This window comes from Zonotrichia leucophrys, chromosome 3, assembly GCF_028769735.1.
Source record: "Zonotrichia leucophrys gambelii isolate GWCS_2022_RI chromosome 3, RI_Zleu_2.0, whole genome shotgun sequence".
Classification (NCBI taxonomy): Eukaryota; Metazoa; Chordata; class Aves; order Passeriformes; family Passerellidae; genus Zonotrichia; species Zonotrichia leucophrys.
This window is the reverse complement of record NC_088172.1, coordinates 19,472,890-19,757,969: the sequence shown is the minus strand read 5'-3', so window position 1 is coordinate 19,757,969 and position 285,080 is coordinate 19,472,890. Positions and strand designations below refer to the sequence as shown.

At 41.4% G+C, this 285,080-nt stretch overlaps 12 protein-coding genes across 31 annotated transcripts; 3 read left to right on the top strand and 9 right to left on the bottom strand.

Annotated features, from left to right (window-relative positions):
• The first annotated feature begins 8,149 nt into the window (after positions 1 to 8,149).
• AGPAT5 (1-acylglycerol-3-phosphate O-acyltransferase 5) lies at positions 8,150 to 61,788 on the top strand. Its single transcript, XM_064707605.1, has 8 exons — positions 8,150 to 8,514; positions 23,192 to 23,261; positions 23,470 to 23,585; positions 28,729 to 28,818; positions 36,207 to 36,297; positions 44,808 to 44,969; positions 59,635 to 59,758; positions 61,427 to 61,788. The coding sequence occupies exons 1-8, from the start codon at positions 8,296 to 8,298 to the stop codon at positions 61,650 to 61,652; spliced, it is 1,098 nt and encodes a 365-aa protein (XP_064563675.1). The 5' UTR covers positions 8,150 to 8,295; the 3' UTR covers positions 61,653 to 61,788.
• A 38,553-nt stretch (positions 61,789 to 100,341) lies between these two features.
• On the top strand, positions 100,342 to 108,271 carry TMEM14A (transmembrane protein 14A). Of its 2 annotated transcripts, none has more exons than XM_064707602.1 (5): positions 100,342 to 100,471; positions 101,741 to 101,826; positions 103,350 to 103,451; positions 106,736 to 106,820; positions 107,816 to 108,271. In XM_064707602.1, the coding sequence occupies exons 2-5, from the start codon at positions 101,751 to 101,753 to the stop codon at positions 107,850 to 107,852; spliced, it is 300 nt and encodes a 99-aa protein (XP_064563672.1). In that variant the 5' UTR covers positions 100,342 to 100,471; positions 101,741 to 101,750; the 3' UTR covers positions 107,853 to 108,271. The 2 variants fall into 2 exon arrangements, with proteins under 2 accessions (XP_064563672.1, XP_064563674.1); XM_064707604.1 differs by lacking the exon at positions 100,342 to 100,471 and adding an exon at positions 100,813 to 100,947 and having other exon boundaries at positions 107,816 to 107,993.
• A 1,557-nt stretch (positions 108,272 to 109,828) lies between these two features.
• LOC135445317 (glutathione S-transferase) lies at positions 109,829 to 120,572 on the bottom strand. Of its 3 annotated transcripts, none has more exons than XM_064707599.1 (7): positions 120,438 to 120,572; positions 116,356 to 116,462; positions 114,914 to 114,965; positions 114,548 to 114,680; positions 113,821 to 113,962; positions 110,884 to 111,015; positions 109,829 to 110,170 (listed from the first exon to the last, which is right to left on the bottom strand). In XM_064707599.1, the coding sequence occupies exons 2-7, from the start codon at positions 116,440 to 116,442 to the stop codon at positions 110,048 to 110,050; spliced, it is 669 nt and encodes a 222-aa protein (XP_064563669.1). In that variant the 5' UTR covers positions 116,443 to 116,462; positions 120,438 to 120,572; the 3' UTR covers positions 109,829 to 110,047. The 3 variants fall into 3 exon arrangements, with proteins under 3 accessions (XP_064563669.1, XP_064563670.1, XP_064563671.1); XM_064707600.1 differs by lacking the exon at positions 120,438 to 120,572 and adding an exon at positions 119,770 to 119,904; XM_064707601.1 differs by lacking the exon at positions 120,438 to 120,572 and adding an exon at positions 119,045 to 119,226.
• A 2,072-nt stretch (positions 120,573 to 122,644) lies between these two features.
• Positions 122,645 to 129,463, bottom strand: LOC135445315 (glutathione S-transferase-like). 2 transcript variants are annotated; one of them, XM_064707595.1, is made up of 7 exons: positions 129,333 to 129,463; positions 128,138 to 128,251; positions 127,480 to 127,531; positions 125,103 to 125,235; positions 124,097 to 124,238; positions 123,270 to 123,401; positions 122,645 to 122,954 (listed from the first exon to the last, which is right to left on the bottom strand). In XM_064707595.1, exons 2-7 carry the CDS (start codon positions 128,222 to 128,224, stop codon positions 122,835 to 122,837), a joined length of 666 nt encoding a protein of 221 aa, XP_064563665.1. In that variant the 5' UTR covers positions 128,225 to 128,251; positions 129,333 to 129,463; the 3' UTR covers positions 122,645 to 122,834. The 2 variants fall into 2 exon arrangements, with proteins under 2 accessions (XP_064563665.1, XP_064563666.1); XM_064707596.1 differs by lacking the exon at positions 129,333 to 129,463 and adding an exon at positions 128,480 to 128,485.
• A 10,747-nt stretch (positions 129,464 to 140,210) lies between these two features.
• LOC135445316 (glutathione S-transferase-like) lies at positions 140,211 to 157,390 on the bottom strand. 2 transcript variants are annotated; one of them, XM_064707597.1, is made up of 7 exons: positions 147,646 to 147,791; positions 146,451 to 146,564; positions 145,741 to 145,792; positions 142,668 to 142,800; positions 141,662 to 141,803; positions 140,838 to 140,969; positions 140,211 to 140,516 (listed from the first exon to the last, which is right to left on the bottom strand). In XM_064707597.1, the coding sequence occupies exons 2-7, from the start codon at positions 146,535 to 146,537 to the stop codon at positions 140,397 to 140,399; spliced, it is 666 nt and encodes a 221-aa protein (XP_064563667.1). In that variant the 5' UTR covers positions 146,538 to 146,564; positions 147,646 to 147,791; the 3' UTR covers positions 140,211 to 140,396. The 2 variants fall into 2 exon arrangements, with proteins under 2 accessions (XP_064563667.1, XP_064563668.1); XM_064707598.1 differs by lacking the exon at positions 147,646 to 147,791 and adding an exon at positions 157,376 to 157,390 and having other exon boundaries at positions 140,306 to 140,516.
• On the bottom strand, positions 149,909 to 157,453 carry LOC135445314 (glutathione S-transferase-like). 2 transcript variants are annotated; one of them, XM_064707593.1, is made up of 8 exons: positions 157,376 to 157,453; positions 156,180 to 156,293; positions 155,465 to 155,516; positions 152,393 to 152,525; positions 151,413 to 151,554; positions 150,632 to 150,763; positions 150,164 to 150,311; positions 149,909 to 150,058 (listed from the first exon to the last, which is right to left on the bottom strand). In XM_064707593.1, the coding sequence occupies exons 2-7, from the start codon at positions 156,264 to 156,266 to the stop codon at positions 150,189 to 150,191; spliced, it is 669 nt and encodes a 222-aa protein (XP_064563663.1). In that variant the 5' UTR covers positions 156,267 to 156,293; positions 157,376 to 157,453; the 3' UTR covers positions 149,909 to 150,058; positions 150,164 to 150,188. The 2 variants fall into 2 exon arrangements, with proteins under 2 accessions (XP_064563663.1, XP_064563662.1); XM_064707592.1 differs by having other exon boundaries at positions 149,909 to 150,311; positions 157,376 to 157,452.
• Positions 157,454 to 158,800: 1,347 nt separating this feature from the next.
• LOC135445312 (glutathione S-transferase-like) lies at positions 158,801 to 165,736 on the bottom strand. Of its 2 annotated transcripts, none has more exons than XM_064707588.1 (7): positions 165,491 to 165,736; positions 164,384 to 164,497; positions 163,678 to 163,729; positions 161,815 to 161,947; positions 160,813 to 160,954; positions 160,022 to 160,153; positions 158,801 to 159,704 (listed from the first exon to the last, which is right to left on the bottom strand). In XM_064707588.1, the coding sequence occupies exons 2-7, from the start codon at positions 164,468 to 164,470 to the stop codon at positions 159,582 to 159,584; spliced, it is 669 nt and encodes a 222-aa protein (XP_064563658.1). In that variant the 5' UTR covers positions 164,471 to 164,497; positions 165,491 to 165,736; the 3' UTR covers positions 158,801 to 159,581. The 2 variants fall into 2 exon arrangements, with proteins under 2 accessions (XP_064563658.1, XP_064563659.1); XM_064707589.1 differs by having other exon boundaries at positions 159,289 to 159,704; positions 165,487 to 165,507.
• A 1,844-nt stretch (positions 165,737 to 167,580) lies between these two features.
• On the bottom strand, positions 167,581 to 184,694 carry LOC135445313 (glutathione S-transferase-like). Of its 2 annotated transcripts, none has more exons than XM_064707590.1 (7): positions 178,469 to 178,574; positions 174,086 to 174,202; positions 173,363 to 173,414; positions 170,094 to 170,226; positions 169,609 to 169,750; positions 168,470 to 168,601; positions 167,581 to 168,327 (listed from the first exon to the last, which is right to left on the bottom strand). In XM_064707590.1, exons 2-7 carry the CDS (start codon positions 174,170 to 174,172, stop codon positions 168,205 to 168,207), a joined length of 669 nt encoding a protein of 222 aa, XP_064563660.1. In that variant the 5' UTR covers positions 174,173 to 174,202; positions 178,469 to 178,574; the 3' UTR covers positions 167,581 to 168,204. The 2 variants fall into 2 exon arrangements, with proteins under 2 accessions (XP_064563660.1, XP_064563661.1); XM_064707591.1 differs by lacking the exon at positions 178,469 to 178,574 and adding an exon at positions 184,249 to 184,694 and having other exon boundaries at positions 168,023 to 168,327.
• A 3,472-nt stretch (positions 184,695 to 188,166) lies between these two features.
• LOC135445311 (glutathione S-transferase 3) lies at positions 188,167 to 197,175 on the bottom strand. The gene is made up of 7 exons (XM_064707587.1): positions 197,063 to 197,175; positions 194,665 to 194,771; positions 192,788 to 192,839; positions 191,915 to 192,047; positions 190,627 to 190,768; positions 189,491 to 189,622; positions 188,167 to 188,954 (listed from the first exon to the last, which is right to left on the bottom strand). The coding sequence occupies exons 2-7, from the start codon at positions 194,749 to 194,751 to the stop codon at positions 188,811 to 188,813; spliced, it is 690 nt and encodes a 229-aa protein (XP_064563657.1). The 5' UTR covers positions 194,752 to 194,771; positions 197,063 to 197,175; the 3' UTR covers positions 188,167 to 188,810.
• Positions 197,176 to 198,475: 1,300 nt separating this feature from the next.
• Positions 198,476 to 224,588, bottom strand: CILK1 (ciliogenesis associated kinase 1). Of its 12 annotated transcripts, XM_064707586.1 has the most exons (16): positions 224,507 to 224,588; positions 224,207 to 224,309; positions 218,586 to 218,675; positions 218,309 to 218,437; positions 216,563 to 216,617; positions 215,010 to 215,131; positions 213,685 to 213,764; positions 211,135 to 211,267; positions 210,530 to 210,701; positions 209,821 to 209,988; positions 207,262 to 207,558; positions 205,998 to 206,188; positions 205,326 to 205,480; positions 203,940 to 204,071; positions 202,102 to 202,215; positions 198,476 to 201,639 (listed from the first exon to the last, which is right to left on the bottom strand). In XM_064707586.1, exons 5-16 carry the CDS (start codon positions 216,614 to 216,616, stop codon positions 201,485 to 201,487), a joined length of 1,773 nt encoding a protein of 590 aa, XP_064563656.1. In that variant the 5' UTR covers position 216,617; positions 218,309 to 218,437; positions 218,586 to 218,675; positions 224,207 to 224,309; positions 224,507 to 224,588; the 3' UTR covers positions 198,476 to 201,484. The 12 variants fall into 12 exon arrangements, with proteins under 12 accessions (XP_064563656.1, XP_064563645.1, XP_064563643.1 ...); XM_064707575.1 differs by lacking the exon at positions 218,309 to 218,437 and having other exon boundaries at positions 218,493 to 218,754; XM_064707573.1 differs by lacking the exon at positions 218,309 to 218,437 and having other exon boundaries at positions 218,493 to 218,675.
• A 146-nt stretch (positions 224,589 to 224,734) lies between these two features.
• On the top strand, positions 224,735 to 243,693 carry FBXO9 (F-box protein 9). The gene is made up of 13 exons (XM_064707572.1): positions 224,735 to 225,018; positions 228,803 to 228,880; positions 229,862 to 230,020; positions 230,435 to 230,492; positions 232,854 to 232,953; positions 236,013 to 236,143; positions 237,366 to 237,480; positions 238,008 to 238,126; positions 238,400 to 238,490; positions 239,510 to 239,605; positions 240,324 to 240,417; positions 241,104 to 241,258; positions 242,295 to 243,693. Exons 1-13 carry the CDS (start codon positions 225,016 to 225,018, stop codon positions 242,401 to 242,403), a joined length of 1,308 nt encoding a protein of 435 aa, XP_064563642.1. The 5' UTR covers positions 224,735 to 225,015; the 3' UTR covers positions 242,404 to 243,693.
• A 13,038-nt stretch (positions 243,694 to 256,731) lies between these two features.
• On the bottom strand, positions 256,732 to 263,811 carry GCM1 (glial cells missing transcription factor 1). The gene is made up of 5 exons (XM_064707165.1): positions 263,710 to 263,811; positions 261,931 to 262,183; positions 260,872 to 260,984; positions 259,796 to 259,924; positions 256,732 to 257,328 (listed from the first exon to the last, which is right to left on the bottom strand). The coding sequence occupies exons 1-5, from the start codon at positions 263,809 to 263,811 to the stop codon at positions 256,732 to 256,734; spliced, it is 1,194 nt and encodes a 397-aa protein (XP_064563235.1).
• Positions 263,812 to 285,080: the final 21,269 nt, after the last annotated feature.

Genomic DNA, 285,080 nt, shown 5'->3' with positions numbered 1-285,080 from the left:
GTCAATAAATTCCTCCATTCAGGCATTTCAAGTAGGTTAATGTGAAATGAATACATTTTATATTGCCCAAGGTAGAACTGGATCATTTGCATTTACTCTGGATTATATTAACAATCCCTCTTGTACCAGTGTGACATCTCCCTGCAGGCCCCTTTGGAGTAAGAGCATAATTTCTGCAGCCTGTGATGTTTCTGACTTCTCCTCTCCAGAACTCTGAACAGAATGATTACATCTGAGGGGAGGAGCTAGATGTATCTCACAAAGAATAAATCTACAGCATATTATGTCCTCACTTTTACAGCCCTCAAGGTATATGGGAGATTGAGCTTCCTTAGGATGCAGCCCCCTTTGAAACAATATTGCTCTTTCTTTTATTATTTTTTACCTACTATTCATTTTGAAAAGTCTACTCAGGTAAAATACTAGTGGTGCTGGGTTTATTGCTTTGATCCAGTGGTTTTTGTGTGTTCACACCTGGTTTATAATTTTCATTCTCCCTTTGTGGCTACTTCTTATTTATCTAAGCAAAAAACATTTGTAAAACATGAAATAACTATTCTGTTCTGCTCTGCTTAGGGAAGGTTTTCAAACTTGAGCTTTAACATGAAGCTTACACAACAGGGAGAGTCAAGGAAAAAGTAATATGAGAAGAGATTTAGAAATTGTGGCATAGAAATAAGAGATTTATGAAATTTTAAATTTACTTGCTCCTGGAAAAAGAAGACTGAAGAGACTTCAGGGTAGTAGTCTCATAATAAACTTCATGCAGGTTGTGAAAGACTAGCTAGGTATGAGTCATAGAATGTCTTGAGTTCTAAAGGCTCTACAAGTCCAACTCTGGGCCCTGCACAGCACCATCCCCAAGAGTCACACCATGCGCCTGAGGGCACTTTCTGAATTCTGTCAGGCTGTGCTGTGACCACTGCCCTGGGGAGCTGTTCCAGTGCCCAACCACCCTCTGGGTGAAGAAGATTTTTCTGATATCCAATTTAAATCTCCCCTGGCACAGCTTCAGGCCATTCCCTCAGTTCCTGTCACTGTCACCACAGAGCAGAGATCAGTGCCTGCCCCTCCTCCTCCCCTCACAAGGAGCTGTAACTGAGAGAGGTCTCCCCTCAGTCTCCTCCAGGCTGAACAGACCCAGTGACCTCAGCTGCTCCTCATACAGCTTCCCCTCAAGGCCCTTCACCCTCTTTGCAGCTCTCCTTTGGATGCTCTCAAATAGCTTAATACCCTCTCATATTGTGATCCTCAAAAGTGCACACAGGACTCAGATGCAAGGCCACACCAATGCAGAGTGGGACAATCATGTCCCTCAACCTGATTCCTGATGCACACCAGATATTTGAGCTTTTCTTAATGCAAGGGGCTTGAAGTTGATAATCTTCTGAAAGGTATCATTTTGCATTTCTATGCTTTTGTCTCAAGACAGAAAGTTATTGCCAAAGTCGCCAACAGGCATTTTAGGCCTAGTAATTTCACCATCAGTGTCTTTGGGCATCCAGATTGTAGTTTTATGAAAATATCTCCATATTTTATTCTTATTTCCCATAGTAGTTCTTTGCAAGATATAGGGAAAAAATCGGCCTATAGCCAAGGGGTGGGAAACCCTCTATCCTGCTACATCTACTCATCCACAAATTAAAGGTGAACATAACATAGAATTGTGACTTTGATGTGTGTATCTTTTATGATACTGAGTAAGGGTATCACCTACTCCTTACAGGAAAAAGGAGTAGGTAGAGTGAAGACCAGCCAACTACTTCTACCCATGATCTTACACATCTTGTCTCATCTGTAGGCAAATGGCTTGAGCACTGTCTCCAGGGTTCTGAGACCGGAAACTGTGAAAAAATTATTGTGGGAGGCAGCAAAAGGACTAACTGCTGTGTCTCTCTTCATAGTTCTCTCTTTCTACACAACAACAAAGACAACTTCTCTTTGTCTTGTGCAATGCACCAGCATTACAACAAAACAGTCTTGCTCTGAAAAGCTCAATAGAGAAGAATAACTTTGTTTTGTTAAGAGACAAAGACAGAAAGACTTCTGTTACTTCATAATACAATCTCCTTCTGTTGGGAACAATACCCTATTTAAAAAAAAGGTGTGAAAGTGCAGCTCCAGGAACGGGAGGTGGTGTGCCCCAGAGCTGTGAGCAATGGGAGTCCCCGCGCGGCAGGCTGTCCCACAGCTGCGGATACTGAGAGCTCCAGCTACCAGGGAAGAATGAGCTGGAAGCCCTGAGAGCCACAACTCCCAGCACTTCCCAGATCTCTGCCAAGGATCCAGGTCAGCAAGCTGTCAGGAAGCTGAGGACAGTTCTCATTGAAACACTAGATTTTGATGATTCAGCAAATGCTCAATTAGAAACATGTCAGAATTTTTCCAACCAGCTCTACTGACAATCTAAACAAATAAAGGGTGTGGGGAGGAAATATTATCCTTGTTTTACACCAAGGGGACTGGGGCACAGACATATAATGTCAGGTCTGCAGTCCAGAGGCAAACTTAGATTTCATGTCATCCCTTGATCATAAGAGTTTCTTTGCTCTAAACTCAATTTGCCATTACAATGACCTTGTGAGATAAGCATTACTTTAATTTTATAAATGGGAAACCAAAATAACCTGTACAACAGCAGATGGGAAGCCTGTATCTTGAACCCAGTGTTCCTAAAGCTGCAGAACTTCAGTAGCAAGCCTGACTGTTTCTTTTGTGGACAAGGTACACAGATAAGACACAGTGAGACTCAGACAACCTTGCAGCAATGGTATAAATTCCTACAGCAAAGTACTCCCATGCCACAGTCTTCTTATTCTGATGCCATACTGTTCATGCAAAAATGTTGGTTTACTATGACTAAAACCCTTGTAGGTGGTTGTGGGTAGTATAGAACTAAAACTTTAGATAGAAGGAGGTAACTAATTCTTCCCTAAACACTCATAAATACAGTTCAACTGGTATTCCTAGTTCTGCTAAACACAAACAGCTATATCTGTGTCTAGGCACACCACATTAATTCTCTTCCCAGGTCTTTCATGATCCCAGGTGTCTCATGCTTCTCTATGTAAATATTAACTCATCCTTCAGCTGGGTTTACACTGTGAACACAGCCCTAATTGCAGGTAAGAACTGTAGCATTATCTGGTATCAAAGTCGGTTTTTATTAATAGATTTTTAATTTCAAATTTCGAAGAGCTTGTCTTTGTTGTATTGTCCCTGCTTATTTTAAAATTGAGGGTTGAAATTTCCTAAACTGCATTATTTTAGGGAATATAGCTATAGAAAATCTGCAATTCTGCTATGCCACTTGAAATCCTTTTAATTTTTACTACCTTTGGCCTTATAGCAGAGATTTGTTTGATATGGTCATGAGTAGCATTTGAGCTATGGGCAGAACTCCTCCTCCTACTGTGAAAATTGGCTCAAATTTGGCAAGCCACAAAGCTCTGATAAATCTGTTTGTAACTGCTTAATGCAGAACCCAAGTTTACCAGCTAAAATGCACAAATCCTGGCTCACTGAACAGGCTCTATGGATGCTGTCCTTCCTGAGAGACAGCATGCTTTGGCCCTTTCAGGCCATCCAAGGACCAGAGGAGGGGCCGCAGTACCTTATTTTGGCATTGTCTCAGTGCTGTCCCTGCCTGCACCCAAGTGCCACAGGGGCAGAGGCCACCCAAGTTACACAGAAAGGGACTGAGAGCTTGACCAAATGAGGCGGGAAAGGCCAAGCCAGAACTGCTAGTCTAGGATGAAGTTGTGGCTGAGAATTGTTGAGGAACGACTGGACTGTGACCAAGTAGGCAGGAAGTAAAAATTATAATTGCTCTGGCAAAGAGAATTTGACATAAAGAAGAGTGGATAACAGGATTAGGAGCTCTCAGGGGAAATTAAGAGCAAACCAGGATTCACTAGGAAAAAAAAGAGATGGACATTGTGTGAGAAATGTGAATGGGATGCACAGAGTCATGGGAGTAGAATTAGCTAGGCTTGCCTGGGAAGGAGATTGGAAAAAAATATGGAGAGAAGAACTGAGAACCAGAGGATGTATTTTGGAAGGGAGACTGAGAGTTTGATGGGTGACTGGAAGACTGAAAACAGAGGAAGACTGGAAACAGAGGCTTGGAGGCAGATGAAAGATGATAGAGATGCAGCTTGATGCAAAAGAGTGTGCGCTAATTAAAACTCTGTTTCCTCCACAATCTGCAGATTCTTGAAAATCACCATATCTCTGGCGTCAGCTGATGTGTTTTATAACCATTGGAAAAAATGTGCTTCTCCTCATTTACTAGTTTGGTTTATTAAATGGTGACATATTATACTAGACACATATCAGAGATTCTGCAAGTTATTTTTATGGATAAATCTTATGAGTGAACATAATATCTCTCATGAAGAAAACAGATCACCTAAAGTGGGTGTTACAGAGGTCTTTAAAAATCGTGAGTGGAATCATCTCTTTGAAAAGAGAGCAGAAAGCGGGTTTCTGTGTCTTTCAATACAAACTCTAAGGTACATAAAATGAAATTATGATGAGGCAGGTTCAAAACAAAAGGAGATTTTACTGCTTGTCACACAGACTGCAGTGTGGCTAAAAGCCAATACAGGTAAAGGGAAAAATGGGTAGACATACGTAGAATAAATCTGTTGGTGAATTAGGCCTGGCTCCAGACCCTGAACCACAAAAGGGGATTTGGAGAAGGCTGGGAGAGCTTGGAAGAAGATTGCCACATCCTTACTTTGTATCTCCATTCTTACTATTCGTAGAGGCAAAAAGTATAACCAAATCCACAAGAAAGAATCTCCTGGGAGACAGGAAGAGCTGAAACCTGCCTCAATCAGTGTAAAGCTGAATTTGTTTCCCTATCACTGCAAGCGTAAGACTGTGTAAATCCCACCATAAACACATCCATGCCCAGCACCACCCAGAAAACATCCTCAAAAACTAGATCAAAATGCAAGCTGGTCCAGCGTGATTCCTCCTTTTCTGGTGGTAAGAGACATCCTTTTTGGGCAGGACCTGAAGGTAAGGGATGGACCAAGTGGAACACAGGCATGTAGACACGTTGTTGAGGTGGACCAGTCAGATGTTGTGTCAGATTATGTTCTGTGTGAGGTGAGCCAGGGTGTCCAGTGGGGCAGAGGAACCAGAAGGAGCCCTGCAAGGACAGAGTCAGGGATGGAGAGGAACTACTGCATTTCTCACCTGAGGTTGGAGAGGATTGCAGGATTCAAGGAAGCTTTCATTTCCATGACCAAATGCAGACAGATGCAGAAGGTCGTGGCCATTGTTAGAAAAAGGCAGGCATCTAGAGGACCTGTAATCTAAACAAGTCTACTTGTCTAAACCAGCCTAATTGTAATCTAGGCTAATTATTTTTTATGTTACATTAAGCAATTACTACAAAAATGCACCTTCAGCATGAGAGATGTTCATTACCCTGCAGGGCACCCACCTCACTGATGTGAGCTATGAGTTTGATACCCTCAACAAACTGAACCCACTTCTAATCCAGTCCCCTGAAGTCTATTTGTATCTTCTTCTCTAGCCACATTTTAAAAAGTGTGTTACCAAACTTTGTAACACATTGTGTGTCTCAAGTGGACACATGTGCTTCTGAAATACAGAATGAGAACTTGTAAGACCACACTCAGGCCACTGTGCTCAGTGTTTGGGTTTACCTGACCCTACACAAACACAATCAACTTTCTGCACAGACTGATGATGGCCATGGATCCTATTATGCACTGCTTAGCTCCCCACATGACATGCACTTCATAGCAAGCCCAAGCTTCCAGCCAAAGTCCTTGACTCTAGGAATTCAGGAATTATTTGGATCTAGATCTTTGGCCTTAATGTCTGTGTCTCTTTTATCAACATTATCTCATTTAACAACAGAACTGATACCAGTACATCATCTTCCAGGATATTGAAGATAAGACCATCTGTAAAGGTTTAAATTTTAAAGCTCAAGGGAGAATGATTTGTATCTGATGTTATCTGGCTTTGCTTAGTCTGTTGACAATTGCAGTGAGTGGGTGATGGAATTGTGAAACATTGTTTTGTGAGTAGCAAAATGGGAAACTCCCTTAACGTTCAGAGCTGGCACTTACCGACACAGTTTATGGTTCCTTCTAGAGGCAGTTACAGATATTTTTCACTATCAGATTAACGTCTGGTTTTTTTCCCAGAGCTTGGTGAGCTTGGCCACTTTAGGTGTGGCAACCACCAGCAGAACAACCTGACACTAGAATAATCAGGTTCATACCAAATAATTGTGTTCATACAAAATAGACTGAGCCCCTTACAGATGGCTCACTAATGCTTTTCCCCCAATATTTCAGAGGGGAAACATTGTTTATTCTTTTAAATATCAAGTTTGTTATATTGAAGAAAATAAAAACAGGTTTGAAGTCTTAATATCTGAACTGGGGAGTACTAATTGCCCTAAATTGGGCGATTTTTCTTGTTCCACCTGAAAGTAAAATGCCCAGAGAGCATTTTGGTCAAAGGAGGTGTAATTGGGGCCTATGCTTTCATAGGACTAGAAATGACAAATTATAGCAAATATACATTCTTCTTATTTTCCTCTGACATCTATAAGGTGAAAGACGGGTATTGAAATTCCCATGGCACAATTCAGAGAAATCTGCAATAAAAAGCAACTATGAATCAAGAAAAGCAAGGAGTTGGTGGCAGCATCCCAGATCTCATCACTGTGGTATATTTATTTTTTGAATGGAAAAGTTTGAGTTTCTTCCAGTTGCAGACATTACAACCTTATATTACGACATCATACTGATATAATTACACTAGTAAATCAAGCCCTAAGCGCAAGTACATGGACTCTGTACCTTTTATATAACTAAAATGGTATCTATATGTCAGATAATATATTAAGAGAGAAAATACATTAAAAGATCCTGTAGAAAATATCCAGTTAAGAAAAGCACAAACAAAGTGTGTGAACATGGACATGCGTGTGTGGTATAGGATGGTAAAAGATTAAGAGCGCTGAAAAAGCATAAAGTGGAAGGAAAAAATAAAATTCAAACAGTAACAAAAAAGGAAAACTTGCAATGTAAAATACACCAAGAAAAATACAGGCCATCTTTGTAATACAGTGGAAAACATACAAAGGAATAAAAATGAAACATTTTAAAACTGGTAAAGGCATGTCTTTTTATACCTAAGACTAATGAACTGAAGGATGCCATTTTCAATGCTCACTAAAAACCAGCTAGGAGGAGGTCAACAACAGCAAAGGACAAAGCTTGTCCCAGTTAAAACCTGGCAAAGGAAGCAGATCTCAGCAGAACGTATTGCGCACCCACTCCTTTCAAAACAGTGAGAGCTCCACAAGCTTCAGGATAGAACTTATTTTTTAGAGACAAGGAATAAACACTTCACCACAGCCTAGAGCTCAATAAGCAATTTCTTCTGGGAAGGTTATTAGACTGTTTTCAGTAAGACCTCTTGCATTTTCTTCAAAAGCAGATGGTGCCTCTGGCTTCTGCTGCCAACGGGGTACTGGGGGGCAGAGGCCGAGGCTGTGAGAAGAGAGGCGAGGCCGGCAGCTGCCTGCTAGTGCGGGGCACGTGAAATGCCTCCTAAAGCCGAGCATCGCTGCCTGGAGCTGGCAAAGGCAGAGCTGCGCTGTACTGCTCCACTTTGGGCTCACAGGCCGAAAGTGCGAGGGTGGGGAGGGGGCGGGGGACGGCCAGGGAAAAGGACTAAATTTTCTTCTAACCTATACTAAGATATAATTGATACAAACTAAGCTCATCAGTTATAAACACGCGTGTCTCGTTTTGCACGGAGCCGAGCGGCCCGCCCCCACTGCTGCCGGTTCTCCATGGGGAGCGATGGGGATGCGGCCGGGACGGGGCGGGGGACGCGGACAGAGCCGGTGCCTCAGAGCCGGTGCCCCAGAGCCGGTGCCCCAGACCGGGGGCTGCTCGTGGGGCCCGGCCCGGGCCCGGCCCGGCGCCAGCGCGGCCCCTCCCGCCCGCCCGGAAGCGCCGGGCCCGGGGCCGCCTTCCTGCGGCGCGGCTCCGCCTCCGCCGGGCAAGATGGTGGCGGCAGCGGTGCTGCGGGAGCCGTGAGCCGGTGCCCCTCGCGCCGCGCTCTCTCCCCGTCCCTCCCGGCCGCGGTCGCCGCCGCCGCTGCTGCTTCGCGGGCGCCTGGCGGGTGTGCCCGGCGCGGCGGGCGATGCGGGCGGCGGGGCTGCGGGGCTGTGTGTGAGCGCGCCGCCCATGTGGGTGTCCCGGTGAGGCCGGGGGCAGCGGGAAGATGCTGCTGTCGCTGGTGCTGCACACCTACTCCATGCGCTACGTGCTGCCCGCCGCCGTCATGATGGGCACGGCGCCCACCTACATGCTGGCCTGGGGCGCCTGGCGCTTGCTCTCCGCCGTGCTGCCCGCCCGCTTCTACCGCGAGGTGGATGACCGGCTGTACACCATCTACCAGAGCATGGTTCTCTTCTTCTTCGAGAACTACACGGGCGTGCAGGTGAGCCGGGCCGGGCAGGGCAGGGGGGCTCCGGCCGTGGTGCCGGCTCTGGGCTCGTCCCTCGGGCCGGCCGCCGTGGGGCCCGCGGGCAGGTGCGGCCGTGGCCTGGGCCCGGCACCGGCACCGCAGAGCGTCCGCCTCGTTCCGCAGCCGCCGCTGCTCCTCTGGTGATGCTTTTCACGGAGTGTTGGTGTTGTGTTCGTTTTGCAGGTCGGGAAACGGAAGAGATGCGACACCGGTCGTGCTCTATCAGCACTTGAATGGCAGCCGCCTTTGCACACTTTGAACCCCTGTGGCCTGTGCTGCACATCTGTAGCGTTAAATTGGCAGGAGATGAGAAAGCTGTCATCAGCTATAATTGTACATTATACACGTACGAGGTTTTAATAAATAGATTACTTTATCTCTCCGTTAGTACAGATTTTTAGTTTTCGTGCAGTCTGCCTCATGTCACTCTTTGGCCCTTAAATTTTGGATCAGTCGTGGATTGTGATTATTCAGAATCTAAGTTTCAGGTTAATAAGTTGAAATTGGAGGCCTCTCTTGTATGATCAGAGGGATATTTGCATTCAGATGATAATACCTCACAAAGTGTTCAGTGTTTGAGAGGTTTGTGTTTGTCTGTAATTTAGAAAGTAGGCAAGGAGACTTTTAATTCTACATGTAAAAAATAATAAATGACAGGTGCTTCCTGTGTCTAAACATGACCTTCAAAATTTTTTTAATATACAGAAGGCTGTTTGAGGATAGTGTCAGCTTTAGGTGCTTGAGAGCAAGGAAAAGCAATATATGTTGACAGGTGACAGAGCTCGTACAAATAAGGACTTCTCATATTCATGGCTAAGGCCTTTTTCCACTCTGTAATGGAGCATTTCTTTCAGAATCAGGCTGGATCTCCCCTAGTTTCCTCTCTTGAGTGCAGTTGTAGGCCTTGCTTTCATACTGACTCTTGGGAAACCCTCTAAGCCAGCTAAAGATACAAGAGTTGCAGTTTGACATCAGAATAAATAGAGCGGATACAAAATTTAGCAAGATCTTCTTTTGGTGGTAGTTTTTGTTTCAGATTGTAATTTATGTATCTTCGCCTTACCTCTTGTCCAAATAAGCTAACTTGTGTTGTGTTTGATATGCTAAAAAAAAAAAAAAAGCCAAAACAAAAAGGAAGGAGCAGTAGTTAACAGGTATTTACAGTTTTAGCTGCCTTCTCTTTTACATAGTGTCTAGTGCAGATACTTTAATGTGTAGTAACACACTTTGGTCATTAAGTGCTGAAAGTAGTAGTATAGAAGTTTAACTTGACCTATTCTAAGAATGAGAGCCAAAAATCAGTGTATAAACTGTAATGGAAAATCTACTCAAGCTGCTTACAACTGTAGTGCAGACAGTACCAAATGCTTAGAATTTTTAAAAGGAACTATTATCCAAAAAATGCCTGTGATATTAAAGAAAGGAAAATGCTAACCTAAAGAAACAGCAAGGCGGCCGTCATCTGTTGGCCTCTGTTTTATTGGACTGATAAACTTCATACAAACAGAAAAATGGTGATGATCAATTACAGGCCACTAACAGGACATCAATTTGGAGAATATTGAAATAGAGATGCTTTGTCACAGTAAGCAACAAATAATGATAAGAAACTGTGGAGGAGGAGGCATGTGTCATAGGATAAATAAAATAGTAACCACGACTGGAAGGTAAATAAAAGCTTGGAAAATACAATACATGTGTAGAGAGGTAAGAGCTATAACCTTTAAAATCCATGTGTCATTTAACTGGAAGATAGTCCCCACTTGTTTAAGGGAGAGAAACAGGGTGTCCTTTTAGACCGACTTTAGTGAACGCTGCACGTGTTTTAACTTGAAACTCACAGTGGAAAGTTAACCATGTGCCTGAGTGTGTGAGATTGGGATGGTAACCTGAGACCTACTGTGGATGGGCTGTCTTCAGGCATGTAATTAGATGCAGAAGTATGGCATCATTAAACTTAATTCCAGTAAACTAGCAAAAATAGTAGCTTCATAAAGGCAGCTGTAGGGCTCTACCAGCACTAAGGCACCATAAGATCCATGGGAGGGAGAAATTCTGCATCTCTTTCAAATCTATTAATTTATTCAATCGATTGAAGAGTGTTGGGATGTTTATTTTTGTACCTGAATAAATAGGAGACAAGCTCATCCATCAGAATACTGGAACTTGTAGTCTCACTCAAGTTGTTAGGATTCTACAGATGCTTAAGTGACTTTTTGTTAACACTGTTGCTGTCTTACTGTATTTAAAATGCCTTTAATCTTATGTACTGTTTAGCATTCTTTGGTTTTACACTTAAGGTATTTGTGGTTTTTCAATACAAGGACATGCTAAACCAGTTGTGGATATTTGAAGTGTCTGATCTTAAAATAATTTTCCAAAATTCCCAATAATGTGAGTTGGTATTAATTAGGGTAGAGTTGGTTACGATCATAAACATGGATGACTGTATTTTTGATTCAAATACTAGTCTATTGTGATATTTTTTCTATTTATTTATTTGTCAAAAGGTGATGTTTCTCTCTATCATTTGCTGTTAATCAATTAAGTTTCTAAATCTGTCTCACAGCTGCATGCACAAGTGTATTTTTCTTCTTTTCTTTGTTCTTGACTTGGATGTTCTTAGCCAATTCTTTAAAAACAAAAACTGTAGTTCATGCTAGGAAGGCTTTTTATCTTTATAGCAAGCTCTTCTGTTTTGAAATGTAACTAAGTAAGGTGATAACCTGATCTGCATAATAGAAAATCTTGAAATACTAGTCTTTCTCTTTCTCTTAAGTATTTGGCTTGAGATATAAAATAATTCCAGAGCTATAATTGCTGTGAGCTCTAGGTCCTAGAGAGTGGCTTATGAAGGGACTGTAAAAGTTTTTTACTTGGTAAGTAAAAAAGTATTTAGTTGTAAATACTTTCTCTTTTTAAATTTTGGTCAGACTCTTTTCTTCCATTGAAACAATTTTGTTTTACAAAGCCTGAGAGAACTCAAGCTTCCTTGGCATCAGTTTAGGTTTTCCAATAATATTAGAATTCATTAACGAATTGCCAAAAATAGTCCTTTTTGCTGACTGTCATGCAAGAGTTGGCAGTAGAAGACTGAAGAACCAGTACTGAGAGTACAGAAAGCAACAGCAACATCCCAGTGCTGTGAGGTAAACTTGACAAAGCCAGTGTGAATATAAAGTGAAACCCTATAACGCTGTGTAAATTTGTCAGTGCAATTGCAGTTTAGCGAGCATCCATGAATTCTATTAAGCAGCTGTAAATATTTTTAATTAATTAATCTGTGGCATTGTGACAGTGCTCCTCACCAATCTCTGGGATTATATACTCAGAGTAATGAAATGTGTAGAAGTGGTATTGGAAAGGGGCACAGAGAGCACGTCCCTGCTTTGGCCCTGTGTTACTTCTCACCTGTCCTGCCGTAAGATGCAGGTGCCCTACAGTACTGTTTTCTAGGAGTAATATTGTATAAAGTGAAAAGGATTCTGTGTTAAGAGAGTCTCAGAGAGCAAAGGATGTTAATTTTATCAGTGATAGGTTAGAGCAGTTCCTGGTACAAGCAGGTACAATTCATGCACTTTGAAGGACTTCCATCTGTGGGTGCTAATAGTTGGTTTGGCCCCAGGTTTCTGAATCATCAGGTAGCTGATGAACTGTGGTTGTGTTACTACTTTTCTCTTTACTGTGTCAGGGAAGTCTGGTCTCTTCCATTTCAAACAGGCTATAAACAGTTGAGTCTTGCCATAGAATGTGAAAACCAGGATGGCTGCAAATATGTGTGTGATTAGAATGGTTGAAAGGCTGAAAGGACTGGTAATTCAATATGATGAATGCTCTCATCTCTCTCTGACCCTGAGCATCTTATCCCAGTTGCTGTCAGGGTAATGAAATTAATGCCTATTAATGCCTATTGTGTTTGTGAACATGTTTCAGATCAGATGAGGACTAAATGTTCTTCAACTTTTTTTGTTGTAATTGTGTTTGATATTTTGTACTGAATGCTGGTGAAGAAATAATAAAGAAATCATCACTCAGACTGCTTCCTGAAGGATCATTTTCATCTGAAAGGTTTTGACAATTGAATGAAATCCATAATTGAATTAATGCTCAAGGATTTTGTTCAGTACTTGTGTCAGCTGTGTTCCCTGCCCCCACTTCCTGATTAATAGAAGTTTTTGGAAGCGGTGTTTTTAAAGAGATAATGAAATTCTGGTTTTCGTTGTTTTTACAGGGCTCTGGGAAGGCTGTAAGAATCAGATAATACCTTAGTGTTGTTCAGTAGAGCTAAACAATTATTTTATAAAATACAAGAGATGCTTGTTTAACAGTGTGAAGTGCTTCCTGGATTGATATTGAAGCTTGGATTTGCTGTGTTTCAATAGGGTTGAAAACTACTTAGGTTTAGAGCAAACTAAAACTTTGTGGAGCAAATGTACTGCAGAACTCTTGACAATGCTTTCCAGTGGAGTAGAGCCTGGGATATTTTTCATGTCTTGGCTTCCTAGGAAATGTGTGAAGAGAGCTTGGTGTGTGAGATTGGGATGCATGTTTAGTCTTGAAGCTGTTGACCAGTTTGCAGTGCAAGTGAGTGTCTGTGCCCATCTCTGTTCCCAGGACAGCAACCTTCCCAGGCAAGATAATCTTTACTTCTTGCTTTTCCTTTTGAAGCTGTTCAGCTGTCCAACAGGTAATTCTTGAGGGCCCAAGGTGGAAGTGGGAAGGCAAGAGGAAGTGCAAGTTTGACAGCCGAGTTGCAGCATACAAGGAGGTGCTTTGGTTGCTGTTGGTGGGGTAGTTTGCCTTTTCTTAGGAACCTGATTCTTCCCTTTCTGCACTGGGGGAGGCATCACAACCAGGCTTCATCATAGCAGGGTGAAGGTTTGGTTTCTGACTGCTTCCTGTCGGTAGATGTGAGTGACAGGGTTTGGCTTCTCTTTAGATGAGGACCCATTTCCCAGGTAAATGACATAACCAGAAAGTCCAAAGGAAACAGAACTTTTCACCCTTCTTCAGTTGTGTTTGGAAGGAAAGTGCTGGCGGTTGCATTTTGGCATGAGCCTGGGTATATGAGCCTGCTCTTGAGTTTCCTGAGCTCTCCTGCCTGTGTGGCAGCTCAGGAGTGGGAGGACTCTGGAACGGTGTGGGAGCTGAGCAGGAATGTGCAGAGCTGCCATCAAGGCAAACCTCTAAGCTCAGGTTGGAGCTGAACAGCCTCTGAGGGCTCGAGCTTGTGACAGTAACCCCAGTTAGTACCTGGTTACATTGCTGCTTTGTGAAACAGTGTTAGCTCTTGTGAGGTGTGCTGACAGGTTAAAATAATCACGCTTGTAACTTAATTGCAATGGTGGAAATAATGCAGTAAAGGTCTTGGGGAAGTGATAGAAATGTGGGGACTTGTGCAATGCAAAGACTGGGAAGAAACTAGGAGAAGGTAGGGAAGCATATCATGTTTGTGTGATAAACTTTTGAAAGAAGCCCAGTGAAATTTTTCTGCTGTGATGAAATTTTTCTGGCTCTGTTGAGAAGGTTTACCCTGCTTCATTTCATTAGAGATTTAAGTGTACAGCAGTCTCCAGGCATATATGTCTTTTGTAGTACACAGCTAAGTTCTCTGTGTTATTAGAACAAAAAATTAAGTGATACCTGCTAAGCCTGAGGGATGCAGCTTTCAAATTGAGATGCATGCCTAATTTTAGACTCTTACGTTCAACTGTGGTATGAGGTAGCAAAAATAGATTAGGTGTGTTAACTTTGTGCTCTTTCTGTTTTAGATATTGCAAAGCAAATATTTGCATATATCTTCATTTTTATCCCGTGCCTTTGACTATAGATCTGAAGGTGAAAGTGGTGTCCTTCAGGACTCTTGTTCAACAAGATACCATCGAGAGTTCCAGTCTGTTGCAGATCTGGCTTTGGGGCAATCTGGAAAGAATTTAGTATGGAGAGGTTCTGCATTCAGTGCTGGTCCTGATCATCCTCCACTTACTGCCTGATATATGAAAAATAAAACAAATAAAAACTGAGGTCTAGTTAGCATTTTTAGAGATCAAGTATCAGCTACCTGAACTGAAACTGCTGTTTGGGTTCATAAACTAGTAGCTTTGTGTGGAGATTTGCCTAGCATATGTTTCATAAATGGCAAGTCACAACTGAATCTGAATTTTATATCAGCCTTATCTGTCTCAGTCCACAACTTAAAAAATAGGTGTTTACATTTTAAGTTAGCTGCATGTACTTATGAAAATATTGGAAAGTATGTGTGAGGTAGGAAAAGCTAAGGAGTCCAGGGGCAAGTTTGAATGCTCTTACAAATTCAGATTCCAAGTATTTGACCAGTAAGTTTTGCAATCTTATGGTTTGGTTTCAAAATTTTCTATTTAAATATACTTTTTAAAAATATCTTAAGATTTTTGGTATGTGGATTTTTCATTACAATTTGTCCTGACTTAACATAATTTGTTACATTTAAAAATAAGGGTGATATTTATTTCTACTTTTTTAGCCAGCATTGGTTTTGTACACTATACTCTTTTTGTGTTTAACTCTGTTCTGGTAGATGCTGGGCTGTGGAGTTTTACAGTGCTCTTCCATGCCCTTTTCTACTGCTTACATAATATGTCCAGGTACTTTATGTAAGGATGATTGTTAATTTAGATGGTTTTTCTCCTGGTACTCTACCATCAGACACTGTTCTTGCTAACAGAAGATTCTGTTCATTGTTAAACATTTGTGTGCACTTCTTTCAAACTTTTTGCCGTAGGCTTGCAGGTGGGGTATTCTTTTTTCAGTTTTAGTTGTGTTAGGTAAAGTTGGCTCAGATGTCAGGGATTTTGACATTACAGCTATGAGGAAGCAGATCTTCTCAGGGGAAAAATACTCTTTAATCTCTTTTCTGTCAGTTTGAATCCTATGAAGGGATTTAGTATAAAAAGCCAGGGAAATTATTTTCTTTTGTTCATTTCTTTTCTGTCACATACTACTTGTCATCTTCTCTGTTACAACTAGATCTTCTGTGAGAGTAGGAAATAGCATTTATGCTAGTTTGATTTTTTTAAATGTGAAATAAACTATACATGATTTGGTAAAATTTTGTATTTTAGTTCGTGACTAGATATAAAAAAATACTAGTTTGGATTGCTTTGAACTGATTGTGGTAGTTGAAATAATTTTACCTGGCGAACTAGCAGATTGACTAGAAGAGTTACTTTGTTCCATTTCATAGGGCTGCATGGGAATCTGGGGGCTTGCATGTTTTTTTTGAGTAAGCAAAGAGTGCATAGTTCTGAGCAAGCTGCAGGTGAACCGGCTCATTCACACACTGTGCTGGTGAGCAGATAGATGAGAGTGATTTTAATGTGGCGATTTTTGAGGCTGATCAGTTCATTGTGTCCAGTTCTGGAGGCAAAATTGTTGCAGATACCTCCCTACATCTTCTTATGCTCTGTAGTGATTCCTTTGCCTTCCTGTGAAAGTCCAGGGTGCTTAAATTCTAAATATCTACTGATGATGTGTGGAGAAGCTTTCAGAAATCCTATTTCACAATCACAAGCAGAGGCTAGAGAGGTTTCATCATCATCCTCATTCATGTCGACTCGCTGAGAGCTTCCCAGCAGCTTTCAGTCTCTACTTGCTACAAACACTTGTAACAATATTACAAATAGAGATGCAAACAACTCCTCCGTGGAATCCAAGGCATTTAAAAGCCAAGTTCCTGTTACAAAGAGCTGTGGCTGGAGGAAACACTGCAAACTGCTACAAGGTTTCCTGCTCTTGTGTGGTGGGCAAAGGGTATTTCCAGAGTGAGCTTAAATGGATGTTACATATTTTCCACTACAGAGGGTAATAAAGTAAACAATGGCTACATGTATGTGGGTTGCTTTTGCCCTTCTTTTAAGGAAATTACCGAAATGTGCATGAAGAAGTCTCCAGAGATGCAAAAAGCTTATAAAGGAGACTTTCTCTTATTGAAACAGGTGCAATACTTACTTCCACTCTTGTACTAGAAGACATGTTCAGGTTTTATATAATGCCAAAATGCCAAATGTTCAGAAAAACACTCCTGTTGAAATCTCATCATGCAAATAATTACCTTTCAGATATGTCTGAAGTATATGCAGTTATTATTTTTAAAATTTCAGTACTGGTGATTTATGATGAAATTTAGGTACTCTAATTTTGATTTTTCCCTGATGGTCACTGATTGTAACGGTGGATTTGTGCCATTGAACTGCACTGTAATCAAAAGCAAGCAATTTGGAGAAAGAACTGTAAATTATTTGGGCACTGAAAATAGGATTTTTTTAGACTTTAGATGTCAGAATCTTAAAATCATAACAAATCTTGGGGCGTTATCAAGACTGGAACTGTTATCAAGACTGGAACATTTAAGATATACAGATGCTTTTTGAAAATTTTGTAAAGGATTCATCTGAGAGCTAAGGAGTACAGAGGACAATTATCTTTAATTGAGCTCATATCTATAAAGACTTTACAGTCAGCATCAGAACAAAGTGACTTTTATTCATGTATCTAGTACATGGAATGAAGTATAACCAAACACTCATAGAAGTTTGTCAATTTATACCATAAGGCTAAAAACTAGTATGAAAATAAGAATGTACAGGCTTCATATATAATATAGTTCTATTTCATCTAAATAGGTTGTTATTATAGTTTTCCTACAAAAAGGAAATTAAAGGACAATAAGTGTATTTTCTAAAGTTCTGTGCTCTCTGACTGAATCAAGTCACAAATGTATTTTTTAAAAATTGAATTACATTACATATAGGAATCTTTTCAATATTGTCCAGAGATTAATCTCTTAGTAAGGTTTTTTCCCACTGAACCCCAGCAAAATACATAGCTGCAGAATGTTTGAATGAACTCTGCTTCAATAAAATGGATTGCTTTGTGATTTTATGGCTTGCTGCTGAGCTTGCTAGAGCTGTCTGAGCAGCAGACTTCAGACTTGTGCAATTCTGTGTTGAGCAGATAGTCCTTAAAGAGGTTATGATATGTAGCAATAGTATGATCGTTACCTTAGAGCTATGTATCCTAAAGGTTTTTTTAGAAAATTTATAAACTTTTTTTTTCAGATCTAGAAAAAATGCAACTAATAACATCTAAGTCCTTCCTCTTCTGTTCTATTCATATTTCTTATGCTGTAGGCAAGTGAAACCTGTATCTGTTAAATGTGAATAAAAGTGCTCCTTTGTCTTCCATGCAGAAATGTAAGCATTTAAAATTCTTATAGTAAGACATCTGAAAACTTAAGAAATGTGTCAGCCCCAAGTAGAGATTCCCTATCTGTGTCCTGTCTTGAGCCTGCTTCTAGTCAAACAGGGTAAATAGATTCTATGGTGTGAGGCGCTTTCTCTGGGAGCTCAAAGGACTTGAGACACGAGGCAGGTTTTTGATGCCTGCAGCAGGGCTGTAGAGGTCAGCTTGCACTGGGTATGTGCTAGTTGGTTTGGTGGTTTGTCATGCAAGCTCCACCCTTTCACCAGAAAATTGTATCCAGAGTTTGTAAGAAACAGATGAGAAATACGTTTTAGGATACTATTTATTTTAGTAGAGGTGTTGTATAGTGCCCAGCTAACAGAGATGCTCTTGGCCCGAAGAGCATACAGTCCCCATTATTAATCATGAAGAAATAGTGAAGTGGAGAGAGGTGCATTTTGTGAGGATAGTACAGCTGAGTAGGAAGTCTGTGTGGTCCTTTTTAAGTGTTGATGTCTTGACTCGTTCTCCAGAAGAGGGGTGGAATATTCTTCCCCTGTTATCCTGCTTTTATCCCTCTTCCCAGTTTCTCTTGCCTGTGCTTGAAGCTGATGTTTTTCCTTAACACAGTGCTCTGCTTTCACGAAGTACTCCAGTGAACGTAAGTTTTGTTGAAGTAGCAGCAAAGATAGGGACATCATTCTTTAATTCACATCTGGTATCTTTGAATAGGGAAGGGAGGAGGATTACGAAGTCTGAGGAACCAAGACTGAGTGTGCTGGTGGACTGATAGACACCAGATGAGTTGGCCCAAGTTTTTACCAGCAATAACCAGTTCTATTGCCTTAATGTTGCTGAAGCAGAAGTCACACTATCAGAAGATCTGCTTGCAGATCAGCCTCTAACTGCTCCCATTATGAGCCACATCCAATTACAATATTAAGTTAATCTCTTTGCTAGGACTTTGATGTGATCACCAGTTGACCAGCAGATCTTCTGATAGTATGATTACTTTTACCTACAGTTATTTTTGCCATGGCAGTGTTTACTGAGCTGATACTGCTAACATGTGATTAAATTATCTATTTAATTTTCTTTAGTATGTCAAGATTTCATAAGCAAGAAATAAAATTCTTAACTCTGAATTAGGAGTGTCCACTTTGTTTCAGTGAAAACGTGTGCATGAGTTATTCAAGTGTGGCTGCCACGCAGAACTGTTCCATGTTGCTACATGAGCTACCACAATTAGCACAGTCATAGTTAAGTATGTTGCACTGGAAAAAGCAGTCTGGTAGGGAAGCTGAAACTGGTGTCACCAGATCACCCAGGAGCTCCCATTTGCATGCCTAGATCAGCCTATCACTGAATCAGTACATTCTCCCAGCAGAACTACTTGTCATTTCCTGCTAATTCATCAAAGCTTCACCTGGACAGGACACCCTGAGGTGTGTCTTGTGGCTGCTGAGCCTGTGAACAGCTTGGTGTGTGGCATCCATGGAAGCTGGGTACCAGCCTTCCCACAGAAGGGATCCAATAGCATCCAGTTTCCCGTATTTGAGACCTCACTGTATTGAGTTTGACAGTGCTGCTGTGTAAACAGATGTGAAAGGCCCACATTAACATTAAAGGTATTACTCATTACTGCAAACTGGACTGTTAAGCAACCAAAACCTGGCTAAAAGCACACATTTCAGTGTTGTGTACACAAGTAATGTTTGCGGTGTTAGACTGTACATCTGCATTTTAAACATTTTCCCTCAAGTCTCTACTTACTTTGGCTTGCTGTGTTGCTCTCCCTATTGACTTGTTTTCTTTGCTTGACTTCATTGTGCCTTTTTTTTTTTAACAGCAGATTCTATTCTAAATGAACATGTTCCTCGCTTGCTTCATTGTGGCTGACAGGGCACTTTTCAGTTCATTAAGCTGATAGATAGGTAAACTATATGTATACTGTAGTGTCTGGACAGCCATGCATGAAATATGTGTAACACTATACTGAAATTCAAATTGCCTCCCAAGCATGTCCTGCCTGTCCTGTGCTGTTTCCCTGGCACTGGCTGCAGGGGCAAGACCAGCCCTGCCGATGCTGTGTGCATCCTGGGAGCAGCACTGCTCTTCTGAGGAGGGCTGGGAGTCTTTAAGCCACGCTGATGTCTTCAGGTTACATCCAAAGGGGCTTGAATAAAGGTGGGCACTGTGGACTCCTTTTTCTGCCCTGCTGTCCCAGGTGAATCGCTCAAGTGCTGCCTTAGAGCACAGTGCTAGAGGCACCAAGGTATGGGTTTGATCCCCATATGGACATTCACTAAAGAGGTGGACTCGAGGATCCCTGTGGGTCCCTTCCAACTCAGAATATCCTGTAATTTTGTAATTCACTGTGGCCCCCAAACATCTGCACCAGCAAAATGAGAAAGAGTTAGGAGGCTGCACAGCCTTTACAGCAAGGAATTCTGCAAAGTTAGCTAAGAAAAACAGCAGGAAGTCCAAGGTTGTCTGAAGGCCATGAAGAAGAGTACTGTATTGTTTCCTTCTGCATCTATAATATACATTAGGTACTCTGGTTTACCTAAACACATCAGAGGGCCAGAAATTGGAGTCTTGTCCTGAGTAGATTATTCTGCTTATACACAGGCAGGTTAATTCCTCAGACACCATCTCAAAGGGTAAAGGACATTCTGCAGGATTCAAAGCTCTTAACTGTTACCATTCTGTTGTGTATGGTGAATATTTTCATAAAGCAAAAATGCTATGGTCTCAGAAGGAGAGTTGTGTGGGTGCTCACAGAGTAGGTGTCTCCTGGGACTGCAGGCTGGAAGCTGCCATTCTTAGCTACTGGTAGTAACAGTTGTAAGTTTGTTTCTCAGTTCTTTAACTGAGAGTGTCTAAGGTGAATGGCTGTTTGCTGGCCTTTGATGAACTGTGTAAGCCTTCCCTGGAGATCTGTGAGATGGGCGGTGCCGAAGTGGATGATGCTGCAGATAAAGCTGGTGCATCCTCTTAGGCTGAGCCATCTGAGCAAGCAACATAGAGCTTTCAGATTTTCTCATTCTTAGCTTTGCTTTGAAATGAAACATCCAGTTTTCGTGTGTTTAATGAGAACTAATATAAATAGGACTTTTTTTTTCCTTTTTTAGTTCTGTACAACAGTTTGGCTGTGTGTTTTATCATGAGTAAAAGATTTTAGTCCATTATGTGTAAACACATCTAACCTTTAGGGTAAGCCATAATGTTGTGCATAGAAGTTGTTTACAGGAACAGTGAGTGGGTGTTCCTCTGAGGTTAAAAAGTGAACTAGATCCAATCTTACTGAAATAAAAAATTACGCAGATTAACTGTTATATTTGGCAGGCACCAGCAAATATATATTTTTTATGGGAATGATCCTTTATATTTGTTTTTACCCATGCAATAGTCCAAAGCTAGTGCTTTAAATTGTGGGTCTGATTGCACTGAGATTTTGACTTGGTACATTAAAATGGAAATATTTACAAGTTGAAGTTATAAAAAAGTGTTATAAAAAAAGTTATAAAAAAAGTGTATTTCAAACCCTTTTTCTTGTGTGGGGCAGCTCTTGGGGTTAAGGGCAAGTTTTGTTTTACTCTTGTTCTTATTTTTTCTCTGCATTTTAGAAAAGCTCACATAACATTCAAGACCTTCTGGTTTAATGATTTGTTGTATTGGGCCTTCTCTCTTACTCTAAAATTCTCTTTGCCAGAAACTGCATAGTGGAGTCTTAACTTGAAATTAAAGAAAACAGAATTTATGGATATTGTGCATAACAGTCCTAGGAAAGCGTACACTTGTAAAATGAAGATTTAACTCTATAAGTGAGAGTAGGAAGATTTATTTCAGGGGAATTTGTGCACCTGAACTGCACAAATTAGACTGCTACCTTGCTCTAAACTGTGAGTGATACCTAGTGTCAGCAGTAAGGTTATGAATTCTGGTACTTCAATGAGAAGGCTACTCCTATAGCAGAATCTTGTTCAAATTTCTCAGATACTGTTCAGAATATACTTGTCAACTGACTTGTTACAGCTATTGTTCAGTTAGAATTTATTGTGCATGCCTTTTTCATTTTTGGAAAAAAATATCTCAAGTTACATCCTCTTTTACTCTATGTTGAATGATCTCTTGTTCACATATTAACTGAGTATCGCAGTTTGCCAATATCTGATTTTGGCCTTCAAAACATAACTTGATCAACAGTGTGGTTGTATTTTCAAAGAAGAAACAGCAGGAATGTGAAACATATAGTGGTTTTGTGGGGCTTTTGCCTAGAGTTAACAATATGAGACATTAGCCGTGCAGTATCACAGGTTACCCGAGAGATGCACAGTTTCCAGAGATACTGGTAGAGACCTCCTGTAAGGATCAATATGAGACTTGGCATACTAAACTATACCATTTAAGAGATCAATGTTAGTGCCCAGACTAGGGAAGTGATAAAAATAAGTGGGTAAACCTTCCATATAGCACTTCGCTTTTTTGGTAAATGGAATAATTTCAAAGTAGCATGTATGTCTGACACAACCAACTTCTAGAGACAAGGAGTATGTCCACTGGCAGAACAAGGGTGAAAGCCTACCTAGAATCTACTGGTGAGAAAAACTATGCTTCATTAAGTAATGAAAATGTTTATTAAAGGTAATTGAATTTGTGAATTGGTTCTTCATTTCAGAATTTAAATTATTTTCAAATATAAAATGAGAAATTAATTAATTGAATGAACCCATTTTAAAAGGGTGACCAAGATTCTAGCATCAGAATCTTGTTTTGTAGTCATGCTCTCAGAAGATTATTTCTCTAGTAGACCAGTACCTTTCAGGGGTGAGACACTACAAGGTTGAAGTGTGTCTTTAATGTAGCAGAGGAAAAACATTAAAAAACCTGCTACTTGGAAGTCGTAGACTAATTTAAAGGCACTCCTTAACCTCATGCTTTTTTTTTTCACTCTTGATGGTTAAAATAATGGCAAATGGTTGAGATTTTGTTCTTGATGTAATCCAGGAAAATTTACCATTTTAGGTTGAATGATAGCAGGTGTCTGGATAAAGCATGTCTTTTTCATTAGATGTGTAAATTAAATGGTTATTTTGTACATGTCTGTGATTCCTCATTAACTTCAATTATATTCACGTAGGGAGCTTGTGGCTGAAGGTCGCATTCCATGGATCCAGTTCTGGGGCTATGGCACAAGAACAGAATAAGTTTCTTAAGCCATCCTTAATTGATATTTATAGCTTTGTTGATAAGACAGTTATCTGTGTGGTGGGTAATGATGTAGTGATAGGGTGTTTGTCTGTTACTGATGCTAACTTGCTGACAGTTTTTGTAGTAAAAAGCCTATTACTGCATTGGATCTCATCACTGCCTAATGCAATGCAAATAAATTATAAAGTAATACTGCATATTTTTTAATTTTTTTTAGGTAATTATCTACGGGGATTTGCCAAAAAATAAAGAAAATGTAATATATTTATCAAATCATCAGTGTACAGGTTTGTATTTCTTTTGCTTAACACTTTTATAGATTTTTAAAATCTGCTTGTCTGTTTACTGTGTCTCTTTCCAGGCTTGTCCTAACAAGCAAGAACTTCTAGTTCAGAAACCTTTAATGACATTTATACATACAACATGTACTTTTTGTTTCATCAGTGGCAATTAGGAGGTAATTTAGCTGATTGCTTTGGGATTTTGTCGTTGCAGTTGACTGGATTATTGCGGACATGCTGGCGATCAGGCAGAACGCGCTCGGGCACGTCCGCTATGTCCTGAAGGATGGCTTAAAATGGCTTCCACTCTACGGCTGGTACTTTTCACAGGTGAGCCACTTCGCTCTTTCCTTGCTGTTTGTGAGTCAAACATGCAAGATGAACTTTGTCCCTATTTTCCATGCATGCTCAGTTGACATTGAATTATTTGAACATGAAAGCAACTGGCTTCACTCAGTGTAGTTAGATGTGTATCTAAGTTGAGAAACAGTTACTAAAAATTCAGCTTATTTTCTAAATGAATACTTATAATAGAATTGAAACTGTGGAGTCTATTAGGAGTATTTCAGAATATTCTAAATATTTCAGAATATTCTAAAACTTTGTTCTTTTTACAGTCTAAAACTCCAGTTTGTAGTCATGCTCTCAGAAGGTTAGCAGGTGTAAACAGACTCATTTTGCTGTATATCATGCTACAAATTGGGAGGAAATTGGCATTACTGTTTAATGTACTTCTTTGTTTTTAGTTGTTAAGGTTTTAGCATGATATAAAGGAGAAAAATTGGATTTTAGTGTAGTGTGGAGGAAAGGCAGATCCCACGTCCATGAAAATGTTGATGGTTATTTCGGACTTCAATTAAGCAAAAACCTGAGTCTAACAGTATTCCTACCTTTTTCTTTCTTCTCTTTCTGCATAATATTCCTTTTGTTCCTTCTAGTCTGAGAGCTCAACCTGATGTGACTCAATTTTATACAATTACTGGGAAACAGTGAGCCATGGTCACTAAGCAGCCAACGTACTGAGTGGATATGATATTCAGTCTAAAATGGTGAAGAGCAGTGTAGATTACTTACTTCCCTAAAATCCTCTGTGAATTTGTCATGTCTGTTTTTTGGTTTTTCTGAAAGCAGAACTATTTCTATGTGAAACAAAATAAAATGTAGAGATGGATGGGTTTGGAAGTACTGTGCTTTTTCTAGGTGAGCAGAAATGGCTTCATGGTACTTATCTCAGGGTTTAGATGGGTGCTTGGTTATTAGAATAGAAATGGATAGAGTTTTGGGTAGTGGTTCCAAGTGCTTATTCAGTAAGACTTCTCTCTTTTGTCTTTTGCATTTTCTCTTCATGTGTTCTCTGAATATTAATCTGCTTTCTGTCCCTCACCCCATTGCCCAGGCAAAAAAATTAAGAAAAAAACCAAACCAACCAAAACAAAACAACAAAACAAGAAAACAAGCAAACAAAAATGCAAAATCTCAACCAAAACAAAACCCCCCACATGCTTAGAAAAATATTTCTAATAGAATGTGACAGTTTGATTGAATTGACTGTCAGCCCTGTCCAACAGGGCAAGAAGGTAGACAACGTTGAGAAAAATATTATGTTAGGTATGTTTGGAACTATATATTAATTTGTAATGGAGTGTATGAAGAGTAGGCAACTACAGGTGTATGTCCAAATAGGAGGATTTACTCTTTCCCTCATCTTTGCAGCACATCGAATGTCTTCATCTTGATGGTTTAAAATCTTTGTTGTCTTTTGAATGAGCACTTTAGTGAGTAGGCTATAGATCTAGGCTGGAGCATGGGTGATTGCCATAGTTTCTGGTAAAATTGGTATGTTTAGAGAAGTGTGTGCTGCAGAGAAAATGAGAAAACTGTTCACAATTTCTTTTATTGGTAAGTCTGCTGTCCCTGTCCCCTGAATAACTACAAACTGTCAGACCCTGTCATACCTCACTAAGGGTATGCATAAGGAGAAAATGGAATTCTCAATTGTCTAATGCTTGCCCTTAATGCTTTGTTACAATTTTTGTCCACCAAAGTGACTGATGTGCTGCATGGAAATATTTTGCTCTTTGTCCTTGCCTTTAGTCATCAGACTGGTGGTGATTTAAGTCTGCTGTAATTAAAATACAAACAGGATGTATATTCCATCCACTATCACTAGATTTCCGGAAATTTTTTTTTTCAAGATTTTGGAAAATTACTTTTGCTATGTGGAATATCCGGTGCTCAGTTTCCTGAGCTGTATATTGACTGTTAAAAGGAGGTTCCTGTGGAAATTAATCTGAATGTCACCTACATTTTTAATCAAAACATGTATATATTAAATATATATTTGAACTCCTCAAAAAAGAAAACTTCTGCAAGATTTAGTGGGGGGTGACTATGTATGCATTTATATATATATTTAAATCAGTGACACAATTGACAGGCAGTGGTGATGCATATATGGCTAAATGACCGAGACGGGATGCAGAAGGCCTGCAGTGCAAGCTAATAGGTATTTTTATTGTTTTTATCACACCAAACAGTGCAAAAACATAAAACACTTCCTGCCCTTCCTGTTGATGTTCTGTCAGTGATGTCACTTACACTCCACTAAAAGTTTCCAGAGCCACATAATTACGCTATGCTTACGGAATTCATATTCCCTTCCTCAGGTAAACATCCTGTTTGGAAATAAACGTGGTCTGGATGTTCAGGAGAGCAAAATTCAGGCACAAAGGAAGTATATTTGTAAACACAGTCCATTGTTGACTGAGAGAGGGGCTTTTAAAGTACAGCGGAAAAAAATTATAACCTTAAAAACAGTACTTCCAGAAATCTGTTTTGAAGAGCGTTCATATATTTGATCTCTTACTGAAAAGGAAATACAATACAAGTTGGGGAATTTGAGCTATATACAATCACATAACTAGCATTCTTTTTTGAGGCAGCTATCTAATAGCAAGGAAAGAAAAGAAACACTTAAATTAACCTATTATGTTCCAAGTCTGATTTATTAAGTAGAACTGTTTTCTTTTCCTAAAGCTGTCTTTATTATTTTTGGGTGGATCTGAAATATTTTTTTGCTCCTATCATTTGCTACCAATGCATCCCATCACTCCTATTTGCTTATACTATCCAATTCATTCCCATTTATCTTATGCCCTTGATGAGGCTGGGATGTAATTTTGAAAAGTATTTTTGATACCCCAAAGTTTGCTTGCCTTTCTAACATAGAGAGTATGTCTTTATCTTTTCTGTTGTCCAGCATCAGCTTGTGCACCCTTTGGGCTGTTCCTGAGTTTTAGCCACATGTCCTGCCTCTCTTTAGCTTTGTACCCCTGAGACATGGGGACCTGCCATAGCGGTGGAGTTGGGGTGAATGCAGGGAACGCTGATCTTGTGATACTTTGTCTGTTCTTATGTTACATGACTCTGTGCTCATTTACTTGAGAAGTGCAAATCTATTTCTGAGCATTAAAATGTCTGACATGCAACACCAGATCTATCTTTGGTGCCATGGTGTGTGTCCGTGACCAAAAAGTCCTATAGTAACTTCATTTGTCCAAGTTGACAAATCAAACAAGGAAAAGTTGGTTCAGTATTTTTCCAGTTTACTGCAGCTGATTAGTAATTTGATGGTAGGGGAATGCCTCAATTCCAGGTTTCACTTATTTATCAAGGCTTGACCTAGCTGAGCTCGCAGAGAATGATGACCTACCCATTACATGGAAGTCTTATATAGTAGATGAATTTTTTCTCATTCTGAACTGAGTTTGCCCCTTTGGAAGGGATGGTTGTGTTTGGTGTCAGAATACAGCTGTACTTAAGTCTGCTTCAGCTTCTGTTTCCCTTTAATGGTGTCAGATCTTGAAAACGGTCTTACATGTGGAGTGTGGAGATAACATGAGGCTCTGTTTACTACACAGCTGAAGAAACGTTTTTCTGTTCATGCTGCTTTCTGTCTGAAACTGTTAAACTGCTTGTGGGATGGTCCCAACACCATGCCACAGCCAAGCTGGGGAATTCTGTTCATGGTTTTCGTCCCCTGCCAGTCACAGCAGCAGAGCTGAGTGTTAGAGCTGGCTACTTCACCTTGGGAGGGAACCACAGATGACAAAGTTAAGACAGAATATTTAGTATGGAGTTAATGCGTCATTGGCTTTCTGTTCCCTGTCACTGCAGTCTTTGAAGAACAACTCAAAAGTCACATCAAACACCACTAGCTAAGCAGCTATCTCTTCACACCATGAAAAGCAAATGCTGAAAGCACTTTGCATGACCATCTCTTCTGCCTGCCTCCTCCTAACCCCTCCAATTTTATTCCTGTCCATGCCAGGGACACAGCTCTGCATACAGCCACCAGCCCTGTTTCTACCATGTACTGTATCTTTTCATGAGATCAGGTATTTGATTGAGGCTCAGCTGTTAGTAGTTTTAACCTTGCTGTCATCTTTCTGTTAAGAGCATGCAAAACCATAAATGAACAGAAGTTGTCTGACAAATCCCAATACCAATTGTTATGGTGAACAGAAAAGAGTATTACCAAGTTATGGAGTCACCATGAAAACAATGTACCTTAAACCTGAAATTCTGTTATTTGGAAGCTAATCATGTTTTTTCCAGACTTCATTGTATCAGTAGTTCATAGTTGGTGCATGTTTGTTTACATACTCTTTCTGTGTAGATAAAACAATGTGGTGGAAGAGGGAAATGATAGGGCAAATTTCTTTTTGTGTGTACTTTTACTGAAATTTTGTGATAAATTGTGTGCAACAAGTTACAAAATTAATCTCTTCCAGGACCTAGTTTTACTTTTTATAATAATTTTCAGTAAAAATACTTCTACAGAATTCTTTGCTTTGTGAAGACTTTGGCTTACTTATTTAATTATTCTCTTGGTATATAACTTCTTTATTAAAAGTCTGGTTCTCTAGTAAAGTACATGGAGGTTTTCAAAAACTATGCTGGTTACTTTTATGCTATTGATAAATTTTGTATGTAGAAGTATGATACTTGCATTCCCAGTATTTGCATTAGTTACTATTTAAGAGAGGGTACATAGAATTGAAAGCATTGACCTGTAAGTACTTGCATGTGAGTAACTTCAGTTCTTTGATTTTCCCTTGATATACAAATGAAGCTTCATGTCAGCGTTGCCAGGAATAAATACCCTGGGGTCACTTCTAATGCCATCTTCTAATTCATTACTTAGCACCTTTAAACAGGACACTTCAAGTGTCTAATGCCTTGGGGGGGTTTATATCTGATTTTTATTTAAACGGATTTTGTGAGCTGAAGTATATGCAAATGTGAAATTAGTTTCACATGTTTTTGCGGTAAGAGAAACTCTTGTAGGCAATTTGCAGTGTGAGTCATAAAGATGACTTGTCATTGTCTCTTGTTTGTTCTTCTGTCAGCTATTCTACATTAAACTACTTAAATATTTAATGCTTTTCCCTTTTTTTTTTCTCTCTGATAGCATGGAGGAGTCTATGTAAAAAGAAGTGCCAAATTCAATGAGAAGGAAATGAGAGAGAAGTTGCAGGCCCAGATGAAAGCTGAGACTCCAGTAAGCTTATACCTTCCTTCTCATTTCTTTGACTTTTTTAATGGCAAAGGCTTGTTGGAGAAAAGAGCCATGCCCGATATCCACAAACTACTAAGATGGTAATCATGGATTTGTTTTCTTTCTGTGTTTTTACAGTTACTTTCTGTGATTAGAGTGATACCTCTAATTAAACTGAGGAAAGTTTGACTGGTTCCTTATGATTGACAGCAGCTTTGTGGTCCTCTCTGTAGAGGGCAAGGGGGGTCTGGACTTAGAACATGAACTATAGTACCTTTCTTGAGAAACCTCTATTTCAAAGGAGAAACCCTCTGTTTCAAAAGACAACATTTTGACTACTGTGTGCTTGTCAGAGACTGATACACTCGACTTCTAAAAGTCAAGAACCTTTCCTACCAAATGTTAATTAGTCATCACAATGATCAATCATTTTTAATGGCAATGACATCTTAGAATTCAATAACTTTGTCTGCTATGCCTGGAGGAGGGAAAAAAACCCAAAACAAACTCTTGATAATTTTCTATTTGAAGAATGACTGTTACTGCCAAGTGACTTTTCTCATGACTCCCTGTATGGTTTGTGGCTCAGTGGTTAGAATCGCTGTGCTTTGCTTCCATTACTTGCTGTGCATTAGATTTTTTTCTTCCTTTTTGGCCAAGCTAAAAGAAAACAACTTAAGCAAGCCTTGATATAGAACAGTTAAACTTCCATTTTATTTAAAACTGTGTTATTAGGACTTAGACTCCCCATATTGTCAAAACTTTTATATCCTGAGACTTGGGTAAAAAGAATTCATGGGCTGTTTTGACATTCATAATAGTATTTTTTTTCTTATTTGGAGATGGTGAGTTTATGTTTGTGCATGTGTCTCTGTTGAAAAAGTAAATTGACCTTGTGTTTACTGAGGGGCTTAAATGAGTAAAGTGTCGCTATTTCAGACAGTGCTCAAAATCATTTTGTCTTCAGTTAAGATTTAACATTATCTTTTTGTGTTATAATTAAGAAAAGAAAGTTCCAATTGTTAGCATATAAGTTAGGCCAGAAATACATTACAACAACTAAACAGTATCTAATCAATGATGTCCATGGAGAAGATGGTCATGTTAAGTGGTGGCAATCTGCACCCTCATTAACAGGGAGGGTTCTGGGATGTAAAGAGCTTGTGTTGCCTCATTATTTGCCATATGTCAGTGGTAAAGATTCTACTTGCTGTAAAACTTGGAGTGTAATGGAATAAGCAGAGGCTGCTTGCAGGATGTATGAAACATGCTTGTAGTCATCCCCCTAAGCAATTTTTCCCCCTGAAGAGTGCTGGTTAAGTTCATTTTAGTTAGTCTGGATGAAATAAGCCAGCAAGGTGTTTTCCTGCATAGGCCCATGGCTTTCTTGCTAGCTAAAAAGGTTCTGCTTGAGTCTGGCTTTCTGCCTTCCCTCTGCCCCCCCTAAAAAGCAGGAGTTTGTTGTTATTATAAGGTTTACATTGAGGTAAGAGTCTTAATTCGAAGTCTGTGTTGAATTAATCTCCTTTTGAAAAATGTGTATTTCTCTTTTAATATATTCTTGGGAAGATGTGCCTAGAAATTCTTCTGATTATGTCCTTGGAAACCTGTAAATGGTGTTCACCCTTGCTGCAGTGTGTCATTTTAGCACAGTTGGAATGTAAAGAGAGATTTAAGCATAATGCTTTTCTTTAAAGATAAGAACTGATGTGGGTTCTGCTTTCCATGTGGTTAGTAAGTGAAATAAATCCAGAAGTCTTTGTGGAATCATCTTTCTTCTCCCTCCTGAGTTGTGTGTAGATTGAAAGCCTATACCTAACCCATCAAAGTTAATGCCTAATAAATATGAGACCACTTGGGTATGCTTATTTTTTGCTGCTGTTTAGCTCTCTGGGAGTTTGGTGCTGTTGGAAATGAGCACAGAACCTGGACCTGGATAGCAGGCAGTTGTTGCCATTTGCCTCATATTATCAGGCATTGCAGTATAGAAGAGAAATAAGTATTGCAGAAATCAATTGTTTAAAATCTTTCAAAATCAGTCAAATTTATAGGGAGTGACACTTAAATTTACAAAACCAAAGTTGTTAAAAGCCTGTTTACTGAGGCAAATGTTTGCATCTGCAGGGGTAAAAGACACAGACCATTGAGCTGTCATTTGAGGGAAGACTAAACTTCTTTTAGCTGACTTTATCTGAGAATTTAAATGTAGATGCTCTTAAATGGCCTTTAACTTACAGTTACTACTGTGAGAAGAACATGATAACCTGTGTCCCTATTGCATTATTCATGCAGATCTGAAACTTAGCATGACATTTACAAGCAACCATATTGCTTTTAAAATGAAGACAATTTGATCAAGTATGCCCTGAACTCATCAGCTTCATGCAAAAATAACTAATCTGTGACTCTGGAATTTTCATGCACTGTATGGTACAGCTCAGGGTGGACTTTCCTCACTGCAGTGGGCAGCTGGTGTAGCTTAGTCATTCTGAGTGTACGTGGTGGAGTTCTTTCTTTAATGTGGTGCTAGAGATGAGCTGGCCTTTCAGCTGCTCAGGAAAGATTTATATACCAATAAAGAAGAGATGGACGGGAATCTGTGTTAAGGGTCACGTTGTTATTTACAGTTTCTCTCCACATACAATTTAAACAAAAGAATCCAGATGATTAATGTTCAGTCTGTCTGGAGCCATCCCTTTTCCCATTAAGAAATTGAAGATGTGTAGGAAAAACAGAACCAGTCTTCTGTTCTCCTTAGCATAGCAAGTTCTTTACTGCTTCTCTGTATATCTTTTTTCTTTTTTTTAAAGGTATGACAAGTACATTTGAGTTAAAACTGACAGGCAAACTAAAGCTGCCTTTTGGCCTCTTGCATGCACAGTATAACTTGCTTGGTGCTCTGATATGCCTCCTTTTGTGTAGACAGCAGTGGACTGCATGATTCTCCTTGCTCACCTTGTCTTGTGACTTGCACCCACCTGTCTGCTATGAGCAGCCCCTTCTCCTGCCCTCAGCTCTGCAGCTGGTCCTTGCCTCTTCCCAGATGCAGCCCAGCAGTGTCAGATAGGCACAAAGCTGATAGCAGACTGAAACATTGCTGCACCTGTGTTTTCTTAGTGGGCGTCTTGAACTAATATATTTTCTTAGTTGTTTCTGGAAGTCACTTTGCTTTTCAAACTCTCATTGAATTATATGCTTAAATGGTGCATTGTTAGGACTTTTGTTGATAAAATTCACTCAAGATGTGATTTGGTTTAAAATTCCATAAAATTTGACTGATTGCTAACAAATTGCAATCATACATCTTGTGAGAGCAGAGACTGTCACAGTGTTTAAAGAACACTTTTGTGTTAATGTTGTTTTAATGTAAGCCATAGATGAATGTAAGCCAAATGAATGGGTATTCAGCTGTTACTTGATATGCTTAATCTACTTGATTTATAAAAAAAGTTAACTCTTCTGAACAGCAAACTATTCAATTTGATTACTGAAAATGTCACTTCTATTTTTTTATCATGCATTCAGAGTAGGAAATCTGTATTCTGAGATGTGGGATTTAACCCTGTACAACCAATATTTAGCTGATTACTATGTGTTTTGGTTTTGTCATTCATTCAGTCCTAGAGTAATCATTGTCATATGAAGAAATGCTAATCAAACAATAAAAACATAGAGGTTTAATTAATACAACTCTTATGAGGCTTAATGTAATAATTTTGTGATATGGTTACTAATTTGCAAATCCCTGACAACTATATAAATCACGGATGTCCTTGCCTGCTTCTTCCACATCACCTTTTGTATTTTGTTCCAATTATACCAGATAGGCTTTCTCATACCATCTGCTTTTCAGTTACTGGTCTGAGTGATAGTGTTTTTCATCCAATTCACTAGAAGCATACTTTCTAGGTAGTGGTCTAAATGGATGCAGATATGAATCTGTTTAGCTGTCAGGATACAATAGCAGTAATAATAATATTGAAATTAAGCAAATGCATTGTGTAAGACAATTTTGAATTTTATAAATTAAAATATTTGTTTTTCCTTTTTCACATGAGAGCAGCACAGTGAATGCAAGATACCTTTAGTCAGTAGTTACCACTTCTTCATGCCCTATTTTCTTCTACAGAGTAGCATATACGCACTCCAGGACATTCTCCAAAGCCCTTGGCCACCATTTCTTGCTGTGTGTTTGTGGTTGTTCTGTATTCCAGGGACTTGTGTGTCACTTTGCTGCTTTCCCATGCTCCACCCACACCAGCTCAATTTGTGGCACTCCCATCTATCTCAGGGACTCCCTCAGCTGCCTTGTCCCCTCTCTGGGAGCACGACCCCCCCTTAATGCCATTGCCATTCCTGTTTGCCTGTGAGACCCTGACAGTGCTGGGGAAATGAAGCATTGCTGTTTGGGAGAATGCAATTACCATCTTCCATTCATTGCATTTGTGGCTTGTGGCACTGGGGACTATTCTGGTAGCCCCTGATTGGCAAAGTGCAAAAGACTTACATCTTTTTTGATTTTCTGGCTCCAACAAGAATCAGTAGGGTTCTACTAAATGAATCCTGATCCACTCCTTGAAACTTTCAAATTGATGAGATATACCAAGTTTATTGACACCCACCTGTTCCACAGATGGAATGAAATGCATACCTGAGCATAGGGACCTATTGCTTGGGTTAAAATTGGTGTCTCAGTGAATCAGGGACTGTGGTAATCCAAAACTGTCACTGCTGTTTTGAACATGAGCACTGTATTTTGCAGCAATAAAGTGTGTAACTTTTACGTAGCTAATTGCCCTAACTGAAAAATCTGTATTAAAAATGGCCTAAACTGCAGCTAGTGTTTCTAGACAATTAAAATGTTCCTACAAGTTCTTATTTCAAGTTCAGGGGAGCTTATTTAGTTATTAAAATCTTAGAGATTTGTAGTTCTTACAGTGTTTGGAAATAGTGCTTAAGGATTTAACTTCTGCTGCCCACGGTGGGAGAAAAGCCAGTTGTACAAGTGGTTCTGGCACTGGCAGGATATCTTTGTCTTGTGCAGGACTGTATGTGAGTATAAGTAGGTCATCTATTTGCATTCATGAATTCTACTGTTAAAACAGTCCTAATGAGCTATATAGTAGGTTATTATATGCTGAATTTAATGCAAAGGCCAGTTCTCTGTCTTGTTAGTGTGCTTTTAACTCAGAGATATTCAGATTCTGGTCAACAAACCTGTTTGGCTGCTTGTGTTGTAGAGGTTTACTAGTAAGTAAAATACAATTTCAGTCCCTGGTTTGTGTTACACATAGGTCTGCAGTAAGTAGATACTGTTCCCTGTTGTGCAACCAGCTTTTGGGGTGATTATCTGCTTTGAAGACCAGTAACAATGTTGCCTGCTTGTAAGTGCTGAGCTATGTACCAAGACTGGTATTCCTGTCCTGGGTGCTTAATTTCCTTTGCTCTATAACCTGTTACAGTCTCTGTATTACCCTTTAGAGCTGAGCAATGCAGTCTTTAATGGGGGTGGAACTGGAACAGCTCATCTTGAAGTACCATTTTCAGCATCCAAATTACAAGTTTTGCACATAAGCACATATATGAAAAGAAAGAAAAATGCATCTGGATTTGAATGTTATGTCCTTTCCAGCTACCTCTGAAAAGTTTTACTTAGTCACTTAAATATTTCAACATTATACTTCTTGTATGAAATGTATAGATGACTGGGGATGTGTGGACTACATCTGGGTCTAAGGATTCCTGTGCTTGTCCCTATACTTATGCTACAGTTATATATGAAAAAGTAAGCACCTTGACTCTTAAACCCATTTTCTTTTGTTCCCTCACCACCAGATCTATACACATCTTGGATTTCTGTGGGTCCTTGAACATTCTTGGACTTCACCTGCCTCTGCAGTCTGCCAGTTTCCCCCAAACATACTGTACAGTCTTTCTCCTAACTCTCTTTACTCTACTGACACTGATTTTGCTATTTTTGATGTTTGTTTCCTTTTTGTTTTTTCCTGTCAGGTTCTAGGCTATGTACTCAGCTTTCCTTTTTCTTGATCTCCAGCTGGCTTCTCTGGTTGGCACATTTCCTAGATTTCTTCCCACCTCTGCATTTTAGTGCATCTTTCAACCTTCCTCACTGTGGGGTGATTCTGGAGAGGTCATTTGCTGGGGCCTGTCTTTTGGCATTCAGCCCTTTCTGTAGCTGTTCCACAATCATTAAGTGCAAATACCAGCACGCTCTGATGTTTTGTGGGCCAGAAGCACAAAGTTCCATTCCTTTGTGTCTCTTTTTGAGTTTTTATTTAACTTTGCATCTTAATGTGATGTGCACTCCAATTATCAAAGTCTCTGTCTAATCACTGATAATATTCCTTGGACTGTTTTGTAAATCCATTATCTTATTTTCTTTCAAATGTTTCTTGAGACTGCTTTCTTCAAAGTTAATTTATTAAGTATTTACAGTAGGCATTTTATATGAATGTGCCGTGTTTAACTCTATAACAGTTATCATTTGTGACCATAGTTGCTTCTGCAGATGAGCCCCCAATATGGAATTTTCACTGTTTAAGTGATGTTTTGCATCAGCTTTGTTTGTAGGAGATTATGCATGATGCACACACACACAAAAATCCCGAAACCCCTCTGTTCTGTTTCAAAAGAAAATGGAAAATTGTCAAATTTGACTCCTCCTATTTGGATACATAATCTTACAGTCAGATATGCAGATACTTAGGCAACCTTTACCTGTGTAGTCATTTGAGAACCCATAGATTTGATGCTGAACAGGCAAGGAAATTAATTTACTGGGGAAATCTAACCTTGCACACACTCATGCTTAAAGGAATGTGACTTTAAAGTTCAAATTACGCTAAACTATGAGTTTGAGTTCCTAACATATTTAATATCCAATTCAATGAGAGACATAAAAGGCCCAAAAGATCTATAATTTCAATTTATAGTATTTCTAATAATGAATGAATTATTGTATATTTCAGTATAAGGAAAGACTAGAGGTAAGATCACTACTAAAATAAATTGGTCACTTTGTGATTTATTTGTCTGTCTTTTCAAAATCTCTTAAAACTGATATTCTTGTTGATATCAGCTGCTCCTGACTTGCTGACTTCTGTTGACACATGCTGTCTCCCTTCCTAAATCACATGGATTATATTCTATGGTGTATTTTCAAAGGAAATTATTATGAACCTTGAGCAGTAAGTTTCTTAGAGCTAAGAAATTTTAGCTCAAGTATTCTGATTTTCTTTTGATCCTTACAATAGTCAATGGTATGAGCTAAATACAATATGGACCTATAAAGTTTTGATATTTCTGTAAAAGCAGTCAGTTTACACTGATTATAAGAACTTGTCTTTTTTATTTCTTTTTTAATTCTACAGATGTATTTAGTGATTTTTCCAGAAGGGACTCGTTACAATCCAGAAATACCAAAAGTCATTGCGGATAGTCAATCATTTGCTGAAAAGGAAGGTAAGCAAAAAAAAATTTAAAATAATTCTTTTATTACTGTGCTAATATATATTATATAAAATTGTTACATAATATGAAGATCATCTCACCTAAATGGGACTTTTAAACCTGCTTGGTATTTAAAGCTTTAGAATAGTATAAACTACTGTTTTGCTTACAGAGTAAGATTAAGGTAGTTCATATACAGACATTTCACACATTTTACAATGTACAATAGTAGCAGTACTCCAGTAGGCTCACTGCAGCTTCTACTCATAGCTGTGTATTTACTTATCTTCTTGCTCCTTAAGGCTGTAGGAATTGCCTACACTGAATCAGGGCACTGGTCCATCTAAGTTGATATTGTAGCTCCAATTACAGTTGTTAGTCAATATAAAGAATATTTTGCATAAAGCTTGTTGTGCCTTAAAACAAAGAGTCTTCCATCATTTCACTTTTAATTAGTGTTAGTACTCCCATGGCATTTTGGTTTTCTTCCTCTCTCACCTTCCAGTCTCACTGTTCCATGGTCGAACTTTATTCTGGAGTTGCTTTGATTGTTGGCATTGTCTCTATAACACAGATGGAATTACTTCATCTTCAGAAAGGCTTGCAGAAAATCCAAGAGTCCCAAGATTTTTCATACTTTCTCACATCATATGCACGTAAACTTTAAATCCAACACTTCAGTGAGCATGTTTCCTGATTTTGTTTTTTCCTGTTGACCAAAAGTGAAATAATTCACTCTAAAAGTAAACAAAGAATAACAAATAGGTCTGGTAAATTCATCTCTGTGACACACTGAAATGAATTCACAAGTCTGTGAATCAGCCTGGTGATATAATCAAGCTATTAAGTATTGTTAGCTCTTGTCCAAAAGGATATATGCTTTTCTTCTCCTTGGGAAGAATGGAATTTGTTTGCGTGTATGAGCAGGAGAGCTGAAGTCATAAAGTATTTGTTCATAGCTTCAGTTTCCTGTCGGAAATGAAAGTCAAATGTTTCATTTAGGTTGGTGGTTCTTTGAGAGTTCAGAGGGAGGGGGCTGTTTGATAGGTTTTTTTTCCTCACCTTCTTCTTCAGGGAAAAGGCTCTTACTGTTTTACTATTATTTTATTTCACCTTTTAATTATATCTCTGCAGTCTGCAAAACAGTAAAACACTGCTTTTGTGCTTTCAGAGCACCTGTTTTTTTCTTGTAATGGTTTTCTCTCCAGTACTGGTCTATTTTTATTTTGCAACAATTACTCCTTTTAAAAACTCTCACGACAAATAATTATTAAACAAGAAGTATCTCCAATTCTGTTGCAGAATCCTCTTGATCTCCTTCTCCCCACTGCTAAATTATTTTCTTGTTGGCCTCTGTTCCCACTTTTTATGTGGGGAGGATGGGAGGCAGTCTGTGCTCCCCTGGGGCTCTGCTCACCTGCATGTCCACACAGATACAGATGCTCAGGGGAACTGGATCATCCCTCGTGCAGGTGTGTTGAGAAGCAGGGGCCAACACTGAGAGCAGAACCAGGCTGTTCTGAGGGCTGAGCCTCGAGCACGTGCCAGTCCAGGGCACATCCCAGTACACCGAGAGCTGTGGGTGGGGAGCTCCACGTGGCAGGATGTGATCCCTGTTCCCCAGGGTCCCACCCTGCTGCTGGGCAGTGCTGCTGGCCCTGCCGTGGGGCTTGCCCTGAGCAGCCCCGGTGTCCCCGTGGTGCTGGGGCTGCAGCGTGGGAGTGCCGTGGCCACGGGCAGGCTGAGCCACGGCCGCATCCCCGGGAGCGCTGTTACTGAACTGCTCAGCTCCAGCAAACGCACCTTGCCATGCTTGCCCGAGAGATCCCAGAGACTTCTCACTTCCTTGTAGGAAGGGTAAAAACACACAGCAGTTCTGCCAGCCAGAGGAATGAGGAGGACATCTTGTAACTTACAGTTTAAATAAAATTGCACGTCATTCTTTGTGGGGATATAATGAAGGCTAATAATTTAGTCTTGTCATCTTAGTGTATTTGTTACAGAGCATGGTGCTTCAGTGTGGGCCTTACTGACAATAGGGGAATTTGTTTCCTTTTTTTTACTTTGAAATGATTTTTTTCCCTACATTTTTGCTCAATTTTATGTTGACAAAATACTGCAAGTCTAATATTGGGAAAAGTGATTTAATTAAGAAGAATTAAACTAGAAACCAATGTTAGAACCAGAGCTATTACCCCGAAAGATAACAAAGCTATTCCTAGAGCACAAGCATAACTCAATTTTTATGATGCTGTCTGAAATACTGGTTTTGACATTAGTGTGTTTATGTGTTTTAGTAGTTTTGCAGAGAGGAAGTATAAAAAGGCTTTTGTGGGATTTTACTTTTACTCTCTGTGAGCTGCATCCTCTTCTTGAGAAGGCACATAAGATTCATTGGTTTAGGCAGAATCCTTGGGCTGAACTTAATTACCTGCTCTTAGTGGGACCAGTTGATGAGCTGCATCTCATATGTTGATGTTCTTTTTAAGTTTTGCATACAGTTACTGGCTCTTTACAGTTGATCCTAGAACCAGTTCAACAAAATGAAATTTAAAATTAATTTTTGAAAAGCTGATATTGACATACAATGAAGTATTGTGACATACCTGATTTCAACTATGGTGTGTTCACTCATTGATATGAATATTTAAATAAATCTTAACTGTCTGTGAATAGGATGGAAGGATATCAAGCAGCAAAAAAATTAAAACTCTAAACCCTTGAAAGAGAGGCAGCATTTAAAAATACCAATAGTAATTCATGTTACAGTTTGTTTTACCATAGGGCTTGAGTTCTACGCAAAATCTCAATTTCTAGCAAGAAAAGATGGTTTTCTTCTTTATGAAACAAGCAAATCAAACATACAGGGTGGATCCATTGTAAGCTCTCTACAGTGAATTGAATTCAGTCAGAATTAGCAACAGAAAGTTGGTTACTTCCAGGAATATTGATTTTGTGGTGATGAACTGAGAATGTTGTCATCTAATGGCAATGCTAGTACCTCCAAAAACTGAAAGATTACTCACACCTTTTACAAGTGGCCAGAAGATTCCCTCAGATCAGCTTCTTACCTGGGATAGAAGGTAAACTCAAAATATGTTTGTTTGGTTGTATTGGGTAAGAAACTTGTTGACATTTAAAAATGAAAGCAAAAGTCTCTAAAACTAAGTTACTTCATTATTTGTAGTAGGATTAATGCAGGAGTTAATCGTAGAACAAGTTGAATTTTGTAAAGTTAATTAATCCAGTATTTATATTTTTTGCCCAAAATAATAGTATTTGCTGGAATTTTACAGCTACAACAAGCTACATAAGCCACGTGTTGCCACAATATCAGATGTAGATGTGTGTTAGGTTTTCTCATTTCTGGTGGAGGCTTCCAAGCTAAGGGGCATGTGTGCCATGTAGCTGGATTTGAGCCTGATACACCTCGTTGTCCTCTCCTGGCACAAAGTAGGTGCCTGGGTGAGATGACTCCAGGAATTGCTACCAGGATGGGCACTCCCTCCATGTTTCAGTATGGTTAGTGACTCCCATGTTTGTAATGGTACATATTGCAACATTCCCATAATCAAATATTTCTTTCTCTGCTCTCTCAGAGAACTAAGAATATGATGGCATGGGTTTTGCCCCTTGTCTTCTGAGCTTTTGCATTGCAATTTCCAGTATTTAAGTATATAGTCAGTAGTCAAGTTTGCTTTTGTTTTCCACTGTGTGGGAGTGGTCAGCCAACGTGGTTCCTGTCTTCAAAGTCTGATGCAGTCACTCAGCTTACGTACTGGTGATGCCTTACAGGCTCTGTTGCATGGGTTTAGAAATCTTAAAAGTGCAGGACTTCTTCTCCACTAGTCAGTGAGCTTGAGTTGCTGAGTCCAGTCTTAATATATAGGTGGGACTCATTTTCATAGGGATTTAACTAAGTTTATCATAATAATAGAAGTGGTAATTTTTATTGGATCTATTTAATTCAAACTGTAAATCTTTTAAGCCTGGGTCTTTTTAATGATATTGGACTATAGAGAAAAATGTTTCTAAACCCTGTGATTCACATGATTTTTTTTTTTTTTTGTGAACTTCTGGTATAAAGTTTATTTCATTTGTATGTAGCCAAAATATCTATGTGTGGATTTCTTATCATTTTGTAGTAGTCAGTCATAGAATCACAGAATATGCTGTGTTGGAAGTTACCTATCAGGATCATTGGGTCTGAATTGTTGCCCTGCACAGAATATCCCAAACACCACAAATTTCTTTGGTTTAGTAGAATATTAATTCTATCAAGATGTTAACATTTGGCATTTTAAAAATTTGAAAATAAATAGAAATAATCCAAAGCCCTCCTACTCCTAATGTTACTAACTCTGAAAAGTCAGAGGGATCCAAAGGGATGAGGAGCTTAAATTTAACTTGGCTTGTTTTTGCTGAATGAAGACAAAACAATCTTCCCTGGTGAAAGGCGTTTTTGGAATTTTGTATTAATGTTCAATTTCTTACAAAGGTCATTTCATCAAGCAAATATTTAAGGTATGCATTTATTATCTTCTTTGGTTTTATGCAGAAAAGTCGCTAATGTAAATATTTTTTAATGCTAAGCTTAGCTTGACAAATATGCTTTCTGCTAAGATGTTTGTGTATGCAGGATATGCTTATCTCAAAATTGTTTTACAGGTCATGTAAAAAAGAGGTGTTTCAATGGAGCAAATTGAAAATGTTTTCCCTTCTAGATCTTGGCATTAGTTTTCAATTGTACTCTAAGGCAATTCAAAGTATTCAGTATCCTTAAAAGTTATTTGGAATTGTCTCTAAAGAAAATAGCTTTTGGTGGTATTTATTCTACACTTTCATGAAAGCAGGCTTGGTCTAAAAGTGCTTAGTGAGATGTAGACAAAAAAATATAGTTTTATAAAAGAGTAGGTTATGGACCTTGAGTAGCATTTGAGACCAAGCATTAGAATGAAGTAAGGGTCTGTGTTATTAAAAGCCATCCATAGGAAATTAAGATAGGAAAACAAGAAGCTACATTGTATTTCTGTAAGTAACCATCTTGGAAGAAAGTGTACCAATATGTGCTGTCTCCCATGTCTTGCTGTGGGCTGGTCATGCTCTTCCCGTGGAGATTAGTTGCATTTCCTGTATACTTTTGTAACAAAAAACCAATTTTACTAGTGCATGCAGTGCATGCTATCACCTGAGTCCTGTTTCTGTAAGTTGATGGAATACTAGCATACAAATGGATGAGCTCTCCCACCATTTGTTACTTTTTAAGTCTAATTATGGATTCACGTTTCAATATGTAAAGCTTTGAATCACTGGAGGCATTCCAGAAAGCTGGTGGGAGCTCAAGAGTTGGGTGAGTACTTGGGACACTGCACGTAACTGCAGAGCTGCAGTTTTTCTGTCTAATTAGTATTTCTGTCTAATCACTTCACTGCACACACATTCACATGGAAAAGGAAAGATCTAATTGTTCTTGAAATCAATTCATTGGTTTTCACCCTGGTTTTAGTTTTTGTGTACGTGAAAGTTGAGTTTCAATACATGGTTTCATGGGGAGAGGAGAGAGGTGTGGAGACCTCAAACTGATTCTGACATCCACTTTCAGTGAGTAATTAACCTTTGTTGATGAAATGTGGTAATGCTGATGTAATACACATAGAGTATTCTTAAATTAGAGTTGAGAATTTTTACTGTTTACTTTTTCAAATGTGGTGTGTACACATCAAGGGTAGAAATATAACTAACAAAGTCCAACTCTGAAAATGTGAATGGCCTGCCTGTACTGAACAGCTCTTTGAGTTTCTGACCTGGATCAAGAGGATGGCAATCTTCTACACAGAGTTTTACTTAGCTCCTATTTTATATTACTTCACCCTGATGAAGTTAGATAAATGATGTTTTGGTTAGTGTCTCTTTGTTATTTTGTGTTTAGGTGAAAAAATCAGTTCTATAGATGCTAATGATTTGGGCCTTTGTACTTGCCAAAGTAATTATTTTATTTCATTCAGTTTTCTTGCAGACTTTCTGATGTAATTCTGCATCACAATAATGTAGTAAATGGATGATTTTTGAAGTATCACTGCTCATCATATTTCTTCAGATTTCCTTTTTTTACTGTCTATCATTCAAAAGTTAGAAGAGCAAAGCTATAGCTTTTTAAGGTAGAACATTACAATATTACTAGTATCTAGTTCATTTTCTTTGGCATTTAAAATAAAATCTCATGACCTTAAATACTTTGACAGAGGGTCCTAACTGTATTGCACAACATTAAAAACAGTTTAAGCACAGTGTGTTTTGTGAATTGGATGCAGGCAGCTTGCCAAGGTAACTATACTGTAACTACTTGGATTTAAATTCTGTTATGTTGATTTTAGCAAAGATCATAAGTAAGTGCAAGAATATGTGATAATGTTTTTATAGAACAGATTCTTTAAAAGGATGTGCTGAACTGGTGTTTTTGCATGTTTATCATGCACTAGTGTTTCTGAATAAGGGATTATGGACTTTATTGATTTAGATACATACTCATATTGTACTCAAACTCTCAAGAGTACACTGAGAGCATGTGGAATAGCAGTGGCTCATTTGCACTTCACAGATTGTCACTGACCATCTTCATCATCGGAACTGGACATAGATTAAAAAAAATTAGCAGTTAATAGCCATAGATACCTAACTTAATAATTTGTCTAGATGTTTCAGTTCTCACAATTATCCCTTTTTCTTATTCACAGAAATAGTTTGGTGAAGGGGAAGATGAGTTGGGCAGGAAAGGAATGACAGTGTTTTTAGAATATGTTTGGGAATTTGGCTCAGCAAGAGTTGTGTTGATTGTCATGTCCACACTAATATCATTGCTGACACAGCACAAGAATATTCAGTGCTTCATTTACAGAGTAAACATTTTGAAACATAACATAATTAGCTGTTTGATGTAACAGTTCACAAGCTAAGAAAACACTACCACTATGTTATGCTTCAAAATATTTACATGATCCATATAACATTTTTTATAGACAGTTATCACTATTGACGGTAAGGCAAGGAACAATGGCTTCAGAAGGAGTGCTGATAAAAAGTCTTTTATCTTTGTATTTAGACAAGGAGATTATTAGCAAATATTAAAAAATCAAGATAGTGATTTATATTGAAATGATCAACTCTTAAGAATGTTAAGAGTGGTGTAGAGATGAGCATTATCTTACAATGTTCACTAGATATTTTCATAAAGTTAGATCAAAGTATGTTTTATCCAGCAAGGGAGTTCAGTACAAAATCAGGACATAATATAGAATGTTTTGAATTGATTTAGCAAGAAGAAAGGTATCAAAAGCAATAGCACGATGCTTTGGTTCAGAAAAATTTCCTGTTCACCCACCAGGAACCAGTAGATTCACCGATGGATGGTTCTTTAAAAATGGACTGAAGAGTACGCCAATGAAAAATAGACTAGAAATGAAAAGCCGCAATTTTATTCTGATACTTCTGTTTGAGAAAGATACACATAGAAAAATACTGAAAAATTTTACATAGCATGTTTTTTTCCCCTAGAATCCCTTTCAAGTAAATGTGGAAGAGCTGTGTTCAGGTGAAGAAAAGGTTTTGGGTTTGGGCTTATTTGCTTGCTGGTTTTAATTTTGCAAAGTCATTGTATATTAAAATTCTGGTAAAAGAACCAGGTTTTTACTCTTGAGGTCAATGTGTATTAATGTTCGTAAGTATGCTCTAAGTGGAAGTGGTCAACTGAAGTAAACATGGATAGGAAATACTGTTGTTAAGATGTATGGTGTGATGTTAAACCTGATATTCATGTGTCCTTGACATACCAATCTCTGTGCTTGGCCTGGAAAAGTTAAAAGTTGATTTCTGTCACTAAGAGTTTGTCAGTAGCCAAGTCAGTTGTAACAGATTGTTGGCAGAGAAGCACAGAAGATTTCCTCCTTGGTTTTGGTTCTCAGTGCTGTATTTTGCCCCACTGCTGCTAAGATTCTGCTGGGATAGTGAGTAGGTTAGGATTCAGTATGTTCACTAAATTGCTTTGTCCTTGGGAAGTAAAATGCTGGATGAGCATTAGGTGTGCTTAAAATTCTCTGTGATTATCTTTTTCTGATACAGAATTTCAGGAGGTGGTGCTATGTATGTTTAGTATTTCTCAGATAATTTGCTCTTTTTTTTCCACCTCAGCTGGACACACATAAACAGTAAAGAGAAATGCTGTGTCATCACTCATGAGCCACATTGAAACCATCACTGCTTCTAGTGAGGAGTTGTAAAAAGGGGCCCTCTTACTGAGCAGCCTCCCTATTGTTAATGTCCTTTAGGATTTCTATCTCATCTTCTACATATGTTCAGTAGAGCATAAGCAGTGAGTACACACTCTCTCAACTGAGAATTGAGATTGAAAATAAACCTCTTGTGATTTTGAATGGAGATGCTGACATTCCTTGGTGTGATGTTCCTTTTGTGGATATAGTCCAGTTTAATTTCAAACACTGTAGTTATTTTTCATTTTTTCCCTCTAGGACTTGCTATATTAAAGCATGTGCTGACTCCACGGGTGAAGGCGACTCATGTAGCCATTGACTCCATGAAAGAATATCTGGATGCAGTGTATGATGTGACTGTGGCTTATGAAGGTACTGTGGACCACAAAGGGCAAAGAAAACTGGCTCCATCTATGACAGGTGAGTTGAGGCTTATGAGACATGCTGTAGCTGTTGTATGCTTATTTATATACAGAACCAACTATAGGTGCTTTGAAATGCCCTGAAGATAATCTCCACAGCACTTCAGCCGTCCTGTAGCCCCCTGGTAGGGCATTGTTTTAATCACTGGGCTTTTACAGGAGTTACCTTTGATACTTCTGCCCTCTGCTTCCCTGTTCCAGTTCTACATACAAGTGCCCTTTGCAGTCAAAAGGAACTTGGAGACATAGGCAGCAGAGTCCATTTACCTTCATGTTTCTTCTAGCACTGGGATTTGGCATCATCTTAAATTCTCTCTTGCTTCCTCTGCTGTGCTACATATGTATGCATGTACACATGTACATCTAATTGCTGAATTGCTATTTTAAAGGTAAAATGCATAGCAGTAGTATTCTACTGACAAATTTTCAAATTGCTGCACACAGCCAGTAATCTTACAAACACTCAACAGCATTTTATGTAAGTGGGCTTCACTTGCTTTAGTACTTTAAACTACCTACCTTTAAGGACCTTAAGAAAATCAGATTGATTTTACATTCCTTGAGTATTCTAACCAGAAAACCTGTTCTGGAGTTTCTGCTGGGGTGTCATGGTTTGAGCCTGGCACAGAGCCAGTGCCCCCATGAAAATGCCTCACCCTGGTGTCTGCTGTGAGATGTGACCAGGAATAAGCAAAACAGGCTCCAACTTAAACATAAATAACACTTTATTACCTAAAACTACAGGAAAAAATGGGAAAGACTATAAGGAAAAGAAAAAAATTGAAAACCTTACAAAAACCACTTTTCCTCCTCCCCACTCCCTAACTTTCCCAATCCAATACATTCTCTCAAAACAACTGCTCAGCCTTGGCCCCACACGTTAGTATACTCAAACTGCAGTTCATGGAGAGGAAAAAGGAGTCCTTCTTGTTCCATAGGCTTTTCCTGGAAACAGTGAAATCCCGGATGCTTCTTTGTCACTTTGGCACCGCCCGGAAAGTCCATTTGCCGCTTGTGACATGTTCCTTCCATGCTCAGTGCTCTCACCACCGAGACATGGCCAGAACTGCTTTTAGGGTGGTCTTTCAAGGATGCCTTGTCTCACTCCAAAAAGGCACAGTCTCTGCTTTTGGGACAACTGTCCCCCCCATATATTTCCAACCCCCTGGGGCCGGGGGTCCTCACAAATGAACCCTCCTGGTTTTGAGGCACTGCCTCCCCCTAAATGCAGTCTGTGTCACAGGAACAACTGAGTCCATGGCTACAAGAAAACGTCCAGCCCAAAGGCCACTCCAAATCATCTCTCCCCATCCAATCATCTCCACAAACTCCGGGCCAAGGTCCTTATCTCATATCATCTCTCATCTCCCTTCTTATTCAGCTTCGAGGAGGATTAGCATTTTCGCAAGGCCCCAATCATGCAGGAAAGGGTTAAAAGTTTTCAGTCTCTGTCTGTCCTGGGAGGAGATGATACTCCCACACATGCTGCTGCTGCGGCCGGCCGGGCTCTCTCTCTCTCCCTCCCCCCTTCTCCTCCTGGCTGGCTGCCATCACATTCGGTGCCGCCGGCTCTCTCTCTCCGGGGGGGGGGGGGGGGAAGGGGGGGGGGGGGCTGGCTGCCCGGGGGCTCGATGTCTCTTGGGGCTCCGCCCCCCTTCCATCCTCGAAGCCCCCCGAAGCCCCCTCAAGCCCATCTCTGTCCCGGCCCCAGGCCTCACCGCATGGCTGGCCCCTCCCCCGCCCAGCAGCAGCGGGCCGGGCGAGGGAGAGAGGTCTGAACTCCTCGGCCGCGATGTCCAAAAAGAGGAAATGCCAGGGCAGTGCCCTGCTTTTAACCCCTGTGTATTCTCGGAGGTGTGTCCAAACCCCACTGGCTACACCAGGTGTCAGTATGAAACCCAAAACCTTCATTGGTTTGACCACAGCTTCCCAGAATTCCCACTCCTTCCGGGTCAACCCATGACATGGGGAAAACTCAGGCACAGAGAGCTTCAGGGTTTGCTGTTTATTATGCTTGGTGGTGAACTGCTAATTTATTCCTAAGTAAATAATTTGCCTGCGCTGTTACTGGAGTGCCAGGTATCATCTTTCTTTCCCTTTGTAGTTGCTGTGTTACTCAGCTGTATCTGTGGCTTGTGTCTGTTGCTGGTTGGCTCAAAGTGGCACTTTTGAGTCTTTGGCACTACGAATACCAAGTTGGAAAAAACAGCTACAGTAGTTCCACAGAACTCTCCAGAGTTTTTGGCTGAGGGATCGGTGTAGACTGAGGGACCTGCAGGGAACTTATCTAACTCTGCGCTCCTCAGCTCACCCAGTGTCACTGGGACTTGTTCCTTCTGCTGCTAAAAATAGTTTGTAGTGCAGCTGTTCCCATGTCACTTCATTAGCAGGTGTAACTCCTTGTGTCACATGCACTGCTTCCCAGGTGCTAGTTGATTAGAAGTTCTGCAGTTGTCTATTTTTACATCTTCACCCTGTTTAAAATTCTTCAGGATAGGTGAGAAACAAAACTGTCAACACTGTATATTAGCTCAACACTTGTATTTTACTGTCATGTCTTAGGATGGTTTTATTTTATGTACGTCTTGTTCCTAATGGGCATTTTTAATATCAAAAGTTCTTTTTATTATTTACAGTTTTTTGGTTTTTTTAAATGCCTTCTGACCCTTTTATTGTACCTTTGTAGACTGAGCAGCCTCCCTCTTGTCCCATCACCCAACCCTAAGACCCCCTTCAAAACAAATAGGATTGTTTCTCCTTCCCTGCAGCATATCTTGTTTCATGACTTAATTACTGGGCAGTTTCAGCGATTCTCATGCTGAACTTCTCACTGCCTAATGGTTAATTAAACTATTAAAATGTCATTACCTAATGATAAGATGGCAAATGTTCAAATTCCTTGCAAGACCTCTTCACCTATTGAACCTTATGGTTTGCATGAAGCATGATATAATTATGGAAGGGGAACCAACAAGCTGAATTTCCCTGGTGTCAGGCAGGAATCAGATGCTTTGGGGTGGCCACTCCACATCCAGCCTTTTGGAGCCTCCATGGCAGCAGTCCAGGCATATCTTTCAGCCAGGCTTACTGTTAGGGCTGGGGTAATTAGTGGCTCAGCCTTGGGGTAAAAATAAGGCAGTAACACAGAATGAAGTGCAGCCAACCAGCTGTTACCCCTTACAGAGCAGATAAATGATAGATCCGTGATAGATCACCATCACATTCCATGCTATTGTGGCAGGCACATGTATTTCATATAATATAAATTATGTAGATTAAGAACACTTTATGAATTACAGGGTGGAACATAGTTGTCATTCTTCTGGGCTCTCCAGACCCAAAGTGACAGAAAAACAATTTCTGTTGTATGAGATCAAGATCATTTCACCATTCGTTATGCAGAAGTCCAGCAACTGGTCTGTCAGGAACATAACGAGAAATGAATTAGGCATACTTATGCATGTGACATTTTTTAGCATTATTTCTCTTTCACACTGCTAAATTGAGTTATGCACACATGAAAAGTACATCTTATTTCATATGAACATTTAATATTTGTGTCAGGGCTGGTTGAGAATTTTGTTTTTCATTCTCATCGGAATAAAATGGCAGTGCAATCGTGGTAATTTTTAAAAGATAAGGTTGACATGTCTTTTTCAATCCAGCAACACTGATGGAAATTTATTGCATGGAAAACAAACTTCTGATAAACACAACTTTACTTGAGGACTTTATTTCCCATACTATGACATTTCCCATGTGAATGAAATCCAAATTCCACACTGATACAGTGTTTCTTCAAATGCATTTTGCTTTCAGTTCTATAAATCTCAATTCTTCAGAAGAGCCTGTGCCATTTTAGGAAAAACCCATACTTACCTGGGACATCATCAGCTCTTGGCTGCTGTGTTCAGTAGTAAACAAAACAGATTAAAAAGAACTTTTTAGTGACTTAATTGTGAGGAGTGCTAGCACACTTTGTCTGAGAAATTGTTAGCAAAATGTGAATGGGAAAAAATCTGAAGAAATGGTGAATTGCTTTTTAAATTTTGTAATATGCAACTTTTAGTCAAGTAGTCTTTCTTAGCAAAATTCAGTTTTTGAATTTTTTTTTTTTAGGTCCAGCAATTTTAAATATACTGTTGACTTGCTCAATAGGATTAAAACACAGCATAGTATAATTTTAGAGCAGGCAAATTGTTGTAGTATATACTTCCAAATGTGTTGAGCTTTTTGTCACTACTTATGGATGTTAATATTTTTTTGGCACTTTTCAGTGGCAAATCTGTTTTAGAAGACATCAGATTTGATTAGTCCTCGACAGTGACTAAGAGCAGATTAGCTTTACACAGGGATGTTTCTTTCTGCTGTTGCTTCACATCCAGTTGTAACCAATGGATGGATTTTTTTTTCCTACCATTTGTTCATTCCCTTTATTACAAGTTTGGATGTTGGCACATTACATGGCAGCCGTTCCAAAGAATAGCAATTTCCCACAGATTTCTCCCCCCTCTCTACTCCTGAAGATGGCTTGTCCAGATCATTAGTGCCAGAGCACCATGGTCCTGCCTGGGGAGGACCAGGCTGCTAGGCACTATTTATTTGTGGTTATTAAAATAAGATGCTAATAATCATATGGGCACTGCAGCACAGCTGAAGGACATCCCAGGTACTGAAGTCTGGAAGAACTATTTAGAAGGGAAAAGGACGACAAGAAACTTTTGAATTTGTTGATAGTGTTTTACTACACTGTCATCAAGTGAAAAGCAGAAATAAGTTTGGGAAGAAAGGATGAGAATGTGGTTTTCCCCCCTTCTGAATAAATGTGCTAAACGTTCACATCCAGCTTTGTCTGGTGTTAAAAGGCAGGTCTCGTGGGACGTGGGAACTGTTATCATTCTTGCACCTGAAAGAGCATTATGTACACATCTACATCTTTATTATTCTGCCTGAAGGCTTTAGTGTAACCAGATGGTATTTATCTGGCAATTGTAGATGAAAGAGTGTGTGAAATAGCAGCATGTGACAATGATAAACACTGAATAAAAATAGCAAGTATATATAGACTGTGTCTTAAAGAAGTCAGAGGAATTCTTGAGAGTTATTGACTCTGCTGTATATCAGTTCCAGAACAAACACTTTGAAAGCCTGTCTATGTGAGCATTTCTGAAAATCTGTACATCACTTTGATCAGTATAATTTGAGGAGGTCAGACTGGCCTAACTTCCCTCAGGGAAAGTACACTTTTCCAAAAGCTTGTACTTTTGTTAGGACCCAGTTAGACAGGGACTATAGAAAAGACAAGACTATAGAAAATAAACTGGATTGATAGAAAACAGTCTTTGTCTGGACTGTGGCCCAAATTTGTTAACATCCATTGTCTCTCCAGGTCCAAAGAAGGATAATAAGCACATGGTTACAGATGTAACCATCAAGGAAAGAATTAAAAAGCTAAATTATTAAGCTGATAAATATTAACAGAAGTATGAAACACTCCAAAGGAAGTTTTATAGTTATGAGATTACTAACAATCTTTTCAGATCTGTGCTAGCTGTCATCTTCTATTGCATGGAAGAATATTGAAGAGTAAATGTCATTTGTTTTAGAGTAACCAAAGAAAAGATGTAGATTAGACCTTTCATACTGTAAGAATTGAACATTGTACTTCTGGTCAAAAACAACATGTCACCGAAGAGCAGCATCAGTTTATGGGAGTGTATGAAAGCCTTGATGTAGTTCATCAGAGAAAATGAAGGTCAGTCTGAGCATGAGTAGCACCTCTGCTTCTTTATCCATCTGAAAACAAGGACACAAAGATGTCAGCTGCGTTTGGAATTCCTGTAACTCAGTTTCTTGTCTCCACCATCAGCCAATCTTGGATGCCTAAGGAAGAATGTAAGATTCAGGTGATCCTAAATGTGTCTAACTTTTCCTAAATCACAGACACCTGTGGGCACTGTGTCTGTGCTCACACCCCCTTGGTGGGGGTAATGACCCTCTGCAACTCCTTCTGAGCCCCAGGCATGCATTTTCTGATTGTAAACCAGATTATTGTGTATCTCAGTTATTCCCAAGCAGCTCTTACTGAAGGTAAGCCTCTGTAGCTTCCCTTTGGGAATTTGGTATTTGAAAACAAATGGTCATCAGGAAACCTCTGCTACACAAGAGGCTCTTGAAAGTATTTACACTGGAGATTCATAAAATTACCCTGCACCCTGGACCTCGTGCACATGTGAGAGGAAGCATTCCACTCCCCAAGCAGCCATTTATTTACAAAGGCTCAAGGAACTCCTGATCTTTATTCAAAAGTGTATCTAAACCCTGAGGATAACAAAAACAACTTTTAACTTCTTCACACTGTCAGATTTGGCCAAAAATATGTTGCTGCTTTGAGAGTCTTTGTTTATTTTGGGGGGTTTTATGCATCACAATCCTTTCCTTCTACTCTGTGGTGCTGTTCCCTGTTATCAAAACAGGGTGAAAAGAAGGCAAAAACCTCAATGCTAGCAGCACTGGCATAGTTCCTAACAGATCCTGGTTTTTTGCTATAGAGAACATAGTTTTGAACTGCTCCACTCCTTGTATTTTTTGTTGCCTTTTTTCACTTCTGAACTTTAAAAATATTCCAGGAAAGATACAGATATCTCCTGAATTTGCTCACTTTTAGTTACCAGTGATGGGATACCCTTTCGATGTAATCCAGAGACCTAACCTGATTCAGGTTCTGTTCCTGGCAGCCTGTTGATCAAAACTGTTACACTTTTGTAGGAAACCTCCGGCTAACTCAGCCAACGTACAATATTCACATATTGTTACAGAGCAGTACAAAGGCCAGACTGCATCTGTTAGAATAACACATTAAAGCCACTCAAAGATTGTTTCAGTGAACTATAATGTGCAAGTTCTGTGGGTCTTCGTCAGAGACCATCTTGGAAGAGCGAGACAACTTACAATGACACTGTGCTGCTCTCCATTGTTAATATCAGTGTAGCAAACTATAGATACCATTTTCTAAGATTTTTTAGATCTCAGCATCTTCAGGAAGATACAGGCAAATGATTATTTACCCTTGAATTTTCAGGATTTGTGGATCTATAGTTCTTATCTGCCATCTTCAGGATTTATTTTACATATAGATATACATAATTTTTTAAAGCTGTCATATCCTTTGTTCTGCTTCCCTTCTCCAAACTGAAAATTTGCCTTTTTCATGTCTCCTTTTTTGTAATGGAGGTACTTTTCCTCCTAAAATGTTTTAGTTGGTCTTTTCTGTGGCCTTCTCTGAATCCACTCATCCTCCTTCAGATGCAGAGACCAGAACTACACACCATATTTAAAATGTGGATTCATAATCTTTATCTGTAGAGTGGCTCTCTTTGCCTTGTTCTTAATGTCTTTCCTCAAGCTGCCCAGTATTTGGGGGATTTGGGGTTGCTGCTGAGAGGATGATTTTAGGGAAGGGTCAGCAACTCCCAGATTGTAACCACCGATTCCAAGTTAAGCGTCACGTAATCAGGGTTTCGGTTATTTTTTCTCCATGTTTGTTTACACTGAAGCTTGGCTGCCACATTTTACCCTGTTTGTTCAGCTTTGAGGGCTTTTTGAAGTTCAGCCAACATTTGACTACCCAAAAGAACTCAGGGTCTCCTGAAAGAGATGTGAAAAACTGGAGCATTCACAGTTTGCTCCCTTCTTCAACTCATCAGTCATGAGGCAGAGTAAAACCAGTCCTGGCATGGATCCTGGAGGACCCCAGTGGCCAAGTCCTTTGCATCTCTAAGGCCTTCCATTTGCTTCCTCTCCTTTAAGCAGCTTTCAGTCTTTAAAACATCATTTCCTCTAATCCTGTGGCAGCTTAATTTTTTTAATAGCTTTCAATGTGGAACCCTGTCAGAAGCTTTATGAAAATTCAAAAATATCATGTCCAGTGAATCCCCTTTATCCACCTGGTCCTTGACACTGTTGTAGAAATCCAGCAAGCTGATGGGACAGGATTTCCGTTTACAGAATCCCCACCAAATCTTTTTCAACAGACTGTGATTATCTGTGTGATTTTGTTACAGACCTATTATCTTACACAGTGATGTAAGACTCTGGTCTGTATTTTTGTACTTCCCAGCATCATCTCTAAAGTCCTCATTTGTAGAAGGGAAACTCTCAATTTTTCTGGCACAATGGCTGTTTGTGATGATAGGTTACACATCTTTGTTTTTAAATTCCACATTTGAAAGCTTCTGGATGAATGCTGTCTGGTCTTGGTGACTTCCTGACATCTGACTTGTTTATTTATATTTAGTCTAATATTTTCTGTCTGTTTACTTATTGATCTAGTTCCTTTGAATGATCTGGTACAAAGAATGCAGTGGGTGTAGGAATCAAACATTTTCAACAAGAAAGAATTATGCAAGCAGATATATGAGCTTCTCTTGCATGGATTTATACTTGACCACGAGCACTGCTCTTCACACTTTTGTCATCCAGCAGTCCTACCAGTGGCTTATCAAATTTATTGCTTTTAATATACTGAAAAAAGTTAAAATTTCCATTTTTCAAGTTCATTTACAGTCCTCTTAAGTTTATATTTACATTTGGCATGAGCAGTTTTGTGGTTTTTCCTTATTTGGACAAGCTTTCCATTCCTCAAAGGGGAGAAGAAGGTATGAGTATCATGGTAGCCTCCTTGATTTTCCCATTAAAGTCACACAGCTGGTTTTCAGACCCACACAGACTTTTCCTTTTGCAGTGTTATACATGTTTTATGCAAGCTTCAATTACAAGTTTTTCTGGGGTTTGGTATTTGGTGAGTTTTTTAATAGCTTCTAGGTTGCCTTCTTTTGGACTGTATATTTTAGGGTGTTTTGACACTTTGCCTTCTCTCCCATTGTGTACTTCCTTTAATTCATAGAATCATTAAAGTTGGAAAAAACTTCTAAGATCATGAAACCAAACACCACCTACACCCTCCAAACCTTATCACAAAGTGCCATATCTGCTTATTTTTTGAACACTTCCAGGGATTACAAGCTCACCACTTCCCTGGGCAAACCTGTTCCAATGCGTGACCACTCTTTCAGTGAAGAAGGTTTTCCTAATATCCATCCAGCCTGAATTTCCTGTGTTGTGCCTTGGGGCCATTTCCCTTGCCCTGGCACTAGTTGCCTGGGAGAAGAGGCCAACCCTAAAGAATTTTGCATTTCTGTGCTGGATTCTTTCTCTACAGCTCTGAAATTAATTGTATTGTGGTTGCAGATTAAGACCACACCATGAACAGCATCTTTTCTTGTGGGTTTTCTAACTTACTAGTTCTTCCAGGAAATATTGTTTTTTCTTCGCTGATGTTTTTGTCCAATTGTTTGGGTCATCTTGGTTTGGGTTTATTAGGGATTTTTCTCCCTGCTTATCCTGCTGAAGTATCAATGCAGTTCAATAAAGGTAGCTGGAATCTCAGCCTCCTGCTATCATTCCTGAACTTGCAGGTCTCAGTCTGGTTTCACAGTTTCTGCTCACTATTATTAAGCTTACTTGGAAGTAATTTTATTATTTATCTTATATATATTCTAGTAGAATCTGGATTTTCTGTCCACAAGGACTTTATTGTGCTTTTGTCCCCTTATTATATAAAGCTATTATACTTCATATAATCTTTCATGCACAACACCCTACCCTCACTTGTACATCCTCTTCTGTCATTCCTGGTAGTCTGCTAACATTGCCCACTCCTGCAAGCCCACCAGGATGCCTGTGTTACAGGAAGGAGTGATTTCTAGGTGCCAGTAATTCTTGTAATGACCTTATATTTAGGCTCCTCATGTTGGTACAGAGGCACTTCTGAATTTGTCTCCCACAGCAAATTTAGCTACATCCACCTCGTGTTACATCCACCTGAACAAGTTCCTTTTTCTGACTTTCAGTCTTGCCCAACTGCCAGTAGAAACTGTCTCTGATTTTTCAGTTTTCATGGTCAGCACCATGGCCTAATAATGATGCAAGTGCATCCCATTTCTCACTTCAAAACATCCCCCATCTGCTGAGCTGTACCCTCCTTACACTGCGCCCCTTGTGCACGGAGGGGCGCACTGATCTCTGTGTGCTTCTAAGTCCTTGCACAAGGTACTGGCAGCATTCCTGAGAGCTCTGTTCCTCAAGTGCAGGCTTGTTTCCTGGCTGTGAGCTTCAGTCTGGGCTGCACAGCATCCCCTCCACACTTGCTGCATCCTCACTACTCAGAGGTACTCGCAGGTGCTGCTCCTCCGCTCCTGCGACCAAGCTCCGCTGGCCCGGGATGTTTGCTTTCCTGTCTAGTGCTGCTTTGCTCTACTGCTGCTTTATTTTGTTAGAGCAAGTCGTGAAATAGTTTCCTGTCAGCTCAGCTTGGGATGATGGAAAGCATGAAGCTGAGAAACAACGCAGCACTTAAATTTATGTTTGTTTTGCTGTTTGATTGTTAATTTGGTGTACAAAGCAAATGGAAGTGGAGAGATGGGATTTCTTTCTTTGAAGAGGACGTAGTTTACAAACTGCTTTGGTAGCTGAATGCTGAAGTCCAGACTAATGGAAGTTTACGAAGTGGGGAAAGAATCTACAGTTTAGAGGAATGTCTCTGCTGGCTTTGCCTGTAAAACTATATAAACCGCAATATACAATGTTCTCTTACTGAAGAGATGTATTTTTACACATTTGAAATGCTAGTTATTTAGAATAAATATACATTATTCAGATGTCTTTTTTCTGTGATATCACTATCAGTTTATCACAAATATTACTGAAATTATTAAAACAGAGAGACTTGAGGGCTCTCAAAGTAGACAGAAGGCCTCAGTTTGTCCGTTCTTAATTTTGAAGGACTTTGGCAACAATTACATTGCAGTGGAAGAGTCGGTGTAGGAGGTTGAAACCTGAGCTACTTTATTGCTGTCATATTTAAAGTGCGTATAAAAATAGACTTCATTAGTAATTGAAAACTGAAATATCTGTTTAAGTGTAACACTGCTGTCACAACTTTCTTAAGGGACAAGGCCAATAATTTGGAGTGGTGGAATGAATTTATGTGGTTCAGAAGGGGAAGGTAGTCTGTGGCCAGTTGTTTGTCCCTTCTCATTTACAGAAAAATCTGTATTTCGGAGCTTCTCTCCTCCCCCAGTTTCCCTGGTAATGCTAGTAATTCCAAAGAGAATTAATTGGCTTTTGAAGGTGAGCAGTTGAGAACTGGTAGAATTTTGTAGGAGCCCCAGATATTGGCTTGCAATTAAAAATGCCTTGGATTCAATTTCTTTCCTGGAGTCTGTTGCACTTCATTTGTTAATTCCAGTGCTGCATTGGTCCCCCCTCTGAAGCCTTGTGTTAGTGTGAATCCTGTCTCACTGAAGAAGGGATACAGTTCAGTGTCACAGTTCAATAACAAAAAATGTTTAATCCACTTTATTACAATTTTCAATTCCTTCTTTCTGCTGTGCTTGGTCGCTAGAAGCATTATAAACATTCTGTGCTTGTATCTGTTATTTAGCCGGATAGAAGGTTTTATTAGGAAATTATGTCCCACACGAAAGCCAGTCCATTTGGCTCCCACAAAAAAGTTGTTAGTGTTCATTTAACCCAAATTGTACAGGGTTCTTGACTAATGCTATCTCCAACATAATGTTTGCTTGTAATGTATGATGTGCATTTCTGTTTTGTCTCTTGAAGGAAAGTTCAGGCTTGCTTGTTCCTGCTGTTAATTATAACAAATTCTGGCAAGTTTAGGAATCTGAAAAGCTTGTCAGATGTTGGCCTTAAGGGCTAGTGTCCCTGAAGTTGGATGTAATTTGTGCATAATAAATTGCTTCAATAAGATTTTGTTTCTTAGCTTAATTACATAAGTCTTTTGGGAGTTAAGCTAATGTGAAATTAAGGGTCATGGGACCACCACAAACTTTTGGAGGTTATGGTGATAAAATCCAGCTGTTTCTTCTCACAATCAACCTCCAATATGTTGTCCTTATCCAATGGTGTTCTTATGTGATTTCTGTAACATGTAGATTGGTTAGTTGCATTAAACACTGACATGAATTGGATAATTAAATACTAGTCAGATTACCTGACTTGGCTGACTGCATGCATTACAGTGTCATCTGCAGATGTCCTGAATACCCAGACTTTGGATAAAAGGACTTTGAATCAATGTGTGGGAATCATGACCTTCCTCAGGGTAGTACCTGAAGTAGCAGATCACACAGCCCTGAGTGAGACTGAACTAAGTCAAACTCAAAAGGGAGGGTGAGGTTTTTGGAAAAAGCAGTGGGATTCATAAAAGGTGGGAAATAATGACAAAATTTAGGACCTTCACATATGGGGATTCAATTTAGAGTAGTTGAAGAAGACCAGGGTGGGAACTGGTAAGAATCAGCTTGCATTGGAACTTGGGCGGGAGGTGGAAAGCCAGCAGCAGCACTCAGGTATTTGAGGAGGGGATTTTGTTATCTAAGTAGAATTATAGAATTGCTACACTTCAGCTTTGGTGGGGGAAAGCGTTTCTTTTTAAATACTTATGTCTTGAGTTTTGATTGGTTAATAATTTATAACAGAGTTATAAGTAACATCAGTAAGGACTTATTTGTTCCTATGCAGAACAGCCCATGTGCTATGAAGCAAAAGAAATATGCACTATACAATGCACAGAATTTTTTAAGTATCTCTTGAAGCTCAATCTTCAGCTCTAACTGAATATGCATACCATAGATGTTTTATATAGGAGCTTATTACTTTTTCTGAAAAGACCAGATCATCTGGCTTCCAAGCATTTGTTTTCTAGATAGTTTTGCATATGGTTAGAATGTTCCACTTAATAGGTAATGCCAGTCAAAAGAGGATTTGTACATCATGAACATTATAAGCATTTAAGACATGGATAATACGTCTGTCACTTTAAGATATTAATAGAATGCTTTTAGGTGCCCATATAGTCACTGACCTTCATGTAGTGGCCTGGATAGTATCTTTAGAGAAACAGCCCTGCAAAATCCCTTCTTCACATTAAAGCAAGAGAAAAAAAATTTCTTTCAGATAATATCAATTTCTTTGTGGTTAGTAAAAGCACTGCACATAAATCTGAAGGAAATGTCTACATGTACCATCATTCCAGACTCTGGGTCCTTAACTTGCCATCTTATGTACTTAACTGCCATCTAATAGCTGGGAGAAGGTTCTACCAGAAGCCTCTTGGCAAGAGCTGTTTGCTGCTCCCTGGCCAAGAGGTAGACTCGTGCCTGGATGGAGCCCTCATCCAGCTTCCCAGCTGATGCTGCAGAGCCGTGCTCTCCCTTTGCGCTGTGGGCTCTGTGCATGACGTCCGGACACAGCCACACAGCACCTTACAGATTTCTGCATCCAAGCACCTCAGGACCTTAGGGATCTCTTTATCTCTTCTCCTTCCCTCCCCCTCTGCAAGTACACACACACATTTGCATGAACAGGCTTTTAAAATTCCTTAAGGCAATTTCTAGTATGTGATAAGGACTGTTTTTACAGCAGAGTCCTTACAAATCAATAATCCTGTAAAGATGAAAAACAAATGGGGGATATCTGCTTTGGCAGACAACAATAAAGATGTACATGCTGTAACAATTTATTTGCAGATTCATTCCTCCAGATACCCCTTACAGTTACGGGTCAAAGTCTTCTGTGCATCTGCGCTGCTGTCCGAAAAATGTCAACAACCTAAAGGGACCACCCAGTCTGTGTTACATTTGTTGCCTGTATGTATTGTAGGAAGGCACTTCTGGTCTCTTTTCAAAATAGGATTCCTATCCAAATTTCTGGGGACTTCTATCCTCACATCATGCAAATCTCTGTCCAGGGCTACTGTGGTTACTGCCATACCCCTTGCTACTGATAAATGTGAATGGTTACCAATATACACTGTGCAGGATTTCACATTTACAACATGCAGTATATTACAGTAATCATGCCCAGTATTTTTACCACTTGTTAGTTGTAAGAAATCCCACAAGACCATTTAAGTAATGGAGTTTTGTTTGTCCTTAGTGCTTGCTTGGTAAGTTTGTCTAGGGATAAATTGAGGAAATGGCATTTGGGGGCAGGGGAGAGGCAATAGGGCTGTCTCGAGCTCTGTGAGACAGAAAAAAAAAGGAAGGGATACAAAATAGAAAGCAGCATTTTGTTCTAAGTCTTTTATCCTACTGCACTTTTTAATTACAGATTATTGCTTAAACTGAAGCTTACTTTCTCTTGGAGATGCTTTGGGAAATCACTATAATTCCAATTTTGTCATTCAGCAGCAAACAAAATTTAGATTTTAAAAAGGACAAGCAAGGAGGATTACTAACTTTATTGCACGATTTATGACATCAAAGTTAATGTATCTGACACTATTGACTGAGTAGATTGCTGCTAAGTAGAGGGTAATATTTTCAAGCACAGCCTTTTACAGTTAACAAGGTGCATATTTGGACAGTTCTTCCATGCTGTGCATGATAGTGGTCCACCATTTCAAGTGTGAGGCCAGATGGTTTCTAAGTTCAGTGAAGTGCTCAGGATCCAAATATAAGGAGGGAAGGTTTTTGAACACTGAAGTTAGGCTTCCAAGGCACTTACAGTCAGATATTTTTTGGTGTATTTATAACTCAGTGTTTTTGTAACTCAGTCATGTTGTTTTGCTCTCTTCTTAGAGTTTCTTTGTAAGGAATGCCCAAGAGTTCATATTTTCATTGACCGAATTGATCTGAAGGACATTCCAGAAGAGCAGATGTATATGAGGAGGTGGCTTCATGAACGTTTTGAAATAAAGGATAAGTGAGTAGAAATACAGAGAACTTTCTGTTTCAAGACTCTGTCTTATTGCTTTTATACTAATAAATATACCCATGATTTCTGTGTTCCAAGTGGTGCCTGCTATAGGGCTCTCTGAAAAGGGGTGATGCTGGTACTCCTGTTAATGTACTATAATACAATATAATATGGCCTTGTGGTTAAACCTTTTGCTGAGAAGGCTGGGATTCCTCAGGTTTTGTCCTTCTTTAGATTGAAGAAGTGTGAGTCCCATGTTCCAGGCAAGACTCATTCATCTGAATACTCCCCATTCATCTTCTTGTAGTTAAGTCCTGTGCAGGAATGTAAGATGCCTGTGGTAGGCAAGCAAGAAAAAGCAGTGTGATTCTGCCCTTGTAATCAGTGTTAAGTTGGAGTGATAGAGGGGCAGGTCTTGATCTAATCTCTTCTGCCCAAATTGTTTACAAATCTTTCATCCAGACCGCGACTGGATAAAAACACAGTTAACCCCAAAATTCCTACCTTCACTGGGGAAACAAGGTGAAGTAGAAGTTTCATTTGTCCATTTTTGAATTGTGGCAGAAGTTAAGTGCCTGGCTTCCTCCAACATCTCCAGATAAGGTCACTAGTGAGTATATGCAGCAGATCCTGGGGGACCTTGTTCTGCAGAAGGACTTTGTGTCTAAACGTAGGATTTAAGTATTCTTTGAGAGATGATGGTTTAATTTGCCAGATCTGAAGTCCTGCTTGAGGGAGGTGAATCTGTTTACTTTCTAAATCCTTGAATACTTTGAGTGAGACAGAAATTCCCCTGGTTCTTTGATATTGTTCTGCCAGTCTCACACTCCATGGAAGTAAAAAATGTATTCATTTCTCCTGAAAACTTTGAATTCATGAAGTTAACATGACTATCTGTAAACATGACATTGTTACTAAAGTGTCTTAGACATTTAGGATAACTACTTTTGAAAAATAGAAAGTCTGAATTTAATTTAAATAGACAAGGAACTGATACCTAAAATAAAAGGCTGTCCAATGTCTGTCCCTTTACCTATCTCTTGAAAGGGAACAAAACTGAATCATCCATGTGTCATTGTAAGCTCCTGTTCACTGGAGCATCTTTCCTGGGACCAAATAGTCTGTCAGGCGAATTTAGAGATAGTTAAAACAAAACCTCAGAATTTCCAGGCCCATTTATTACTGTTTTTAAAAACTAGGAGGAAAAAGGTTACTACTAAGCCAGTAATGCAGCATCTTGCTATTGCATGTTTAGGTTCCAATATATTCAGTGTATTGGGTGTCCTTGTTTATTTATTAATTTATTTCATGAAGATGCTTCCTCCTCCTTTGATGCTCAGTGTATAGTTTTGTCATACAATATTGTACAGTGCTCTGGATTTTTTTGCTAAATGCTGAATGAAATCAATTCTTGTCAACTTTTATATTCACTGTCACGGTTGGTCCACAAGGAAAATATGGCCTTAATGCTTCCAAGGGTTCAGGTTGAGTATTTTGACATGCATCATATTTGTAAGGTGTACTTATTGTTTGAACTTGTTACAGAGGAGCTGCTACATATTATGAGGTCATTTGCTAAAAATGTTTGGTTAGAAGCAGTTACTGGATGAAAGTAAGTTTGCGTAAAATGTCTTACTGTCTGACTCTGACCATCTCCTTTTTCTCTGCTTATAGGTTACTAATAGAATTTTATGATGCAAAGGATTCTAAAAGAAGAAATAAGTTCCCTGGGAAAAGTGTTCATTCCAAACTAAGCCTCAAGAAAACTTTGCCATCTTTGCTGTTTTTAGGTGGCCTGACTGCTAGTATGCTTCTGACAGAATCAGGAAGGAAACTATATGTAAAAACATGGATATATGGAACTTTAATTGGCTGCCTGTGGGTTAGCATTAAACCATAAGCAGATGTTAGTCTCCAATCAGTGAAATGTGCAGTCTTTTCTTGCACATTACACCAAATTTTTTCCTGACTTTATAGAAAAAAAAGTGTAAATAAAGCCTTATTGATCGAATATTGGAAATAATAGATTTTGTGACTTAAACCTCTGTGTGGTTGGTCTGGGGAAAATAAATGTAGATTTTCAAATTTGCTACTGATTTTTGCTGGAATAATGACAGATAAACCGAGTCATATGATAAATTGGTTTCCCCATGAGCTAACATCTATCTCTCTCTGCAGATTTGAAAAAGTATGAGTTATGCATAAGGGTGTCTTATGTGGACCTGTGAATGTATTTACAGAGATTAATTTAGGGTATATATTTATTCTTCTGATATTCATGTTGAATTTTTGTTACTCTTTGGTGCATTACAGCAGCTCAGTTGCATCTATCCCAGCTGTATCGCAACTAAAATCAAAATTTTCCTTTTTTTTCTTAATTTTACTCTTCAGTTTTCGCTAAATACTGTGTTCTTTAAAAGGGACTGTGTAAGCTGGCAAATCATGAGATGTTACCAGAAGCAGCATAAAATGTTCCTGAGAACTGCTGTTCATGGGGAAGAAGCTCTGTTTATCTAGTGCATGACTTTTGATTATATTGCAGTATTAGGTGATTATTTTACATATGCAAAACATTAAATGGTACCGAGCAAACAGCTTCTTTTGCGCACCTCACATTTGTGCATAAAAGGAATGTGTGCAGTGTAAGGAAATGTGAAGTTTTTGTTTCTGGCCAGAACCCTCATAGCCTCCCTTGTGTCTGCATTACCCCTCTCACCACGAGCATTCAGCTGAGCTCACACTCCTCCTCCACGTGTATGTGCCATAAGCAGAAGTTTCCCATTACCTCACGATTTTCTGGAAGCAAACCTTATTGTTTGAGAAGTGCATGGAATCACTGTAACAAGGAACCTTCAGGTGTTCCTGGTAAATCTGGAGCGTGTGCCTTTCCCACTGACCTGATCTAGCCTGGTGTTCCATAGGCTAGCAGTCATCTCTGTGCTGTAGTATGCCACTAGATTTGAGTCATTCTAGGCCATGCAGACTGCACTTAGGTTGAAATTATGAGGTTGATATATATGGTTTGCACAGTAGATAATAATCAATGAAATGCATATCTTATCAGTATTTCACCTGCTTGAAAATATACTTTAAAAAGCAAAATCAACAAACTCTATGAAAGTCTGAGATTCCCAAGGCTGGTATGGTTGTTGGGGAAAGCCATTTCCTGATTCTAGGGAATAGTCTATAAATACACCAATGGGGTAGGAAAGAAGATGCATTTTATCTTCTTCCATTAGGGAATTGGACTCCTGTATCAAAATTAAAAACTAGAGAATATTTTTATATCACACTTGCAAGCTTTAAATGTGCATCTTTTTCTAGCTTCAGTATGATTTGTCTTGCTTTAGAATCCATTGTTAGAGTTAAACATCTCTTAAAATTATATCTCAGTTTTTCAGATTCCACCATGGTCAGTTAATTAAAGGTTTTACTGTGTGGGGTTGTTTTTGTTTTTGTTTTCAACAGAGTATTACGGAGAAATTACAGTTCCACCTTAAAATCATTCAGTACAACTTTCAGTTTGCAGTTCTGTGTCCTTCCATAATGGATTTTGTCACTGGAGTTATTTATATCGGTGATTGATTCAGGATATGTTGATGAACCATTTTAAAAACAATGACTGGGAACAATGTTGAAAAACAGTATTGTTATGAGGCTGTGAAACAAAAAAAGAAAAAAAAGCCATTTTATGTAACAGCCAAATGTGCTTACATGTAGTTCTTCCTATTCTCAGCTGACTGTTACCAGTGGGTATAATGAGAAGGCAACGTTCCTATGTTAGTGTGAGTTTTTTCAGTCATGGAATGAAATTTTATTCTGACATGGCTAAATTTCTTTGTAACAGCTAAGAATAACATTTAATTATACATCAAAAATAAATGCAAAATGCTTAATTCATTTGTAGGAAAATAACTGCTATTTTGGAGAGCCTAATTACATGAAATATTGGATCTCTCTTGCTGTTTAAGTACCAGGAATATAATTGACACAGTGCAGCAAACAAACAGGATGTTTATTTTGAACCTTATTCTCTATGTTAATCTTTTTTTTTCCTTGCCATTAATTTATAAAGTTTTGAAACTGTAATTTGCTGACGTATTTGGCATTGGGAGTATCACATGCTATTTCTAAATATGCACTGATATTAACTTGAAATATTTCTTCATTAAAATAAGAAGAGCCAATGCTCATTCAACTTTTCTGTCCTGTCTGCTTGTTCAATTTTTTCTGCACTTTCATGTTTATAATTGGGAGCTGTTTAAACAAAGGCTACAAGTGTGGTTTTAAGTCCCCGATGGAAGGACTTGTGTGAGAAGCAGTCAACTGAAAGAAAACAACTTTGTCTTTTTTCCCGTGCAGCCAGAAATGTGTTGGAATTGATCTGAGCTTGTTCCAGTGCAACACACCACCAGGTCATTCGAGTGGCAATAGCTTTTTGCCCTTGAGCACGTGCACCATTTGCTGCTCATTAATGATGTTCGTTAGTGTGCAGGACCAGCTTCTGCCCAGGAATTGGCCTCAGTGGCAACAGGCCCTGGCCTGACAGCACTGGCAGAGGGTGGACAGACCCAGGGGCAGGGAAGAAGTACTGTAAACAAATACCTGAAGCATATCTTGGTAGCAATGCCACCAAAGTTGTAGTGATGTGTTAAATCTCAGAAGGACCTTTATGTTCAAAAACTGCCTTTGCCAGCTGTATCAGTGCCTCTGATAAGAGCTGTTTCCCTTCCACAAATACCACTCTGTTCTTATGCACAAGCTATGTGTAAAACTTGCAAGACCACTAAATGCTAGCTCTACAATGAAATCCTTGTGTTTACTTTGGGGGAAGAATTCAGCTGAGCAAGCATTAACCTACGTGATGGAGAGCACAAAAAGTGAAGTGACAAAACATTGCATGATACTGGAGTGAAGAAATGACTGAGGAGGACACGAGGGCTCCACCCAGATGCAATCCTTTGCCAACTCCTCTGGAGCATTTTGCTGTAATACTTGTTTTTTCTCCTTTCAGTCAAATATAGCATACCTGTAAAACTTCCTTTAGTACTTAAAAGTTGGGCCCTGATTGTTTTGGCATTTTAGCTTGCAGAGGATGTTTATACTTACTTCAAGGGAGAGAGAGGTAACTATTTTGTGTTTGGATAATGAAGAGGACCATGAGAAGGTTTGGGATTTTTGGCTTAGTGTTAAAAGTGAAAAAATATACTTTTCCCATACCCACCTCCAAATAGAAAAACATTTAATGACAGAAATTTCAAATATTCAATAGAAAACCAGCTAACAGGTTCAAGATCTTGGCACCTGCTTTATAAATGCTTTTCCATTCTAAATATGGGAACCAGGGTTTGGTCCTAACCTGCCATTCTAGGTCACTTCTTAGCACAGTGGCTCTGGTGGCTGGGCTTGGAGCAAACACAGTGGGGTTTCTCTTGTCATTTTCATGCCTGTCTCATCAGTGGTCCCAGTGAAGTGTGCTGCCCAATTTGCTGGGCATAAGACAAAAGAAGAAATTGTTACTTTAGTTTATATAATAGCAAAAGTCACACAAGCAAAACACAGCAAATTCTGAGAAGGAAAAGGAACAATAATCTGAAACAAATATTAGAAACATCAGCTTTAGTCAGGCATGATCACATCTGAGTGATTCCAGGGAAAATTTGTTTCCTGTGTGAGGACCAGTTTCCCTGTCAGCATGGTGAATATTTCTCCCACCTGTCCAGTTTCAGTCGCAGATCTGCAGCCTTACTCTGGGCTGACTGCAGTCCCTTTTTTCTAATGAGTCCTTCAATACTTTTCAGACTGATGCAAATCTTGTGTTTCCTTCATTCTTCTGGAACTGAAGGATTCCCCTATTTGTTTCCAGCCTGATAAACTGCTGACTGACCACTGCCACCCACATCCTTCTAATATGTTCTCCTTTAGAGGACTGGCATGTGGTGGGCAGAGGCCAGTGGAAAGGCAGGGGTCTGTTGTTGTTGGGCTGGAAGGAGGTGTTGCTGTTGAAAGAGGGCGTGTTGAGCTCTGAGCCACTTGGGCTAGTGGAACATGTCCCTGCCCGTGGCAGGTGGCTTGGGACTAGATGGTCTTTAAGGTCCCTTCCAACCAAACTACTCTGTCAAGTCTATACTGGACATCTGAGATGGATCTCCCTCCCTCCTGCCTGTGCCAGAGCCTGCTCCTTCACTGACTGGCACCTGGCATGGCTTTGAGTAAAGGCAAAGGCCAGGCAATGCCCTGAAAAACAGTGACTTGTTCCTGGGTCATATTTGTGATGTGAAAGCTCCATTAGTTAGGCTTGTACAAACTATTCCATAGCCTTTTATCTTTGGTGGGAACTCTGTTTTCGAAGGACATTTTGATGCCTTTGTTTGTATTCCCTGTGTGACTAATTCGAACCAGAGCCATTTCAACCTGTTTGCCTGACAGGCCCGGAGAACCTAGAGAGGATGCAGATGTTCAGGGGCAGAAGTTGCTGCCAGTTTTCTGTCTGTGCAGTAACAGAGCTGCTGATCAGAACTGTTGGGCTCCCCACAAAACCTCTGCAGAAAATAGGCCCCTGAAATCCCAGTCCCACCATCACAGCCCGTGAGAGGCATCACCATGGGCTGCCAGTACAACCAGTTTCAGAGTGGTAGGTCCTAAAAGCCACTTGGCTTGTTGGCAAAGTATCCAGGATGTGGTGTTCTCTCTGTAGGGTGGGCTGGGCTTCATTGGTGCTTTGAAGCACGGATGAGCAACGAGTTGCAGAGTTATGCCTACTTTAGGGCATCAAAGCCCAGTCACTGGGATGAGAAACAGGAGATACAGCCTCAACAACTCCTGGCCTGAGAAAGACCAGAGATATTTTACTTTTCCCACAATTCCATGCCCTCAAGGAGTTCCCAGTGCTGCTTTTCACCTGGCTAGGTTGGAAAAGATTTGAAGATTTATAGCACCAGCATGACTGCCTGATGCCAAAGGCATTGGCTGGGTACATGGATGTCTGCACTCAGCTTTGGTCCTAGGACATTTCTGAACTGCCCTAGGAACAAGGTGGAGCCAGAGATGGCCCATGGCTCACACCAGTCTGCAGGCAGAGGTTACAGAGAAAGGAACAGAAGGGTTCCACCCTAAAGTGCCATATTTTTGAAGTGCCTTTCCATGTTAGGAATAAGTCCAGTGCACCATGGGCACCAGCAGATCTTGTCACCAGTACATTTGTTGGGTCCCACGCTCCATACCAAGACCCTCCTTCCCTGTCTTCTTCAGGGGCACTCACAAAGCTGAAATTGTCAAAGCAGTTTTGAATTTCTGGATATAAACAGACCCTGGCTTTATTCAGCTCTGCAACTATTTCATCCAGTTGGGATCACAAGGAAAACAGAATTTAATTTCCAGTTGGCCAAGATGGGAGAGTTGACACTGTAATGATCCCAAAAAGTATCAAATGCTGTACAACATCATTAAGCACAAATGGAACATGCAGATTTCTCAAGGCTGAAACCTGAACTGGAGGTATTAAGTTAAATTGCTTTTCATGCTGTATGCATTACAGTTACTGCTTAAGGCTGTCACGGTTTAGCAGGCATTTGCATCTCCTGTAGTGTCCTATTGCACTTTTAGCAGAAACACTATAGGTCCAGAAAATGGCATTGCCTTTAAGCTAGTTTGCACCCAATTCTTTTAAAGTCTTTCATGATAAACAGGCTATAAAAATTTTACCTTAATCTGTATAATCTATGAGTATTTTTTGGCTTCTATAAACTAAGAAATCTTCACTTTTTGTCTCACGAGGCATAAAAAAAGTTGGTTTGACATCAGGATGCTTTAATAAATTCCTGTTTATCACAAAGGATTGCATTAGTATGGTCACATACTGAGAGATGTTAAAAAGACTTTAAAAACACACACTGTTTTTATAGCCAGGGGAGATAAATCAAAATGCAGAAATACTTCTTTCAGGAATGCCACACTTGTAGCAGGACTTGGTTGTAGTCATAGGTGAATAACCTGGTTCACACAGCTGTTTAAAGACAAAGAAATAATCTGGAAGATGGAGAAATGGTGATTTTATTGTCCAGAAAAGGAAAGGTATTCCAAAGAGCTGACAAATAATTCTGCATAACCCATAGTAGCTCTGTTGGCACAGGATATGGTATTGTTTTCTAAGTTTAAACAGTAATGAGAGATTGTGCGTACGTATCCTGATACTTTCAATTGTATTCCTGACAAAATCACAAGAGATTCAAGAAGTCTCAGTGCTTAGAACACATCCCCTTTTGCACTGCAGGGCTGGAAATGCCAAGTGGCTGCTGTCGCTAGCTCATCCTGTGTTTCCCTTTGGAATGCTGGCCGCTGCTTTCAGAGCCTGTTTAAAACTAACAGTCCTTCTTGGCAGCACAAACACGTGTGAAATCAGAGGTGTGAACTGGGACATGTCCCATCACCAAGGATGGGGCACTGCAATGGAGCCTGGGCAGCCCATCAGTGGGCCCTGCAGAAGCCAGCAGTGGGAGCTCAGGCCAGCACAGAGCTGCAGCCACCGTGAGACAAGCACGTGCCTGTTTGAAGAGCGAGTCTCAGCACAAGGGTGGGCACTGGCAGCACCACAGGCCTTACAGCACGTGCCACACCAGGCTCAGCTGAAGTAAACAGAGACTTCATTTTCCTTTTTTAATAGTAGAACAAATTTGAAGTTTAAGAAAAAAAAGTCCTTTCCAAATTATATGACATCCTGGAAAGGAAGGAGTACTCCTGAACCCTCCAAGTTTGGACTAATTTTGGGATCAAATGATGCTGCAGAATAATTGAATAAAGGTCTGCCAGGCTGCAGGTTGTCATCCCTCTCTTATTTCTCAGCTCAGGTCAAATCTTGCCACATGCAGTTATAAGCTTCCCTTATTCCTTAGGTGCCTGACCTACATTAAGCCTAGTTTGCAGAAGAATTTAGGATTTGCAGCTGCTGGAGAAGGCAACACATAATGAACACGCACACATCACTATACCTGGTACAATGTACTTCTTGGATTGAATAATCAGGAAATACTTCTATACTCCGGTTTTCTGTTTGTAATATGATGGCAGGGCTCTTCCTTGCATTTTAAAGGTGTTCAACAAATGCTTTATTTTGTGTAGTTTTGGCACTTTTTTTATAATATTCATACATGACAGTATCAGAAAGAAATGCATGATTCTGTCTTCATAGCCAGGTTTATTTACCAAGGAGTCGGTAATGGATGGGAAGACCATCTGAGTGAGCTCAAGTGTTCTTAAATGAGCTCAGAATAACATGCAAAGAGGCCAAAATGAAATCCTTCACATCCCTTTCCCACACACCACTTTCCAGTTTCCTCCATGCTTTGCTGTGCTTCAGTCTCCTCTCCATCCCCTGATTCCCACCTCAGTGTTCACAGACTTCAGGTTCCTCCAGTTCTCTGCCAGGATTCCCTTTGTCTGTTCCAAGTCTACTTTTCCAAATTATCTCCTCTTGCATGTCTTACCTCCACTGAATGTAGTTCAACTGATGTCCTTCATGTAGACTGGAAACAAGCAGTTAAAAAATAAAAACAACCTGAAAATCTGTGCTTTCAAGTATGTGGATTTAAAGCTGCTTTGGCCTGAAGCAGTTAGGAATTGCAAGTTCTAGGGAAGTCCCACTCCAAGTCCTGGAGCATGTCCCATGCTCATGAACTCACTAGAGAACAAAGCCTGCAATCTCTGGCTGGCCTCTGGCAAGCACATGTGAACTGCAGCTGGCTTGGTTTTTATCCAAGGCTCTATGAATTGGCCAAATTTTCACTGAGAGTATAAAAAGTCCATCTCAACAGCAAGGCTAAATTTTGTCCAGTTCCAAGTCCCTCTTCCAGTAAGAAAAAAAGCACCACTGCTTTTCAAGGATTTCCAGAGTACTGGGAGGGGAAAGTGGCTTTTTGTTTGGCTTCAATCTGGCCATGATTAGGTTAAGAAAAAAAAGTACTCTCAAAAATATGAGCTATTTTGGCTGAAACTTTGAAGAAAACCCAGCCTTCAACTAACACCTGGCAAGCAAAGTGTGGCTAAATATTTGCTAATTGGGCAAAAGTAAGAAATAATAAAAAATATATATATAAATGATAAATAATCCCAGAATTGAAAAGGCAAGATGCATTGGGCAGTCCAAAATTTGGGTTGCACTATCAGCCATCCATGTATCTTGCATCTTTCCCTCCCTCAGCCTCAAACTCTGAGAAAATTTGGATTCAAGGATCGATGTGGGATTGGTTGTGGTTTGGATCAGTCTTTGTTTTTAACTTGATGTCTTCAGTGAATCCATTTTATGGCTGCACATATCTCAGATTTGCTTTCCATGTAATGAAGTTTGGCTACTTGAGCCAAACCCAGTAATATGCCTAGGAAGATCGGCTATAAAAATGAGGTTACAAGGGTTTAACTAAACCAAAGGGCTGAAGCAGAGAGTAGCTAAGTCATGTGCAGAATATCTGAGTGCTTTGCTTCCTCATGTAAGCAAATACTGTGTTTTGTTCACTGGGTATCAGTTTCTAACACTGTTCCTGAGTGTACCTTTATCATCCAGCACTGATGAGTCTCCAGTGCTTGGAATCAGTCCTGCCACCCAGGTGGGGTCAGTGTTGCTGTAACCAAACTGGCTGGCTGATATTACTAACTTCTGCCTCGAAGAATTTTGACAATTTGATTATGAAGTGCATTAGAAACATGAGACTTAAGGCTGAAGGAAAGAATGCAGGCTTTAATTGAAAAGAGAAGCGATTCCTGTCATGAAGAGCACCCTACAGCACACAGCTCTTCGTTCATACAGTATGCCAGTACTACATGTTAGCAATAACCACATGCCCTGGATGTTCAGGCTCATGGGGTTCATTCTGGGGAGTTTCAGCATCCTCCTTAGCCCTGCAGACACGCTGGCCTGCCAGTGCAGCTGGAGTTTGCATCTTCATGCTGCGCGAGTTGGTTGTGAGAAGCAGAGCTGTAAGACCCTAGCACTCTGCCAAGCCTCATATCCTTCTCTGTTCTGGATCCAAGAGTTCCTCTTACACCACCTGCCACCTCAGTGACTCTGTTGAGTTTGCACAGGAACAGAGCCAAGGAGCAGCTTCAGACAAACAGCAGAGATCTCGGTGAAGAGGCAAGTATGAGCCAAGAGGCTTGTCCAGTGTTTGTTAAGATGTAATTTGTTCACAACAGCAGCAGCTCAGCCAGCATCTTGGATTAAACCCCAGAACTTGGGCCCAGCTGACACATGCAGTGTGGATGCTGTCTTACACATTGTCTGACACGAGCCTCCCCTTGCTCATATCCACTCCAAGGCACTCGGCCACCACAGTCCTGTGAGGCTCTGTCCTCTGTGTATTTTGCCTTTTTTACTTCTGCTGTCATCACTCACCAAACTGGAGCACTGAGGTACCAACTACTTTTTTCCTTGAAAATGACCTCAAATGAACTCAAACTCACCTGTCCTCTCAGCAAGCCACAGTCACGGTGGGTGACACTCCGTCCCTGCAAGCTCAGTCTCTGTTGGAGGCAGGAGCCTGGGGCTGAATGCCCCATTTATCCTACTTCCCATCCCCAGTACCCCCACAGTGACATGGGCTAGCTCAGCCTTTTGAAACATTTCACACCTAATTCCTGTCCCGGGAGAAGCTCTTACATTGAGCTACACAGGAAGACCAGAGAGCTATGACAGCTTGTGAGCCAGGGGGCTAGAGCTGTCAGCGGGCAGGGATTATCCAGCAGCACGCCCATGCTGATGCCACGCACGCTCTGGGACTGTGCCCACAGCGAGCACACCAGCACACAGGGAATGCAGGGGTGCTGGGGCATGAGGACTGGCAGCTTTTCCTTTCCCTTATCTAGTGTTTGCCCACACTGAGCTGCAAACACAGAAGGGACACGTTTGTGTTTTCATGGCAGTGAAGAAGTCAATCCCAGATCTTTCTGTGTGGTTTATAATGAAGCATCAAACCTGCCCTACAGGCACAGCTTTTGTGACACAGCGGCTACTCTAAGGTAGCCAATGCATATTGGGAAGGCACTTTCCGTAGGACAGATGTTCCCTCGGGAGCCCTGTGCCAGAGCGCTGGGGAGCCCGGGCTGTGACGGACCCTTCCCTCCCGTCCTTGGCAGAAAATCCTGCTGTGCCCAAACGAGCCCCGGGAAGGGAAGGGAAGGGAAGGGAAGGGAAGGGAAGGGAAGGGAAGGGAAGGGAAGGGAAGGGAAGGGAAGGGAAGGGAAGGGAAGGGAAGGAAGGAAGGGAAGGGAAGGGAGGAAGGGAAGGGAAGGGAAGGGAAGGAGGGAAGGGAAGGGAAGGGAAGGGAAGGAAGGAAGGGAAGGGAAGGGAAAGGGAAGGGAAGGGGGGAAGGGAAGGGAAGGGAAGGGAAGGGAAGGGAAGGGAAGGGAAGGGAAGGGAAGAGGGAAGGGAAGGGAAGGGAAGGGAAGGAAGGGAAGGGAAGGGAGGGGGGAAGGGAAGGGAAGGGAAGGGAGGGAAGGGAAGGGAAGGGAAGGGAAGGGAAGGGAAGGGAAGGGAAGGGAGCACTCGAAGGCAGCTCCAGCCCAGCGCTTGCCTCTACCACCATCTCGTGGCGAACAGCAGATCCCAGCGCCGGGCCGTTCTCACCATCGACAGCGAAGGGAAGGGGCAGGGAGCTGACCCTCGGATTTTAGAGTGAGTGCTGCCCCCCTGACCCCCACGCAGAGCGGGGCCGGGAGCTCACTGAGCAGGGCGCACCAAGGGCGAGGGAAAGCAGCAGCGGGTTCATTCCCATCGGGTTCATTCCCAGGGGATGTGCCCAGCCCAGGACAGATCATTCCCAGGTGATGCGCAATATGTGCCCAAACCAGGACAAGCCCGAAAAGCTCTGTCTGACAGACCTGAGCTCATTGCACTCAGCAGGCCCCCCGAATCTCAGTCAGAAACCTGCCTTCCAAGGAGCCCTCAGTCCTGAGGGGTGCTCTGAGAGGATGATGCTTCTCCTCCCATGCTGGCATAAATACTGTTTGCAGGGAGGAATAAAAGATCTGCCTGCTCCTTTTTCTGTGGGATGGTCAAATAAACGAAACCAGTGACAGTAGCAAGACAGATTCACAGCAGAAACCAAGAAAATCAGTTCAGAAAACAGAATTTCATGGCAGGGCAGAAGAGGAATGCCAAAATGATGGAGAAGATTTATGATTTCCTACTGAAAATATGTGAAGCAGTTCTGAGCTTCAGTTTAGCTGCTTTTAGTAACCAGTGCCAGTAACAAGCCTTAATGCCCCATGCTTTATGTAGGAAACTCCATAAATGCACCATGAATTAATTTTTACATCTGAGGTTCTCTCTGGTCTGCAATGAATCAGAAGTGGCCTCAGGTGTGGTGTGGGGTCAGCGAGCTGCAGTCTGAGCCAGATCAAGGGGGGCTGAGGACTAAGGCAAGGCAAACCCAGCGGTGCTCACTGAGCAAACACGGGTGTGTCACAGGCGGTTTCCCCATGCAGAGGCTCCTGAGCTGGGCCTCAGGTTCCATGGACTGACTAACCAGAACATTCTGATTGGAAAGGTTCCACAAAAATCATCGAGTCCAACGCTTAAGAGGATGGCCCACACAGGAACTGAACCCACAACCTTGTCATTATTAGCACCAAATATTAGCACCAAATTGGCTCTGACCAAATGAGCCAATCTCACAGAACAAAATACTTCCCCCCCCATGCCCCATATCTCCTACTTTGCTGCAAAAACCAAAGAGAAGAGAGATCCCTGTGCTTTAACTTCCACCTCCTCCAGAAAAAAAAAAATAGTTTCTCATCTCATTTTTGAGGGATCCCTAGTGTGGACTGTTTTGTCTTTGGATCCCATGCCAAGCCCTCTGCATTCCTTTACTCAGTTCTTGGCTGTCCCAGCTAGAAAAAGGGTGTTTGATTTAAATCTGTGGGTGGTGATCAGCCGGTCCCCAAGCTATAGCTGTGCAGACAAAGCATTTGGCATCACACTTGTCTCAGATAACTTGAGACATCCATGATATACACAGCTAGAGCAGATCTGGACTGCCTTATAGCAGACAGAGGAGTCCAGACCCTTTTACTTCTCTATACTATCACTTGGGAAGCAAACGCATGTCCAGTGTTTCCTTCATCTGAACAATTTTAGACATCAATTCCAGGACAAGATGAAACAGAGCCTGGCCTGAATCAATATATTGATTATATGTCTGCAGGCTGTAAGGAGAGCCCAGCCTGACTCATTATATTGACTGTGTGTCTGTGGAAAGCCCAGCCCGAGCAGCTCAGTCACAGAACCCGTGGGGCAGGTGGGCTGCCTTGAGCCAGGTGGGTGCTGGGCCCTGTCCCTCTGCCTCCATCAGCACCTGCAGCCCAGGGGGAAGGGCAGCAGGGAGTGCAGCCCCCCTGGGCAGAGGGGTCACCCCCTCCCACCCTCTGCCCCCGGCCTGGGGCACGGAGGGTGACGTGGGGTGCCAGCCTGCAGGGATTGTTACAAACTGAGCTGCCAAAGCAATGCGTGTGTGGTTTGGCTTGTGTGCCTTGAGATCCTCTCATGGAGCATCCCACCCCCCTCCTTTGGAGGATGGGCCTCGGGAGAAATCTGCCCTCTTGTCAGGTCTGCTTTCTCTGCCCCCTTGTTTTCTTGATATCCAGCTGATATGGAGCTACTTGTTTTGTCCTGTGGAGACCAACAGAAGCCGAGTTATATTTAGCAATGTTCCCATACAAAAGATCAGTCTTGTTAGGCAATGTTGGATGTACTGCATCTAGTGAACTACATGGCTAAGTGCCATATTCTGATCCAGAAATTTCTATTGCTCAAGCAAACAGGAAGCCCAGAAAATGCAATTATGTGCCTACTTTTAGAAGGAAAAATCTAAGCCATGGGCAGATCTATTTCTAACTTACTTCAGAAAATTCTAAAATGCATTTCAAGGTAGTCAGTGGTGCACTTAGAGGATGATAAGAAACAAATCTTGAAGCTCAACACCATTATTCACACTGAAAGCTTGGCACAATGAGACGGCTGGGGCTGTAGGCTCTGCACAGGGCTCAGCTGTGACACATCCCCACTCGGTTCAGAGTAAATTATTCCTATCTGGTTTTCAACAAACTTGCATTACAGTCACTGGACTGTTACAAGTTTTATTTCTCCTCTCAGGCAAGATCTCTTGCTCTGTGGTGCTAATGATCTCCTAAGCATTCCTGTTGTTTAACTCTCAGTGCAGAATGATGCATGATTAAAGCAGGGCTGTATTTTATTACGTTATAATAGTGTTTCTCAAACTCCTGTAATGAAATACCTGCAGCAGAGCCAGAATGTCCAAGGCATCCTGGTGTGTACTCAACAACATGCCATGAGCAGCTATCTGTGCAGCCCACAGTCAATGAGAGCCAAGGAACAGAAAAAGGAGGAATTGGTCTTGTCTCACATCAGAGGACAGGGCTCTACGAGAGCAGAGCTTTGCAGAGCTCCTTGGGGCCCGTCTTCTTGAGCGAACTGTGGAATGACAGACAAACCAGCATCACCTCTCTCTAAACTGGCCATATTCTAACTTTTGTCCTTGCCAACACACTCACTGCAACCTACAGCTTCCCTCGCCTCCACAACGTACCCCTCGTGGTCAAGATCAAGCACATGCTTTTACTGCTCACAGAGAACATAACTCATATTGCCAAGAGCTTGGGTTATATTTAGTTGTTATTAAAAGCTAGGGGAATCAAATAAAAGACTATTGGCTCTGAGAAGCTCTGCTCTGCAGGCAGTCAGATGAGATGACCTTGAGAGCTCTCCCATTTCTGGTTGCTGCAGTAATCACTGCTGCTGGGAAAATGAGCCTGAACAGGATGAATTCAGCACACAATTTCATTACATTTCTCTGTGCTTGTGGGTTTTTTTAATGGAAAAGCATTCCACATTCTCAGCTTTCAACTTTATTTCTCTCTTCAGTTGTCCTGTTTCTATCATCCTTATTTCATGCTGTCTTCCCTCTTTTTATTCCCTTCTTTGTGCTTTATAGAGCACTGCTCTCAGCCAAATACACGATGTATCTCTTTGTGTATTGTTTTCTTGTATGTTTGCAACTTTATCTTGGCCCTTCCCTCTGTCTTTTACCACTCTTCACTTTGAGGTACTCTTTTCTCCACCATGTTTTGCCTTGGGTTTTTTGTATCCTGAATTACATGCTGTTTCTTGGAGTGGATCTTTATTTTTCATGTAAAACCTGTTGCATTTCTTTAATCTGTAGTACAATCTCACCACCACTTATACTACATTGACTTCATTGATTTCAGGGGAACTGGAATGGATAAGAGGATAATCCAGTTTGGGAGAGATCAAAAGCCACATAGCATGAAGCGGTAAAATGAGGAAGAGAAAGCTTATAGTAATCTTTAAGGTAGATGTTCCTGGGTTGCAAAGGGAAATCCTGCTAGAGCCAGAGCAGACCTGCTGGCATGACTGCAGTGTGCAGCTGGGCATGCCATAAGCTCACCTGAGCTTTCCAGAGCCAAGTAATGCAGGGTCAGGTCACATGCACCGCTTCCCAGCATTCTTATGGAAAAGCGGTGTATTCATCCAACAGACACAGCCCCACAATCCAACTGAATTTTGGCCTACAGCTCTCTGGGGAAACTCACACTATATAACCTGCATTTAATCACCTTTTCCCCTTGTCATTTGATTTCCCTTTTTCTCTGTCAGTGATAGAGAGCTCTTCTTTTTCCCACTATATTTGTCTCTGGTCTATGAAACACAAAGAACATCTCTCCCTTTGTTCAAATAATCTGATATAATTTGTTAAGGACAGAGAAGTAATGGGATTAGGGAGACTATTTTTATTTATTAAAACAGTGCTATCAGCCCAGTCTCTAGTGTGAGGCAGTCATACAGCTCAGCAGCACTTTCCATTGCCATAGCTTATTCCTTGGCTTGTACTTGGGTCAGCAGGACAGTGCCTAGAGTGAGCAGGAAAAAACGTGAGGCCAAAATTAAAGGACCAGAGCTAAGAGCAATGAGTCTGAGCCAGGCTGTCAGTTGTTTCAGTCACCTTCCTGATGACAGAGCTTGCAGGGCTGGTAGTGCTGCTAGCAAGTGGGGTGAGGCTTCTATTCCAGTCTGTAAGTATGCATTCTTAAAAGGTTGTGTTTAATCCACGCTAATGCAGCCACAATGTTTTACTGTCTCAAACATGCTTATCCTGTACAATTCCCACAGATGTGTTCATAGCCCCCTGAATGACATAGATGTCACTACAAGCCCCTTCCAAGTCCCCAGGACATCAGGATAAACTTTTCCCTTCACTGTTCTGATGGCTTCAGTCAAAGAACAATTTTGTAATGTTCAAATGCTCTCTCCAACATTATAGTTTAAAAATCAAAATAAAACCAAAAGCAAAAGAACAACATAAACTAGGAGGCAGGCCCTGTAAGACTAACTTGGCAAAGCTGACCTGCTGAACAGCCTGTGGTGCCCAGCCCAGCCCAGCCCTGCCCAGACCAGTGAATCCTGGCCATGCCATGGGTTTCCATCAGCCTTGGATCACTGCAAATAAATAGTACAGCCCTACCCAGTGGTGACAGAAACTATATGGGATCACACCCTGTATTTCACATTGCTGCTTACACAAAATCAGAATGGCTGCCAACACTGAAATTGTCATAAAGCTGAAAAGTTGATGAAGGGGATAAAGCTGTGGAAGCAGATAAAATGTAGAAGTTTATTAAATATAATGGGTTTTTAATTGCATGGTATTACTTTATTTCTCAAAATAGCTGCACTAAAAGTTGTTTTGACAACATTCTCAGTGAAAATGCAGTAATTTTGTTTCTTTTACCTAGAGCGGATTATAATGGGGGTATGAATATACCATCTCTTAAATAGAATTGACAGCTTCTTTACCAGAACAAATTTCTCCTTTTCACTTTACAATGGATATACTTTTCATAGCAATCATGTTTTAGAGTTTATTTTCCTAATGAACACAGACACAGCCGCCTAACTTTCCCATGCTGCCCTGGAGATGCAGCATTGACTTAAATTTTGTTGTCTAAAGCTGTCAGGATTGGATGTGCTGACTAAACTGGAATTTTGTTTTCAGCTTTTCACCTGTCCCATGCATGTCCCCATCATTTCCCATTGTTCCATCAGTTCACACAATTCCTCATGCTGCAGCCCATAGATCCCTGCATCCTGCTCCTGCTGCCCAGGAGCAAGGCAGTCGCTGGGGGCTGTCCTTGGCCAAGGCATCAGGGAAGGTCATGTTTTCTCCTGTCTGCTTTTTCTCAAAGGAAAAATTGACCAAGGTTTGCAGAGAGGCTTCATTTAGGCACCAAATGTGGTTAAAAACCAGGCTTGGCACTTGGTGATTCCTTTCAAATTGTACCTCGGTGACTCTCAACAGGGCAGTTAAGTTTCATAATTCCTCTTGCCTCTCATGGAGCTCAGGGTTTACATAATCACAATAAGGTTAGGGTGGGAAGGGACTTCAGAAAAGTGGCCGACCCAAGTCCAGGGTCATCTAGCAGGGCCACCTACAGCAGGTTTCCCAGGACCCTGTCCAGTCATGTTTTTAAAATCTCCAAGGCTGGCGTGGGGTGCTAGGGTTTAGTGTACCACTTTGGTGTGCTTGCTGAGCCCCTGCATGCAGGCCAGCAGCTGACAGATCTCTTTTGTCTACTCTGCTACTGTGGAGAGAGATGAGATATGGAATTCCGGCTGCTGTAGCAAGGAAGGAAGGTTGGAGTATGTTAGGAATTCCAGAGTAGCAGGTAGGAGACTATCACCCTGGACTGAGAGGGGGTTTCTAACAAGAGAGGGGTACACGGAGTTTATGTACTAGTGTTGTGGGATAAGATTATATTAAAGAAAGTGACGTGGGAAGTGTGTCTTTAGTGTTTTTGTGCAGCCCATCCAAGGCATACTTGGAGAAAAGACCATTTCTCTCTTCCCATTGCTCTTTCTCTGAAGTCCATGCATGCCAGAATGACAGGGTCCCTGGGTCAGGACTCTTTTTGTGTCGCCCTACTTTTCCTTCCTGGAATCTGTTTTCTTCTAAGTTTTGTGCTTTCAGGTGTTTCAGGTGCAACAATTTTTATCAGGTTTGTATCACACAGGAAGCCTGATGGCACATCAACCTTTCAGCTGCAGCCTGTTTGATCAGGTGCAGAGAGGCAGAATTCAAATGACTCTCTATCTATATAATAGCTATTGTTTCCTCTATCTCCCAAATCCAGAGCTAGAAAAGAAAGATGTTGTTTCCCATCTTTGCTTCTAAAAGCCATGGTTTTCAAACAGCCTTTTGATCTGACTTTCAGTGACTGCCAAGGTAACCAGTTCCTGGCTTGCACGCAAAGGGCACCTGCTCTCCCTTGCCTACCCAGGGCATTAAACTTGGGGGCCTCTTTCACTGCTCTTGTTCGTTTCCAGCTGGGAAACTGCTGCTGCCAGGTAGGTTTGTAATGCTACTGGGCCATCTTTGTAAAGTTTCATGTCTGCTTTCCCAAGTAACATGTAAATCCATAGAGAGGTGGTCACTAACATTAATTTCTTAGCCAATGAATTGCACCAAGAAAACCATCTTTCAATCATTTCAGTGTGACATAAAGTATATCTCAAGAAAACCAAAGCATTGATGGTGGGAAAAAAAAGGACAATAAGGAAGAGTGGACAGATAAATAGTGTGGCCTTGATGATTTTAAAACTGCATGAGTGTGAGAACCCTGCATCTGATTAAAGAGATCCATTCCTCACATCTTCTCTTCCCTTGGCTCTGCTTATGGCAAGGGAGAAAATTCATCCCTGCTGTAAGCCAACTGAAGTCATTCTGATCTCTCTGTTTTAAATGCTTACTGTTGTGCTTTTTGTATTTACATGAAGAAATAGCATAAAGAAAGAAAAGAGAGAGAAAAATTAGGCAAAGTTACAATAACAAATGAGATACCAAACAAAGATTAAAGCATGAAACAATGTGCTAAAACTCAGCATGGAGTCAAACACACAAAAATTCAGCATTTTATTTTTCTATCTCTTCTCCTCTTTCTGTCTGTACATTGCCTTGTTGGACTTGTCATCAGCTTTCCATCTCATAAATGCCTGGTATATTTTATATCTTAAAAATTGAACGTGCAGAAGGACAAAACTTCACTTTTAAATAAGGATATATTTCACAAAGGATACACAAATTCTAACTTAACTTAATGTGTTTGTGTCAAATACAGAAGGAATTTCTCAAGGAAACTTCTCTCTGGTGTTTGGTGTGGGCTGCCCACTCCATGCCAAGGCAATGAGAGTCCACACTGGAGGTGAAGGGAAAGGGATCCTCTCTTTCTGTTCTCACTCTTTGAGTCAAATGTGATGCTGCTCAAGTTTGTAAATCACTTTATATAGATGTATGTGTGTTTCTAGGAACATATATCTGTATATAGGTAATGCATTGAAATTAATACAGCTCAATTCTGTTTAATCTTCCAAATTTGGGGCAGAACAAGAGTAATTTTTAGAATTGCAGCTTCACATAGACCCATCTAAATCTTGTCTATGTCTTCTTTTTCCTAGACCCAAATCTCTATACTTTAATATACAAGGTATTTATTTTACTTGGTAATATTGCCTTGGGGTAAAGCCCAAGATAAAAGTGAATTAGCCCCTCATTGTCCTGACTCTTTCTGTTTAGGTAAGAATAAAATTAAAGGTTAACTGGCAATGGAAAATCTTACACATTGGACAGTGGATAACTGCAGGGTTTCAGGGCTCATTCTGTTAATGAGTAGCAGTAAATAGTGTCTTTTGTCTTCCTATCTATTTTTTTTTTTTTTTTTTTGATAAACCAGCATTGTCTTACACTCTTTCAATTGCAAAGCAGACCCCCTGCAGAATGCCAGCCCTGGCCAGCAGCGGGGGTGTGCTGCTTGCACACCTGGGCAAATCTGCTGTATGGATTGCAGTGTCATAAAGAGGCACCCAGGTAAACCTGGAGTTTAGACACAACCAGGTGTGATAACTCCATGTACTGAGGTTGCAAAGTTCATGTAAAAAGAAAGACAAACAAGCAGAGCTGCACTGATGGCTTGAGTGCCATGGCAATGGCTCATTGAAGTGTTTGCAGTGCAGACCTGCTCTGCACAAGCACAGAGCTGCAGTCGGGGAGAGGTGAGAACTGAGGAGTCCACAGCTCTTACGGACACACCAAACACTTCAGTTTTCTCCTTGGGATAAAATTCATGTTGTCTGGATACAGCTGTGTTTGTGAGCTCAGCTAAGAGTATCTGCATAGATAAATGCATCAAAGCTGAACAAGAAAATATGGTTGTATAAGCAAGGCAATAGTCTTCGAACATGAGGTAGGTGTCTAGTAATCTAACACACTTGCTCTGGAGTATTCTGCCATGCTGAGAATTTTAAAGAAATTGTTGGTGGATGGCAGCTATGATTTCACCCATCTGTACCTCAAGAAGAGTCCAATTCCAGTAAAAGACAATCCTCATAAAAGAATAGTTTACATAGAGCACTGTAGTATTGGTCATGTGAAAAAACGTGGCTGACAGCTCCCTTTGAACAGCCCTTCTTCATTCTCAGAAATATTGCTGAACTTCCTGGCAGGTTCAGTAGTTTAACATGAATAGCTTTATAATTTTAATGATATTTTGTATTTCCTAATATTGCAATTTCACAGATTCACATAATTTTTGAGGTTCAGAGGGATGTCTGGAGATGGTATGGTTCAACCCGCTTGCTCAAGCAGGGTGACTGAGAACTGGCTGTCAAGGAGCATATCCAGCTGGCTTTCAAACACCTCCAAGGATGAAGACTACCCAGACTCTCTTGGTAATCTGTGCCAGTGCTAAGTTGCCTTCACAGAAAGAAAGTGGTTCTTTGTATTTTGATGGCACCTCCTGCGTTTCATATTTACAGAATCATATTCACAAAATCACTGGGTTAGAAGAGACCTTCAAGATCACCAAGTCCAACCCATGCCCTAACACCTCAACTGAACCACAGCACTGAGTCCCACATCCAATCTGTTTTTAAACACATCCAGGGATGGTGACTCCACCACCTCCCTGGGCAGACCATTGCAGTACTTTACCACTCTTTCTGCAAAAACCTTTCTCCTAATATCCAACCTATATTTCCCTTGGTGCAGCTTAAGACTGTGTCCTCTGGTTCTGTCAATGGTTGCTGCCTGGAGAAAGAGACCAACCCCCCCTCACTACAGCCACCTTTCAGGGAGTTGTAGAGAGAGATAAGGTCACCCCCGAGTCTCCTTTTCTCCAGGCTAAACACCCCCAGCTCCCTCAGTCATTCCTCACAGGATTTGTGTTCCAAGCTCCTCACAGCCTCGTTGCCTCCTCTGGATGCACTCAGGTGTCTCACCGTCCTTCCCAAACTGAGGGCCCAGAGCTGGACACAGCACTTGAGGTGTGGCCTCACCAGTGCTGAGTACAGGGCAAGAATGGCCTCCCTGTTCCTGCTGGCCACACCATTCCTGATACAGGCCAGGAGCCATTGGCCTTCTTGGCCACCAGGGCTCACTGCTGGCTCATGTCCAGCCAGCTGTCGAGCAGTACCCCCAGGTCCCTTTCTGCCTGGGCACTGTCCAGCCACACCATCCCCAGCCTGCAGCACTGCAGAAGGTTACTGTGGCCAAAATGCAGGATGGCCAGGGTATCAGACCCAGCCAGCGTGGGTTTAGGAGGGGTAGGTCATGTCTGATCAACCTGGCCTTCTTTTATGACCAGGTGACCTGTCTGGTGGATGCAGGAAATGCTGTGGATGTTGTGTACCTGGACTTCAGCAAGGCCTTTGACACTGTCTCCCACAGCACACTCCTGGAGAAGCTGGCAGCCCAGGGCTTGGATAGGAGCACTCTTTTCTGGGTTCAGAACTGGCTGCATGGCCGGGCCCAGAGGGTGGTGGTGAACGGTGCTGCATCCAGCTGGGCCAGTCACCAGGGGTGTCCCTCAGGGGTCTGTGCTGGGGCCAGTTCTGTTCAATATTTTTACTGATGACATGGACAAAGGGATTGAGTCTTCCACCAGTAAATTTGCAGATGACACTAATCTGGGAGCCTGTGTTGATCTGCTGGAAGGTAGGAGGGTTCTGCAGAGAGACCTGGAATGGTTGGATGGATGGGCAGAGCCCAATAAGACGATGTTTACTAAGCACCGAGTCCTGCGTGAAGTCCCTCCAGTTGCAATGAGAGGAATGGGGACAAAACTTTTCACTTCTGGCTTCCCTTATAGTCAGTAGAGAGATAGAGCAAGAGCCTCACCACAGGATCACCCATTCTATTTATTCTAATATAGATTTTTAAGAGAGATGGGATAAATTAGTGAGGGCTTTCTGTGTCTGCCAGGAAAGGGGCTCAAGCAGCTAGCTCAGGATAAAACATCTAACTTGCAGCTCAGGTCAGTAAGATGAGCCATACACTTGCCATCTTTTAAATTTATTTTAATTCCTTATCTGTAAAATGAGGATGCTGCTGCCTCCTTTTTTCTCCCATCTATTTGAACTGTAACTACTATGTTAGGCTGAATTGTGTTTTGCCTGGTGCCTAGAAAAATGACTACTGACATCTTTTTGAGCTTTATTGGCTTCAGGCTATCACTATTAACAATGAAGGGATAAAATACAGAGCTTCCAGAGCAACTAAGTTTTAAGCATCCATATACAACCTAAAAAACTGACATAGAAGAGGCATGAAGGAAAGATAAGGCTATGAATTTCCACAATTTCTCATTGTCTCAACCTTCTGAACAGCTGCCAACTTCAAGCCTAAACAGGCATATTTCTTATTTTGCTGTTTTAACAGGAGATAATTATAGCTCATTGTTCCACAGCTTACTGTATAAAATGCTGAGCAGTACTTCTGTGTATTCTTCTTAGGTCTGAGGAACTTTAACTACCTTTGATTCTTGTGTTCCAGATAATCACTATTAAGCAGTTAAAAGTTCATTAAAATGAGGCCAAACATAGATGAAAATGCCAACAAAAACATGCCTGAAAATAATAAATAATAAAATGGTAGTGCCATTAGAAAGCGATTTTATCAGTCTATATTTTTAAACATATCTAAAGAACACTTTATATACTTCAATTATATTTGATGAAATTAACTTTCTTTGACATAATTGTCCTAAGGATGTGGAATTTTAAAATGGAAATGATACTCTGAAGCAGCACCCAATGAGGACATTTTCTGCAAATATTCATATGTATATCTTTCATGACCTAGAGTTCAAATTTATCCACTGTTTTCCACACTATGGAAATAACTTTACACTATAATGCATAATTTAAATGAAGATGGGAAAAGCATGTTTGAGTTGCAGTCCTGTACTTTTCCACAATTAGGAAGGCAACAGTTCCCTTGGGTTTTCTTTCTTTGGCTGTGAAAGAAAATGGCTGAGTAGTATTTCCAAAACATTTCTGTGCTATTCCACAACATCAATACCTCAAGAAAAGGAGATTCCTTCTCTCATTCTTTTAATCCAAACTCCAACTCCAAAAACCAGCAGAAACCATAATTAGAAAACATTCTTTAGAAGTTCCTCTTTTTTAATTTTATTTGAAGTTCTCCAAATTGAAATGCTGCTCAGATCATCCCTTCTCTCAGCCTGAACTCTGCTAATGAGAAGGACTTTGGCATTTTTTCTTCTTTGTGGATGGGTAGGGAACAGCCAGTGCCTTTCTTGCTAACAGATAAACAGGATGGAGGAATAGGGCACCACAATCCTAGATTAGGCCAGAGATTCATCACTGACAGATAATACAAAGGTCAAATAATATCTTACCAGAAAATATCTAAAATAGTGAAGCACACTTGGAAGGACAAGTTGAAATCATAATTTCTAGCTAGGTCACAACAATCAAATCTGTGTTCCTACATTTAAAACTACCTCTAAGCCACTAAACAGTTACTAGTAAGCTTTGTGTTTTGCAGCCCTGGTTGAAGAAGTGTAGGGAGCTGGCAGAGCCAGAGCTGGCAAACAGGCAGCAGGGCAGGATGCTGACCTGAACAAGGCAGTAAAAGCATGCCAGTGTCAGCCAGCACGCTGCACCAGGCCAGCTGCTTGTGCAAACAGACGTTTGCCAGAGCCTGAAATAATTGTTCAGAGAGCAAAGTAGGGCAGTTCTAGGAGAGATACAGCTTAGCAGCCATCCCCTCTGCTGGGCAGTGGCTGTCAGGAAAAGGATACAGATAATCAGCAATATGGCTGAAGGGAACAATTATGAGGGGAACAATTTTTTATTTGCCAGAGACACCAAACACCCAAACTGTTGTTGGCCCATTCCTAACAGTTGCATTACTTGCAACATAGTCCCATGAGAACCTGATGGTCATTCAGAGATATAAAATGAACCTCTTTATTGATTCATGGTATGCTGTGGGCTGATAAACATGAGAAAAATGCAAAGACCTTATTAAATAATAAAACAATGTTTCTGCATTTGCTCCTTAAATGCTGCAGAACTTCAGGAATAATGATCCAACTCCAAACTGCTGTGCTCACATGAACCAAACCAGAAAACCAAGAAACCTAATGAATGTGAAATGTCAAGGAGAGGATAACCAAATTCATAAAAGTACATAAGATAGAAAAAAAAATCAGGCCAGATGTGGTCAGCAAAGAGCCTTTCCAGATTGGTTTTGAGCCAACCTAGAGTCTTGCTCTTATTAAATAACTTCAATGATTTGTAGTCCTGTTTGTACACAGTTTCCTCCTATTTTAATCTTAACAGGATCAGTAAAATGTTAGCTCAAGGATACTTTCTCTCTGAAGCACAAGAGGCTTAGTCAACCTGTTCTGCATAAACATGTGAAAATACACAGATCAACTGATTTACAAAAGGCACTACAGTACCTACCTTGCCCATTCCTTCCTGTTCTGAGGTAGCAAAGATTAGAGATATGGGACATATTTATTATGGTTTCCCTATGCTTAAGCAATCATATGAAAATGCAGTTCTGCTAAGTCTGTAGGCTAAGAACCAAGGATACTCCAACTCCTTCTGTTCTGCCATCACAACAGGTCTTTAAGGTATGAAAGCAGATCAGGTAAGCAGTAAAACCTCCCCAAGTTTTCTTCCCCACATTTCTGAAAGACAATGAGAATGCAGTGTGTAATGTGAGACTGAAATAAAATGGGTGGCTCCAAATCTGGCAAAGTCATTTTCCTCTTTTAGGACCTGAAATATTTAGACACACAACAGGTTTGCTTGATATTTCTGTATGGCACCTTTTATCTGACAGGATCTTGGGGACAGGTGAGTGCTTCCACACACTGCTGAGAGCCTGAAGCTTCCCAGGTGGAGTTCTGGGGCCCCGATCCAAGACAGCCATAAGGACTAGCACACAGAGCTGAAGGAAGCAGCAGAAGAAACAGGCTGCTCTTAAATAGCACAGCACTAGCCAAGTACCAAAGATGTACCCTTGATTTAAAACAAGGCCTGTGACATCTTAAACAACCACAGCTTGTTGGTGGCCAAGCCGGCATTTCCAGTGCCACTTGGAAATCTGATGCACATCACATACCAATTAAAGAACAGCCTTTGGGCATCAGTGTCCCAAACTGTGCAGTCCAGACAGTCTCCTAGCTCTGTCTGGTTGGGCAAACTGCACCAGCAATTTCTACCTGATTTGAGCCAACCATTCAAAATGTGCATCTTCATCCTCCTTGTGCCTGGTCTCCCTGGCACCTGATCACCACCATGGCCAACAAATTTGATCACTCACAGGTGAATCAGAAAGAGGAAAGGACTGACCACCATCTGACAGTTTTAAAAGCTCTTGTTCAAGGAAAAATATGTCCTCTAGGATTTGAGCTTCTCTGGAGCAGCTGAAAGGAGATCTTCTGTCTTCCCATTGTATCTATTCCATAGGAGGAAAAAAACTGCAGACCTTGAATGCAGCTGAAGCAGGCACAAATGTATCTCTGCCTGAAAACTACACTGAACCCTTTTTTTAACCCACTGTTACAGCTAAGATGACTGAATTACAAGGTCACGTATTTTGCCGAGGGCCATATCATGAGTCATTTGATTAAAACTCTGCCCTTCCTGGCTCACAGTCTTTTTCTCTACTCATTAGTACACACAATGTAATAAAATGTTGGAATATCCCCAGAAAGGAGTCTTACTTAGACCACTTCCTCTGTAGTTCACCAGCACAGACCTCAACTCCTGGATTAGGCAACTTTCCAGCTCAATTACATGATGCAAAATAACATTTTAAGTTAAATTTCAAGTGGGATAATTAGCAGCTACAGAACATCAAGATTGTTCTAAATCTAAACAATATCACAAGAGGAATTTTAGAGGATTCAAGAGGATAAACAGAATAGAGGCTAAGCAAATGCATAGTGAACACTATTCACCCTTTCTATTATCCATCTTGACAAGGGTTCTTTGATGCCTTTAGTAACTTATGACCTTCCCCCTTCTTTCTTTTTTTTTTTTTCCCCACAATTTTTAGCAAAAAACCTTTAATCAGCTCTCTAATCTAGAATAACTGAAAACTGAAAAGCTGGTAAAATTAACCAGCTGTTCTGACTGATGAGAAATCATTGATAACATGAGGTATTTTATTAAAGTTGCAATAACACTCTTCCAACACAGTTTAAGGAAGGGTTCATTTTATAAACTCATAGGGTGTTGGAATGAAAGATGTGATCGTTCCCATGTAACCTCATAAATTCTCTTGCTAGTCAGTTTGAGTCTATGAGCTTCAGTAAAATTCTCATGAGAACACAGCATCCATCCATAAAAACTCCTGAACCCACCATGGGAATCAGCTGGTTCAGAAGGGTTCAGAGGTTCAAGCCTGTGGTTTATTTATTGAAATTTTCTCAGTAAATATATCATGGTATAATAGATAACAAGCACACTGTTTTGTGCTAGTAACATCCGTCTTTCATAATATACATGCACAGTAAGTTTCAAAAATAGGAAGGAAGAACACTAAGTTACATTTAAATGTGGGTGCACTGAACCTTTTGCCAAAAAGAGTCTGAAATCATAAACAAGAGTGAGAATTTTCTTCCTTATCTTTTAAAACCACTGTCATCAAATGCAGCTAAGATATTGCTCTATGCAAAGGCATAAAAAGGGAATTCAGATCACTAGAGGTTTTGACAGACTGGGCTGAAATTAGATGCTTCTAGTCCCAGAAGATGATGGTGACAGAGATAACAGTGGTAGAGCATTAGAAGCTGCAGAAGTACATTCCTTCACTGTAGTATTAGAAGTGTGACTCTGACCACGAGCACCATGTCCATGCTGGAAACACAAGCATTTCATAGAGTCTGTGGTTGAAGGCTCTGAACCAATTTTACCTCCTCCCTCTATAAAGCCTCCAAACCAACCCCTGAAAAAGTGCAAATTCCTTCCTTTCCTCAGAGACAGCAAACAGCAGCAGGAATGCAATAGACAGCAGAAGCTCCTGTGAGGCATTGTGGTACCCAAGAATAGCTCAGAAACTCCCTCAGGTGATGAATTTGATAGCTAGTTTGTGTCAGACTAATTATCCTAACACAGGATTCATGCCTCAAAAGGCTTCTGAGGGAAGAAAAATACCACTAAAATCCAAATAGATTTTTTTCCTGTTGGAAACCAAAGCCAGTTAGTCTATAGTCTCTGGTGGTTGATAAGAACATTTCCACCCTAAGAAAGAGTCAGTCTTTCAGTGAAATTTTTTGGCAACTCATTTCAGGCCTTTAAAAGCAGGCTCTGGAGGTGGCAAGAACAGGGAGGTGACAAAGTCACCTTCCTCCCAGCTCTGCAACCAGCTGCCAGCTTCCAATTCTGAAAATAAACAGGCAGATGGTCACAGCACTCTCTGTGGTCCAAATCATGCTGCTTCATGCAGGTGTGCAGAGCACTGCAGCCTCAGCACACTGCAGGGGCCAGGACTGCCAACACCACCATTACTCTAAGGTGTCAGGGATGAGCATGCCATGGCAGCCTCTGCATTCTCTACTCTGCAACTCCTATATGCTGCACTCTTCTCCTGGCACTGCAGTATTAAGATGAAATGGGAGAGGAGGATGCTATGGGGAAAGGGTGGAATACCCTGGTGTATCCCCTGCCTGGCTTCTCTGGGACACAAATACACAGCCTTCATACTCAGCTGCTCTGTGCTCCATATTGCATCCCATCCTCAGAGCCCCACTGCCTAACACTGATGGAGTGTTTGCCTAGAAAGAGCACAAGGCTGTGCAGAAAATAAGCCTTTAGTCTCTCCTCTCTGTATTCTGTGTGCATGCAGATCCTGCTCAAAAAACCGGGCTCCATTCTGATTTCTGCCAACCATCTGCTGAAACATAAATGTGTTTTAGTTTTTATACTATTGAACTCCAAGCAACTTCACAGGCTTCCTTCATTTACCCTAACAGTACCTTGAATATGTTCAGAAAATTTGCTTGGCTTTGATAATAAAGTTCTGGCTTTGTATTTCAAAGTAGTGTACTTCAAATCCTGCTGGGAGTGCATCTTTAATAAAAATTCTCTATATCTTTTCTTTCTCTTCATGTGAGCTCAGCATATGTACAGTATTTAAATGCCTGGATTAGAAGCATAGTTAACAAAAATATTCCAACAACTTTTTTTTTTCCTGGAAGAAAGAAAACTTACTCTTTGTGTGTGTGTGTCTGTGTACCTGACAGAGCTGGTTTCCTTCACACTGACACACCCAAAAATGTTTCAATAAAATTCAGCAGTTTGATATGCAAAATAAGCATTACAAATCTTTATTAATTTCTTAATGTAATCAAGAGTTTGATCCCACAAGCAGTGTACATTATTATTTAGTGTTAACAGCTATAGCTGAGTACATAAAGAAGTCTGCAGGTACATTTATACATCTTTTCTTTGGAATAGAGCTGGCCTTTCCATTTACTAAATCATTTACATCATAGGGAAAATGGGAAAGCAATGTAATACAGCACTGATTGACTTTTGCAAAGTAGAAACCAGATCTAATTTCATTTTAGCCTGGTCAAATCTTAAGGCTTTAAGGGAAGCTTCTGCTTGGTCCAGCAATAACAGTAACTTATAATTTACACGGCACATCTTCTGAAAAATTCTCAAACTTACAAAGATTTACAGGGGTCACTACTGTCAAGAGTGAACTGCAGAGAGGGGTGAAAAATAGGTTTGTGCGACATAAAGAGATGGGCAATGGAAATTAAAGACAACAGAGTAATGTATTCCCTTGAAAAATGTAGACGATAATAGGTAGACACAAGATAAATTCTAACACTGAATTATCCTTTAGCTCACAAAAAATGTCAGGAGACTTTAAATACCACAGATGGTCAGTGCCTCCATTTTCAATTACCTCTGACAGATGGCCCTTCCCTACGGCCCAGTGCTGATATGCCAAGAACACAGATTAGAGACTGACTCAGAGGCAAGAGCAGTGCCATACTTTGCAGCTGTATTTATAGACAGACCCAGAGTGTGCTTTGCCTCTGTATCTGCAATTCAAAAACACTGCATGAAGACATATTGAAACAATAGCAGTCACTTGGTTCTATTCCCTGTCCTGATTTACCACCATAAATCATATTGTAGGCTATTCACCAGCTGCATGAAGGCCCCAGAACGTATCAATATCCACTCTATGCAGCTAACAGCTCTGCATATAGTTAATGCATTTCACTATCACTGCAACTCTCTTTCATTCCCAAAAGTTGAGATTCTGTTATAGATCAAATCATCAATTAAATTATTGGCCAGTAATCTCAAAACCCAAGCCAACTGCTGACAAATCAAATCCACAACTGGCATTTATACTAAATTAATCATGTAGCACATGGGTATTTGTTAGCACTTTACCACATTGTACACAATCAAGTTATTTCCTGACTCCAGTTCCAGTTTCAATCATGGCTCTTTGTTTTATGTAAAACACCCAAAAAATAAAATTATCCAAATGTCTTTATCACATAAAAAAATGTAAACTGTAGGAGTGTGAAATGTAAATTCTTTACAATCCATTAAAGCTCCAGGTCCAGATGGTCTCTCTGCAGTTTTTCTAATGATCCAATTTGCTGTTTCCATCCCATTTATGATGCCTTTATTGAGAATCATAATAGGTGTTCAAAACACATTTAGTAAAGCAACTGTTAATTTTATTTTTGGATTTTGGAGCATGAAGGGAGTCTGGAAATAGATTTGCTTGCCCACTTATCATTACCATCTACTGAGGGGGATGCATCCAGAACAGAAGTCACTCTGGTTTGAACAGTGTTAGCCACATGGCTGCAGGCAGCTCGGCCATGCCCCTTGCTCCTCTCCCTGCTCCTGTGGCCCATGCACCTCCCAGGGAGGGCCCTTCCTCAGTATGGACCTGGCAGGGATGCAGAGCACGCCCTGGACACATGGCACAGGTAATGTCATGGCTGAAGATGAAGATGTGTGTGAATTGAGTATCTGTGTGTGTCTGCAGATGAAACACACTCAGCCAGCATTTGCCCAAACTGATTATGTTACAGAAGATGATCATCAGCCAGATTAAACAGTTACTGGGGAATTACAAAAATACTTGACACAAAGCAGGAGCCAGACTTAAAAAAATTATTCAAGAAGTGTGAAAACTCATAACAGGACAGACCTCAGAAGGGAAACAACTATCTAAAGGGTGTGTGGTTCAGCCCATGACTTGTAGGGAACTTCAGGGATCTGTAAAAAGATAGAGGATCCACATCTCCTACAGGAGACAAGTAAACAAGGAAATCTGCAATCTTTGGGAAGGGGGATGTTTTTGTAACCCATACTGCCCATGAGTTGAGGGGGCCCATACAACTCTGTGCCTATGTGTACCTGCATGTTTCTCAGATCAGTTATAGAAGACTGTTTAGAAATCTCTAGCATGCTTTGCCTATTTGTACTACCGATCTCGTTTCCATAGTTCACTGATTGCTGTATAATTACACTCTGCTAATAAAGCAATAAACTGCTTTGATTCATATTTATTTTAAACTATGTGAACTCAGCAGCTTTACCCCACAACCTATAACGAGTTGCTGAAGCAACCAGAGATCTCTGTAGCACAAGGATTTAATGTTTTCTTCCAGAGCATTGACTGACACTGAATAAATTCATGTTTATTGAACTGTATCCAACTGCAGGTGAGATCCCTTAAGTGCATGTAATATTTTTCTCAAAATAATTATTTTTAAGTAAGGCATTACATATACGGTTATTTCAGATGCCCTATTTCTACAGGAGTTCATATGAAGGTGTTACATGGTTAGCACTTGTAACTAAACATACTTCAATCTGGGAATCAGCATTCCATGTTGGCACTGTATTTTCCCCCTTGAGTTATCTGTGAAAAAAATGAACTAGGCTGATTTGGATCTCTATTACCACAATCAGAACTGCAAAAGTGTTTTTTGCATGTTGCAGGGGTTCTCTAATCCTACAGGTTTCAGAAGATTTTTTTGAAACATCAATTTAGAATTTCTTTTTTCTTTAAAACAGACAAATCTTTACAATTTTACCCATTTAACTGGCACCTGGCCAATTCTCCTTCCTTCCATAGCTGTAATAATATACTCTAGTATTCCCTAAAGCACGTTTTGCTGTGCATGCCTGGGTATGCTAGTCAGTGCTAATTTGCTATAATCCCACTGCCCTGACTTTCTCAAACCACATCACTACAAATGTAGGCAGTTTGGTCCAAAGTGTGGACTCTGCAACAGCCTCACAGCTCTAAATTTTACAAAGTATTGATGCATTACCAGTGACAGCAAACTCCCCACACATCCTCAGAGTACAGATAAGGCACAAGCAGCCAAGCAATCAGAAAGGCTCAAACACTTACCAAACAATGAACTTTGAACAACTTGGTAAAGGAAACAAACATGCACACAAAAAAGGTCAGTTTCTGGGATGAGAATGTAGCTGAATATCCCAGCCAAAGATAATTGTATTTCACAAAATTGCAAACCTCACATGAGAGTTCATAGTGGAAAAACACTGACAGGCCATTGTCTGTGGCACTCTATTCACAAGGCTGCAATTATAGCTTTACCATAATGAGTGTAACTCTGTGGTCAGAAAGACTGCAAGAATATGATATTTTCCATGGAATACTTCTTCTTCCTTCATGGGTGTTTGGCTTGAAATCTGGATTTTATGTTGCAGTGTTGTTGGCATTATCTCACACTTTCACGTTTGTGGCTGAATTATGTAAGTACTTCAACTTGGCTTCTTCTTTTAGGTGTATAAAGAAAAGTTACTTCATCTTTTCCAAGCGTGAGTAATTGCACCCAACAGTAGATATGTAACCACTTTCTATCATTTGATGCTCATAATCTTCCCTTCGCACTCCCAGCAGTACTCCTTTGGGTATCCTCAGCCACAAAAAAATGGAGACAGCTTTTTTCTCTTTTTCTCAAATTAAGTTACTGCTGTTATTAGGCAATATCCCTACGGTCTCACTGAGCTGTGCTTCTCCAGGCAGGCTTGGCAAGACATATCCTAACCCACGCTGCCTGATGACAACCACCATGAGATACCAGTCTCACCACCCACTGGGGGCTCCTCCAGCACATGTTTGTGGAAGGTTCCTGGCTCATCTGCACTGGAGGAGCACCAAAAAAACCCTCAGAGGAGACAAAAGATCTGGCTTCATAACCAACCAAGCATGAAACACAGTACTTGTGCGTCTCTAAGTGTGGGAAGAGCTTAGGAAAGGGAAGGAAAACAACATCTGAACTCTTAAAAATGTTACTTCTGATAGATGTAAAAGATGGGTTGGTAATCATTACCCGAGGCTGCTGAGCAGTGGGTGGTCCTCCTTATGGACGTACCAACTCTGATGAGAAAAAGGTCAGAATTTCAAAAGGAAAGTGCTGGAAAAAGAACGTTGCTTTGAGGGCCCAAGCCTGTTCACCACTTTTTCTCAGTAGTACATTTGTAAGCAATACTCCTGATGTTAATGTGATTATCTAAAGGCAGAAGGAGTACTCATACAAATAAGGGCTGGGATTCATGCCTAGTAATCTGTCTAATCTGGCACTCTCTCTCCTTCAGCTGCACTAGATATTTTCCAACAGATGACTATCAAATAATATTTCCAAAATACACTGATATCCTGGGGAAAATTCTATCACAACTTACAAAATCTTTCCTGAGACATGAGTATTCATCAAGTTCTACACAGACAAAGCAAAAGGATCTCAGGGGAAGGTGCAACATCAGGAGGGCTATAGTTCAGTCTAAGAGTCCCTATCTAAGCCCTGATATTATGTGGACTGTATTAAAAGAGTATGTTTCCTTAATAGGGTACAAAGCAGTTTTAGTGGCCTATGGTTCAGGTCTCACTGAAGTAAGAGAACCCTGAGGTATCATCTTCAAAAATTAAAATACAAACTCCTACCAACATGGTATTTATCCTCACATACCTGTAGATACAAAATCAGAGCCCTGAACAGAACATAAAGGATGTCCTGGCGGGTTAGACCAACATCCAGCTATAACCAGTATCCTTTCTTTAATAACAAGAGATACTATTTAAAGAGAACAAGCCAGTCATATAAATTTGCTTTATTCTCCTCCAGCATCCACAACCATCATATTAGGGATGCTAGGGAGCATATCCCTATTAAATTCTTTTTGCATCTCTCTAAGAATATGCAGTCCATTTAACTGTTTAGTCTCCTTTCCAGTGTGCTGACCCATTTGCTTCCAAAACTTCTGCCAACAGTAAATTCCACAAGTTCATTATATCTGCTACAAAAAAAGTATATTCCATTCTATCTTTTCTATACCAATTTCCTACTAGTTTCAACAACTGTCCCTACTTCTACTTCTGGATGTTTTGGAAAGCATCAATCTTTATTCACTCTACCCACTGCCTTAATTGTATAAATCCTGATTACATCCATTCTGAGGATCATGCTGTGAGTAGCTTCACTTCCTTGTGTTTGATCCATGAGAGTATTGGATGTGGGTTTGAGTGGGACTGTCCCTCCATCTTTCAGTCCCTTCTTCAAAACTTAAGCAAAGATCATCTCTAAGGATCAGATCTAAGATTGCAGTTTCAGAACAAAAATGTCAGCAGTGAGCTAAATTTTCTGATGATTTATCATTATGGCTCAGCATAGAGCTTGCTGAATGTGTGGGTCAAGGAACTGACTGAGAATGGGGAATCCAGCAACTGAAATAAGTTATTGCAAAATCACAGCCTGAGCCACACTCTGTGCACCCCATAAAAGCTAGGATCTCAGAGAGCTCCTCCATCTGGGAGGGATGTTGTATCTTACTTTTCCTTCTTTTTAGTGTGAGGATGATCTGGAGGATGCCTGTGATGTGGATACTCCTGTTCACAAGCTTGCCCATACTGGGTCTGACCAAAGTTCAGCCAGCTCATGCTCCTGTCTTGGTCTATGGCCAAAGGCAGGAGAGAAAGAGTTACAACAGCAGGCATGAACTGATGCCTAGGAAAGAGTAAGGACAGGGAATTTATATATGAACTTTCATTCTAAAGCTTCCCTAGCTTCAAACTGTTTTTCAGACCAGGAAACTTTGAGGCACATACAGGTTTTAGGTAATTCTTTGGTAATTTTTCACCTGCACATACTGAGAGACAAGTTTTTCAGACTTGAAAAAAAGGTGTATCTTGGTGTATCTTAGAGAGGGCAAGTGCCTCTGTGCCTCTGTCCTTCAGTGAGTTGTTGTCTGAAAAATTTGTCTCTCAGTATGTGCAGGTGAAAACAGACCCTTCTGTATAAGCACATAGTGGTGAGAGGTATCAGAGATCTGCTGTCTATCATAGGATGACAAATATTAGGGAAAGGGTCTGAAAATACACACACACACACACACACACACAAAATCCCTCCTTTGACCCAAGAAACTTTCATCCTCATGAGTTATTTTCAATCAGCTGAAAACACCAAATAATAGCTAATAAGCCACTTCAAATAACTTTGAAGTCCCTTCGAGTTTCACTCTGACTTCATGAACTACTTTAAAATCCACATACTTACTATAAAGATGGAAAATGTGGGATATATCAGTAGCAGAGAACAGATAGTGGTCCTAAACTGATTTAGTTAGACCAAGAATTCCTGAGATGCTGAAGAGAAAAACCTCCATTTCTTCAGATGAAATCTATCAGCTTTTGAGAACTCAGCTGGGAAAATGAAAACACTACATTGAGCAGAAGCCAAGGCAGTTTAACCACTCACTCTCAACACCACCTACAGCCCTTTCTGGTGAGCAGAAACAATATGCTCTCTCAAACCACTGCATACCACAACCTCATTCCTGCATTTTGTTACTATTGGCCTCTCCACCTTTACAGGTAGCTAGAACCTAATTTCTCACACTAATATTGTGGATATTATCAGCTTGCAAGGCCCATAGGTAGGTTTCTGTGGGCATGCACCTTTTCTCAGTTTTTTCTGGACTCAGCATCTGATAAGATTCCTGAGATACCACTGATCAACCATAATCATGGGTTGCATTTCCCCAGATTTACCAAGAATTTCAGCTGGTGCCATACCTAATGGTTTCTTGCAGGCAAACTTCCTGACAAGTCAAAGAAAATGCACAGCTTCAGGTTATCTCACTGTTTTTTGGTGATGCCTACACAGACTCTCTCCAGCCCCCCAGCTGGTCATGCAATCCCATCTCTTCCTTCATGTTCTGATGCTTTGTAAAGACTCCTGACATAACTAATTTAAACAAATGACTGATTGAATGAATTCAGCAAAAGGTGATAAACTTTTCTGCCTGGTTATATTTCTGCCAGGCTACTGAGTTCACTCAGTCATTGAGGACTGGGAGAGATGGAGGAAAACTCATCAATTACTTCACAAATTAACATATTGGAACACAAAACTGGAAATGATGAGGCCCTTTTGGTAGCAATGACCTGTTAAACCTGAGCACCATCTCCTCTGAAATCACTGCCCAAGAACCCACCTCTTTTTCCTTTGCAGCCTTTAGTCCATGTTAATTCATAGAAAAGGCCTTAAATTTGTGTGGCTGCCTGCCAGGTTACTTCATAGTTATTATTAAAAACAGTATCTCTGCCTCTTACTATTTGATTGATGATTTCAGATTTAAGCTTTCATACTACATTTTCAAGTGACACCTCAGAACTGCAGTGTAATAACCCACAATGTCAGCTCAGAAAGCTGTACATCAGTCTGTGCATCAACCTCCTCAGCTTTTTAAAACAAGCTTCTGTTACTTTGACACCACTGTCCTTCCCACCACTTATCTGCTTATGTGTGTGTATATAAAAGCTTACAGAATTTATACCTAACAGTTGCTTTTTTGTACTGGAATATAACAACTGACTCCTTCCTTCATTACCTAGATCATTAAATCTGAAGCCTCTGAACATGCATTTCAGTATTTTATCTCCTCTTCCTTTTCCATAATCCCACCCAATGAGGAGAACAGCCTTTGCACAAAAATATTCCAGAATGACACCTATCTCAGAGTGTTTAGCTGCTCTATTCTCCCCATTTCGGTACCTTTTCTTCTGTCTATGGGATTTCAGAGGCACTCTTCCATTCCCTCCATTCAGAGACACCATTCCCTTCCAGATCCCTTCTGGAATCACTTTATGTTCTGGGATAGCAGTTAGCAATAAAGCTTACTGGAAGCTTACGATTATGAGTAGCCCTTAGTGTTAATACAGGAAGACCAACAAAAAGCACAAACATCTCACCAGAGACAAGGGTCTTTCATGTGCTTCCTCCTGCCAACAACTTCTCTAACAACAGGCAGCCTCAGCAAAAATGCCCCAGGGGAGAGAGGTGGGCTGTGTTACACAAGCCCCTTAGAGGTTTCTTGGTTTAGACACGACATAAGCAAAGCAAGGCACGAGCTCAGATTTTCTCAGGGAAGAATGCCTACATTCAGGTGAGACTGTAGCTGGGGCTAACACAAGGTAACTCATAATACAGGTGAAACTTTCTAGGGACAAGGCTGTACAATTTTAAGAAGCCTCCACTCAACACTTTTAACTCTTTTCCTCTTCAGGTCACATTTTTCTGAAGATGGAAAAATATATCCCTGAAACTAAGACAATTTTCTTGCCAGATTTGAAAGTTTGTTTTTTCAAAGCAAAGAGATGCTAGGGGCTGTTCAGAGAAATGGCTATGTTTATAATGGACAAAACCATGTATTTTTGCCTAAATTCATCCTTGTAGTTGGCTCAATTGTTGTTAATGGAACTTTCCAAAACCAAATCAAACAAATCATAATACAAAACAAAATAACCAAAACAAACTAAAATAAAACAGCTGGAAGCAGACACCCAACAGGGGAATTTCAGCTCAGATTGGCAGTAACAAGCAAGTGAAAACTATACTAGAAAGCACACAGCAACAGTAACACTGGCTATGTTGCTAACTCTGTTAGAGCTCTCTGTAAGAACTGAGGTGTTTGATTTGTCATGCTACCAAAAACTAATTTAATTAATTCTACTCCTATTCAAAACCTCCCATCTGTGCTGTAAAATACAGTAACCATTTTGCATCAGACAATAGTTAAGTAAAACCTTAGGGAAAACAGTACAAAAATACTTTTTGTAATTGAAAACTGAAGGGAACATAATAAGCAGCATATAATTATGTGAATTCAAATTTTACTCAGACTTCAGGGTTACCCAGTCTTATTAAGTGATGACATTGAATCAGTGAACACAACTGGTCATTATCCTAGAGGTGACAAAAGATACTGTATTTGTTGCACTTTGGAATCCCCTCAAATAGAATTGCATGGTTCTGCTCCATTTAATTCCCTGTTTATTTTACTATGTTTTTCAAGAGCCACAAGTCTCATAATACTTCATCAAGAAATCCACTCTCTGGATTTCAGCTTATGAATCCACTTTTTGTTTGCATTTTGGAGCCATCCTGCCCTCAAGTGTCCTGTGTTTGTTTTCCAAAGTTAGTGTACCTTAAGTTTTCCTTCCCACAGACACTGCGGTGAGATAAGGAGAGCAGTTCTGTTTTCCACTGAGCAGACAGACTTGGACAGCTCACATGGAGTGGGTTTGTATTGCAGCAGTTAAACACTACCAGAAAAAAACAAATGGAATGTTAGGAGTGGAAATTAGATACGTTTACCCTAATGAGAATGTTGATTTGCTTTCCAGTTAGCTCTTTGGAGCGGAAAACTCCCACACCTTTAAGCAAAGAAATCTAAAGGAAACACAGGATTTTGGCACAGATTTTCAAATGACCCCTGAAGGAGGCAGGTATCCAAGTCCTATCACATGGCATTGTGAGTCTCTCCCTGTTGTGGCCATGTTTATGCTCAGTCTATTTGTGGGAACAAGGGAAGTGTGGGGAACGTTACACACAGGCACCCCTGTATCACCCCCGAAGGACACGTCCTGCGCTGGTCCAGAATCACTCACTTGAGAAAAAGCTGAAGAAACACTGCGGAGGGGGACAAAATATGGACAAAAATAGCTTGCAGTGGAATAGGTCCAGCAAAAAGGTCTAGCAGAAAAGAAATCAGGGTGTTAAAATAACCACATCAAGCAGTTTCATAAATGAGCTACGTGTTTAGTATCAGAGTGTCAGGGCTTGTGGCTGATGTTTACCCTGACAAACACATCCAAGCATTCAGCCTACGTGCCTGCTCACCTGGCTTCATGCAGCAGCTCTCAGACTTTGAAAATACGCAAGCAAGGAGAGAGAGGAACCTGCTTATGAGAGGAGCAGGGGGCAGAAGGGTGCCTGACACAGCAATGAGTGCCCATTGCTGAGTCACAGGGCAACTGTGGGGGCTGCAGGCAGCAGCCCCTCACCCTGTCTCTGTGGAATGGGAGCACTTTGGGGACAAGTTGATCTGCAGATGGGACTCCATTCGTCAATTCTTCTATCCCAAACATGGCAAGGGGGGCTGGCCTTAAAAGAGTAAAATATCCATGGACCTTTCCAGAGCCAGGATAAGGAGTCTCAAGCAGGAGATGCCCACCCTGGAGCAGGGCACAGTAACTGAGGGGCCCCAACAGAGGGTGCTGCCCTACTGCACCAGCATAGCCACGACTCACAGAACTGCTGGGGGTGGAAGGGACCCATACAGACTATCTAGTTCATTACTAGTACCATGCTCTGTCCAACTGAGCTGAAACTTTGTGTGATTTAGTTTATGGCCATTGATCCTTGTCCTATTGCTGCATACCACCAGGAAGTCTGGCACCGCCCTCCCAACACCCAGCTTTGATTTATACCCATGAGCGAGATCTCTCTCATTCTTGTCTAGACAGAACAGACTCAAGTCCTGCAGCCTCTCCTTATAAAAGAGATCCTCCAGATGCCATCTCATCTTTGTGGCCTCCGCTGGACTCTCCCCAGTAGTTCTATGTCTCTCTTTTACTGCGGAGGCCAGAACTGGACACAGCAGTTCGGATGTGGCCTCACTAGGGCCGAGTGGGAGGGAGGAATCACCTCCCGCTGGACACGCTCTTCCCGATGCACCCCCGGATACCATTGCCCCCCTGGCCACAAGGGCCCTGCCGGCTCATTGCCACCCGTTTGTCCCCCGCGGCCCGGCTCCCCGAGCGCCGCCAGCCACCGCTCCGCCGGCGGCGCTGCGGGCGGCTCGGCCCGAGCCGCCGCCATAACGGCGACACGAGCCCTCCTTCCGCCGCCGAGGGGCTGAGCCGGGCCGGCGCCCCACGGAGCCCGACGGGCGCGGGAGGCGGGGCCGGGGCCAGGGCCGGGGCAGGTCGGAGGGCGGCGCGGCAGGACGAGGTACGGCGGGGCTGAGCTGCCGGGGGGACAGCGGGGGGCGAGCGGGCGGCTGGGCGGGGCGCGGGGCCGTCCCTCCGCAGGCGCCTGCCTCCGCCGGGGGGCCGCCTTCGTCTGGGGGCCGCATGCCCCGGGAGCTGCCGCCCGTTGGCGCCTGCCTTCGCCCGGGGGCTGCGCCGCGGCGCTGGGAAGCGGGATACGGGCTGGGGGCCTGGGCGGGAGGCGGCCACGAAGGCCAGGCACATCAAAGGCCTGGGAATTCCTGTCCCCTGCATCCCTGGCATCGCCTCTGCAAACCTCGGTCTCCGGGGGGCCATGGCCCCCTAAAGCCACCTTTTGTCTTGGGGGATTATGACCTGGGGAGGAGTGGGCTCGCTGCGAATTGCTTACTTTAAATACTAAAGGCCTGACATGAAATGCTGAGTGAGCACTCTTTGCTAGCACCCTTTAACGCTGTGGTCAAGGGCACCGACGCTGAGGTATAAAGAATTAATTAATTAATTTGGGAGGAGGAGGGCAAAGGTGTGTCCCACCGCTGATGGGAGAGAGGCCGTGGTGCTGCAGGGGCTCTTTGGCTGCTGAGCACTGCCATTCCTGCCTTTACACAGCACTGCCAGCGAAGTAGGGACCAGCATCACAACAGAGCCTTAAATGCTTTCTGCGGAACAGAAGCCTAACTTCAGACAATCCATAAAGATGAAATAAAAGGGGCATAGATGCAGGATAAAGTACCTGTATGTGTAGCTTCCCAAAACAGCCTAAGTTTCTGTCTGGAAACTTTGAACAGACTCTAAAAATTCGGTTTTTTGCCGGGTGCAGTGTTTGTTACATGCTTCTTGGAGTGCTCCAGGTATAGTGTTGGTGAAAGGAGATGCAAACCCTGAGCTGAGCACTCAGACCTGTACATATACATAGTGTGCTCTCAGCTCAGCAGTGTGACACAAGTGCAACTAAACATGCTTTGGTGTCAAGCTTTTTGCATGCATACATGTATTTGTGGCTGGGAAAAATGTATGCCACATATATCCCAAAAAAAACCCTAATGGAAATATGGTATACCCCTATACTGGGGTGTGTAAGGAAGGGCAGCAGTTAGTGAAAGGATGGTGCAATAGCCAGCAGGCACACCTTCACCTTCTGAATGTATTGACAGTGCCAAGCATGACTTAGGAGAGTGTAGTGTTATTTAGAACCCATTAATTAATGGTTTCTTTTTTACCAGGAGGAAGGAATTTGTTTACCTTCAGTTGCAATATATTTGGTTTTTTCCAGGGCTGGGACCATGGCTGTTGACTGGGTTGGTTTTGCATATGCTTCATTGCTGGTGTTTGGAGGAGTTGTAGCATACACTCGTAAAGGTTAGTACTGGGACAGAAGGATTTGGAAATGAAGCATTTGATTTCTTCTGTGCACTGTGAGACATTAAAACTTTGCTGTAATTAGCACAGGTGCACTTTACATCCATCGTTTGCTGCTGTAAATGCACTGAGTTTCATGAGATGTTCTTGGGCCAACTTAAGCATTTAAGTGAGCTTGTTTTCAGGGCAAACAGTGGAGGTTGTCATGTTATCTTTGACCTTAAATACATTTTGGGCTTTCTCATCACCCACAGCTTATTTTCTACAGAGAAATCCAGGCTTGATTCTGCCATTTCCAGATGCACGGTGGGAGAAAGCCCTCTACTCATGATGGTTAATTCTCTGGTACTTTAGAATGGTGCCTTTTACAGTAAGCTAACGTTTTAGGTGGCAGCGTACCCCAAAGCGCAGCTCGGTGTTGCGGGGTTTTTGCAGCCCCGAGTCCCGGCTCAGCGCCCGGCAGAGGTCGCAGCGGTACCGGGGACGGGCGGGCGGGAGCTGCGGGCGCGTTCCCGTCCGCTCCCCGGCAGCGCATCGGTCACCGCCCCTGTGCCATCGTCCGTCACCATTCCTGTGGTTCAGGGCCACCTTCTCCCTTCCTAGTGTGCCCATGCCTTGCTCTCGGAGACACATCTGAATTTCTGAGAACGCTGTGGTTTTGTGTAGCACTCACTACCGTCCCATTCACCTGTTCTCTTCGCTCTTTAATACTTGGTTGATCCTTGTGGCAGATCTAGATAATTTTTTATTGGTTATGATTTACATTTTCTTGCAAAGTCTTGATTGAAAATACTCAAAAGGATTGGGAACTAAATGGCATCGGGGATCTGAATTCTTTATTTATAAACATTTGGGGATCAGTTTAATTCAAATAAGGTCTGCTGTGCAGATTCTACACTTTTATCCTATAACAAATGTCTGTTCAGAAATTTAAAATATTAGGGGTATATCTGGGATTTATGAATCAGTTTTTCAAGAGCAAGAAGATGTCAAGGTACTTTTAGAAGCCTTGTTTTCATCCTCACTGCCATTTTTTGGGGGGGTTTTTTAATTCTTTATTCATTAAATGGGATGTTGGTGATAGCATTTCTTTGTCCAGGACTGATGTTAGACTGAAAGGCCTGACATTATGACCACACATGTTTTCTAATTTACTCTGGTATACATTTCTACCATTTTTGTGGACTCCTAAGTGCTCTAAGATATAGTTAAAATGAGCATACAGTTCAGAGAAATTACAAAAATCCTTCTTAAGTGTGATAGAGAAAATAGCCAAATTTTGGGTTGTATTTTTCCCAAGTTGCAAGTATTACTGCATCCTGATCATCTCCCTCTAACTTAGTTGACTTTGCCCCTAATCCCACACATTAGAATGAGCCAGTTACAGAAATATTACCTCTCTCTTCACACTGGGTAAGCTGGAATGTGGCAAAATCAGTTCTATTGTAGAGAGACAGCTGCTTTATAAAGATTGAGCTTAAACACCTTGTGTTGAGAAATAACACTGGAATGATTTCTTGCAGGTAGTAAAATCTCTTTAGCTGCTGGACTCACCTTTGGCTCTATGGCTGCTTATGGAGCTTTCTGTGTAACATGTGATCCCAGAAATGTGAAGATATCATTGTGTAAGTGTTTCACTGCAGTAAACAAACAAACAAACAGCATCCTGAACTGCATGTAAAATTCTCTTTTTAGTAAATTTTGGGTATTGCTTTGGTTTAAGTGTTGGGTTTTAACTAGAGTTCAGCACTTCAGCCTAGCTTGGAAACATCAGGAGCCATTTACAAGGTAAGGCAGATCATTGACACAAAGCCAGTAGGTGTGTGTTACCACCTGGCAGCACCTCCTTTTATGAGATGTTTGCCTAACATTGCACATATTGTGAAATCCAGCTGATAAACAGGAGATAGTACTATAATAAAATCATTACAGATTGCAAAATTCAATCTGAGCAATAAAGGAGATGGGCATCCACTGTTGCATAAAGTAATGTATCCTCAGCTCCCAGGGAACGGAACAGTTCAATTTAGGGGTTTTCCTTTGCTGCTAAGGAAGACAGGATACAGACTGGGCAATAATTGTCATGGCAGCTAGTTTGCCATGAAACCCTCATGGTGGCAAAAATCTACAAATCTAAAAATCTTTTGGGGGACATAAACCTTGCACAAGTGAATTTGCAATAAGAGCTGTTGGGAGCTTGTCTCACTCATGGTTTTAGCAAAGGTGGTTTAGGCTGTGGTTTCACATGCAGAAATGCATTTAAAATGCATTTAATCCAGATTGTGTGACTACACAATTAGTTTTTCTCAGCTTTGAATTTGTGATGTGTTGTTCATTCTGGCTTTGTGCTTTGCATCAATCACAGTTATAAAAATTTCCATTAAAAAAAAATGTTGAGTAGCATTGACAGCAAAGTGTTCCCTGCAAGTTCTTTATTAAAGGTGGTAATTGCGGACCTAATCTGCTCCTAGATGGCCTTAAATTGGATTTCCAGTTTTGCCACCATGACCTTGCTCAGATTAAGTTATCCCATTGTTTAAAAAAAACTCAAAACTTTTTTTGGAATGAAGACACAGCCTTAAATATATGTACATTTTCCCAATCCCCAGGTTTTGAAGGGACTAATACAAAATTTTCCCTTAATGTGCTTTTGAATGTCTAATATCTAAAATACCCAGTGTTTTACATTTAGTGTAGTCGTAGGCATGTGAGGAGTTTCTCAACTGGAGAAATGTATAGTACTTGTTTAGCAGAAGTTACTGCAATGAGATGAGATAGAGTTCACTACAACTGCCTTAGAAAGTTTTTCTTACATAAAGTAAAAGGAACAAAGACTTTTTAAAGCAGTCTTAGTTTAGAATGTTTACAAATAAATGTTTTAATTGCTTTTTATTACAAATGTGTATTGCTTTTGTGGAAAACTAGAATGTTTTCACTTGTGCCTAACTTGCCAAAATGTGAAAAGCAGCTAGAGCACAAATGAAAGATGGAAATAAAGTGCATGGAAGTGACCACTCTGAACTTAGAAACCACTACAGTAAATTACAATGTAAAATAAAGCAAGCGCCCAAACCTTTAAAAGGTTAGGAAATCTAAAAACAACCTATCCATCCAAACCAGAATTATTGACAGTAGCTTTCACCTATGCAAGACTCTCCTACAGTAATTTAGGTAATATTCTACTACAAGACCTTGATAGTAAGGGTGTTGTAACTTGTCCTACATACAAAGAGTATGTAGCCAAGGGGTACCCCAGGCAAATTATCTTAGTTGTTTTATAAATTACTATTTCAGGCATTTTCCTACTTCACCTGAAATAAGCTCTGTGTTTTCTTGGCTACTTTAATGCATTTTTATGTGTTTGAAGTAGATTTAGAAATTCAAAGCTTAGTATGCAAGAGTTAGTAGCATTCATAATGCAAGTTGATTCTGATCTGTATATGATTCACTGGATTTAATTGCTCTTGATTTATTGAATTTCTTTGGTTTAAGATGAAACAGTGAATGTGTAGCACTTTCTGAAATCTGGTCTGAAAGTTGAATGCATTCAAAAGTCTCTGGAATGTATGAAAAGCCAGGTACTAGCAAATGGGGGAAGAAAGAACATTACAGAGTGAATATGCTTTGTAGTTTGTAATAAACTGTAAATATACTCAGGACTCTGGCAAGACACATGCTGTGGAATAGGTCACTCCTTGAGACATTCCTGAGAGGATCAAGGCTATGTGACTAGAAAATAAGAGCAATGGATAATGGAGCATAATATTTTTTTTTGCAGCGTATCTTTGATGAGTGCACATAGTTGGTAGAGTTCTGTAAGATACTTGTAACTGTCAGGGCTTGTTTTGTATGCTGAAGTGAGTTTAAAACTAATTTTTGACACCTATGAACACAGGACTGGCCCCAGGATTAGACAGTGGAATTTGAAGAGAATTAGCCAGATGGTTTAAGTACACCATAAAAAAGGGAGGAGGTCTGTGTGACTGCCATTACTTTGGCTGTGAAAGTGACAAAGCCCAGCTGCTCATGAGAAGTCCTGCCTCTCTGCCCACTTTTAGGAAGCATTTCAAGTGCCAGTTATTTTATGAAGGTAGCTATCTTTGCAGTTTCATGTGTTCTCCTCAATCTTCTCATTTATGTAGCACTCTGCAGCCATAGTTCAAAGTGAAATCCCTATGCCTGATGAGTTCAATGGTGCCTCCATTTTTAGATTAGTCTACTCCAGGAAGAAGATGTAGTTTCTTTCATAGTTTTTCTCTGCTGCTTGTGCTGCATTTATTGCCCTCTTGGGCTGCCCACCTCTTGCCCACAGGCAAGGAAGGTTCCCTCATAGCAAAAGGCTCCAGAGGAATTGTAGTCATGAAGAAGGAGATGTTGATAGCCATATTCTGTAGCAAAACCAGGTGGCAAACCTTCCAATATAGCTTTTAAGGCTCAGCAATTAAAGAGCTAATATCCTAAAAATAAAACAGGTAAGAAGTTGACTGCTCTAGCTCCTTGAATAGTTTGAAAACAGCTGCAGTGATCTAGACTGGTGGAATTTATGAGACACTATTCCTGTAATTCAATATTCATGTGACTGCTATGGCCAAGATTCTTTCTACTTTGTTGGTATCCCCATGAATTTAGATACGGGTGAGTAGAATTGACTGACTGACAAACTTACCTAGTCTTCATGGAATAGGATTCAGCATTGTGCTGCACAGGGAAGCTTTATTTGTAGCTAAAAGAAATCATAATGGTGTATTTTGGAAAAGCAAGAATGTCTTTATAGACTCTGTTTCTGATCTAATGTTTCACTAAATTGCAGTTCATAGAAAAACAGAAATGGCCTTTGATAACTCTGCGTGTTCCTGAGTGGTCCACTGAGAAAAGTGAGAACATAAACATATTGGATTGTCTTTTACAGTTTCATCTTTTCTTTTGACCATTATAATGGGAATGAGGTTCAAGAGGTCCAAGAAATTAATGCCAGGACTAGTAGCATGCCTGAGGTAAATACATATTGCAGATCTTATTGTAAAGATTTCACAGGTTATCAAATAGTTGCCCTTTCACACCCTATTCAAGACACTGTTGGTGGAAGTCACTGTCATTCAGCAACTACACAGTTTAAATGAAATTAGTTTGGAGGTCACAGTCCTGTTTCCAGTGAGCAGCTTTTTCATCTTACTAGGCAGATACAGCTGGTGAGAAGTGACTTTTTCAGCACAGAAAGGAGAGGGCAGCAATTAAATACTAATACATATTGATAAGGCTTTTGGAACAACCTAGATAAGCCTTAGTGTTTTCAAACACATACATATAAAATTAGTCTAATTTCATACAACACTGTCATCTTAAAAAAAATAGGCTAACACTTTGGTTTAGAAGTGCTGCATTCAAAACTACTGGAAGCACAGAACTGTTAAAAACCAGGACATTTTAGACCTGACCTAAGAACTTTGGCCAGTATTAATGCAAATTTTAAAAAAATTCTGGCTGTTCCAGCTGCTTTACTGCTGCTGTTCGGCATTCTGGAAAATATGATTTTCTGAATCTCTTAATTTGGAATTAAATTATGGAGTAAGTTCAAAACTTTTTTCCCAAATAGTCTGTAATGCAAAACATTTTCCAGGTGTAAATCAGAATCCCCATCTCCTGAAGGAATAACTGTATCTTTTTCATTTTAATATTACAAATTTAATATAACACCATTCTGTTTTACTTCAGTTACATACAGGGAGGAAAAAATCAGAAGCAATTTAAAAATTTAAGAATCAGGACTTACACTGGAAAATGTTATTGTCCATTGTGGATTGCTTTTCCAGCCTAGGTGGGCTTTGTTTTTCTAGACACTGACACTGGCGATCTGGACACCTGAAAAGACAGCTTAATAGAGACTCTAGTGTCAGCTATTTATGAATGCACTGTTATTTAATGATGACTTACACTGATTTTATTAATGACAGCCATATTTATGTTTTCTTGTTTTGGTTTTTTTTTTCAGCCTATTGATGATTTTGAGGATTGTTTTTATGCTGTAGGAGAATTTAGAACCGAATATGACTGCCATGACCACCAAACAGACATGCTCTCCGTACTTGAAAGACAAGTTTGAACACAAGTCTTACGCTGCATTTATATTTTCTGTAAAAGATCTGTACCTGTTAATCGATTATTGATATGTTGTTGATATTTTAAAAGCTTTTTTAAAAACTAAAGCAAGTGTTTTGGTCTTATATTTTGATCTACTTTCATTTAAGCAGTCTGTTAACTCATGGGATTTTTCATTGTAAGTTTGATCTCTTTTAGGGGTGCAGAGCGCCCCAGGAAATTGAGTTACTCTTGCACTGTATCTCTGAAAGAATATCTATAAATACATGTTTATGCTAAAAAAGCTATCTTGTATTGAAGTATAATTTTGCAGTTTCTGAGATTAAATAATCAGTTCTAAATCAAAAAAGTCTTGAGCCCGTACTGTGTTGCACTAAAAAAACAACTTTCTTTCCAACCCACGCTCTTGTTCCCCTGGTTCTAAATATAAAAAATCAGCGCTCAAATAAAATGTAACAGGTTTGAAGCTTATCAGTTTTTTAAGCAAAGGAGTGAGCCATTTTGTCAACAAAAGAGTCTGGTGCTCTGCTGTGTATTCAGTAGTGGTTTAAAACACGTTCCATGCTGTAAATTGCCAGTGACATGAACCATGGCTGAGCTTTGTCATCATGCTGCACAGAGAGGTTGCAAGCTCTCAGTACTCTGGGACAGGTTTGCCATTCCATTTTCTCACAGATTATCTTGCTGAACTCCCCCCAGTAAGCAGAAGAGACTGTTCAGTCACAAACTATTCAGGGATTAAAGTTGCTTTGATTTGTGTACAAAATAAATATTCCTGAAGTCTCACAGCTTGGCTAAGACTGTCTTCTGGTGTACAGGGAATATAAGGAAAATCATTAGGAAGCAGTATGGATGGGTGCCCTCTTGAAGACAAACTTTGCTGCTTTTCATTTTTTTTCACACAAAGCTTGCTTATGAAGGTTATTGTGTATCATGATATCTCCTTTGTGATGGTTCCTAAATCATAGCACTTATTTGGAAGAGAGGAATATCCCAGTGAAATGAGTACTGTGCTGGGCAAAGCACTGCTTCCAGCTACTGAGGTAATCTTAATGTAATCTTAACCTGTTTGGAAGTCAGCACTGGGGCAGTGTGGTTTGTACCTCTGAGATGCACATGGCTCTTCTTAGGCACACATCAGGGAAGGAGTTAACTTTGCTGGGCAGCAATTCTTCATGTACACTGGCTGTTTGCCTAATCAGTTGGAGTCCTGCTGAGGAGAAACAACTAAATGCAAAGAAGGATGGCTTATGGCAATGTTCTTAAAGGGAACAGTGATTGTTCCCATGAAATTAGGGTAAAGAATCTGACAGAGTAGTGCATGCTTTAAGCACTGCTGAGGTAAAACTCACTCACTGAAGAGGTAAGCAGCCAGTGCACTTGGCTTTATAACTGTGGGAAGTGACTGCAGAAGGTAAAACCTTATAAAAAAACCACTCAAGGGGCATTTGCCTCACTGACCAGCCAGCCAAGCAGCAAAAAGAAGAGCAAGGGAATAAGTCCTCTCAGCAAATGAAAATCACAGCAGGCCAATTAAACACAAGGACTTTGATCTTTCAGTGAAAAAATCACTCCTAAGAGATTCATGTGGGGATTAGAAAAGTATTTTACTTCTGCCCATAAACTTAAAAGGATCATGAATTTTAATTTTGTTTTTAAAGTTTTTATTTCCTTAATTTTTAAGCTGTGAAATACAGCAGGCAGACAGTGAACTTTCTAGGAGACCTCCTGAAGAACCAACCCAGAAGATTCTAGGCCTGAATTTAAATGACTTCTCAGTTTTCACTGTGTGACTCTTCTGTCTGGCAGTTTATTAAAATGGGTTTGGGGATCATGTGGCATTTCTACAGTACTCCAACAACTGAACATTTTACCCTACCAGGCATGCACTATAATTGAACACACACCAAGTGTCAGCATATTTTATTTCATATAACTGCTTCATGAAATTCTTCCTTCTAAATGCAACAGGTCCAAATTAGCCTTTTACTCTAATTTAAAAGTGTATTCACAGTATATTGTTTCAACACTGGCCATATGATGCAAGTTACAGAGTACATCTATGAAATTTACTCTGACAAAGCAAGCTCTGGCAAGCTACTACAGCTGGGTTATTTTCATCAGATTAGATATTGAATATTTTCCTCACAACAGCAACAAACTTCTCATCTGTTGGTGGCTTCCGCTGGCTGCCAGGCTGTAAGAATTTTTTGATTGTTGGAATGTTGCTGATTCTTCCTTTAAAAGCCTGTAAGAAGCAACAGTAATGCCAGTGAGATTAAGGAAATGATAATTCCATCCTTTATAGTTTACAGATCAGGTGACTTGGATTTTTACTTGTCAGACATACTTATTAAAGAGTAAAAGGTATTAGCTTTTTCTGATCTGTAATGCTGATGCTATACCTTTGTTTCCCAGATGGGAATGGGAGAAATTAATATTAAAGAGTTGATTCATCTAGTAAAAATTGGAAGAAAAAACTCCACATAGCAATCCTGCAGATATATTTAAGGGAAAAAAAAAGAGGCAAAGACAGGAATATCTCAGTGCAAAGCACTGAGTCAAGATATAGGAAACTGAACTGCTCTTTGTATATGATTTTGTAAAAATATAACTTTGCTGGCAAAAAGTAAAAGACAGGAACTGCAGACACATCAGGCCACAGACTTTCCTTCTGGATATTGCTGCTGTGTTTGAAGACATGGAAGTAGCAGTTAAACGACCAAACTGGTAGCACTAGTGAGCGAATTCCTGCCAGCTGAGAACAACTAGGAAAAGCAGAACTGGAGAAAGGCAAGACCCCAGCAGCTCTGGGGCAAGGCAGTGCACTGAGTGCAGGTTTTTGTAGTCAGACCAGAGAAGTGTCAGTACAATGGCTCAAATGATGTAAACATCAATTATCTTCCAACAACAGTCAGTGAAATTTGTTACCTCCCATATTGACAGCAGATGATTACTAACCTGCAGCAGGGGGAATGCAGACAGTACATCAGGCTTACATTCTTCTGCCATTAAAATGGCTTCCAGCAGATGGATATCTGCCCAGCTTAATTTGTTGCCAACAAGATAATCCTGTCCATGATCTTTTAAGGCCTATAAAGTATGAACAAATAAACAAAAAAAGTTCACATGGGATGTAACTATTTTATCTAGGTATTTCATTGCAGACAGATTTCTGAAAAAACACAGCAGAGCAAAGCCATGCAAGAACCTCTGAAGTTAGAAAGTGATACATCTTCTTTAAACAAAAAATTAATTCAGAATTCATGTTTCAGTGTGTGCAGTCCCATCTCTCACTCTAAGCTACTGCACCAGGTAGCTGTATACCAAGTCCAGCACTACAAGAAAGACTTAATCACACAAAAGGAACAGGACTAAAGTAAATGGAAGAGGTAGTCAGGCCAGTTTACATGTAAACACACCTCTAATTTTTAAGAAAAAAGTTAAGTGAATTTCCAGATGTTTCAGCAAAATTTGAGTCTGCTGATTACAGTTTGAAATATGTCCAGAATGAAGGAAATATGTCCAGAAATATGTCCAGCCTTTATCTCGTAAGGAAGGACTCCTTTATGGCAAACTGCTGATGCAAGAATCACAGCCTGCCAAATCTAACAAGTGTAGCAGACAAGTTGAGATGAACATTGCAGCACAGCTTCAGAGCAGTCACCAGCTCTCCAGCCTGCCTTCGACATGAAGACTGTCACCCTCCCATCAGGAGCAAGAGAAGGCCATGTCTGTGCCTAAGTGACACCAAGGCCACTCCAAATTAACAAATGTGCAGTAAGACATCAGTCTGTGACCCTGGAAGCCCACTGCTTCTCCAGGCCCATCTGCCAGTTCTACCATAGAGGCAGTAATCATGGGCAGAGTCACAGCTGATCCCTTCACATCGTTACTTCCTACTCTGCTCTAACAAGGTCTAGCACAGCTTCTTTATCACACGGTGTGGAAACTCCAAACATAGCACCTGATTGCCTGCAGGGCTTTATATTGCCTTTTGCTGCTCCATCTGGCTGCTGAGTGTTTAAAGTGAACTCTCACAGCTAGGTATGTTTCCTGTCAGCTTCCAGAATGAATAACACATAGACTGCAAACCCTGATAAGCTGAATCAATAGACATCTTAAACAGCTGGTACAGAAAGAAAATGATTAACCATTTTAACAAAATTAACTAGGCTAAAATAATGGAAAAGTTCAGCTGTGTCTTTACATTAGCAAATAGGGGTTACTTCAAAGACTTTCCTACATGGAGCATACATGCTAAAACATATCACAACAGTAGTTTATGCCACCTAAGCACAGGCTTAGAGAATTTTGGTGCATTTTTATTGTTTAGTAACTTAAAATACATATCAGACTTTGAAAGATTTTGGTGTGTAATCAATATGTCTTAGCACAGCCCTCCATTGGTATGGGAGTGGATATATATGAACTCTGATTACAGAAGTCCTGGATTATCATTTACATTGTTATTTTACAGGGCAGCCTCTGTGGGTTTTGTTTGTGCAATTTAAGGCTCTAATAAAGTGGGACATGAAATTGCATCAAGTCCTGTAGTTTTTGAGTGGACTTCAGCTGCCTGGTAACAAAGGCTTCAAGCAGGAAACCCAGTTTTAGCTCTGAAACAGCACAGCTTTGTACTCTTGGCAGATTTCTGAGGAGACCACTATACCCTGAAAAAGCACTGGCACCAAAGGAAAAGTTACAAACAGAAACAAACTTGTGAGATGAGGATCACAGCTGGATCAATTCAAACAAGAAAATCTTAACACAAAAAAAAAAAATTAAAATATCCTTACAGAAGAAATAAAACAACAAAACAAACAGCAAGTTGGTGGAAAATGGCAGTTCAGTAACACCCAGGCAATGTTCCAGGGAGAAGAAAAGAACGATCCATCCCCTCCTGACCAACCCCCTCCCTAGCCAAGAAAGCCTCCTCATGTGCTCTAAGGGGATGGCAGGCACAGCAAAGCCTTCCCTCACAGCTCAGGCTCTTTGGTGCATGCTAGCCAGTAAATAATTGCTTTATGCTTTCTGTGCTACATGAATCTTGCTTGCAGAGCCTCTCTGTGCACACCTAAGGATGCCCAAGTAGCAATTCAGAGAATGAAAATCATAGTCTCTAAATAAAATACATTTAAGCAATTGATTTAAGGAAGATCACAGAATTAGATCCTTAGCTGTAAAGCACAAATATATTTTACTTTGAATAGCAGGAATAAAGGAGGCTGAGTGTGACACCCTATTGTTCTCTACGACACCCTGACAGGACATTGTAGTAGGGTGGGGGTCGGCCTCTTCTCCCAGGTAACCAGTGACAAGAGAAAATGGACTCAAGTTGCACCAGGAGAGGTTTAGATTAGATCTGAGGAAATTTTTGTTCATGCAAGGGTTGCAAAGCACTGGAACAGACTGCCAGGGAGCTGGTGGATTCACCAACTCTGAAAATGTTCAAGAAACATGTGGATGTGTCACAGGAGGACACAGTTTGATAGTGAATATGGTGGTGGTGCTGGGTTGACAATTACACTTAATGATCTTTAGATAGATCTTTTCAAACCTTAGCATTTCTGTAACACATTACACTTCCAGACAATAAGTACTAAAGGCTGGCACAAGGACTGAAATGGTGCAGTTAGGCAAAACACTGGGAGCCATCAGCCACTAAGCTAGGTTGGAAAAGAAAGACAGCAAAGCGACCCAGTACTGAAAGCACCTCAAAAATTATTTTGTGGCCTTCTTTTCACATTGCTGGATACTGGCTCCATCATACATTTCTAAAGTTCTACTGTCACTTGCCTTCTGGAAAGTATATGTGTGGGAATAGTGGGGGAGTGGGGTAGGAGGGGGAGCCCAGAACTCGCTGTCTTTGTGAACTGCTGGTCATTTATCACTTACCTTTTCATAAACAGGGAAGTACCTGGTTGTAGCTCGTTCAATGATTAAGGCAAGATTCTTTTCTTTTGTATCAGCTGGTTGAAAAGGGAGATACATGATCATTCCCATTAGGTCTGTAGTTCCCTCCACGTACATATCAATCCTGAAACAAACATTTTTGTTCAACATATATCACTCAAACTTTCCATTTTGATTCTTTTCCTGAAACACAACTCTGAAGTGATCACTGAGTAAAATGTTTATTAGAGAATAATAATAGTAATACACTGTAATGTAATACACTGGTTTCTTTTCTTGGGTCTTCCACTTTGAGAAAACTTCCAGTTTTTTTCAAAGCACAAATTGTAAAACAGGCTCACAGTATATGCAATAAGCAAAAAAAAAAGGCTGCAAGTAATGTATTTAAAGTGAAATTCATGCTGTTTTCCATTAATAATCTATTCATTTATGCTGTGGGAGAAAAGACTGCACATGCAAACCACTTTAGGGGAAAAAAAAATAGTTTTGAGGTCTAATCATGAGAGGATTCTGGCTAACAATTGCCAGTCCATAATAATCTCCACAGTTTCTGGAGGTGCCCTTCCATTCTCACAAAATAAACTCTCTACAGTAAGTGACAGTCTGCTAGGTATACTCACCTTTACTGCAGATACTTCACAGCAACATTCTTTCTGTAAATATTAACAAGCATGGAGGAGTGTTAGTAAGTGGCACACTGTTACCATACCAGGCTCTTTCCTTCAGGTCCTTCCCATAGAGGTTGTATTTTGCTGCAATGTAGCTGAGGATGGCTCTGGTCTGCACCATCTTCATCCCATCCATCTCCACCATGGGCACCTGCTCAAACAGCAGGACTCCATCTAGGGAAGAAAGAGGATCAAGCTACTCAGGCCACTGAAATGCTACACTGAAAATAAGGAATAGACCTGGTAAGAGAACAAGACATTTCTAATTCTCAGGGATGAAAGCATCCACAAGGAAGAAGTTCTTCTTTACAGGTCAGATCATATTGCAGGTCTTAAAAAAATACCTCCTGTTGTTCTTTTGTTCTGTGTGTGAGAATTTCTGTTTAGGGTACGGTTTACAGACTCACCATTGCGCAATTTTTCTAAGTCTTCTTTTGTCTCTATGAATTCTTCCTCAAACTGAAAAGCAACAATAGAAAACAATACTGTCACTCCAAAGGCAGTGGAGAAGTGGAAGGAAGGCTGGCAGCTAGAGCTCACCTCTCCACACTATTCTCCACACTTCTCTCATTGTGTTGACCCTGTGAGGAATCCATTCAGTGCCAGGAGCTGGGGGAGCAGCTGCAGTTCCAGCTGCTCATGGAGCCCTGGGAGCCCAAGGCAGGAGCTGGGAACTGCCTCTCTTTGCACAACACAGGGCATGGGGACGTGTGGCACTGGCCAGGTGAGCCCCAGCAGGAGCCCATGAGCCCAAAGCTTCACTTAGACTGTGAGAGTACAAAACACCAGCAGTTTCCTTTGTTCCAGGTCCCTCCCTGGAGGCATAATGTTACTCTGTTGCTGCACCACGATTAAATTATTTTAAGGACTGATGGAGAGGCTCCTGAATGGTCAGACAGAAAAGTTTCCTTAGCAGATCCCCTACTTCATCTCTGCTCCAGCAGAGACAATAACCCAAGACTTTGGTGTCCCCAGCCCCACAGGACTGTACAAAGCATTAAGCTCCAGAAAGAACTTCCTCGTTATAAAGACCACAGTGACCTACATGAACCATAAACTGATACCAAATAACGCAATTAAAAAGCAGTTGATGCCACATGAAATATTGAGAAAATTCTTGTAAATTATGCCTCTCTTACACAGCATTTATCTGCATCTTTAATCCACTGGACTTTTTTTTTAATAAGGACATTTGAATGAGGACAAGATCTTGGTTTCCTCAGCACTTGTGCTCTGCAAATTCTCTGTCAGCAATATTCTCAAGTGAGCACCATTTAAAAAAGCCTTTTATTTCCAACAGAGTATAAATAGTTTCAAAAAAACATATTCAAACAGAAACTTAATGTAGAAATTAAGATGTCACAGGATGGCCTTCACCTTATGTGAATCTAGATAGATCCCCTAACACTGCCTTTGGGGCAGATCTGCTGATTTATCCTACTCAGGTCCTGACCCAAAGAACAAAAGGTGCTTTCTTTGGAGAGAATGTTCATAAGTTTTCACGTGGCATGCTTGGTCTTTCAGTGGAGAAGACTCATGAGATACAGGGAAGTTATGAGCATTGGCAAAAAGTCACAGTTTTGTCTGTACCAACACTTTACAATCTCATCTTAAAGTATGTTTCAAAAATGACAGCCATCAATTCTCTTCATACGTTAAAATATCTTCACTGTGTAACTATGGCTCAAGGAATACATGAAATAAAACACAAGAGTGTATCACTCAATCTAAGCATTCTGCATCACAATTTGTCATGATGTGCATATCCCTAAGCACAGATGCAATTGGGAAACCCTTCCAGAGGATACCTATTTTAATCACAAGTCACTTTATAAAAAAAGGTACAAACCTCAACCCCAGCTGCTGCTAACAGCCATCGGATTGACTCCATCTTCCCCCTTCCCTTGGTGTAGTGCAGCTTGGGTTTCCCCGCCATGATTTCAGAGTTCTTGTTTCCTGATAAAATCAAGATGATAATCTTATGGAAGCATGCTTTAAATTATCATTTTGAATGTCTCACTCCAAACTATTAAATACAGTTGGATAAATGAGAAAGTAGAAGAACAATCAAGTCCTCCATACTTGTGTTTGATGCAACCAAGTTTCCTGTGAATGAATGGAATAAAAGAAAAACTACACAGTACCAGAATGTGCAGCCATTCAGCCACATCAAGACAATAAGCATCTCCTAAATAATATATTATTGTAGTTTGAACAGCTTACTGAGTTTTACAACCAAAGCAGAACTGTAGGGTACTCCTGAACTAGCACATTTTTAACCTTGCAGTGATGCAATCTCTTCAGTAGGTGTTGGTTTTGTCACATGTCATACCATACTTGAAAAATGTACTGTATCAAATGAATGGCTTCCAAAGAACACCAAACTAGTGTCACCAGCACTGTCTTCACCTCTCTCATATGACAATTCAGAGCCCTGAGCTCCTGTGCCTTTACAAATATGCCTTTAAAAGCAACATATATCACCAGGGCTTCTACATTCCTTATCCAGCTGCTACAGTCAAACTGTAACAGAGATTTATATTCTATCTGCCCTGAAAATTTAACTTTAAAATCAAAAACCAAATGGATGGAACTGACCTCTGTTGGCTAGATAAGGCCTGGGCAATGCCCCTGGCAGCAGGGGGCTCAAGTCAGCCCATCAGATGATGGTGCAGAGATGAAACACTTGGTCCTTTCAAATTTCCCTGCCATGTGCAGTCACATGTCACTGTATGACATGGGCAGCTGATGTGAGCTTGCCTGGTGCTGGAAACAAAGCTAACACTGTACTCTTATCCCTAATGGGTCACAGAAGAATGAAGCAAATTTCATAAGACAGAGGCACAGACTGACAGAATGCTTCATTGTTAAGCCAAAGGTTTATCTGTTCACAGGCAGGCTTTTATTTATGCTTGCATTGACTTCACAATACATAGCTGAGCCACAAAGTAAAAATGTTGGCCATAATCCCAAGGCATCAATAAAGAGGCACAGACAGCACAACAGTGCCAGGGTAGCCTGCATCCCTGGGCCACTCCACTGAAGTCCTTTGTGATGGGTGCTGTCCTCCACAGGCTCTGCAGCACACAGCCATCAGTCTGCCAGCAATGACTCACAGGAGAAAGAGGTGCCCCCATCCAAAATGCAGCTCTTCAAACCCACTGCTCAGCTTCCACCTAGCCCTGTGTCACAGTTTAGCAAGAGAGGAATTTTTTAAAATAATACAAAGCTTCCAATCACTAAAAACCTAGACACGACAAAAACCCTGAGAACTTCCTCTTTTCTCTTTCACAAGTTACCAACAAATCAAGTAACCATTTACAAGACCGAAGCAACACATTAACCCTTTCAATACTCCCTCAAATAAGGAAAAAACCCTCAAAATACAAACATACAAAAAACACCATAAAAACATCAAAGTCAGTAAAAAAATCAAATCCAGAGGAAAAACATAAAGAAATACCTTAATTTTAAAACTAAAATCCTCTTATAAACTATAGAGAAAAAACTCTTTTTCCTTATAACACCTAAAACTATAAAAAAATTTAAAAATCAAATTAATATAAAACAAAATCCTCCATATTAAAATAAACAAATATTAAAATAACAGTAATCCCATAAAAAGTTTTTTAAAAAGTAATCCTCAAGAAAAAAAGAAAAAAAAATCTGTTATTTTAAAAATAAAAATAATTTTTAAGATAAATAATAAAAACTTTTACCTTTTGGCAACTCATCTTTAAAACAATACCCCATAAATCAACACAACCCATAAACAAACTAAGAAAGCTTATAAAAAATAAGAACTTCACAATTACAAATTTCCCTGAACAACTACTGTTCGTTAACAAAACACAAGAAAACTGGGTTTTTTTCTTGCAGAAAAGTCTCCATAACATTAACAAAAAAGACTTCTCTCCCTAAGTAAACTAAAAAAAAAATTAAAATATTGAGCTATTTTTTAATTTTGTTTCTTGACATTATCAGTAAGAAAAAAATATTTTAAAATATATATTCTAAAAATTTTGTTCTAATTCTTATTACTCTTTCTTTTAGTTACTGTTAATAAACTTTTCTTTGTACTCTTTTAAAATTTTAAACCTACTTTACCTTTCTCCTAATCCCACCTCACAACAACAACAACAAAAAAACATTAATAATTAACCAACGCCAAACCCACCACACTCTTTAAAACATTAACCAAGAGAATCTCAAAGTTAATAAAATCTCAAATTAACAAACCAAAAGCACTACACAAAATTAGGATTTCTGCCCAGTTTCAAACTAAAACCACCACACGCTGGCAGTGTCTGTGTTCCTGGACACCTCAGTCCCTGTAGCAAAGCTGCCCTGATACAAAAGGATGTGCTTGTCAGTGGATTGTGTCTCGAGTGCAGCTGGCACCTGCTCCAGCACTGCTGGACGCCTGGCTGACACCTGAACAAGGCACTCAAAAAGGGACTTGGCACAGCTCCCTACCAGGCCCTACACACACAGGGCCAGGATCTGAACCTCATTTCTATTTCCCATGAATGACTTACACTGTAACAAGTAAGAGAGCTCCTGATCGTCTATACTTCAGAAACACCCTGATGCTCAGAAAGTAGGTGTTGGTCTCAGCTTCACCAGAGGGGAGAACTGCACTTAAACCCTCACAGACTGGACAAACACTCCAACCTGTAGCAGTGGGAGGTCCAGTGGGACCAAGGCTGAGAAACACACTGTAAGGACAGGCTAGCACAGGCAGAAACAGCAAACATCCTTGCCCTCTCCACAAAGCAGAGCTGGAGCTGATAAAATTCAGCCCACGCAGAGCCCTGATTGCCAGTCTCAGCTCAGTGCTCCACTGAAAACCGGGACCTATCCCCTGAAAAGCCAGCAATATCCTCCTACAAAAGCACTGCTAAAGGTCCGAATTTGGGGTACAGGCTGAACACTTACATAAGGCTGCAAGCTATTCTGGTGACCCTTTTATGGCTCTGCAGTGAATATCTCTTTGTAAAATACTGAGCAGTGATAAAAGAGTCACAAAATTGGTAAACTGTCTTTCTTGAATAGCAAGAATGGACCTGAAAATTAATCACAAACTTTCTTGATGTTTTAGCACACCAGACTTTCCTTGGACCTTAGCCACGCAGGTGTCAGAGAGGCAGCAACTGCTGTGATCGCTGTATTAAAAACACCCCACATTGTTTTGTCCAAAACAATTCAGGCACCAGCCTTTCAGCGAGGAACAAGTAAATGAATTTAGCAGCAAGCTCATAACCTGATCCAAGATCTTAAACTTTCTTCCTAGCCGGATATGGGCCTCGGAGCAGTTCTCTGCAGCGCTTTGTGGCTCGACCCCGTCCCGCAGGGGCAGCTCCACACAGCGCAGCGTTGCATCGCTCCGGACCACCTTAACCCTGCGGCGGCTCCCCAGCGGGCGGCTTCCGCCTGGGCGCGGGCCAAGTCCGGCTTCGAAAAGCTTCCTTCTCCAGCCGGAGCCAGGAGGAGCGTCCGGACGAGGGGAAAGGCAAAGTACTCCCAGAGACTGCAAAACTTGCACTCCAAAGAGCAGTTTCTCTTCAGCTTCCCCGCTGATCGTACCCAGTGCCAAACACAAATAAACCCCCTCTGTGCCCACCCTCCCGCCCGTCCCGATCCCTGCTGCAGGAGACAAGCTGGGGAATAACCCCTGGACGAACTCCCTGGAGCAGCACGGCAGGACGGGCCAGCCGGTGTGTCATGCACCTCGCCCTTTGCCCTCCGGGCAGGAGCACTGACCCGGCCTGAACCGGGCAGGAGCGCTGACCCGGCCAGAACCGGGCAGGAGCGCTGACCCGGCCAGAACCAGGCAGGAGCGCTGACCCGGCCGGCCCCGGGCAGGAGCGCTGACCCGGCCAGCACCACTCGCTCCACCGGGCTGGCGCCCCCCGCCCGCCGCCGCAGTACCGTGTGCCCGAGCCGCTCCGCCGCCACAGCACCGACACGGCACCGAAACAAACAGCGCCCGGTCCCCACACACGATCCTCCCGTCCCGTCAGGCGGCCGCTCCTCCCCTCGGCTGCCGCCGTACCCAGCGCCCGCCCCGCCGGGCGCATCATCGTCCCCCAGCGCTGCAGCTCAGGGAAAAGCCCCCCCAGCCTTGTCCCTGCAGTCTTGCCGAGTTTCTGTTGCAAAATGTGGAATGTGTAAACATTTTCTTGACGAGGGATGTGCTTTGATGTTTGATCTTTGTATACCTTCAAGCCTAATCAACAAGAAAGAAGTTCTAATCTGTGAAACAGAGAGCAGCTACCTAACAAGGTCTAAGTGAAGTCCGCCTGTGGGAAAGAGAAATTACTTGTCATGAGAATCCCTTGTTAAGAGTTGAACATGTTTTAATGATCTCAAACCTAGGGGGAGTTTAACAAGGCTTGGAAAGAACAATGTACCTCTGATAGTGGATACATAAAATACAGAATTTATGGGCCACAAGGGCATTTGTCAGAACTCCCAAGATAAGGAAGAAACTAAAAAAGCCCACTCAGCAACTGTGCTGAGATCAGCTCTGAACGGGTATAAGACAATTCTGGCAGGGAGAGATTCCCACACTGCTGACTCACAGCCCACCAACTCAAGAAACCCAACTCAAAAGAAGACAGAAGACGCAGTGAGCATGAGAAGACGGAGATGCATTAACCAGTAGAACAGAGAGTATTGATTATTAAGAGAACCAGACAATTTGTAGTCAATTAACATTAATGCCTTTGCTTGCTAAAATGAATAAATAGTAAAAACTTGTTATTGATTTTTAGAATACCACCAAGCAACCAGGCTTGCACAACTCTGAAATTAATAGTCAATGTCTCATTTAAGTGTGTAATTATTGGTTCATTGCACACTGGGTAACAAACCTAAATGTTCTGGACAACATTTCCACTGGGCTGGCTCCGAGGCAGCTGCACATCAGGGACATGGCTGGGACACCGTGAGCAGGGGACAGGCTCGGAGGCCCCCGAGGCAGCAGCGATTGTGTGACTTGTGGGAAGCTGGGGCTGCAGCCCTGTGCAAGGCGTGCAAGCACTCCTTGTGCCAGGGGCTCTGAGCAGCCAAAAACTGGGATATCTGTGAGGGATCCTGACACTACATGGCCATGCCAGGAGCTCATCCTCAGAGAAGGCCTCATGGCGTGGAGTCAGTGCCCGCAGCCCAAGTTTCTGGTGGCACTCAGCAGCTGCCAGTGTTGTCTAAATGCTTCAGTGAGGCAGGAGAGAAACAGCTCCTGCAACAACCCTCTGTAATACATGCTTTGCTGCTGAAAAATATTAGTTTATTTCCTTTCTTGATTAAAAAAACTGGTTCCAGCAGCATGACATTTCCTATGAAGAAACTGTTGGCTTTAGCAAGAGCTACAGAGCCCTGATTTTGCCCAGCTGAAAACTGACAGTGCTCTAGTTGTAGCTGGATTTAGGGCACTGACTCTTTCATTTACAAACTTGGTTTATTTGGTGTTTAAGTAGTATCACAGAATCATAGAATGGTTTGGGGTAGAAGGGACCTTAAAGATCATCTAGTTCCAGCCCTCCTGCCATGGACAGGAATAAATTTCACTACATAAATGCACATATTTATCAAAGTTCAACAGTCTTTTAAACCTCAATAATGGAGTTGGATTTAGTGATTAAAATTAACAACTCCAGTGCAACTTGCATTAAACTTGGTTTAATATACAGTGACATAAGTCAATATGGATTACTGCATTCCAGGATCTCACTAAGACCTGACACCATCCTGAATCCTTCCTTAACAAGTTTTAAACTGGTGACCACCATTTGTTTCTCAGAGTCTCCAAAGTTGCTGCAATAGATCTTCTGATAAAGGAAACATGGGTGAAGCTGCATTACAAGACTTCAAGTAACTAGTGGCAAAGCAGAGATGCAGTAGGAGCTCTGGTCCAAGGATATTCCAAGTTAAGCTCAGAGGAAAGAAGAATCCAAACTTTCAGCCTCAGCTAGCCAGAACATGCAGGCTTTTCCTGGCATTTCCCATAAAAAAAACCACCATGACCTACTGTTAATCTCTCCTATTTTTCCAACAATACTTGGGAATGCCAGAAAAACACAACCAGACAGATCTTAGGCATAGAAGTAGCAGCAAGAAATCAATGAACAGCAAGGTTTTGAGTACCAATAGTAAGAATTTATTTCAGGTATTCTCTTTAGTTATTTAAAGCATTCTGTGTTGTCCAATATACCCCATATTTAGTGAACTATTGCCGTTCCTGGTAGGATCAAAACTTGGTTTTCAGTGTTTTCATTATTTTCCCAATGTCAGCAGCACAATGGAATAGTTTCTACAGCTTTACACTCAGTAGAAAATTTTCATTACTTTTGGTAACTCTTCGTCAGTTATTAGCGGTTTCCTCTGGCTGCCAGGCTGCAGGAATTTCTTTATTGTGGGGATATTGCTTATTCTTGCTTTGAAACTCTACAAAACAAAATCAAAACAGCACAGTGCTTAAGAATCATTGCAGCTGTCAGACATTTCAATGTTATCTGTGCCCTGAAAGACACATTACAGCTTGATGCTGCAGAAGAAACTTTATGCTTCCCCCTTTTTTGTTTTCGGGATTATAACAGGATACCACAAATACAAAAATGAGTAGCCAAGGCCAGCTACAGTATGTGGGACATTTTACTATTTTTCAAGTCACTTCTGACTCTCTCACTCCCACATGTTTTTCAGCCACTAAATCAGCGGTCCTTTCCTTTCATTCTATATTCAAATTGCCCATTCATTTACCTGCAAGAGAGGAAATTTGGCAAGTATATCAGGTTTGTACTCCTCTGCCATCAAAATGATTTCAAGCAATTGAACATCTGCCCTGCTCAGCTGGTTGCCAACCAGAAAGCCTTTTCCATGGCCTTTCAAAACCTAAAAACAGAGAACAGAAGCAGATCATGTCTCTTCCCTGTTAATAAAATATAAAATAACATATAAATAAATAAAATATAACTTTTTCTGTTCTTCTCTCATAAAAAATATATCTTCAAAGCAGGGTCACACATTGCACAGAGTTGTCAGTGAAAGAAGGAAATGCAGTTCAAACACCTGCAGTACAAACAATGATCTGAAGGCACTGCCATCCCAGGCATCATCAATCAGCTCTTTCCCTTCTACATTCCTGTCTGGCAGCTCAGTTGGGCTCATCTTGCCTTGCCTGCTGTAGCTGCACTGAAGGCTCAGCTGTATGAGATACAGGAGGAACTGCAATGCTTTTACACAGTATATGTATGGTACAGGGCCATTTGCACTTCAGGAGGAGACTTGATGTCAAAGCTGGAGCTGTTGTGTCTTTTGTCTGAAACAACACACACACTGAAACATGGACATTTGGGGAGCTCTGTGTGTGCTGGGTTTTTGCAGCTGTACATCTCTCCCAGATTTGAAGTGCCTTCTGTCCCATCTGTAGTGTCCTCTCTCCACCTTAATCCCAGCACCACTAAAAACCAGAGCATTGATTTTCCGGAGTAGCTTCTCTTCTGTTTTCCACCATTAAACTAGTGTGCTTCCACGATGGAGGTTCAAGGTAACAGCATCAATTGAGCTACAAGCTCTTTGCCACAAACCTTCTCAAAGGCTGGGAAGTATCTGTTTTCAGTCTTGTCCATCATATTTGCAAAATGTTCCTTCCTTTGGTCTAGTGGTAGGTAGCCATATTTCATGAGTAACTCATTCAGATCAAACATTCCTTCCACGTACATATCAATTCTGAAAGGAAGAGATCCATTTGGTCAGGTCACACAGTAGGTCTGAACAGCACAATAATCCCAGGCACAAGCTCACCAAGATGCTGGGAAATCCCTGCCCCTTCTATCCCACACACACACACATACCCTGGCAAAGTTCCCCCTGGAATGCAGTTGCACTGGGGCCAGGCAGGGAGGGAGCTTGGGCCAAAGGCAAATGCAAAATTCCTAGGGAAACCTAAAGACTGTAGGACTCCCACTTCTTACTGGGACTGACTCCTGTCTGGAATATGGGTTTGTGAACCTGATTACAAAACTGTCATGTGTACCATGAAGACTCGTGTCAAAAATCCAATAAGACAGCCTAAGTTTTACAGCAGGTCCACACCATTTCTAACAAATATTGTGACACATGTGTTTACCAGGGCTTATTAAGTTCAAGCATTCAGAAATACCTCAGGTGAAAACATGAGCCCCAGGAGTCCTCTCCTTTAATAACCTGTAATTAAATCTCTACTCATTCCTGGTTATTAGAGAGAGAAGGGTTTTTCTTCCCTTAAAAGACATTGCCCTGAGTGTGAGCAGGGTAAAATGATGCTGCTGACAACTGCAGGAGAAAATGAAATGCAGCCTCAGTGGGACAGTCTGCCCCCCCAACTGCTTTCTTCTGATAAGTGCATGGACCTCTGACTGATGATTCCTGGGCTCGCTTGCCCTATGGAATCCAGCTGGCTCTCTCTGCTGTAGACATCAGCTGCAGTCACAGTGGTCTCGTGCACTGCTGCCCTCTCCCACTGAATCGAGCTGGGAGCTGGATACCCTTGTGTTTCCCTGAGCTACAGGGTGAGCTGGGGTCTAACAAGCAAAGGTGGTACTGTTACAGTACAGGGCTCTCTCCTTCATGTCCTTCCCGTAGAGGTTGTACTTGGTTGATATGTAGTTGGCAATGGCTCTGGTCTGCACCAGCTTCATCCCATCGATCTCTACCATTGGCACTTGCTGAAAGAGCAGGGATCCATCTAGGCCAAACAGAAAAACACAAGGAGAAGTTCAGTTCCTCAGTGAGAACCACCCACATGTGTTAGGCAAAGAGACCACACGTATTAATTTTTATTTGCAATCTGAATCAATCTGGCTGGATAAAAAATCCCAAGATCATCAAATCCAATTGTAAAACCAGCAATTCCTAATTCCACCACTAAACACTCTCCCCAAGTGCACATGTACACGCAGAGACTCAACCACTTCCTTGGTCAGCCTGTTCCAATGCTTGACAACACTTTTGGTAGCAACCTTCCTCATTCTTACAGGAAGGTGGGGACAATGCTCACCATGCAGCAGTGACATTAAGTTAATAACTTAATAGTATAGAAATGAAGTGGTGGGAATTTGAGATTGAGGAAACAGCGAAAGGCATAACTGGCAGCTGTCACACATTGAAAATACATGCACTGCATAGACCTAACACAGGTGATTTTCAAGGAGGTTCACAGAGATGAGGAGGACAGAAAGATCTAGTCCAGCCAGTTTCTGTCATGTTCTGCTAAATACATCTGCACTTTCTAAGTACTGGCCAACATATAATGTGAATACTAATGAGTATATAAATAATAGTGAATAGAAAAGCAGAAAAGATCTTTGTGACAATGTTATTGACTTTACAAATGGCAGCTCATCTGTCTAGGCATGAAGTGGCAAGAATGAGAGACTTCCATGAGATTCCTGCAAGACCCAAATATCACTTGGAGTGAGGCTGGAGCCATGCAACGCTTTTGCTAGCATGCAGAAGTCTTATCTTAGCCTGAAAGATGTAAAAATTCTTCTCCAGAAAGAGAGGTATCAGACCAGAAAGTCTGCAAGTGTTTTTGCTTGATAGAATCATATTTCTTGACTCAGATGACTGATCAGATATGTCTTTCTTTGTAAGGGTGCATTTAGCATTCTGCTTGTGTCCCAAAATACTTTTTGAAAGGCAGCCTTTCCTATATAGGGACCAAGTGATTATTCCTACAGGACAGCAGGACTGCAAATGCTAACCCAAGCTCAGGTTGCTTTTCACAGGCCAGGTGAAGAGCACAGACATGCAATTTGGTTTGGAAAAGACATGATTATCATGACCAGGAAGACAGAAACTGAAGCCAGCATGGAGGGTTGTTGCCTTGGGAGGCAGGAATGCAGCAGAAGAACAGGTAAACTCGGAAATCTGGAACTCTGTTTTCATAGGGATCATAAAACCACAACTTTGAAGGCAACCTAAGATGCCAATGACTTTCAAGATGATCTGAAGACAAAGGTCTCCATGGCCATAGGATGGAAAGCAGTGGTCACAAAGTGAAGCAAAGGAGTGAGACCTCGTGGGAGACGACCCCTGGGTGCCAACTGTAGGGGCTGATCTCTGGGGCCGTTCAGTGCCATCCGGCTGCTCTGGACCCCTGCCCATCCCAGCCTTTACAAGGACAAAAGGAAAAGACTCGAGGCTCTCTTCTCCTCAGGACCAGAGCCCTACTTTATTCCTTGATACCTGTCACCGGGAAATCCAGGCAACATCCCTGGGGAAAAAGAGGAGAAATCCTTGATGGCGGGAGATTTTAAACTGTGCAAAGGAGGATGGAGGTAAAGAACCACAGAGAATGGGATTCAAGTGGGGAGGGGGAGAGGAGAGGAGGAGACCAGGGAGAAACCACTGCTACAGGGGCCTAGGGGACAAAGGGGAGAAGGAGACAGACCATGTGATCAGTGCAATTTACCAGACACCCAGTGAAAAACAACAACTAAATGAACTATTTAGTGCAACACAACAAAGGAGAGTCAACCATCTGAACTTCAAGAAAGGCTCTTGGACTGTATGGGTTGTCCAGAGAAGCTGTACATTCTCCATCCTTGGAGATACTCAAAGTACAAGATACTTCTCCATCCTTGGAGATACTCAAAACACAGCTGGGCATGGTCCTGGGTAACTGGCTGGAGGGGCCTTGCTTGAACGGGGGAGGTGGAGTAGATAATCTTGAGAGGTCCCTTCTGACCTCAGCCCTCCTGGGATTCAGTGGAGGTTGAAGCAACTGGGTGGATGATATCACCTAACACTGCAGTGTGCAACTCTGAGAGCTCATGTACAATCCAGTCTATGCCATTTTCTTTTAAGGCACTAAGACTTCAAAATTCTTAGGTGATCTCAGACAAGCAATTCTAATTTTTATTTTTATTCTGATTATTTTTATGATTATTATTGCTGCTGTTGTTATCTAAAAGTGAAGGAAACTTACCATTCTGTAACTTTGTCAGATCCTCCTTTTTTTCCAGGTAAGATTCTTCAAACTGCAGGAAGGAGAAAAGTTCTATTGTTATTCCATGATTTAGCCTCTCCTCCTTTAGGTAAAAAAGGCCTAAAGTGATACGTTTTGGGCAATTTTATATTTCTAAACCATAAATCATATTTGAAATCTTTCAGGCACATTGGCCATCACTGTGAAACCAACCCTTGTATTTGAAACACACAGATTCCCATACACCATCTCGGGCCTAATATCAGAATCTGTCAGAGGAAAAAAAAACAACAAAACCTGTAGTATTGGACATTGGACATTGGAATTTAACTAAAGGTACTCAGAATTGCAGGTGCTTGACCTCTGTGATTAATCAGAAAATTAAGAAGCCAGGTTCTGCTGCTGGGGTTCTAAATTTCTTCTCTCTCTAGCTACAGGGGAGGAGCATTTGTGGTGCTACCTGCAGGCTTTGCACACGATACATGCAAGTGAGACAGGAACTTGCCCCCTGCTTAGGGCAAGCTCGTGGTCCCTGTTGGCCTGCTCAGCAATGCACTGAAGGCACAGCTTGAAACTGCTGCTCAGTCACACTTTTCAGAAGGAACAGCAGAAGCACATATTTGTCACAGGATCGCAGTACAAAAGACCAGAAGCAAACCTCAACCCCAGCTGCTGCCAGAAGCCACCGAATTGGTTCCATGCGACCACGTCCATTGAAGTAGTGCAGCTTGGGTTTTCCAGACATGTTTCCACCTGCCTGATTCCTTGGTATCTGCAATGAAGAAAGCAGGGTTGCGCAATAAACATTCACAATCCTGGATTCAACTCTCTAATTTGCTTTCAAAGTTGTTTTTTTTTAAACCAATGATTTATCGTCCAAGACTTGAATTAATCAACAGTGGATATAAAAGTTAGAATGTATTGAGAGACTGCCGCGTATCATTCTGCCCTCAAATATTACTTACCCATGCAGAATGTTTAATCAAAACTTTGTACTTACAGCAATATGCCCAGAGAGAAAACTAGTCAATCAAAACAGTTTCATTCAAAGTGTTCTGTTCTGATCAGAAAGCTGCATGTGCTATTTGTGTTTTTTTGCATTATCTCAGAACACAGCTACTGTTTAATCAGATACATGCTATAATCTCAGCAACTGCTCTGCTTTCTCCAGCAGCCATTATGCTCCATTATAACCAGCCAGGAAGGAATCCTTTCCATCAGTCAGTCCCTTTTACAACACTCCATTCTTCTGAAATGTCTTTACACAAACCTCTAAAAAATGGAAATTAATTTTGCCTCTGGTAACATCAGATTTGCCTTTACCACAGGCACAGCCTCAGGGCAATGCTTGCTTGGTCCAGTTCCAGCTCTGCTGGAATTTTGAGCAACAACAGCTTCTAGGCAGACACTTAAAGCAACAACAGTTTCTAGGCAGACCGTCACCCACCCCACTCAGAACCATGTGTGCACATCAGCCACAAACACACGCAAACAGTGCCCAGCCTGTACCAGCCTCACAGCTCTTGACACCCTGTCAGCAACAAAGCTGAAGCTTTAACAGCAGCAACAGGAAAACGGCCAAACCACCACCATATTCCCCTTGTAAATAACATGTCAGCTTCTCGACAGTAGGAAGGAGGAGGTGAGAGAAAACACTCCCCACTTGTTGTATCTGCACTTCTAATTCTAATTCTCTGCAACTCAAAAGCAGGTGATTGAGAATTAACATTTGGTACACATAACCATGTTAGTAAAGAAAGTACATACACACACACAACATATAAAACCCATTCAATGACTTAGATTCACATACAACAACTCTCTGTATGTCTAAAATAAAAGACCCCACTTACCTTGTGCACAGTGGAACTCACTCTAAGCCCTCAGCCGTTCTGCCTTGAGATTATATAACTATAGCCCCTCCCACACCAAGTATTGCTAACAATTCTCTGCAAATGAGGAATCTCTTTCTCTTAAGCAAACTAAAGCAATTCTCTCTGTTTAGTTACTTTTCATCTACAGAGATAACAAATTCATGACTAATGATGACAATGCAGAAATGTAAGATACATGAGAGATCATGGTCATTGGAAATATCTGTCCTGGCACAGATGGTTATATGCCTCCTCTTTGCTAGTTTAAAATAATTATAATGGGTGAAAAGCTCAGTTGAAAAGAATGCTGCAATGCCAATCACACTTTTATTCTAATGGTTTTTGTTTTTTTACCTTTTACACCTTGCCGCTTTACATAAATCACATCAACTAATTCTGATCAAATCTCACACAAGTTTCTATGCCTTGCTAAGTGTATATTCCTTTAGGACACTTCTGCTCAATTTCATCAAAGGACATTGGGGTCAGATTTTACATTTTTTTCGTCAAAAACGTTTCTCTGAATTCGACTCAGTGTAAATACACACCAAAGAGAAGTGTGAGAGACAATGAATGGAGTGTGGTATCAGAAGTCAAACGGCCCTCTGCACTCCTGACTGTTTTCTTTTGCCAACTGTATTGATTTCAAAATGGCAATACAGAGTAATCCTCCATGCACCATCCTGCCTATCTAATCTACGTGGTTAATATTGAGGTAGCCAGTACCTGCAGTCAAGGTCAACATAGACATGCAAAATTTGGCTGAATTACCCTGAACATAGCAGTGAGCAGGAATATTCTTCTCAAATTACACAGGGAGGTTGTATAAATTGCAGAGTGTCACACAAAAGAATTGGTTGTTACAGCAGGAGGGGCGTTCTCCCTCAGGTCCTTCCTGGGCACTAGCTGCAAGTCTGAACGCTTCAGTGAGGCAGGAGAGAAACAGCTCCTGCAACAACCCTCTGTAATACATGCTTTGCTGCTGAAAAATATTAGTTTATTTCCTTTCTTGATTAAAAAAACTGGTTCCAGCAGCATGACATTTCCTATGAAGAAACTGTTGGCTTTACCAAGACCTAAAGAGCCCTGAGATTGCCCAGCTGAAAACTGACAGTGCTCTAGCTGTAGCTGGATTTAGGGCACTGACTCTTTCATTTACAAACTTGGTTTATTTGGTGTTTAAGTAGTATCACAGAATCATAGAATGGTTTGGGGTAGAAGGGACCTTAAAGATCATCTAGCCCTCCTGCCCTGGGCAGGAACAGATTTCACTACATAAATGCACATATTTATCAAAGTTCAACAGTCTTGTTAACCTTAGTAGTGATATTTTGCGCAGAAAAGAAAAAGTACCCCTCAACTTTGTGAAAGTTGTAAAGCCGGTATATATAAAAATGTACATTTCACCTAAATCAAAATGGATTTCTATCCTGGAAAATTTTCATTTTGCCTCATTCCCCCCTTTCCTAAAAGGAGGAAGTAAATTCTGTTACTTCGTACAAATTCCTTTGACAACAAGTGTACTTTAGTGTTGAACATTTGTTAATGGATAATCTTAAACTTATTCTAACTAATATTAACAAAACTACAGTAGGATGACACAACTTATTAGAGATTCCATTTGAAGTTGGTGACAACCCAAAGACCACATCCCACCAGTGATGATCTGCATTTTGTTTTATTCTTGGCAGAATTCTAGTTATTTAATTTCTATCATGTTGGACAGTAATTAAGGTTTTCTTTCCACTTTCTTGGATTTCCTTCAAGATCTCTAGTAGGTCTTGGTGCTTAATTAATTGTTTTACTAATGTAAGGTCCCTCCCAATAGGGGTAGGTGATAGTCCATGATACAATGTATAACTGGTTTTAATCATCTGGTCACTGGGATGTCACTGGGGCCAAGTACGAAAAATCACACCCTATAATCTTAACAAAATTACAAATATAGAAATTAGAATGATTTCTACTAGACAAAATAACACCATTGCTATCAATTTTTACAGCAGCACAGGTAGTTCTCAGGCACACACACTCTTTTCCAGTATATATGAGCACAATTTTCTGGTCAGTGACTGGATGAACTTCGAAGTGGCAAATACTCTGTTCAGTGTCTAAACACACATTCTGGGCATTAATAGTATTGTTTTCACAAATGAATCTCATAGTTTCTCTAGTAATGCAGGATTCCAAATTTACTGCCTGCCACTTTTTATTCATCTTTCGTGCCCACATTCTATGTTCTGAAGGGTACTGTTTTTTTCATGGTTTAATCCTAATGCAATGATGGGATGGATAACATAAACAATGGTATTACGTATGGTAAGCACAAAGGCAGTGGTGACATTAGAAGCAGGATCATAGGTGAAATTTACCATAGTCCACCAGGATTTAAACTTCTTTTCAAGATCAATCACATTATCCCAGACAACTTTCTGAATTTCAGCTGGAAAATTTCCTTCATTTCCTCTCCGTATGATCAGAGCTGCTGGTGCTTGCATCTATAACTGTGCTTGTATACAGCTGAAAGCTAAAGACACATTGTCTTGAACTGTACCAAGTGCTTCTACTATTAACTTGTGGTCTTGGTCCCCGGCCTTTTCATACTTCCTTACTTTGGCAGTACTTTGAAATCTGCCACTGGCTAGTTCCTAATGCCAATAGAGATTACTATAAAGGCCGCTTCAATTTTGTTAGGCCACCTGCTGCAGTGGCCAGCTTATTCATCAGTATTTCTGAATCAATTCCATTTAAAACTCCTAATCCTGTCCCTAATATCCCAGTTAGATCCTTTCTTATTCTGTTCCTGGGATATACTTGTCTTTGTAACCACGTTGTCCAGCCCTCAAAGGATGTTTTTAGGAAGGAGGAGCAGGGTGGTTGGATTTTTGAGATATTCATTTGCATTAGCAACTCAACAGTTTGAGAGACCATTCTGGATTGAATAATAGTTGTGTTCACCCACATTCCTCACTACGTAGGGGGCTATTTCATACACTTCAGGTTCAACTTTGGGTTGAGTCTGAACTATTTGAGTCCTAGTATGGGTTGTATAAGGTCCTGCTGTTGTAAAAAGCGCAGTGTCTACTTTGAATTTAAATGCAAGTCCGATAGCATCCTGAGCCCAAAGGCAAGTCACTTCTACAGGCTGTATTAAGGTGAAATTACACCATCAGTCTGATTCACTTAGGCTATCACAAACTTCCTGGTGTTTGTATACACCAGGAGAGATTACGACACTCATTTCATCTGGTCTCTCATACGTCATCCCATTTATAATCCGGCACCCTACCTTGATTTCTTCTCCTCTGATCCCTTGAAGTGTCCAGTTTCTGTTCCTGCCATTCCTGCTCCTCGTATACCTGATCTCCATGAATTACTACAGTGGACAGGTTTAAATCTTTTATCTCAGAAGGTTCTCCATGGATCCAGTATACAGATTAAACGCCTGGGACCAAGGCCATTCAGCATTTCTTTGGATAGAGGTACTCTCTAGTTCTAAAACTTCAGTTATAATTACGTACAAAACAATTCTGTAAGCCAAAGTATGAACTACCCCCAACTGCAATATACTCACTTTGGCCGAGTAAGTTTTAGTCTCAGTTCTTTGTCTCCTGGTGTCACTCTCCAAGTGAGGAAGCAAAGGGAGACGACCCATCCTTTGATCAGCATCGAACTCCGATTTATTGATCCAACATGCACACTTTTATAACCGTGTTAATTAAGTTCATACATATTGCAAAACCCGAGCTCATTATTGGCTACAGATTACACACCAACCCCTCCTTTTGTTTTCAATACCTGTGGTTTCTTATTGAGACCAAAACTTGTTTTTCTCATCCTGTTATTGACTGTTCTCAAGGCCTCCACGTTTGTCACTCTGCTTTCCCATCACTATTCAAGGACAAGGTATTTACTTGTAATTAAAAAACAAGCCTGAGAACTTTGCTGTTTACAGGAACGTGTCTGAGAACTTTGCTGTTTACAGCTGCCTTTTACTTTTCAATCAGCTGTATATTTTCATGGCCTTTTTTCCTTCAAGCCATGTCTGAGCAAAATTCTCAAAATTCTCTTTTTTCTCAAAAATCCAAGGGACTTCTAGGGCTTTCTTCACTCCAGAGTGATGGATCCAGGCATTCTGCTCCTTGATTTTGATTGCGGTGAAGATGGTGAGAAGTACTTGCAGTGGTCTCTCCCACTGTGGTTCCAAAGTCTTCCCTGTAAGAGACTTAACATATACATCATCCCCAGGCTATCTGACTCCCTGCTCCGAGTTCCAGCCACGTTTCTCAATTTCTCTGAGCTGTTTGCTTAAAGCCACCATGTAGGTGGCCAGTGTTACCTCCCCAAAGTGGGTGGACATTCCCTTTTGTATTCCATACAGTCTTCTATGAGGCATTTCAAAAAGACTCAACTTTCCTTTAGCCCGAATTTAGTTCGAATTTGCAATAGTGCCAGTGGAAGAGCTTGGGGCCAGGGTAGATTAGCTTCTTGCCCCAGTCAAATGATTCATTTTTTCTACCTGGCTGCTTGATTGGGGCGGCATGAAGTGTGAAGTTCCTAATCTATGCCCAGATGGCTACTAATCTGTTGCACTGCTCTGGAAATGAAATGTGATCCTCTATCCAAGGATTTTGTGGCTGGAACTCTGAAGCATGGTATTATTTCTTGTAATAATACTCTGGTCATCTCTTGAGCTTCGACAATTATGGTGGGGAATGTTTCTGGCCACCCTGAAAATGTATCTATTAATACCAGTAAATACTGATACCCCCCTTTCCATGGGAGTTCTGAAAAGTTAATTTGCCACTGCTGTACAGGCCCATGGCCTCTCCCAGTCTGACTGAGTTTCGGCCTGGAGGTATTTTTGGGGTTAGTCTGGAGGCAAGGATCACACTGTCGGCTTACCTGAGTGACAGTGGCATATAAATTCCTGACAAGGATTCTTTCAATCAGACATGTGTTCTAGAAAGCCTATGGAAATTACTACTTCAAAGTCAACACTTCATCTCAATGCACTCTGTATCACTGGCAGCCTTGGTCATTTTGGGAAAGGTGATACACTTTATAAAAGCTTTTAAGTAGTTAGGCCCCAGTGTGTTTTCTAGTGAGCTTCTTTCACTAGTGACCACGAAAATGGAAAGGAATTACCAGCTCTCTTTCAATGGCAGCCCACCCCTTGTGGTTGTATGTCTCTTTTGTTTAATATTATTGTATTCTGGCTTACCTTTGAAGAAAATCTGCCCATAATTACCTCACCTTTTGCTGCTTTCTTTGCCTCTCCATCTGCCAGCTCATTTCTTTCCTCCAATTCTGAGCTCACTCTCTGGTGTGCCTTAATGTGCCCTTTCAGGCAGCTGAAATGCTTCCAGCAGCTGGATTGTCTCTTCTTTCCCTGTGAGGTCAGCAGTCCCCTCTCCTTCCAGATGGCTCCATGTGCATGCACGACTCTGAATGCATAATTCGAGTCTGTATAGATGTTTATTTTCTTTTCCTTTTGCTGTTTCTAAGACATGGGTCAATGCATTTATCTCAGCCTTCTGTGCAGAGGTACCTGTAGGTAAGGGTCCAGACTCTATTACCTCTCTGCAGGTAGTCACTGTGTACTTTGCAATGTCGCTTTCCACTGGCAATGTAGCTGCTCCTGTCAGTGAACCAGGTCTCTGCATCGTCCAAAGGAGTGTCCTTTAAGTCTGGGCGGCTGGAGTAGGTACCTTCAATGGTCTCCAGGAAATCATGGTGTACTGCTTCTCCTTGATTTCCACTGAAAAAGGAAGCTGGGTTGACAATATTAGTCACCACTATCTCTACATCATCTTGCTCTACCATGATGGCCTGGTATTTCAGAAACCTCTGTGGTGAAAGCCAGTGGCCACCCTTTACTTCCAGTACTGCGGACACTGTGTGGGACACTAGCACAGTCATTTTTGTCCCAGGGTAAACTTGGGTTCCTCTTGAATATTCAGCACGACTGCTGCAACACCTCTGAGGCAACCTGGCCATCCTTTGGCTGTTGCATCTAGTTGCTTAGAGAAGTAAGCAACTGCCCTCTGGTACGGACCCAAGTCCTGAGCCAATATTCCCAGGGCAATTCCTTGCGTGGAAAAATAGAAAGAATGGTTTACTTACATCTGGAAGTCCTAAAGCTGGAGCAGACATGAGGGCACTCTTTAGCTGGTGAAAGGCCTGTGTGGCTTCTTTTGTCCACTGGAGATCTCAGTTTCCATTGGCAATAAGAGCATAGAGGGGTATGACGAGCAGTCCATGATTATAAACCCACAGCTGGCACCACCCTGCCATGCCTAAGAAGGTTCGGAGTTCCTTCATTGTCTGGGGTTTCGGGGTTTGGCATATGGCTTCCCTGCCTTAAAGTCTGCTGCTCAGCACTCACTTCTTACCCCAGGTAGATTACCTTCTGTTTCACTACCTGTGCCTTTTTCTTTGAGACTCTGCATCCTTGGAGTCCTAGGAAATTCAACAGGCTTACCGTCCAGGCTTCTCTCACTTCCTTCGTCTGAGTGGCTACTAGAAGATCATCCACGTACTGCAACAGCTTCCTTTCCTCTTGTGGAGCTTCTCGGGACTCTGGGTCTTTGCAAGCTGTTCTCCAATCGGAGTGGGGAATTTTTGAAGCCTTCAGGCACATGGACCACGTGAGCTGTGCTTGAATGCAAAAATTTTCTGGCTGGCTGCATGGATAGGGAGGCAAAAGAAGGCATCTCTTAGGCCTAAAACAGTGAACCAGGTTAGCTCAGGTGTTAAACAAGTTAGTAAAGTATATGGATATTCTACCACAGGGTATAAATTCTTTGTAATCCTACTGATAGCCCTCAATCCAGTACTATCAATTATTGGGCTGATTCCTTTCCTATCTTCCTTTTGAGGGGGTACTGCTCAATTCTCACTGGTTGTGCTCTTTCCTTAAGCTTGATTACTGTGGGGGGGCATTTTTCACTCTCCTTGGTACAGCAGAGGCCCATACCCGCAAAAATACTTATTTACTTATTCTAACATCTCTTTACCAATGTCTTTCTTAATTTCAGTGTCTGTTAATGTTAAGCCTAACATCTTTATATCATTTGCCTCCAGAGAAAGTAACCTTTCTCATTTGAGAATGTTTAGCGAATTGAGCAAATTGTACAAAAACTTCTAAGTACAAATGTTACTTTAAAGGTTTGCAAAAGTATGCCTTCTCAGACTGGTCAGTTGTTCCCCATACTACAACATAAACATTCTCCACAGGTACTAAAGCTTTAAAACTGAATATATGGCCCCTGTATCAACTAAAATTCCACCCTTTTCTTTCTTCTGATCTCACTGCCTCTCGCAGAGGGGTCTGTAACATCCTAGTTCTGGATGAAATTGAACGGCCAGGAGGGGGATGGGTTTGAGTGGGTATACTTTTGGAGCCTAAGTCTTCTTCCCTTTTGGGGAGGTCATCTTTATCCTTCCTCCCTTACCTTAGGAGGAGCCTTTAACAAATCATATGTACTCATTTTGCGAACTGTAATCGCTTTGCGTTTCAGCATGATAATCTTTGTTTGACTTCATACATTGCTATCTTATGCTGCATGCTGAACAACACATTTGATTTCCCTTCTCCTTGCTTTGTTTTCCTTTTCAAGGGCCAAGACCAGAGGGCGGTCTGATCCCACAGTCTCTTTGCCATTCTGGGTGATTTCTTAAAACAAAAAACATATCAGCATACAAAACCTCATCCCATTTACCTTCCCATTTTAAAACAGTATTAACTGCAATGTGGTATTATAAAAATTTTTATTTTCTGAGCTGCCTCTACTGGCAGCCTTATTCCAGCGAGGCTCTCCCAAAAGGGGCTAGTTCCGGAACCTCTTTGCTTTGGTTAGTTCTCATTATGTCCTTCACAGTAGTTTCCCAGTCTTCCTCCCACACTCCCACACACAGCTCCAGGTGGCAGGTATCAGATGTGATTTCCTACACACGAGCTTTAAGATCTTAGGTTCTGAATCAGCTTGATCAGAAAACTTTAATTTACACTCGGGGCATGTGCCCTGACACTTATTAGAACAGCAATACCAGCGTCTCTCACAAACTCCGCACTGCAATAATACCAATGCAGCGTGCCAGCCTCTTGATGCACCCACGGCCTTCAGGAATTGCCTGCAGAGGCAGGCTATTCCATTTATTATGGGGAATTCTAAATCCTCTACAGCAGGCTGTTCCCAGTCCAGACTTACTATAGTACCAGCTGAAGTCTCATAAGCTTATTCATCTCTTCTATCTAAACTCTGTTTTACAAAATATCAGTCTTTTCTAGTTCTCTTCTTGCACAATCTAATAAGCACTGTGTATACTTACATTCGTTTTACTGCCTTGCAAAAAGGCTGTGCTTGTCACAGCCAAAACTCTGATATGCCCGCAGAGACAGACACACATGCACCCCCCCCCCTTTATCTCAAATTCACTAGAGCCAAGGCTTGAATTGCTGTGGCGGGGAGAATTCTTGGAATTCCTTTAATTCACTTTACCATAGTTAAACATAAATCACCATACCATAATTTTTCTGTGTAAAATCCTACTCTTGCTGCAAACAAAATCCCAAAATCTCCACAAACACCACTATGCAATCTAAGAATCAAATTACCACAATGCAGTGGAAGAAAATCACCAGACAAAATCACTGGGAAAGGGCATATCTCTCAAAGTGCCTACTTTTCTCAACACAACACAGCATACCATAATTCAGCATTTACTCACATCAGCTTTCCCTGGACACAATCAAAATAACAGCACACAGTCCAGAGATCAAGTCCAAACATCCAGGGCAAAGGAACTCTCTGAGCTCATACTCACAGTTATAATGTACCAAATCTACACAAATCACTACATTTAGACACAATAAATACCATCACTGATGTTTCTCCACTCGTTCCACTTCTCTGCAGGGCACTCCATGCCCCCACAGCCTGCTACAGCCAGCGCCTCAAGCTTCACCTGGCCGCTTCAAACACGGGTGGTACTCACGTCCCCGTGCCATGGGTGAACTCACTTGTTCGCTCTCCCTTTCATACACCACACACTCGCACGATTACAGACACAATAAAATTAACCACACAATATATTAACCATACAGTGATAGAGTGTCCAGACACCACACACACACACACACACACACACACACAGGTTCACTCGACCCACCCCTAGGGTTGCTAGCACTCTGCCCTATCAGACAATGAACCTCCATCTCTAATCCAGCTACTCCATCAGCTGCAGCCACAGGCCGAGCACCCAGACGTCTCTGAGTGATTTGCTCCCTATCTCTCTTTTCCCCCAGGGGCCCCTCAGTACATACCGTATCCTCTGCTGGCCAGCAGGTCGTTGTCTGTCCTTGCAGGAGGCAAGTCGAGACGAGCGGAGCCCCACCAGGAAAAAAATCCTAGGGCGCACCTTGGAGGTCCGTCAATCCCCCCTGCCCCTGCAGGGACAGAGAACTCCTGCCTGGCTCGCCATAATGTTTTGCGAAGAAAAGAAGAAAACCCCACAATTTGTGAAAGTTGTAAAGCTGGTATGTTTTATTGCAGCGCTGGACGCATGCGGAGATTGCTCTCCTTAAAAAGGCATGTGTACCTCTGAGAACTTCAGGTCTCTTTTTATCTCCCTCTCAAATACATATGCATTCAGTTTTACAATAGGTCCATACATATTCACTTTTATGGATTTCGCATGACATTTGCCGCTATTTCTTTTTTATCAGAAAGAATTTTTAGGTCAGGTTGACCTGCTCCCATGACAGTTTCTGTCTCTCTTTATCATCTTCTGTCTCCCCCCCCCACCCCCCCACCCTTTTTTCTGTCCTTCACTGAAGTTACTTCACAGAGCTTAGGCCTTGCAGTCAGGCTAAATAACTATGGTTTCTAACCACAGACTCAATTCAAAAATGTACATTTCACCTAAATCAAAATGGATTTCTATCCGGGAAAATTTCTACTTTGCCTCAGTGAAGCGTGATCTAAGTGATTAAAATTAACAACTTGACTACAATTAGTATAAAATTTGATTTAATATAAAGTGATGTAACTCAACATGAAATCCTACATTCCAGGGTCTCACTAAGACCTGACATGATCCTGACTCCTCCTTTCTCAATAAGTTTTAAACTGGCAACCAGCATTTGTTTCTCAGAGTCTGCAAAGGGCTTTTAACTGCTGCAATAGATCTTCTGATAAAGGAAACATGGGTGAAGCTGCATTACAAGACTTCAAGTGTCTAGTGCCAAAGCAGAGATATAGTAGGAGCTCTGGTCCAAGGATATTCCAAGTTAAACTCAGAGGAAAGAAAGATCCAAACTTTCAGCCTCAGCTAACCAGAACCTGCAGGCTTTTCCTGGCATTTCCCAGAAAAAAATACAGGACCTCTTACGTTATGGGTGCTTAGTTGGAGGCAGACACCCAACACGGACTCACCGAGCAGTCCTCAACAAGCCGCGTGTTTTATTGTTCAGAGTTTCTTCTATAGGCAGCTCTAAACTACCAGGTCTCAGCTGCTGCTTGGTCTGGGTCTTAACACAGCCCAGCACTCTGACCAGTAATGTCTCTGCATTTATGGTTGAGAGGGATTAGTCGGGGTGCTCTGTTTGAGTTCAAATCTATCCTATCACTCTTCACCTAGGCAGTTTTTTATCAAACCAGAAGAGCCAATAAGGTTTCATATTCAAGCCAGACTCATTTGTCCAGCTACAGACTAGCTGTATTGCAAAAAAGACCTACTCTTTGGGATAATCACTCCTAATTTTCCAACAATTATGGGAGTGTCAGAAAAACAGAACCAGACAGATCTTAGACGTAGATGTAGCAGCAAGAAATCAATGAACAGCCAGGTTTTGAGTATCAATAGTAAGAATTTATTTCAGGTATTCTGTTTAGCTATTTAAAGCATTCTGTATTGTCCAATATACCCCTTATTTAGTGAACTATAGTCTTTGCTGGTAGGATCAAATATTGTTTTCCAGTGTTTTCATTATTTTCCCAATGTCAGCAGCACAATGGAATAGTTTCTACAGCTTTACACTCAGTAGAAAATTTTGATCACTTTGGGTAACTCTTCCTCGGTTATTAGCGGTTTCCTCTGGCTGCCAGGCTGCAGGAATTTCTTTATTGTGGGGATATTGCTTATTCTTGCTTTGAAACTCTACAAAACAAAATCAAAACAGCACTGTGCTTAAGAATCATTGCAGCTGTCAGACATTTCAATGTTATCCATGCTCTGAAAGAAACATTACAGCTTGGTGCTGCAGAGGAAACTTTATGCTTCCCCTCTTATGCTTTTGGGGTTATAATGACAGAAGGGACCACAAATACAAAACTGAGTAGCTGAGGCCAGCTACAGTACGTGGGACATTTTACTGTTTTCCAAGTCACTTTTGACACTCTCATTCCCACATATTTCCCAGCCACTTTAAATCAGTGGTCCTTTCCTTTCATTCTATATTCAAATTGCTCATTCATTTACCTGCAAGAGAGGAAATTTGGCAAGTATATCAGGTTTGCACTCCTCTGCCATTAAAATGATTTCAAGTAATTGAACATCTGCCCTGCTCAGCTGGTTGCCAACCAGAAAGCCTTTTCCATGGCCTTTCAAAACCTAAAAACAGAGAACAGAAGCAGATCATGTCTCTTCTCTATTAATAAAATATAAAATAACATATAAATATATAAAATATCAGTTTTTCTGTTCTTCTCTCATAAAAAATATATCTTCAAAGCAGGGTCACACATTGCACAGAGTTGTCAGTGAAAGAAGGAAATGCAGTTCAAACACCTGCAGTACAAACAATGATCTGAAGGCACTGCCATCCCAGGCATCATCTATCAGCCTTTCACTTCTACATTCCTGTCTGGCAGCTCAGTTGGGCTCATCTTGCCTTGCCTGCTGTAGCTGCACTGAAGGCTGAGCTGTATGAGATACAGGAGGAACTGCAATGCTTTTACACAGCATGTATGTTACAGGGCCACTTGCATTTCAGGAGGAGACTTGATGTCAAAGCTGGAGCTGTAGAGTCTTTTGTCTGAAACAGCACACACACTGAAACATGGACATTTGGGGAGCTCTGTGTGTGCTGGGTTTTTGCAGCTGTACATCTCTCCCAGATTTGAAGTGCCTTCTGTCCCCTCTGTAGTTTCCTGTCTCCACCTTAATCCCAGCACCACTAAAAACCAGAGCATTGCTTTTCCAGGGGTAGCTTCTCTTCTGTTTTCCTCCATTAAACTAGTGTGCTTCCAGGATGGAGGTTCAAGGTAACAGCATCAATTGAGCTACAAGCACTTTGCACATACCTTCTCAAAGGCTGGGAAGTATCTGTTTTCAGCCTTGTCTATCATATTTGCAAAATTTTCGTCCCTTTTGCCTGGTGGTAAGTAGCCATATTTCATGAGTAACTCATTCAGATCGAACATTCCTTCCACGTACATATCGATTCTGAAAGAAAGAGATCCATTTTGTGAGGTCACGCAGTAGATCTGAACAGCACAATAACTCCTGGCACAAGCTCACTGAGATGCTGGGAAATCCCTGCCTCTTCTATCCCACACACACACACGTACCCTGGCAAAGTTCCCCCTGGAATGCAGTTGCACTGGGGCCAGGCAGGGGGGGAGCTATAGCCAAAGGCAAATGCAAAATTCCTAGGGAAACCTAAAGACTGTAGGACTCCCACTTCTTACTGGGACTGATTCCTGTCTGGAATATGGGTTTGTGAACCTGATTACAAAACTGTCATGTGTACCATGAAGACTCGTGTCAAAAATCCAATAAGACAGCCTAAGGTTTACAGCAGGTCCGTACCATTTCTAGCAAATATTGTGACACATGTGTTTACCAGGGCTTATTAATTTCAACCATTCAGTAATACCTCAGGTGAAAACATGAGCCCCAGGAGTCCTCTCCTTTAATAACCTGTAATTAAATCTCTACTCATGCCTGGTTATTAGAGAGAGTAGTGTTTTTGTTCCCTTAAAAGACATTGCCCTGAGTGTGAGCAGGGTAAAATGATGCTGCTGACAACTGCAGGAGAAAATGAAATGCAGCCTCAGTGGGACAGTCTGCCCCCCCAACTGCTTTCTTCTGATAAGTGCATGGACCTCTGACTGATGATTCCTGGGCTCGCTTGCCCTATGGAATCCAGCTGCCTCTCTCTGCTGCAGACATCAGCTGCAGTCACAGTGGTCTCGTGCACTGCTGCCCTCTCCCACTGAATCGAGCTGGGAGCTGGATACCCTTGTGTTTCCCTGAGCTACAGGGTGAGCTGGGGTCTAACAAGCAAAGGTGGTACTGTTACAGTACAGGGCTCTCTCCTTCACGTCCTTCCCGTAGAGGTTGTACTTGGTTGATATGTAGTTGGCAATGGCTCTGGTCTGCACCAGCTTCATCCCATCGATCTCTACCATTGGCACTTGCTGAAAGAGCAGGGATCCATCTAGGCCAAACAGAAAAACACAAGGAGAAGTTCAGTCCCTCAGTGAGAACCACCCACATGTGTTAGGCAAAGAGACCACACGTATTCCTTTTTATTTAGAATCGGAATCAATCTGGCTGGATAAAATATCCCAAGATCATCAAATCCAATTGTAAAACCAGCAATGCCTAATTCCACCACTAAACCCTCTCCCCAAGTGCACATCTACACGCAAAGACTCAACCACTTCCTTGGGCAGCCTGTTCCAATGCTTGACAACACTTTTGGTAGCAACCTTCCTCATTCTTACAGGAAGGTGTGGACAATGCTCACCATGCAGCAGTGACATGTTAATAACTTAATACTATAGAAATGAAGTGGTGGGAATTTCAGATTGAGGAAACAGCCAAAGGCAGATCTGGCAGCTGTCACACATTGAAAAATACATGCACTGCATGGCTCTAACACAGGTGATTTTCATGGAGGTTCACAGAGATGAGGAGGACTGAAAGATGTGGTCCAGCCAGTTTCTGTCATGTTCTGCTAAATACATCTGCTTTTTCTAAGCACTGACCAATATACAATGTCAATACTAATGAATATATAAATAATAGTGAATAGAAAAGCAAAGAAGATCTTTGTGACAACTTTTTTGACTTTACAAATGGCAGCCTCTAACATCCTACCCTTCCTTGTACTAACATTCTCCGCCTGCAAAGCAGGCACTGGGCCAGCCCTACTAGTAGCCTCCACCCGAACCCACCTCTCCAATCACCTAAACAATTTCAGCCTCCTACAAGGGTAAAAAACATCGCCCCAACCGCAGCACTCCTCCCCTTAACCCTCCTCTCCTCACGCAAACACCTATGACTAACATCACATAATACAGCCTACTAATCGCCACTGTCAGCCTCCAATGACTCACACCAACATACTACCCAAAGGCCTAAGCCCCTGAACATCCATTGACCAAATCCACTCCCCCCTGCTAGTCCTTTCATGCTGACTCCTCCCCCTCATAATCATAGCAAGCCAAAACCACCTAGAACAGGAACCCATCAACCGCAAACGAATCTTCGCCTCAACAGTAATCTTAGCCCAACTATTCATCCTTCTAGCTTTCTCCGCTTCAGAACTGATACTTTTCTACATCGCATTCGAAGCCACTCTCATCCCCACCCTCATCCTCATTACACGATGAGGCAGGCTGCCAGAACACCTAAACGCTGGCACTAGCCTCCTATTCTACACACTGGCCAGCTCACTCCCACTACTTATTGCCATCCTCCACCTGCACAATCAAATCGGTACACTACACTTCCCAATACTCAAACTTTCACACCCTACATTGAACTCTTCTTGATCTAACTTTTTGACTTTACATCTGTCTAGGCATGAAGTGGGAACAATGAGTGAGTTCCATGAGATTCCTGCAAGACCTCAATACCTCTTGGAGTGAGGCTGCAGCCATGCAACGCTCTTGCTAGCATGCAGAAGTCTTATCTTAGCCTGAAAGATGTAAAAATTGTTCTCCAGACAGAGAGCTATCAGATGAGAGAGTCTGCAAGAGTTTTTGCTTGACGGAATCATATTTCTTGACTCAGATGACTGATCAGATATGTCTTTCTTTGTAAGGGTGCATTTAGCATTCTGCTTGTGTCCCAAAATATTTTTTGAAAGGCAGCCTTTCCTATATAGGGACCAAGTGATTATTCCTACAGGACAGCAGGACCGCAAATGCTAACCCAAGCTCACGTTGCTTTTCACAGGCCAGGTGAAGAGCACACACATGCAATTTGTTTTGGAGGAAAAATGATTATCTTGTTCAGGAAGACAGAAGCTGAAGCCAGCATGGTGGATTGTTGCCTTGGGAAGCAGGAATGCAGCAGAAGAACAGGTAAACTCAGAAATCTGGAACTCTGTTTTCATAGGGATCATAAAAACACAACTTTGATGGCAACCTAAGATGCCAATGACTTTCAAGATGATCTGAAGACAAAGGCCTCTATGGCCATAGGATGGAAAGCAGTGGTCACAAAGTGAAGCAAAGGAGTGAGACCTCGTGGGAGACGACCCCTGGGTGCCAACTGTAGGGGCTGATCTCTGGGGCATTCGGTGCCATCCGGCTGCTCTGGACCCCTGCCCATCCCAGCCTTTACGAGGACAAAAGGAAAAGACTTGAGGCTCTCTTCTCCTCGGGACCAGAGCCCTACTTTATTCCTTGATACCTGTCACCTGGAAATCCAGGCAACATCCCTGGGGAAAAAGAGGAGGAATCCTTGATGGCGGGAGATTTTAAACCGGGGAATGGAGGGTGGAGGAAAAGAACCACAAGGAATGGGATACAAGTGGGGAGGGGGAGAGGAGAGGTGGAGACCAGGGAGAAACCACTGCTACAGGGGCCTAGGGGGCATAAGGGGAGAAGGAGACAGACCATGTGATCAGTGCAATTTACCAGACACCCAGTGCAAAACAACAACTAAATCAACTATTTAGTGCAACACAACAAAGGAGAGTCAACCATCTGAACTTCAAGAAAGACTCTTGGACTGTGTGGGTTGTCCAGAGAAGCTGTACATCCTTGGAGATACTCAAAGTACAAGATACTACTCCATCCTTGGAGATACTCAAAACACAGCTGGGCATGGTCCTGGGTAACTGGCTGGAGGGGCCTTGCTTGAACGGGGGAGGTGGAGTAGATAATCTTGAGAGGTCCCTTCTGACCTCAGCCCTCCTGGGATTCAGTGGAGGTTGAAGCAACTGGGTGGATGATATCACCTAACACTGCAGTGTGCAACTCTGAGAGCTCATGTACAATCCAGTCTATGCCATTTTCTTTTAAGGCACTAAGATTTAAGAATTCTTAGGAGATCTCAGAGAAGCAATTCTAATTTTAATTCAGATTATTTTTATTATTGTTATTATTGCTGCTTTCATTACCTAAGAGTGAAGGAAACTTACCATTCTGTAACTTTGTCAGATCCTCCTTTTCTTCCAGGTAAGATTCTTCAAACTGCAGGAAGGAGAAAAGTTCTATTGTCATTCCATGATTTAGCCTTTCCTCCTTTAGGTAAAAAAGGCCTAAAGCGATGTGTTTTGGGCAATTTGATATTTCTAAAACGTGAATCATATTCAAAATTTTGCGGGCACATTGGCGTTCACTGTGACAGAAGCCCTTGTATCTTGAAACACACAGATTCCCATATACCATCTCAGGTTTAGTATCAGAATATGTCAGAGGTATAAAATTTACTTTGTGGTTTACAATATCCAGTATGTTCAATGGCAAATTACATCAAGGCAGCAATAATAATCTCTTGCTGTTTTGGACATTGGAATTTTACAGAAGGTTCTCAGAATTGCAGGTGCTTGACCTCTGTGATTAATCAGAAAATTAGGAAGCCAGGTTCTGCTGCTGGGGTTCTAAATTTCTTCTCTCTCTAGCTACAGGGGAGGAGCATTTGTGGTGCTACCTGCAGGCTTTGCACACGATGCATGCAAGTGAGACAGGAACTTGCCCCCTGCTTAGGGCAAGCTCGTGGTCCCTGTTGGCCTGCTCAGCAATGCACTGAAGGCACAGCTTGAAACTGCTGCTCAGTCACACTTTTCAGAAGGAACAGCAGAAGCACATATTTGTCACAGGATCGCAGTACAAAAGACCAGAAGCAAACCTCAACCCCAGCTGCTGCCAGGAGCCACCGAATTGGTTCCATGCGACCACGTCCATTGAAGTAGTGCAGCTTGGGTTTTCCAGACATGTTTCCACCTGCCTGATTCCCTGGTATCTGCAATGAAGAAAGCAGGGTTGCGCAATAAACATTCACAATCCTGGATTCAACTCTCTAATGTGCTTTCAATGTTGTCTTTTTTGAAACCAATGATTTATCGTCCAATACTTGAATTAATCAACAGTGGATATAAAAGTTAGAATGTATTGAGAGACTGCCGCTTATCATTCTGCCTTCAAATATTACTTACACATGCAGAATGTTTAAGCAAAACTCTGTACTTACAGCAATATGCCCAGAGAGGAAAGCAGGCAATCAAAAGAATTTTCATTCAAAGTGTTCTGTTCTGACCACTAAGCTGCTTGTGCTCATTGTGTATTTTTGCATTATCAGAACACAGTTACTGTTTAATCAGATACATGCTATAAACTCAGCAACTGCTCTGCTTTGTCCAGAAGCCATTTAAGCTCCATTATAACCAGCCAGGAAGGAATTCTTTCCAGCAGTCTATCCCTTTTACAACACTCCCTACTTCTGAAATGTTTTTAGACAAACCTCTATAAAATGGAAATTAATTTTGTCTCAGGTAACATCAGATTTGCCTTTAAAACAGGCACAGCTTCAGGGCAATGCTTGCTTGGTCCAGTTCCAACTCTGCTGGAATTTTGAGCAACAACAGCTTCTAGGCAGACACTTAAAGCAACAACAGTTTCTAGGCAGACCGGCACCCACCCCACTCAGAACCATGTGTGCACATCAGCCACAAACACACCCAAACAGTGCCCAGCCTGTACCAGCCTCACAGCTATTGACTCCCTGTCAGCAACAAAGCTGAAGCTTTAACAGCAGCAACAGGAAAACAGCCAAACCACCACCATATTCCCCTTGTAAATAACATGTCAGCTTCTCGACAGTAGGAAGGAGGAGGTGAGAGAAAACACTCCCTTCTTGTTGCATCTGCACTTCTTTTTCTAATTCTCTGCACCTCAAAAGCAACTGATTAAGAATTAACATTTGGTACACATAACCATGTTAGTAAAGAAAGTACATACACACATTTATTCTATAAAACCCATTAAATGACTGAGTTTCACATACAACAACTCCCTGCATGTCCAAAATAAAAGAACCTACTTACCTTGTGCACTGTGGAACTCACTCTAAGCTCTCAGCCGTTCTGTCTTCAGATCATATATCTCTATAGCCCCTCCCACACCAAGTATTGCAAACAATTCTCTGCAAATGAGAGACCTCCTTCTCTTAAGCAAACAAAACCAATTATCTCTATTAAGTTACTTCTCACCTACAGAAAATAAAATCCGTACTAATGCTGACAATGTAGATATGTAAGGTAGATGAGAGGTCATGGTCATTGGAAATATCTGTCCTAGCACAGATGTTTATATGCCTCTTAATTGCTAGTTTAAAATAATTTTAATGGCTGAAAAGCTCAGTTGAAAAGAATGCTGCAATGCCAATCACACTTTTATTCTAATGGTTTTTGTTTTTTTACTTTTTACACCTTGCCACTTTACATAAATCACATCAACTAAATCTGCTCAAATCTCACACAAGTTTCTATGCCTTGCTAAGTGTATATTCCTTCAGGACACTTCTGCTCAATTTCATCAACGGACATTGGGGTCAGATTTTACATTTTTTTCGTCAAAAACGTTTCTCTGAATTTGACTCAGTGTAAATACACACCAAAGAGAAGTGTGAGAGACAATGAATGAAGTGTGGTATCAGAAGTCAAACGGCCCTCTGCACTCCTGACTGTTTTCTTTGGCCAACTGTATTCATTTACGATGTCAATACAGAGTAATCCTCCATGTACCATCCTGCCTATCTAATCTATGTAGTTAATAATGATGTAGGCAGTACCTGCAGTCAAGGTCAACATCCACGTGCAAAATTTGGCTGAATTACCCTGTACATAGCAGTGAGAAGGAATATTCTTCTTAAATTACACAGGGAGGTTGTATAAATTGCAGAGTCACACAAAAGAATTGGTTGTTACAGCAGGAGGGGCGTTCTCCCTCAGGTCCTTCCTGGGCAGTAGCTGCAAGTCTGAACGCTTCAGTGAGGCAGGAGAGAAACAGCTCCTGCAACAACCCTCTATAATACATGCTTTGCTGCTGAAAAATATGGGGATTTTTCCTTTTTCATAAAAAAAAAAAAACTGGTTCCAGCTGCATGACATTTCCTATGAAGAAACTGTTGGCTTTACCAAGACCTAAAGAGTCCTGAGATTGCCCAGCTGAAAACTGACAGTGCTCTAGTTGTAGCTGGATTTAGGGCACTGACTCTTTCATTTACAAACTTGGTTTATTTGGTGTTTGAGTAGTATCACAGAATCATAGAATGGTTTGGGGTAGAAGGGACCTTAAAGATCATCTAGTTCCAACCCTCCTGCCATGGACAGTAATGAATTTCACTACATAAATGCACATATTTATCAAAGTTCAACAGTCTTTTTAACCTCAATAGTGGAATTTGATTTAAGTGATTAAAATGAACAACTCCAGTACATCTTGTATTTGTTTAATACAAGTTGTTTTATATAAACTTGGTTTAATAGACAGTTACATAAGTCAATATGGATTCCTGCATTCCAGGGTCTCACTAAGACCTGACACCATCCTGAATCCTTCCTTAACAAGTTTTAACCTGCTGACCACCATTTGTTTCTCAGAGTCTGCAAAGGGCTTTTAGCTGCTGCAATAGATCTTCTGATAAAGGAAACATGGGTGAAGCTGCACTACAAGACTTCAAGTGTCTAGTGCCAAAGCAGAGATATAGTAGGAGCTCTGGTCCAAGGATATTCCAAGTTAAACTCAGAGGAAAGAAAAATCCAAACTTTCAGCCTCGGCTAACCAGAACATGCAGGCTTTCCCTGGCATTTCCCAGAAAAAAATACAGGACCTCTTATGTCATGGGTGCTTAGTTGGAGGCAGACACCCAACACGGACTCACCGAGCAGTCCTCAACAAGCCGTGTGTTTTATTGTTCAGAGTTTCTTCTATAGGCAGCTCTAAACTACCAGGTCTCAGCTGCTGCTTGGTCTGGGTCTTAACACAGCCCAGCACGCTGACCAGTAATGTCTCTGCATTTATGGTTGAGAGGGATTAGTCGGGGTGCTCTGTTTGAGTTCAAATCTATCCTATCACTCTTCCCCTAGGGAGTTTTTTATCAAACCAGAAGAGCCAAATTAGGTTTCATATTCTAGCCAGACTTCTTGGTCCAGCTACAGATTAGCTGTATTGCAAAAAAGACCTACTCTTTGGGATAATCACTCCTAATTTTCCAACAATTCTTGGGAGTGTCAGAAAAACACAACCAGACAGATCTTAGGCATAGAAGTAGCTGCAAGAAATCAATGAAGAGCCAGGCTTTGAGTATCGATAGTAACAATTTATTTCAGGTAATTTCTTTACTCATTTAAGGCACCCAGTGTTGTCCAATATATCCCATATTTAGCAAACTGTTTCCTTGGCTGGTACACTGATGTAGCTTTACATTGAAGTGTCTGCAGTAGGCTAAAATCAGTCCTGTAGGTAAGGAAAGAGAGATTAAACTTCTTTTTTTTTTTTTTTTTCACTAATTCCATTAATTTCATTTTGCCAGTATCAGCAAATACAATGAAATACCCATACAGCTTGTATAGGTTTAGACAGCTGCTCAAGAGCGGAATATTTTCATTGCTCTAGCGACATCTTCCTCTGTTGTTCGTGGTTTCCTCTGGCTGCCAGGCTGCAGGAATTTCTTTATTGTGGGGATATTGCTTATTCTTGCTTTGAAACTCTACAAAACAAAATTAAAACAGCAACGTGCTTAAGAATCATTGCAGCTGTCAGACATTTCAATGTTATCCATGCTCTGAAAGTCACATCACAAATTGATGCTGCAGAAGAAACTATGTGCTTCCCCTCTCATGCTTTTGGGGTTGTAGTGACAAAATGTGGCAATAACAATGAGATGTGGGCCAGCTAAATAATTTTTTAGGTATAATTTATATTATTTTGCATGTCACCTCTGACCCTCTCACTCCCACATATTTTTCAGCCACGTTAAATCAGTGCTCTTTAAAATTCATTGCACATTAAAATTGCCCATTCATTTACCTGCAAGAGAGGAAATTTGGCAAGTATATCAGGTTTGTACTCCTCTGCCATCAAAATGATTTCAAGCAATTGAACATCTGCCCTGGTCAGCTGGTTGCCAACCAGAAAGTCTTTTCCATGGTCTTTCAAAACCTAAAAACAGAGAACAGAAGCAGATCATGTCTTTTCTCTCTCTTTTATCAGTTCTTTTCTCATATAGAAGGTGATATCTTCAAAGCAGGGTCACACATTGCACAGAGTTGTCAGTGAAAGAAGGAAATGCAGTTCAAACACCTGCAGTACAAACAATGATCTGAAGGCACTGCCATCCCAGGCATCATCTATCAGCTCTTTCACTTCTACATTCCTGTCTGGCAGCTCAGTTGGGCTCATCTTGCCTTGCCTGCTGTAGCTGCACTGAAGGCTGAGCTGTATGAGATACAGGAGGAACTGCAATGCTTTTACACAGCATGTATGGTACAGGGCCATTTGCACTTCAGGAGGAGACTTGATGTCAAAGCTGGAGCTGTAGAGTCTTTTGTCTGAAACAACACACACACTGAAACATGGACATTTGGGGAGCTCTGTGTGTGCTGGGTTTTTGCAGCTGTACATCTCTCCCAGATTTGAAGTGCCTTCTGCAGTTTCCTGTCTCCACCTTAATCCCAGCACCACTAAAAACCAGAGCATTGGTTTTCCAGGGGTACTTTTGCTTCTGTTTTCCTCCATTAAACCAGTGTGCTTCCACGATGGAGGTTCAAGGTAACAGCATCAATTGAGCTACAAGCTCTTTGCCACATACCTTCTCAAAGACTGGGAAGTATCTGTTTTCAGCCTTGTCCATCATATTTGCAAAATATTCCTGCTTTTTGTCTGCTGGTTGGATAACATACATCATGAGTAACTCATTCAGATCGAACATTCCTTCCACGTACATATCGATTCTGAAAGGAAGAGATCCACTTGGTCAGGTCACACAGTAGTTCTGAACAGCACAATAACTCCTGGCACAAGCTCACTGAGATGCTGGGAAATCCCTGCCTCTTCTATCCCACACACACACACATACCCTGGCAAATGCAGTTCCGCTGGGGCCAGGCAGGGGGGGAGCTTGGACCAAACGCAAATGCGAAATTCCTAGGGAAACCTAAAGACTGTAGGACTCCCACATCTTACTGGGACTGATTCTTGTCTGGAATATGGGTTTGTGAACCTGACTACAGAATTGTCATGTGTGCCATCCAGACTCGTGTCAAAACTCCAAGTTTTACAGCAGGTCCATACCATTTCTAGCAAATATCGTGACACATGTGTTTACCAGGGCTTATTAAGTTGAAGCATTCAGAAATACCTCAGGTGAAAACATGAGCCCCAGGAGTCCTCTCCTTTAATAACCTGTAATTAAATCTCTACTCATGCCTGGTTATTAGAGAGAGAAGGGTTTTTCTTCCCTTAAAAGACATTGCCCTGAGTGTGAGGAGGGTAAAATGATGCTGCTGACAACTGCAGGAGAAAATGAAATGCAGCATCAGTGGGACAGTCTGCCCCCCCAACTGCTTTCTTCTGATAAGTGCATGGACCTCTGACTGATGATTCCTGGGCTCGCTTGCCCTATGGAATCCAGCTGGCTCTCTCTGCTGCAGACATCAGCTGCAGTCACAGTGGTCTCGTGCACTGCTGCCCTCTCCCACTGAATCGAGCTGGGAGCTGGATACCCTTGTGTTTCCCTGAGCTACAGGGTGAGCTGGGGTCTAACAAGCAAAGGTGGTACTGTTACAGTACAGGGCTCTCTCCTTCACGTCCTTCCCGTAGAGGTTGTACTTGGTTGATATGTAGTTGGCAATGGCTCTGGTCTGCACCAGCTTCATCCCATCGATCTCTACCATTGGCACTTGCTGAAAGAGCAGGGATCCATCTAGGCCAAACAGAAAAACACAAGGAGAAGTTCAGTCCCTCAGTGAGAATCACCCACATGTGTTAGGCAAAGAAACCACACGTATTCATTTTATTTAGAATCGGAATCAATCTGGCTGGATAAAATATCCCAAGATCATCAAATCCAATTGTAAAACCAGCAATGCCTAATTCCACCACTAAACCCTCTCCCCAAGTGCACATCTACACACAGTGACTCAACCACTTCCTTGGGCAGCCTGTTCCAATGCTTGACAACCCTTTTGGTAGCAACCTTCCTCATTCTTACAGGAAAGTGTGGACAATGCTCACCATGCAGCAGTGACATTAAGTTAATAACTTAATACTATAGCAGTGAAGTTGTGGGACATTCAGATTGAGGAAATAGTCAAATGCAGAACTGGTAGCTGTCCCACATTGAAAAATACATGCACTGAATGGCTCAAACACAGGTGATTTTCATGGAGGTTCATAGAGATGAGAAGGACTGAAAAACCTGGTCCAGTCAGTTTCTGTCATGTTCTGCCAAATACGTCTGGACTTTCTAAGTACTGGCCAACATACAATGTGAATACTAATGAATATATAAATAATAGTGAATAGAAAAGCAAAAAAGATCTTTGTGACAACTTTTTTGACTTTACAAATGGCAGCCTCTAGCATCCTTATACTAACATTTTCCGCCTGCGAAGCAGGCACAGGCCTAGCCCTACTAGTAGCCTCAACCCGAACCCACCACTCCAATCACCTAAAAAATTTCAGCCTCCTACAATGCAAAAAAACATCGCCCAACTGCAGCACTCCTCCCCTTAACCCTCCTCTCCTCACGCAAACACTTATGACCAACATCACACTATACAGCCTACTCATCGCCACCATAAGCCTCCAATGACTCACACCCACATACTACCCAAATAAAGGCTTAACCCCATGAACATCCATCGACCAAATCTCTTCTCCCCTACTAGTCCTTTCATGCTGACTCCTCCCCCTCATAATCATAGCAAGCCAAAACCACCTAGAACAGGAACCCATCAACCGCAAACGAATCTTCGCCTCAACAGTAATCTTAGCCCAACTATTCATCCTTCTAGCTTGCTCGGCCTCAGAGCTAATGCTCTTCTACATCGCATATGAAGGCACCCTAATCCCCACACTCATCCTCATCACACAATGAGGGAAGCTGCCAGAACACCTAAACGCTGGCACTAGCCTCCTATTCTACACACTGGCCAGCTCACTCCCACTACTTATTGCCATCCTCCACCTGCACAATCAAATCGGTACACTACACTTCCCAATACTCAAACTTTCACACCCTACATTGAACTCTTCTTGATCAAACTTTTTGACTTTTCATCTGTCTAGGCATGAAATGGGAACAATGAGTGAGTTCCATGAGATTCCTGAAAGACCCAAATATCTCTTAGAGTGAGGCTGCAGCCATGCAACGCTCTTGCTAGCATGCAGAAGTCTTATCTTAGCCTGAAAGATGTAAAAATTGTTCTCCAGAAAGAGAGGTATCAGATGAGAGAGTCTGCAAGAGTTTTTGCTTGACGGAATCATATTTCTTGACTCAGATGACTGATCAGATATGTCTTTCTTTGTAAGGGTGCATTTAGCATTCTGCTTGTGTCCCAAAATATTTTTTGAAAGGCAGCCTTTCCTATATAGGGACCAAGTGATTATTCCTACAGGACAGCAGGACTGCAAATGCTAACCCAAGCTCACGTTGCTTTTCACAGGCCAGGTGAAGACCACAGACATGCAATTTGTTTTGGAAAAGACATGATTATCATGTCCAGGAAGACAGAAGCTGAAGCCAGCATGGTGGGTTGTTGCCTTGGGAGGCAGGAATGCAGCAGAGGAACAGGCAAACTCAGAAATCTGGAACTCTGTTTTCATAGGGATCATAAAACCACAACTTTGAATGCAACCTAAGGTGCCAATGACTTTCAAGATGATCGGAAGACAAAGGCCTCTATGGCCATAGGATGGAAAGCAGTGGTCACAAAGTGAAGCAAAGGAGTGAGACCTCGTGGGAGACGACCCCTGGGTGCCAACTGTAGGGGCTGACCTCTGGGGCCGTTCGGTGCCATCCGGCTGCTCTGGACCCCTGCCCATCCCAGCCTTTACGAGGACAAAAGGAAAAGACTCGAGGCTCTCTTCTCCTCAGGACCAGAGCCCTACTTTATTCCTTGATACCTGTCACCTGGAAATCCAGGCAACATCCCTGGGGGAAAAGAGGAGGAATCCTTGATGGTGGGCAATTTTAAACTGGGCAAAGGAGGATGGAGGTAAAGAACCACAGGGAATGGGATACAAGTGGGGAGGGGGAGAGGAGAGGTGGAGACCAGGGAGAAACCACTGCTACAGGGGCTTAGGGGGCAAAGGGGAGAAGAAGACAGACCATGTGATCAGTGCAATTTACCAGACACCCAGTGCAAAACAACAACTAAATCAACTATTTAGTGCAACACAACAAAGGAGAGTCAACCATCTGAACTTCAAGAAAGGCTCTTGGACTGTATAGGTTGTCCAGAGAAGCTGTACATTCACCATCTTTGGAGATACTCAAAGTACAAGATACTTCTCCATCTTTGGAGATACTCAAAACCCAGCAGGACATGGTCCTGGGTAACTGGCTGGAGGGGCCTTGCTTGAATGGGGGAGGTGGAGTAGATAATCTTGAGTGGTCCCTTCTGACCTCAGCCCTTCTGTCATTCAGTGGAGGTTGAAGCAACTGGGTGGATGATATCACCTAACACTGCAGTGTGCAACTCTGAGAGCTCATGTACAATCCAGTCTATTGTCTTTTTAAGGCACTAAGACTTCAGAATTCTTAGGTGATCTCCGACAAGGAATTCCAATTTTAATTCTGATTATTTTTATTGTTATTATTATTGCTGCTTGTATTATCTAATAGTGAAGGAAACTTACCCTTCTGTATCTTTATCAGATCCTCCTTTTTTTCCAGGTAAGATTCTTCAAACTGTAGGAAGGAGAAAAGAAAAGTTCTATTGTCATTCCATGATTTCGCCGCTCTACTTTTAAGTAAAGAAGACCTAAAGAGATGTGTTTTGGGCAATTTTATATTTTTAAAACATAAATAATATTTGAAAATTGTCAGGCACTTTGGCCATAACTGTGACAGAAGGCCCTGGATCTTGAAACAAACAGATTCCCATACACCATCTCGGGTTGAGTATCAGAATCTGTCAGAGGTAAAAAATTTACTTTGTGGTTTACAATATCCAGTACGTTCAATGGCAAATTACATCCAGGCAGCAATAATAATCTCTTGCTGTTTTGGACATTGGAATTTAACTAAAGGTACTCAGAATTGCAGGTGCTTGACCTCTGTGATTAATCAGAAGATTAGGAAGCCAGGTTCTGCTGCTGGGGTTCTAAATTTCTTCTCTCTCTAGCTACAGGGGAGGAGCATTTGTGGTGCTACCTGCAGGCTTTGCACACGATGCATGCAAGTGAGACAGGAACTTGCCCCCTGCTTAGGGCAAGCTCGTGGTCCCTGTTGGCCTGCTCAGCAATGCACTGAAGGCACAGCTTGAAACTGCTGCTCAGTCACACTTTTCAGAAGGAACAGCAGAAGCACATATTTGTCACAGGATCGCAGTACAAAAGACCAGAAGCAAACCTCAACCCCAGCTACTGCCAGGAGCCACCGAATCGTTTCCATGCGACCACGTCCATTGAAGTAGTGCAGCTTGGGTTTTCCAGACATGTTTCCACCTGCCTGATTCCCTGGTATCTGCAATGAAGAAAGCAGGGTTGCGCAATAAACATTCACAATCCTGGATTCAACTCTCTAATGTGCTTTCAATGTTGTCTTTTTTGAAACCAATGATTTATCGTCCAAGTCTTTAATTAATCAACAGTGGAGGTAGAACTTAGAATATATTGAGAGACTGCCGCGTATCATTCTGCCCTCAAATATTACTTACCCATGCAGTATGTTTAATCAAAACTCTGTACTTACAGCAATATGCCCAGAGAGGAAAGCAGGCAATCAAAACAATTTTCATTCAAAGTGTTCTGTTCTGACCAGAAAGCTGCTTGTGTTCATTGTGTATTTTGGCATTATATCAAAACACAGTTACTGTTTAATCAGATACATGCTATAAACTCAGCAATTGCTCTGCTTTCTCCAGCAGCCATTTATGCTCCATTATAACCAGCCAGAAAGGAATTCTTTCCATCAGTCAATCCCTTTTACAACACTCCCTACTTCTGAAATGTCTTTACACAAACCTCTAAAACATGGAAGCTAATTTTGCCTCTGGTAACATCAGATTTGCCTTTACCACAGGCACAGCCTCAGGGCAATGCTTGCTTGGTCCAGTTCCAACTCTGCTGGAATTTTGAGCAACAACAGCTTCTAGGCAGACACTTAAACCAACAACAGTTTCTAGGCAGACCGTCACCCACCCCACTCAGAACCATGTGTGCACATCAGCCACAAACACACCCAAACAGTGCCCAGCCTGTACCAGCCTCACAGCTCTTGACACCCTGTCAGCAACAAAGCTGAAGCTTTAACAGCAGCAACAGGAAAACGGCCAAACCACCACCATATTCCCCTTGTAAATAACATGTCAGCTTCTCGACAGTAGGAAGGAGGAGGTGAGAGAAAACACTCCCTTCTTGTTGCATCTGCACTTCTTTTTCTAATTCTCTGCACCTCAGAAGCAGGTGATTGAGAATTAACATTTGGTACACATAACCATGTTAGTAAAGAAAGTACATATACACATTTATTCTACAAAACCCATTCAATGGCTGAGATTCACATACAACAACTCCCTGCATGTCCAAATAAAAGGACCTACTTACCTTGTGCACAGTGGAACTCACACTAAGCTCTCAGCCGTTCTGTCTTTAGATCGTATATCTCTGTAGTCCCTCCTACAGAGAAATACAAACACTTCCTTACAAATAGGACACCTCTTTCTCTTAAGCAAACAATAGCACTTAGCTCTATTAAGTTACTTCTCACCTACAGAAAAATAAATTCCTGACTAATGCTGACAATGTAGATATGTAAGGTAGATGAGAGGTCATGGTCATTGGAAATATCTGTCCTAGCACGAATGGTTATATGCCTCCTATTTGCTAGTTTAAAATAATTTTAATGGCTGAAAAGCTCAGTTGAAAAGAATGCTGCAATGCCAATCACACTTTTATTCTAATGGCGTTTGTTTTTTTACTTTTTATACATTGCCACTTTACATAAATCACATCAACCAATTCAGCTCAAATCTGTCACAAGTTTCAATGCCTTGCTAAGTGTATATTCCTTCAGGACACTTCTGCTCAATTTCATCTCTGGGCAGCAGGGTTGGTTTTGAATTTTTTTCTGTAAAAAATGTTACCCTCACTTTGACGCAGCTGAAATATGCACCAGCACCAAAGAGAACTGTGTGAGACAGTGAATGAAGTGTGGTATCAGATGGCAAACTGCCCTCTGCACTCCTGAGTGCTTACATTATAGCATTGTATTGATCTGAGAAAGTTAGTACAGAATAATCCTCCTTGCACCATCATGCCTATCTAATCTACCTGGTTAATATTGATGTAGGCAGTACCTGCAGTCAAGGCCAACATACATATGCAAAATTTGGCTGAATTACAGTGAAGAGAGCAGTGAGCAGGAATATTCACTTATGTTACACAGGGAGGTTGTATGAATTGCAGAGTGTCACACAAAAGAATTGGTTTGTTACAGTAGGAGGGGTTTTCTCCCTCAGATCCTTCCTGGACACTAGCTGCAAGTGTTGCCCAAATGTTCCTGTGAAGCAGGAGAGAAACAGCTCCTGCAACAACTCTCTGCATCTTTCAGCATGCTTTTCTGCTGATGAAAAACATGGGTTTATTTTCTTTTTAAATGAAAAAAACTAGTTCCAGTAGCATGACATTTCTTATGAAGAAGCTGTTGGCTTTACCAAGACCTACAGAGCCTTGAGTTTGCCCAGCTGAAAACTGACAGTGCTCTAGTTGTAGCTGGATTTAGGGCACTGACTCTTTCATTTACAAACTTGGTTTATTTGATGTTTAAGTAGTATTACAGAATCATAGAATGGTTTGGGGTAGAAGGGACCTTGAAGATCATCTAGTTCCAACCGTCCTGCCCTGGGCAGGAACAGATTTCACTACATAAATGCACATATTTAACAAAGTGCAACAAGTTTATCAAAAGTCTTCCTAACCTCAGTAGTGGAGCTTGATTTAAGTGATTAAAATGAACAACTCCAGTACAACTTGCATTAAACTTGGTTTAATATACAATGACATAAGTCAATATGGATTCCTGCATTCCAGGGTCTCACTAAGACCTGACACCATCCTGAATCCTTCCTTAACAAGTTTTAACCTGCTGACCAGCATTTGTTTCTCAGAGACTGCAAAGGGCTTTTAGCTGCTGCAACAGACCTTCTGATAAAGGAAACATTGCTGAAGCTGCATTACAAGACTTCAAGTAACTAGTGGAAAAGCAGAGACACACTAGGAGCTCTGGTCCAAGGATATTCCAAGTTAAGCTCAGAGGAAAGCAGAATCCAAACATTCAACCTCATCTAGCCAGAACATGCAGGCTTTTCTATGAATTTCCTAGGGAAAAAAAAAAAACATGGCCTACTATTTGGGATAATCTCTCCTAATTTTGCAACAATTCTTGGGAATGGCAGAAAAACAAAACCAGACAGATCTTAGGCATAGAAGCAGCAGCAAGAAATCAATGAACAGCCAGGTTTTGAGTATCAATAGTAAGAATTTATTTCAGGTAGCTTTTTAGTTATCTAAGGCATTCTGTGTTGTCCAATATACCCCCTATTTAGTGAACTGTCTCCGTTGCTGGTACACTCATGTAGTTTAACACTGAAGTGTCTGCAGTAGGCTAAAACCAGCCCTATTGCACAGGTAAGATCAAAACCATTTTTTCACTCATTCCATTAATTTGACATTTCCATTCTTTTCATTAATTTCACCTTCCTACTATCTGCAAATACAATGAAACAGAGTTTCTGTGGCTTTAGGGTGCTGCTCAGGAGTAGAAAATTTTCATCACTTTGTCTACAACATCGTCATCTGATGGCGGCTTCCTCTGGCTGCCAGGCTGCAGGAATTTCTTTATTGTGGGGATGTTGCTTAGTCTTGCTTTGAAGCTCTAAAAAACAAAACCAAAACAGCACAGTGCTTAAGAATCATTGCAACTGTCAGACATTTCAATGTTGTCCATGTTCTGAAAGTCACATCACAGCTTGATGCTGCAGAAGAAACTATACACTTCCCCTCTTATGCTTTTGGGGTTGTAGTAACAGAATGTGGCAATAACAATGAGGATGTGGGGCTAGCTAAAAGCTTTTAGGATATTTTATTATTTTGCATGTAACTTCTGACCCTCTCACTCCCACATATTTCCCAGCCACTTTAAATCAGTGCTCTTTACAATTCATTCTCCATTCAAATTGCCCATTCATTTACCTGCAAGAGAGGAAATTTGGCAAAGATATCAGGCTTCCACTCCTCTACCATCAAAATGATTTCAAGTAATTGAACATCTGCCCTGGTCAGCTGGTTGCCAACCAGAAAGTCTTTTCCATGGTCTTTCAAAACCTAAAAACAGAGAAACAGAAGCAGATCATGTCTTTTCTCTCTCTTTTATCAGTTCTTTTCTCATAAATAGGGTGGTATCTTCAAAGCAGGGTCACACATTGCACAGAGTTGTCAGTGAAAGAAGGAAATGCAGTTCAAACACCTGCAGTACAAACAATGATCTGAAGGCACTGCCATCCCAGGCATCATCTATCAGCTCTTTCACTTCTACATTCCTGTCTGGCAGCTCAGTTGGGCTCATCTTGCCTTGCCTGCTGTAGCTGCACTGAAGGCTGAGCTGTATGAGATACAGGAGGAACTGCAATGCTTTTACACAGCATGTATGGTACAGGGCCATTTGCACTTCAGGAGGAGACTTGATGTCAAAGCTGGAGCTGTAGAGTCTTTTGTCTGAAACAACACACACATTGAAACATGGACATTTGGGGAGCTCTGTGTGTGCTGGGTTTTTGCAGCTGTACATCTCTCCCAGATTTGAAGTGCCTTCTGTCCCCTCTGTAGTGTCCTGTCTCCACCTTAATCCCAGCACCACTAAAAACCAGAGCATTGGTTTTCCAGGGGTACTTTTGCTTCTGTTTTCCTGCATTAAACCAGTGTGCTTCCACGATGGAGGTTCAAGGTAACAGCATCAATTGAGCTACAAGCTCTTTGCCACATACCTTCTCAAAGACTGGGAAGTATCTGTTTTCAGCCTTGTCCATCATATTTGCAAAATGCTGCTCCTTTTTGTCTGCTGGTTGGATTTCATATGTCATGAGTAACTCATTCAGATCAAACATTCCTTCCACGTACATATCGATTCTGGAAGGAAGAGATCCACTTGGTCAGGTCACACAGTAGTTCTGAACAGCACAATAACTCCTGGCACAAGCTCACTGAGATGCTGGGAAATCCCTGCCTCTTCTATCCCACACACACATACCCTGGCAAAGTTCCTCCTGGAATGCAGTTGCACTGGGGCCAGGCAGGGGGAAACTTGGGCCAAAGGCAAATGCAAAATTCCTAGAGAAGCCTAAAGACTGTAAGACTCCCACTTCTTACTGGGACTGATTCTTGTCTGGAATATGGGTTTGTGAACCTGAACTACGAAATTGTCATGTGTGCCATCCAGACTCGTGTCAAAAATCCAATAAGACAGCCTAAGGTTTACAGCAGGTCCATACCATTTCTAGCAAATATCGTGACACATGTGTTTACCAGGGCTTATTAAGTTGAAGCAATCAGAAATACCTTAGGTGAAAACATGAGCCCCAGGAGTCCTCTCCTTTAATAACCTGTAATTAAATCTCTACTAATTCCTGGTTATTAGAGAGAGAAGGGTTTTTCTTCCCTTAAAAGACATTGCCCTGAGTGTGAGGAGGGTAAAATGATGCTGCTGACAACTGCAGGAGAAAATGAAATGCAGCCTCAGTGGGACAGTCTGACCCCCCGACTGCTTTCTTCTGATAAGTGCATGGACCTCTGACTGATGATTCCTGGGCTCGCTTGCCCTATGGAATCCAGCTGGCTCTCTCTGCTGCAGACATCAGCTGCAGTCACAGTGGTCTCGTGCACTGCTGCCCTCTCCCACTGAATCGAGCTGGGAGCTGGATACCCTTGTGTTTCCCTGAGCTACAGGGTGAGCTGGGGTCTAACAAGCAAAGGTGGTACTGTTACAGTACAGGGCTCTCTCCTTCATGTCCTTCCCGTAGAGGTTGTACTTGGTTGATATGTAGTTGGCAATGGCTCTGGTCTGCACCAGCTTCATCCCATCGATCTCTACCATTGGCACTTGCTGAAAGAGCAGGGATCCATCTAGGCCAAACAGAAAAACACAAGGAGAAGTTCAGTCCCTCAGTGAGAACCACCCACATGTGTTAGGCAAAGAGACCACACGTATTCCTTTTTATTTAGAATCTGAATCAATCTGGCTGGATAAAATATCCTCCCAAGATCATCAAATCCAATTGTAAAACCAGCAATGCCTAATTCCACCACTAAACCCTCTCCCCAAGTGCACATCTACACACAGTGACTCAACCACTTCCTTGGGCAGCCTGTTCCAATGCTTGACAACCCTTTTGGTAGCAACCTTCCTCATTCTTACAGGAAAGTGTGGAAAATGCTCACCATGCAGCAGTGACATGTTAATAACTTAATAATATAGCAGTGAAGTTGTGGGACATTCAGATTGAGGAAACAGTCAAATGCAGAACTGGCAGCTGTCACACATTGAAAAATACATGCACTGAATGGCTCAAACACAGGTGATTTTCATGGACGTTCACAGAGATGAGGAGGACTGAAAAACCTGGTCCAGTCCGTTTCTGTCATGTTTTGCTAAATACATCTGGACTTTCTAATCACTGGCTGACTTATAATGTGAATACTAATGAATATATAAATAATAGTGAATAGAAAAGCATAGAATATCTTTGTGACAACTTTATTGACTTTATAAATGGCATCCCATGTATACAAGCAAGAAGTGAGACCAACAAATGTGTTCCATGAGATTCCTGCAAGACCCAAATATCACTTGGAGTGAGGCTGGAGCCATGCAATTCTTCTGCTAGTATGCAGAAGCCTTGTCCTAGCAAGAAGAAATACCTCCAGAAAGAGAGGTATCAGATCAGAGAGTCAGCAAGAGTTTTTTGCTTAGGGAATGATCAAATATGTCCCTTTTGTAAGTGTACATTTTTTTTAGCTTTATGCTTGTGTCCCAAAATACTTTTTGAATGGCAGCCTGTTACATAGGGACCAAGTCATTATTCCTACACGACAGCAGGACTGCAAATGATAATCCAAGCTTAGGTTGCTTTTCACAGGCCAGGTGAAGAGCACAGACATGCAATTTGGTTTGGAGGAAACATGATTCTCATGTTCAGGAATACAGAAGCTGAAGCAGCACGGTGGGTTGTTGCCTTGGGAGGCAGGAATGCAGCAGGAGAACAGGTAAACTTGGAAATCTGGAACTCTGTTTTCATAGGGATTATAAAGCAACAATTTGTAGGCAACCTAAGGTGCCAATGACTGTCAAGATGATCTGAAGACAAAGGTCTCTATGGCCATAGGATGGAAGGCAATGGACACAAAGTGAAGCAAAGGAGAGTCAACCATCTGAACTTCAAGAAAGGCTCTTTGACTGTGTGGGTTGTCCAGAGAAGCTGTACATTCTCCATCCTTGGAGATACTCAAAACCCAGCCGGGCATGGTCCTGGGTAACTGGCAGGAGGGGGCCTTGCTTGAAGTGGGGGTGGTGGAGTAGATAATCTTGAGAGGTCTCTTCTGACCTCAGCCTTCCTGGGATTCAGTGGAGGTTGAAGCAACTGGGTGGATGATATCAGCTATCAAACTGCAGGACCTCTCTCTGCACCTCTGAGAGCTCATGAACAAAATCCAGTTAAGAGACTTTCTTTTTAAAGCACTAAGACTTCAAAATTCTTAAATGTTCTCAGACAAGTAACTCTAATTCTAATTTTAATTCTGATTCTTCCTATTTTTACTATTGCTGCTGTTGTTATCTAAAAGTGAAGGAAACTTACCCTTCTGTAACTTTATCAGATCCTCCTTTTTCTCCAGGTAAGATTCTTCAAACTGTAGGAAGGAGAATAGTTCTGTTGTCATTCCATGATTTCGCCTCTCTACTTTTAAGTAAAGAAGACCTAAAGAGATGTGTTTTGGGCAATTTTATATTTTTAAAACATAAATAATATTTGAAAATTGTCAGGCACTTTGGCCATAACTGTGACAGAAGGCCCTGGATCTTGAAACACACAGATTCCCATACACCATCTCAGGTTTAGTATCAGAATCTGTCAGAGGTAAAAAATTTACTTTGTGATTTACAATATCCAGTACGTTCAAGGGCCAACTACATCCAGGCAGCAATAATAATCTCTTGCTGTTTTGGACATTGGAATTTAACTGAAGGTACTCAGAATTGCAGGTGCTTGACCTCTGTAATCAGAAGATTAGGAAGCCAGGTTCTGCTGCTGGGGTTCTAAATTTCTTCTCTCTCTAGCTACAGGGGAGGAGCATTTGTGGTGCTACCTGCAGGCTTTGCACACGATGCATGCAAGTGAGACAGGAACTTGCCCCCTGCTTAGGGCAAGCTCGTGGTCCCTGTTGGCCTGCTCAGCAATGCACTGAAGGCACAGCTTGAAACTGCTGCTCAGTCACACTTTTCAGAAGGAACAGCAGAAGCACATATTTGTCACAGGATCGCAGTACAAAAGACCAGAAGCAAACCTCAACCCCAGCTACTGCCAGGAGCCACCGAATCGTTTCCATGCGACCACGTCCATTGAAGTAGTGCAGCTTGGGTTTTCCAGACATGTTTCCACCTGCCTGATTCCCTGGTATCTGCAATGAAGAAAGCAGGGTTGCAGTTTTGAGTCTCTAACTGGTTCTCAAATTGTCTTGTTTGGAACCACTGATTTATTCTCCAAGACTTTAATTAATTAAAAGCGGAGGTAAAAGATTATATTGAGAGACTGCCATGTATCATTCTGCCTTCAAAGGTTTCTTACACATGCAGAATATTTAAGCAGAATTCTGTACTTAGATTTGGCCCAGAGAGAGAACAAGGATTTTAAAGTATTTCAATCTTTAGGTACAATGTGTTTTGTTCTGATCAGAAAGCTGCCTGTACTATTTGTGTATTATGTCATTATCTCAGAACACAGTTACTGTTTAATTAGATACATGCTATAAACTCAGCAATTGCTCTGCTTTCTCCAGCAGCCATTTATGCTCCATTATAACCAGCCAGAAAGGAATTCTTTCCATCAGTCAATCCCTTTTACAACACTCCCTACTTCTGAAATGTCTTTACACAAACCTCTAAAACATGGAAGCTAATTTTGCCTCTGGTAACATCAGATTTGCCTTTACCACAGGCACAGCCTCAGGGCAATGCTTGCTTGGTCCAGTTCCAACTCTGCTGGAATTTTGAGCAACAACAGCTTCTAGGCAGACACTTAAACCAACAACAGTTTCTAGGCAGACCGTCACCCACCCCACTCAGAACCGTGACACCCTGTCAGCAACAAAGCTGAAGCTTTTACAGCAGCAAAAGGAAAACGGCCAAACCACCACCATATTCCTCTTGTAAATAACATGTCAGCTTCTCTGGAGTAGGAAGGAGGCGGTGAAACACTCCCCACTTTTGTTATCGGCACTTCTTAATTCTCTACACCTTAAAAGCAGCTGATTGAGAATTAACATTTGGTACACATATCTATATTACTAAAGAAAATACATACACACATTTATTCTATAAAACCCCTTTAATGACTGAGTTTCATGTGCAAGTCCCTGAATTTTAGGGAAAACTAAAGCAAAAAACTTACTTACGTTTTGCACAGTGTGACGCACTCTAAACTTACAGCAGTTCTGCCTTAAGATTACGTAACTCTGGAGCCCCTCCTACACTGAGCGTTCCAAACAGATCTCTGCAAACAGGAAACTTCTCTCTCTAGAGCAAACAAAACCTATTATCTCTGTTTAGCTACTTCCGACCTACAGAAAATAAATTCCTGACTAATGCTGACTATGTAGAAATGTAAAATAAATCAGAGGTTATGATCTTTGGAAATGTGTGCTAGCACAAAATGGGTATATGCCTCCTATTTTTACTGCTTGTTACCACGCTGGCTAAAAATAATTATAACAGCTGAAAAGCTCACTCAGATTAAAAGAATACTGCTATGGCAATCTCAGTTTTATTCTAGGGGGTTTTTTTGTTTGTTTTTGGGTTTTTTTTACTTTGTACGCATTGCCATTTTACATAAATCACATCAACTAATTCAGCTCGAATCTTTCACAAGCTTCTATGCCTTGCTTAGTGCATATTCCTTCAGGTGACTTCTGTTGAATCCTCTCTGGACATCTGGGTTGGTTTGTTTTTTTTATATTTCCTGAATTTGACTCAGTGAAAAAACACCAAAGACAGCTGAAAGAGACAGTAAATGAAGTGTGGCATCAGAAGGCAAACTGCACTCCGCAGTCCTGACTGCGTTCTTTGGACAACTCAATAGATTTCAAAAAGTCATACATTCAAATCCAGCATACATTCCCATGTACCTTCCTGCCTATCTAATCTACCTGGGTAATATTGTTGTAGCCATCACCTGCAGTTACAGTACAGCAGGCTGTCACCTTCATGTCCTTCCTGTATGCATACTTGATTGCTTGGTAGCTGAAAATGACCCTCATCCTGTCAATCTTCACTGTTGGTACCTGTTACATCATTGTGTTCCATGCTTGACAATAAAATAAGCTTAATCATTTATTTAGAGCTAGAATCACAGAAGGATAAGGCATCAAAATAGTCACCACTGCAATGTATTGTCTTTTAGGAGGTGTCTTGTCCCCATGTGGAACAGTCTGTATCCCATTTGGCACATAAGGAGAGCCAGGCCTCACAGAAGAGGAGCCCTGACTGGCAGCACCTCTTGTAGCTCCCCATTCTGGTTAGGGCTCTATGTCCCTCTGTCCCCTTCCATCCAGCCTCTGACACTGTTGGAAACAGTGTTTCCCATATTTTTGGACACATATGACACAGAATCTAGAATAATGTAGGAGATTGAAGTTCTCCTGCAGTGACATGTGTACCAAGGTGCATCTGGCTGTTTCACAAACCCAAACCTCTCTTAGGAAACTTGTGTGGATTCACTATTTGTAGGCCTGCCCCTGATAAACTCTAGGAGACATCCTAAGTCTAGTGATCACCTGGTAGGGAAACATGAGTTCAAGCCTAAAAGTTAATCATAGTGTAGACAACTTAGGAAAACCTATCTCACCTAACTCTGTAGACATCTACATCTGGTCTAGCTGTCTAGTCTCCTTCCAATAGGTCCAAACTCAGGAGGAATCCCTCAGCTTGCTCTTCAGTTACAGCTGAATACTCAAAAATGATTGTGTCTCAACTGAGAGAGTTAGAAGTTTTGATGAAGCTAGTCCCTTCAGCCTTCCCTTAGAGGTAGGGGAGAGGAGCACCCTCTTCAGAGGGTGATTTAATGCCAACATTGACATTTCTTGTTCGGTCACAAGTATCCATTGAGATTTCAGGCAACTAAGTCTAATATGGTCTGTCTCATAACTTGACTTTCGGAAATGTCACTTCATTGAGGTATTTTGGGAAATATTATTCTTCTGTTTTCTCCCTCAGGTTCATTTTTCCATATTTTTTCTAATTTCTTTTTTTCTTCACTCATGTCATAGACTATTAAGCATCAGATCTGGTTACTGACAGTTGTTGGAACACAGTTTCCTTCTAAGCAGCTGCTTCTCTGTTGCATCAGGCCACTTCACAATGCTGTTTATTGTCTGCTGTAATATTTTTATTTGAAATTAAATGGACTGTATCTGTTGCTCTGTGTTCTGTCCTAAAGGTGTAGAAATAAACCCCCTCTGCCTTCCTACAGTCTGCAAAGCAGACTGCACCTTGCTTTCACAACACTTTGCTCTCAAGAGGTAATATATTTGTAAGCACCTTGGGAGTAGCTGGTATGATCATTCAGGTTTGAAATACCTGATTTATAGACAAAAGTAATCAGTTTTGAAAAAACTTTACTGAGGGACCTTAAAAATCCAGTTCACCCACAAGCTTTAAAATTGATAATGGAAATTTGAAACAACTTCTTTAAAGGGTAAGTGGTGCTGCAAGTCCTCTCTTTCTTGTCTTCCACAGCTGTTACTCTGAGCTTCTTTTCATGTACAAAATATCTTCTCCAACAAGTTGTATTCTGCCAATACTAACACTGCATTGTTCTTTTTCCAAATTAGTAAACTCCCAACCCTACAAATCGTTCTTTGCCTCCATACCCCTTTGTTTTCATGTTTTGCCAAGCATTTGATATCAATAAAGAAAAAGCTGCTGTCACATTGCCAGTGTAACAGAATGCTTTATTTCTGGTATGGGTTGCTTTGTTCCTCTAGTACTGGTTTTAACTAAAACAATACTAATTTGCTGAGCTTCCTTCTCCTTTGGTTTAGGGTTTGGGGTTGCTGCTCTGCTTTCTCCTGCTCTCCCAGCATTTTGGGTCTCACCAAAGGTGGCAAGGCTTTCATATCTTAAAAATCTTCAACACAGTTTCTACATAATGGGCATCTGGTGGGGGTTTCCTTGGGCTGCCAGGCTGCAGGAACTTCTTAATTGTAGGCATATTGCTCATTTTGGTTTTAAACACCTAAAAAAAAAATTAAATAATTAAAAAACAGAGCAAGAGAGGAATTCCAGCCACAAAAATGTGATTTACCCAGCATGGGGAGATGATTACTTCAGGACTGACCTCTAGCTCCTGAATACAGCATGCTCAGTAATTAAATTACCTGCAACTGAGGAAACCCTGAGAGCACATCAGGAACTTTCTCCTCCACTGCTAAAATGGCTTCCATTAGCTGAACATCTGCCCAGCTGAATTTGTTGCCCACAAGAAAGTCTTGGCCGTGTTGTTTCAAAACCTGGAGAAGACAAGAAAACATGGGCTGCAGATGAGAGTGGGGCGTATGGGCATCCTTGGCATCTAAATCTCACAGCACAGCTGCAGAGCTGAGCAGCAATTCTATCTGAAATTTCAGGGTGGACTTTTCAGCTGAAGTTGAGCCTAGATTTCATTATTGCTGGGAAAAAATAAAGTTTTGTTCATTTCGTGTTCTAGTACACAGACTACAAACTTTAGTCACTAAGTAATAATGAATGATGATGGGCACTAGGAACAGAAACAAAACCACATGCCTCAGTAGACTAGTAACAGTCCTAGAATTCGAAAAAGGGACAATGGAGGAAGCAACAAGCAATTTAAGGAATTCATAGAACTCCCATTTAGATGTTTCATGTGAAGTGATGTCCAATGCTCATATCAGGAAGCAAACTTAGAAATGCAGAATTGCAACAACTAACTAAAGAAAATCCCTGCCTTTGGGAACAGACTATTTTAGTGCTAAGAACTTGTGTGATGTTCAGCCTTTATTATTGTTTTGCAAGAAAACTAGATCAATATTACAAAAGTGGGAAATATTGCCAGATGCATGAATCATATGGGTTGGGTTTATTGTTTTATAAATCTGTGACTAGTTTTACTAAAGTACTCCTCTCTACAGGATTTGTGTACAAGGGATTTTTGCATTCCTCCAGTAAAACTTTTCCAAATGAAATTAAGTATGGCAGAGAGATGGGCTTCAAACAAATATAAGCATAGAAGTGCTCCTTCAAGAAAAATAATCACAAAACTTTTAGTGAAAAGTTTTTCTGTACATCTGAGAACATGCTGCTTCATAGATATTCAAATACCACAGTCCTGACAACACAAGCAAACAAAGAGAGGAAAATGTGTTGCTGTATTTCCCCTTTTCTGATAGCCAAAAAAGCTGAGGATTGGGAACTGACCTACACTACAAACACATTCTTATTTTGCAGAAACTTTCTGGATAATTGCAAGTTTGATAGACACATACTTGCTGTCACTTACCTTTTCAAAGACTGGAAAGTACCTGTTAGTAGCTCTCTCCTTAATTGACTCAAGATTTTTCTTCTTTGCATCAGGTGGAGAGAAAGGAAACATCAAAATCATTTGCATCAGATCTGATATTCCCTCCACATACATGTCAATCCTATTGGTCAGGGGAAGATGGGAGAAAAAAGCACAGAAGTTATTTCATCTGTTTTCCAATTAACTAAGGAATTAACTAATTAACTAATTCCTGACTTACAGGAATTTTATATCACCAATATAGTGCCAAGTTTCACAGCCAAAACTAAGCACAAACGAAACCTGAATATTCTTCTAAAAGAAAAGAAGCCTGTTTCTGATAGGAGCATTTCAGAAGCAGTGGTTAAATCTTATTGTTAGCCTTTTTGATGCCTTTATATGGGATTTACAGGATTGAATTTGGTTTATATAATGTAGCTATCAAACAACAGACTGCTCTGTTAGTGATAGGAGGTGTTACATACAGGGCTCTCTCCTTCAAGTCTTTCCCATAGAGATTGTATTTCCCTGCTATGTAGCTCATGATGGCTCTGGTCTGCACCATCTTCATCCCATCGATCTCAACCAGGGGCACTTGCTGGAAGAGCAGGGATCCATCTAGGGTGGAGAGGTGAAGGAAAGCCTGTTAGTTCCTCTTGCAAGGTGTACAGGAGAGTGAGACACTGAGCACATTTCTCTTGCAGTGTAGGAGACCACTGATGTCCTGCTCCAACTGTACAACTCACAGCACTCAACTAACATTGTGGGGAAGATAAAACAGCCTGCATCACACTCCTGTAGTAAAGTCACCACAGCACAGCTGGGCCCTGGGCTTGACAGCATTGACAGAGCTTCACTGGCTGGTGGAAGTTGGCCCTGCCTGCACCTCTGCACTTCTGGAGCCTACCTCATGCTGGCAGGAAAAGCCTGAACCAGCACTTCCAACCCAAGGAATAGGAGGAGAATGAAGATACCTAGTAAACCTGAACATTAAAAAAATCCAATTCTTTTGAATGCAGATCAATTCCCTGACAGGGACAGACATGGGTAGTACTGCAGCAAGATCAAGCTGCAGGAATACAGGAAAGGGTCAGGCCACTTAAAACATCCTGAAGCTACAGAGCTAAAGGAGAGCCTGTGACAGCTGTTGGTGTTTGAGTAAGTTTCACACAGTCACTTCAGGACCAGAGTTTGAGTGTCCCCATAGATTTTACAGGCCTAGTCTCAGTGCCATTCTACAATAATTTAGGCCTATATAGAAACATCTTTACAGTCCCATTTTCTGCTGGTGCTGGTAGGAGCAATTGTCTGAGCTTTCAGTGAGACAGTTCTGAGAGCTAAGTACACACAGAGATTTAGCATTGCAAAGTCAGTCTATTCTAGACCAGTTTTCTGCTGGACTAAGTCACTGTTTTTGGAGACACTCCCTCCTCCATCTACACACTACTGGCATCTAGAGAACAATCCTGCCCTGTCTATAATCACAGCAGAACTCCAAAACAAAATAGGCAGCAGCCACTTGCATTGCTCAAAATCAATCATTTATTTTAATTGCTCAATTTATATCTCTTTGGTGAATCCTTCTTTCAGATAGGAAGGTTCATTTCAACAGGCACATCTGCCTGCCTTTTTCTCCGCAGCTGTTAAAATAACTTGCTGGGCTAGAATTAATATTCTTCACTCATTCTACATTATTAATTTACAGTTGAAATTCAAAGAGTAGTTATCTCTGCAGCAACAAATAGCTTGTATTTGTTTCTTGTAAACATTCAGAGAAAGATCATGTGTGTTCTTGTCTTTCTAGAACACACCTCTGCACCTTAAGGAAGAAACATTACTTGGTACCCATCTAAAGAACAATAGAATAGGAAAACTAATAGATCTGGAAGAATATTTTTCAGCAGAAATATGTGAAGTGAAAAATATAATTTGTCTTTCTGGCCCTTGACAAAAAGCAATGCAGCAAATATGCCTGAATACACCATTTGTTTCTTATATACAGAAAAGAGGAGTCCCTCTTAAAATCAGTAGTGGACTGCCTCTCCTCCCTCATTTTGTAGGGAGAACTGCTTCACAGCACAGAATACATATACAGAATTAAAAGGAGTTTACCAGTAATTCCAGGGATTGGGCTGTGCTCTCCAAAGGTGGTGTGTGCAGCACACATTAAAAAACAATCACCTGCTATTTGTGACCAAGCAGCAGAGGTCACTGATACCCAGGTACCACCTGGGCAATCTTTGGCTGCACAGATTGAGCCAGGTTAGTCATCCCAAAGGCCAAGAGGTACAGGTCTGCACAGGCCAAGGGTATTTAACTCTCTTTGCCTCCAAAAGAGCTGTCTCTCTGCAAGCTGCCTGTTGGGAACAATGCCCCCACTGCTGGGGCATTGCCTGGAGGACCATCAGCTGGCACAGGCAAAAGTCATGCCTGGGCCAGTCTAATGATGCGGTAGTGCCTAAACACAGGAAACTGTCAGAAATCATATTGGTAGGGAGAGAAAAAAAGTTTAAGGGAGAAGTAATGTAGAGTTACTCCTGTTGAATCCTGCCCTGTGCAACTGGCAACATTTCAGAGGCCCCTTTATCAGGATGACTAATTTATCTATCTTTCTTCAATCCATTCTACTGAACCACACCTTTTTCTTTGTGTTCTCACCATCTTAAGCTCAATATATAGACATAAAATGCTTGATCTTCCTTATAAAACTTCCCTATCCTTTTCACAACCATTTAATTCTTCTCTCTGGATATCAATAAGCTCAGACACAATCCTAGTTACAGCATCACTCTTTCTAGATAACCTACTCTTGTGAAGGATATAGAGATTTGGGCTTTCAGCACCTGTGCTCTTACATTTGGAGCTATAATGGTTTGTGTACACTACACTGTCCTCCCACATTGTAAGAGTCCCAGCAAACTGGATCTGCAAATTTAATTCTCTATCTGCTTGATACCACTTTTATCTTATTTTTGTTCACTTTAGTTTTCCCTGACTGAATTTCTTTAGACACAGCTTTTTCTTTCTGAGCTCAGCCACAATGCAGGCAAGACCTCTTCCAAGCCTCCTTGTATGGCTTGGCAAGCCCAGCCTGCTCCGAGGTTTTTCTCACTTGCCTTGGGCAGCAGGTAAACTGTGGGGCACATGCACTCTCTGCTGCTCCTCACTGTCCCAACTCCTTCCCCACTCTGGCAGGAAGGTCTTCTCTTTCCAGGGTGTCTGTAGAGGGGTTCACTGCTGGGTTTCTTTTGACCAGATATCAAGAGCAGTGGCTAGGGGTTTGCACTGGTGTGTGGGAAGAACTGGTCTTGCTCCCAAGGCTGGCATGAAGCCTTTGTGGCATGCTGCTTTGACCGTGCCAGGCTTTCCACAGGTCTCCCTGCTGGCTCCATGCTTTTTAACTAGGGGAAGCTTCCCACCTCAGACTCAGGGAGTTCTATTTGCCCTGGACCAAAACTGTGCTAGGTACCATGCTGGAATGTACCATTCAACAGCATAGGTAAGTAAGTTGTATTAAGTAGAAGTGTTTGCCAGTTTAATGTACTAGAATAAACACAATCACAGAAGCTCTGGCTTTTAGATTATACCAGTTATTTGGCACTGGAAATAGCAGGTTTCTCAAAGCTAATATTGCACTATTCAAGGTGTGCACCCAGAAGTTTCCACTGGTTTAAGTAAATGATTTCAAACCATAAGTTTAGCTAGGCTGGACAATTATTTTGAAGGACTAAGTCTTAGGTGTCAGGAATCTTACCTTTGATTAACTTCTCAAAGTGCTCTTTTGTTTCCAAATAAACTTCTTCAAACTGAAAAAGGAGTGAGAATTGTGTCAAGCTGCTGTATTTGAACATTTTTCTTCTGTTAAGTGATAGCACATAACCATGCCCAGAATTACTGAGTCAAGCAAAAGGTAATGGGCCAGATCTGCAGCTGGACTGTTTAGGTGCAGATGTCCCAAGGATCCCTCACACACCCTGGCAGCTGATGGGGAGCAGAAGGAGGGCCTGGACACATCATTGCACTGATTCAGAAATAACTGAAGACCAAGCTCAAACAGTGTGCAGGAATCTACAAAAACAAGACAAGTTGGAGCCAGTGCCAAGGGAAACACATTGCACATCAAATATTTCTAACTCCACCCCAGCATACACACATTGCAACTGCAAACTTAAGACTGCTAGCACAGCTAGATAACTTATGATTAATAAAGGCTCTTTAAATGAATCCCCATTTTGTCCCCTTATGATTAATTACGTCAGGAGATTGCTACTACTTCTAATAAACTCTAAATGCCACTGAGTTTGCAGCCCAAGTATCAACCACGGAACAAGGTACTTACAAATATGCAGTGCCATGGGACAAAAGAATTTAGCCACCCTCATGCAGCTTTTATTTGCCACATGCATGTTAAATTGTTCCCAACTGAGGAAAGTAGAGAACACCAGTCTGTAACACTCTACTGGAAATGTCAACCAACCTCCACACCAGCTGCCGCCAACAGCCATCGTATGGACTCCATCCGGCCCCTTCCATTCAAGTAGATAAGCCTGGGCTTCCCCGACATGATCCTGAGCTCCTGGCTCCCTGAAAGATACTAAGCACAAAACTGTATCTCATAAAACTGTGTTTTAAGCACCGTTATTTTGAGGGGAGATGCACCTTTTAATCTTGCTATACCTGTTGAAGTTTAAATTTCATTTGGCTCAAAACAAAATGAGAGACAGGCCAGTGTCATCACACAGCCAGTGCTAGGAAAGGAAAGATGTGTGAATCTGTAAAGCCTTCCCCAGTGCTGCCAGGGAGGTTTCTTATGACTGTAAGCAAACACAGACCTGTTTAAACAAGTGATATGAGTCCCTAGCTACAGGGGGATGACTGCTGCCTATGAAGACAATTGTACAAAGCTACTGAAAATCCTGCCACATCCTCAGGGAAATTACTCACCTAACCTCATTGCCCATCATCATAATTGAAAAGAAGAAAAGGAAAACATGTTTTACCACTAGGCTGAAATTTGTCTAGCTTTGCTTGCCATATGTGCATTTGGCAGCTTCATAGGCAGTCCATTTCTTTCCTCAAATAGGGGTGAATGAATTATTGATATTCCCTTTATTCCATGAAACAGGATGAGAGCTTCCTTGGCCATCTTCCTGTAGCCAGCTGCATGGCTGGAGCCCATTTCCTTGCTGCTTATGGCAGCCTGGAGGTGTCCCTCAAAGCCAGATGTGGAACTGCGCTGCATTGGCTCCATGGGCCCTGAGAAGCATCCCCTGGGCACGGGGGCCCTGTGTTTCCAGGGGCACTGGCACATGGAGGCTGTCACTGCTTTGCTGTACCTGTGCCTCTCCCAGAGCACGGCAGAGACAGCGTGTTCATACTGAGCTGCTGCATACCGGGGCAAGCAGCTGGATGGCAGCGCTCCGATGTCAGCATGAGCACTTCTACAGCCAGGCCTTCATTGCTCTGTGCTTCGTGCCCTAATTACTGAAAGAACACGAATAGCATTCCCCTTCAAAGATGTTTGTATCATACATTGATTATCAGAAGGAATAAAACCCTTTAAAATAGATCTTCTAATCATATCCTAATGGCTTAGAGTGCCTTACTTAATAAAATTTCCAGATGACTCCAGTTTTCCCCAGAGTTAAAGCCAAAGCTGCAGCATTACACCTGTCACACCTTGCATCCACTTGACATTTCCTATTTGAATCAGGCTTAGTACACTCCAGTGGTATGTTTTCTTCAAGCCACAGCGCTTTGTAGATGTACTTAAAACAAACTACATTTGGAACATATTTTGCCCAAACTTCACCTAAATAAAAAACAAGATTGAGAGTTCCCCCTTGAGCAATTCCAGTAAGAACCAAGTCATGCTACTAAAATAAATTGGGATATTTGGGGTAATTTAATAAACATAATCCAAATACACATTATGGAAAAAAAGTATGCTCAGTTTTAAAATGCGAATAGCTGTTCCTAATTACAATGTCTGGCTCTAGGGACAGTATTTTATTAGTTTCTGCATCTTGTGTGATGCAGAAACTACTTTTCGCTGTAGGGCAGCTTATCAATATAGTTCACAACAACTAGCTAGTGCTTCTTTTATTATCACACTTGTCAGCTTCGTTGCATCTCTATCATGTCAACACACATTGCCCCAACTTGTAACGCACAGAAACTTAGAGTAAATAAGACCTTTTCTTTAACTAAAAAAGCCAATGACTGAAATATCAAGTATATGAACCTTAATCTGCCTGGAAACATTATCTTTTGTTTGCAGAAGAAGAGTAGGAGTAAGAAGCCTCAGGTATCATTTTATCATTTCACATGAACAAGAGATTTTATGTGGCATTAAATTATGTGAGAAGAACAATGACAAACATAGAATTAAAATTTGCCGTAAGTTTTTTTTTAAATTAAAAAAACTCTGTCAGCTCTGAGTGGATTTTACCTACCTTAAGCTTCCAACACAGAAAAAAAACCCAAAAAAACCAAACAAACTAACTAAAAAACAAAACCAAACAAAAAACCCTCTTGAGTGTTGGTTAAAAGTCACCTTAATCTTTAGATCTGCTGAATGCATCACTATCTCCTGACTATACAGGAGCTAACACCTGTAGCTCACATACAGGCAGCTACTTTCAGTTCGTGGGTCTGGACCCGAGTCCTGTCTGGTGGGCTGAGTTTAGTTGCTTATTGCCCTGTGAGTACTGACACCTGAGATTCCCAAAGATCAGAAGATACAACCCTCGACTATCTGGAGACTTGGCAACTTCTACGTTAAAAAAACAAACCTATTCATCCAGACTCTCAATACTTGTTTTCATTTATTTGGGGAAAGATACAGACTACAAAGCCAAGGCCTCAGGATTTCACTCAGACCTCCACTATTTTTCTAGTTTTACTAAGAGACTTTCAGGATGTACTATTTTAAAAAGTTGATCCATTTTTAATAGAATATGTTGATACTTTATTAACAGCCAAGTAGTCAATCTTGTATAGCTGACACCCATTCCTCATTGTTTGCCTTAAATAAAAATGGTCATTGGGCCTTTCTATATAAGTTACAATTCGTGTAAGGGAAGCACATATGTGTGCAACATTCTTCAGCAAGATGAGTAGCTATTATCTGAAAATCATATTAAAACAATTCAAAACATTCCAAGACCAGGTATTAAAACTAACACTTTTCAGAGGTTGTTGGATTCTGCCAGTGCCAGACAGCTCTTCCAAGGAAATAGGAAAACCCCTGATACTGATAACCTAAGGTGATGAAGGACCCACTCACTGGGCAACACACGAGGCTATGTGTTGAAGATTTTGAAGCTAGCTGCAGTTGTCCTGGGACTGCCACACTGTGGTAAATCATTCACCTTGTTTGCACAAAAAGGGCGGGAAACTGCCTCTGGGATAGAAACTGACATGCCAAATCCCACTACACTACTCCTTCCACCTGGGAAAGGAATGACATCACAGCTGTGCAGTAACCAGCCATAAACCCTAAAAGGCTCAAGCAGATGTAACAGATGTGCTGTTTCTAAATACCAATCTGGAATTGTTATTTGTGGGTGGTCACATTATTATTAACCTGGAATACAGATTGTTGACTAACTACTGAGAATGAAGCAGCAGAAACTCCACCACTCAGTCCAAAGCTGAGCACACAAGCAGCTGAATTATTTGCATTAACAAAGATCTATAAGCTGCTCTGAGTCTGTAAATATTTATGCTGATTCTTAGTATGCATTTGGAGTGTGCCGTGCCAGTGGGCAGCTATGGAAGCTGTGTGGATTTATGACTTCTTGTGGAAGAAATTATCAAATGCTCCATGAATGACTGAACTGTTGAAGTTCTACAGTTGTCACAGAAATGCATTATCATTCATCAGCCTGATCATATGGCAGAAGGACAAAAAAAGAGATAGGAGATGGTCTAACATATATTGCATAGCAACAGTACAAACCACCAGGCTTACAAGTAGTCCATGGTAAGAGCTGGTGTTTCTTGCTCCTGAAAAGCTATGTCTGACCTCTCCTGCTGAAGAAAATTGACTCTTGCAAAAGGTACAAATGGCCACATGTCCAGGGACTGTTGAGAACAGGCATGGAAACCCTTCTAATTTTAATTAAGTAATATCTGATCCCTATAGCCAAAACACTACTCAGGACATATGGGGACTACTGCACTTACCCAGACACTGCTGAAGAGTTGGTTCATGTCATGAATTTATGCTGCAGTACAATGAATAATTGCATCTTGCATACACTGCCCTGACATCTAGCAAAAGCCTCAACACAAAATTTGACTACATACAATTTTTTTAGTTGTTTTTGTCTAAAATCCATATTTCTATCCCATTTCCTACTGCCTTGTAAGCCTCAGTAACATGCCTGTCCAGAATTTCTGTAAGCATACATCTCAGGGATGCAAGAACAGTTTAAGAGATCATCATCTTCCAAAAACAGGAGCACTCAGCAGGAAGTGCTGTTTAGCCCTGGAGCTGAGATTAGAGTCCAGCATATCCCATGGGCCAGCTTTCCTGCTCAAACCCAGAAGAAATACCACAGTGCTCGAGACTTGCACTTTGTCCTCTCAGTTGTTTCATGGCTGCCTTTGTCACCTCTAGACTGCACCACAGAATTAATTTCCTGATTAAAACACACCTTTCTCTGGCATTTTCTCTCCTGCAGCTTCCACTGGGGAATAACTCTCAAGCAATTTTTAGTCTACCTGGCACACAGACCAACTAAGGAAAGCAGAGAATTTACATTAGACCAGCAGATGCCCTAAAAAACTTAGTTGTGTCACATTAAAATAGTCATGCAAGCACTTTAAGAAAAAGGAATTTTTAAGTTCTTACCTTCCGACCTTAACTCAGACTCCACCCAGCACAGGCAGGTTCCCCAGGGCTGTTTAAACTCTGCAGCTTGGGGGAGTTTCCAGCCATACCCAATAAGAGGAAAAAGCCTCCCAATGCTCTTAAACTGACGCTATCCAGTTTAAAGAGGTATGGGTCTGAAAACTGACACCCAAGCAGAGAGAGTCTTTGTTTGCTGATTTGACTACACCATGACACTAACCTCACACTTTCTAAGGTAGCCATCTATTCAAACTGTTCTCTTGGAATTTTGGGGGCATTTTACCCAAATACAAGAGCAAGACATTTGAAAACACTGAGAAAATTATAGATTTTTCCTGGGTCATATTTAAGGTAATAGTACTCATTTAAAGAAAAACCACTGAAGTTTCTAGGCTTATTTAGTAATTTGGCAGGTTTTTATTTTTGCTGCTGTATGGCATAGAGAAGTTACTCAAAAGTATGGAATAACAGGGCTCAATTACTTTGAAATACAATATCAAGCTTGCTTGATATAAAAAATGGACGAGCAGTTTATGTCACAACCCACCCTGTGTCTCAAGGCAATAGCACTAATTTTTGAAATTGAATGTACATGGCTAACATTCAAAGATTAAATAAATGATAATTTTCTTACCCATGAGAAGTAATTGTTTCAGCTTTTCTATCTGTATTTCAGCTAAAAATCCCAAAACTGAAAGTGGATGTGAACAGACACAAGGATAGCACAGCAAATGGAAAATGGGATTTGAGTGCCAAGATAAGGTTCTTTCCTCTAGCACAGACCCACATGTGATGTTGGGCATTGCTTTACACCCCTGCAGCAAACATCAGTACAATTAATCTGATGATCTGTTCATAGAACCCACACTGTTATCAGAATTGTATTTGTCTGTCTAAAGCCATGGCTCTACTAACACAACACCTCACTATGGGGAATCTCAAGACAAAAGTCTCCAGGTAACATTTTCCTCTCAGGTGGAGTTTTGTAATGGTTTTTCTGCTTGGTAATTGCTGACAGTTTCTTCAGAGGATGCCCTTCCCTTAGAAGCTTCCTGCAAATTTGTAATTTATGTGCTTGGAGGTTGATGCTGTCAGCAAAACCCAACTGTATAGTGCTTCTTTACACTTTGCCTACTTCCAACTCTCTCATAAGTTCATAGTACACTGAGTAAAGCATGACATTAAAAGCATGTGTCTGTATTTTTTCTATGTCCAAACCCAGTTACTAGCAGGCTACCCTAAAGAAAATTCCCAAATATGGATCAGAAGTCCAGCAGAGGCCCAGAACAATCCCCAGCTGGCAGAATAGGTACCCTGTTTTGGAATACCTGAACATTATGTAAATGCATGCTCTACCACGCATGGCACAGTGATGCCCATGTAATACAGATGTGGCTCCAGTAGGAATGCAGCACACACAGAAATAGCTGAGCAGGAAACGAGCATTTGTTCATACCTACCCACTACTGAATCAAGATTAATCTATTCCCGCTTTTGAGGTGTTCAATATCAGCATGCACCTGAGTGTGTGGAACAGAGACCCCAGAAGAGCATGCATGTAACTGTAGTCTCTGTCCTCTCTGCAGTCGCAAAAGCTGCCAAGGACAGCAGTAGGCTTGGTGGCAAAGAGTGGGAGGGAGAGGTCCCTAATTTAAGGGTCAGGGATGACTGAGTGGACAAGCAAAGCATTCTGATACTTTTTGGATTTGCTGACTATGGCCACATCTAGATTTGTCTGTTGTTTCCCTTTTACCCATTCTTATTTGGCAGAAAGACTTTCTCCCTTGCTCTCTTTTTATTTTGCTTCCAGCACAGCCTTTCATAATGTAATTACAAAGCTCCTTTGGAATCTGAAGGTAATCATATCAAGGAGGTTGCTGTTATCTATAACTTGAATGGGTGTTCTGTAAACCTCTAGAGCAGAAAAGAAAATAAGTTTCTTCTACACATGATTTGTTAAGTCACACCCATGAGTATTCAAGAAGCGGGCGTGGGGCCCAGGTGCTGCTGAAGGGATCTGGGCTTGGGCAAAGGCAGATTTTAACTAGTGAGCATTCCATGCCCTGGCATGTCCCCTTGCCACTGTGCTCTGCAGACACACTTCCTTGTGCTGTAGATGAGGTAGGTTCAAAGTCTTCTCAAAATGTACCTCCCTGCAATCCTCACGAAACACCAAGCAGCCGGCCTGGGGAATGATGCCTGAGTGCAGCATCCTCTCAGAGGTGAGCACAGGGTACAACACTAAATGCCACCAAAGAATTAAACACAGAAGTGTAGGAGGATTCTCCTCATGCTGCTTATTGCACTCCTAAACATACAAGCTCCTAAACTGACACACAACACCACTGTGATAAAGATACTTTGAGTTCACATGAATAGTTTGAACAAGTCATGAATCACTCAAGCCTTGCTGCAAACCTTCAGTGACTGCTCTGGTTCTGTGCAGGAAGCTTTACTGACTGCCCAAAGCAAGGTCAACCAAACCTGCAGTAACCCTCACACATATTTCCCTGAGCTCTTTGACTCTCAGCTGGACCACTGGCATGGGAAAGTCTGAAAACAATACCCCTAATTCTGATTTACACCCACTGTAGTGCTGTGAGGAGAGTTTAAATGGAGACCTGGGTTTTAGTACATTGTTATTTGGATTGTTTAGTTTTATATAACATGGTCAAAGGGCTGCTTTATCAAGGCGTGAGATAGGCAAGATCAAGGTTTCAAAGGTAACTGAAACAGACCTTTAGTATATTTTACAAGTGTAATTGTAAAATATTTAACAGCTCATGTATTGTAATTACATCATATTTTGATAGAAACTTGTATTAATGTATGTTTCCTCTATTTGGTATCTGTTGTGTTCTGGGGGTCTAGGGGTGTGGGGGTCTTTCTAAGACTCTCACTTTATGTGCATTATTACAATTAAAATTACTAATAACCTAAACTAAGGTTTAAAGAATATTTTTATTTTCTACTACTAAGAATAGGGTGGGAAAACCTTTAATCAAGCCAACAAAAGCCTGTGAAATCAGCTTCATCAGATGGTGGCTCAGGGCTGATGATGAGGGAGGAGGCAATTTCCTAAGAGCAGATGGTCCAGCTTCAGAGAAAAGCAGGTACAAGTCAGATGGTACAAGCCTACAACACAAGGTTTAAAACCACACAGTGATCAATACTGGCATAACCAGCCTTTCTTTTTCCAGTGCAAGACAGTTTAATCTTCTTGCACTGGAGAGCTGCTTAGCCCCTGAATGTTCAGTATCTTTCAAGATTTCACTGTGTTCATTATATCCTTCACATTACTTTCATCCATTTAAATTCCTGGCATCAATGACATGCTCTAACAATGAGAGCCACTGTCTTAGTGTGAAAATGTTGCTTTTATTTGCTTGTATTTTGCTGATTTTATTTAATTGTGTTCCTCCACTTCTATCATAAGATAGGGGAGATGAAAGCCCTTCTCTGTCTCTCGTACTGAAATCACATGCATAAAAAATAATTTATCTAATAATTTTTGTAATGATTTGATTTGTAATTCACTTCTCACATGCATTTCCCAGCTCTGCTTTTTTCCTTCTGTATTCTTTGTATTTTACTCTGTTGGTTGTATTTCCTGATTCTCTCTTATTACATCTGCATTATGTAAGAGTGCAAGAAACTGCCAAACATTCTGTCTTCCTCAAAACTGAAATATGTGTGCATAACTCCTTGATTTAATTTCCTGCAGAAAAGGAAACTTGGAGATAATGGAGGGCACTTTCTCTTCTACCATCAGGACAGCTTCTACCAGTTGCTGGACTTCTGTCCAGAGAAGTTTGAGAGATATGAAAAATTGTACCCAGCTTGATTCAAGAGGAAAAATGTTTACAGGAATTAAAAACCTAATGACTTTTCTGAGTTTTGCTCCAGAACAGAGGCAATGAAGTTATTAACAATCTAAACCTTCATTTCAGGTTTATTTCTGCATCTTTAGTCAGTTCTGTAGGTTGCACATGTACAACAGTTGTTACATTTCCATAAAAACTACAAATGAAAAAATATCAGGAGAAATTGGCAGTATAGTACAAGATACATATAAAGTGAAGGGAAAGATAAGTGCATTGAGTCAGATGCTTCAAACCTTCATGTGCTTTTGTTCTCTTGTCCTCAAAGGGAAGTTCTCAATGCAAGTTTGATAATGGAACAGGAATCTGGTTCACCTTGCCCAGCCAGTTAGCAGCGCTATAGACTGCTATGAGTGCCCAGTTCACAAAGGAACAGCTCCCTTACACAGAGGCCTCTTTTCATCAGCCTGCATAGTGAGAGGTTAAACTGAATGGATGTACACAGAGACCTGCACGGTCCTTACCACAGCACCAGTACTGAAAGATGGCTTGGGTGTGCCTAAGAACCATGCTGAAACTGCCTGTGCTCTTTATACACAAGGTAATGAAGTTGTAATAATAAAATACAGGACGTACACTCGTGTTAGAAAAGTGTTGATGGGGATATGTTTCATTGCTGAAAGTGGAGATTCCTAATCTTCTATATTGGAACGAGCAGAAAAGACACAAACATCTTTGGGGCCCAAACCTATACAGCTCAGTTGTCAGTTTTGAAGAGGCACCACTCTTTCTTCAAGGAGAGATGAGACACTACCCAACTAGTGAAGTCTTACATGGTAAGGGTAAAAATGACCCCCAGATCCTGCAGATACATGTTCTCCAGCCTCAGCCCTACACTGCCTTCATTTTAGCACCTGTTACTATTAGCAAAAAAGCACCATGGCACTAGAAAAATAGTGTGCCTGTCTAATTAAGACACAAACACTCCTGTCATAGCTCTGTTTTGCTCTGTGGGCATACTCTGGGAGAATGCAGAACAAGATGCTCTGAAAAGTATCAAAGTTATACTGCTTATGTCAAAGATGTCTCTGTGCAATCCATTCTGGAACTTCTCAGAACTAACTGTTCAATCAGACTTTCAAAGGAATCCAAAAGAGTTGTCTCCCGGATCACCCCTTGACTAACGTTCTGCAGCAAAACTGTCTGCTGAATAATAGCAAGAGTTAAATAAGATAACTACATCCTAGAGAAAGTAAGTGGAATGATATTCTCTGCTTGAACTAATGTGTATCCAAGTAAGCTGGCAGGGCTGGAGTCCTATGTACTAAGCTCTGGCATCTGAGGCTCAAGGATGAGGTGAAGCTCCCTCTCTCTTGCCAGAAAGGCTAACATTCCATTCCATCTTCTCTTGGATGACGTTTCCAAATGTGAGATTAAATGGTAGAACTGCAGTGTTGAAATTGGTCTGAAATGAAAAGTAATGCTTGTAGGGTAAGCAACACAAATCTGCAGCATAACTAGAAAATTGTCCCCTGTTCTGCATTAGGATTAAGTGATGCCTACAGCTAGTTAGCTCTTGGGTCAATGTCAGAGTCAAACATACAATGATGCTATTTGAAAATCTCCACTAATACACCAAGGTCACATAAGCACTTTCAGATGTCAGTAGCACACTGGGAGCTGGCATATGGCTTATTATCCACTGCATTCTTCAGCTGCTCCTCCTCTGAGTTCCTGCTTCTCACATCAGAGGGAATCTAGGCAAACTGCATTTAACTAGATTAAATGCCTCTGGTTTATTAATTCCTATGGATTGAATACTGTTTCAGATCACTGAGTTTCAACTTTCCTTCTTACTATTGCTTTATCTACTATGAAATGTGCTAATTTCTCTTTTACCCCCTTGATAAAAATGTGCAATAGTGAAGTGTCAAGGAGCTGGTTTCTCTCTTCACCTACCTAATATGTAGTTGCAGAGGGGTCAGGACCAGGCTCTTCTCAGAGGACCATAGTGCAAGTAGAACAGGCAACAGGCACACAGGCTGCAGCACGAGAAATTCCAACACACATCTGCACTGAAACAGAGCCTAGAAGGAGCTGCTGGAAACGTGTGTATATATCCTTCTCTCTGCCCTGCACTCCAGGGCGGCTTGCAGACATGCTTCCACTTAGGCACTCAGAGGTTAACTGTGCCTTACACATAAATTGCCTTCTGATAATATTATTTGTTGCCACGGACTCCAAAAGTGTCACATGTTAAAACCGAGCATCTGGTGTTTATAGGTTGCTGCAGCAGGGTCTGTCCCCCAGGCGGGTGTACTTTTGGGGCTCTGTGGCTGAGGACGGCTCCGGGCCGAACCGCCTCACTCCAGCCAGACCCCACCGAGGGCCCCTGCGGAAAGCGCAGGGCCCCACCTGGGGGCAGGAAAAGTAATGGCAGGCCAATTCCACGCCCAGAGCTCCCGAGTTGTTTAAAGGGAACCCGGGGATACGCCGAGGAGTTGCCTAAGACTCAAATTTTTCCCTAGCAGCAAATAAAAAAGCCTTTCCTAGGAGCAAGGCTGGGTTCCGAGTGCAGCCTCCTGAGAACTCCTCTGCACCAACAGTGTCCAGGCGTCCTGGACCCACGTCCTGCACGCTCTGGAACGCGAACTCTGCTCTCTTGGACCTCAAAGGTGTGGCCAGCACCAGCAGGTCCCGGTGATCCCCGCGACCCGCTTGGGAACCCGCAGAGGGACCAGTCTTTTAAACCAGGCACGGCTGTGCGGGGCATCGGCTCCAGCGGCGGCTCCGTGAGGGGCGGCCGGGGCTGCCCCTGCCGGCCACAGCCGGTTCCAGCCGGTTCCAGCCGGATCCAGCCGGCCACAGGCGGTTCCCGCCGAACACAGCCAGGCACAGCCGGTTCCAGCCGGACACAGCCAGGCACAGCCGGTTCCAGCGGGACACAGCCGGCCACAGGCGGTTCCCGCCGAACACAGCCAGGCACAGCCGGTTCCAGCCGGACACAGCCGGCCACAGGCGGTTCCCGCCGAACACAGCCAGGCACAGCCGGTTCCAGCCGGCCACAGGCGGTTCCCGCCGAACACAGCCAGGCACAGCCCGTTCCAGCCGGACACAGGCGGTTCCCGCCGGACACAGCCGCCCCCCACTCAGGGCCCGGCTGAGCCACGGCCGGGGCGGGAGTGAGGAATGAGTTTAACAAGCGCCAAACACTGAACGGCAGAGTGCCAGGGGAAAACAGTGGAGAAGGTGCCTTGCGAACACACGAAGAGAAGGAGGGGAGAAGGCAGAAGAGTCGGGAACAAAGTAGGGAGATGGAGTCTGGGAAGAAAAGGATTTGGAGGAAGGTGTTCAAGTTTTTGTTTCTCACCAACTATATTAATTGGTAATAAAGAAATTTTCCCCAAGTCAAGTCTGTTTTGCTTATGGTGGCAATTGGTAAGTGATACTAAACATAGGAATATCTGCCAAGTGCCTGCTAGAAGCAGTGTTAAGAATTCTCCGGTCAGTTGACCTGGCATCTTGCCTGGGTTTTTTTCCGTGTTGCTATAGTCAGGTGAGAAGAAGTGCCATAAGAAGCATGCAGGAGACTTGAAAAATTCCTATGAATAGGTGATGCTTCTGTTGCACGTTCAGATGTGCTTAAACAAATAGCAGAATTCCACTGGAATTAACTGCAATCTACCAAAACATCAGCAAGCACAAGTAAAGATCCCATACAGTCATCAGAAACCATAACTTGTACTAAAGCAAATATCCTGTACTCAGTAGTAGATCAGTGAGAATTATCCCAGTGTTTTCAATGGAAATGAACTTGTCATTCCATTGGCAGAGTGTTTTAAACCAAAAATGGTTGTATAGGATCACAACCCTTACCTCCACCAAACATAATTTATTTGGCTATCAGAATGATGTTCAGACTGATATAAATAGGTCTTACCAGAGCAAGAGTTGAAGAAAACTTCTAGTCCTTCTTGGAGAGCACATCAAAACTGCCTAACACCTAAGTGATTTGTGACAGGTAAGAGTGAAACAAATTTTGAGGTTACTGTGTGTTAAGTAATATTTAGCCAGGAATTATTGGGCTGGCAACATTGGAAGACATAGGAGAAACAGCAACAAACATCTGTACATTTTACTTGTTTACCACTGTCTTGAAGGTTGGTAGAAGAACTGAAGAGCTTTTATTGTGTTGTAAAAGCATTACTGAAGTCAGCTAACACCCTAAATAATTACTGCTAGAGTGCTTGCCGGGGCTCAAGGTTGCTTAGTGAAAAAAGATATTCTGTAAAAGGCTTAGATTTAAGCTGATTTCATCCCTAGTTTACCCAGAATATGGAAGATCACACTAATAGTTTGTAAACCTGCTGCTCTTTACAGGTTAGAAAGTAAATTGACAAACATGCGTGGGAATATAAAAATAAGGAGGTTATCAGACAGAGTTAACCCACAGCACTGGGTAGCCTTGCATAAGCAAACATGGCTATAGATTTTGTATGAAGTCCTCACAATGTATGAACAACTTTAGGTATTTTTCATTTCAAAACAAACCAAGAAAATAAGTAAAAAAATAATGAAACAAAATTGGAAGTTCTTATCAACAATTTACTGAAATATCAGGAAATGAACCATCACCTGGGCCAGACCTGGAGCCTTACAGGGTATGTCTACATTAGTGGTCTGGAACAGGAGAATGTTTTAAAAATTAATTTCTTAACTGTGCTTTGGCTCCCATCATAGTGTGATCTTGGAGTGTACAAACTGGATTCTTTCTGGATGAAATTAAACTGAAAAAGGCGCTTCAAGAGTGCACCAAATGCTGTTTAAGTGTCACTCAATCCACACAACCATCCCTGAGTTATGCTGAAGTTAGCCCTGTTCCAAACAGATGCAGTCTTGATGACAAGGCTTCAGTGCCAGCTGTTCTGCTCACAGTCATTGCTGCTGTACCACTCTATTTACTAATAGGAATAACCATCAGCTGTTAGGCTTATCACCAACAAGTACTGGCAGAGGCACCTCCTACATCTGCTGCATCTTTGATTGTGGAACTCTTGAACAGCATTACACAACAACTTTCCTCATTTTGTGGAGAAAAAGTTCACTTAGCAAAGGAGTTGAGATCAACAACTACTTTGGAAACACTTTGGAAAAAGTGTTTTCCAAACTTTTCCAATGAACTAATCTGAGATTAAACCAAGGACTGAACTGTAATTGCAATTGACACTACATTAGCTGATAAATTACTGTAGGTCAATACAAACTTTGTATACCTGGCAGTGAGGGGAAAGTGTTTGTAGCACTGAAAACTTCCATCTTGCTGAAGCTGAGGAGTCTGACGAGCTCTGAAGTGGGAATTGTTCATCAGATATCAGATGAGTGTCCAGCAGCATATTATTTCTCAACCCACAGCTAACAAGGGAATAAACCAGGCTGATCAGAGATTGAATACAAGTCTTTTCTTGTAAGCTATGTCATTAATGTAGAACTATAAATAGAAAATATGAAACACCAAGGTAACATCCTGCAGAGCAGCTTTTCATAAACGAAGTGCCATTTTTTGAAGTGATTAAAACAATTTTAAATTCCTTTGTCTAGCTGTCTGTGGAAAACATAGAATTTTAAAAAAAGAGGAAAAGAAACATTTTGAGTTTGGTTGGTACTAGATAGGACCTATATCAGCTTTGTGTGATGGTTTACTACCTCCCCTTCACATCTCCATTCTCTTGTTTATAAACACAAACAAAATATACCTTTCCTTGAGGCATGTGAGTTAACAACGACCCTCCTCATATCAAATAAAAATAATTTATCCGCCAAGAAAAGTAAAAATGATGTTTGCAAGCCCCAGCTTTCATTCACAAAACAACAGGACAATGTCACTATATAAAAAGTTTATTTGATTAGTACAGGTACTGTAGATACAGCAGTTAATCAAAAACATCATTTGGCAGTCAGTTTATTTCCTAATTCAGTAATAAAAGTGCAGCTGAGTTATAAAGGCACAGTGTTATAAAGGCACAGTGTTGACATGTAGCCAAATCACTGATGTCCAGTAGAAGTGGCAGGAGAAAGAACTCACTCCCACTTTCTTTAAAAACCACTTGTTCCATTTGCCAACAGTGATATTAAAGAAGAACAAAGGCCTACATTGGAAGCAATCATCATATAAAAATCTGATCTGGATCTAGAAAAAAGTCCTCAGAAATAGCATGACACACTGAAGCTATCAGTCAGCAACTCACATTTCTCTTTTCTGCTGTTCCACAAAGTCTCTAGGAAGACACTGTGCTTCCTGCCATTTCACTTGCTTAAAATTCCCAGAAAAAAATCTCGAGATGAATGAAGGAGAAAATAAGCTAGTACTGAAGTGTTATAAAAGACTCCTGCCTGCTGTATTTTGTGTGAGGGCATGACCTCTTTCCCACTGAAACACTTCTGGAACACCCCTTTGCCTTCTTTCACAGTGTAATTAGACATGTGCAATCAGGTAGCTCTCTTACGGCCTGCAGCCAGGCAAACTAATTGGCTTTTACATCATAATACATGCGAAGAACTCTCCTGACAGTCTCCACATATTTATCATCAGGAACAGGTTTCCTCTGGCTTCCTGGCTCCAGAAATTTCTTGATTGCAGGGATGCTGCTTATCCTTGCTTTAAATGCCTAAAAGGCAAACGGTAAGTACAAGGTATTTAAAGAACGGAAAGTAAGACAAAAAACCCCTATTTTACTGATTTGTGTAACATCCTTTAACAAGCTGTATGTGGAGACAAGACAGGAAATATGGTTTCAAGTGTGGATGAATTTTACTCCCACTCTCTTCAACCCCTTCATTTTCCACAGTAACAAATGAGCCATCTGTCTTGCATTGATATGGGATGAAGTGTTATCTGTGGTTTCTAATATGTACATTACTCAGATTGTTCTTGTGATCCAGAAAATATCTTCCACTTAGTATCACAGAAATGGTGAGAGTCAAAAAAAAGGAAGGGTTCATTTCTTCAGATGTGTACAGGGGTTACTCCAAAAAATAACAGTTTCTCTAGATGAAACATCTTACAAGGCTCTTCCTAAAGCAGGAAAAGCAAGACTACAATGAAAAAGTAACAAATGTTTGTGGAATTATTTACACGGAACAGACTGTGAAATATAATTTATCACATTTATAGCCATATGAGCATCTTGTTAGTGCAAGGTACCTGTAACTGAGGAAAGCCTGAGAGCACATCTGACTTCTTCTCTTCTACCATTAAAATGGCTTCAAGAAGATGAACATCTGCCCAGCTAAAACTGTTGCCAACAAGGAAGTCCTGCCCATGGTCTTTCAAAACCTAGAAATGTCATAGATGAAAACACTCAGGTGTGAATAGCCAGCTGAGGTTCATGTTTTCAAAATTCATAGGCACACCTTCTTTGACAACACTACTGTCTCCTTTTCATCCTTCTCTCCCATGCAGCTAACAGGGGAAACAGGGAATACACCAGCAGTCACTGATCTTTTTACAGCAGAAATCCAGAATACCAAATCCCAGAGTTTTTCTTACCAATCCTTTCTTCCTACAACTCTAGGTAACCTTGTGTACTAGACTATAGGGTTAGATACCTTCTTGGTATTCATGTCTTTCAAGTCTAATTTATCTGGATTTTTCTATACATTTTTACAGCTTCAATGGGAAAATAGAGAGTATAAAAGAGAGGTGATTGGCCTAAAGCATTAGGGCTAAGATGCAACAAGTGGAATACAGGGCAGAATGCACCCTGGCAACCACCTATAGGAGACTCTGCAAAGTGAAAAACTGTTTTCTCTTTAGTCTTTAAAATGGAGAGGAGCTACTCCTGCTAGATGATCCTGTCCATGCATATTAATTTCCATTGAGAATATCTCTTGGGTCCTATCTCTCAAATTATCAGTTAGAGAAACACCAAGATTCCAGTATGGCTACAAGTCAGCAGTCATAGCTGTGTATTACTGTGTTTACAAAAACCCAACTGAGATGTATTTGAAATGTTAAACAAAGAAGACAATTAGCACTGCTTTTGCAATGCAAATTACTGTGGTGGGGTTGACCCTGGCTGGGTACCAGATGTCCATCAAAGCTGCTGTATCACTCCCTTCCTCACCTGGACATGGGGAGGAAAATACATTGAAAGTCTCTTGGGTTGACCCACCCCACCATATCTGATACTGCTCTGATCCCCCTCCAGCCAACAGACAGTATGGATGTTCTGGTGTAAAGTACTGCACTGACACTTCTGCTTCTGGTTGTGGTCAAACACCCAGTGTTCCTATTGTTATCCCTCCAGAATCAGGGAAGAAAATGATCCTTCTCCATACCTTTTCATACACTGGGAAATACCTGCCCGTCGCCTTTTGAACTATGAGAGCACGTTGTTTCTCTTTATCCTCTGCTGATAAGAAAGGGAACATCAAAATGAAGCCCATAAGGTCATCAGTTCCTCCAACATACATATCAATCCTTAAAAGCAAAGCACACAAAAACCTTAAATAGAAGACACCTTCACAAGCCAAATCACCTTATATTTGTTTTAGGATAGTAAACACTGAATTTCCCATCCCCCTGTTGTGGTGCCTTCCCCACCAACTCCTTTCCAGGCTGCAGTGTGATCTGAGAAATGCTTTTTTAAGCAATCTCAAACACACCCCCTCATGGAAATTATTTCTGCAATTAAAAAAATATGTCCCAGTGGGAGTCTTACTTGTATTTGTAGTGATTTTGGCTCTTTACTTGCTTCATTGAGCAGGTTTAAACAGGACTGCACAGAGATTGTGTACCTTTGGTGTTACAGATCACTTCACAATCACCAAAGAAACACACATCACCACAAGGAGTCATTCCTAACTGACTTAATTGTCTGGATGTATCCCACCTTCAGAATGTCATCCAAAGTCCAAGTAGTGCCAAACAGATAAATAATGGGTTTGGAAGTCTGTAGCATACCAGGTTCTTCATCCAGCTAAATTATCAGTATAGCACTTCTTTGGATTGTCCCTTTCCCAGAGCTATCAGAGCAGGCTCTATACTGTAGATGGAACTTTAAAATGCTACATACTGAGACAGCCCCATCATATTTTTTTTCTTCACAAGCACAACATCAAGATGTAATTTCACACGGATGTTATTTCACATGAAACCAATAGTTTTTCAACAGCTTTTAGCTGTTCTTTCCCCAGCTCCCAAAGATCTAAACCACACACTTTTTACAGTGCAGTGGGACATCGTGCAACCACAGATATCAATGACAGCTCTTATTGTGCAGCCAAAAATTAGAAACTAACACCATTTCTTTCCAGAGTTTTCTGGTTACAAAAGTAGTTCAGCATCTACATGCCAGTCACCTCTCGAATACCTCTGTCAAGCTGTATTAATCTTTCAGTAAGGCACAATAAACCCATGACTCAAATATTTTTATGTGAAAAGTAACTGAGTTAGAACAAATCAGTTGGCTTGCATCAAACTGTGGCTTCTCAGGCTCACTGCAAGTTGTGAATCACTGAGGCCCACAGGTGATTGTGCACAGGTGTGTGTGTGCAACTATGCAATTAATTCTAGATGCATCTGAACTACTATACTAAATTCAAGAAGAGTAATACTGTTACATACAAGGCTCTCTCCTTCAGGTCCTTCCCATAGAGGTTGTACTTTGCTGCGATGTAGCTGAGGATGGCTCTGGTCTGCACCATCTTCATCCCATCAATCTCCACCAGGGGCACCTGCTGAAACAGCAGGGATCCACCTAAAAGGACAGACACACATTATTCGAGTGATCAAATAACTCCATGTCAGATTTCTTGCTGTCTTCAGAGGAACATTGCTTTTATTGTGAGCTTGCTGTGGGTAGCTGTTGTATTAAATTAGAGCTCTTCCATGCAAAAAATAAATTACAGTGGTGTAGACAAATTAAACTGAAAAGTACAATTATTGCGGGTTACCATCCTTCCTTTAAAAAACTTTCACTGAAGTTTCAGTCAGGACTGTTTACAGCAGCTTTTGAAATGAAATTGAAATGCAGCGGAGACAATCACACTAAACAGCTCAACTGAGTAAAAAGTGTCTAGTTCTAAACAATGTAAAAAACCCTCTGTACCATTATTCAAACACTATGTGAAGCAAATGTTAGATACACAGATTTCTCTCTTATGACCAATCTTTAGGCCATATCAGGACATAACATGAAATTTTGGGATACATATTTTCTGGTTACTGAAGCCCATGACTAAGTTTGTGGGACCAGGTGGGATGTGTAGACAAACAGAGAACAGAAGAATCCAGAGGCCTGGCAAACCCTGCAGGTTGGAAAGATACTCAGTTTGCAATTTCATCTGTCCACGTGTGGAAAAAATCAGCCTCAGCAGCTGCTCACAACTCTCAGCTTTACTCTTCTGTGTGGAAAGAAAGACACATAAAGTCTTCAAAGACTTCACACATCTTCTCTAAGACTGATTACACGTTTCTTGAGGTTTCACATGGACTCACCTTGCAGGAGTTTCTCATACTGGTCTCGGGTTTCCAAAAACTCTTCTTCAAACTGACAAAAGAGAGTGAGGAAGAAGAGGAAATAAGAATCTTTTCACATTTCTAGAAGAGGTAAACTTTTAAAGCACCATAAAAGGAAAAGAATATACATCATGGTTCTTTTCATTTCAGATATGGCTCTAAGGGAGAACACACCAAGGACAGAAGTGCTGGCAATATCTCCTGGACTGTCACACTTGATAAATGCTGCTAAGGGCAACTCTAGCAGAAGAACAGGCAATAAGAACTGGAGTGAGGATGGTTTGTTTGGTATTAAACAGGCATTATAATGTGTAACAATCAACAATACAGTGTAGGCTGTCCTTAAGATGCTTTCTGGAATGTGGAAAAAATCTGCTGTGTGATATTTTGATTTGGGAGCTAGACAGGAACAAATTCTTTGGAAGTTAAAACAAAGCATTTACAAAATAGTGTACAAGTAGCACGCCCTGCACGAGGTTTGATACAGATGCATGCTTCAGACACCTGAAGATTAAATATTCACAAGATGAGAAACAAGAAGATACAGAATTGCTGGTGATCATATGGCTGTAGTTGCACTCAGTATGGCTGAGGATGGCCAGTCAATCAGCGTTACTTAAGGAGAAACTGAGTTCAAGATTAAGACCCCAAAGTTAGACATCTACATGTATGTGTTTGCATGTGCCATACATGTCTGTGATCAGTGCACAACATGGGGACTAGAAAATGGTAGCTGTTAGCAATCCCTAAATGCCTTGCTCAGTCAGCCTCTCTCATAACATCTGTGCCACTCAGTAATTAAGATTTGCTATAGTAGAGAAACCCCAGAAGATCGGGCACATTAACACACTGCCAATGTTCAACCACAGCAAGGATGATCACTGACTAAATTCAGAACCCAGGTTTCTGCTGATGAGAAGCTGAGAAAATAATATTCCATGGAAAAAAATGTAGTAATTAGTACTTATCAACAGCTTTTTTTAAAACTTAAAAAAGAAAAAAGAAGAGAGAGGCACTTAGAACATAGCAACAAATGATGGAGGGAAGCAGACAGTTCTATCTTCGGCAAGGCCTTCAGAAAAACACTGGTGGTCTTTTAAAAAAACTTGTATTCCTTGGCTCAGTTCACAAGTAACTTTATGTATTATAACAGCTTATTGTGTAAAAGAGGGCACTCAGAGCAAATACTAGTCCTTTGTGTCCTCAAACTGTATTACTAGTTTACCACCAAGATGGCCAGCAAATGAATAAGTCAATCATATATCATCAGAAAAAAGTAAAGGCTGTTTTAGCTGTTTTACCTAAGTATTTAGAGATTTCTGATTTCCCTACACATGTGGGCCAGTTTGCTCACTTCACCCTGCTAAGTTTCATCTAAATGATGCTAGACACAATATATTTTGTGTTACAGCTTATGGAGGATGCAGCCAGTGGAATGAAAAATGAAACAAAAATCTCTGTGTGAGCATTCAACTGAAAACAGGAAGACGAGAGAAAGTAAATTGCTGTTTTATCAGGCACAGATAACACTTGTTATGCAAGCAACACATCTATCAGCTCAGCAGCTCTGGCTCATTAATCTTAATTAATGATTAAACTCATTAAACTTAATTAAGGATTGCACATTCTTGTGTTAAGCAAGTGCCACTGCTTACAGTGTCACTGCTCAGAAAACATGCAACTTGAAGCCATGCTTTTGTGTGCCTGAAGTAAAAGTATTTAATTACACTGAATAGCCAACCTTCATTTACTATTGCATCTTGGGATGCCTTTACTTTTTTGACTGATAACATGTGATCTGCCTCAAAGACAAGCTTACCAATGTGCAGCCAGAAGTTAAAAATTCTGAAACAAACCTCGACCCCAGCTGCAGCCAGCAGCCAACGAATCGATTCCATCTTGCCTCTTCCATCAAAGTAGTAAAGTTTTGGTTTTGTGGACATGACTTCAAACTTTCTGTTATCTAAAAGAGTTGTAAGAGATAGTAAGCTAATAATTATACAGAAATCTGATGGCAGCTGGAATAATGGTTCACCGGTCACTCACACAACAGAAATTTAAGTTAATTTTTAACAAAATATTTTTGCAAAGTTTCAGTCTAAACTGATTTGATTTTCTTGCTGCACAGTCAAGTCAAACTATAGACTTTTCATCCCCCTGAAATTCAAGAAAAGTAAGCATCAAATTGCTAAGTAGGAGATAACAGTAAAAAAATTGAAAAATCACTCTGAAGAAAAATCTTCAAATGTTTAGAAAATAGAAGTTTTAGCACTGAAGTTACACAGACACCACTAAAAGCCAAGTCTTGATCAAGGAGAAGAGGCAGTAACCAAGTTTCCAAAACTGGTAGACCTTGTATCGAGGAATGGCATAAGTCTCTAAACATTAATTCTACACATTTGGGTGAAGCATGGGAATGTACTTTTAAGCCTCTCACTTTTTTTTCTAACTGTGGTGATCCAGCAATCAGTAGAAACTTCAAAAATATCACAATATGAGGATCAGTAGAAACTTAGAAGAATGGCCTGTTTCTTCTGTAATAATCCAGATTAAAATACAGAGTTTCAGAGTGTTGCACTACTTATCCTTCTACAGGCTGCATTTCTATTAATAAACCCTGTTGCTATGCAAAACTTCATGGACTTTTCAGATGATCCAATGCTGCTTTGCAGGCAGCATTTTAGTTCTTTAATGACTTCATAAATGAGGCTATTAATTGTTGTTTTTTGAATAGACTACTGTTTAGGCCTCAGCAGGAACTGGATTTTGCTGTAGAGCCATCAGCCAAAAGAGCAATCAAATGTAATCACACTGGCATTCCACATGCAGAACTCCCTTACAGCAAGTCCTTGCTGCAAGTGAGAGATGTTTTCCCCCTGTAAGGTGGTTTATTGTCATTTCAATCCATAGTTCCAGTAATTCTGGAAAGGAGGCTCTTGGCATGTGAACAATAACCTCCAGTTACCAATGTTCCAAGAGCTCCTTCATAAGCAGAGGGAAAAAAGACCTTGAGCGTGCACAAAGTGATCTGCTTGTTAGCCAACAGGCACGAGAAGAGAACACAAAATATGAGAGTGCATCAGGCCATGGGAATTCAAACGAGCCTGGCTATTCCACCCCTTCCTGCTCAGGAGCCTCTGATCGCTCTTAGGTGACAGGGAACTAAAACACTGCCCAGTACTATCACTATCACTGCTAAATATAGCAGGGAATTAGAAAAGTATCACTGTGAACTACACAAAACAACAGAATTAAACAGGAGCTACTTGTAATACAGTTACTTTCAAAAAGAAAGAAGAAAAAAGCCAAGGGTGCAGTTTAAAAAACTAAAGAAACAGAAGAGTCACTCTTCCTCAGTGGCACTTCGGGAGACCTGCTCTTAGCAGGCAAGTGAACAGGTCACAGGACATAAACAGGTCACTGATGCCCAACACATCTCAAGGCAAAGGCATGATGGGTGCTTCTTTTGTAATACTTTATAAAAAATATCTTCTTAAATGCCAGGGGATCAACAAACTTTGAAATGAGCTGTAGCATTCTAGGTTCCTAGGACTGAGCCTGCTATGCCATACTGCAAGAGAAAGTCCAACTTGTGAACTAAAATCTGATGGAAAGAGCACCCTGGTGATGGGCAAAGTTTCTCCCTTCTCTGCCCTTTATCAGAAAGAAGTGGCAATTTGCAGCCAGGAGCCACAGTTACTGGTAGGTTGCTGTCCATTCCCCTCAGCCTATCTGACACCTCAACAGGAAAATGGACTTTGTGAAAAATTTGTTCCCTTGCTTCTGTGCGAACGGGGCAACGAGGGAACATGAATATCAGTGCAAGAAGCTATCGCTCCCACGCAGGGAGAACACGGCCCAGGAGAACATCGGTGAAGAGAGCCAGGGGAGCAGCTGTGCTTGGCACGTCCCGCACATCCAGGGCTCTGGGGCCCGATTTTCCCTGCCTGCATTCAGCAGCCCAGCAGCGCTTCCACTCTGCACCCGCAGCACCAACCGGGGGGCAGCGTGTGACAGGCAGCAGCCCCAGGGCCATCGGCTCTCTCCCGTCTCGGGGACAAGCCCTTGGCAGACGTGAGATGACGAGCGGTCAGCGCTGCGACACAGGGAGCCCGGGACCGGGAGCGGATCCACGGCTCAGGCCCGAGCCCGCCGCACAGTCCCGGCTCCCCGCCTCACCTGAGCCAAGCGCCCACGGGCACGGCTTGCCGGGGGGACAGGAAGAGGGAAATCCCAGGGGCCCACATTACTCACACACACGGAGGGTTAAGCGGGGATGCCCAGCGAGCACACGACGCCCCAAGGCAGAGCAGTCCCACCGGCCCCGCCCGCAGCCGCGATCAGCTGCAGCCTCAGCCGCCGGCCCCGCCTGCCGCCCTCCCCGCCCAGGCCACGGGAGCAGCCGCCAATGGGAAGCCGTAAATTTGCAAGTTTCGCAAAGCCTTCTGGAAAGACTTCTCACCCTAAAGAATTCCGCTAAAATTTTTAAACTGGGTGGAGAACTGTTTTCTCTAGGTGATTTTGTCGCTGCAAAGTGATGATTCCGTGCGTTGTGTTGTTGGATGTTGAGCCGGTTTCCAAACCATGACGTAAAAGGAGCCGGCAGTACCGAGCTATAAATACATTGTGGGGAGTTCTTATTGTCTGGATGTGAGGGCGATCTGGCTGCGACATCTGTCACCCCATTGATCGCCAGGGTTGATTCGGCTGATCTGGCTGGCTAGGCGGGTGTCCCCTTCCTCCCTCAACGCTCCATGTGCGTCCCTCCCGAAGCTGCGCGCTCGGTCGAAGAGGACGACCTCCCCGATAGAGACGGTACCGTTCATCGGTCAAGGGTATACGGTAGCTGCGCTCCCCTGCTAGAACCTCCAAACAAGCTCAAGGTCCATTTGTAGGAGAACGTAGGGTAGTCAAGCTTCCAAGACTGCAGACACATCCAAGTGAGGCGCTGCATGGGGCAGTCTGCCATTGTTTTGTGCTCTATGCGCACACTCTGTGAGTGAGTGTATGCAGATTGTTTTATTTCATTCTTCACCCACCTACACATCTGTGAGCTACTCATGTCACACCTCCACAACCCCTCCCGTCATGTCCACCTCCCCCCCCACCTCCCACCACGTAAAACTAGAATCATTGCAAATGTAAATGTAATTTTCACCTAGTTCTTCACCTGTGCAAGTGCCTGTCAGCCCACTTAAACAGCTAACAAAAGGGCTGGGCTTGTAAGGTATAAATTATTTTCAGCTTCTGCTGCCTGGAAAGCCGGGGACAAGGCTAAAGGGGTGACAGAAGACACAGAACAACAGAACAGGAATAGAATAGGATAATTTCCCTTAGAAAGGGACCCACAACAATCTAGTTCAGCTGCCTGTCCTCCTGTTATGCATATTGCAATTCAGTCTGGCAGGCAGTTTCAGAGGAGCTGACAGCCAAGGAAGACTAAGCAAACAGTTTTACAGGGAGCTCACAGTGTACTGCAGAAATTACATGCTTACACTCAAACCATGTGGCCAGTGAATGTGCAGTGTCCCTCCAAGGTGGCTTGTTAAAAAAAAAAAAAACAACTAACCAACCCAACTAAAAAAAACCTCAACCAAACAAAAAACAAACTAAAGTGCTTTCATTAAAAACTGAATAAAAGAACAAGTCAGTCAGTCAGTGCTTCCTCAAAGATAACTTTATTCTGGGCAGGACATTTGACACAGAAGGAATGAAACAAGCATTTAGAATGCTTCTGAACAAAAACACTGAATAAACAAGAACGATTATTTCTCCACATTTCTGACAATTCCACCCCCCCCCTTCCATATTAAGTTCTAAAATGTTCTTTCAGTACACGTTTTCCTCCTCACATTATGGAACATCCTGCTCATATCAACAGCCATACCAGATACAAGAACACCAAGAGAGTGTGATTCTCAATGTCAAGATTATTAGCTTTTTTCCCCAAAAATAAAAGGCTTTAACTTAGGAAAGTAGGAGATATATAAAAAAAGAAAATTATAAGTACAACTGACTTTTCTAATCTCTTGACTGGACCAACTAAAGCCTGAATGCTATAGTCAAGAGAATCCCTGATGGCCTGATAAAGGTTCAGAGATTACAGGCCAGGTTCAGATTCATCCTGTGCTACTTAAATCTCACAGAGTTGTCCCCCTCCTCAGTAGACACTCAGGTATCTCCAGAATGTTAATATGCTCTCAAATGATACAGATTTCTTTTGGCATGATTCTCACTCACCAGGGGTGAGTCACCTCACAACAAAGGAGCTCATACTTAGTATGATGAATCCAAGCCTCAGCTGCCTGTTCTCATGACTTGTCTCCTTCCACTTGTAGGAACTAAGTGTACAGACCTTACTTACATTACCTACTTAGGTCTAGGGACACTGGGATAGGTTCAGGGTGTTCATTCTTGAGACAAATTACCTGGTGATAAAATAAATTAAATGATACGTTGACATAAATACAGGTATTTATTTCCAAGAGAAACAACTGTCTTTCCAGTTCTGTGACAAATATACATATTTCCCTTTCCACTTACCCACAGACACCCATCAGTGTGCACTTTAGAAATCAAATGGCTGCTTTACTTTACTGCTAAGCATTGGCATCACTGCTGTGGAAGCAGTTAGGTATAGAGTTAGCACTTGCTATGCCCAGATAATAGGGCAGCAGGACACACAAGATGTCTTTGGAATGTGTAAGTCTTTCATGAACATTTTTGTTCTTTCTTTGTCTTGTACTGTCTCACTGTGGGCTGAGCCTATAAAAGCAGACAGTGAGCAGTGCTTCCTGTGCTTCCCCCTGTAGCACTGAGCCAGCAGCCTACCCTAGGGTAGTTTCCTCAAAATCCCACACATTCACCATGGGCAGCACTGAAAAGGCCAGAATATGCTCTCAATCTCGACCACAGCAGCTGCCCCTTGTGTGTGCTGGCAGATCCCATGGAGAGGATCTCATTGACACAGACACTATTCAATTCCTGTGAAATGGCAGGAAGCTGAGAAATGCACCTGCTCTGATCCCTTTAGGCTGGATTTAAGTCTCATAAATAAACTATTTTCCTGAGCTGATCACACAATGAGCTCAGTAAGATCAGAATTTCTGCACACTTCTGCAGGGAGATGCATTTTCTCAGCACACTTCAGCTTTGGCAGCACTGCTTCAGAATGCAGCTATGGAAAGTCCTCTCCCACAGCACTGAACAGTTTTATCTTTCTTCTGTAGAAGGAGGTGCAGAACAGACAAATGCTGACAGTGCTCTAAAAGAATCTTCTGCTGATGGCTGGACTCTGGCACTCCTTTCCAGAGCAGAACTAAACCAGATTATGAGGCTACTTCCTTTTCTCTATACCTTGATATAAATCATACTCTCATAAACTGAGTTAAACTGCTCTTCAAAGAACAGTTTTCCCAATTTAAAGTTTATCAATTTCAGTGAAATCAACCACAGTTTTACATTTTTTAACAGGACCATATAAGATCCCATTTTTTCCTGTAGAGCCTCTGGGGCTAATTTATGGAAGCTGACATATTCTTCACATTGTAAAAGATGTATTGAGTGAAGAAGAACTGAGTATAAACATAAGTAAGGTTAGACCGACTCATTTCCTCTGGGTTGTTTTGGTTTTTGAAGTTTTTTTTTTCCTTAAGTGATTTAGAACAGTTGTGAAAATTAAGTCAGCTGCATAGATCTTGTTTCCTTCAACTATGTTGCTGGCATATCATTAATATTTTGTTACTCTGAAACCAGTTTTATTAGTGCTATTAATTTATTGTTAATATGTTCTTAATATATCTCCAGCTTTTACATTGGCAACAAAAGAAAAACATGAAACAGAATCTCTTTTTTTTCCTTAGAAATCATTAGACCATTTACATGAATTTAACAGAGGTAGGTCCACATTCTATTTCATTGTGAACAATGCCAAAGAACAACTTTTAAGCAGGAAAAAGGAAAGCTGTGTCAGAAAACGGATCTACAGAAGAGTATTTACCCTTCACCAAACAAGAGTAAGATATGGTAAATCTGAATAGCAGTCCAACAAAAAACCTTTCAAAGGCAAAAATAAATTAAAAAAAGGTGCCTCCCACTATCTTTTCGCAGCCTCTCAGTGACTGTGAAGGAGAGTTTACACTGCTAAGTCACTCACTCACTCACTCTGATCTCAGTACGAAGCAATGAGCATAGGACAACAGAAGTGTGGCACTGAGACATGGCATTACTTGAAATTACACAGCCTCAATTAGCACATAAAACTTCAGAAAATGTCTAATGAATGCCCCTTCCTCAGTACTTCTTCACTGCAATATTGCACCATGTTTTTTTTTAATCCACTTCTATAAAAAAAGTTGAGTCTAATAAAAAATTTAAATTTTTTAAAAGTTCATTATAAAAATTTACTGTATAAAAATGCCAAATACCCTAAGCCTTATATACAAAATGCATCACTTTTATGAAAATAACTGGACCCATGTATACAACAAAACAATTTTATACAAAACGGTACAAGATTGCATTCAGATTAATGCAAAGTAGTAAAAACCCTCCAAAATGTCTCATTCATGTAAGATCTGCTCCTTTTAAATGCACAGGTATATAAAGCAGTATGGAATGTCCCACGTTGGGCACCGTTTCGGGGACGCACGCAGTGCTCGGAGGGCCCTTCCCAGGTCACCGGGGAGCGCCGTACTTGGCAGACCAGTCCACGCGGCCGTGGACGGGCTCGGCTGCTGGCGGCAGGGGCATCAACCGCGGCGAGCTCTTGGTGGGTGAGCTGAACGACGGCCACCCGAGAAGGGGCCTGACCGATGTCAGAGCTGCAAAATCTAAAGGACAAAACATTCTGTGATATAAAGGTTCAGTGAGAGCTGTCCATACTGAACAACAACTGGGTGCAGGTTCAGATCCTTACTTCTTCAGGAGGTAAGTCTCCTTTTTTAACAAAGTTTGCTGATGTGAAACAATAGTGGATCCAATCCCTAAAACCTTAGCAGACAAAGAGTATTGACATCACTGATTTGGCAAGTGTGAATTCTACACCAGCTCTCACAGCAATCTATAGGTCCCATTGAAATAAGCTGTAGATAAACCCACATATTTAATAAACAAAAGTAAACACAAACCAAATCCTTCTCTATATGAAGTTCTGCAAGGTTACAAACAATACTTCTAGTCAGTCATATATTGACAAATAATATAAAGCAAAGATAGGTAGTTCAGTGCTGCAGACATACAGCATTACTGGAGTACTGACCAAGGGATCAAGAGAACTTCAGTACTGGACTTACCAGAACATGGGTCCACAACTGGTGCTAACTGAACCCTCTGCCCAGCAGAACCTACTTCCTTCTTCAGGAATGAAGGGACATAAGCATTTGTTAGACCACTTGATCCTATGGGCCCTGAAAGAAATGGCAAGGAACATCTGAACACAATGGATCTCCCATACTGTCAACAGGAGACAAAGGTGTGCCCTGAAGGATCATTTTCAAGACCAAGCCTGATCATGGAATGATCAAAAAAAGAACTTAACTGAAGGCACTTGAAGTCCTATAGCTCCTATACAAACACCTGCATTCAGGAGAGCGTCAGCATCAGACTGCATTAGAGATGAACGGAAAACATGTACAAATTGTACCTGTCAGAGAGAATGGTAATTCTCTCTGACATCTCGGCTTTTTCAAGGTTTCTCAAAGCTTTCAAAACTTAGCATTTCAATTGGAATTATCTTGCTTGACTTTCAGCAACTATGTGATAAGAATATATTGACTCATGGTTTCTATGTAGTGAGTCTGGGGCTTTGGTGCTACACAAAGCTCTTAGCGAAGCCTGTGAGAGCACAGTTTAAAAATGTGGTACAGATTCACATTTCAGATTTTGAAAGCCAGCTACAAAACTTGTCCCTAAGATGAGCAGGAACAGATTTGACTGATCTGTAGGATAAGCCATAGAAATGGAACAAAACAGTCTAGAGTTGTTATAGCACAGAAGGGCACTAAACAAGGTATCATGCACAGAGCAGGGCCATCACACATGTGCCTACGCTGTACTAGAGCAGTGGCAAAGCCTATTGTGGGAAATGATGGTAATAAACAAAAAAAAGAAAAATTTAATGACATCCTATGCTGCTACAAAAGAAGCAAAAACTTGTAAAAAAGGAGACGTGCTATGTTTGTAAAGGTTCTCATGTAGTTTAGTTATTTACAGTGTCCTCCCATCCTGAATCTTTAAAGAGTGATTTTCTGATTAAATTACATCCAAAACTTTAAGTTGTTGTTTTGGGGTTTTTTAACCTGATTTTCTAGAGGCCCAAAATGCTTCTTTGGGCCAAGATTCAACACAAACTTTGGCAATAAAACACTTTCAAAACAACATATGTAAAAGAATTATGGCACTGCAGAACTGTATCACATGAAAACATGAAGCCATGGTTTAGAGAGGAAATACATAGATACAATCTAAAAAAATCAATGTGTTATTAACATGTTATATCTGATAAAAACTAATGTAAAAATCTGTAAATTAATTAGTTCAACTCAAACAGTGATTAAATACCTGAAATACCAAATGCAAAAAAAAAACCTGAAGAAGAAAGATTGAAGAGTTTTGCTTTTTGTTGGAATTTTTAAACTGTAATTACTACATTATTTTAAACATCATCAACTGAAAAACACAGCAATAGATTTTCTTTGCTTAATTCATGTAACAAGAGTGGTGTGTATGGCTAGTTCAATTTATACCAGCTTCCTCATGTAATTACAGCAATTTATGTACCAGGTGGACTAAAATAGACTGGAAACGAGAAAACATGACTTTAAGAAACTGAAGAGAGAAACTGAAAGCAGGAGGAAGAATTTCAGATTGAAGAGACCTAAGCTGTCCAGCCTTCTCTGCATGGGGTACTTCAGACTTGTGACGTTTCATTAGAAGAAATTATTATGTTTCAGTTTAAGGCAGTCTCCCACAGAAGAGCACTCATAATTGATTTTAACACAAAGAACAGACAGGGTAAGCAGGTGTCTTAGAAATGACATTTTGGAAATGGATGACTCCAAAATACACCTGTGGGGAATTGCACAGACATCACTTATTATCATTCCTCAGAGTCTTAAGCACACCTTCTTACCTGAATCCATCCTGTTGGTAGCACTTCCTCCCAAACCGGAGGTTTTCCCAGACAAATCAGAAGTGGGCCAGTGATTAGATGGAACAGACTCTTTGTTTGAAGTGGAGACTATGCTATTCCTGGTGCTTATTCCTATATTGCAAAAATGCAAAGATTACTTCACTAAAATCCTTGTTGCAACACAGGCCTGCATTCATTCCACCTAATGCACAATCTTAGAGCAGATGTCTGGTTCAACTTGGCCAAAACCTCTCCCCTCTCAGTAACTCTGAATCACTCTCCATCCTCTCATTGTACAGGAATACTGGAACTAGCCACAGGCCCTAATCCTGCAGACATCATAATGTAAGCAGCTCCACTAGCATCAATGGCTGCTTATATCACAGGCCACAAATACTCTCATGTCACAGAAAGTGAACCTTGCTATGTACATGAAATCTGTGCTTCCAATAAAAGCCTAACAGCAACAAGATAACTTGAGAGGCAATAATGGCAATTCCATTTCTCATAGTACTGTACTCTTTGTCTCTACTGAAACCTCAGATTATGCAAACAGTTTGCACTACAGTTCACATGACACCTATTATTTGTTTTTAATATAGCTCCCATATTTAAGCAGGGTACCTAACATTCAAGAATGCACTCACAATTCAGGATATGGCTAAAAGCAGTATTGGGATCAATGTGTTTTACAATTTCCTCTAGTAAAACAAGTTTTAGCTACCAAAACTCTAAGTGAGACAATTTGAAGTCAATTATTATTTCAGGAAAAAAGACTGAGTTTGTTGTCACAATACCTTCAAATTTACTTAATTAATTTTGAAGAAGTAGTACTACAAATGAATAAAAAGTTAACACTACCTTTAAAATAGAAATGATGAGAAAGAATATACTTATATTCATCTCATTTTAAATACTGGCAGACATGTTGTCTGCCTCCTGTATTCATCCTGCCTCAGCACTGGTTATCATGAAGACAGGCATGTAATTCTATTCCCACTACTAGTTTGCCTGTTGTTCATGGTACTATACGCTCATGAGGTAAACACACGGCACTTTCTTTTCCAGTCCAGAAGACCAGTCTTATAATTTTTAGGGAGACAGGGAGTAGTCTGGCACATATACAGACATTTTCTAATGCACTTCCAAGTATAAAAGTATCCATCAGGAGGAAGAAGTACCAACAGTCCTGTCCCCTTGTTTGTACTGCTAGACTACTAGAATGCAGTTTGTGTCGTGGCCATTCACACTACAAGCTCTTTCTGTCCTCAGGCTCTTTGAGTAGTAGCCCACCTCCACAAGTTCAAAGGGTAAGAGCTAATGTACCAATGATTATTTCATACTCCTGTTGGAACTGCAGGAAGAAAAGGAAAGTATTTTACTAACCAGGTCGATACCTAGAATGGTTTAAGTAGTGCTGCTTTGCTGCAGAAACTCGCAATGTAGGAGTGTCCTGCCGCAAAAAGGTCGCATGGGAAGTTCGTGCACTGCTGCCAGAGCCTACAGCATCCAAAGGCTTCAGGTCCAAAATGCTTTCAAATCTGTAATTGAAAAATTGCTATGCGTAGTCCAATTCTTATAGCACATGCTTATTCACAGCTTTTTCAACTATACCCCATCTCCAGGAATAATTTCCTTGTAATGTGTTTGCTACACCATAAACACACAGGCAACAGGGAATATTATCAACCCGAAGTCATGCAAGTGCCCCTGAAAATCACATCTGTGCTTCTAGTTCCCTTATATACTGCTTTTAAAGTCAGCAAGTTTCTCTCTTGTGTATACCATCCATGGAAACTGCAGCTTAGACTTATCCAAAACAGTTTATATGCGTGGAATATGTCAAAATTGTTCACATATAAAATTAAAAGTATATATTCAACTATTAACTTTGGGAGACTTACACCAGTTATAATTTTCAGTGGGAAAAAAAGAACATGAAATTGTTGAGATACACATTTCTAGATACAAAGAAAGCACGAAGAGTAACATTACTAAGAAAGAGGAAAAGAGCAAAGAAATAGACCAAATAGCACATACACATAAAAATCCCCTTACCTACAAAGAGTTTCATCATTCTGCCTCTTCTTGTTTTTCAAGTCCATTCTCATGATGGAAGAGCTGTAATCAAGGTCTTCCAAATCATCCCAGTCTTCAGAACTCTTAACTGTCCTGGGAAGATGCCCCCATCTTCGCCTAGGTTTTGGTTTAAGTTCACCATTTGTATTCTCAGATCCAGCAGATGTTTTCTGTTACAAAGATTGAAAAAGAAACAAACCTACATGCTTAGACCACAATCCAGGTGACAGGAACAAAAAGGACTTTTTTTTCCTCTATCTCAAAGAGTAACAGTGATAGTAGAGCTGTAACAACACAATCTTCAACTTTCATTAAACACCCTAAGAACACAATCTGTAGCCTGCTGACATTACATATCTTCTGCATTTCGTCCTGCAATAAAGCATCTTGAATTTATACAAGAAGAAATTTATTGGGTCTCAATTGCAATTCTATTCATGTTCCAGTATGCACCTCCCAAACCATTACCTTATACTGAATTTTTACTTCTAGACCCATGCTGGGAATATAAAACTACATGAATGCTTATGCTTCCACAAGCCTGTGTCTAGACACCTAATTTTTTTTTTCTCTTACAGGACAGCATAGGCACAAATTTGTGCCTCTTCTGTCATTCAGACTCAGCAGTACATTTTGACTTTGTGTGACACTGGTCAGAACAGACTGCTTATGACTGACCCTGCAGCAGTAGCATTCACACTGTCTGCTCTCACCTACTTTATGAATCCAGTCTCCTCATCAGTAGACAGAAAGGGTACATTCTCGTGCTTCAAGAAGAATCTGTTGGTTTCCATGTCCAGTTTGGAAGACCAAACTATTTTATTCCCAGTCAATAAACTGGATGCCTTAAATGGGCAAAGGCAATAGTCTCCTTCATTTCAATACTATTTAGCTTCATACTTTTCTCTCTGGCATCAATCCCATTAAATATTTTGAACACTGTACATCCATTTTATTCATATGAAATCAGTGTAATCCTGTAGGTGGTGCAGGTGTAAAGGGTACCACAAAATGGCTCTAAAATGAGAAATTGACTTGCTTGTTTTACAGCAACTGGATTAAGACTTCGAGAGGAACTTCCAGTTTCTAGCAGACAGTTGGAACACTGGAACCATATTTTAGTTCCACTCACTGTCCTTTTAGTGAAGTACAAGAACCTTGAAGGAGAACAAGAAAAAGAAACACAAGGAAAGAAGCCAGGCACTATATCAGAAAGCTTATGTTATGCTAGATGGGTATTTACCTGCTGAGGAGCCTTGTTGTGTATTGCAGGTAGAAGAACCTGGTTAGACTTGTCCTCCTGTGCATAGTTACTGCGCTCAGCCCCAGAGTTGTCTGTCTTACATGCATACACCACGTGCTGAGAAGACTGGCTTTGCTGAAAAGGCCGTGATGAAATTCGGGCATGAGGTTTCAGAGGGGGCTGTGCTGGAGGGACAGGCTTAATATGCAGAGACAATTTATTATGCAGGTCCTTTTGTTTTCCCAGTTCCTGAATGCCCAAGGCCTGCCCAACCTGGAAGTATGAGTATCGAAGTGCCTAAAAAAATAATAAAGATGTTAGGCTTAGAAAACCAACTTTTTTATTTACCCCAGTCCTATGTGTCAGCATAAATTTAATCTCCTTTTTTCATGGGATAGGAAACAGTACAAGACTCATCTCTCAACACTAGATTCCAGTGAGCACAATCTACTTCAAAAAAATGTTGCAATAGTAGAGAAATTTCAAGAGATACTGAGTTATCAAATCCTCTGTGGACTACTACAGAAGGAAAGGTTCTGCAGAATTAAGATAGTTAACCAGGTAAATGGCAGCTAAAGACATGTTTCATTACATGCTGTCTCTTCATGTGTGTGTGTGAAACACATCCCCCTCATCATTTCAGATTCAGCCAGCAAAACTCAATGACCCCAGATATATCGGCTCCATTCTCCATTTCTGAGACTGAATTAAGTGAAAGAAACACAACCCTTATGGAAATTAGCCACTACCTTTTCTGACAAGTTAGTAAAGATAGTTACTAAAAGTACTTTTATCTGCCTTACAAGTAATTTGGAAGTTGTCAGTAAAGGCAATTAATATATCTTGCTGTTTCAGGCACACTCATCTTCCCTTCCCAAAGACTTCTTACTTCAAAAAGCTTCTAAAAGCTCAGATTCCTCACTCTATTTGTACTTTACTGTAAAACATTTGTTAATGCTTTTAATACTGTTACAGTCAGTGGTTTTTTGTTCTTCATTACCTTTGAGAGTTCATAATCTACTTCACTTTTTAACTGTTTTCATTAAATTTCAAGATTTTAATTGCACTTTATACTGAAGGTCTAATTAAATCACAAAGGTTCAGCTATGGCCCTTGAAGTCAAGTGTCAAGAATCCCATCTGTTTTCCATAAAGGTGCCCTGCTCATTGTATTAGTTGAGTACTACCCAAAACCAGCAGCTACCACCACCTGTATGTGCAATACTGATGACCTGGGCAAGGCTTATGCACAGGACATTGGAACATACCTGCAGTGCACTTGAGCTGAGGCTGCCCAGCAAAAGCAAGCCTTATCCAGGCAACACTGGGCTGGAGGATCAGAGAGCAAGGTGGACTAACAGATGGCTGAAAGGTCAGTCCCAAAGGGTGGCAGTCAGTGCAACAAAGTCTTGGTTGGAGGCCAGGAAGTACCTGTGTCCCCAGAGGTCATTACTGGGCAAATACTGTTCCAGCACCTCCATTAACGATGCTGCTGGTGGTGCAGAGTGCACCCTCAGCAAGTCTGCTGATGACACAAGTAGGAGGGGCTGACACACTGGCTGGCTGTGCTGCCACCCTACAGGACTGTGGCAGGCTGATGAAATGGGCTGACAGGAACCTCACCAATTTAACAAGGATAAATACCAAATCCTGGGAAGGAATAATCACATGCACCAGTCCATGCTGAGGTCAACCACCTGGAAAGCAGCTTTGCAGGGAAGGACCTGGCAGACACCAAGTTGAACATGGAACAGCTACCAAATATGCCCTTGCTGCAAATAAGACTAAGTCCTGGGCTGCCTGAGCAGGAGTGTTGCCAGCAGGTCAAGAGCAGTGATCCTTCCCCTCTGTTCAGGACAGGTGAGGCTATGCCTGGACTGCTGTGTCCATTTTTGGCCTCCCCAGAAAAAGAGAGAGATGGACATAGCAGAAAGAGTCCAGCAAAGGGCCACAAAGGTGATTAAGGGACTGGAGCATCTTGCATATGAGCAAAGACAGAGAACTGGGACTGTTCAGCCTGGAGAAGGTTCTTGAGGATCTTATCAAAGTATGCAAAAGCAGAAGGGAAAGTGCAAAGGAGATTGACTGAGTCTCTTTTCAGGTGTGCCCAGTGACAATGGACACAAACTGAAACACAGGAAGCTCCTTCTGAACATCAAGAAACATTTTTTTACTCTGAGAGTAACTGAGTACTGGAACAGGCTGCCTAGGGCAAGGTGACTGAACCAGATTCCAGTCATTCTGTGGAACACCACAATGAAACAACAGCAGCTCAGCCTTCAGCCATACATCCTACCTTCACTCTGCTGCTATTCATAGTGACTGGATTACACTTAATTCAAGTGTATTTATACATTTGATTATTAAGCACATACCTCAAGCAGCTGATGTTTCATGCAAAAGATTAATTACTCTCCCTTAATTACCCTCCTTTGTCTTTCAAATTGTTCTTGGATTCTCCTCCCTTCTAAGAACTGCACCCCTGAACAACTGCTAAATGACTGTTCCCTGCAGTAAAAGAAAAAAATCACAAGCAGACAAAAAGAAAATAAAATCAAACCTGACTAGCTGTTGGCCGCTTTTTGGGGTCCCACTGCAGCATGTCTCTCATGAGCTGCACTGCTTCACTGCTAGCATTAGGGATGAGAGTTTTTAGGTTGTTCGGTACACACTGAGGCCAGCGAAAATTCATGGAAGCTGAAAGTTGGTAGCCTTCAGGCCAGTCATTCTGCAAGAATGAGATTTTCAAACACAAAAAAGTTCAGCTGTAAAGTATCAGTCCCTAAGCACACTAGCACATATTCTACCTGAAACAGACCATGTCCAGCTTACTCTGGTCTTGTATTGAAAATTCCACTATGAATCTTCACCCCAAACCTCTGGTGAGAGGTGAGTCTTGCTGTACATCTGACAGAGTCAAGGGCACAAATGGAATGAGGAAGTAGGAATCTTGCCATGATCCCAGTTTTTAACCTCTTAAATCATAGGTTTTTATGCAATGTACAAGAAAAAATTCAATTCCCACCTAATGAAATCACAGTCTAAGGACTTTGTTTGCTATGCAGGAGCCTATTTTTCCTCCTCTGTCAGGTATAGCATAATTACTGCACAGAAAGTAAGTTTTAATTTTGTTTACTGTATCTGAAATCAACACCATAAATTAACAGTAAGGAGGAAAATGTATTATTTTTATGCTTACTGCTACTGTGCCATTGTGTACTGTAGAACAGCTGCAGGATTATTGCAGTCTGGAATATCACTTCAGTTACCTTTTTTGGCGTCCCTAAGACTTGGCAAATTTTGAATATAGTATCAATTTCACTGGCGCCTGGGAAGAGAGGCCTCAGCGTGTAAACTTCTGCCATTATGCACCCAACAGCCCAAATATCTATTGGAGAGCTATAGCAGGTGGATCTCAGAAGTACTTCAGGAGCCCTGTACCTGTAGAGGAAAGAAAGAAAAGGAAATCCCAACAATCAACACAATTCAAACATACATGAAATTGCTCACCTCTTCATTCTTTGCTATTAAGAGCAAACATTCTTTAAAAACCTCCTCTCCTCTCCTGTACACACTTTTTTCTTTTCTTGATTAAAACTACATAATCTGCTGTAAACTCTCTCACACCTTCCTGACACAGCAATCCTAGCACATTCCAACCTGTCTTACTACGCTCCCACTCTGCTCCTGTGCTGTTGCTATCTGTAAACTATCTTGCACTAACTGAAGCTTTTCAAATTATACCAAGCCTAAATTAAAGTTTCCTAATGAGGAGGCATCAAAAGTAGTACAACAGTCAGCACGAATTCAGTACTGTACTACTTTTAAGTGTTGATTGCAAGTTCCTACAATGTAAGTGAGCACTGGCACTTACCATCTTGTGGATACGTAATCGGTGTAAGGAGGTCGAGATCGGATTTCTCGGGCTAAGCCAAAATCTGCAATTTTCACAAGTTCTGGTCCCATGCAAAGCAGGTTTTCAGGTTTCAAGTCCCTGTGAAAGAACCCTGAAATTCAAATGAAATATTGATGTGGATTGCAATGTCACTCTCAGCTGCATCCTTTATTTTCCAACTGGATAGTTTCACTTTAGTTCTTATCATTGAAGCTGGAATAACCCCACACAGATATTAAAGTCCTATGTGATCAGCAGAGCTGATTAGTACAGTGTTGTTCAGTCAGAACAGTGAAGAAAGTATACACAAGTTGGCTATCTTGTAACAATTCAGAGCATTTATTCAGACAGCTCTTTCAAGTGACACTTCCCTAACATAAAAAAATTTCCACCATTTTAATGCTAGTTTCATTCTAACTGGAAACTGACCAATGAAGTTATCAATCAATTATATAAAATTTTATTTTAAACAGAATATAAATTTAAATGAGGAGGTTTTTTGCACTTCAGACTTTTTTTTTAATCTGAGAACATAATCGGCAAGCACTGAGCTACTCAACACCACGTAAGGAGATCTCAGTGTATTTTTTTAGTGTTCCCTGCATTCAGCAAAAACTGATCATGAATAAATGCTTGGCAAGAGCTCTTTTAATACAAATGAGAGAAGAGGGCTAGTGTATCAGTGACTACTGTCTCTGAAATTTGCTTCCACCATTAGCCTGGAAATCTTGTCCTGCTTCTTTCTTGCAAGTACCTGAACCACTGTTCCGAGACACAGCTCCCTCTGCAGTACCTAACTGAAGCTCTCAGCTCCTTTCCAAAGACTCCAATATACTTACTTTTTCCATGGCTTTGAGTATGTTCCCACAGAAAATGGACTAAACATTGAAACAGGATATTTCCACATTGTCCAGTATAACTAGATTAGCTTTTGTTCATTAGATTAATGTATAACAGCACTGAAGACACAGAGCTGTAGGTATCTACTAACCAGGAGACTGCATCCTTCCTAGGGATGTTCAGTTGATATTCTGGTGCCAGACTGAATTACTGCTTCTTTGTGAAAGGTACCAGGCAAATCAATCAAGGCTGTTCTTAGCATTTAGTACAATCACTTCTGTATTTTGCTGCACAGACATGCACCAACAGAATGTTTGTGAGGCAATTTATTTCATGACAAACTTGTAGATAGAGCAATCTGTTGTGTACTCAAATATAAAAAGATGCTTAAGAGTTTGGATGGACAAAGAATGTAAGAAGTTCACTTGACAAGCATTTCTATGCTACACAGGAGCAAAATGGAGAAACAGAGAGAGGGAAAAAAACGCTCATGTGATTTTTTCCAAAACTGGTGTGGAGAGAATCTTGGGATACTCATTCTTACTCTGTGAGCCACAATATCATCACAACCATCCTGTTGAGCTTGCCAAATATTTCCAGGTGTTCTTAACTACAGATTTGCAACACCTTGGCAGAAATACAAGTCTAGTGTGGTAGAAGGTCAGTGAGGAAGGCAGTTTTGACACAGAACTGTTCAGTCTCAACAGCTATAGTAAGCTAAATAGCAACATAAGCTGTTCTGAAATGCTGCTATCCATTTGACAATTCACTGAAAAAAGCTGGCTTAGATTTTTGCAAATCAAGCATAACATTTTTCTATACATATATTTGTTTACATATGTATGTTTACATATTATGTATGTCACCAAAACAGACTGGAATTTATAGTTAGGTTTCAGATGAGTATCCAAGCCCCATCAGAAGCGTGAGTAAAGTAATTAGCTGGAAAGTATTTTGCAAAACACAGTTAAATGTGTTCTTCAAGAGAACTGTAATGCTGGTCCTTATAAGCCTTTCACTTCCAGGACTCCGACTACCGATGTCAGTTCCCTCTGATAACCCACAGAGCTGCCCAGCACCAGACCCCTCACTTTATCTAGTGGACAGAATTGCAGGGGTCAGCAAAAAACAGTGAGGAAGCTTTTGTTACAATAAGATGTTTGTTTTGAGATTTTTTCATTAGTTAAGTGGGTCTTGTTACTACTGGCTGGTACATCAGCTTTACCTTTTACCATTGTTATAAATATTAGTCAGAAGCCCATGCAACAAAAGCTGCTTGTCACTCAGACTTTATTACTTTAAATATATTTTATAGAAAATGTGTGTTTTATTCAGGTGTCTGTTAGTACCTGGAAAAAAGAGTAATTTCTTCTTTATTCTTAGTCTCAGGGGACCTTTAAATCTATCAAGAAATGTGTTCATTAACATCCAATGAGTTTGAGTGGCCAGCTGCCAGACTGAGACAGTGGAAATCTACAGAAAAGGAACTGAGAAAACCTCCAGAATGAAGTATTAGGCAACTATAAAATACAGGTGTTTTCAATCATCTGAATCTCTCATACAGAGCCATTCTTTTGATCATTACTAACTTCTACTGAAGTTAGTAATGCAATTGCTTGTGTATTAATCAAAAAACTTACACAAATACTGTCTCTAATTCAGAAGGTTTATAGCAAAAACGTAACCTACCATGCTTATGAATAAATGCAAGTCCTTGCAGGATCTGATACATAATATTCCTAACTGTAGACTCAGGGAACAGTTTGTTTCTGTGAAATAAAAGGGAAGAAATAAATATTAATTACTAAATTCATACATTAGCTTATGCTATCTAATGAATCAAAGATAAAAGGTAGCAATGACAAATAAAACTGCTAGTCAGCTTCCATATTTGCCTACCTTCTTTTCTTGTTACAGAAGAAATTCTTACTTCTTATTCTACAGTCCCTTTCCACGAAACTGGCAATTAACTAAGAATTAAGGAAATAATTCACATTCTTAAAGGTCTGACTTACACAATGTTTAACAAGTCCATGGCCTAGCTAAACTGTAGAGTATGATGCAAAACATACTCTTAGAAACATCTGGGCTTTTTGTTTTTGTAAGAAGGTAGGATATCAAGCATTTCTGTGACATTCTCAAAGATAATTGGTTTCTGTTATAGACTTGAAAAATTTCTCCAAAGTTCATTATTTCATATAATATATATCCATATATGTGCCCAATTTAATTACAGTTTTCTATCCCTGCACACGCATTGTGTCTTTATGCTTAAAAAGGTATTTCATGTGGCATTCACATAGATATATTATAATTATAACCTTACTTTCTTAAATCAAGGAAGATTCTTGTCATCTGCCAGGCTCATACTATGGTCCACAGAGAGAAACATTTCGAATCAGGAAATTTTGCCCTCACTTATCCTCTGGTGGATGTTATCATGGCCCAAAGGCTAAAACTAAGACTTTCTTAATGGTCCAGCAAATACCAAGCTACATTTTATTCAGAATGCTGACAAATGAAACAAGCAGTCTTTGGTCATGTCAGTTCAAACAGCAAGGAAAAATAATTTCTGGAAGCAATCCAAAATTTGATACCTCTTGATTACTGTTCCAACTACTTTTTATTTACTCATTTATTTGAGGAATCCATAAAAGAAGAGATGGTGATACCAATTTCTTATAAAAAAGCACCACTGGAGTACTTACACCAAAATCAGAAGCTCTAGGTCCAAGGCCTCTTCAGTGTGAGGACTATTAAAACCCACAGTTCCTACCTCTCAAAAGAACACCCTACCACACTAATGTGGGACAAGACACTGGAAACTCCCACTAGACTGGCTGGAATATGCTCAAAGGGGACAGTCACAGCTCCTGCTGCAGCCTGCAGCTTTAAGCTATACTGATCCAAGCCTAAACAAATAATCCGAAGTCCTTTGAACAGTATCAGAGGTGTTAAAAGCACATTACACAAGTAATTAATTTATATCAGGAATAGGTGATGCTGTAACATACCTTTCTTTCATTAACTGATAAAGATTTTCCTTCATGTACTCAAACACAAAATACAGATGATCATTTTCCCTGATAACTTCTTTCAGCTTTACCACATTGGCATGGTTTAATTTCTTCAAAGACTAGAAACAGAAAATACAAACAGGATTTTACAAGGGTCTTAATACAGTGAAGGAGAAAAAAAAAACAACTTATTTCATTGTTGCAGAAGGATTAACATCAAAAACTTTCTGGTGTCTTAAATAATCAGATAGCTCTGAGAACAAAGACCAGATCTCCGAGTATTACAACATGCATATACTCTGTACAGCAATTTAATGTGCTGGTCATTCAAAAGCCAGATATCTCCTGTCACTGTCAGCACCAAAACAACTGCATTTTCTCTGTAAGAGACTTCCTAATGGCAGAATTTACACTCTTCTTGCACCTGCACTGGCAACAACCAGGTTAGAGTCAAGACTAAAAACAACCCTGGAAAGTCTTCCTTGGTATTGTGGATTAACTTTTGCAGGCAGCTGAGCTTGTTCAGCCACCCAAGCGGGATGGGGAAAACAATCAGAAGGGCAGAAAGTGAGACAACTCACAGGCTGAGATACAGAGTTCAATGGGTAAAGCAAAAGTCAAGCATGCAAGCAAAGCAAACAAAGGAATTCATTCACTGCTTCCCAGGGACAGGCAGGTGTTCAGCCACCTCCAGTACAGCAGGGCTCTATCACATGTAATGGTTCCTGGGGAATCAAATGCCATCACTCTGAAGGTCTCCTGCTTCCTCCTCCTTTCCCCAGCTTTTGATGCTCAGCACAATGTCTCATGGCATGTTCCTTTGGTCAGCTGTCTTGGCTGTGTCCCCTCCCAGCCTTTAGCCCACCTTCAGCCTACTCACTGACAGGGAAGCATGAACAACAGAGAGGGCCTGAGGTTGCCAAAGCACTGCTCAACAATAACTAAAACGTACCTGTATTATCAAGACTGTTTTGGTCAGAAATGCAAAAAAAAAAGACCCATAGAAGCTGCTACAAAGAAAACTAACTCTACCCTAGCTAAAACTAGCAAACTTGGGTCTTCTTTCTTTTCTTAGATTTTAAGTGTATTCGATGTCCATTTTTACAGGGTACTGTAAGAAAAATGACCTAGGCATGTTTCTGCATGTTTTCAGTGCTGACATAAATTAAGGAGGCCCCTAGAGCCTACCCTCCAAGTTTTGCTGGCATCAAAATTTCATGCTGTAAGTCTGTCCCCAAGCCAACTATAGAGAAACAATTGCATGTACAAAAGTTAATGCTGCACAAAGGGCATGTGTTCTCAAGCTCTGAAAAACAAGCACCAATCAACTCCGGGTGTTGTGACAGAAAAGCTCTCACACACACACTCCTCACTGCAGCTCTCTACCACTAAATAATTTTATAAGACACTCCCTTCTAATGCAGAGTCAGGAAACAGAACAGTAATGCCATATGCTACAGCTCACTTTGGGAGTAGTGTTTTGGCACAAGAGTAGTAAGGAATTTGATGTGACAGTCAATTTGAAGTCAACCACTGAACAAAACAAGTACCTTAACCTCTCGAAGGTTCATGCACTCCTCCCAGGAATAAAACTTCCTCTTCATTCTACAAAAGTAGAGAGAAAAAGAATGACTAATGCATTTAAAACATCAGCTGTTGTTAGAATCAAAAGCCCCACTGCATATTAACAATTCAGTTCTTCCATCAGAATTTAAGACACTAGCTCCTTTGCCAAAAAACTTTACATCTCTAGACAAGGTATAGTCAAGTTGATTTACTAGAATACACACTCAAATAGAATTACAGTCAAATTAACAGTTACTATTACACAGGACTGCATTTTTCTGTATATAAACCTTGCTGAAAATAATTCAGAGCCTTCAACAAGCCCAGGCATGCTATTTTTCTTTCTGATATAACAATGTGGTAGAATAGAGTCTAACTGTGAAAAGAACAAGGGTAGTTTCGACAGTTTTGACACAAATCAAATGAAGATCCAATCACTTCACTGGATCTCCAACCTTATCATACTCTCCTTGCTCCTCTTCTCGATTTTTTATTTCTCTGTGATTTTAGTATTTGACCATATTTCCACATTTTCCTTTGACCACTATTCCTCATGTTTCTACCTCCCTTGCAAGGTGCATCTATCATGCCAACTGCTTTTCAAATTCTGCTTTCCCCTTGAAGTTTATAAGCAACTCTGATTCAACAGAAACAAAGTGTGTGGAAGTTTTCTCCCAAGCCAGACTGTAACTCTGAACATAATATTTGTGTGTAATGTATGGTCCTGTATGTTCATACACATTTTGATTACCACTCAGTTCTTTAAGATGTAACTCTATGCTTTAGGACCAAAAGGATGAAGACTCACACATACATGCACACAGAAGATCACAGATTAAAACTCAAAAAAATACTCAACTGTGTAGAGTCTGGATTTCACAGGGAGTTGAGCACTCTCTGAAGATCTGAGCCTTTGCCTTTAATGATAATTCAGTATTACTTATTATTGTAGCAAGTTTCCTGTTTGAGATTGGCTCTCACAATCAGAGTAGTTTAAGAACTACAAGCCCTTCGTGCCATTAAGGGGTCTGGAATTTTTTTCAGCAGTGTTTTTGCAGTTACAGTCTTGTGTACTCAGTTACTGGGCCACTTGTGTTTTTAACAAAGGATCGGCATTAACACCTAAGTAAGAGAACACTTCTGGTTTGTTCTGATTTTTCTGAGTTTTTCCCATACTGCAAACTGAAAATTAAAGCAAGACCTTCTAAGCAAGGTCTGATACAGGCTAAATACCCTCAGCAGAGGGGATTTAGAAAGTTGATAAAGCCAGCTATTGACTGCTCATACAAAATAGCATTGTACAAAAAGCTCTTTTGACAAGCCTGTCCCTTGTCATGGTCAGTATTTCAGGAAGGTGCCTGCAATGTTTTACAGCTGTCTCTTACCACAGCTAGGACAAATAAGCCATTTACAAACTAAAGTCACTACTGAAGCAGAAGAGAAAAATCAAGTGAATTTATCAAGGGATTTCAAGAAAATCTTAAGTTGAAAAGACCAGTATATCATAGCATAAAAGATACAGATAATGGACAATGAGATCAGTTGTGTTAATTATCACTGCAGTATTAATATTCCATTGAAAATTAGACTACAAAATATATGTTCCATGTATGCAGCAGCAAAAGGGCTGTAGATTCCAAAGCAGCACTGCAGAATACTCTAAGTAATATGTAAAACTCGTTTGCACATAGCAGCAGTGTGCTGTTACACAGTAAGCCTATATATCTCACCCTCTTTATCTCCTGCTGAGGCTTTGGAGGACACAAGGCACATTTTCATGCTGTCCAAGTACAACTCCACACTAAAAAGCTGCACGGAATGTGAAGTACTCAAACCAGCATGACCAAGTTGATGCAGACCTAGAAAGGAAAAACCTGGACTATGCATTATTAAGTAATGTATGAGAACACTTACTTTTTAATGGCTATTAGCTCTCCAGATTCAATGCTTCTCCCTAGGAGAACAGAGCCGTAGGTCCCATCACCAAGCTGTCTGATAGTTTTGTACCTATTCATGATGAGGATACTTCAGCTGCAAGTGCATTTCAGTCCTCGGCGTTTCCTGCGGTTTTTCTCCTCCAAGTGTAACCAGTTCTTTCTGTGGCAGCATAAATACAGAGCACTCAGGACAGTGTGAACAGTTGCAGGAATCATGTTTTCAAGATTTAGCCTTTGGTCTGAAAGCACAGAACATAATCCATTTGATTTCTGTACCCTTCTGAGATTGCTTGTTTGCAGACTCCACTCTCGTCCAAGGGAACAGTCCCTGGCAGCCATACACAAACACTTGTCCTGGAGCCTCACCAGAAAGGGCCAGCCCGTATCTGGATGTAACTGGGTATAATCCCCAAAGCCAGTCCCAAGCTAAAGCTAAAGGTACCTTACAGAAAGCTTGCAGGCAGCCCTGAAGGGAGACACTATTGCTAAAGTCACAGGATAAAGTCTCACGGCCTGGACAAAATCATCTGCTAGCAGAAAACATGAAGCTTTACAATACAATAGGAGGGGATCTGTCCTAGCCAGCTTTTTAGGCATGTAAGGCATCACCTTACAAGTCACACTGCCATCAGTTAAACCAATATCCTGAATTTCCATATGGTCCTATGTGAGAGAGCATAGCCATATGCATTCCTTTAAACAAAGTGTGCAGAGGAAGAATATTACATTCATGTCAGGTAAGACCAAATGTATTTTACCACAGTAACTCTAAGCATGAATCAGTCTCTAGAAGTAGAGGCATCATCAGATTATCTACTTAATCTTTTGTTGTTACACTGCATAAACAAAAAAAACCCCATAGAACAGTTTGGATTGGAAGGCACCTTAAAAATCATCTAGTTCCAACCCCTGTGCTGTGGGCTGAGACTCTTTCCCGTACCCAGGTGCTCAAAGCCTGACCCAGTCTGGCCTTGAATCCTTCCAGGGATGGGGCATCCACAGAATCTCTGCTGGATAATAAAGCAAAAACCTTCTTGTTTCTAGTTTAATGTAATTGTTGCTGGTATTTCCTCCACTGTAGTTGAGAAAAAATGGAATCTATTCTATGTAAACTAATCATACATTTAAAATAAAATTCCCCTGCAATGAAGGTTTGGTCACTTGAATTATCTCATTCTTCACCCCTTAAAAAGACAATTCTCATGACTTGTGACTTTTGCCTTCTGTAATGTGTACTTTAATTACATTTTCTTTTTTTTTTCTGTAGTAGCCTTGTATCTTCCTCATTTCACAAAGTTGTGTTATGATTTTAGAGGTAATGGGATTATGTTACTGGAACTCTGAAGTGATATCAGTGCAGAGCCACAATCCTGTGGATGCAAGATGCTGTGAACATCCTTTATTTTCTGTCTTCTAAGCCTATTAGCCCCACTAATACTGATACAGGAATGAAGACCAGGAAATCTGAAGTTAGAAGACCTTTTGACAATCTACCCATTGTGCAGCACGTCTCTAAATCTATCTCAGACACCAGTCAGTGTCTCAGACAGGCAGGAGGAACTGCCCCATAGCAGCATCTGTTTCTTTCCACACACTCACTACTACAGAGACCCAGGACTGAGCACCTTACATTGGAGACCTAATCCCACATTTTGTACTACTTGCCAAGGAACACAGAGTCTGTCCCTAAAACAGCAGTTTCAAGTACCAGTTCCTTTTTGGCTGGTTTTCAGACTGTGCACCTGCATAGCACAAAGCTATGTTCAGTGGTCTACATCCAGGTTAAAAAGCTTTAACCTGCTTACTCCAACTGGTCAGTGACTGGATGGCAGCTCAAAAACCCTCATTCAGATCCCTGGCAACAAGATTACAAACAATGACACCGTCTTGCATGTTCTCCTAGTCTGAAAACCTAAAATGTATTAATATCCAAACAATTTTATACAGTAATTTCAAATCATCACAATTGGGACTTGTGGACTCTTCTGCACACACCGCCCTGATGATACAGTTCTGAAACTGTGATCCTAACAGCTGTGATGTCTTAAAATTCAGATTCCTATGCTGTCCCTGATTTACCATTCACATATCCCTTTCAGGGAACTGTGACTGAAGAGTGGAGGAGCACCCTTGCCTTATATTTGAGACCACAGCAAAACTAAAGATGTTTAACACTACTAGCAATAATCACCAATGGCTGGATAGATTGTTTGATGTCTCTTGAACAGATGCAAGTGGTGAACCTAACTATTTATTCATTACTGAGGATACTAAGTGCCTCTCCTTCCCACAGCCACCAATTTTCAAAAAAACTTGTATGAAATTATCTTTGAAATTGTCAAATGTGACCAAAACAGACTAATTGAAATATTTCTGAAGAACAAAAGTGAGAATAAAAACCCAAAACAAAAACCAAACAAATCAACCAAAAAACCCAAACATACAAAAACAAACTCCCCAAAGCAACAAAACCCCCTAAATCCAAAACCAAACAAAAAACCAAAACACAAGAAAACCAACCCCCACCCAAATGAAACAATACCCCAAAAAACAAACAAAAAACCCCCCAAACCCCAACCAACCAAAAAAAACCACCCCCAAAATAAACAAATAAACAAAAAATTCCAAAGAAACCAAAAGCAACAACAACAACAAAAAACCAAATCAGTCAGAAAACACTTATTTCAATGAGGAATTAATGCTAAAAAACATGCCAGGATGCACAGAAATTAACCCGGCTCCCCTGGAAGCACAAATCCACCTGTGTGAAAACCCACTGACAAAGCCTGAATGAAGTATTCTCTAGTTAACTCAATCAGCACCATTTCTTGTTGTTAACAGTAAGGTTGTTTTAAAATCTACTTTACTTGGCCTTCAGACTGTTTCGCCTGAGCCCCACTGAAATTACTGAAAAGAGCACGAGTCTCCAACAAGAAGTCTGCAGAGCTACAACACGTATCATCTAATCTAAAAATACAATCTACACAAATTCGCACCACCAGAAGATGTAAATATAAACTGCAAAAATATCTTAAAGCAAAAAGTGTGTGGATACGACAGAGTAAAATGTAAACCCCTTATTTCCACCGTGTTGTAACTCCGAGTTACCTCACCTATACTTTTATTCCCTCAGAAATCGAACAGCAAAACGCCTTTAACAGCAAGTCTAATTCAATATATCGAGAGTGTTTTTTAACTAAGTACAACTCAAACCTACTGTTGTCGCTTATGAACCCTTTAACTACGTATCCACTCCAGTCTGAAGTGCTGAAGCACCGAGAACTGAAAGCGAAACTGGCTCACTGTGCCACAGCCGAGAAACGCAGACAGTAAACAAACAGCATGTGCCTTTTTAAACTCGTCCTGCGCCGTAGCAATTACTCGAAGGTATTACAAGCAGGCAGCAGTGAGAAAGGCGCGGTTCAAAGCCGTGGGTGCCCACGGGTGCGGTCCCCGCGGTGCCGCGTTTGTCACGGAGGGCTCCGGGGGTGCCCCATGAGCCGCACACGCAGGCAGGGACAGATGAGCGATGGCGGGGCCGCCGCTCAGGCCAGCTCCCGGCTCCTGCCCGGCCTCCGCTGCGGCAGCGCCCGACCCCTCAGCCCCGGTACACTCGAGTGCCCCCATTCCTCGCCGTACGGGACCGCGGGTCCCCCGGCCCGCCGTGCCCGTGCCCGGCAGGACTCACCGCGGACGCGTGTCCCCGCTCGGGCCCGGCCTGCGGACAGGCCCGGAATGGCGGCGGCGCCGCCGCCCCGCGGAGCAGCTGCGGCCCAGAGCGGCCCCGGCCGGCCTCGCTCGGCCCATGGAGCGGCCCCGGCCCCCGCCCCGGCCCGGCCCCCGCGCCCCCGGCCCGCCGGGGCTCCCCGCGGGGGGACAGCGCCCCACGACGGCGGCCGGGGAACGGCCGGGCCCCTCGCAGAGGGGGCGCTGAGCTGGATGTTAACGAGAAAGAAACAAACAAACCATCTCTGGAGCATCCCTCTTACGAGAGACTGGGGGAGCTGAGCCTGCTCAGCCTGGAGAGGACTGGGAGGGATTTCGTTAATGCGTCGATATATCTCAGAGGTGGTGCCAAGAAAGATGGTGCCAGACTCTTTTCAGTGGTGCTCAGTGACAAGACGAGGAGCAATACCCATAAACTGAAACACATGAGGTTCCATTGACCGTGAGGAAGAACTTCTTTCCATTGAGGGTGGCAGAGCACTGGGACAGGCTGCACAGGGAAGTCACAGAGTCCCTCTCCGGAGACATTGAAAAGCCACCCTGGATGTGTTCCTGTGTAACCAGCTCTAGGTGACGCTGTCTTGGCATAGGGGTTGGTCTAGATGACTTGCACAGGACCTTACCAACCCTAACAGTTCTGTGATCCTTGTGAAAACAAAACCCAGCCGAGCAAACACGAACCCACACTGATGGGCGTCTCACGTCTCAGGAGTTTAAACAACAAAACTAGAATGCAGAAACACCAAACTGTGAACAAATGGGAAGAATATTGATATTTTAAGGGGGGCCTGTGCCTTCCTCTCCCAAGCACCAGCAGCTCACCCTGGCTCTGACAGCCAGGGTGAGCTTAAGACATAACAGGAAGAGCAGTAAAAGGAAAACAAGGAACAAAAATTTGATCTAAAACAATTGATTATCAGGACTGTAAGAGTGATTCAGGAAATATCAGCTTCTTTTTACACTTCATCCCTTAGGTTTTAAAAGTAAAGCATATAGAGTTAATTCCCAGGGTTTGGAAAGACAGGATGAGCTAGTGCTGTTATTCAGGAGTACAGTGTAGGATATGTCATTCATGTGCTAAAACAGGTGTGGGGAAAAACAAAGCCCTGGGTGCCTCCCCCACCCCACCTAGTCAGAGGCTAAACTTTATATTTACAGGAATATATCATAAAGACTCAAATTCCCTTCAACAGACAGGCATGATTCTCAGTGAAGCCAGGAGGAGCAGTGTACACTCACATGAGATTTCTGCTTTAAGCCACCCATATTACAGCCCTCGTGCACAATCACGTATTTGCACTCAGCCCTGCGACAGCCACAGGATGCCGTTTTTCTGTTGTTACAGGCAAGGCTTTTTCATTCCCAATAGAATAATAGAATTATTTGGATTTGAATATTTGACCTTAAATATAATCTAGTTTCAACGCCCTGCCATGGGGCAGGGACACCTTTGCCTACACCAGGTTGCTCAGACCCTCACCCAAACTGCCCTTGAACACTGCCGGGGATGGGGGATCCACAGCTTCTCAGGGCAACCTGCGCCAGCGCCTCACCGCCCTCACAGTGAAGGATTTTTTACTAAAATGTAACGTTTAGTAAGTATCTAAGCAGAGGCACACCCAGTAGGAGAAAATGAGCCTTGACTCCAAACCAGAAGCAGCACTGATTGCTGCTTCTATTGATAACCAGTCGTAGCCACGAGCACCCCATCTCAAATCCTCGGGTAGCCGCGTCATCCCCACTGCTCGCACAGCCCACAGCAGCACCCAGTGCCCCGCTCCGCACCAGCCCCGGCTGCCCGGCCGGGGATCGCCGCCCGGCCTTGTCACAGCCCCCTTGCTGTGACTGTCTCCTCTCCACAGAGCAGCGCTACGGTCACCTGGATCGGAAAGCAGTGCCGATGCCGTCTCCCAGAGCCCTTGCAGCCCCATTTCCCGGGCCCGCTGCCCAAGCCTGAGCGCTCACCTGCCCCTCCAGAGAAGACACACGCCTCCTCATCCTCCTCCTGAAAACGCTCAGGGCACTACACATGCACAAAGGTTCACAGATCCATACACGTGGTTTTCTTCTGGAACAAAAAGACTGTGATACGCTTTTATACAAATAGGTTTCGTCCAATTTTAGAAAATCTGAGAAGACGTGTGCTGACAGCAGGTGATAACTGTGCTCACTGAACTGGACGGGCAAATTACCACGGCCACGAGATTCAATGGCCTCGGCACCGCTGTTACCTCCACAGTGCGGCACAGAGCGCTGTCCCGTTACCTGGTCGGCAATTTGCCTGTGCCAAGCTCCCGGCCTGACCGCAGTCGCAGCGGAAATCGCGGCTCCCACTCCTGGGATCGCGCCTGCCGGGATTCCCACTCACTACAGTTCCCGGCAGCCTTTGCTCTGCCGCCCTTGCCCTGGTGTGCGCCGCGGACTACGCTCCCCAGCAGGCCTTGCACCGCGCCGCCGCGGGCGGCAGAGGCGGCACGGGCCGCGGTGCGCTCTGGGATGGGGAGTCCGTGCGGTCGCGCGTCGTAGCGGCCCGCGCGGGAGGCGGCGCTCTGACCTGGCGGGTTCGCCCGGGCCGTGTCCCGCCGCTCCCGCCGCCGGCCCTGCTCGCCGGGAAGATGGCTGCCGTCCGCAGGGCCCGCAGGGACTCCCGCTGCGTGGTGCGCTTCTCCGACCGAGAACTCTGCTAAGTGCCCCTCGTGGGCAGGGAGGACACACGGACCAAGCGGGGGAGCAGAGCCCCCGGGACGGGACAGCGCCGCCCGCGCGTCGGCAGCATGGTGAGCGGGCCCGCGCGGCGGGGGCTCGGCTGTCGGGCAGGGACGGCCGGGCGGGAGCGGGACGAGGGGGGCGTGCGTGGGAGCGGCTCCCTGGCCGAATTGCTGGCAGGCTGCCCTGTCCTCCCTGCCCGCCCCCGGGCACCGGGAGATGCTTGTGGGAAACGTGCCGTGATCCCGCCCCAGCGCGGCTTGCCACGGCCGCCTCCCGCAGGGGGTTTTCATGAGTGGGGCTGCTTGGTTCTGGAGCGATCTAGCCTTCCGTAGGAACGCGTGAACAAAATCCCTGTGTCATTACAGCGGAGCGTGCCCTTCCTTTCCCTTTCTGCCATCAGAAATGTGGTGGCATAAAATCAGTCAGTAATTTAAAGGACTCTGTGGGCCAGGGACTCGAGATGAGTTTGTCATTTAACATACCAGAAATACTCTTTGGTTCGGTATTGCTTTATTGATTGCGTCTCAATATGGATTCAAGTATCCATGATGAGAACTCGATCATTCAAAGTTAAACCGTTTCTATCACACAGGAACTGTTAAAATATCTCATCACGGTTATAAAAGCTCTTGTTTTTGAACACAGTGTTGTTTCTACCACATTTACAGAAAGAGAGGGTGGCTTTCTCATTTTTTTATAAAACCAAGAGGAATGTTAGCTGGCAGTCACTGTTTTGCTTTGCCGTGCTTGCTCCTCCCTGAGTTCTGTATGGTTCACACATAACACAGCCGTGTTCAACTGGTGACGCTCAGCTTCGAACTGTTTCTGATCTTGGTTTTATTTTGCTGAAACAGAGATCAGAACTATTAAAGGTCTTGACGTTACAGACAGTTTAGTGGGCGGTTAATGTACTGTGAGGAAATCAGCATGCAATTACTGATTGCAAGACAAAACTGAACTGTGCAAATAAACTAGTTCTGCATTTGGCAAATGGTTTCTAATGCTTTGCAAGCAAATCAGAATTGAATCTACTCAGCTGACTTCATTTTTTATGAGTTGCCACCTAAATCAGATGTTTACTTTTGACATGTTACCTTTTGGTGGCTTGATAGACTACTACTTTCTTCATGGAAAATGAATCAAGCCAGTCAGCCAGTACACGGTATGATGTCTTCCTTTCAATCAGGATGAAGTCACTGTTCCATGTGACAGCTGACTTGTATCAGGGGAAAGGCCAGCAAGCACAACGATGAATATCTAGATATATCCCCTAAGTAGCAGTTAGAGCACAGTGTTCTGTGGATTTTAGAAACTGTAAGTACAACACAAGTATTCTCAGACTAGGGGCAATGAGCCAATTTGTGCACATTGTGAAGTGCTTTAGGTGTGATCTCATGACCTGTCTGCTGGTGAAGGTCCTTGCTTCACAGTACCTGTGTTTATTCACTTGTCCCAGCAAAATCATAGGGTTTCAGCTGGTCTGATAAACAGTGGAAGGTTGTTAATAGGCATCAGTTTTCCAGCTCATTCCTATGCAGTAGCAATGAATTCGTTGCTTTACCAGTAAGTTCAGAGGGCTGGCCACTTAGGCTGCTGCTACTGCCAAAAGACAGCCCTTTGATATGAGAGGTCACACATGCCTACAGTATAGGGAAGGTAATGGCAGCACTTTGGTTGTAATCAATTTCATGGTGGTTTTTGACAATTTTTAGACTGTAGGCCAGGTCTTCATAGTATTTCTGGTTTGAGTTGAGAGCATATTAAAGTTTCAAAGAGCATCAAATGAGATTTTAGGTGCAGTTCGTCCACTTCTATGTCTGACTGTGACTCAGAAATTAAGAAGTAGGGCAGCTGAATGGAGAGGAGGGGTTGAAAATCAAGAGTTGAACAGATTAGTGAAATGTAAAGTTTTTGAATGAGGTAAACTTCATCCAGCTTCCTAACCTGCTAAGCAGTTTCAAAGCTTAAATCAGTTTGTTTACAGACTTCAGGAGTTAAAGGTTTTAATGGGCGTGGCTTTATGCACCAGAAGCTAGTGTTAATTTAGTTCAGAAATTGGTAATTTCTGCATTTTGCAGATAAAACCAGGCTTATCTGCCCAGACTGGAGAGCTGCCTGGACATAATTCAGCTGCAAACCAGAAGACTTGCATCCTGCACAGACAGAATTAGGCCTCATTTCTGTCAGCCCACAGACATAATAATGCACTTACAGACACCCATTTCAGAGCTAGCTCATTCCTAGGCTGCCTCTGCTTGGCCAACAAAATATTCCTGGATGCTAATAATGTGGTAGGACTATCACAACTCATAGGGCATTAACTGCCTGCAATTAAATTCTGGAATGAAAGCCCATTAAATTTCCCAGTTATTTACTCCTTGCTGAGATTTAATGCCACTACTGTTTTATAGTGTTCTGGCTCACCTGTTTCCTCTACTGGGAAATTAAAAATGTACGGAAATTAAAAATGAGAATGCAGAAGTAGATTGAATATCTGTTTATCTTCAGCCAACCAACCATGTCTGTCAATTGTAAGTGATGAATTATCTGAAACCTCAGTGAAAGCACTTTTAGAAATTACAAACCAGTAAGGTTATGGTTGTTGGGGAGCCTGAAGATACGTTCTAACTCCGGGGAGGTGCTTGTCACCAAAACAGAGAGATTAAAGGTTGCCTTCCCATCACATTTGGTAGTATTCTGTAGTTTGATCAGAACTTCCAAGTGCTCTAAAAATGGTATAAATTTTCTGAGTACAAGAATGCTTTGATTTCTGCACTTTGACTGTGCAGGAGGTAGAGATTTCTTTTTGAGAGCTTGGTAGAATCTCAGTGACAGAATGTCACCTCAAGTCTCTGAGTACCGAGTACAATAGGAAGGAGTGGGAAATAAAACTTTTTTAAGTAGTTGTGATAATCTTAATGTTAGGTTTGCCTGCTTGTAATCTCACTTTGCATTATCTACTTGCAGAACTATAGATGTGAATTTCAGTGCAGAATGGTAGAAAAACTGGTTTGCTTCAGCTGCAGGAAGAACCTTAAACAAATGTCTTAGTTGAGATTTTGCGGTCTTTTTCCCCCTTACTGGCATCTTGCTGTTGTCATTTTAGTGGCTTCACACTAATGCTTGGAATTTGTTTTCCTTTCTTTTAGTATAGACTCCATAAATCTCAGTATATTTCACTATAATAATTAATTTTCATATTTTTAAGTTTTTTTCTTAAACTAGCTAGTTTAACCTCCTACACAGAGCCATGTTAGGTTTAGGCAAAGGTCTTATTTCAGGTTTTATTTGTTTAACCTGTCTCACAGTTGTACTGTAAATAAAACCAACTGTCAAGCTCTCATGATAGCTTTTTATTTCATTTTCCAGTACATTTCTTGTTTAGTTTCACATGTATATGTAAAGTATCTATTGTTGATTCAAAGCACTTTTGTGCTCTTGAAAATATTAAACAAATCAAAACTACTGGTTATCTTTAGAATGAGAAGATAGTGATTAAATTTTAATTTGTTGGACAAAGGACATTATAGTTTAATACTGAAGCTTTTGCTCTGTGCTTTGACACAGACACAGTGTATTTAGTCAGGTATGCTGGTGTATTGCAGCATGGAAGCCTTCAAGTGGTACACAACTAAGCTATGTTGGATTAAAATGCAAAACCCATCTTCATTAAATATGAACTTCATTAATATGGAAGTACAACTGATCTCATTAGTTTTAAAATTAATTTTTATCATCAAAAGGGAAGCATGCTTAATTTTTTTTTACTGTGTGTCAGTATCTGTTGTTCCTGTGAATGTGCTGTGGGGACTTCTGCAGACCCTGTAATGACATTTGACTTTTCTTTACTAGGCAGAAGCTGAAGAAGATTGTCACGCTGATTTGGTAAGAACTGATGACAGTGAAAGATCTGGTGAAGCAAATCTTCAGGTACGTCCCTCATGCTAGTGGGATTTTACAAACATAGTACTGCTGTGAGTTAAACTGCATCACTTACCTTCATTTATTTACCACACATTTGTTGATCTGACAAATGCTTAATCTTCCTGCCCCTCCAAAAGCGAGATAAATTTTGCATTGTGTTCCAAGTGTCACATTCAGTCTTCAGCTATCTCTGTAGATGAAAAGAAAGCTTGTGACAGATCTGGAATTTCTTTGAAGAGCTGTAGAACTTGGACAGCAGTTTCTGTGATCAAATTCCATTTTAACTTGTCACTTTCTACTGGACCAGAAAGCTGATAAAAGCAGTGTAGTAGAAAAGTGTGTTCTCCTACAAGACTAGATTTCTGTGTAGGTGCTCCCCAGAAGTTGTGATGATTGCAAGAGACCTGTAAAGTGTAACTTCAAAGATGCTCCAAAAAAAGGCATGACAGGAATTGCAACTTGTATTATTTCACAGAGCATAGTCCATACCTTTTAAAAGAGAAAGAAGTAAGGTCTTACTTGTATATTATATAAATTGCCATCTTGAATGTTAGAGAACTTAGAATGCTTGTGTACAAAAACCTGGATTTTCTAAATTTTAATATTAAGAGCTAATTGATTTATTGCTTATGATAATTCTACATAAACAAGAACAAACATGATCATGTCTGGAAAGATCACTTTTCTGTGGAATGTTAGGTCATAACCATAGTACTAACAAGCACTTCTTGAAACATCAGTTTTTCTTCTGAGGTGAACAGTCCAGAACAAAGCACTTTAGTTATTGAATGAGACTGAAGAAGTTCTTTTTTGTTTTAATTTACCATAAAACAACTGCTAACTCTCTGTGCCTAAATTCTCTGAAGCCATCAAGACTTGGAAAACATAGTTTTGAAATTCTTTTTTGTGTTTGTACTTTATAATTTCTCCTCAGAAGATATACTGTCTGAATATGTGATACTGTGTAGAATTAATCATGTTTTTTAGGCAGAGCTCCAGATGTTCAGAGCTCAGTGGATGTTTGAGCTTGCCCCAGGTGTGAGTTCTAGTGGGTTGGAACCTCTGCCGTGCAGAGCATCATCAAGAGAACCTGGACTAAAATCTGTCGATGCCAGGGGAAAACAGGAGATAGCAAAAGAGGAAAAGGTACAGAAAAATTGCATAATACTGAGGTTTTATTTGTCTGTATTACTGTTCCACTATAACTTTTCTAAAAGTTAATGCTGAATTAAATCTGGAGAAACAACAGAGGTTATTGTCTCATTGTCTCCATACTAATGTCTACATAATCCTACAGTGATTTTTCTGGTCGTTATGTTTGCCTTGGTGTCACCTTCACAGTCTGCTTTCTGAAAGACTGTGTGTAAAAGGGGTGAGCAGCAGGAATACAGTTAGTTTGTTAACTGGGAATTTCAGTCATCTTATGTCTTGTAGCATATGGGAATGTCTTATTTTGGTATCTCTGTCATAGGTACAGTAGGTAAGATCAAAAATAATTCTAACTCAAATGACTCCTGTTTATAAGGAGTAAAGAACTGCTCTGTGTAATTTATTGTGCAGGCAAAAGAGCTTTTCCTGAAGGCAGTGGAAGAAGAACGAAATGGGGCCCTTTATGAAGGTAATATGAAAGTCTACAATGAACACCCTTATTATAGAGAAATTTACCACCTGCAGATTTATGGGCAAGGCTTCATGGTGCCAGTGAGCCTAAACTATGGGCTAACAGTGGTTTGAGAGCTCCATCATTCAGATAAGCAAACAGACATGCTATAGAAGGAACCATTATATCAGTTCTAAGGTTGAGGTAAAGTAAAAATTACATCAAGGAAGGAATTTGTAACTTTCAGGCAATATAACAGTATCTTAGAATGCCTCTTTATGTGACTTCTGCAACTTGAAATTAGCATAATAATTAATTAAGGCACTAAACTATTTCCTATGCTCACAGTTCTCATCATTCTACTGTGAACAAATCTACTGCTTTTATGCTTTGTTGTTTGGTTTTGGGAGTTTTTTGGTGTTTTTTTTTTTCTTTTTTTGGAGAGGGCTCTTTGGGTTTGGGGGTTTTTGGGTTTTTTTTTGGTTTTTTTTTTATTAACACAGCGTGCTAAAATAGCTTTTTCAGGAATTCCTGCAGTGGACATTCAAATCTGGTAGTCTTTGAGGTTTGTCATAAAATATTTAAGGTACTTAGCTTGCTTACCTGCACTCTTGCTATCAGCAGTAGTAAAAATGGAAATTCAAAGGTTTTTTTTCTTATATTTAGTTTTCAGAGTCTAGAGAGTAAGAAGACTGTTCTAACTTCCAAGTTCTGTAGGTCATTAGTGGAGATACCAATTTTCTGTTTCTTTCTCCCATGAAAGAAAGCAAAGCAGAATGTATGTGCCATCCTGCTCATCCACCAGAGGCTTGGCCACTGTGTTTAAAGTGCAGGTGCAAAATAATTCAAGATACAGAAATCTGAGAGAATTCTGGAAGCTCCTGAATGCAGCCACCTGCTGAATACAAAATTTTCATTCCATCATGGGAATTTTTCTTCATTTTCAAGGGATTTCTGGTTGTTGTTTCATATCTCATATTAACTGAGAGAAATATGAGTCCTCTGTAGTTAATAAAATCAGTTGTCTCAGTTTCAATTTGTTACATTTTTTTACAGGGCACAATTACTTTAGGCTAAGATATGGTGGGTGTTTGGTAAAGGATTAAATGCACAGTAAAAAATATGTCAGAACTAAAAATCTAAAACTAAAAAGCAGGAAAGAAATACTAATATCTAACAGTTCCAGTCACAAAAGTGTTTCAGACATCTGGATTGCTTGAATATGAATTCATCTTTCTCAATTGAATTCGACTTGAAACTTAGAGAAACTAAACTGATCTATTTCTACACATAGATCTCTATGAGCTAACTCCTTATTCTGAAAAAGTACATGAGGTTTTTAGTTTAGATCTATATGATCCATGAGATCTTAGGGGCACGGTCCTATGCCAGACACAGATATATTACTGAGCACATGTTGAGACATCTGTTTTCAGAGCAGGATTTTATTTGCTGACCTTGCCCAGGTCACCAGAATCCAAGCCTGCTTCTAAAATCTGCTGATACCTGGTGTTTGTGAGACAGTTATGTGCTGCAGCTTGTTCTTGCTTAAGTACAGTTCCGGCCTTGTCTGCAAGATTAAATGCTAAAGTTGAGACTGATCTCTATTTAGCTGGCTCCTGGTATTTCCAAACCTCAACTGCCAGAGGATACAATTTGTCAGTCACTGGCCCTGACATGAACTCAAGGAAATAGGAACATTTACCAGTCCCAAACTCAAGTTTCTCAGACTCATCAGACAAATTCTGAGTTCCATGCTCACTGATGTTCTATTTGAGTTTTGGTTTTAAGAGTCCAAGCTGAAGAAGAATTGCCCTCTGATCTTGGTATCATTATGTCAGAATACAAAGAAACATATACATGCATACATGATTTTACTACTGGTATTAAAATAGATTGAATGTGCTTGCATCAAATTAATTTAAATTAAGAAGGATTCACAGAGCAGACTCAGGAGGAAGACATTCTGCAGCTTAAATAACAGTTTGTTGCCACAGTAGTGTTCCTGAACCTCTTTCTCTGGGAAATCTTTGCAAGTGCCAGGCACCAAACAACATCAGGAGTTTGTAATGTTCTAGTGTAAAATTTTCTACTCCATAGTTGAATTTGTGGTAATGAAGATAAATCTGTAAAAGCTGAGCTAACTCTTTATTCTGAAAAAGTGCATGAGGTTTTTAGTTTTGAAAACAGGTCTTTAATGTTCCTCTCTTCTATATTGAATTTAAACCTAGCAGTTTAGACTAAACAAGCTTTCCTAGGCAGGGGCATTTTCCACTTTTTTAGTACTTTTAGGTGAAACTATCTCTCTGAAAATAGTCTTTTCTTTGATAAGCTAGTATGGACATGGGATATGTTTGAACATCAAACCTTTATTTCCAGCCATCAAGTTTTATCGTCTAGCCATGCAGCTTGTACCTGATATAGAATTTAAGATCACCTATACACGGTCCCCAGATGCTGATGGAGTTGGAAAGAGGTGGTGAGTATGAAATTTTACTAATTAAGTGCGTAGGAGTACTGAAACATGGCATTTTTTTCTGAAGGATATCAATATTCTGCTGTAATAAGCAGTTGTCAGTCTCTTAGTATCTGGAAAACTTACCCACTCTCACTTGAGTAGACTGTATTTTCTGAAGACAGTAAAAGGCTTGTTTGGAACTAGCTAATTTCAGGGGGAAGGATTACAAAGAGTTATGCTGTTACTTAATAAAAAAAAAGCATCAGTCACTATTTTGATTTTTGATTTTCAGATTTAGGATGATATACAAAGTTGTAGATGGCAAAAAGATGAATCAGTTAAAGCTTCATACTAATAAAATAAGCATCTTAATTAAGCAAAGGAATAATCAGTTCTTGTGCCAACACAGCCAAACAGGAGCATTTTCAGTAGAGCAATGTATTTTGAAGCTCAGAGACTGCAAACTGCATAGTCTAGTCTTTGTGCAGTGACTTAAGGCTGCCCTAACTTGAGTCCAAAACTCATGTTTAAGGAGGGCCACAACTTCTGTTCCAGCCCCTGCAGCATAACATAGGCAAGTTTATGAAACAGCTTCCCAGATTCTTGCTTGCTCATAGCAGCTATTGGTGCCCCTGATAGCTGCATCAAAAAATCCAGAGTTTTAACATGGAGAAGGAAAAAGGAAAGCACAACCGTGTCACTGTGGTATTACTAGCTCAGTCTTGTTGCCCCAGGACGTACAGCTCCAATGCAGCTGTTGACTTAATATAAAAGAGTGCAGGATGAGCTAAGTGCTTTATTTTCATCCATTAGTTTCATATCTGAATGTGTTGCTGGCATGAAATCTTTGCTGTGCATTTGTGCACTAGGAAAACTACTGAATCGTGTGCTATAGTCATGTAAAAACCTTGGTTTTTATACGATTATTTTCTTACTTTAGCATCATTTTCTCTACTCCATTAGGACTCTCTGAGCTGAAATTGAGCAGGAGTGGTCCTTCTGGAGGGTGGGAAGGCTCTGTAGAGAGATCTGGATATTCTGGATCAATGAGCCAAGACCAGTTGTGTGAATTTCAGCAAGGCCCAGTACTGGATCCTGGGCTTGGATCACAACAACCCCATGCAGAGCTACAGGCTGGGGACAGAGTGGCTGGAAAGCTGCCTGTTGGAAAAGGACTGTGGGGTCCTGCTTGATAGGACATTGGCTGAACATGAGCCAGTGTGTGCCCAGGTGCCCAGGAAGGGCAGTGCCATCCTGGCCTGTACCAGCAATAGTGTGGGCAGCAGGAGCAGGGCAGGGATTGTCCCCCTGCACTCAGCACTGCTGGGGCCACACCTCCAGTGCTGGGTCCAGCTCTGGGCCCCTCACTGTGAGAAAGACACTGAGGGGCTGGAGTGAGTCCAGGGAAGGGCAGTGGGGCTGGGGCAGGGTCTGGAGCACAAGGGCTGTGAGGAGCAGCTGAGAGACCTGGGGCTGTTTAGCCTGGAGAGGAGGAGGCTCAGGGGAGATCTTACTGTTTTCTACAACCACCTGAAAGGAATTTGTATTGACGTAGAGGTTGGTCTCTTCTCCCAAATAACAAGCAACAGGACAAGAAGAAATGGCCTCTGGGTGTGCTTTGGAGTGAATATTGGGAAAAAATCTTCCCAGAAAGGGTTGTCAAGCTGTACTTGAGCAGGGTACCCAGAGAAGAGGTTGAGTCATCTTGCCTGGAGGTATTTAAAAGATGTGACATGTGGCAGTTAGGGACATGGTTTAGTGCCGGGTGAATGGTTGGGCTTGATGATCTCAGAGGTCTTTTCCAGCCTAAATGATTCTACAGTTCTGTGGATTTTTATTTGGTCTTTTAAGTGTTGCTGTACTGTTCCGAGCACTTTGTGGCAGTGAGGGAAAAACAGCCCATAGTCTCAACTGTTACTCTGCTGTTTAAAAGCAGTGTTTGCAGAGATGTATTTCTTGGGAGAGATTTTAGTTTGTGATTTCTGAATTACTGTTGTAGGTGTTTCATAGAGTCTTGATGAGATAATCAAATTACACAATTAGATTTGAAAAACCAATTTACAGTGTGGCCTGTAGGTACTGGGATTGACCATCACCCTCATCAAAATAAAGGAAGGTATGTTCAGTACAACTTCCTCCTGTAGTCTTAGGACAGGTCCAAACATAATTGTCTTCTCTATGATACTTCAAAACCCATTGGTAGGTCTACCAGTTGCTTGCTTATATTCTCAACTCATTCTAGTAGCTTGTTTAGAGTAGAATTGAACGGTATTAAAAAGTAACTCTAAGATTTCTTAACTAGCCGTATACCAAGTCAGGGAAAGAAACACGGTTTGTGATGTGCTCAGGGAGTTTTGTGTCGTTTGTGGGTATTTGGGGCAAGCAAGCAGGCAGCTATTAAAAGATCATATTATGATATACAAGTTAAATTTAGATTTCTTTTATTAATGTGGTAATGTTCTTCTATCACTTAGTAATCCTTCAAATTTACTGATGAGTAGCAAGCTTGTTGTTTCTGTTCTACTATCTTGTTCTGGCCCCTGAAATTTATTATTTCTGCCTATTTACAGAATAGGTACAAAAGTAGTTTTCCTTCATTACTGTTGAACCAAGGATCACTCTTCAGTGAATAAAACGAACATGAAAAATAATCCTTAATTGTTTCCAATATCTTATATCTTGAGAAGGATTACTAAATACAACTTTCATTAACAACACTTTATCTCCTGCTTTTGCCATATCTTAGACAAAGTAAAAGAAAGATGAGATTTTTCTTTTCATGAGGTCAAGAAATTCTTCAATAACTTCAATAAAAAAACTGAAATACAAAATAAAAAACTGGGATGGGAATTTAATGAAAAAGCCCCAGTTGTTACTCTCAGAGCCATTCCAGCAATGTCTTAATGACCTTAATCATATTTCAGTAGTTGTTTTATTGTATGATGAAATGTGATTGCTTTAAAAATGTACAGGGAACAACTCTAATGAATGGGAGTATGGCAGTGGATTGATGCTAAGATGAGGACATCTGTTGGTATGTTTTATCCAATGTTACAGTGTTGGCATTGCCCTTTTTCTAGTGTTGAGGATAGCAAAGAGGATGACAAAATGGCAGATCTCCTGACGGATTTCCAGCAGCAGTTAACTCTTCAGGAATCTTCAGTCAAACTTTGTCAGCCTGAAGTTTATGTCAACCAGACCCACATCTCAGGTAAGAGTTAAGATACTCTGTAAGAGTTGAGAGGCAGAATTTATATTGATGTTTCACTTCATTAAAACATTTCTCTCCTTCATTCAAAAGTCACCTTTGAAGAAGTGAGTATATTATCTCTTTATTTACTTCTGCAGCTAGATATAAAGGAGAAAAAATTATCAGCTAGGTAAACAATGTTGTTCTCATACAACATTGTAATGTAAAGACAAGCTTGTCTTTATCACACAAGCTTTTTCCAGGTAGTATTTCTGAGTAGATCAGAGGCATACTTAAAAGTTGCAACTTCTAGAAATGGACTTGCTGAAGTAAGCGTATTCCAGTTTGCTTTCCCGTTCTTTTAGTTTGGTTTTAAAATACAGTTACTACTACAATTTTTAAGTTTGAGTAAGAAGCAATTGTTTTGTAGACTATGAATCTTTACATTTCTTGATTTCTTTTGATTCTGTCTGAGATTTTTGCAACAAGTATGTTTTCAGGGTCAGAAAGACTAAATAACAGAGCTAGAAAGTCTTTTGAAGGTTAATGACTTTCAGTGCTTCAGTTCTGGGACAGTTATCCTGAGACTTCCTTATGAGATCTAAATTGTAGAGAGTGTATATGAGCTATGATCTCTCTTAAAAACAGATGGCTTGGTTCTGCATCCTAAATTATCAGTTGCACTTTGAAATCTTGGCCTGATCTCCTTTGATCTGGTCAAGGAAAGAAAATAAAGTAAGTGAAGCAAATCAAAACATAAAGAAAACAGGGTTTTAAACATTATTTTATTTTAATAACTGGTGCATTGTGCACTTGGGAAAATGTATTTTCTTCTTTTACCTGTAAAGACAAGATGTTGCAGACATTACTCTAAAATTATATCAGGACATGTGTCCTTGGAGAAGCAGTGTTGGTCTTTCTAGATTTATATTGTACTTTCCTGCCAGTCCTGTGTTATAGTATCTTTTTTACTGACTTTTTTTATAGCAGGAGGAAAACTTTTAATAAATCACATCAGCTTCAGAAGTTAGTAGGCTAAAAAGGATCAAAAGGATCCTTTATGGACATCACATGTTATCTATAGTGACCTTTTAAGTTAATTTTTTTCATTCTCTGGCATTGGGCTACAATGTGAAAAGTAGAATTTTTTCTACTTTTCTACTTTCAAAAGCCATACCTGGAATTATGAATCACCTGTTGATTTACAGGTTGCATCTAACAAGGATTTCTTTTCTCTCTTTAGCGTTGCCTATGGAAGTACTAATGTACATTTTCCGATGGGTGGTTTCAAGTGACTTGGATCTGAGATCATTGGAGCAATTATCTCTTGTTTGCCGAGGATTTTACATTTGTGCCAGGTATTGTAGATAATTTATCTAGAATGAAGCTGCTCTTTTTGCACTAGTATATCCTGCTTTTCCTTCCCACAAACATTCTCATGTTAAGCTCCTCACAGTGCTAATCAGTTTCTCAATACACTACTAAATGTGAGATAGATTACTTTACTGTAATAAAAATCTAGCAGAAAGTATTACTTGTTCTACTTTGTTTGTAAATTAGTGTTTAAGGTTTGTAGAATATTGTTGTCATGCTCATATAGCCACACAGAGATGTGCAAGGCTGCTGCAATGTTGTGGTTCTGTACTTGGATGAAAATGACATTCTGTCAGTCTGTTCCTCAGTTTCACTGGGAAGAGGAAAAGGCTTTCAAACACTCCAGGATGAAGTAAATTAGTCAAGGGTTTTAAATTATGAGCTATTTTTGTTCAAGAAAGTTTCTTTTAGTTGCATCCAAATTAAGTAAGAGAGTGTTACTTTGATATATAAAAGCTAAACAGAGTTTGTAGGGAAGTTATGGGGTTTGCTTTTTTCTTGTTTTCACTAGAGATCCTGAAATCTGGCATCAAGTCTGTTTGAAAATATGGGGCAGGAGCTGCAATAAACTTGTTCCATATGCATCTTGGAGGGACATGTTTTTGGAAAGGCCTCGCGTTCGATTTGATGGTAAGCTGTACTTTTGGAAATATTTGTAATTGTGCAACAGAAACAATCAGGTGGGTTTGATGTTTGTGATTTTGTTAGACCTAGTCTGAATTTGTTTGTGCATTTCAATTTGTAGAGTATCTGCAAATAGAAGGGAAAGGTGCAAGAGATGAAAATAAAAACTTCCATGTATTTAAGTAACAAAACCATACTCAAAAGTGTTAGATTATTGGCTTTTTCATCATAAATACTTTATGTTCTTAGTTTTTGTTTGTATATCTTCCTTTTCTGTAGGTGTATATGTCAGCAAGACAAAATACATACGTCAAGGAGAACAGTCTCTTGATGGTTTCTACAGAGCATGGCACCAAGTGGAATATTACAGGTAGAACTGTAGTGCAATGAGTGAGTGAAATGTTTCTCTCTTAAGTTCTTTAAATCCACCCCTGGCTATCACAGACAATAATTCTGTAAAACTGAATGGGGCTGCTGCAGTGTGTAAAGCAATGTGTATTTTTTGAGAATAGGTTTTAGAAATAGAATCTAATAATAGATCTAATAATAGAATTCTATGAATTAGAAATGAGCTTAGAGACATGTTTCATGCTCACTTAAACTATGTCACATGGCAAAAGCTTATAACAGTTTATACTTACCTACAGATTTCTTTCCCTAAACAACTTTTGTTTTACATGTCTGATACAACACGACACAATTCAGCAAAGAGAATACATGTGATTATACAAGAGCAATCATTTAGCATATGTGTAATCAGTTGTAAAAATCAAGAGGCTGAGCTTTCTCATCTTGCTGTAAATGCCTTGCCATTTATTTCCTCAGCCTGATTTTTTGCTGTTGTTCATCTTGCTGCTCCCAGCATTTATTGTTTCATTCTGCCCTCTCTTCTGAGGCTGGAAACTGTTCATAGAAACCATTGAACCTGATGGCTATTGCTGTAGTCTCAAATATTAGCACAGTACTTGAGTACTGCAAAAATCCATCAGGTTCCTGAACCTGAGAAAGTCCATAGGACATTACTAATTTTGTATTGATACTGTAATTTAGATTTTGTTGCATTGGTCTCAGTGGATAGGAATGGAGAAACTTGGAGGTCAGTTTTGATGCCAGTTTTGATGCCAGATGTCAGTTTTAGCAACCTTGCTTTGGTAGAGGTGACAAAACTTCATAACTCTTCATAACTTCCTCTTTTAATATTCATAACTCTCTTTTGATTTCTGATCTCTTTTATTTTCTGTCATGCGTGAAGAAATGTGTTTTCAAATGCTATTACCAATTAAGTTCTAAATCCTTCTGTGTAACATCCTGATTTTAAAAGCAAACAAACAGTAAACCAGGAAAAGAATATATTTTCTAGGTTTGCACTGTGTAATTATGTTTTTGCAGGTATTTGAGATTCTTTCCAGATGGTCAAGTTATGATGCTAACAACTCCTGAAGATCCTCAGTCTATAGTTCCTCGCTTACGGACTAAAAACACAAGGTTATTGAAATAAAGTATTTGGCTCTGCAGTTTTCATTTTGCTTTTACCCAGCAATTTCTATTTATTTCTGTCTCAGATTCTATATCCTATCTTAGCAAATCAATGTTATTTGTAAGCAAAACAATGTTATTTATATTATGTTATAGATATTTATAATTCTCTCCTAAGAACTACAAATAATTTTTATCTTTATGCAAAAATATCTTTCATTTTAAGGTCCTGATATTGTAATTAGATTTCCTTTGTGGATTATGTGATTTGAAATTTTTAAGGCAAGTAGATGGAATAATCCTTTTAAAGATACTATTTCATTACTGCCTGCCTTTTCACACTTCCTTAACAGAAGGAAAGTGAAGATTTCAGTGGGATAGGTTGCAATTAGTACTTTTTGATGTTTGGACATAAAAACATAGAAAATCGTTTGCAGCTTCAAAACAGGTTTGAGCTGTTCACCAGAAATCTATAAATATTTAGCAGTAGGCTAGGTAGAACCAACTAACTTAGGTTTACTGTCCTGTTTGGGAAAATTAGAAGCAAGTTTCCAAAGTGTTTTCACCATTTAATATCATTGATTAGGCTTTACTGAATGGAAATAAGAAATAGTTTGTATCATTATGCTATGTAGTCAGTTTTTGTTTCATTGCTGATGCACATCACACTTTTGAGACGCAGAATATTTTTATGTCCTTGACATTATCCTCCTTTTTAACCTTCCAGAACAGATGCAATCTTGCTTGGCCATTATCGCCTTTCCCAGGAAACAGACAATCAAACCAAAGTATTTGCTGTAATAATGAAGAAAAAGGAAGAGGTAGGTAGAAAAATAGAATAGAGGAGAAATAGATTTACAAGATTTTACTCAGACTGAATGCTTTAAGGGACCCAAAGATTTGCCTTACACCAAAAAATTAAAAAAACTTTTAAACAGTTTAAAAATAAAATATAAATAATAAGCATAGTGATGTCACTTACATTTGTCCCCGAATCTGTAAGAATTTATTAAGGCAGATAAATACCTGGTTCAAATTGAAGCAGTTGTTCTCCCCCTTAGTTTCCATTTATGGTGCTATTAGGTATCAACATCATTAACAGGAAAGAAGGATGAACAGGTCATTTTCTGAGAACAGATTTGACTGTGTGCAGTTATGTTCCACAACATTTAGTAAAACTAGATAAGCAATATTTGTTAGTTGAACTCTGAATTATTTTACCCACTTACTTACAAATTCTTCTGATGACCAAAGTGCTAGTCAAGAAAGACTTTTGAAGAGGTAGTGTTACAGTGACTGTGCACAGTTGTGTGGTGTCCTGCATGCTTCTTTCGCTTTCTGTGAAAACTTCTTCCATCATTAACATACACATTTATGTATTTTGAAGGAACCAGTAGTACTTATTTTTGTATGAGAGATTTACCAATCTGGTCTCACAGTTACTTAGGATAAACAGTTGCACAATGTGTTCTTTGTAGGTCACGAAACTTCTCATTTCTCTGTACAGAAACCAGTTGATTACCACAAATACAGGTATTTCCGCCGAGTTCCTGCTCAAGAAACCGATCACAGTTTCCATGTAGGACTGCAGTTGTGCTCCAGTGGGCGCCAGAGGTTCAACAAACTTGTGTGGATACATCATTCTTGTCACATCACTTGCAGGTGAGTAAATGGAGAACAAGAGCAAAGAAAGATATTGAACTGTAGCATTAAAGGTGGCATTAATTTGTCCAGTGCTAAGTACAGAAAATGTAGAGTCTGATACTTTGGTGGCTTTAACAAAATGTAATGAAAACAGTAACTGGTCCTGATTTGAAATACATAATGAACTTTTATGTAAAGAAATCCCAAGATTTTAGTAACCCGTTTTAATGATAATAGGAAGTTTCCTAAGTAGTGTAACTATAGTTTTTTTAGCTTTTTAAAGGATTTATGCAGAATGTTTGATTTCAGAACTGAATCAGGGTTGAATGACTTAATGTGGTGTTAGTGAGGGGGTATGGAAAGTATATATTCATTAAGATATATATCTTTTCCACTGTGGATGTGCAGACTAAAGATGTTTGTACTTTTCACATGAGAATTCTAATGTTACTAACTATATAATTCAGCATGCAGAATATGGGCATGTGACCAGCCCTTCTGATCATTTGCCAGGCAGGAGCCATGACCTCTGTTCTTGCACCTGACACTCCAAATTACTGGCGAGTTGGCTTTCCAGATATTTGATGTTGGCAGTTAGGGTGGATTTACTCCTTGTCTTCCAGTGCTCTTAATATTCAGTTTTTCTATAGGAACATAGCTTAGCTATTGAGCTGTGAGAATATAAAATGCAGGAAATAAACTACTTGGGGGTTGAGGGTATAGGTAACTTCCATAAACAGAAAAATTGCTTTTGTAAAAGCTAGTGTTGTCATACCTAGTTTATATTGCAGACATTCTTTTCAGCATGAAGTTTCTGTACTGCTCAGGTCTTGGAGCTCATAATAAGAGTGGAAAGAGAAAGTGGTTTCTTAGGTATGAATGTAGAAGTGGATTCTGTATAGTGTAATTCAGCTAAAAGTCAAATGCTTTCAGAACAAGACATTACAAAAGACACTTTATTCCAATTGTAGTTTGATGCACACACTGTACTATGGAACATAGGGACTCAAACAGCAACTTGTGTCTCATTTAACTTTTACAATGCTCTTTGCAGATCAACTGGTGAGACAGCTGTTACTACTTTTGACATTGACAAAATGTACACCCCTTTGTTCTTTGCACGAGTGAAGAGTTTTACTGCATATTCAGAAAAGCCGCTCTAAGAAACACCTTCTCCTCTCACAACTTTTGCATGAGTAAAAGGTTGTAGCTAATAAGCACTTAAGTTATAAATGTGTATATATTTGGAGCATTTTAAAATTCTGGGAAATTTCTTGAAGGCAGTATGTTCTATTTGATTGAATTGCTGGTATTTTGTTTTGAGATTTTGTTTTGATTTTTGTTTTGAGAAGCTAATGGTTGTTAAACACCTTTTATCTGTGATAAGTATTTGATAAACAAAGTTTTGTTGGGTTTTTTTAAAAATATATTTTTAAATCAGTTTGCTTAAAATGTGAATCTTCATCTGCCTAGACACCAATTTGTTCAAAAGGAATCAATAGGAAAATGTCACTGTTCATGGGACAGTGTGTATGGTCTCTGCTGAAGACTTGAAATGTGAAAAGGGAAAAAAGTTTTCATCTGTTAAACTCTGTGACCTAAAAGAACTTCAAATAAATGTTTTCTTTAATTAAACTTATTTTGTTTGCCTTTAAGATCTGGCATTTTGTTGACATCAACCTTAAGGAAAAACCGTCAATGGCGAGCAAGCACAAAATATAAAATTTAACTGCAGAGGTACATTCCCACCAATGCAGTGATGTCAGTTTGTCATCAGTGTAATTAGATCTTGGTAGAAGTTCAGTGGAGCCTGCCTTCTCCACAGGATGTGCGTGGAGGGGAGAGGGATACAGGCAGTGAATTGTTCCCTTGTGCTGTGGGATGAGTTTGCAGGTACGTGGCCCTGCTTGGGCAGTGTCACAGTGCAGGGGTGAAATGGTGCTGTGTACTGCTTGTGCACTGCCCTGGTGTGAACACACAGGTAAGCAGGGCTCACTTGGACATGATTGTTACCTGCTACAACCCATCATCTAACCTTGCCACACATGCTGTAAACCCTTTGAGCATTTGTTTTACTAAATAAATTTTGAGGCTGCTGTAGATGTTCAGGTGCTGTGTACTGCTAATCATGAAGTGTTCCTTGAGGTCTGGTACAGGTACTGTACGCTGCTTCTCCTGCATTTATCGCTTGGGGGTGTAGTGCAGACATTGTAATGCTGCTTATTATGTGTGTATCTTGGATCCTGGAAGAACTGAAGCTTTTTACTGTAGGTTTTTTTTAAGCCATTTTGCATTATTTACCTTTGACCGTCTTGTTTTAAAATACTGACCTGGACTTGAGGACTAAAATATGGAAGCTGTGGAAAGAACTATACTTGTTCTATAATTTATAAACTGTATCTTTGCAAGGAGCTAAATGATTAAAAAATACATCAATAAATTATGATTTTGAACATGCAATCACTTGCAATTTCTTATTTTTCCAATAAATTCTTATTGTCATACAGTTAATGGTGATTAGTTATGAGCTACCATGCATAAACTACATGCCAGGCAAGATTGACAAGTGGAATTAACCTCTTAATGACGTTTTATTTCACTACTTACAGATTATCTGAGAAAAGCAGAGAAGTTTTCAGGTACATGAGTTCTCAATAAGGATGTGTATATCTCAAAGTTGATGATGATTCTAGCTAGTAGTAAGAATCTGCCTACAAGACTTTGGTCTGCATCCCTAGACTGCAGTTTCACTTAGTACTTCATAAACAGAATGTTTAATAAAGAGTCTGTTGTGTTCTCATTACTCAAAGGAAAAGCAACTGCATAAAATATCTGCTTGAGGTTCTGAAATATTGCATAGTTTGTGAACAGGAAAATCTGTTAATTACCTACACTTTTTGTTGAGGGTGAAAGGTAAAGGTCTGATTCTGCCTGCTGAAAAAGTCAAAGTTTTGCCAGAAGAGTCAGATGGTGATAGTGATTATTAGTTTAGGTACAGCCTTGTCCAGTAAGCAAGTTGGATGTGATAGAGGAGCCTTTTAACTCAGAGCTCTTTTCATACCAAGACTTTGTTGCTTCTTCTGACCTTTTGTTTTTCCTTGCTTTGGCCATGTATTGGTCCGAGCATAAGGAAAAGATAGCTAGCTACAAATAGAGATGTTGATTCAACAGAAGTCTCAAGCAATGATTATTTTGAGATGTTATGAATTTCACCAAGATTTTATGAATTTCACCAAGAAAATTATCTGAACCTTCTATCTCTGAGACTGAGATGTGATGAATATGCTTGCAATAAGCAATTTAAGAGTCAAGTTAGTTTTGTATTTTGAAATGGTTAATGAGCAAATACTATTACTGTTTGTACTTGTGCAGCTATTAAAATAGCATCTGCTTCAGCAAAGAATTGGTGACTAGTTGCTTTTCCTTCATTCTGTATAGTGTTTTTCAGTAGTCCAGGGCTCTAATTACTAGAGGCTCTATGTTTTTATAATTTAGTTTTATTGTCCTTGTAATTATAATATAATGACATTAGTTGGTATAACTAGTTTACTGCTGTGAAATTGTTCTTTGCTAATTGTATTAGTAACTTGACTAAAAGAATAAGATGTGCACCTCTACAGTCCTTTTTCCCTAGAGTTTACTGAAGGCGTTGAGACAAGTCAACTTATAAAAATCAAAGGGAGACTACAAAAGGTGATAGAAACATAATTCTTGGAGCTGTGGATCTCTTGTATTCATTGAATTAAAGACAGCAGGGTGCACTGTTTCGTGTAGAGAAGATGCTCAGGTGATCAAGTGTTAAACTGATTTGTCTCAGTCGGATTGGAGATTAGCATCAGTTAAACCTCCTGTGTAAAGAGACTCTAATTCAGTGCCCTGGGCAAGGGACCAGCAAGTAGACATTGTCCAGCTGCTAGTTCAGCTCCTGAGTCACTTGATAGCCCTGAGCCAAGCTGGTCAGGATATAAAGAACGTGGTGTTTACATGAGGTTCTTTAATGGAAGAGAACAATAGAATCTGTTTTGTTCTGTTTTTGTTTTTTCTTTTTTAATTCAGAATTCCCTTGGAATGTGTGCCAGGGTATTTGGAAACTTGTGTTGGCTTTAAAATGCCTCAAGTACTCAGGTGCATCACCGTTTTTTCTACGGTCCAATACGAGAAAAACTTAAAAGCTGCCATACATTTGTGAAATTTGGATTTCAGAAATTACTGTTACCTATGCTACTTAGTATTACTAACACCTGTGGAGAAATCAAAGATTTCCATTTAATTGTTGCTCAGTCTGGATTCAAGCTTTGTCCTTTATGCTAAGACTACAGCTTGCTTATTAAAATAATTTGTATAATTTCTTCTTAAAAGGAACAGTCAACACCTTTGCCTTGCCTCTGGCCTGGTCAGAGTCTAATTCCTGAGTCCTTAAAATAACTGTTAAGAGCCAGAAGTCCTATCTAAAACTGACTGAAACAAAGGATTGGGAGGAGAAACAAGACTCTTATCAAATGGACCTTCTGAGGTTATATATAAAAGTGGCATTCTCTTTTAGCTAGGACTGCTTTCAGCTCTGGTAGTGTAGCCCATTTGAAAGGTGCACAGTGCTGGTGTGAACCTCTCATTCAAGGCAGTAAAGGACACATGTTAACTTTACAGTACAGAGCAACTCCATGGAACACATGTTCAGAGTATGAATAGGAAAAAAATCATGGAGCATGACTGCTTCTGGAGACAACGTTCCTGCATCTTTGGCAATTGGCATCCTTCCTTGGCAACTGCAAGTTTTTTGACATCTTTTGAAGATACTTGTAGGATGTTTATTAATTTAGCCTCAGAATGCTCTATGAGGAACAGCTGGATATGATGTAGAGGTAAGGAAACTAGGACTATTAAATGCTGCCAAATTAAATACTTCTTTAATGTGAAAGGCCAAGATGAGTAGACATTTTTTCCACTAATTTTATTTCTGAAGGAATGAATTTCCCTTTACATACAAGCACCGTGACCCCTATGTTTCCATACTAAATTTACGCACTAAGTAAACAACTTTTAATTAATTCTACTTCCATGAGGGTAAGAGATTGCTGAAGTTGCTAAAACAAATTTTCTGCCAGATTTAGTTTGCAAACTTTTTTTTTTTGGCAAAGGAATTTGCCAGCTTGATTTTTTTTCCTCTTTTTAAATTTAATTTCTGAGGTAGTGCTGCCCCTGCAGGTTGTTGCAGCTTAGTAGTAAACGAGAGCTTTGGATGCAGCTTCCTGTGTTTCCCAGGGCAGTATGCACTGTTGCTGTTGTGCTGTGACATGGCTTGCCACAGTGTGAAGCTTTTCTTTGTGCTTCATAAACTTAGTATATTTATTTTCCCCTACAATTTAAAGTTTGAGAACATTCCAGGAAAAATAGAGGAAATTGTACCAAGCAATCCATACACATTACATTTAGCCTGGCAAGCCTTCATCTCCTGATGTTTCTGCACTAGGAAGACATTCACAATAACACAGCTGAATGGGAATAAACAGAAAGGCCAGTTCTTAGAAGGGATTTTAATTATCTGAATCTCAGAATCATGGCTTCCAAATGGGATCTGAGGCAGCCAGTATGAAAAGTTACATGAGGAAGGAGGATGCACTGAAAAGAAGTGCCACTTGGACAGTGTAGATTCCCAAAGCAGGAGTCATCATTTCAGTCCCTGCCCTGCTCTGAACATTTCTGTCCAGTCTAAGTTTGCTGGGGCAAGGTTGGTGGTCCCAGCCAGGGCCAAGCAGACATGCTTTTGGGGGTTTTGGACATCCTGCCCTGCAGTATGTGCAAGTAATCTATTTGTTATAGAACAGCTTTAGTGAGGAATAACAAATATCTCCCCAGAAACCCTGTAAAGCTGGTAAACATGGATATGAATGGGGTGCCTTGGTGAGAGCAGAGAGGTAAACCCATGAGCTGAAGATGTGTATCTGTAGGATCTCAGCACCTCAGGACCGAGGTGCCGAGTCACCGAGACCACCCTTGGGGGGCTCGGGAGTCCTGGAATGTTGCCAGAAGTGTCTGGTGGCTGGACTTTGATCCTACACAGGAGACGACACCTGTATGAGGATAGGAGGACTTCACCGGGTGAATGGTGAAGGGATAAGTTAATTAGAGGGTGAGACACAGGGTTTAGAATTTATGTACAGGGGGGTTTAGAGAAGTAAGATGGAGGAATTGGGGCGTGTCCTGTCCTTCTTCTTCTTCTTCTTCTCCTCCATCTTCTGTGGTGATGGTGGCACTTTGGGATTGGTTATTACTAAAAGTGCACTGGTTAATAAGGGTAAAAGGTATTGGGGAAAAATGATAAATATTGTACACGTAACTTTGGGTATAAAGATAGGTGACCGCCCGGAGGGTGGGGGATTGTGCTCATGGCTGGCTGCTGAGCAGACCTCTGTCGGGCCGAGAGAAAATCTTTTAGATAAGCAATTAATAAACACCGAGACTGAGAAAAGAACTGAAGCCTCTTCTCGTCCTTTGAAACGCGGGCTGCCCCAAGGTCACCCCGGGCCTTTCCAGGCCTTCCAAACAGCCGAAAATTGGACATGTATCTCCCCCAAAGTTTGATGCTGCATCACCTGCTGTCTTTGGGGAGCGAAAAGGAGTAATCCTTTCTCACATTTTTAAGAGGATACTGTAGGGATTCCTTACTGTAAGGAGCATTGAGGCAGCTCCTTTTTATCTATGCTGATAAGAGATTTGGTTTAGGTCTGGTATTTCACACTTCAGAGTTTCTTAACCTGAGATGGCCAATTAAGATATTTTATAGGGGTATCACATTTTATTAGCTCTCAGTTTCATATTTCAAGAAAAAAACCTACAAACATTTTTTTCTCCTTTTTCACTAGAACCCATTTTCTGTTGACTCCTGACTCAGTGTTCACACGAAGAGCTGACTTTTGTTTTCAAGACAACTTGAGGAGCAGGCATCTCAGGGTTGGGAAATAGGATTCAGTGGCTTAGTGCAGAGTAAAATACACAAATGTCTTCATATGAAGGAAAACTGACAAAATGTGTGTGAAAGTGATACAGTTATTATCTGTAATAATAGGTTATTATTACAGTTATCATTAAGAGCATATCTATCAGGGGCTTTAAGGGTTTTTTACTAGCTGACTTATCCAAATGCGTATGGCCTTCCTACACCTCACTGATTTTTTTGGGGAGTAGATGGGATACTCAAGGAAAATATTGCTCCTATTATACAAACTTCAAGAAGACCTTTGAGGTTCAGAGTACTTATCACAACTTCAGTACTTTGAATCAATGTAAAAGTCTTCAATTTCATTTGGACAAATTGGCATCTGCCTTAAATGACAAACATGAATATAGTTGGTTAGATCTGTTCTCCCTGTAAATTTAATCATAAAAATGTTTAGAAAGAAAATACTGAGTACCCTTACACTTGCCTTGAGTACACATATTAGTAATTGACAGTGTCTAGACAGATGGTGATCTGGCAAGTAAGGTCTGAGAAAAATAAACTTACAGATATTAAAGTCAGCCACATTTCCCAGTGGTAATAGAGGGAGAAGACTCTGGGGGGCTAACACAGTTGCCAGCAACTTTGTTTGAAACCTACTCCCTCTTTATAAAGTGTGCCTTTTTAAACATTTCACATAACAGCTCACCAAAGTCTGTAGAACCTGAAAAACTACCACAAAAAGTAGTCTAATGACAAGATGAATATTTGTCTGAGTGTGTGCAACACAGTGAATCAAGTTTTTCTTCTTTCTTCTTGAAGGACTCAGAGTCTTTTATGAAACCATAATCATATAGTGTATTGTCAGCATGTCATTACTAATGTCCACAGGAATTTTAAAAAATAACAGTGAGGCACACTATTATCAACTGGTGAACACTGAGCTGCAGCACAGCAGCATTCCTGATCATCTTGTCTTTAAATTGCAGTTCAGCTTCTCATCAAGCTTGAGGATGGTTTGCTGTAGAAAAATTGTAACCTAAACCAAGTTTAAACTTATGGCACCTGAACAGAGAAGAGGTTACACCCAGTTTCCAGTAAGCCTAAGTTAAAGTTCCCCAAAAGACCCAACAGAACCAGCCACTCTGCCCCCAGCCTGCAGCTCTGCACGGGGTGGTTGTGACCCCAGTGCAGGACCCAGCACTTGGCCTTGTTGAGCCTCAGACAATTAGCATTGGGCCATCAATTCAGCCTGTCCAGATGCCTCTGGAGAGCCTTTTATACAGTTCTCTAACAAAACAAATGTTAACCCATCATCTTGTCATGCCTGACAGATTCCACCAAAAGCTTTTGAACTTTCTGACCAGTTTTGAACAGATGGACCAAAGATTCAGTTGCACCAAGTTCCGATGATGAAAGTATGAAAGTAGACAATGGGGGAAAGAGACACATTTCTGGTATCTGCATGGAAAGAAAGCCTGTTATACAACATCTATTTTCAGATTTTATTTATATAATCACAAGTTGTCTTTATAATACTTTAATACAGTTCCATTACTAGAACTCAAAGAATTCACAAGGGAGAGTTTGGCAGAGGAAGCCAAGCCCAGCTTCACAATTTCTGCCATGTAAGATCAAGATTTTAGTCAAGTAGGTAAAATTTTGCATGGGCTTCTACAAGTGAAATTAATCTTCAAGAGTAAGTGTAGGGAACTATAAGTCCACTCTATGCAATGACAGGAGAGAGGGAGGAGGCTGTCTGGAGTTCAGGACACCGGGTTTCCAGTATAAAGGAGTGATCTAGCTTGGAGAAGAGTAGCTATATGTTGTTTGAGGGGGTGTGGGTGGCCAAGAAAAACCCACTGACAAGATAAAAAGATCTGCTTAGAAAAACTTTACCCTTCTTTCTGAATAATGAGATTTTTTTTTTTTTCTTACAAGAATAGGGCTCTCAAGAGACCAACTTTTTAAAAACACTCAAGCACTCCCTTGGTAGGCATCCAGAAAATAACCTTCTGAGAAAGCATTAGTTTTACAGGAAAGAGCAAACCAGACCTTTTTTGTGGGGTCAGGCAAGATCTGCTGTGTGGAGAGGCAGAACCTCACCAAGCTGCCGAGGCCACCCCAGCCTTCTGTCTGTCTTCAGAAGAAAAAATTAGATTGGACAACCCTTGGAAACAAAATATTTAAGCCACATCACTGATGACACAATTGCCAAAAGATGTGAAGTTTAAATCTGATTTGGAGAAGTGAAAAACACTCATCTGAGACATGCCCCACAAGACAGTTTTGCTTCCTCACTTACCAACTGGAAACAGCAGAAATGAGCTCAGAGTGAAAAGCTGGCCAAAGACCTTCCTCACTTGTCCTGTCCCCTAAGACATCATCTGTGTCATAGAGAAGATCATCTCATGTTGATCTCACAGAAATCAAATAATCCAATAAGGAGAGCAAAGCATGCTTGTGGCAATCACATTGCTGATGCTTGCTGTCTTCAGGGCCACAAAGGCTGTGTCCTGCTGCCCCAGGGTGTCTTTCATATGCCACATTTCAGATAACTTTCTGCATACACCACACTGCACATGGCTAATTCAAACAGAAACATCTGGAGACTGCAGCTCTCTAGTATAAGAAGAGCTATGGCTGATCCCAGGTGTTACCAGAATCACAAAAAGTTTCAGTCCACTCACCAGCCACTTAAAAATCCCATACTTCATCAGCTTGTCTTTGAGGATGTTTTAGAAGACTGTGCTGAAAGGCAGGCTAATGACAACATAGAAAATACCCACTGCTTTCTCCTCATCCACCAAGCCAGCCCTCTCACTGTAGACTGCTCTGAGGTTGGTTAAGCACAATTTCCCTTTCATAAATGCAGGCTGACTGGCCTTAATTACTTTGTAGTCTTCCATGTGGTTTGCAAAGTAATGAAGAGGATTCTTTTCATTACCTTTGCACATTTCAAGGTGTAGCTGGGCAGTGTGTAGTTTCCCTGATCCTCCTTCTTATTCTCCTTGAAGACAAAAGTTGCATTGATTTCTTCCAGTCTTCATACCCTTCCAATCACCATGACTTTTCAATGATTATTGAGAGTGACCATGTCGGATCTCAGGATCTCAGTCCTGAGGTGCTGAGCCACCGAGACCACCTTGGACTTACATATGTTGAGCTTGTTTAAGTGTTCCCTAACCTGTTTGCCCTGCATTGATGGTGAGTCCTCCTCGTTCAGGAGATGAGCAGTGCTGGGAAAGTTCACCTTGTGAATGACAAAAACCTCTTAGTGCCTGGGGACTGCAGCTGCTCAGGGAGGAAAAGGATTTACACGGCATGGGGACCCAGGAGAGGCAGAGGAGGATGGGAAAATGATACAGTTCGTTTAAAGAGAAAAATTAAGGAAGTCAGCTGGTGTCAGGCTAAAATAGATGCAATCAGTAATCAAAGCAGAGCATGAATAGGAATTGAAATTGCACATCTAAACACCCAAAGAAGTTGAACCTGACTCGTGCAATCTATGCTGACTGATCCTGATTCAGTACAGAGCCTTTTCCCAGCCATGTCCCTGCTGAGATCCACCACAGGGGTCACTTCTACATGTTGCTTGCAATAAAGTAAAACACTGACTTCTGAACCATAGTTATTAAAAATCCCCAAATTAATACCCTGAGGGAAATCAGAGCAAAATTGCCAGGAATACCAGACACATAGATTACTAAATATCTCGAAGACCACAAGGAAAGAAAAGCTCTCTACAATGAATGGAGATGTATCCCCTAAAGCTTCCTCAGCTGGAGTTTTTTCTAGCACCAGAATTTTGACAACCTTGTTTCATTTAAAATATAGAAAGTGCATTTAGGACCATATTGTAGAAAATAGTCCATAGCCTCACTGTTGCAGTTTGAATTGCTGCTAGTAAAGTCCAGGGTAAAGAAGCAAAAAGGTTTTGTATAATATCCACAGATGTTTAATTCAGCTGTGCAGTGAGATGTTCTCCTCTCTGACAGACACTCTCCCCAGGGTCCTGCTCTCTCCCCCAGGGGCCTCCTGGCTGACCTTGGTCTCCACACAGTATCAAGGTGAGGCCCAATCAGGGAAAAGGGAGGGAGAGCCTCAGGAGCACCTATGTTCAGGCATAGGAAGAGGGGAAGGAGCCAATGGGGTGTAACTTAGGAGAAGCCCCTCCAGGGCCTCCACACCTCACCAATCTTCCCAGGGGCAGGAGCTTTGTACAAGGGGTTGAAAAGAAAAATATGTCTTTGCTCAGTCTGACCTGCAATTTTTTCACATGCAAAGGTAGAGGTCCTGGGGAGAGGAAAGCCAAAAGAAACACAGTGAATGTTTCCAGGGCTGGAGAGATGTGGGTGAAATCCCTGTTTTGTTTTCTCATTTTCCCTTTGCTGTGACTGATACAAAAGCATTACCCTTTCTCAATCTGATGTTCTCAGGATAAATGCACTAATAAATTCAGGTGTGCAGTTGCCTTGTAGGTAGTTCCTTGTTATAGTAGCCTCCTCGAGCCAGGTCTCATAAGCTCTTGGAGGCCTGTAACACACCCAAGATAGCTCAGCTACCCTTGGAGGCATAAAAACCAGCAGGAGGGCTTCTTTTGCAGTGTTGGAAACAAAAAGGTTTAATAAAAGGCAAAATAACAAACAGAGAAAAACTGAGCCAGGTGCAGGAGGTCCTTGCTCCTGGTATAACACCTTACAAAAGCAATTAGTTTCTTTGTTCTCTTCTTATTCTAGTAAATTGCCCAGGGGGGACTTTTTTGCTCCAGTCCAATTGGCTATCCTTAAGTTTGAGGTGAAGTCCTCTCGGCCTGTGAGGTGGCTTTTTCACCTAATTGAGGAGAGAAACTTCTGGGCTCCTTTCCTTTTTGAGGGGACAAAGGATAGTTTTGTCACTGTCAACAGGGGGCACAGTCCTATAGTTCCTTATCATTATGTGTCTATTTCACCTTTAAATGCTGCATGACTCAAAATCCTCCAAACATCGAAGTTAGGTTTTTGTAAAATACAGCCTGGCTAATGTAGGACTCTGAGGAACATTGTAATTCTCTGAGGGGCTCAAAAGAGCCCTTATATATAAAAAGACTTGCTTCAGAGCAAGCACAGATATTGCTCCCAAAAAATTAGCCCTTAGATACTTAGGCCAGTGCTTTCAGAGCTAAGAGCTCAGGAATATAGTATCATCATCCATGCCATGTATGGGGATTTGTGTTAGCTTTGCCAGTAGCTACAGACATCAGAAACAGCAATAAGCCAGAATTAATTTTGCCTGTGTAACCATCCACATCCTAACCTCCTTGCATCTCTGCTGGCTCCCTAATGCTTTGCTGCACCTGGGCCTTGCAGAAAACCATTTTCAGCAGGAGAGAACAAGGTCACAGGGTTACCTATGGGTGGATCCTCACAGATCAATTGGTGTTTCTTAATGAAGTTAATCTGAATAACCTGAGTGTTCATCATATTTTCTTAAGTATAGGATCAGAGGATCATGTATCCAATGCTCTTTCAGCTCTGATTCTCCCTCTCCACTATGCTCTCGTGAGACTACACCTAGACTGGAGTGCTGCATCAAGGTCTGGGGCTCCCAACACAAGAAAAATGGACCTGTCCATCTTGGAATGAGTCCATAGGAGGCCACTAAGTTGATCACAGGGCTCAAAACCCTTTTCCATGAAGACAGGCTCAGAGAGCTGAGGCTGTTCAGCCTGGAAGAGAGGAAGCTCTGGGATGACATTATAGCACCTTCCAGTACCTAGAGGGGCTCTAAGTAATCTGCTCTAGTGGAAGGTGTCCTGGCCCATGGCAGTGGGGTTTGGAGCTAAATGGTCTTTAAGATCTCTTCCAACACAAACCATCCTATGATTCTACTATTCTTATCACTGCCCAGCTGGGCACAGTACCTTAGAACTGGTAAAAGAGGCTTAAAGCAATGATACATATGTGTTTCTTTTCACATATCCCAAATTGAAAAAATAATTTCAATTCCCTTTGAAAAATTAATTTTTGTGAAGGTCAGAGATGGGGCTGGTATCTTTGTAAACAGAAATAAATTTGGTGCTATATTGACCCCATCGTGCTGAGTGTATCTGAAGTGGAAGGAGCTGCTGCCAGTATAGAAGTTGCTTCAAGAGCTTGGAAATGATGCTGGCAGGTTATAAATCTGGAAAGACTTTCTGTGTCTAACCTTAGAAAAATCATAAAGGTTTAGTTCCTCCTTTTTAAAAATTAATAACCTGTCCTCCTTGAGCCTGAAATGTGTTTCTGTTGGAAACAGGCTGGGTGTGATGAACGCTGCATGAACACTGCGTGAATTTTGGGTCCCCCCAAACTGCATGTCAGTCCTGCTTTTGCAGGATTACAAGCATGGAAACTGCAAGCAGGCATGGCTCTTCTATGGCAGGGAGCTACTCAGGGGAGCTGAGATCACTGGAATAGGTTTCATTTTGGAAGCCTTTTGATTCAGACTCAAAGGCAAACCAACAAAAAGGCTCTTCCTTCTCAGGCAGGGAGAAAGGTTGGTAGTAATTATCTTTTAGGGAGGTTCAGTTGTAATAGACCCTTAGGAAGCCTGTGAAACTTAGTAACTGGATTCTACCCATCTTAAAAGAGTTGAAGAAATGGCTGATTTGCAGGAAAGAAAGTCTGATGAGTGAAAAAATGCTAACAGCTGGGATTAGAACAGAGAAGCCATGGAACAGGATTGGTTATCAAATCCCCTTTGCTGGAAGTTTCTAAAAATAGAGGAAGTGTTTGGTGTGTGAAAGGGGAACTGATAGAACTTTGGTGTGGAAACAATTACCAAGGAGCCTCCCAGCCACACATCTGAATGGCTCTACTGCTCAGGGGTGGTGCTGGCAGCACTGCAGTGGAGAGGCAAGGAATTCAGAGAGACAAGGTGAGACAGAGCCAGATGACCATGGCAGGGCCATGCCCTGTGCAGTCCCTCACCTCTGTGACTGGACTGAGGAATCCCAGCTGTGGGACACCAGCCCCAGCAGCCTTGCCTGTCCCTAATCCTGCTGCTCGCCTCCTGAAGCACAAGTGTTCATGGCTCCTATTAATTTCTCTTTTTGTGTCTTAGAGGTTATTACAAATGTTGATCAAAGTTTCCTTCTTTGAGTTAATGACCTGAAAAATCATAAAACATGCCAAGTTTGGAATTAGTGTGGGAGTAACTCAAAGACTAAAAAAAGTTTGGTGAGTTGACCTTCATGTATAATAGTACACTGTTATTTTGTGATCTACATTTAGATTTTTTCCACTTAAATCACTGTGCATCCCATTTCACAAATTCCAATAAACATTTTGAAACACTCTATAAATTCATTCTTGTCTTGTAAAAGTCTCTGAACTACACCCATCACCAGGAAAGTGGTTTCTGTAGAAACTAATATAAAAACTAAGGGAAAAAAAAATCTAAGACTGAAGCTATCTGATGTACACGTTATACATCCCACTCTGAGGTACTATGAAGTTTTTATTGCCACTTGTTTTGTAATACTGTCTTCCCAGACAATGTGGCCCCATATGTTGTACATGACATCCCTCAGCTCTTTCTTGCAGAGGTGGCAGCAGGGCTGTGTGTCAGTGCCTGCCTCTGCAGGGGAGGTTGGTGGTCCCTGGAACCCAGTCCAGAGAGCAGCAGAGGCCAGTCATGCAGCAAAGCCATGCAGATGTCAGTTGTGGGAAAGCATAAAGGAATCTTTGCCAAAGGTGTCTGAGCTATTAAGTTCAGGCAAGAAAATTCCTATTTGGCACCCTAGTTTTTTAAACAAATGTAGAGAACTGATGGGTCCTGCTGAAATACAGCTTATGGTAGGGGTCAGCAAAGGGGATGATGTATGGAATGGATGCTGAAGGATTCTTTACAGTCTGCAATGAAAGAAATGAAAAGTGGCTGGAAAAAGCAGCAAGGCACCTTGAATATATACATACATGAAAGTGGGTCCACCCCTGCAGGTAAGGACTTAGGGCAGTTGGTGTATTGGACATAATGTGCATATGCAGCTCAGAAGCCCAAATATATCCTGGGCTGCATCAAAAGAAATGTGGCCACAGGTGGAGGAGGAGGATTCTCCCCATCTACTCCACTCTCATGAGATCCCATATGAAGTCCTGGATTCAGCTTTATACAATGTGTGTCCAAGGCTCTGCAGTGCAGGTACTTAGGTCTGAAGAGGACTGCCTGAAGAAGCTGGAAGAGTGCAGAAGTTTGCACACGATAGTTGTGGTCCTTGAGATCATCCATCCACCCCTTCCACAGTCCCACAGGCTTGAACAAGCTTGAAATGCTACCAAAGCAGAATGGCAGTGAGGCAGTCTATAAGAGGAGCGAATAGCTTTTATTAGATCCATGAAGCAGTGGTGGGAAATAAGGCTGTTAAATAAAAAGGAACAAAGACAAGCCTTCAGGAATGAAAGCCCCCTCTGGGGCCTGCAAGAGGAGCTAAAGTGAGACCTGTTGTGGTAGCACTTTGACATCTGTGTTGCCACAGGGGTGGAGAATTGGACCCATTGCCAAAGGAGAGTCGAGCAGCGACATTTGAACAAAGTCACCGTAACGGGTACAGGTTAAAAACCATGTCGTTGTTGCAGTAGTTGAGACAGACTTGGTGCCCTCCCCCACCCCTGTGTCCTTCCCTGCCCCGTGGAGGCAGCGGGAGCTGTGGCTGAGGCCGTGCTCCCCTCGCCATGGGGCAGGGCCCTGCCTGAGGCGCGGCGGAAGGCAGCACACAGGGGCCATAGGCCAGCAGGGATTCCGTCCCACAGGATCCATCTCCCAAAGGGCCCACATCACACCTGAAGGGATCATGGCCACCCTCAGCCATGGGCAGGACGAGCTGGGTGCTGAGGTGGGTGCACTGCTGGGGAGAAGGGGCTGTGCTGGGCACGGCAGGGACACCGCTCAGCCTCTCGGCTCTGGGGGTGCCCCTGAGGGACAGGCCTCGGCTCCAGGCGGGTGCCTCTCTGGAGGCCCCGTCCTCCCCAGCTCTCCTCGGGAATGGAAGTTGCCCAGAGCAGCCGCTCAGCGTTGGCTCCTGGGAGCTTTTGCTCAAGTGTCCCCTGAAATTAGCAGGTGGCATGTGAGCATCCGGGCTGGAAAGAAGCAAAGGCAAAGGCTCCTGTGTCGGCACTGCACCTGTCAGAGACTTGGGAAAGCAAGGCATGGGTTAGTAAAACATGGTGGGGTGTAGCACCTCTCCTCTGTGAGCTGCTTACAAAGGCACTCAACCAACACGATGGTTTGGTTTGATGGCCTTAGATGTCTCTTTGACCATCCTGTGGTTCTGTGAACACAGGTAACAAAGCAGACGGCATAGCAGAGCCTCCCCCACCACAGTGGGGGTGCCCATGGGCTGTGGGGGCAAACTGAACAGCTCCCAGCTCTTGGCCCTGCTTTTGTTTCACCAGTTTTTGCCCAAAGCCTGTTTTACACTGAAAGCGTTGTTTAGACCTTTGGGTCCACTGCCAGCATATACTGAAGAAGGACCTACAAATGAAATTATGCTAATACCTTTGACACCACAGATTTCTTTTTCTGTGCAGACTGGAAAAGCTAAGTGTGATTTTTTTATCCTGATTGTTCTGAAGTGATCTTTTCACTACAAAAATATTCTTCAGCTTTACTAGAGTCTATTTCTAATTAATAAATGTTCCTATCTTTACATTTTTTTACCCCAGAAACAGAAATTTCATTCAGGTAGGGATCAGCACACAAGAATTTTTCTTCTGGGTCTTCTGTTCTGGATATTTCACAACTTCTTTAATTGCTCCAATTATTGGATTATAATTATGCAAACTTTAATTCCTTTCAGACCATTCATTTCTAATGAGTGCTTGCAGGTCTTTCTTCTTTATAATTCTGCTTTTTCATCCATTTAATTATAGTGGTTTTACAGACTGCTGGAGCAGCAAAGTGCCTTTCAGTTGTTCTCTACTTACCATGAGAAAAAATTCCAACAATCTGGTGTAGGACCCAGCCCACCTTCAGCTATAGACCTGCCATAGATGCCATAGAGAGACCATCCTATAAATCACTTGCTCTATTTTGGGCTCATACCTTTTTCTGAAGTTCTCCTCCCTGATTTCTTGTGAGCACATTAAAACTGACTCTTTTCAGAATACGTTTTCCAGATTGAACACATTAAAACTGAATCTTTTTGGATTATATTTTTGCAGATTGAGCGACATAGGTTCTATGTGACAGGTCAGACTCCTGGGTTAGTTGTACCACAGCTAGTTTGGCAAAACATGAATATGATGGGTTACTCCCATGGAAAACCTGCTGGAGAGCCATGAACTGGAAAACCAACAAGGATAAATGGTTTAGGTCTGATTGTAGAGTCAGAACAGCTGAAAAGCAGGCTCTACTATTATACTTTTGTGACATCTTTGGTCTGTTTCTAATCACACACAATTGAAAGTGAAAGCCTCAGGAAGATATTTGAGGAAGGGAAAGATGAAGGCATGTCTACAGGAAACTTGACCTAAGCAAGCAGGCTCACAAGTAGGCTCAACTATAAAAGAAAGCCATGTGGCTCAGTCATATTTCCTAGGTGGAAACTATTTCAGTGTTCATGCAGACAGAACTAAACCAGTGATAGGAAAAGCATTGGTTTTGTATTTGTCAGGCAATTAGACAGATCAGCTAGTTTTCCTTATGCTTTTGTTCCCAGGCACTTGTGTCAAAAGGTTCTGGTTTTTAGTGTCCTCCTGAGTATTTCCAGTAGAAATAACTGCAGCTTCTACATTCACATTCTATTCAAATGGGTTTAACTTCCTGTGTGCACATTTTATCTGCTTCTTGGGTTCCCAGATCCCCTTCCTTCTCCATGTCATCCATTTAAGAAATCTGTCCCCACCCAGAGCAATTATCCTTTCTGTCTGTGGCTGAAAGGGCGTGGATTACTATCTCCAATATCAGGTTGGGGGAATGCACCACCCCTAACATATCAAAAGACAAACTGCATATGAATACTGGTGATGACAACTGAGTTTAACATAGCCTTTGCAGGAAAGTCACTGGGATTCCCTCCATCAGTCATGAGGCAGTCCCAAGGATCTCTGGAGATACTTTCACAAGGGTTTCCACACCCATCAGAGCAGATGTTTTAACATCAATGCTTCACAAAGTCCTTCAAAGCACTCTTCTGCCTTCAAACCAGGCGAACCAGGCACAGGTTATGCACCTTCCCCCTTTCTTGCAGAAACTCAAGGGGAACAAGCAGAGGTGGAGCATGCCTTCACCCTTCTCGGTAGTGCCAAGAAATAGGACAAGAAGCACTGGGCAGAAATGTATGCACAGGAAGCTCCATGTGAATGGTGATGAAACTTAGCCTGCCCTGCAGCCCTGCTTTGTTTACCAGTGTAGATGCAATCTCCTGCTGCCACCAGGTGCAAATTTCCTCTGGAGAGGAGGTGCTGGCAGTGCATGACAGCACTAAGGAGAGCACGATGCTCAGGACAGCCCTAGTCCTTCTTGGCCTGATCATGGGCATGCAGAATGTGGAGATGTAAAGCCTGCTCCCACCCAGACCCAAAGCCCAGATAGCCTCCACCATGCCTTGAATCACAGACTGCCTGACCAAAATTTCATTGACCAACAGCGAGAGTTACCTCAATCTCCTGGATTCTTTTTAGTCTTAGAGAAGATGAAGAAAAAGCTGTCTTTGCTTTTTGGATTGATCTTCTTGCTTCTGCTTCTAGTTTTGTTTCTGGACGTGGGTGGTCATGAGCTCCTTTGCACTTTAGAAAGTAATTATGGTACATTAAAGGTAGAAGCAATCTTGTTAATAATCTTAAGGGAACAGAATTTATACCACAGGCCAAAATCACATATTATGGCCTAATTTAATGCTCTGTATTTAATAGGATTTAGTTCCTGTGAGCTCAAATAATAAGCATATCCCAGATGAAGTGGGATGGGTAGGGTAGAAACCCTTTGAAATAATAAAATCAGTGCACCACATTTATTTGTAGAAGACAGTTCCCCCAACAGAGCCCCAGCTGAACCCCCTGCAGTCACTTTAATTCTTCTTACAGTTTAGACATATTTATCTGAACATTAATTTTCATTACCTTCCACAGAGAATTAATTTTATTTAGCCTGCACATAAATGAAAGAGTGGAGAGCAGGCAAGTGGTAATGTTACTAAACCAGGACTACAGCTTCCAGAAATAGTGCCCATTATTTAAACACTTGCATACACTGTGTTCCAGATATAAGTTACATATAATACATAAATGGCATTTTCCATAGACAGTCCCTTGGGTACAACCATCTCCTCTTCCAAATTCCCTCAGGATTATGCGTAGTGTCTTGGATAAGGAGAAGACATAATATGGTGTTTCTGAGGATTTGTTGGTCCTATGTACCTGAGGCAAAACACTTCAAAATCAACAAGTTTTCACAGAAGCCTAAATAAAAAATACACTGTGCTGTAAAATCATAGTAGCATAGCCTAATTTAGGCTGGAAGGGCCCTTTAGCTCATCCTCCTACTCAGGCAGGACTAACTTCAGAGTTAGATCAGGTTGCTTAGGACCTTGTGAAATTTTTTTCTCCTTACAGTCATTTGACCTTGTCATATTCAATAACCCCTATCTGTTGGAACAAAAAAAAATTGCAAAATAAAACTTAAAATACCAGTCTTTAAAATTAACTTGCATAATGTTAAGTAATTTTATACCGACCTGGAAAAATATGAATTGGCCTTCATGCCTCCAGAAGTTGGTAACTGGGTAACCACCGTGGCCTCGGCAGGAAAGGAGTCGCAGTGGTCCATTGCAGTTTGGACAGCATTTCCCTGGAGCAAGGGGAGGGGGAAGCATTTTCTATACAACACCAGTTAGATGAATCCCATGTGATACCATGGTTCATTGGTGGCAGATTGCCACTTCTGGTTTGGTGCTCAGAAATTATACTGAGAGAAACTATGTGAAAAACTTCCAAACATAAGCAAAAATCAATATAAACAAACTAATCATGGAAGGGATTTTGTTCTGTCCGTTATTAAATATAACCTTCAAAAATTATTTCTATTACAATGTTATTACAATCTTATAATTTATTATCATGGTCAGTTTTTTTTTTGGTTTTTCTCTTGTCAGTGTTTGGAATGTCATATGTGTTTCTAGAGAACACTGTTCTGGCCCCAGTGAGCACCTGAGTAATACCTTTCTTTAGCTAAAATGTACATCAGATCCAGAAATCAGTATGTGCTAGCTCTACTGAGCAATCACAATTGTTTGGAATGGTCTTGTTTAAAATGTGTGTGCAGCTCATGTTCTCTGTTTGCATTGTCTGGCTCCAGTGACGTGACTGTGGGGCCTATTTTCCAGTCATCACAGTTTATGAGCAACTTCTTTCCGGCAAGACTTGCCTCCTGGGCCAGTGCAATAATGAAGCCAACACTCTGGTGGGCAGGAGCAGCAGGGCAGTGCAGGAACTGCCTGCACTGTGCAGCTTTTTCAGTGCCATCACTAATGGGCCTGAGAAGGCTGGGAAGCAATCCCTAACCAGCAAAAATAGAGATTTAAAAATGTTTAGGGAAAAAAAGAAAATGAACAAGCAGATGACTACGCTCCAACAATCAGAAGTGTAAAATGCATTGTTCCAAATCAAGAGTTGCATTGGAATATAAGGAATGGCAGAAGGAAGGCTGGGTAATCCAAAGGGTATCCTATACTTTGATTTCTATGATGTGTTCACTTATGAGCTGCCATACAATGAACTGCCATGTTTGTACTCACGCTGTTGTTTTTGCCTGGCTTTATCACATATGGCTGGTCTTAGGTAGATCTTCCTCCCCTCCAAGGTAGAGCAGTTGTTGCCACAAACCACCACCCCAAGGCAGGACTTTTTTAAGATGCGAGAGTTGTGGTTGTTGGTGTTTCTCATTGCCCAGCTGCTGTGGTGCCTCTGAGCATTTTTATCCTCTGAGCTATAGATATGCTTTACATAGGAATCTGGCCATTCTTGAAACCAGTCTGTCTGGCTCACATGCTGTGGAAAAAGAAAAGCAAGCCACATTTTAGGCTGGGGAAGAGAAAAGCTTGTCCAGGAGCAGAGCAGAGTTGGACCTCTGCTGGGTTTCCTGTAGCCTAGGTGACTCCAGCACCCCAGCAGGTGATGCTGGTGGTAAGGAGGGAGTGGTGGTGATAAGGCAGGAAAAACACAGATCTTTGTGGCTCCCTGCAGACCCCAGAGCATTGGGAAGGCCTGGCCAGGAGCTTGTTCTCATTCACCCAACCAACCAACCAAAAAGAATAAAAAACACAAAAAAACCACCCCAGAACAAACACCATGCCTCAAGAACAACAGAGTAAGGAGCAATAAAAATAAAACTGGGGAAAAAACTCCAAAGACCCAAATCAAATGCAATGTGATGTGATCAAACGTCGTCACAAATGTGATGTGATGTACACATCACATCAGTGTACATCAGTGAGTACAGTCAATATAGTAAAATGCAGTAAGCTGTAAAGCATCTACCATACCTGATGATGATTTTGAGGGAACAGTTCTTGTAAGGGATACAAAAGCTTAGTAGAAATTTCCTTTAAATTGCCAATCCCAGAACTGAGAGCCATGGCAGCAGTAAGAACATCAACCAAGAAGAGAAAAATTTCCATACTCCCTGGTAGCCACTGGATAGTGTAGGGAAGGGTGTCCATGATGCCTCTAGACTGAAGTGCAGGTGAAGGTGACCTTGGGCTGAAGGGCAGGGAAGAGGATATTCTGGAACATGGAGGCTTTGAGCAAACAGGACTGTTATAGCAGGGAGGAGGCTGGGATCCAGTAAGAAGGCAGGGCTGGGAGCTGAAAGGCAGAGCTGGATGCTGAAGGATTGCAGCAGGAGGAATCTGGCAGAAATATGCAGAGCTGAGGGACAGGGAGGTGACATTAGTGTGCAGGGTGTGTGGGCTTTCACTGGAGAGCATGGTTGAAACTTTTAGCTAAGAGAACTAGAAAAGGATAGAGGGAAGATCACTCTTGTGCCTCTCAGCAAACCTCTGCAAACATGAGGGAAGGGTTCTCTAGGTGCTCATGGAAAGCCTTGCCTCCATATGGGAGGCAAGAGACTTGCCTCCCTGTGAGCTCTGGAGCTGGAGCCCAGTGTGCAACAAGACTGAACACCCACAGTAGCAAGGCAGTGGTGCATGCTGTGCTCCCTTCTCAAAAGGCACTACCCAGGGCAAAAAGCAAGTCCTGGACAGCTCTAATTAAGTGCCCACAGGAGGAGGCACCTTTTTCCCCTCTGCTTTCTCTTCACCTAACCCACTAGTGAAAACAATGCCTTTGCAGTGTTGCTGTATTTCATCCATCAGCAGTTCTTTCAATGATACATTTAAGGAGAAATGCATGGAAATGTCAATATTTTCTCAATATTTTCTAGCAAAATTCCCCCATAGCTCAAGATGACAAAGAGAATAAAGGCAATGAGTCATAGATGACTGAGAAAGCATTTAAGATCAGTGGTGGAGATGACTGGTCAGAACTAAATAAATTTCTACGACACAGGCACATACCTGAGGAAGTTTGATGTCATTGATATCCCAACTCGTCATTTCTCCATGTCGGGAAGCAGAGTCCTCCTGCTCCATAACAGAATCATCTGCACCTTTCAGCATTTTTGAATTCCTTCCCAAAGTTAGCAAGAAAGTTGCTCCTGGCTGCTTTTGAAGTTGCCTGGCTGTCAGCAGTCTCAAGCAGTTTACAACCAGGAAGCTGTTTCCTGAAGCTAAATGATAGAGAGGCTGCTCATTAAAGATAAAAATCAGTGTTCTTCTGCCAGAAAAACTTGTTCCATTAAAAGTTTTGCAAGCCAGCAAGGCAGTGGAAAATATAGCTTAGAGATAGCCTGTGATGTTACAGAGACATCATTAGCAGCAAGCAAATCGTGCTTGTGGCATCTGATTTGCTTGCTCAATCTCCTCTCATGCCAGGTTTATAGCCATGTAACTCTGCTCTCAGGCTCTTCATACAGCTGATCCAACCCTGGCTCTGTTCTCCCAGAGCCAAACTGACTGAACAGCTCAGCAGCTGTGGAGGGGTCTTTGAGTCGCTCCTTACCTGTTACATATTTCTCACTCTGCATGTGACAAAGGTGGCAAAAGAGGGATCTGCTCCACCCCTTCAGAAGAAATGATGCTCCACCATTTCAAATATTGCTGGTATCTCTGAGGGCTTACCAGTTGCACCAGGGAAGTATAGAAAAGGAGACTGGGTTATCTGCATTTTTCTATTTCAATGGCACACTGAAAAAAAATACCACCAACGCATGTTTGTTAAAACCAACAAGTTTTCCCTGAAATTTTTTAAAGGATGCGGCAGCCCTACTCTGAATTTCAGTACTAGCCAAGCTTAATAAAATATTTTGCTGGTTTTGTCTGGGGTAGAGTTCATTTTCTTCACAGTGATTTGTCTGAACACAGAGTTGATAATGTAGAGATGTGTTTGAGTTTGATCCTCAGGGATCCCATGCATGAAAAACTTTGTTTCCTTTGCTAAGGAGAGAAAAGGTGAAACAGTTTTCTCTTTCTGGAAACTGGGAAGTTTCTGTGTTTTCAGGAAGGTCACTATAGTTATGCCAGTTAAGGATTTATTTAAAGACTACTGAGTAGCGAGAGAAGTAAAATCTACCTGATAGTCTAGTACACAGCCTTTCAAAAGGATAATGTATTTCATTATTATTTCTGGCTCTTCATATATGTATGGCTCTCAGAAAGTGAACTGGCCTCTTTGCCCTTAGTTTACTTATTTATAAAATACCTGTGATCTTACTTTCTCATGTTATATTATCACCTCTAAAGGAAGACTGTGGGTTTTTGCAGAGCACTTGAGATGTTTGGCTGTGTGGTTCTCTGGCAGCATAGTCAGAGCACCATTGCCCCCTGTTGTGGCTCAGATTGTGGGGGAAAAAGAAGCAAAACCTCCTCCACGGGAACAGACTCCCACAGAGGGGGCCTGGGAGTCAGCCCCAGACTCAGGGGTCTGAACTGAGGGCACTGTACTGGGAGGGCAACCAACAGCTTCAAATGAGATGTTAGTACAGAGGAAAAGGGAACACAATAAATCAGAAATAAAAACCTCCGTAAGAAACATTAGGTCTCCATGTATTTTCCTACTGTGCTACAATGAAATGGAGATAGTAAGGTCAGGACAAACAAAATACGAGGTGCATTAGAAAACTGAGTTGAACTTGCTAAACGAATCACCCTTGACTACTGTGTGCTCTAAAACACAAATTGATTTGTTACACAATTCAAAATTATAGTCTCATTGCTTTTAATGAGAAATGAGAATAAAAATTACTTTTCTAAATGAGATGGCTTGGAAATTGATTTTTAATTTGCTTCATTAGAGAAAATAGAATATTTCTTCTTTATACTATATTAATAGGGCTAAAAAAATAATGAAATATTACCTTAAAGATTAACAAAAGACACAGATAATTCCATCATAATGCACACAAAAAATGAAGTTCAAGAGAATCGTACATATTTAACTACTTGCAGGCAAAGCCTTCCACTACTTATTTCTCTAGACTCTTGTGCTACAGCATTGATACTAGTGTTGCTGTGATATGTCATGGAAGTTGAACACTAGGGAAGACAAAGTCAAAAACATGGGAAAGAAATAATATCTGAAGCTCTGCTATTTAATTCTTATTTCTATATAATATCTGAGATGGGTTACAATACATTTAGAAAGATATTTAAGCCATATATTTTATAACTTAACTAGCAAGGATTTGGAAAATTTCCTCTATTTTCCTTACAAGTACTTGGTGTTAACCACTTAGGAAAAGGATTATGAATTTTTAAAATAAATTATGTATATGAATAATTTACATGAGTCTATAGGTTAAATTAATTCAATATAATCTACAAAATCTTATTTGGAAGGACAGTCTGGCCGACCATAAGCACAGATAGATTTCAGCAGTTCTTCAGCAACCATCTACAGCAAGAGATTGAGGACTGAAAAAGCGCTGGAGCTGTAAAAGGCTTCTTGCACTCAGGCTCCTGCTCTGGAGAGAGCTGTGCAGACCCCGCAGAGCAGCCCCCGAGGAAAGCAGCTGTCCCTGCAGGGGCTGCCCACAGCTGTCCAGCTGCCAGCTCTGCAGTCCTGCTGGCATGTCGCCTGTCACAGGGCACTCCCCATCGTTCCACCAGCACACAAAGAGGGTTCTTTAGTCAGCGCTTCCATCAGTTCCTTTTGCTCTTTGGTGTCATCTTTCGGTGATGACAACCTTTAAGTGACGTCAGGCGCAGTCAGTGGAGCTTTACCTGGGCTGAGTGACCTGTCCCACCAACAGCCTATGTTGCACTATCTTCCATGGCTGCCTTTGTGCCTTGCCTCCAGTTCATGATTTCTCTGACACTGAAAGTTTCACCCTGCTGTGGGAGCTCTCCTGCTTCACTGCTGCTGTTTGCCTTTGCAAGCTCCCAATCCCACTTCTATTACTGCAGAGTTTCATGGTGCTGCTCCACAGGAACCAAGGAATGTGCATATTTATACCAAGATACTACTGATACTCCTTGAGGAATATTGCTCTAGACTGAACTGACTTTTTTTTCTTTTTTACAAATACATTCTGTAAACTTAAAAATAACAACCAGTTTTATCTTTCAGTTCAGCCTTTCTGTTTGATAACTGTGGCAGCAGGATGAAGCAAGATGATTATCCCCAGATGTGGAGTATAAACTCACTGCAAATCAACATGCCATTTATAATGAGAAAGTTTCTGCCTGTGGAAAAATGCACTCACTGGGAATGCTGTGTATTTTCAATAAGCAGGGAGACAAACTTTGTTTTCAGATTGTCCTGACATATCCTCAAGTTGGCTGCCTCTATATTCAACATCATTTGAAATGCTTATGCTATCTTCACCATTCAGTATCCAAAAGTGGAAGCTTCTCCCCTGTGATCTGGGTCTTAGAAGGAAGATGGACGTGTTTTGAGACAGAAATACTTTTAAATCCTTGGTTGATTTTGTTTATACTTTGTTTCTCTTTAATTCTTTTCTCAAAACTGTTATTTTAATGGCCCCTGAGATCTGTAACAGCTGATGAGCTCATACTTTTGTTCAGTTACCATACTTCTGAATTCTGGACTGCTCTGGATAAAAAGTCAGTTGTAGGTGGTGTAGTTCTCCTGGCTTTGCTGCTTCAGCCACATTCAGTGAACAATTTTTAAAAAATGCTTTGTAAAACAAGTTTTGGTTTCCTACCTTTTCCAAACAACCTCTTTCTAGAGCACTGTCTCAGGTGACATAGTCTTCAGGCTTCTCTGGTTGTCACATCACGTAACACAGACATATCTACACCACAGATTGTAAACCAGACAGATCAGCACAGAGTTCATCTCAAAGCTCAAACATTGATTCATGTCTTGGCCTCCTTTTTCTTTCATCACTCCTGCCCTCATGGGCTCAGGCCACTGCTCAGACACTCAGGGTGTCTCTGCCAGAGCACTTGGGAGGTGCTGTGTGTTCCTGCCTGTGCTGCACAGAGCAAGCATGGACACATGGACCATCCACTGAGGGGATATTCAAATCCTGCTCTTGGGATGGTAATTTCTTGAACAGCTCTTATTCAACTGCCTGCAACCATCTTAGTTTTTCCTCTGTGTCAATTGAACAGTCATTTGGCTGCAATATTCTCATTTTTCACTCTCTATTTTACTTTTCTGGCTATTTCCAGAAAAGAGAGGCAGCTGGGGACATGATTTTTCAGAGGCTCTGCCATATGAGGTTTGTGTCCACACACTTGTACTGCATAGGGTAAATATTTTTGCCAGGCCTCTCAGTCCCTCTTCATGAGGAAACTGATATCCATCCACATCTGAGTTAGCTTCCAAGCTGTATTCTCAGCTGAGAGCCTGGTAGTTTGACTTACTATGGAACAGAATAGCATCAATACTCTGTTAATATTTTTTTCTTTTTCTCCAGGACAGTGTTTTACTATCAAATTCTAGAAATGTGTCGTTTTCTGCCATGTGAAGAACGTAGCTCCGAGTGAAAGGTTTGAGGCCTGAGCTCATTTTAATCATTGTTTGTAATGCTTGAGTATATAAAAATACATATTTTACTTTATTTCTTGATATCTCGTTATTAAAGCTGTGCTGTATAATTCTTTGGCAGTGAAGTCTAGATTTTTATTTACTTTATTCACCTCTTTATTTTTTCTGTATTAACATATCAGACACTCTGCAAAATGTGTGATGCTCTAGACATCATATTAACTTACTGGGGTAAAAATAATGATAGCTATTCCACAGATGCAAAATTGCCAGGGCAATATATCAGAATTAATGTTTTGATGCTGCAAAAAATGTACGTCTGGGTAAAATTTTGGGTTAACTTGTTCATCTTTCTGACCATATAAACTATCTGTCCTCTTTTGTGGAGTTTGTTTGCTTTTGTGAGGTTTTTTCACTAAGATCATAAATTCACATGCTTTAGCTGGAATAGCTGGTTTCTATGGATCTAAAATTTTAGTTGGAATGCTTTTTGTAGGTCATGTTTAAAAATTACAATCTCTTAGTGACAGTATTATGATGCAATTTAAAAATTACCTTAGTTTATGGACATTCTGCTTTCTTATTTTGCTAGTTTCAAAGAATAAGGCATTCAGTCCTTTTGTCTCTTTATCTGATATTCCATTTCTTATCTTGCCTTTGCATCTGGTATAAATACATTTAATTTTGCAGTTCTGCCTGGCATGAACATCACGTGCATGCAAAAATCTCATTTCATGGATTGACACTCATTTACTGAATGCAGTGCTTTTCCTTACAATTCTTCAATTTTCCCTTTTGTGATTTAAAGAATGTGTAATTGCTAAATGAGTTGTCTTTCACGTCCCTCCGCTTCAGAACAGGAATTTGATATGTCACTGTGATTGCTGTTTTCCTTGTTCCCACTCTGTTGCTGCAATATGCATTTTAATTTTGAATTGTTGGAGCTGACTAATTTCTGATATCTCTGACAGCATGCTCTGCTTTTCTCCATGGTCAAGTGGTGGAGTATCATAGCTACCAAATCCATCCTCAGCTGCAGGTAATTCCAAAATAAATTCCTATCAGTTAACCATGCCCTAGCTTCAAACAGCCAGATTCTGGTATAATCAGCTGCTGTGGAGATCCTGTGTTTGTTCCTCTTTCTACTGACCATGTTATCTCACAGATTCAACTGTTCAGGCAGAACTGTAAAAGTTTAACTAATTTGGTCTGCCATACCTTCAAGAATGAGAGGAACTTTTCCACAGCCTGAGCACTGGAAGGGGCACTGTGTGGGGAAACTGAGTTTTGTTCTGGTCACTTGCTTTGCAACAGAGCTCAGCTTTCTTTACTCCTGAGAAATCACAGCTACTTTTCCTATCGGGCTGGGCTCAGTGTGCAGCAGGCTGGTGGAAATGTTAACAGAGACACAAGATCAGATCTTTTACAATTTGAGGAGTGCCAGATTACACTTGATTATCTATTTGGTTCCAGGTCCTCTCTCTGTTGGCTTTAGGAAAAAAGAATCCCAGCTATACGCCTAGGTTTGCCAGTCTGGTGTAGCTTCCTGACATTGTCACACCCTGAAATTTCTCAGCTCCCTCCATGCCATTGGTCTCATCTGCTGCAACCCAATACCCTCTATTCAAAAATTTTCCAAGCTCCTCCAACATCCTCCATTCAAAAATTTTCTCCTTGGCCTTCATGGCAGTCCCCAGCAACTATTTCTGTAGATCCTTCACAAAACTTGTAAAGGCCAGCTGCACTTCTGCCTTATGGAAACAGGTAACAAGTCAAATCCAGACAGATCTGTCCACTCACATGGGCAGTCCATGCTTGTACTGATCAGGTAATAATTATTGCATCTTTCTTTGTCAATATTATGGCCAGCATGCCCTTTTCTCATTTGGTGCTTATCTATCACACTAGTGCACATCTAAACTATTTCTTTCCCAAGATTGGCTTGAGAAACATCTGTCTTACAGGTTTTGCCTGTCTCTGCTATTGTATCTCCTCCAGGAGAAAGAACACAACTGAGTTTCTCAGGCTCATGAGCTGGTCTGACACCTACAATACCCCTGTGGGTGATGCTTCACCCCCACATTTGCCTGTGCACTCTCCCTGTATTTTCTCCTGGTTCTGTCTGTGGTAGCCACATTGCAGACGTGTTTCACTGGCAGCATGGATTCATATTAGGATACCTGTAACTCCAGGATTGCAATCCAATGGCACAGGACAACACCTTGTTCTCTGAAAATACAATAGACTCTCTATTGCAGCTAAGGTCCTCACATGGTAACAGATTCACTTCTCACAAGTGATGACAGCAGCATTGTTCCCCATGTCATGTTCCTTTCCTCACCTTCTTTCTCCATTCACACTCACCTATTTCCCCAGCTATCTGGAGAGTGCACAGTAAAGTGCACTACAATGATCTACAATCTACAATACCTACACATTTTCCAAGTAGTTTTTTTAGTATAGAAAAGTAGGCAGCAAAACTAGTAGCCCAGGATGCCTGGTTTGTTCTTTAGCTCTGAGGCTGACCTCTGCTCTTCCCTTGACTGAATCATGTTTGCAGAATGACTGACTGACTTGTCAGGCACTCCTGCAACCTGATCCCCCACTCCACCAAAAGTGGGTATGCCTCCATAAAGCAAGGTAGCTGGTCAGGCCCTGGGAGCTCTGCAGCTGCATTACGAGGCTGCTCTGCTGAGGTTACTCAGCTCTGCTGGCTCTACTTTGTACAGCCTTGCTGTAAAAGCCCAACCACATGAGTGGCATGGTATTGCAGGTTGTTCTGAGACTGCTCCAAAGAAACCACTGCCCTCTCAAGAGATGGACTGTGCATTTGGAACTAGATGCAGTACAGTTTTCAGCAGATCTAATAACACGGAGCAGCAATGTTCAGGTAATCTGATGACACACTCCAGTGACTGCCTATGTATCTGCTGTCGTGCTGTGGCACAAACTGCAGCAGGAGTCTGGAAGCACCACTGGGTTTCCTTACACCTCCTGTTCCTCTCAGCACAGAAGGACAAGCCTGTCTTTCCTTTTCTCTTCATTCTGCTTGTCCATTTGTCCTTCATGAAGAAGAAGGCAAGCAGCTTCTTCTGCACTGCACTAAACTGAAGTCTCCGGACTTGGATCTGTCACAGCAGCTAGGGAGGGCACTGTGCAATGTGGTGCTGGTGCCACAGACCAGGGACCTTGCTACTGGCATCAGCATGGGAAAGCAGAGACCAAGGACAGAAGTTACAGCACAGTGTCCATTAATTAGAAGCAAATTGCCATTGACTGTCCTGAAAACCCAGACCTTGTTTTCATGGGGCCACCAGAAACAGGAAGGCAACAAATGAGAGGCAGCAGCAGACAGGGAACTTGTGTGTTTGGGCAGAATCCTGCAGGGACACCCACAACCTGTGGCAGGAACTCCTACTTATTTTATGGTGTTATTTATGCATCTTAACCTTATGGAAACAATGCACCCCTGGTGCTGTACAACTCACTTCAAAGCACTGAGACCGGAATAATTTTACTGCTGTTTTCTGAATTATTTTTTGCTTGCTGCCTTTTAGCTCCTTCCTTCTCTGGGGATCATCTAATTTTGTGGCAAAACGTGCATGGTTTTAATTGTTGTTGATAAATAAGTGAAAATTGCTTTTTACACCCTTTCCAATTACCTTCAAAGCTGCTAAGCAGAAGTTCTTACAAAGTGAGAAAGACAAAGAAAGTCGGAATGTTCTTGTCCATTCCTTCCACAGTATGTGCATGACTCCACCTTGACAAAGGCAACAAATTGATCTGGAAAGGTCCATATGAAGAACTACAACTTGAAGAGAGCTGCTAAAATAGTGTCCTAGTGCTCTAACTGGCAGCAGTTTTCATGCCTTCTTCAAAAGCTCACTGCCTGCACCCTGCTCAGAAACAAATTCCCACTATCTCCTCTTCATCTGGTGAGCTTTCTCTCCTTTCCACATGTATTGACTACAGTTTAGTTCTCTGGCTTTGCAAATGATGATTTCCATTCATAGCTGCTGTTTAATTTTGCTGTTTAATTTCCTCCTCCTCATTTAAAATGTAAAATATTTGAACTATGTAAGTTTTAAGCAAGTACAAGCAAGAGATGCTCTTATAAATGACCTTGGACATAAAAATGGTATCTGTACCTTTGCTGCATATTGTGCATAATATTTGGGCACACAGAATTACTAATATCTCTTGATTCCTTAAGGGATCCCTTAAGTCAAATCACAGAAATGAATCTCTAGAAGATTTTGTACAGGAAACTAGAAAAAAGCAACATCAACAAAAGGGGCAGTATGGCTGCTGGCATTAAGACTTGGTCATGCAACTTCTCTGAGGCACAAGTGGAAAAGTGAGGATTGAGTATCACTTTTATGAGTGACCATCCCAGAGGTGGAGACTGCTGCTGACAGCAATAGCTGAAATCACTAGGGCTTTTTTTTTAAGCCATAAAATTCACTTATCTATATACAAAGAATTTGTGCAAAGGGGCTTTTCAGCCATGACTATAGCAACAATTACAACATCTATTAGTCACGTAACAGCAGAAAAGAAAAAGTAGAAACATGAAACTACTTGGAATGCAAAGTTTAAGCTGCTTCTTTCACTCCTATTCAACAAACTGTTCAAAGAAAAAAAAGAAAAAAAACCTTGAATTAGTCATCTTACTCGGAACAAACAACTTCTTAGGGAAAATCATTAAAAAATTGGCTGGATTTGTGATAAACATCTACTGTTAATATCATACCCCCATGTAATGAAACACAGAGAGAAAACAGAGGACAAGATGGGAAAGGGCTTTGTGCAGGTCCAGGATGCACAATGCCTTTACACATTGCTCTCACCCATTTTCTGTCCCTGTCTTTGACAAACTGTGGAAATAATTCACAAAGTGAAGAGACTTCCAGCCACCTTCAAACCCTTCTTTGGTATAACAGCCCCAAAGTATCCCCAGGTGAAAGGCTGTGGGGCAGTCAGCTGTGTCAGTTTTCCAGCATTCGTTTCCTGCCACTGGCTCTTCATTGGTATGAAACCAGAGCTTTGCTGTAGCCTACAGGCAGCAGAAGACTTGGCCTGAGTTTCAGGATGTTGAGAAATCAGCAGTTTCTACAGAGATGGAACAGAGAACCATCCCCACTGTGCTGTGTGTGCTCCAGCATAACTCCAGGAATCACTGTGTCACCTGAGCTGCTCAAAGGGAAAGTTCCCGTTTGAATCGTGTGGGAACTTGAGCAACCATTCCTAAGCACAGGTCTGAAAGGGACATGTATAAGGTGCTGAAATTGCTCTCTGGACAGACGCTGTCTGTTTGTCCTGGATGTTACTAGCTCCTATTTCATGTGCTGTGCCTTCATATTTAGCCCAGTTGCATGAAATTTAAAACATGTTCCCGAATTGTAAAGCTGGGAGTAACAAACTTCAAAAGTCACCCAAACCCACTGCTTGTCTGAATTGGTTCTTTCTGCTCCAAGCTGTGTGCAGTTTGTACCCAAACTGTGCTTTAGTTTTGCCTTAGGGCGGTGTTTAAATTTTTATTTTGTTAGAAGAAAGTGCTCTGTAGTGACCTTAATAAGTAAGAGATGGACACCTATGTTACAAAAGGTCTCAAAAATCACTTTGGGAAGCTAACACTACACAGCCAAAAGATCTCTTATCATCTTCAGCGGTAACTGAATACCAGCCCTAAAATGAGTGGAAAATCTCAGGAACAACTTGCCAGCTATTTTCAGAGTGCTGAAATGAGCTGTGCAGGCCGAGATCATTAACAAGACTATGAAAAAATGTATTCAGTGCAGTTTCCCATCTATTAGATTACTTTGCCTCTCCAGCAGTCTCCAGAGAAAGCCTCTGGCTGCTTCTTAAGGTCACTGAATCATTTCGCTGCAATAAATGCTCGGGTTAGCTGGAAACGCTGGCGGGGCTGCCCGTGCTCGGCGCTGCCGTGTCAGTGAGTCACGGCCCGCCCGTGTCAGTGTCCGTGAGTCACGGCCCGCCCGGCTCACGGGTGAGCGCGCACCGCGCCCTGCCCGCCCCTCCCCGGCCTTCTCCTTCTCCTTCTCCTTCTCCTTCTCCTTCTCCTTCTCCTTCTCCTTCTCCTTCTCCTTCTCCTTCTCCTCCTTCATGTGCTTTTACTTTCCTAACACTATCGAGCTGATAGAGATCTGTGTCTTTTACTGTCTGTGTCCTTTACTGTCTATGAAATGAGAACACAGACCATAAAAGAGGGGGGAAAATAAGCAAAACCCCACAAAACATGATTTGGGCTCCCTAATCTTGGGAGTCTTTGCCACGTGTAGGCAATTACAGGAAGGAGTCAGCGATGTTGCTGTGGGGCTCTGGCAGAGCAGAGAACAAAGCGTCCCAAGGCAGGAACAAAGCTGCCTTCCGCACCACTGATAGCCTGGAGCCAGCGAGCACTGACAGTCAGGACACTGAGGCATGCCAGGGTAAGGCTGGCTGACATGCATGCTTTAGCACGCCGTGTAATCAGTAACAGAGGGAATTGTAGGTGCCATCAGCCGCCATTCTGTCACAGAGAACAGCACCATCTCCCAGATGCAATCCAAGAGAACACTGATGAAGAAGACCAACGTATCTTTGATAAATGTCTTTGTTTCTGTCAGTAGGGGATAGCAGGCTGTTCCCTTGGTGAAACAAATTCCAAAAAACATCACTTGGCGATATTTTCTATCCTTATCCCCAAATGCGCAACACATTTCTCTTCCAGCTTTGCTCTTTTATCCTTATAACTTGCCTTTCTTCAAGGCTTGTTCTTCTATTTGACTGAATCCTTGTAGGAGAGAGGAACAAATAGGCACCACTGGCTTACTAATGGGTAGTTCAGTAGTGCTGGTTATAAACCAGGCTCTCTCTCAGTCACTCTCAGAGTTCATATATGCAAAGTTCATGTGCTACAAAGCTGTCACCAGCCTTCCACTCCTGTTCAGGCATGCTTGGTTTGGGCTGAGTCCAAGGCACTGTGTTTCCACTTTTTCAGAGTAGTGATTTCATCACAGTTGCTTCCCCCCTGTAAACTAAATCTCAGATGTCTGTCTCTGTCTCTCTGCACAGATACAATCACAGAATAATTTGGGATAAAGGGTCCCTCTGGAGAGCACCCACTTCACAGCAAAGCTAATTTCAAAGTTATAGTAGGATGCTCAGGGCCTAATCCATTGAACATCTCCAAGGATGGAGATTAGCCTCCCTGGAAAGCCTGTGCCAGTCTTTGCTCTCATTGTGAAGGATTTTTTTTTTCATACATTTAATCATAATTTCCTTTGCTGCAACTTATGCATTTGTCCTTCCATTGCACTTCTTGGTCCTTTTCTGGTCCTGCCAAGACGACTCTGCCCATCCTTCTCCTTGGTCCACTTCTTGGACCTCCTTGGTCCACTTGGTCCCCTCCTTCTCTCTTGGTCCTCTTCTGGCCCTGCCAAGAAGACTCTGCCCATCCTCCTCCTTATAACCCTCAGACAGCTGAGAACAACAGTGAGGTGTCCCCCTCTTTACTCTGCAGCTCACTGAATCTCAGTGCTCTCTGGCAGACAGAGGACCCAGAAACACAGGTGCTTTGCCAATAGGCATCCTCAAAAAGTGAGGACAACAGAAAGACTTCAGACATCTTAGGTATAGACAAGCCACTTCCAAATATCTCATTTTGCGTAAAAGTCCAGGGGAGTTGGTAAAAAAGGTCATCCTTACTGAACATTGGTGGGCAGAGTACACAGCCTCACTCAATTAAAAGTTAAACCTGGGATGCTTCCTTTACATATTCAGTTCTTATACTCCTAAAGACCCAGTCAGGATTTGATCTGGGATCTTCAAGTTTCAAAGGACAAAAGAGTGAAGTCAGAGTGTCCTCTAATTTTGCATCTTGCAGACTTCTTCATTTCTCCACCAGATTATTTTTAGAACTTGTTCAGTCTCCTAATGACCTCGTTTCTTCATGTTATACCTTAAATGATTAATGTGTAACCTTTCCCTTGAGAGGATCCTGCATCTCAATAGTCAGAAAAGTTTATTACAATTCTGCAACAAAAGTTCACTTCTGGTCCAATCATAAATATGTTTCTGATCATTATTCTGAGAAGAAGTTGCTCCACGGAAGTGAATTGCTCTTTCAGCAGCTGCTGGACAAGGCTTGCTTTTATAGATGGCTGCTTTAGTATGACAAATATCAAGCAGACTTCTGGACACTGAAGGCTGTGTGTTCTCTTTCAATTTATGTTTCAGTGCTGCTTGTGGAGAGTATTTTTTGTGTTGTGTTTGTCTATAAATCACTTTGACAGAAATGGAGTAATGTATTTTTTCCATAAGGAAAAAAAACCCATGATATTTTCAACAAAATAACTGAAAAATACCATCTGAAATAAGAAAGCAAGGAAATGTTACCTTAGGGCCTCAGTGACACCTGGTGTTCAGGCAATGGATGTGATATTCCCCGGGGGAGGGTTCCCAGGGAAGTTGTCACTAGGAGCAGCTGAAGGGACAGTATGCTACTGGAGGAGCTTCAGCGAGGAGACAGACTGAACACTCACTCCCAGGTGCTGGCCATCCTCACTTCCTCAGGGGATAATCCAGCCCAGCATAGTGCTGGGGATGGGCCCAGGAAGATCAGATCAGAGGGAATGAGGGGAGGAGGAAGCCCAGTAACCATTTTCTTACCTCTTCCACTGCTCCCATACTGCACTGTATTTTGATTTTCCTGCTGGATTGGTCTCAGCTTTTGCTGAGCTCCCATTGCCCAGGACAGAGGCTAAGTGCCTGGAGAGAGGTATTCCCACAAAGCTGCACTGCTAAAGGCATCAAAGATATGTGGCCACGAAGATCTGTGGCACTTATTTCAACACCGGTATTGGGGTGCTATTCATGCCTCTCTGATGTCAACCTATTTCTGCCTCTACAGGTGCTTTAAATGATTCTGCTTAGCAAGAGCCATCAAGTCTGGAGACAAGGCTTATGAAATGCAGAGGAGCTCCTGCTCAACAAAACACGACCAGGTAGCCTAGTGCAGAAGATGCTTGCAGCAAACAGCAACATCCCCATGTGTGTGGAAGTGCAGCCCCAGGTTTCTGTGCAGAGAGAGGAGGAGGCTCAGCGGGGTGGCAGCAGACCCCGCAATCGTCAGACCCAGACTGGGGTCACGAGAAGCAAATCCATGCCTGGGTGGGGACCTGGTCTTCTGAGGTAAGGCCAAAGGAAGAAAGGAGTAAGGACAGGGAACACATTTCTTAATGCTGCTTGAGGGAAACTTACCTCTGTATCAAGCTGAGCTGTGGCTGCTCTGCAGAGAGCAGGGATGGTTTTGGGTGTTCCTCAAACACCTACTGCTGAGGAGACAGTAACTGCAGCCAGTCAGAAAACTGATCTGGTGTCACATTCTCATCTCTGCACAATCTCCCTTGCCTTGCTGAAAATGAGAGCAATTTAGTTCATATTCTCCAGTTTCTCTTCCTGTCCCTCTTCTCAAAACTGCCATGAGGGCATTCTTCTTTCTTGCCTGCTAGAGTCTCTCCATTAGCTTTCTTTCCTACCATTTTGTGTGTTTTCTGCTTGCTGTATATGTTTTCCTTTGGACTGTTTCCTCATTTTTTCCAAACTAGCCTTCTGTTACTGAGAGTCAGAGCAGGGAGGATGCTGTCTTCTGTAATGCAGAGGAGCTGCTGTCCTAGCACCAGCCTTCATGGTCTTCTTACAAGGCCAGACATTTTGGGGTTTGCTGTCCTAAATTTATCTACTCTAAAGCATGGTGAATACTGAGTGCTCTTAAATAACTACCAGTCACTTGTATGTGCAGGACAGCTGGTGATGTATTATGTTAATAACCATTACAGGCTAAGCTTTAATGAGAAAATACATTTGATTTGTGATTTGGCCTGAGTTTAATGAATTTGTTCTTTTTTTTCTTTCCTGCTTAAATGCATAAATTCACCTCTACCTATAAAATGCTCTGAAATATTCCTGGGTATGAGGATGCATGGATCAGTATTCTGATAATTCAAAACAAAACAGTTCCTGCTTTTCTGTGAAAGCCGAAGTTCCCAAGGTTATTTGTGCAATCAAGGTCAGGTGCATTATAAAAGCCATTATGTAGGATATGCTTGCTTTTAATCTCCTCTCCCTTTATGATCCCTGTTTCCAGACTAGGAAATGCTCTTGATTACAAAGTCTTTGCAAGAGTTAAATAGAAGACAACCCAGTGGTTTATTCTTGTATGTGGTATTCAAAAGCAGTCTGATCATCTGTACTACTACCAGGAACTACTGTGCAGATGTTTCTAATACAGGTCAGGAGCTCTGTTTATCTAACACCTCTCTGCCCAGTCCTCCTCTTTTAAGAAGGGGCTAAACATGATCTTCAAAGAACACACTGCAGTGCAATCGCCAGGGAAAAGTCTCTGCCTGTGAAATCTCTATCTCCATATATAGATACTGATCTGCCATCCTTGCCTGTGCTAAATGCTGGCATATTTGTCACTGGTGCCAGCTACATCTTGCTATGAAATTCTCCTGGTTCCGGGTGCAGGAGCAGCACTGTGTCCCCGGCTGTCCCCTCTCAGGTGCTGCCAGGAGAGGGCACCGGCTCCCAGCGCATCCCGGGGTGCGCAGCCCCCGCGCCCTTCTGGCCCGGGATGCTCCCGCACTTACCGGCTCCTGCTGCCGCCTCCTCCACTCCCCTTCTCAGCCAGCCAGGCTGACATCAGCCCTGGGTTTATTTAACCAGTCCTGACCATTGGAGGATTAGGTTTAAAACACCAGTGCTTGCTTACACCATTCTTGAACCTCCTTAAAATCATCTGCCTAAGAGACAAAACACCTCTGCACATGCTGTTTAGATCGACTCTCTCCAATTTTGAGGCCAGAAGGCAAAACTGAACATAGCTGTGTTTGGGGTTTTTGTTTGTTAGTTTAGTTTTAGTATTATCTTTGCAAGGTGAGATGAATGGGGTTTGGTTGTGAGCAGCTGGGGGTGGGTATTTGTCTACTTGGTTTTGGGATGTTTTTTACTTTTACTTCAAAAAGTAAAATCTCACATTGACTATAATTTTTTTTCCAAGTTCTCTGGATGGATGGAGCCAGGTAGCTGGCCCCATAGTTTTGGAGGTTTCTGAAACCTTGTATGTTGCTCCTTTCTGAGCAGGAGAGAGTCAGTTGTTAATTATTCCTATTTTCCTATGTCACAAGGAAACTTTTGGCAAATACTGCATATTGCAAAAATACCAGGAAACCAAGCAGAGCATCCACCACCAAATTGCCTGGTCTGGTTTCAGGAGTTCCCACTCATTTAAAAATCTACTTGTACAGCTTTATACAGTAGGACTGGGCAGCAATTCTTCATATCTACTTAGCATGGAAACCAGAGTCAGATGTAAAGACTACTTCTTACCTTATTATTAAAACTCCTGAGAACATAAGAGTCTTTTTCATGATGATTTGAAAAAATCTGTGCAAACAATTTTAAAAGGAAGCACAGCTGATAATAGTTAGATTATAATAGTTATGCCATCTATATGCATGGGATGCATTTCCTGGTCTTTCTCACAAACTCATCACTATTCTACTGAGCAGAAGTGCATTTGCATCAAAGATGTCTCAAGTCCCTAACAGCCCAGCACACCAAGAGCTGGTCTCACACTCCCTTCCAACCCCAAGTGCTGTGGGAAACAAAGCAACTTCATAAATTAACAGAAGATCTTTCAGAGAGGCAATCCTTTCTAAATATACAGAAAGGTGTTAGACTTAGAAAGGCACTGAAGAATTGAGATGCCATTGATTTTAAAGGAAGAAAGGCATTTAAATAACTACAAAGCTGCAGATTTTTTAAAAAAAAATTATTTTCATAAAGCTCTTACTTCTGGTAGGTGAGCTGAGATTCTGATTTCCTACAACAGCTGGTAAAATTGAATTAGCATTTAGTAAACATTTGGTCTCCAGCAGCAGACAGAACAGCTGATAAAGACATGCTTCCTGCTTGCTAAATGGGATGAGACACCATATGTCTAATCAATTACACAAATAGCACAATACCTTACTTCAGTATGTGTGGGAAAAAATTTCACTTCATTTTCCTGTAAGTATTTTTACCAAGTAGTTTATCACCACATAAAATTACCTCTGGTGCTGACTGATCCTGGTGGAAATGCTGTGAATATCCACTTAGGCAAGTCTCAGGCAGTAAAAGTGCAACAGTGCCCCAGGGGTTGTGCATTCCCCATTACACCAGCGCAGGAGCAGCAAATGCACAGGAGTAAACAACTCTGTGGGATTGCATTTTTATGGCAACACATTCAGTTCACTTGAAGTCTCACCTGCTCCCAAATGAAATGTGACAATGAGTATGGTTTTGCATTTCTTCTTGTCACATGGACCATCCCTGTTTGAGCTGGAGCTCCAGCTGCCTCTGAAGGGTGTGAGGCAACTCCTCTCACGAGGGAATTCAGGATCTTCTGAACACAGGCTTCCTTCACACAGTGTGCCACTGCAGTACCTTCCATTAGCACATAGGAGGTTCCTACACTGCCTTTAAAAACTTGCCAAGAATTATGGGACAGATTCCTGGAAAATGTGTTCCTTTAACATGTGTTAGATACGGAAAAAAAAAGAAGAAAAAATTTAAAACCCAAAACAAACAAAAAAACCCCCAGAAAACAAAAAACCCAAATAAACTACCAAAATAACCCCAAAAAACAAAACAAAACAAAACAAAACAAAAAAAAAAAAACAAACAAACAAACAAACAAAAAACCACACCAAAACCAAAGCAGCTGGTTCACTCCAGGGAGCATATCTTCCCAGACTACAAGACTGCCAGCTGTACCACCATGGCCTTCAGGTTTTCTGGTGCCTGGTACGTCGTGGCCTTTGGCAGATCTTTCTTCTGATCAAGGAAGCTGCCTTCTGCCTGACTGCTGATTTGTAACAGAACAAAGTGTCCATGTGGCATGGGGTGACCTTGGCCACCTGCCACACACCCACCCACCCAGCTGCTCTCTCCCCCTCCTCAACAGGACTGGGGGCGGAAATAAGATGAAAAGGTTGAGGTTTGAGATAAAGACAGGAAGGTTACCCAGCAATAATTGTCATGGCCCAAATGGATTCTGGGAAAAATAATTTAATTTACTTCCAATTAAAATAGAGCTGAATGTGAGACACAAAGACAAAAACTAAAACACTCCCTAGCTCCTTCTTCCAAGGCTGTTTCACTCCTTCATTCCCACCTCCTCTACCTCCTCCATGCTCCAAGTGCTGTGGGGGTGGTTCTGATCAGTCCATAGCAGCTCCTCTCTCCTCCTTCCTGCTCATGTTCCAGTGTGGGCCTTTCCCTTGTGCTGAACTCCCTGAGGCAAAACTTGCAGCATGGGCTCTCCACACGCTGCAGTTCCTTCAGGGCGCTCCACCTGCTCCACCATGGGCTGCACTGTGGGTACCTTCTTTGCCATAGGCTTCTCCACAGGCTGCAGGGGAATCTGCTCCAGCAACATCTCCTCCCCCACCTTGGTGTCTGCAGGGCTGTTTCTCACCCTTTTGTCATCACCTCTCTCTCTGTTTTGCCCTTCCTTAGATATACTTCCACAGAGGTACCAAGAGCTGCTTTTTGCCAGAATGCAGAGCAGCACACCAGGGGTCCCATGCCTGGTTTTACCAGCTTTAGAAGTGGTCAGTGACCCATCCTCAAGCAATCCCCCAGACCTCCACACTACTCTTATGGCAACAGAGCCATATTTCACCAAAAAAAGCACTCACCTATTTCTAGCCTAGGAAGACTCTTGGGTAGCTTATACCAATTTGATTTGTGTCATACCCTTAAAATAGCTAGCTTTCTTTCACAAAAATTTGAATCTACTGATGTGATACGTGTGTTGGCTGAGGTTACATGCCTTCTCAACACTGTACTTGTTAAACATCTGTTTTTGAAGAATTTCTCCATTTCTTTGCCCATCCCAGTAACTCTTCTGTACAGCAGATCTTTTAAAATCAGTTTTCTTGAGAGCTGATGTATTCATCAAAAGGAAGTCCTGCTAGAGTCTCATCTTCCCATGCTAGCACATTACTCCTACTGAAAATTGACCAATTAGCAAATAAGAGACTTTTCCTTTTTTTTCCCCCCCACAGTTGCAGCTTTAAGTTGTTGAAGAGATGATTTGAAATATATCTTCCTTCTCTTCAGTCATGTCCAACTGGAACTCCCATGGAAACAGCTGTTACTGGTGCCCAAGGGGGATTTACAGTAATTCCATTCCTTACTCCAGCCAGCAAGATAGTTGCTCTAGGAGATGTAATCTTCCTTGGCACTGACAGTACTTTCTGATGTTGTCATCTCCAAACACTGTTGCAAATAGTCCTGGTTTTTACATCACAGTTTCTTCTAAAACATTATTAATGGGCTCTGTTCTGGCTGAAAGCATTGAGACAAAGCATCTGCTCATCAGTCTGACCTTGCTTGTCCATGGATCCTGTTGCTGGTCACCACACCCTCTAGTTTCCATAATAATTTCCAAGATTAAAAATACTAACTATTCCAGAGGGATGGAAGATATATTTTCTTTGTCTACACAGTATTTTTTTAATTAAAAACCAATATGGGTCAATCAGATGTGATTACTTCCAGAAAAGCAATGTTACATTTTTTCCCATTTTCTTTTTACTTCCTTTTACTCATTCTTCGCATTTATTCTGAAATCAGACCATCAAGTCTACCATCTACCAGAGACTTTTTACATTCCTCCTATAGAAAATATAGTATCTATATTATATATCATTGAAACACAAGACGTGTGCGTCTCTCCACATCCCGGTTTGACTGATTTAAACATAATACACCTTTTTTCTTTTTCGTTTTTTTTTTTACTGGACCTTTGTTGCTCTTTTCCCTCCTTTCTATTGGAGATAATTTTAATACCTTTGACATAAAAATGAATGCCTCTGCTACTGTCATGTCATGGGTGGCCCTGGGGACTCGAGGTTCCCCTGCTCATATAAATGCATTCTACTGAAACTGGGAAACATATGGACCTTGTTTTGTATATCCATCTATTTAAAGTAAATGAGTTAAAAATCAAAAATGAAATAAAAGTTTGTTCTATGAATCAGTTTGTGAAACATCCTGATGATCACAACTAATCACTTTTGCTGGTGCAGGAATTCTTGGCAAGAGGATGACAGTGACAATGTAAGTTAATCCTCTGTACCACTACAACTTGGAGCAGCATTTCTCTAACAGATCTCTACCTGTATTTCATCATTCCCTGCATTGCCTCAAAGGGTTTCCCTGCAGAACCCACACAGCTCAAGTAATTTGGCCTGTGATTTTATTTATACTTCTCTTTGGCATCCATCTTACTTTTACATCTCTTTTCTTGAATAAATGTATATGTTTTAGCACATATTCCAGTCTCATACAAGGAACACACTTTATCAACTTAAACACAAGACAGCTACCAAATATCAAAGGCAGAGGCAACCCCCAGAACAGCTTTCTATGAGTTTTGTGGCTATAAGTCCTATCATAAGCTCCAACACTTAGTATCTCTCTTGCATCAACCACAAAGATTTCCATAATTGTTCTCTGCTTTTCCTCTTCCTGCCCTTCCTCAGAATCTCAGTTCCTGAGTGATCCCAGTCCCACAGGTGGCTTGCACATCCAGGACACAGCACTCAGTGTCAATAGCAGGATCACTGTAAAAAAGCTGCTTTCTGGCATTTGAGCTTACCTATCCCATTCACAGCTGAACAAAAGCTTAACATTTCATCACTGAGGCTGTAGAGCTTGAGTGCAGGCAGGGATTTGGTCAGCTCATGAACTGCACAAGATCTCAACCTAGTGATTTGTAGCTTGGTCATTCTCTCTGCAAATAACTGAACTGTGTCCTTCTCCTCAGCCACCTTTACATGAAACCTCTCCATCCTGTTGGCAGCAGTTCATCTTTTTTCAGCTCTCCTGCCTTTCAACACAAGAAGTCCTTTCCAATCCCAGCTATTAGGAAAACTACAAGTGATCAGAATTGAGGCGACCCAAAGGCTGTTACTTGCCCCAGGTCAGAAACGATGCACTGGAAGCTGAGCCAGGTGGGCCAACCCAAGGCTCGTGCTTGGGTCCATCAATTATGGCAAGATTATGTCTGATCTAACCCATCCAGCTCCCACTTTTCAGTTGCTGCTGAGACTGTAGAAGAGCATCCAGGAGACAGTTTTTGTCACACAGGTGTAGACACTGCTGATGTTCCCAAGGTCACACATCTCCTGCCAGTTCCGGACAAAGTCACTGGGTTGTGTCACCACGTGCCATTAAGCTTGAAGGTGAGGTTTGCAGCAGAGCCCCATCTCTGGTGGCTCACACAGAGAGGCCAGGTTGGTGCTTCTGCCTTTCAGGAACCCTCCTGGAGATTTGGCCTAACAGCCAAAGAACTGCATCTCACTGAGCCTTGCTTAGAAACACAACAGTTTCATAGTTGAACTGGCATGTGAAGGAGAGGAACCTGTCTTAGCAACTACCTCAGGCACTCAGAGAACCCTCCCAGAGGAGACCAACAGAGCATGAAGCCTCTGAGCCTTTCACACAACGTGTAAACCCACTTCCCTGGTCTATGTTTTTTGTTTGAAAAGCTTGCAAGGGAGAAGACAGCCAGCCATGTAAGTAGCTTTCTTTTACCAAGTCCATCACCAGCCTATCTATCTGGAGTTGTTGCAATGTTAAACACTGAAATCAGAGAGGGTTCTAAAACAATCACCTAGGGGCAAAGGGAGCTAAAAGGAAGTTGCAAAAATGCTCTCATTCTGGAGAGAGGTATTATCCCCATTCTACAGACAGGACTGGTGAGGCAGGAAGCCCCTCTCAGTCACATTAAGCTTTGCTCCTGGCTCTCATC

What these genes read in the sequence shown, in the direction of transcription:
- AGPAT5 (XM_064707605.1), top strand. Translation starts at nt 8,296, where the DNA reads ATGCTGCTGTCGCTGGTGCTGCACACCTACTCCATGCGCTACGTGCTG. An exon ending in ATCATTTGCTGAAAAGGAAG is followed by an intron (nt 36,298 to 44,807) that starts GTAAGCAAAAAA and finishes TTTTCCCTCTAG; the next exon opens with GACTTGCTATATTAAAGCAT. An exon ending in ACTGGCTCCATCTATGACAG is followed by an intron (nt 44,970 to 59,634) that starts GTGAGTTGAGGC and finishes CTCTCTTCTTAG; the next exon opens with AGTTTCTTTGTAAGGAATGC.
- TMEM14A (XM_064707602.1), top strand. Translation starts at nt 101,751, where the DNA reads ATGGCTGTTGACTGGGTTGGTTTTGCATATGCTTCATTGCTGGTGTTT. An exon ending in AAATGTGAAGATATCATTGT is followed by an intron (nt 103,452 to 106,735) that starts GTAAGTGTTTCA and finishes TGTCTTTTACAG; the next exon opens with TTTCATCTTTTCTTTTGACC. An exon ending in GGACTAGTAGCATGCCTGAG is followed by an intron (nt 106,821 to 107,815) that starts GTAAATACATAT and finishes TTTTTTTTTCAG; the next exon opens with CCTATTGATGATTTTGAGGA.
- LOC135445317 (XM_064707599.1), bottom strand. Translation starts at nt 116,442, where the DNA reads ATGGCGGGGAAACCCAAGCTGCACTACACCAAGGGAAGGGGGAAGATG. An exon ending in TAGCAGCAGCTGGGGTTGAG is followed by an intron (nt 114,966 to 116,355) that starts GTTTGTACCTTT and finishes GTTGCTTTTCAG; the next exon opens with TTTGAGGAAGAATTCATAGA. An exon ending in ACTTCCCTGTTTATGAAAAG is followed by an intron (nt 111,016 to 113,820) that starts GTAAGTGATAAA and finishes CATACTTTATAG; the next exon opens with GCCTTAAAAGATCATGGACA.
- LOC135445315 (XM_064707595.1), bottom strand. Translation starts at nt 128,224, where the DNA reads ATGTCTGGAAAACCCAAGCTGCACTACTTCAATGGACGTGGTCGCATG. An exon ending in TGGCAGCAGCTGGGGTTGAG is followed by an intron (nt 127,532 to 128,137) that starts GTTTGCTTCTGG and finishes TCCTTCCTGCAG; the next exon opens with TTTGAAGAATCTTACCTGGA. An exon ending in TCTGACAAAGTTACAGAATG is followed by an intron (nt 125,236 to 127,479) that starts GTAAGTTTCCTT and finishes TGTTTGGCCTAG; the next exon opens with ATGGATCCCTGCTCTTTCAG.
- LOC135445316 (XM_064707598.1), bottom strand. Translation starts at nt 146,537, where the DNA reads ATGTCTGGAAAACCCAAGCTGCACTACTTCAATGGACGTGGTCGCATG. An exon ending in TGGCAGCAGCTGGGGTTGAG is followed by an intron (nt 145,793 to 146,450) that starts GTTTGCTTCTGG and finishes TCCTTCCTGCAG; the next exon opens with TTTGAAGAATCTTACCTGGA. An exon ending in CCAAATTTCCTCTCTTGCAG is followed by an intron (nt 140,517 to 140,837) that starts GTAAATGAATGA and finishes TTTGTTTTGTAG; the next exon opens with AGTTTCAAAGCAAGAATAAG.
- LOC135445314 (XM_064707593.1), bottom strand. Translation starts at nt 156,266, where the DNA reads ATGTCTGGAAAACCCAAGCTGCACTACTTCAATGGACGTGGTCGCATG. An exon ending in GACGTGAAGGAGAGAGCCCT is followed by an intron (nt 151,555 to 152,392) that starts GTACTGTAACAG and finishes TCTTCCTTTCAG; the next exon opens with AATCGATATGTACGTGGAAG. An exon ending in CCAAATTTCCTCTCTTGCAG is followed by an intron (nt 150,312 to 150,631) that starts GTAAATGAATGG and finishes TTTGTTTTGTAG; the next exon opens with AGTTTCAAAGCAAGAATAAG.
- LOC135445312 (XM_064707588.1), bottom strand. Translation starts at nt 164,470, where the DNA reads ATGTCTGGAAAACCCAAGCTGCACTACTTCAATGGACGTGGTCGCATG. An exon ending in ACTTCCCAGTCTTTGAGAAG is followed by an intron (nt 160,154 to 160,812) that starts GTATGTGGCAAA and finishes CTCTGTTTTTAG; the next exon opens with GTTTTGAAAGACCATGGAAA. An exon ending in CCAAATTTCCTCTCTTGCAG is followed by an intron (nt 159,705 to 160,021) that starts GTAAATGAATGG and finishes TTTGTTTTTTAG; the next exon opens with AGCTTCAAAGCAAGACTAAG.
- LOC135445313 (XM_064707591.1), bottom strand. Translation starts at nt 174,172, where the DNA reads ATGTCGGGGAAGCCCAGGCTTATCTACTTGAATGGAAGGGGCCGGATG. An exon ending in CTTTGAGAAGTTAATCAAAG is followed by an intron (nt 170,227 to 173,362) that starts GTAAGATTCCTG and finishes TCTCCACCCTAG; the next exon opens with ATGGATCCCTGCTCTTCCAG. An exon ending in GACTTGAAGGAGAGAGCCCT is followed by an intron (nt 169,751 to 170,093) that starts GTATGTAACACC and finishes CCTGACCAATAG; the next exon opens with GATTGACATGTATGTGGAGG.
- LOC135445311 (XM_064707587.1), bottom strand. Translation starts at nt 194,751, where the DNA reads ATGTCCACAAAACCAAAACTTTACTACTTTGATGGAAGAGGCAAGATG. An exon ending in GACCTGAAGGAGAGAGCCTT is followed by an intron (nt 190,769 to 191,914) that starts GTATGTAACAGT and finishes TTTGCTTTTAAG; the next exon opens with GATTGATATGTATGTTGGAG. An exon ending in ATTTCCCAGTGTATGAAAAG is followed by an intron (nt 189,623 to 190,626) that starts GTATGGAGAAGG and finishes TGACATTTCTAG; the next exon opens with GTTTTGAAAGACCATGGGCA.
- CILK1 (XM_064707575.1), bottom strand. Translation starts at nt 218,593, where the DNA reads ATGAATAGGTACAAAACTATCAGACAGCTTGGTGATGGGACCTACGGC. An exon ending in TGCATTTATTCATAAGCATG is followed by an intron (nt 211,268 to 213,684) that starts GTAGGTTACGTT and finishes TTTGAATTTCAG; the next exon opens with GGTTCTTTCACAGGGACTTG. An exon ending in CCATTCTAGGTATCGACCTG is followed by an intron (nt 204,072 to 205,325) that starts GTTAGTAAAATA and finishes TTTGCAATATAG; the next exon opens with GAATAAGCACCAGGAATAGC.
- FBXO9 (XM_064707572.1), top strand. An exon ending in GATGGAGTTGGAAAGAGGTG is followed by an intron (nt 232,954 to 236,012) that starts GTGAGTATGAAA and finishes CCCTTTTTCTAG; the next exon opens with TGTTGAGGATAGCAAAGAGG. An exon ending in CAACCAGACCCACATCTCAG is followed by an intron (nt 236,144 to 237,365) that starts GTAAGAGTTAAG and finishes TTCTCTCTTTAG; the next exon opens with CGTTGCCTATGGAAGTACTA.
- GCM1 (XM_064707165.1), bottom strand. Translation starts at nt 263,811, where the DNA reads ATGCTGAAAGGTGCAGATGATTCTGTTATGGAGCAGGAGGACTCTGCT. An exon ending in GCCAATTCATATTTTTCCAG is followed by an intron (nt 259,925 to 260,871) that starts GTCGGTATAAAA and finishes TACTTTCTAAAG; the next exon opens with TGCAAAGGAGCTCATGACCA. An exon ending in AAAGAATCCAGGAGATTGAG is followed by an intron (nt 257,329 to 259,795) that starts GTAACTCTCGCT and finishes TGCTTTCCCAAG; the next exon opens with TCTCTGACAGGTGCAGTGCC.